General features: G+C 38.8%; 1 protein-coding gene and 1 long non-coding RNA gene across 4 annotated transcripts; one reads left to right on the top strand and one right to left on the bottom strand.

Annotated features, from left to right (window-relative positions):
• Positions 1-14,301: 14,301 nt before the first annotated feature.
• On the bottom strand, positions 14,302-74,422 carry LOC135322716 (uncharacterized). Of its 3 annotated transcripts, none has more exons than XR_010383529.1 (3): positions 74,258-74,422; positions 71,127-72,347; positions 14,302-14,451 (listed from the first exon to the last, which is right to left on the bottom strand). It is a non-coding gene; the product is annotated as an uncharacterized LOC135322716 (long non-coding RNA). The 3 variants fall into 3 exon arrangements; XR_010383518.1 differs by lacking the exon at positions 14,302-14,451 and adding an exon at positions 51,719-52,705; XR_010383498.1 differs by lacking the exon at positions 14,302-14,451 and adding an exon at positions 56,048-56,330.
• Positions 74,423-74,615: 193 nt separating this feature from the next.
• On the top strand, positions 74,616-161,158 carry HHIP (hedgehog interacting protein). Its single transcript, XM_031465388.2, has 13 exons — positions 74,616-75,496; positions 81,213-81,405; positions 87,313-87,469; positions 88,327-88,528; positions 130,084-130,235; positions 130,619-130,792; positions 131,378-131,521; positions 135,522-135,643; positions 138,203-138,326; positions 139,529-139,659; positions 142,768-142,849; positions 157,680-157,828; positions 160,307-161,158. The coding sequence occupies exons 1-13, from the start codon at positions 75,218-75,220 to the stop codon at positions 160,498-160,500; spliced, it is 2,103 nt and encodes a 700-aa protein (XP_031321248.1). The 5' UTR covers positions 74,616-75,217; the 3' UTR covers positions 160,501-161,158.
• Positions 161,159-253,394: the final 92,236 nt, after the last annotated feature.

The following is a 253,394-nucleotide window of genomic DNA, read 5'->3' as shown; positions in this document are numbered from 1 at the left end:
ACAGTCGAGCGCTGCGTAGGGGTCCCTTTCCCCTGTGCCTGATGGAGGAAGGGGTTGGCCAGACAGCGTGACCACTTCAGAAGTCAAGTGGAAAGTGATGAGTATTGGATACTTGATCTTAAAAAGGCAGAGAAGAAGAAAGTGAGATGAACCAGTAGGCTATAGCTAGTTGGGTCCACAGGATAGAACCTTCCCAAAAGATTCCTGGAGATGCGGGCCCAATGAGAAGCTTAGTTCCAGCACTTTTCCCAGCCCCGCCATCCCACCTCCCTCATGCTCCCCTTTCCTCAACCCCAATTCTGGGGAAGAAAGTGTTTAATAGCTCTGCCCTAAGACTAAGAGCACTGGTCAGCTTGAACAGACTAACAGCATAAAGGCTATTTGACCTTTCATCTCCTCTTTTTTTTTCCCCTGGGTTTCTGAAAGAAATGAGGAAACCTGCAGGTGATTAGACATTTAGGGTAAACCTCTGGGCTGGTGTTAGTTTCAGGGCAGGGACTAAATAGCATAAGGTAGCAAGAAATAAAGTTTAACCCTATCCACTCGGTTCTCTAAACCATATTTCCTCACAGATTATTTCAAGACCTAAGAAGCCATTTGAGTGTTGAGTGTGGTTGAGAAGAAGTAGGTAAAATTCCCCATAATTTGAAAAATGAACATTAGAATGATGAAATGTTTCAACACTGCTATATTTGAGCCTGTGGGTGCATGTTTGAATGGATCGGGTCTTTCAAGCAATCAATTGCTGCTAGCAGCAAAATGTTCTAAAAATGGATTTAAAAAAAATCAGCACATCAAAAGATAGACAGTTACTATTATTCAGGAAAGGAAAGGGGACAGCTGGCTTATTTTGTAGGTATTTTTCACATTCTTTTGGATGCAAGCACAAAAACTGCCAGTGATGCCTCTTAGCAAAATGGATTTGAGGCAGTTAGTCAGGAAAACCAGCCATAATATTCCCCTTTCTTAAATTCCCCCAAGTCCCCACTGGCACCATCTGGACAGCTGCCCTGACTCCCACCCTATTCTCTTTGCTCATTCTCTCCTCTGCTATTTGGATCAAGAACACGCACTCATCTAATAATTCAGAAAAAATACTTGTTACTCTAAGCATGACTCACTTCTGCAGAGAGTCCCCGCTGGGAGCTGCTGGTCCTCCTCCTGTGTGGCCGTCCCTCTTGGCGTAAGATCTACAGCAGAAGAACCGCTTTAGGCCCAAAGGGTTTCTATTCTTTCTTAAGAGTTACCATTTCCTCCCATCAAGCATGGTTAATGGGTTGTATTTGTTGTGCTTCAATGTCATTCGGTTGCCATTTAAAGGGTTTAAAATTAGGTCGGTTACTGTTGCTGCCTTTCCTGTAGCTGGCTAATCACAGGATTCATTGCCACACCGAGGCCAGACCAGGCATGGCACATGCAACAAGCCAGGAAACCACTGATTATAGGCCAAGAAGCTAATGTGCTTACACAACATGACTTGTTAAAAATACTTTGAACATTATTTTATCTGTGCTCAACTGTCCTTTACTCAAGAATTGTTTCTCTAGGACCCAGGGCTGGACCTGGCACATTTATCAATGAGAGAATGGGTTTCTGACTTTTCCCCTGAAAGACTGACCAAAGCAATGTTATTTTGCTTTTGCTTGGGTAAATCAAACCTAGAGCTGGAGTTGGAGAAATTCTACACTCATCACTGAACTTGACGTTCTGAGGGCCCTCTTCTTCCTGGCTGGGCTACTGTGACCTATTGATGATAACATGAAAACTCAGAAGAAGCTCAGTGCACAAAATCAATGAAATCTCTCTAAATCATATTTTAATGCAACATTTGCAAGTTGCATTTGCCGTAAAGTGCAGGCAGATTTAAAATCCAAGTACAAATATAATGCCACCACCCCCTCAACTTTCCAGCATTGCTCTGACATGGCATTAGTCAGAAATTCCTTCCGTTTCAAAATCTTGAAGTGTACATAACATATTTAGCGTCATGCAGGGACTGAGCGTCAAGAACTCATGGGTTCTAACTTGCTTCTCTGTTCTGGCTTGCTGTATGCCCTTAGGCATGTCTCTCAATCTCTTAGTGTCTCTGTTGGTACATTTGTAAGTTGGAGATAATTCAACTGACCTAGTTCATAGGGCTGTTGTGTTGAATAGCTGATTAGTGATTATAAAGTACATTGAAAGTACGGTTTGCTAGACAAATGATCATAAATACAATGACATGTTACAGGGTAGTAAGGCCAATTAAGTCTCTTGTGTGTAGAAAGAAATTAAAGGGCAGCAAGATTTTCACGTCACATCCAATGTTCAAGATGATCGAAAGCAAACCCTAGCTTACTTTCTTAATGTGCATTGCTCTACCTTATTGACAACCGGAAGGGTAAGAATCCTAACACAACACTCTAAACGGCTTGAAAGAATTATCCTAGATAGTTAATTCCTGTCTAAAGCTGTTTGCAACTTCTGTATGCTACTGAACACTGCTTGAAAATGTAGCAACTAGGCCAACTGAGAGTGGGAACGACATAGTCATTTATCTCCTGGCTTTTGTTTGTTTGTGCTTTTTTAAAAAATGGTTGGAAGGGGAAAGAGTCATTAATGACACCAAGCCAATTAGAACGCTCTCTGACTACGGCAAATGAATCACAGAACCAAAAGATAATCAGTTTCAATAAGACCCACCAAGAATATTTTAATGCTGTCTGAATACCAACATTGGCTTCTATTCCCTTGAATTCTAGGTTTCACTGTGTCTTGTTAAGTCAAGAACCTGACCCCACTTTTGTTCTCCCAAACTGCATCAAGTGCTGTAGTGGTTTCAAAGTTTCTGAAGTATGTTTACCCCTGAAAAATGAACAGAGCCACACAACAGAGCCTTTCATTCACCAGCTCCGCTGAAGACTGCCAGGTAGAACACATCACCATGATCACTGTGACATGTGACCCACAATCTCGTGTGGAGACCACATCGTGGCAGATATGATCTTAACTCTATGGGCAAGATGAGAAGAGAAAAAGAAAAAAGAAGATTTAAGGAAGCAAGATGCTTCCAAATTATGAAAAGGTTAACAAGCAAGGGTACAAAATTACTCTGATCCACAAAAACATGAGATACAAGCAGAGTCAGATGTTCTTAAAGGCCTAGTGAGAAAAATGTGACTGTACTCAAAATGACAACAGACTGAAACTACCAACTAATAGAGTGAAAAGTTACATACTATAAGCCAATTATAGCAATAACTTAAATAAATTTAATATATCAGTCAACATTATTCTGCTACATAATTTACACATATCATAACATTACATTCTTGCAGATTCCTTTTGAGAAACTCGTTCATTTATTCAAATATATTTATTTAGTCTTCTGGTTCCAGGTATGAAATAGTAGGTGACAATATTTCTACTATTTCTACCATAATAACTTTAAAAAAAGTTATATTGCAAAAAAAAAAAAAAAAAAACCTTCTTTTAAAAGGACTTGGAAAGTTGAGGAGTCAGGAGAATTAAACAATCCATAGAAAGGAAAGGTCTTCTGAGATGAGCAGTCTGTCCCTGACAATTTTCTGTGGAGGATTTGCCAATTCTAGACATGGGCTGATGACTGGGTTTGGCCTGCAGAGGATCTTCACTGGGAGAATGAGAAATCAGCAAAGCTTTTAGTGGTCATGTCGAGTTGGTGGGACAGTTGGAAACTTCAGACATCTTAACACATGGTTAGTTTTTCCCATAGTGTATTTGCTGAATTCTGGGACTAGGAAGCTTTTAGAAAGCAAACTGAGAGGTTGAGCCAAGATGGTGGAGTAGAGACACTCACAGCTCACCCTCTCCCCCAAGTACACCAAGAATTGCATCTACAAACCCACTGAATCACACAGAACACCTACTGAACTCTGGCAGAGTGTCTCTCATTTCAAAATACAGGAGGATTCTCACAAAATCCAATAAACAACAATTTTATACTATGTAGCACAGGAAACTATATTCAATATCTTGCAGTAACTTATGGTTAAAAAGAATGCAAAAATGAATATATGTATGTTCATGTATGACTGAAGCATTGTGCTGTACACCAGAAATTAACACAACATTGTAAAATGACTATACTTCAACAAAATATATTAAAAAAAACAAAGCAAACTGAAATCTCCTGTAGTACCAAGGTGTTTAAGAGACAAAGTCCCACTTGAGGATCTGCCTCAAACACAGATTCCTGTGTTGGATTCCTCCTCAATACATTTGTCCAAGTTGAAAGCAGTGGGGAGCAGGAGGCAAAGGACCAAAATCTCAAACCTCTGAAGGGCAGACTGAGTCTCCCACAGTCTTTCAAGAGGAAGATGATAGAGACCTGCAAGGAGTTCAATAAAAAGACCTGCAAGAACATGCCTGAGAAGTCAAGGTGAACTGATTCAAATCGAATCATACTGATCTTCAACCCAGTCCCAGCTCAGAGTAATGAAGGTTGGAATGAGATGATCAGTCCCTAATGTGGAGATCCCATTGGTAGGAGGTATCATCTGAAGCTTCTAAAGATCAGTACACACAATGTCTGTCATAAATCTAAAAATTACTAGATTTGTGGAGAGCCTGGTAATGAGGCTAATAATCAAGGAAATAAAACATACTGGTTGGAGATCTTTAAATGATTCAGATATTGGAGTTAGCACACAAGGGCTTTGAAATAACCAGTTCTAATATATCAAATAACTAAAAGGGAAAAAAGGACAACATTGATGAAAAGATGTAGAAGTTCAACAGAAAATGGGACTTATTACAAAGAATCAGATTCATACCCTAGAACTATAAAATATAATATCAGAAAATAAGTCTTAAATAACAGCAAATTGAGCTACAGAAAATAGCATAATTACATTAAAAGACAGATCAAAAGAAAGTATCCAAAGTGAAACACAGAAAGGAAAAAGATTGGATAAAATAAAGCTGAGCATAAAGAAATGTGGTATTAGTAAAAATGTTGAATTTACATGGAATTGGAATCCCAGAAAGAGACAAAAATAGAGAAGGAAAAAACGGAGCAGGAGCAATATTTGAAAAGATAATATCCAAGAATTTTTCAAAGTTGGTGAAAACATCAGTCCACAGATTCAAGAGTTTTATCAAACCCTAAAGACAGGAAATACAATGAAAACTACACCTAGGCATATCATGAAAATCAACAAGAAGGAGAAAATTTTCAAAAAACCCTAAGGAAAAAGCACACAACCTTTAGAGGAATGACACTAAGACTGACCGTTGATTTTTCAATGGAAACGAGGAAATGCAGAGGAAAAAGGAATGACATCTTGAAGCCATTGAAAGGAAAAAAAATAGCTACCAACCTAGAATTCTAGAATTCTATATCCAGTAACAGTATCCTTCAAAAATAAAGGCAGGGAGGGGAGGGTATAGCTCATGTGGTAGAGGGCATGCTTTGCATGCACGACGTCCTGGGTTCAATCCCCAGTACTTCCACTAAAAATAAATAAATAAATAAATAAACCTAATTACCTCCCTCCCCTCCACACACACACAAAAAAACCCCTAAATAAATAAATAAATAAATAAATAAATAAATAAATAAATAAATCACTCTTCAAAAATAAAGGCAGAAACTCCTGGGCATATAGTCAGAAAAGATGAAAACGCTAATTCAAAATGACACATGCACCTCAATGTTCATAGCAGCACTATTTACAATAGCCAAGACATGGAAGCAACCTAAGTGTTCATCAACAGATGAATGGATAAAGAAGATGTGGTACCTATATACAATGGAATATTACTCAGCTGTTAAAAAAAGAATGAAATATTGCCACTTGCAGCAACATGGATGGACCTAGAGTATATGATACTAAGTGAAGTAAGTCAGACAGAGAAAGACAAATATCATATGCTATCACTTATACATGGAATCTAAAAAATGACACAAATGGACTTATTTGCATAACAAAGACAGACTCACAGATATAGAAGACAAACCTATGGTTACGAAAGGGGAAAGGAGGGGAGGGATAAATTAGGAGTTTGGGAAGCACTTTTCAGGTTAATCTCAGCCTGGATTTCCTCATTTCTTCCAGAAAATAAAGAGGGATATCATCATTTCCACCACCACAATACTGGGAAAATCAAAGGCATATATGTTAGTAGTCAGAACTGCCATGTACAGTTAGGCATACTGTATACGGAACAACTCTTAGGGGAATCATTTCCATCATAATCATATAAACACCAAATAACCAGGCAGTGGTTCACAGGTATGCTATTGACTCAAACAGACTATTTTGGAATACTAGCCTGCCCTCTACCAGTGTTATAGTCTTGGACAAGCTATTTAACCTCTGTGGACCTCTACTTTATCATCTATCAATAAAAATAACAATAATTTCCCTCATAGGCTAGTTATGAATATCAAATGGGAAGTTCTTAATCTAATGCAGTAGAAATAATGGTCCCCAAAGATGTCCACATCCCAATCCCCAGAACCTGTGACTATGTTCTGTTACATGACAAAAGGCAATTCAAGTTGCAGATGGAATCAAGGTGACTAAGGAGCTGAGATTATGGTCATGGATTATCTGGATGGGCCCAATGTGATCACATGGGTCCTTAATAGCAGAAGACAGTGGAAGAGATGGTCAGAGAAAGACATAATGACAGAAAAGAAAAAGAAAAAGAGAGAGAGTTGAAGCCTGAGATAGACTCAAACTGCTATAGTGCTGGGTGGAGATGGAGGAAGGGGCCAGGAGCCAAAATTTGCAGGCAGCCTCTTGAAGCTGGGAACCTCCCTCAGCAGAAAGCCAGCAAACGGGGACCTCAGTCCTATAAATACAAGGGACGGAATTCTGCTGACAACGTGTTTGAGCAAAGAAAGAGATTCTTCCCCAGAGCCTCTGGAAGGGAATGCAATCTGTCGGCATCTTGGCTTGAGCCTAGGGAGACCCTTTCCGGACTTCTGATCTAAAGAACTCTTAAGATCATACAAACTTATAGTTACCAGGGGGTAAAGGGGGTCGGAAGGGATAAATTGGTAGTTCAAAACTTGCACCTCTCGGGGGAGTGATGGACATGTTAGGTATCTTGATTGTGGTTGTGGTTTCAAAGGTACATACATCTATGAAAATTCAACAGATTGTACATTTGAAATATGTGTAGTTTACTGTACAGGAACATACCACAATAAAATTGTTTAAAAAATAAAATAAAGAACTCTAAGATAATAAATGTACACTCTTTTAAGCCATCAAGTCTGTGGTGATGTGTTACAGCAGCCATAGAAAACCAAAAGTAACACATCCACGGATACAACTGTTAGCATTACAATTATGATCATTCATGCAACCTCTAAAAAATATTTTTGAGGGCCTAGCTGGTGACAGACATTAAGTCCTGAGATGCCATAGGAAACAAGCTAGCAAGGGCCCTGCCTTCCCGCAGCCTACTCACCTCTCGGTGGAACGTAACCAGATCTAGAACAAGGCCCAGGAAGACACGGTCACCAGCTGCAGGCCCTCTGTGAACATATGATTCAAGAAAGTCAACCTCTTTAGAAATATAGGTGAGGAATGGTGAGGAACTGTGGACCAGGAAGTGAAGGTCTCTATATTAGTTTCTTTAAGGCACTAATACAAGTAAGTAATAATATTATAACAACCAAAAATAGGCTACATGAAGAGGACGGCTTCACCCACTTGGTAAAGCAAGAATGTGCTCTAGCCCACATGGAGATTTCATTTAGTTGACACCTGAATAAGAGTAACCTTAAGGGGGGATCACGTTTACGTCGAAGAGTATTTGGACTTTGTTGCCTGTATAATTAATCTTAAGTTAATTATTTAATAAATTGTAAAGAGTTTTCATTCCATTATATGGACTTGCTCATTCTAGATCATTCTGTCTTCATAAAGTACATATTTTTAAAACCCTTCGGAACCATTACAGATTTCCTTTATCTAAGATAACTCGTGAAACTGTCATGGTTCCTCAGTTTTCAGCATGTGTGGTGTCCTTTGAGTTTCATATTCTGTGAAGAATTTTACCTCCATTTTACAGAGCAGAAACAAGACACAGAAAGTTATGGATGATTCAAATAGGACATTTAGCAGTCTATATTAAAATTAAAACCTGGATGAATAGAGGAAAGGGGCTTCACAGAGACCAATGGCATCAGCTCTCTTCCTCTGGAGCTAAACTTCAAAGGTAAAAAGCAAGAAAATGCAGCACAGATGATCACCTTCATCACCACCAAATGCTGTGCAGCTGCCTGCCAAAATAAAGGAACCCACTCCACTCAGCGCTGCACATCTGTCCATCCAAACCTCTGGTCCCAAAGGAAACAGCACCAATTTGCAACATTCCAGTGCTCTGAGTTGCTTTCTGGAGTCTTCTATGTCTGCTATGCGAGGAGAATGAATTGATGCCACGGTCCTTTGTTACTCTCTATACACTGCCTCTGGAACTAATAAAGGATCTTGAGAAATGAACTGATGGCGAGAGTTTAGAAGGAAGAACTCACCAACCTAGAAGTTATAATAAAGGATCATGGACTTGCCATTTTCTTGTATTGATGGAATACCTTTGAGGTCCTAGCATGGTGAGCAAACTCAAGGAGAACGTTTTCACCAGCTACGTATGATTTTCTTCCTTTTAAGCAAGAAATCGTTTTCTTTGGATGATTTGGCAAAGATTGATTATCTGTGATACTGTAATGAGTGGTTTTGAGCCACGTTTTTAGGGTTAGGCTTCTTGAAGAGAGTGACACTTGGAAGAAAATTGTAAGCAAACAATGGAGGATGGATGGATGGATGGAACATGATAGATTTATCTCAGGCCTGTGGAAAAGCCTAAGGCTCATAAGAGCAGACAGAAACACGAAGAGGCCATTTTGAACAATAGAATGATGCAAAATTGTCGACGGAGATTGAGGAAATGGACACAAATGCTTGGAAGCTTAGGAGGCCCCCTAAATACTCAACAGGAGGAACTATTTCAACAAAAGATGACACATCCATTCTGTGTGATATTATATGCTGTTAGTCATATTTTTGAGGAGGATTTAACGGTATCAGAAATTACTCATGATGTAGTATTACATGAAGGAGAAAGCAGTGTATCAACTTCACACTCAGGATAGCAGCAGTTTTGTGATACATACCCACACAAACACACACATACACACTGTGTTGGAAGGACTCTTCCAGTTACAAATATAGAAAGGAAAAATGTAAGCAATCTGCCTTGAGCAGGATAGAGAATGATTGATAACTGACCATTCAGGGCAGAACTGGCTGCAGACAAGGCTTGACCCAAGGTTCAAACACTGTGCCGGGAGCTAGTTTCTCCACATTTCTCCAATCCATTTCTGTGGTATTGCTCCCCTTCTTGGGTAGGCCCTACCCTAGAGATCTCCCTGGGCTATGTGGATCCTCATGCAAGTTATATGGGAAGAGAACTCTGAACAAAAACCAGTTTGGGGTCCTGGTTTCTTTGACTTGTTGCTTGTTTCCCAGCCCTGAACTAATTCTTGTAGCCAAAATTTTAGTGGGACACCTCATCACCCCTCAACCCCTCCCCAAGTAGAGGTGAAGTACATCTCATCTATATTGACACAAATGGCAGGATGTCATTTTTAAAGACTGAATAATAGTCCATTGTATAAATAAACCACAATTTCTTATCCATTCACCTGTGGACAAACATTTAAGTTGCTTCCGTATCTTGGCTATTGTGAATGGCTACAATGACCATGAGAGTGCAGATGTCTCTTTCAGATACTGATTTCATTTCCTTTGCATATGTGATTCTGACATCAACTCCAATGTATGGGTTTCTTCCCACACCAAGCAGTTCTCTGACACTAGCTGGGTGCCCTACAATTCAATTCAATTCTGACACTCTCCATAGATAGCCTTAGGTTAAGGGTTAAGCCCCTCACCGCTTCAGATTCCAGTTGCAAGTCTAGGTTGTTACCTGTGCTCCTGACCAACTAGCTATATTTTGGAGGTCCCCACGACCTCTTCCTTAGGTTCTATTAATTTGCTAGAGCAGCTCAGAGACCTCAGGAAACCAGTTTACTCACTTGACTACTAGTTTATTACATAGCATCTTATAGGACACAAATCAACAGCCAGATAAAGAGATATGTAGGGTGAGATCACAAACAAAGGAGCTTTTATCCCCATGGAGTTTGGAGCTTGGCACAGCAGTAGAGGGTGCATTCTGATTCACCAACCTAGAAGCTCTCCAAATCCTGTCCTATTGGGGTTTTTAATGGCTTTTCCACTACTTAAGCACAATTGATGAAATCATTGAGCATTGCTGATTGATTGGCACTTCAGCTCCTCTCCTCTCCTGGGAGTTTGGAGGGCAGCACTGAAAGTCCCTACCCTCGAATCACAAGGCTCTCCTGGCAGGTAGCTCCCATCCTTAGACGCTTTCCAAAAATCACCTTATTAATATAATGAAAGACATCTTTTTAACTCTTATCACAGGAAATTCGAGGGCTTCAGGAGCTCAGGAACAGAGATGAATACCAAGTATATATTTCTTATTATAAATCACGATATCTAGGGATATATACTCAGAAGTGGGATTGTTGGATCATATGGTAGTTTAATTTGGGGGGGAACCTCCATATTGTTTTCCATAGTAGCTGTACCAATTTACATTCACATCAATGGTGCACAGGAGTCCTTTTTTCTCTGCAGCCCTCGCCAACACTTGATATCTCTTGTTATTTTGATAATAGCCATTCTGACAGGTGTGAGGTGATATCTCACTGTGGTTTTGATTTTTATTTGCCTGATGATTAGTGATGCTGAGCACTTCTTCATATACTCATTGGTCATTTGTATATTTTCTTTGGAAAAATGTCTATTCAGGTCCTCTGCCCAGTTTTTAATCAAATTACTTGGTTTTTTGCTTTTGAGTTGTATGAGCTCCTTATATATTTTGGATATTAATTTCTTATCAGATACATGGTTTGCAAATATTTTCTCCCCTTCTGTAGGCTTCCTTTTCATTTTGTTGATTGTTTCCTTTGCTTTCCTGAAGCTTTTTAGTTTGACGTAGTTTCACGTGTTCTTTTGTTGCTGGTTCTTTCGGTGTCATGTTAAAAAAATCACTGCCAAGAGCAGTATCAAGGAGCTCTTTCTCTATGCTTCTTCTAGGAGTTTCACAGTTTCAGGACTTAAAGTTTAAGTCTCACCAATTTTGAGTTGTTATCTGTGTATGGTGTAGCGTAAAGGTCCAGTTTCATTATTTTGCACGTGGCTAGCCAGTTTTCCCAATACTATTTATTGAAGAGACTATATTTTCCCCATTCTTGGGGGCCTTATTGAAGATTAGTTGACCACAAATGTATGGGTTTATTTCTAGGCTGTCTATTCTATTCCATTGGTTTATGTGTCTGCTTTGTGCCAGAACCACATTGTTTTGATTATTAGCTTTGTAGTATCAGTAATTTGAAATCAGGAAGTGTAATGCCTTCAATTTTGTTCCTCTTTCTCAAGATTGCCCTGGCTATTAAGGGTCTTTTGTGGTTCCATACGAGTTTTTAGCACTGTTTTATTTTTCTATTTCTGTGAAAAAATGCCATTGGAATTTTGCATTAAGTCTATAGATCACTTTGGGTTCTATGAACATTTTAACAATATTAATTCTTCCATTCTGTGAATACAAAATACTTTTCCATTTATTTATGTTTTGCTTAATTTCTTTCATCAATGTTTTATAGTTTTCAGTGTTTAGATCTTTTATCTCTTTGGTTAAATTTATTCCTAAGTATTTTATTCTTTTTTATGCTATTGTAAATGCAGTTGCTTATTTGATTTCCTTTTTGGATAGTACATTGTTAGTGTATAGAAACACAGCTGATTTTTGTATGTTGATCTTGTATCCTGCAACTTTACTGAATCTGCTTATTAGTTCTAACAGTTTTTTGTGCAGTCATCTGATTTTTCTTGCCTATTTGTTCTGCCTAGGATTTCCAGTACCCTGTTGAATAGAAGTGGTGACAGTGGGCATCCTTGCCTTGTACCAGATCTTCGAGGAAAAGCTTTCAATTTTTCCCTATTGATTATGTTAGTTGAAGGTAGTCAAATTTTAACACCAATTACCTCTAGAACTGGATTACAGATGACCTTAAATGACTTTACATTGTTACTTATTTTTTTAGACTACTTCAATATGTACATATCACCTGAAAAAGAAATTACAAAGCTTAAGAGGACAAACATTCCCAACTGTGCCACTACAGCCAGATTATTTATAGGCTTGTGGTTTTATATAGTTATATATAATTACATATAGTCCGATATTGTTTTCTACATACAGTTTTATAACTCTCTAGATTCAGTTGATCCTTAAACAATGTAGGGTTAGTACAATTTATAGTCAGCCCCCCATATCTGCGGTTCCTCTACATCTGTGGATTCAACAAACTATGGCTCACATAGTCCATATTATAGTCCAAATACTATTGTATTTGCTATGGAAAAATATCTGCATATAAGTGGAACCATGCATTTCAACGTTTCATTGTTAAGTTTTATATTTATTTGGAGATAGGTCAATTATACATATAGTTCATTTATTCACAAGTTAATGTACATTTCAAAGTTTGACACCTAGTGGTGAATGGTTCTAATAAGTTTTCTAAAACCACAGGAGAGTTAAGTGAAAAGGAAGTGACGTCATCCAGCTACAGCTGAGAAATGTGATTTTTGCAGTAATATTTTTGACTGATTAAAGTTAATGGGGCTCATCAATTGAAATTACTTTTCTATTACCAAATGTTTAGGTAGCCATACCTAAGGTTCAAAACCCTTGTTTTTGCTTGTTTGTTTGTTCTTAATCACTCAGATCTTGTACCTGACCTGTGCCTGGGCTTTCCTGAGCCATTTCTCCTCTAGTCCCACCTGTCTCACTGTCAGTCTTGGCCCATTGTCAGTGATCTGGCCCCAGAGGAAAGCAACACACACACACACACACACACACACACTCCAGTAAGTAAGGTAGTTTTACTGATGTTCTTGTGGGTGGATGGAGAATAGGAGTACATTGCACAGCACAATTTTATAAGCAGTATATTGACTCTTCTTAACACAGTCCCAAAGTGCCCTTTCCCTTGGCAGCAGATACCTCCTGGCTCATCCTTCCAAGAAGTCTGCATCTATTTCATCTATTTTATTTATCTTCTTCCCCTCCCCCTCCCTCCCATAGCCACATTGCCTCCAGCCCCCATCAGCCTAGTTTTCTTCTTCTAGGTCAAGAGTCAAAACACAAATGTCCACAGGAGCCAGGCAGATAATATAAAGGAAAGAACAAAAGTCCAAGTATAAAGGACTGGTGGAGATTACAGCAACCAGGCAACAAATGCCCCATAAAGTACTTGGTACCCCGTGGGAATGAAAAGTCAGTATTCCCTGAGTTCCTGGAGATCTTGGAAATATGATCTTTTTCACATGTGGGCAACTAATTCACATTTAAAAAAAGAAATACTCTGTGAGTCAAACAAAAGGTATTTGCCAGGGAGATGAAACCCATGCGCTACCAGTTTGTGACTGGCTGGCTGTCTGGATCACTCCTTTCCTCTTCTTAAATGAAAGATGGTAGACTTCTCTTGGTGTCCTCAATTTATACCCCCAAATGTAAGCCACTGTGTGAGGTGAATGGAAATGACTCATCACTTAATTTGTGTGGGGGTGGGGAGTAATACAGTGAGAGCCACCCAAACTTGCCAAAACAGCCCCGCATCTTGCAGCAAGGATAACTCAAGTGTCAGGAAAGCTGACACCGGTTCCTGTTTAGCCCCCTCCTAGATATAATCTTATATCCCATGCCTATAATACCAAGATAAAGGCTGAGATGCCTTAAACTCTAAAATTGAATGAGCTGTGTTTCACATACTTTCTTTTATGCCCCCCCCCTTTTATTTCCCTTTTGGGAAAGAACAAAATGAGCCAAGCATCTTTCTATTAACAATGATGGAGGCTGGTTAGTAGTGACCAACGTGCCCAAGTTGCCGTGATAGACACGGTAGGAGTGATGTGAGGCAGCAGAGTCAATGACCAAAGCAATGGATTTTCATCTTTTTGTGGGGAGGGACTATGGATCATTCAGAATTTAGTACAGAAAATGAAAATCACTGTAAGTATTTCAAACAGAGGGATTTAAAACAAGGAACTGGTTACCCATGTTGAAAGGCAGAAAGAGGAGAAAGGGAACACTAAAATAATATCAAGAGATCATAACTGCAGCAATTAGCTACCTTGCCTTGGAAAGAGGAGCAGAGAGTAAGGGATGGGGTCGTTAGAACTGGAAGTCGAAGGAAGGGTTCTCAGAAGCTGACGTTCATACCTTGGAGGAGGTGCACTGCCTGATGTTGGCTGGTACAGACTTGAAGGAAGCTGAGAGGAGCTGGAGGCTGCAGCCGATGCTGTTGCTGGAGCCCTGCTGAGAAAAACAGAAAAACAGAAAGGAAACCTTCTCCCCTCCTTCCACCTACTTGTCTCCCGCTAGCACCTCCTACTGGCAGAACCTAATGAGAACCAGCTGGCACAGGAGAATCCCAATGCCAACATCACACAGCAGAGGGAGGATTTAGAGTTGAAAGACAAAAGGTGAGTAACTGGCTGTAGCACAGCCACAGCCACTGTAAGAAGTATATTCACATCAGGACTCAGTATTACAACACTTCTGTGCACGTCCAACTGAAACAAGTTTCATGCAGCAATGAGATGCAGTATATTTTCTTTTCTAGTCTGTTCTATCTCATATTATTTTTTAAATGCTGGTTACACCACCTCTAAATGATTTCATGAATGTCCTAGAAGAGTCTCAAATCTGAAAGAAGCGAGTGATTCCTGGGGTTCCACAGGCATAAAGTGTACGTGACTGAGACGAAGAACTCCTATCAATTTCCAACAAAATTCTATGAGTCACTTGGGAAATGTGGGGAAAGGATGGGAAGATTTGTTTTTCCGATTTCAGAGAAGTCCTTGCAAGGAAACGGGGAATATCACTGTGGTGGAGTCCGCGAGATTCACATTTTAATTTCAACTCTGCCTTCTCCATCAACATTACAGAAGTAAGTCTGGAAGTAACGTATGACATAGGTGTTTACAAGGTGGTGCCACTGAAATGCTTAATGACCTTTTTAGAGTCAAGATTTATCAACATGGTGGCACATGGAAATTAAGTTTGTTTTCTTTAGTGAATAAGTGTTAGGAAAATTACAGTGTTGTCCACTGGATGGCATAAAAGTCTCTAATAATAGATTCTTCTTTAGATCTCTGAGTTAATTAATCTAAAGAAGTAGACTTTTATGACTCAAAAAACACAAAGACTGTACTTTTTTTTGGTTATTGGTTATTAACCAGTATTAAGTCAAACTTTTATATGTACATATATTTTGGTTCATTAGTAATTCAAGTGATGAATTTAGTCCTTATGAAGCCATCTAGATACCATTACTACTAAAAACACAATCCCTACCCTCCAAAAAACAAACAATAAACCTGGGAAGAAAATTAATTAAAATATGCAAATACAAATTAAAATCAGCATAGATGGTTTTTACTCAGAGTTAATAGCTCATTCATGTGTAGAATCTGGAGGAACTTTTGATCTGCATTATACAGAATTTTACCCTTTGCATTTTTTTTCACCTTGTATTCAAATTATTCTCTGTGCATCACACTCTAAAGTTCATCAGGAAATCCCAGGATCCGCATCTCAGCTTAGGTCCTGCTTCCACCATTTGTGTACCATTTGACCTTTTACAACTCACTTAACTTCTCAGTCCTACATTCTCTTCTCAGTTGACTTTCATGAAGATCAAGTGAGATGATAGATGGGAAAGAACTTGGAAGTTTACAGGCTCAATTCAAGGGTAGAATCCTACTAAACACCTCACCTGACATGCACCGTAGCATCTAACAATAGCTCAGGATGTGTATTTAATAAGCCCCCTGTAACTGAGGCAGCATTTGCTTTAGATGAGAATACCTATCAAGAACCTATAGCTCTCCAGTAAGTGGAGGGTGTAGAGAAAAGAGAACCCTCCTACACTGGTGGTAGGGATGTTATTCGGTGCAGCAACTATAGAAAACAGTATGGAGATTCCTTAAAAAACTGAAATAGAGTTACCATATGATCCAGCAATCCCACTCCTGGGCATATATCTGGAGAAAACTCTAATTTGAAAAGATACATGTATCTCAATGTTCATAGCAGCACTATATACAATAGCTAAGACATGGAAGCAACCTATGTCCATCAACAGATGACTGGATAAAGAAGATGTGGTGTATATATACAATGGAACACTCCTCAGCCATAAAAAGAATGAAATAATGCCATTTGCAGCAATATGGATGGACCTGGAGATCATCATTCTAAGTGAAGTAAGTCAGACAAAGACAAATATCATATATCACTTATATGTGGAATCTAAAAACAATCATACAAATGAACTTATTTACAAAACAGAAACAGACTCACAGATGTAGAAAACAAATTTATGGTTACCAAAGGGATATGGCGAGGGAGGGATAAATTAGGAGTCTGGGATTAGCAGACACAAACTACTATATATAAAAAAATAAACAAGATCCTAATATATAGCACAGAAAACTACATTCGATATCTTTGAATAACCTAAAATGGAAAAGAATGTGAAAAAGTATACATATACAAGTATTATCAAATTACTATCCTGTACACCAGAAACTAACACAGCATAACAGTGTAAATCACCTATACTTCAATTTAAAAAAAGAAGTAACTGTGGTTCTCTAATCTACTTCTACCAAGAAAATATAAATACACAAATACACAGTGGAGAGCCCCACCAGCGTACAGAGGTATAAGGAATAATAGCTTGGGTTCAGAGTCTCTCACTTCAGTTCAAATCCCAGCTCCACGACTTCCTGTGCAACCTGGTTAGTCACTCACCTTCTCTGTGCCTTATTTCTCCCACCAGTAAAATGGAGGGAATAACATTGTCTAACTCATGGAATTGTTGTGAGGACCATTATTTTTATTCTTATCCCCAGAGTCTGAGGAAGCCAGTGGGGAAGTGAAAACAGGATGATGGAATGAAAGAAACTGTGGAAGAGGCATGAATGTGGGAGATGCTTTAAAATTCTGAGTGCTGCAGCAACACCACAGTACACAGAGTCCCCCCAGACGGCAGATTAAATCACGGAACCTCTTCCTTTCCAAACTTTTCCAGCTCTCTATTTAGAGCAATTGTCCAAGGGAACAACACATCTCTGATTTTATCATTTAAAAACTCCCAGGTTTCATAAATAAAACCACAATGAAAGACCGCTGCATATCCAAGAGAATGGCTAAAGTGGAAAAAACAGACAATGCCAAGCATCGAGGAGGGCGTGGAGCAAATGGAACTTAACTATACAGAGGGTGGTCACAGAAACCGCTAAAAACCGCTTTGGAATACTAGTTGGCAGTCTGTATGAGCGCTGAACATATGCATTCTTTATGGCCCAGAAATTCCACTCCTAGGTACCTACCCAATAGAAATGAATACATATGTTCACCAAAAGGCATGTGCCGGAATATTTAGAGAGACAATATTTATAACAGCCCAAACAGGAAACAACCCAAATTCCATCACACAAGCACGGGTAAATAAATTGTGGTATATTCATAAAATCAAACGCTATATATCACAGAGGGCGAGCAAAATGTTGCTACTCAGCAGAGATTCATCCCTGAGAAGAGTAGCTGTAAATTAAAAAAGGCAAACCGTATGATTCCACTTATACAGAGTTTAAAAGCAGGCAAGACTCAACTAGAGTGTTAGAAGTCAGAAGAGTCATTATCTTTGGAGCGAGGTGGGAACGGGAGGGGACAAGGGGACTTCCAGAACACTGTCAGGCTCTACGTGCGGATCTGGGGCCACATCCCATCAGTGTTCACTTAGTGAAAATTTGCCAGTGTGGACACATACGTGCATACATATGCACACAGTGTGTGTATGTGTGGATGTTAAACTTAAAAAACACTTCAATGCAAGTAGGAGTCTTGATCATTTTAATATTGGAATAGAAACAGTTCAGGCCTTTGAAGGGGTTACCTCCCCTGGCACTGCTGAGAACCCCCTTCTTTAGGACATCAGTTAACCCTGAACCACAGCACTTCACTCAATGCACTGAAATCCCTCGTTCACATGTGTGTCTCCCTTACTCAGGCATAATCTGCTCCAGGCTAGAGACTGCGTCTTATTTACTATTCTCTCTCCAGTGTTCAACACAGAGCCCAGCACATCATAGGCTTCTAATAAATGTTTCTTGAATGAATGCAATATACAACTAATGGGGGATGAGATACATTGTACTTTATATTTTATAGAAATAGGCTTTGATGCCAAGTATGCTGAAATACCAGTTTTTGTCAACTGGCAACCCAGCAGTTTGTGTCAGGCGTCTTCTGAGTTCTCGTTCCCAAATTTCACCCAAACCATTCATCATCTTTCCCTGGCTTTAGAATATTATTAACTAAACTCTTTTGATGATAGGAAGCAGAAGCCATCAGGAGCTGTACCTTCCTCATTAAGGTTTCCTAATAGAGTCACTGATCTGACTGAATGATGAACAAAAGCTGTCGTGCATAGCCTAGCTGACTCTATAATTTATCAGAGAAACTGTATAACCTATAATTGCACTGGTTATATACTTACACGACCTGCTAAAGTTTGCAGAGACCAAGTAAGGATGGAGGGAGCTTTCTAGTTTTGCTAAACCTTTAACAACTTTCTGAGATTCATGGTTTATCAAGAAAAACGAAGTCATCGTCAGAGACCCGGGACACTATTAACCTGAGAATGGGAATTTGTGCTTCCCACCCTGAGGGGCAAGTTCTCATTTTTCTCACGTGTCAAATCTGTTTAATTCCTTTGGCGTCTCCCGGTTTGTGCTACATGTACTTAGAGACAACAGCAGCGAACCACGGCACCTGGGCTTTCATCACATTCTGGTCAGAGCTCTTTGCCTTGGAGACTTACACAGCAGAATCAGAAAAGTCAGTTTCTGGAGGTTTGGAAATTAGTTTCAGATTTGCTGTCTTGACGGCAACCAAAAGGGAGAGACCAATAAAACATTATGTACAGTCCTTAAAAAAGAAGGTGTGGGGGCGGGGGAGGAGCTTTACGTCATCTACTCAGCAGTGACCCAACCGGAAAAACATTAGTGAATGATTAAAGAAAGATGACCCGAAGGGGAACGCAGGGGGGATTCAGACGGGCTTTGGTCAGAGCCCCCAAATCTAATGTAATTTCAAGCTGGCCTCAAAATTCAATTTGTGCGGAACCTCCGAGTCATCTATTCTGCAGCGACGCACAGCGTAATTGCATTTGAACAGCTTCCAGCCGAGCCCTGAGAAATGTCCTGTTCCAGGGCCTCAGTGCCCAGGAGGAAGGCGGCCCAGATGACCACACAGGAGGATGGGCTGGGGAACGCCGTCTGCCTGCCGGTCCCACCTGCTGACCGTTGCCCTCCACAGGAAGCACATGTTTCTGCTTAATGCCTTTTGGCTGTCAGGTAGGGCATCTGCAGGCGGGCAGCTCCCGAGGGCTGCCACCTGGTGCTGTCAGTCGGCCTCAAACCAAGGAGGAAAAGGGGAGGCATTCATCGATGTGCTTATTTTTCTGTGTTTAGGGTGTTTCTTGGGACTTAGAGTTTTCACTTGGCACGGTAACTTGTCTCTTTAGTGAGGAGGGGCGCAAAAAAAAAAAAAAAGGAATTTTGCTTGCTTGCCTTTAACTCAGAGTTCCCTTCTTTGGAAAAGCTGTTTAGTAATACCTGGTTCACCCTCATTAAATCTGTACAGCCTCTTCCCAGGACTACAAACTTCCTTGCAACTATCTTTAAAAAGTATATCCTAGTCCTCAGAATTTGAGACATAGTCATTAAGTTCATTATTTTTTAATGCGCTGTTATAAACAATTACAAATAGGCAAGTACAAAGTTAGAATTTGAATCCCATTAAAAAGAAAAGACAAAAATAAAACAGAAATAAACGTCCCGGGAGAAAGATGGAGTGTTCCTTAGAAAAGATCATTTTTGGCTCCTGTCTCAATAGTTTATAGCATGCAAAGGAATAAAAGATCCTCGCTTCATGTCAACAGTTAGATCAAATTTCAACCTCAAAAAGACTGCTTGTTTTTATCCAAAATCGACTTATATTTAATTTTAACACATAACTTGCATTTTGCATCTATACATGCTTTCCAACTTTCCAGAAAACCGAGGAGATGTAATGAAATTGACTAACGAGAAAGCATGATTTGCTTTTACCAGACTGCTTTAAGTAATAGGACAATTGTGAACAGGAATCAGTACCTGGGTAAGAAGAAGGCTATTGCCCAGATGACACAGATATTTTGGTTAGTGGCTTTTCACTTGGTTTATTCTACTGATGAATGACAAAAGTAATGATGATGATTAAATGTATAAAGACACTGGATTAAGGGCAGTATTGGTAGCCACAGGAAAAGTTAGATGTAATTAAATGCTGGATTTGCTCATTACACTTTAGATTGTATATCTCAGCACCTACATAATTTTTTTAAAGCATGCACTCACTTATTTACATTACCACTAGAAAAATTAACTTTATCTCTCCAGCTCTGAACTGTATCTTTTCCACTGAATTCTTTCAACATGTGATTTTTTTTTTAATATAACAGGGAATTTCTGAGGAAGGCAACCATCACGCTATAGACGAACAGACTGTTCTGAACTTCAGAAAACATATTACTATGGTAATTGGTGTTCAGAAAGTCAAGTGGAAATTGCCATGTTAATTCCTGTCCTCGTGGCATTTTTGACACTGGAAAGAGTCACAGTGGAGACACAATTAGAGAAACCTACACGGCATATTTATGCACGTTTTCTAGTAAACATAAGCACTCCACTGCCCTTATTTACATGGCCATATTTTCATTCTACCTGTGTATTTTTAGGACGTTCAATAAAATATTTGCTCAGAAAGTATTCCAGACATGTGAAGGCTGGAGGTGCCAAGTCATACAAAGAACTGGATGTAAGAGAGGAACAGGAAGTTGAATGGGTGAAAAGTGGTTGGGCAGAGAAACACAAAAGGGATGGAAAAAAGTGCATAATGACCCTCAACTTAAGAATAAGAGGAATCAGACCATAACATGAAAAGCAGAAAGTGTTTTCATAATGTCTTGTTCCTACTGATGGTGTCTTGATTATCAGACTTCTGGTGGGCTGGCTGGGCTCACTCACACTTAGAGGGAACCTGGGCAATGAGTGAAGGGATTTGAGCCTGTCTGGAGGTTTTGGAACCGTATTCTGTGTGCGCTTTCTGATCTCCCAACTATGCACCCAGCATTAGACCCCATGCAACAACCACAACGACAGTGTCCTGCGAGCTCTTTCCCATGTGTTTGAAATGATCAACTTAGTCTCCCTCAGGGGATGCTGGTGGAGAGTTTGGCCATCACGAGAGGGTGCAGCTCCTGGTACTTAAGGAAGGGGCTCTAACTCAACAACTCAGTGTACACCCCAGGAAGACTCAGGGAACTCCTTCAAGGGAGTTCTGCAGCCAAACGTGTTTATTAAACTGAAGTGATTTTTTTCCAAGCAGCGAGGGCCAGATGCTCTGCTCCAAAGATAAGGGGAAATTTTAATCCGCTCCTTGAAATCCTCTCTTCAGTTTTCAGACTGAGCTTCCAAGAACTGCCCTTGCCTCAGAACTTGCTACGTTTTAAAAGAAGGCTATGACGACAAAGCACTCCTAAGTGTGTAGGCATCTCCCCTATTCCTGTTCACAGAAACAGTATTCCACATCACTGGTCTCTCCTTCTGCTGGCTCTGGAGCGGAAACACCCATGCCCCTGCGTGCACTGTGAGAAATTCCTAGGTTTTGTTTCATGAATTTTTCATGGAAAGCAAAACAGTCTTTTTTTCTTTTTTTTCTCAACAGATCTTTTTGAAATGTTTTAAACTTGCTTCGGGCATTTAATTGGATCCATTTTCTTAAATGTTGCTTCCCGCCCTCCTGTTCTGCTCTCATCCAAACCCCAAACCCGTCAGCCGCTGGCCCATTCGGGGCCCTGCTATGATAACCCTGCAATTGGAGGGTGGAGTTGGGAGAAGAGGCCTCAGACTTTTGTTTTTCTGGTTCTCCCAACACCCTGGTGGCCTACTTGGGTGTCCCACAAGCTCTCAGTGGAACACAGGGCTTCCCATTTGGCAACAACTCTGGCTTGCATGAGCTCCTGAGCTATACTTAAGCAAGGGGGAGAGACAGTTGCAGTAACTGAGACCTGTCTTATGTCCTGGGGCGGGGGGGGGGCATTTTCTCACCACATCAGTGGGAGCAGTCATTTCTGCTTCTACACTGGCAAGCCCTGGGGGAGAGGGAGGGAAATCATGCTATTTTCCAGGGTGACAAAAATGTAATCGCTGTTCAAGGGTATGTTTTCAGGGGAAGTTTTCAACAAAGTTGAAAGGGTTGGGTTTTTTTCCTTAACTTAATAAAAAAGTATCCAGAAAAACATTCTTCAACTTCCCAGGGCTTCTCAAAATGTTAAATTATCAAAGGGAAACCCATTCTATGCAGCGCAGAGCATCCGTATCTTTATAGCTGTGCAAAATGGTCACATGCTTTCTTTCCTATTTCTTCCAAATAGACACTGGATTTTGTGTTTTGTAATATTTATAGAAAAATATGGATTAAATTCATAGCCCAGCTTTTTAAGAATTTCAACTATTTAGAGTGTTCCCCCGAAGCACTAAAAACATGCCGAGGGGGCAGGCATGAATCTGTCAGCGTTTGTATCTAGAGTCTTACGAGCTGAGACTACTTGCTTCTTCACTAGTCAGTATGTAAAGCGTTCAGACTATTTTTTCTAAGTATGGAGTCACTAAAATTTAACCCTCACACACATCCGTAAAAGTACTGTGATGTAGTGAAAAACACTTCTGGGGTCTGGATTCTCCTGGAACATTTCAAAACCACCTTCTGCCCCAATTCTTGACCTTTCCTTGTATCCCGCAGTACCCAATATCTATGTCTATGGTTCAGTTATATTTCTTCTAACATTGTATTGTATAGATCGTTATACTGGTTTGTTACATGTTTGTCTTCAATTCAAAAATGGAAAGCCCTTAAGTTCTGTAATGATGTCTCAATCACTACAGAGTTTGCAGGGTCAAGGAAACATCTAGAACTTACAGATGATTGATGAGGGTTTGTTGCAGGAAAGAATGAATGAATGAAAGGAAGTCAAAACTGACATAAAGACACCAAATATTTACATTGAAAAATAAATTATATGTGTGTGTATGTATACATATGTTTATATATATATATGCTTTAAAAGGCATCAAAAGGATAAATGAAGGCACTCTGGGTACAGAATTTTGAAAAGAGGTAAGAAATTTCTTGGCCTTCTACATATACTTTCTAAGTAAACTCCCTTTCTGAAAAGCAAGCAATGCACATGTTTTTAATAAGATGGGGACAGAAGGGATGGTTGTAATAGGGGAAGTGAGCTGAGTCTGGGCCCAGCTAGAGTCTGTGCTCACAGTAAGAGAGAAACTCCCCTCTAGGTCTTCCTCCTTCACTTTAGACCTTCTGCTCTGGGCTGCAATGTTCCCTTATTTTATCACCCTTTGCTAATAGAAAACCTTGACTTCTTTTGTAAAGGGCTAAAAACTTGGGTGCACCACATTTGCCTACTTTGAATTCTACTGGTTGAAATAGAACATTTACCGCCCCTACTTTTCACACACTCAGAGATGAAATGAGCAATGGGAAGGTTCACAGACATTATAGTAGAAACTTAATAGCATAGAAGACTTCTCTGGCATCAAATTTATGGACATATGAGGGCAAATGTCTTTTCAACAAAACAAATAAAAATAAAAATTATTGTGTAATATATATACCATATATATATGATGTACAATATACATGGTGTACATCACTGTAAATTAGGTATTCCTTCAGGGGAACCATCATGTTTGTGATTAAGAATATTCAAAGTTAGGCACCCAGAGCTAGAAGAGATCTATGAATTGTAAAAAGCATGTTGTTATCCCAAAGGGAGATTTTGTAAATAGAAGATTTTGTGTATAAGCCTATTTATCTGCAGCCTAGTAAAGAGTTGAGCACTGTCTAGAGAATGTGATCTAAGTAGGCAAACAATTCAGATAATGTAAATTGCAGTTTGAGGCCTAAAAAAATACAAAAAACATGTTTAGTCTAAAAAAATGGAGAGACCTAAAATGGCATGTAAATTCTGAGAAAAGTTTTTCTGAGACTGGACAATACAGAAACACTGACGTCTAAATTAAAATCAAGAGACTGCCGTTTAAAATGGTGTGTCAAAGAAACCGCTCCTAACAGTTTGTCCCGAGCTCCCATTCAATTCCCACAGACCCATTGAAAATGAAAGCAAAGGCAATTATCTATTGCTAGAGTTAGGGGTGAATTTTCATAAATGGAATTAAGTTGAAAAAAAAAATCAGAGCTTATCCATGTGTAACCTCTTGAAGCAGAAAGGCCCTGTTTACCTAGAAGAAGGGGAGAAGAACTTTCTACGGACATCCGTGTCTCTGACCCAGAGCCCATTACTAATAAGAAAAGAGGCCACTTCTCTTCTCCTGGGCAGAAGGTGTCTTCTGAGACCAGCAGAGTACTACATTCCCCCAACCACATTTTTCGTATTCGTTTTGAGGCAGTATAGGCCAGAAAATAAAGGAGCAATAAAGAGGGACAGGTGACTGCACATTGCTTCCTGGTTGAACAGAGATGGGGAGAAGTCAATGGCAGTATTTGCTGGAGGTATGCTTTTGTGAATGCCATTGGTGTAATGTGCAAAAGAACAGTCTGTGCATGTGGAAGCTGCTTTGCTACCCTTCAAGGCCTTATGTTGATTGAGACAAAATGAATGAAAGAAGGCCCACCCAGAGACATGTACAAATAAAGGGTTGAAATATAAGGACAAAGGGAAAACACCCTATTAAACGTCTAGTTAGAAAGCGGAGGTTAGCTACAAGGAGGCTGAAATCTTGCTGGCTTTCTTTTAAACAAGAAGGGTCAAAAGACATTAGAACCATAGCCAAAGAGAGGTTCAGTAAATTGCCCTAGGTTACATAACTAAGAACTGGATATAATGGCCTGAGTTTATAAATATAAGGTTTTTTAATCTTAGAAATTTGGAGAAGTGGGTAGTAAAATCCCTCAGATGTATTACACATACTTCAAACAACTGTGGCTAAAACCTCACACTTTTTCTTTCCCCCCAAAACATTATTTTCCCAGCTCTCACCATTTCCCTAAATGGCCTCACCATTTATTGAATACTCAAGCAAAAAAATTGGAAATTATTTTAATTATTTCCTTTCCTATATAACCCATATTTAATCTAACGGACGTTTCACCAACTGTACTTTCAAAATGTCTCTTTTGCATCCAGTTTGCTCATTTCTACTGTCACATCCTTAGCCCAAGTAACCATCGTTCTTCCTACCTCTGACTGTTTCTATAACTTCCTAATTGATCTCTCTAACTTTTGTCTTAACTCCTTTTTATTAATTCTTCACCCAGCCACCATAAAACACGGATCATCCTTAAAATTCCCCAACAGCTCCCCACTGCTCTTGGAATAGAACTTTGACTCCTTCCTGTGTCCTAAGAAGCTGTGCATGTTCTGGCCCCTGCCTACTGTTTCCACCTTATCCTGAATTTCGGATGCCCCTGTCAGCCTTTGACATCTTAGGTTTTCAAGAACTATACATTACAGAATATTGGAATAATAAAATGAATACATTTGAATCAACATGTGTACCTCTCTGTCTTGCACTCACTACACTCCAGCCACCGTTTTGGACTGTCGGAATAAATGTTGGGTCTAACTGGATATAAAGTTATAGAATGCTTAAACTATTATTAAAACATGATGAGTGAAACAGGTGAGAGAAATTAAGAGGTACAAACTTCCAGTTACAAAATCAATGAGTCACAGAGATGAAATGTACAGTATGGGGAATATGGTCAATAATAATGTTAATACTTTGTAGGATGACAGATCATAACTAGACTTATTGTGGTTATCATTTTTTAAGAAAATTTAAAAAAATTATAAAAATTTAATCGAAAAATTAAATGTAATAACACATTTAATATTTAGGGGCATATAAGAAGAAATTAATTTAATTTTTTAAAGTTTTAGATTGTATAAAGTACTATGTTAATAAAAATTTAAATCTTACTATATACTGCTGATTCCACAGCACCTAGAACAGTACCTGGGACAGGGAGACTGTCAGTAGTATTTGGTGAACACATAAATTCTACAGGAAAATGTTACTTGTCTTAAGAAATAGAAAGCCTGAAAAGAGCAAAAACCCGGGGTGAGGGGGAAGAGGAAAGATCACTTTATGTTATCAAAGAATAACTCAAATTCCCAAACACTCCTATTCAATAAAATTGGGTATTTACTATAGACCAGGAACTACTCTAGACACTGGGGCTATCTACCCTGCCTCCCCGTGCCCCTGCCAGGGGAAAAAAAAAAAAAAAACTGTCTTCATAAAGTTTCATTCTTTTCCTATTAGCAATAGGAAAAAAATAAATAACCAAACAGGTGGTATGTGCTATGAAGTAAACTACAGCAGCGTGAGGGGAGTCAGGAAGGGGGTCCATCATTGGTCCTTCCTCAGAGTCAGAGAAGGTCCATTTGGTGTTACCTGCCAACTAGGTTATTGTTATAATCCTAGCAAGAGACGATGGTGGCTGAAACCAGGGTAGTCACAGTGGAAGTAGCAAAATGGTGGGACTTTGGGTCTGTCAGTGGCCATATTCTGAAGATGGACCTGACAGGGTTTGTTGATGGGTGAGGAGAACTTATACTTTAAGGCATAAAACATCTTATAAGCTATAAAAATAAACAACAACAAGCAAGCAAACAGTAAAGCACCGGTTCAATGCAGGAATCAGTAACTAGATCTATATGAAGAGACCACCTGTGAACAGATACCAGGATATATTTTTAAATTGAGCATATGATAAGCTTGTTTTTACAAATCAAATCTGTGGAGAAGAATTATTTAATAAATGGTGCTAAGAAAACTTGTTACCTCTTTTTAAGTCATATTCCTGGCTACTACATACACCAAAGAAATGGTAGATGGAATAATAAATTTGATGTGATAAATTTTTTAAAGGCAACCATTAATATCAAGAATACATTTCTGATGAATTTATATCTGAACTCAGTACTCAGAAATTCAAAGTTTAATAGCAACAAAAGAAATCACAGAGGGGAAAAAAAATACTAGAGTTAACTAGATAAAAACACAGAACTTCAAAAATATATAAACAAAATTAAAGCCAAACAAACCAAAAAAACCTTGCCATAAATATGGCACAGAGAGTCAATGTTCTTATCATATACAATTTTATTTTAAAAACCAAAAAACAAACCCTAACAATGTTTCTTCCTGTAACCAATATTGGTGCTGGTCATGGTTAATATTTTCTCAAAATCTCCAGCATGGAAAATGCCTTTCAGTGTTTCCAGACAGAAGGCAGCTTTGCAATGTGAAACTGAAATGGTTAACTAAATGTTGGTATCACAGAACTTTCAACTGTTGGGTGAGCTATAGCTTAGACATATGGGAAGACTTGTATTTGGGAAGAAATATCCAAATAATATTTCTAAGTGATGGGCTCTGAGCCATCAATTAAAACAAATTAAATATTCTAAGAATCACTGCATGCTGTTCCCTGACTATAAGATCCCAGAAGTTTTCTGTGGACAAAAGGAGCAATAAAATGTCAAAGATAGTAAAGGTGAAAATGTCATCAAAACAGAAGTGGACAGTTCCTGGAACACTATATGTAGTACTGACGGCTTGCTGATCTTCTTAAAAATAAAGGAAAATAGAGCATTCTTGGGGATTGGGAGGCTTATGAAAATAAACTTTGGAAAGCAGGATTCTTTCTCACAGGTGCAAAATTAAAATAATAATCCATGTCCTATGTCTTAACCGTGAGCTGGGCAGTATGTTAAATTCTTTCAATACCTTATCCCATTCAGTCCTCCCAACAGGACTAGGAGGGAGGCATTCTCCCCATCTTGTTACCACAGGGAAGAGCAGAGCAGGGACCCCAGGGTGGGCCTGTCTGCCTCCTGAACACATGCTCTTAGTGGTCAGCATCTTTAGGCTGTGGAAACTAGCAACATGGTCTTGTCTACACATATCTCCAACAAATATTGATTGAGGGCACTATGCTGGGCACTGAAAGGTAACTTCAGAATTGATTTCTTTTTTTTTTTAATTTTTTTTTGAAGAGTAATTTTTATTTATTTAGTTTTTGGGGGGTAGGGGTAGCTACGTTTATTTATTTATTTATTTTTAGAGGAGGTGCTGGGGATTGAACCCAGGACCTTGTGCATGCTAAGCATGTGCTCTACCACTTGAGCTGTACCCTCCCTCCCAGAATTGATTTCTAAGGGCAGAAAGGAATGCTTGGTGTCGGCATTCTCAGCTTTTTTTTGGACTGAACTTATGTAGGACAAGCATGCTTTAAAAACAGAAGCCTTCACTTGGACTGTCATAGTAAGCAGGATAAACCACAAATCTGACCCATGTCCTTCTGTCTAAATGTAACCCATGTACATTTTGAGAGGTGGAACATGTGGACCATGGGTACGGTTTTCTGAACACTTGAGGAAAATAGCAATAGGTCATGATTTTGGAATAGTAAGATGCTGCCTACTTTTTAAATGTGAAATCTGCTGGGTTTCATTATATATTTACTCCTATATTCCTGATGACTAACAAAATAATTCTAGAGCTGGTTTATTTTCTACTGAGACTGATCTTATATTAGGAATGTTTCCTAATCTTTATCTTCAAGTTTCTCCATCCTCTCTCTCATGACGTTGACTTTGGGATTATTGTAATGTGCCCTCTATAGAGCCTGGGAAGAGAGCATTAATTTTTCCTTAAGAACGTGTGAAAGAGAAGGATTATGCGGGGGGAGGAGATGTTCTTAAAAGCATTGTACTCTATATGAGCTATAAAACATTCTTTAAAACACTGTATTCTATACGAGCTATAAAAACATCAGGATATTTTCCATCGTTAAATATTCTCTTGTAAAGAAGTTAATTTCATCAATTGAATTTGATCCTAGCTGACAAAATTTTCCAACTTGGAAATTTCATGTGTGGGTAACCCGCTTATTTGGAAAATAATGGCTTTATGTTTACCAGCTGCCAAAAGCCTAAGTGTAGAACAACAGAGTCCCGGAGGGACGCTCCAGCTCCAGTCATTACGAAGGTGAGGCTGGAGCCCAGGAGGGAGGAAACAGAATGCACTGCACATGAGCATGACCTAGTGGCTGGTTCACTGAGTGGCATTTATGGCAGTAAGAAAAGGCTACTTGTCTGTTTTCCAAGTGTCAGGGTAAGGGTTGTGTATGCAGCTGCTGTTCACGGAGAGGTGAAGGGCAGGAAGGAAGAGATTCTCAGGAAGAAAGCGTCAGTACGAGACGGACATTCACAGTCTCTTAATATTAAGCAATGGGGTTCCCCCCACCACTGCCTTCAGGAACCGGCACCCATCAAAAACAGTTCTTTGCATAAGTAAACAGAACGCTCTTACTGATTCTTCACAAGGAACCCAAAATGATAAACTTTGCCTCATACTGGCTCCCAACTCATTGTGCAGAGTTTATTTAGACTGTGAGACACTTAACAGAGCTCACCAGGGGAAGCATGACTTGCCATATACACTTCATCTGGGGATCACTGGCCAGTGTGCAGTTATATTGCTAAATGCTGTAATATATAAGTGGAATGCATCAACCATAGAGAAAATGTAAAAAGGTTATGTTGTATTTTATAGCTAAACATATATCATATATATAATGACATATTATAAATGTATATATTATACTTTATAAATATATAATATTAATATTAAATATTATTTATTATTGTGTGTGTGTATATATATATATATATATATATATGCCTAAGCCCCTCAGCAGTCCTTCAATAACATGGCTTTGCATGCTTGTCGACATTTCGATTAAAGTTGACTACACGGCAAATTATCTGCAGCCCTTTTTATAAACTCTCAGTGATAAGTGTTTCATCTTAAACACAGGATTACTGCTATAATAGTTAATACTTTGTTCTCATTCGATTTTATAGAACTAGACATTTCTTACCCAGAATTGTGAACTTACTACCTATAACCAGTCTCAGTAATTTGGGGGGAAAAAATAAGACCGGAGATGCTAATGTTACAGCTCTGCTCAAGAAAAAAAAAAGGTTAAGATTCAAATGCCTTCTTTGAAAATGATACTGCATAAATTCTCTTCATGAAGCTTATCTGTATACATTTAAATAATTGTTTGGTCATCTTACCTACATACTCAAATGTGTTATTAAGTAGTAAACCCATGATCAGCTAGGAGATTTTTTTAAGCGATCACAGCTCTGATTAGAAGTGAAAGAGGTGACAGTGAACGTATAGGGTGAGGTATGATTTAACAAAAAGAGGATTGGACAAGGCGTACAGAGACCCGGGTTCTAGTCTCCACTAAGTTACAGATATCCTGTGTGATCCAGGCCCTGTGTTTCCTATTCTCAGACTGAAATGGGAGGGAAGGGGGCAGGGCACAACCACCCAAGGAATGACACAGCAGTTGAGGACAGGACAGACTGGTTAGAACCGAGATGGTGGAAGATTCGACTTCCAGTAGACCCTGAGCCTCGTGGCACACCCACGGCACCGTGACAGTTCCTAGGCTGACCATAAAAGATCAAAAAGTAGGCGGTGGGGGCAGTTCCCTGGAAAATCCTGGCCCCTTCCCCAAAGCTGGAATAATCCTCCCACTCATTAGCATATGAAATTACCAAGCCCATAAAACCTAACAACTCCACACCTGGTGGTCACTCTCTCCCTCTTGCCTTATGAGACGGCCTGCACTCTGTCTGTGGAGTGTGTATCTGCTTTTACTTTAAACTAAATACCCTCACACCTCTTGGTCTTGCTCCCTCTCACTTTTCTGAGATGGCCCACATTCTGCCTACGGATGTGTATCTCCTAAGCCATTTTCCCTTCTGAGTGAGACAGACCACACTCTGTCTGTAGGGTGAGTATCTCTAAATAAACTTGCTTTCACTTTACCATGCCTTGCTCTTGAATTCTTTCCTGCAAGAGGCAAGAACCTATTCTCCCACAAGAGCGTTGTAGGAGGGGAAGATTCATAAAGTGCTGTATTAGCTAGAATCATTTATGTTGCAGGACAGAAAAACCCAGCTTGAATTAGCTTAAAGGATAGGGAGTCTCTGATTATGGGGTGTGAGGGGATCCAGAGCAGGGCAGGCTTTTCTGTTGGACTCAGACTCCACCTCAGTGATGTTGCTGGGGACCTGCTTCTCTCCATCTCTCCATCTCTCCATCTCTCCACCCACAGAGAGATAGCTTCACCCTTGGCCTGTCCATTCTCATGATCTAGGTGCCAACATTTGAGGAGACGCATTCAGAGATGATGTTTTTGCCTTATGCTTAAAGCAAAATACTTGCATTTTTACTCCAATTAGATGAATAGGGTCTGCTACCACAGAAGTGCCTCTTCTGTGTGGGCACAAGGTGCCTGCCCCCTAAAAACGTAACATTTATTAGAGAGAGGAGAAGGAAAAAAATGGATGCTATGTAGATAATCCATAAATATCCAGTGCAGTTTTCGGTTTTTTGGGGGGTTTTTTTGATGAATTTTGACCTTCTATTCTAAGTTTCTTGGGCCTCACTGAGTTTATTCATTGATTTAACAAGCATTTATTTAGAACCTAAGTCATGGCTCCTGACCTGTTCCCAAAGAGATTACAGTCTGGTTAGAGGCAAAGATAAGAGACAAAATTCTCTTTCTATTCTCACCCCCCCCCCTTTTTTTTGATGGGGGGTAGTTAGGTTTACTTATTTATCTGTTTCTTAGAGGAGGGACTGGGGATTGAATCTGGGACCTTGGGTATGCAAAGCATGTGCTTTACTACTTGAGCTACAACCCTCCCCTGACAAAATTCTTTCAATAATCAAAGGAAAGATTATATGAAAATAGATAAATCAGAAACAAAATGGGTGTGGGGGAGATATGGAGTAGGAAATGAGGGAGAGGGTAAGGCAGCAATCTGAGGAACATGGAGACAGAAAGTGGTTAAAGAACAGGCTGGATGCGGAACGAGCAGAAAAAGACACACAGAAGATTGTAGGGGTTAGACTGCGAAGGCCCTTTGTGTACTAGTCTGGTAAGACTGGATTTGGTCTGTAGTATATATACACATATAAAATAGAATACTACTCAGCCATAAAAAAAGAATGAAATAATGCCATTTGTAGCAACATGGACGGACTTAGAGATGATCACACTAAGTGAAGTAAGCCAGACAAAGACATACACCATATGTTATCATTTATATGTGGAATCTAAAAAATATGACACAAATAAACCTATTTACAAAACAGAAACAGACTCACAGACATTTAAACAAACTACGGTTACCAGGGTGAGAAGTGGGAGAAGGGTTAGATGGGAGTTTGGGATTTGCAGATAATAATTATTATATATAAAACAGATAAACAACAAGGCCCTACTGTACAGCACAGGGAACTATATTCAATATCTTGTAGTAACCTATAATGAAAAAGAATATATATGTGTGTGTATGTGTAACTGAGTCACTAACTATGCTGTACATCAGAGACTAACACAACACTGTAAATCGATTATACTTCAAAAATAAAACCAACAATGCTGACCAACGCAGAAAAGGAGCCACTGGTCTGCAAAGCTCTCCATGCAGTGGGGTACCATGCAGAGGGACTAAGAAGGGCTCTCACAACTAACTCTTTGTTCCCTGGGCTCTAAAACAATGCACAAAGTAAGACTTTACAAAAATAATTCCCTCAACTGCTTCCCATTTAACGACAGGTGTTCAAATCTATTTCAGGGGACAGGTTGGATCCAAACACCATGACATTCCATCGCCCCCACCCTCCTCAAAATTCTTATACACATAAAATCCCTGCCCTGTGCCTCCAGCAACAAAGCCTTCATCCACATCAAGTCACAGATGGAGACTCAGGGGGAAGGAGGTTAGCCTTATAAACTCCCAGTATATGGGTGCTTCCACAGATTAATTTACCACTTATCTACAGTCCAGTGCTTGGCACATCAAAGGCCTTAAGTGTTACTCATTGGATACATGCACAAGTAAACAGACTAGGGGGGTGGACTGGAGACAGGAGAGGACCGTGATTCAGAGACAAACAGCCTGTTGGAACAGTCCTTGAGCACTATGCTAGGGACAGCAGCAGATGAGGCCAATTTTGAGAAATACTTCTGAGACACAATCACCAAATACCTGCAAACAAATTCTCCTCTCACATCTTTCAGGAAGAAAGAGGGTTGGAAAAAATAGACGTTAAGTAGACAGCCAACAAATGTCCAAAACAAGTTTTTATTTTTAAATTTTTATTTATTTTTTAAAACTAATTTTGACCTTGTACAGTCCTGAATTCCTTGGTCCTTATCAAATATATGGAAAGCCAAGAGTCATCCACATTGTGAGCCTCCCCTAGGAGAACTGGTGCTCGGAAACTTACACTCTAGAAAGCCTTCAGGAAAGCAGAGGTCCACATAACTGAAGCAGAGCCAGTAAGAAGTTTCAAAGAGATTTCCTATGTGGAAGTGTTGCACATGGGAAACTTAGGAGGTTGGGTTACAGAACCAAGAATTTAAAACCCAGAAGATGAGAAAAAACACTTAGAAAAAATAGCTAGAGTGGAATGCTTGAGTAGATTGTCTAGATTTAAATAATAATGACCATAAAAATAGTAAAAATCAATTGCTATCTTTTCTTGCATCCTAATGCCTGCCAGGCAGTATACCACCTGCTTTGTATATGACACTACATTTATTTCTCACATCTTGTATGTGAGGCAAATATTATTATTCTACTAGAGACAGAAGTTGAGACTCAGAAAGATGAAGACTCTTGTACAAAGATGATGTCAGATATGGGACTTTTTTTTACTTCAAAATATGATCCTGTTTGTGTGACTTTTATCTTCAGTCTTTAGATGCTAAGAAAATTTAAATTGCTATCAGTTTAGAAAAACAAATAATTGCTAAATGCAATAATTTCTATATTATCTCTTTTCAAGCAATCAACTCAAAGTAATCCACTAGGTATAATCCGTGTCTGATTCCAAAAAAAGTGAAAATACCACTTCGATACATACATTTTTTCTTTCTCATGTATCCTTCCTTCACAGATGCCTTTTTAAAAAAGAGACCACTTGGGTATCATAAGTGGTTCCATCACACATATATCCCTAATTCAGAAAGATAGGACTTGCCCTCCTGTTGACCCTGAGTTTTCAAATTCACCAGCAAAATATATGTGCACAAAGCTGATCGTGAATTACTTCTGTTCCTACAACCAAACCTTATGTAGTTTTTCAAATCCCCTATACTATTCAAGTATTCTTTAGGAATATAAAAAGCTATTAAATAGGTTCTGGTACCGATGCCAACATGAGGGAAGGGTGTTCCTCACACTGACAAGCAGTTCTTTGGACACTAGCTGAGTGTCCTACAATTCAACTCAATTCTGACTCCATCTACCCGGAGATAGCATCAGATCCACACATGCTAAGGGTTCAGTCCTACAGGACCACCCTCCGTCCCTACCTCTGGTGCCAGTCTCAAGCCCAGGTTGTTACCTGTGCCTCTGAATGACTGGCTATAGGTTGAAGTTCCCAAGATCCCCTCCTTGAGTTCAAGTAATTTGCTAGAGTGGCTCACAGAACTCAGAGAAAGCTTTTACTTACTAGGCCACCAGTTTATTAGGAAAAGAGTTATAACTCAGGAACAGCCAGACAGAAGAGATAAACAGGGCAAGTATGGGGAAAGGGTGTGGAATGTCTAATCTCTCGAGGTGTATCACTCTCCCCAAATCTCCAAATGCTCACCAGCCCAGAAGCTCTCACAACCCTGTCCTTTGGGTTTTTATTTAGACTTCATTACAAAGGCATGAGTAACTGAATCACTGGCCACTAGTGATTGATCCAACCTCCAGCCCCTCTCCCTTCCCCAATGTCAGGGGGTGGGACGGAAAGTCCCAACACTCTAATCACATGATCTCACTAATCTACTGGCAACCAGCCCCCATCCTTAGGAGCTTTCTGAAATTCCCCTTATTAATGTAACAAAAGACACCTTTACTACTCTCAACACTTAGGAAACTCCAAGGGTTTGGAAAGCTATGAGTCAGGAACTGTGGACAAAGACCAAACATATATATGAGAAATAAACTTTGGTCATCTGAATGATCAAATATGTATTTCTTGTAAATCATAATATCATGGCTATTTCACACAGAAATTCAAAACTACATGGTAGAGAAATGTAAGAGCAGTTAATAGTCTTGACATTCAATGTGAATCAAAGAAACAAGAGTTTCTCACTTTATACATCAGATCTCACTTCAGGTGTCAGATCTGTATCAAGACTCTTAATTGAGCAAATTTACAGGTTATTATCAAGGGAGATAAAGCAGTGTAGACCCATAAACGCAGGATTTGATTTGACTGCAAGAGTGAGATCTCGAATTCCTTGTCAATAATACAGTGAAACTAACAATCCATTGAACTACGCTACCTTCTGGAGGAATAAGAAGTGAGTGGTTTATTATTTTCAGGAAAAGGTACTTTGATGATGCACACTTTCCTTCTCAGGTATAAATCACCTTTAGCTTTCCAAATCGCTACTGCCTCCAAACTAAGATTCTAAAGCAGGTGGAGTAAAGGATCAGACCGAGGACCCGGGACTATGAGCCAAAAGCCAGACACAGATGGGTGTGAGCTGAATGAATACTTAGTTTTTTTAATACACAGGTGAACTGAGGCTCTGGGAATTTGGGGGCTCCCGGGAAGACATAATTTTGGATCAGAGAAGTTTCTAGAAAATCATTCTGCTTTGCAACCACTGCAGAGAGGAGAATTCCTTAAGATGTTGGAACCCACTTGAGCAGAGTGAACACTTTCAGAATCGCATAAAACTAAATTTTCCTCAGTGTCCTGTGTGACTCTGAATGGCTACAATTCTCTAGAGCCCTGAATTTTCTCCTGTGTGTTCAAAACACCTGGAGATGATGTTCTTTTGGAAGAGGAGAAGGCCAATGTCAAAACAAAGCCCCAGAGTAGCTGTGCATTCCTGGAATCTCCATGGAGATTCCATAAGTGTCATGGAGTTGAGCAATTTGGACCCATTACGCAGGGAACCCAGGGGTCCAGCCTCTGACCTTCAGACCCTGGGGCAGGTCCACTGATTGACTCAGGAGCAAACTGTCCATGTTACTAGACATCATTTTTATGTCTCAGCTTGATGTGCAACAAAAGACATTGGGTTATGGTTCTATTCCAAAAAAGAGATCTTGTTAACTCACTGCCTAATTCCAAGTTAGAAATGCACAAATCTCTTTCCAAATGGGAGGTTGGTGGTGTGTAACCTTGGGATAACTTCGATGGTCCCAAAGATGAAGGCCAACTGAGATTTGAGTTTCATCTTCTGGAAAACTATTCAGCCATGTACATCAGGCTGCAGTTTGAAAGCCAAACAAGTAGTAAAGAAAAAGGGAAGAATTTTAAAGGAGAATGAAACAACCACAACAGGGTAAATAATCCTGAATCACAAATGAAAACGCTCCCCTTGGCAGAGACACAAAGGTAATATTTTCACTAGAATGAATAGTCCTAGAAAAATCTGTTCTCCAATATCAGACACCACCAGGCCTTTCCTTCCATATGAGACGTGAATGTCTCCTTTTTCCACTTCATCTTTTTCAGTTATCCAAACAAAATTCTAGCAGCAGAAAAAATAATGAATTTAGCACATTTAGGTCCAGTATTTCCTCATTAATGTATTAACTCTCTGGCAGTAGTCAAACTGGGCACTCTGACTCCAGAATATTTCCTTTTCTTTTATCACCTTTAGAATTCCAATGTCACTGAATAACTAATTATATTCTACTTACTTTTGTACCAGGGCAAGAAGCAGACACCTTAAGAGCACATTAATTCCATCCTACTGAAACTTTGGGAGGCTTTGTATAGTACAGGGGCAGACTGCTGTTTAAAATATTCTTCTTCTTTTTTTTAATGTGTGTCAGAACACTTTAACTTCAACCACTCTGCTAAGAGGCTGTTGTTTTAGTTCAAAGTGTACACAAAGGAGAGGATCACCATGCATGAACTAATATTTGCTTAACTGTCTTTATTTCCCCGGTGCTCTGCAATTCAAGTGCTCTGTACCCCTTTCTTTAGCAGTCATGACGGTAAGTGAAGAAAAATTGTGTTGTTCCGGAGGCCAGCGTATGCCAAAGGGTTTAGTATTTGGCCTCGTGTTTCTCACAACTATGTGTTAAATGATGCCTTTGCTTGCATGGAGGCTAAGGAGGGAGCAGCCCTGGGGGTTAGATCAGGTAAGTTCTCTGCCCCTGAGTTGCTGCTCCGTCCTCCAGAAGCCAGAGTACCCACGTCTCCTCCCTTACATAACAGTTTCGAAAATAAATAACTGCCACCCTGGGTGGTAGGTAAAAGTAAACTTAAAGGGAAAACCAACACCAACAAAAGGAAGAGAAAGAGACAGAGCCAGAAACAGAAAACAGCGGAGAGAGTCAGAAGAGGAAGAGGAAGGGAAGGGAAAAGAGGTAGAAAATGGTCCCTGTAGGAAGATCCGGAAACGCACCTAGGGCCGCCAGTGCTCTCTGCTGTGGGCGGTGCTCGGGTGCGATCCAGTTGTCAATCATTCTCTCTCAAACGCAGAACACAACTGCAACACAGAACTGCAACGTCAAAGCTTGCAGCGGGGTGGAGAGCGCAAGAACATGGCGGTTCCCTGAACTTTGTACACCTCTGTGTTTGCAAAGGTTTCCAAGACTCTTCCCAGCCCTCCTTCCTCTGACCTTCATTTTATCCTTCCCTTGTCTCCTCATCGCTCTCTCTAGAGCCCACTACGTAGCGTCTCTAAAGGTGGGGATGGAGTCTAGATTGTGGAGGACGACGATAGGGGAGACAGACAGTCGGCTTCTTGACACCTCCCGCACCTGCCTGCCAGCTCCTTTGTCCATCCTCCCACCCAGCTTCCCAGCCACCTTGCTTGCAGCTGCAGGCTTCCACATCACCAGTTCCAATGGTGGTAGCCCCCATCATTTCAAAACCCAGATTCCCAACATCACTCTGCCATTTTTTCCCCATTTCAGTAATGATTTTTCACCTGCCTAGAGCTCCTAAAGATCCAAACGTCGTATCATTTTTATCCGCCTCTTCACTGCCATTGCTGCTTTGATCCCTGCAAGTAACTGCACTTAGAGAAAAGCTGTTTATTCTCTAGGTGCTTAGTAACAGCATTGCTTACAGGCTCATCAAAAGAATGTCTGTGTATCCTCGATCCCTGGAGGCACTCAACTTTTTTTTTCTTCAGTGTTGTTATACAATAAAGCTCTCTTTATAAGATTGTTTTTCAATTGAGTATTTGAAATAGAGAGGGGGAAGGCGAGTCCTATTTACCTTCACAGTTTCACACCCATTCATCTCTAGAGGGAGCATGTGTCTCTTTTGGACCACAGGGCATCGCAGAGCAGAGCCAGGAAGTACAAAGCGGTGTTCTCCTGCTGCCCATCCATAAACCATGCTCTGCATCCAGGGCCAAGGGAGGGGGTGGAGGTACCACTCCCCGCAGCAGCTAAGCCTGTGGTCTCTCCTCCAGGCCTCCCCAGGGAACAGAGCTTAGAACTATAGTTGATGTACCTCTGAACATAAGTGTTTTACTGTCCTTCTAAGACTGACACCCCCTATCCTGGCGTCCTTTTGGATTTCTCCCCTTTTAGAGGCCCCACTGAGACGTCTCTCGTCTCAGTCAACACAGCAGTTGTCTCTGGCTGGGCCCTCTAGGCAGTAAGTAGGTCGATTGGGACCAGAAAGTTCCAGCTGTTGCTTCTGCTTCTTGCTGCAGGTGGCAAACAGGTTCCTGTGTGTGGTTCCCGTCAGGCTCTGCTGCTTATCACGGCATATCTCCCCTGGTTTGTTTCCTCTTCTTTCCCTCTGGACTCTGGCCCATTTCTACAAAAGTAAGAGCACCGTTTCTTCAACAAATAAAGGATTTCCTCTGCACTCTCACAGGTTTGGTAAAACTCCATTGCTTTCATATTTCTTTTCCCCACCTAGGAGCTCTTTCCAAAAAGCACTACACCACAAGTGCTACTGGATGGCGTACAATGCTAGGCTATTTTTTTTTTTTTAATTTCATGTTGAGTACAAGCACTTGGCAAAACCTCAGGTTCGTAAGACCCAACACCTGCCTGAGCTCTCACCAGGCTGTGGACCCAGTAATTCAGAGACTGCATATCTAAGTCCTTTTCTTTTATTTACTCTTTCATTACAAAAGAAATGCACACGGAATCAAAACTATACAGCATTCGATTTTGCTCCTGGTTGGTTCATTCTCTTCTTTGGAGAAAGGATGTTGCAGAAATAGAATGAAAGACCAGGGTTTTGTTTTTTCTTTAATTTTTGAAATAATCTATAAATACAGTAATCATTTACTGAGTGCTTACTTCAGGCACTGGTCTGAGCTTATATCCACCGCTTTATTTAGGGAAGTCAGTAATGTTATGAGGGTACCGCTACTGTCTCCATGTTACAGATTCCTAAATAGGTTCAGACTAAGTAACCTGATGAAGGTCTCAGACAAGAAAATATCAAAGCAGAAGTATGAGTATAGATTTTACTGAATTCAAAACCTGTTACTAGCGGCCCTGCCAAGAAGCCTCTCTTACTGACAAACTTTGATTATTGTTCAAGCTCTTGTAATGATCATTTAGAATTTAAGGATTTAAGGCCCCATAGCTGCCGGTATTTTTTTTTTTTTTTTTTTTTTTTTTGCTAGTCCTCTACCTGCATTTTTTACCAAACCTTGGACTACTGATCCCCAGGATAATTGAATGTGCTCCTTTACTTAAAAATTTAATTTAATTTAATTTAATTCATTTATTCATTCATTTTTGAATGTGATCCTTAACTCTGTAAGGTCCACGTGCTGAATTCAGGTCATCTGTGGATTCCTGTGGCCTGTCACGGAGTGTCACAACCTCTTGCACTACAGCACACCAACAGCCTGACGGTTGCAAAACTGTCTCAAATACGTCACTAAAATATATCAAACATGTTACTTGACATGCTGAATGTTAACCATGGTATTGCTCTGGGGTTTTTTTTTTTTTTCTTTCTAAGATACTTTTAGCTTTTGCTCACATTCCTCATTAATTCAACCAAACTCCTTATGAAGCAACTTTCATGAAACTGCACAGATGAGATTCCTCTCTGGTTCCTGAGAAACCATTCAATCAATTTCCACAGGTAATATCCAAACAAATATGAATTTACCCTGATTTTTAAAGGTCCTTGAGTTTTCCTATTACTATCAGTATTATTAATATTAGTAGTAGACATTTGTACATTTTTAAAGCACATTTCATGTGTATAATCTCACTTAATGCTCACAACATCCCTAGGAGGTGGATATTATTATCTCATTTTATAGGTAGGAAAACTGAGGCTCAGAGAGATCAGATGCTCTTCCTAGAGATCACAGCCAGAGAGTGACAGAATTGGTAATCAGACCCAGGTCCTCTGATTTTCATGACTACTACACCACACCACAGTCCTGCTACCTAACTGGCAGATATTTCCTTTCTAGGTCTTTATAAGGACCTCTAACACAAGTCAAAATATGTCCTTTGTTTTTTCCCTGAGGGAAGGGCTCCCAGGGTGAGCAAAAAGAGAGAGAAAACTTACAGGCATACCGCGTGTCTCAGAAAACATTATAGAGATGAGCCATAGCGATTTATGGGGACTTTCTTTCTTTCCTTTCTTTTCTTTCTTTCTTCCTTCCTTCCTTCCTTCAATTCTTTCTTTCTTTCTCTTCCTTCCTTCCTTTCTTTCTCTTCCTTCCTTTTCTTTCTCTTCCTTCCTTCCTTCCTCCCTCCCTCCTTCTCTCTTTCTCTCTCTCTTTCTCTCTTTCTTTTTCTTTCTTTCTTTTTCTTTCTTCCTTCCTTTCTTTCTTTCTTTTTTTTTTTCCCCGGAGGGCAGTGACTCTACCAACCCAATCACTTACAAAGTTCAAGGCTGGGCCTTTGTTGGAGCTAGTGGTCCATGAAATATGCTACTCATAGAGGATGGTTGAAAAATGTAGGTTGCAAGCAACAACAGATCTCAGAAACTATGAGAAATGTATGCGCCTTAGCCATTTGGCATTTTGAAATAACACAGAAGTAACCATGTGGTCTTCAGGATGGACTTGTAAAGCTTGAAAGGCAGAAACTAAAGCCAGTAGATTCTGATAAGAAGAAGGAATACAGGGATCTGGATATGACTTTTAAACTCTTCTAACAGTTTCCTAGTTTCATGTCGCCTCCAGAAGTGGCCAACGAGGGTCCCATACCTTTCATTACGCCTGAGCACGGCAGTTAATACGCGCTGCCCTCTATCCCTTTGGCTGACACAAGTGGGCTGGGCTTCTGTGCTGGTCTTTCTAATGCAATGATACTTTAAAAAAAAAATGAAGCATAGCTGCTGTACAATATTATAGAAGTTACAGGTGGACAATATAGTGATTCACAATGTTCAAAGGTTATACCCCATTTATAGTTATTATAAAATACTGGCTATATTCCCTGTGTTGTACAGTAAATCCTTACAGCTTATTTTATACCTGATGGTTTGTACCTCTTAATCCCCTGCCCCTATATTGCCCCTCCCCCCTTTCCTCTTCCCACTGGCAATGACTAGTTTGTTCTCTATATCTGTGAGTCTGCTTTTTTGTTATATTTACTAATTTGTTGTATTTTTTAGATTCCACATATAAGTAATATACAGGATTTGTTTCTCTGTCTGACTTATTTTACTTAGCATAGGCCTCCAGGTCCATTCATGTTGCTGCAAATGGCAAAATTTCATTCTTTTCTATGGCTGAGTAATATTCCATTGTGCATATATATACCACATCTTCTTTGTCTATCATCTGTTGATAGACATTTGAGTTGCTTCCAAATCTTGGCAATTGTAAATAATGCTGCTAAGAACATTGGGGTATATGTATCTTTTTGAATTAGTATTTTTGTTTTTTTCAGATACATACCCAGGAGTGGAAATGCTGGGTCATATGGTAATTCTACTTTTAGTTTTTTGAGAAAAATTCCATACTGTTTTCTACAGTGACCACACCAATTTACATTCCCACCAACAGTGTTGGAGGGCTCCCTTTTCTTCACATCCTCACCAACATTTGTGTTCTTTTTGATAATAGCCCTTCTGACAGGTGTGAGGTGACATCTCATTGTGGTTTGGATTTGCAACTAATGCAGCGATACTTGACCTACGTTCATCTGCTCGACCTCGCCCGGCCGTCCCTTCCACAGCTAGCACATGTGTACTCATTAGAAACTGCTGACGGAAGTAAAAGCCAAGTCCGTCTGTGGCACCCATCAAACCTGATTAGCCCAGAAAGCGAGCCCATGATCCCGTCATCCTAGTGTTCCAGCCACCAGGACACTTGAGGGCTGTTATTTCATGCTGGTAGTGGTGACTTTTCATCATCAAGGTCTTCCACTTCTTATATATGTTTCACCATTTTTCTAAAAGGAAGTGTGAAGGCTAGAGCCACACAATCTGGATTAGTCACAGCTCTGCCACAAATTAAACATGCCATGCTGGGCAAGTCCCAAAACTTCCCTGACTCTCAAACGTCTTACGTGTAAAATGGAATAACAGCACCTGCTTTCCAGGTTGTTGGCAGGATTAAATGAGTTGATACCCTTATCCCATCATCACTCCCCTTTTGCCAGCAGGATAAAATCCTAATCCCTTAACATAACTTAAAAACCCTTCAGTTGCTCTCTGGTCTCATCCCTCACTGAGCCCGGCTTGAAGTCTGTCCATCAGCCACACTGAACTTCTCTCCTTTGTTTAGGTAATTACTGAAGTCAGATTTGACATCAGTTCTTTCAACAAGCTTTCTCTGACATCACCTCGCTCAGCCAAATCTGTATAAAGAACACTAGGTACTTTACATGTGAAAGAAATCACTCACTCACTTAAATATTTAAGTACCCAGTTACTGCTCTGGTTTCTGGATAGAGAGTGAACAAGAGACACAGGTCCCTGCTATCATTCTAGTTGGGGAAACAAGAAAATAAATACACTAAAGAACTCAGCTAAATAGTACACAGGAGAAAATTAGGTAGGACAGGACAATCTTTTATCCAAAACCATTGGGACTACAAGTATTTCAAAATTAAGGATTTTTTTAACTTGGAAAGTAGTACAGTGTTATGTGTTAAACCAACAGGGTCTGAGTCAGCACCCCATAGTCAAACATTCATGTGACCATAATCAAGTATATAAATGTTCACGGTAAATTGAATAAAGATTACAGTACTCATTAGTTTGCACTCAAATTAAGAGGAATATTCTTTTAGTTTTCAGAGGTGTTTGGATCCAGGAACTGTATTAAATGAGGAGGATGGGATGGAGAGAGGCTTGTGAGGGAAGACGGTCTTGAGACAGTGATCCAAGGATTCTCTTGGGAGGTGACGTTGATGCTGAGATAGGAAAGGTGTGTAGAAAGCTTACAAGTAACAGTCTGGGGAAAGAGCAGCCAGAGGCAACCTGGAGGAGCCCCTCAGGCAGTGACCCAAAGGATGAAGCTCTATTTTAATCCGTCTGCAGACATCTTTTCAAAACAGTTGGCCCAAAAAGCTCTTTTGAATACTCCTTCAATGCGGCTTCATTTACAAACACCCATCCAAAAATGTTACCTGTACGTGCATAGCAATACTTTTCTTTATAGGTTAAGTGCACCAAATAAGATCTCAGCTGGATTTATGCAAAGAGGTCATTTATCCTTATTCGACTTGACCAAGACTGAAAACTAAGACTGAAAGGATCAGGAATCTTGCCTAAATCATCCAGTTAACAGAGAAAAGGGAGGGAATGAAGCCTGGTAGTGTGAGCCCCTTCCTCTGACAATCCTTAGGGAAGCTTTTTAAAGTCCCTCCCAGCAGTTCTCAGTTCAGAATGTCTCTCTTGTCATTGATGGTGTCTCTGCTGCCTACTAGCACCCACAAAGGAATGATTTACTCAGGAAGAGCTGCTGGTGATGTCAAGGCCTGACAGAGTGTGTAAAGGGGAATAATTTAGGTGCAAAAGAAAAAGGGCCAAACCCTAACAGCGGCAGAATTAACTGGTGAGTGAGAGAGTCAGACATAGTCATCAAACTCCTGAACTGAAAGAAACCATGGGAGCATCTAGTTCTCTCTCACCTGACAAGTGGTGAAAATGAGGCTCAGAGAAGAGAAATGGCTTAAACTTCATTCCAGAATGAGCTCAGAGCTGAGCTGGTATCAGAGTCCTGGTGTTGGGACATCCAGAGCCCCCATCATCCCACTGTGTCTTGCTGCCCGCGCTTCCCCCTTCACGCCCCTCTACCCTCTGGTGGTGGGGAGAAGGAAGTGGAAATTTGGGGGCAGGGTGCTGGCACAGGCTGGAAGTTTGAGGTGGAAAAGAAAGGAATGGCCCTAACATGTGTTTCAAGTTTCTGCATACCGAATACATTTCCAAGTGATATATGTGGAAATCCTATCTCCCGGTCATCAGTGGTTTGTTCTTCATTTGTGGCTTAATTCTGGTCCCCACTCCTAAGAGGGAGAGGTGGTCTTACTTATCTATTTTCCACTTTCCGATTATCTTAAAAATCTATTTTTAATTTGCAAAGTCTCTCCACTCCCAATGATGTCCTTGCCCCAAAATCAAATGTTTGAAGGCGAGAGCAGATGGCCACACTTGAAGACAGCACAGTTAGAATTACTCCAAGCTTTGTTTCAGAGTCTCCTAATCTCTTTAGTCTACTCTTTTATTAAAGGAAATGCACATACACCATAAGAAGCCACATCTTACAGTTGTAAAGTAGCCATTAAGTTGTCTGAAATAAAGAAGTATTCCTTGAAGTACTTTTGAAAATAATTTCACACAAGAAAAAAAAAAAAAACCCTGTGGAGAAGTGGCAGTTGAGTAAACATTTCATGTGAGCAGGTGGAAGCAAAAATGTTATCCTGTCAAAGGTTCACAGGCACCCAATACTCAAACCAGAAAACTGGACCGCAGCATGAAAATGACACAACTGCATTTTACTGTGCCTGAAATCTTAAAGTTAACCTGCCTGTGACATTTTTTTTTTATTATGATCTTATAGTCTTCGTTTTCTACCCATAGAGCTGAAAAATAAAGCCTGTGAAAATTCAGAAAATTCTTGGCTCTGTCTGCTTTGAATGTTTTCAAAAATAAAGTTATTTTTCAGAACATTCATTATTTTGACCACAAACTCTTTCTAAAAAAATCTTCTGTCTGCCTGGATCTAGTCTGATTGAGCTACCAAGGCCCTTCTGAAATATTTTTAAATTGAATTTGAAAGTTTCGTGTAAATGATCTTTATAGATGAATGGTTTTCATTGGATTGACTTGTCAACATTTGACAGCAATTACTTTTCAGGTGAGAGCCTTAGTGAGGCCTAGGTTTCACCTTCCCTCTAAATACACTTCTTATACTAGTTTATTGTCAGTCCTAAAACACATATAATTCTTAATTTTGAGATACTGTTTTTATAATAATAATTATGGCCCCATTATTTGAATTTTGCTCAGTATGACAAAGGCAAGATTTGGAGCCACACTTAATAAAATGCTCTAAATTATAAAGTCATCAATATGCTTTTCAACATAGAGAAACATTTAGAATTATCAAATACGGGAGCCGGGTATATACTTAAGCTTTTGTTTGATACTTTGCATAATTATGTTAAAAGAAATCTTACTTTTACATATTGAAAGACATAGGGGGAACTAATGGTATGATGTTTAATGAAAAGACAGGACAGCTTCTTGGTGTTTTTGGTTCTTGACAAACTCTTCCCACTGCCCTCCACCTTCCACCCTGAACAAAGTAGTAAGGGTTAAGGTGCTTACCAAGCTTTATACATTTCCACACCACTTATTGTTTTGTGTTTTCCTTTAATGTTACAAAACTAACAATAGAAGAGAACTTCCTTAACTTGGTAAAATAGAGTATCATTCAGTCATAAAAAAGAAGGAAATCCTGCCTTTTGTGACAACGTAGATGGAACCTGAGGGCATTATGCTAAATGAAATAAGTCAGATGGAGAAAGACAAATACTATATGTTGTCGCTTCTATGTGGAATCTAAAAACACCAAATTCAGAAACTGAGAGTAGAATGGTGGACACCAGGGGCTGGGGTAGAGGGAGACATTGGTCAAATAATACAAACTTCTACCTCTAAGATGAATAATTTCTAGCTCTAAATATGTGTATGTGGAGAGTGAAACTCCACAAGGTCAGGCAAAAACAAGTTCTAGGTAAAGAACAAAGTACTTGAGAATTGTAAGCCAAACAATTCCCAGAATTTGCACATGGTTTGGAATTGTTCAAGTTCCCTCCAGTTAGAATGGAGAAACCTTACTAAGCACAGACTATAGGCGGATCACAATACAGCAGTAGGGCTAAATTTTTCCTAGAGTAAAGGCTACTCTAGATTTGTGCTTTAAAAGACTTTATTAAAAAGCCTCAGAGAAATCAGTCTGATCTGGAGGTAACTTAACCACAACACAACATAATCCAAGAGTCTTTGAAGGAAGATAACAAAATCCAGAACTCAACAAAGTAAAACTCACAATTATTAGATAGAAGAAGATGCAAGAAAATGTGACCCATAATAATAAGAAAAATATCACACAACAGAAATAGACCCAGAAAGGACTATTGGGTGGAATTAACAAACAAAGATTTTAAAATGGATTTTGTAACTATGCTGACTTTGCCCAAAGTCTTAAACAAAAAATAAACATAATGATGAGATATATAAAAGATATAAAATAAAACCAAACAGAAATTTTGAAGATGTAAAATAGATATGGAAAAATACTTTCTACTAAATTTAGTCAACAGCATTTTAGATACAATAGAAGAAAACATTAGTGATCCTGAAGATTTATCATTAGAAACTATCCATAATAAGTCACAAAAGGCAAAAGAGACTGAAAAAAATGACAGCCTCAGAGACTTGTGGATAATATCAAGCAGCATCATATTTATGTAATTGAAATACTTGAAGAAATAATGGCAAAAGTTTTCAAATTTTAATGACAACTATAAGCTTTAAGATCCAAGAGACTCAACAAAACTCAGGTTGAATCAACATAAATGAAAGCATATGAAGAAATATCACAATAAAATTTCTAACAACCAGTGATGATTCAAAACTTCATAAGCAACAAAAGAAAAAAATTATGCTTAGAGGAACAAAAATAAAGATGATGTATCTCTCTAAATAAACTTGCTTTCACTTAAAAAAATAACACAGACTTCTTGTCCGAAACTATGCCAGACAGAAAATAATGAAACAATATCTTTAAAGTGCTGAAGGGAAATATTGTCAATTTAGATTATTCAATCTACCAAAATAGCCTCCAAAACTATAAAGATGAAATAAATTTTCTCAGATAACCAGAAGCTGAGGGAATTTAACATCAGCAAAAATACATTATAAAGAATGTTAGAGAATATTCTTCAGGCAGGAAAAAAAAGAGAAAGAGAGAGATATCTGATGAGATACCTGATATAAACCTGGATCTACACAGAGGAATGAAAAAATACCAAAAATAATAAAAATATAGGGAAATACAGTACAATACAATATGCTCATTTTAAAATTACTTAAATGAAAACTGACAGTTTAAAACAAAAATAATACAAATGTATTCTGCAGTTTATAACACATGCAGAAGTAAAGTATTGAAAAGGTTTTATATTGTACATACAGTGATATAATTTGAATGTAAACTGTGATAAGATAAAGATCCATATGGTAAACCCTAGCAATGGTAATAAAGTTAAAAGGTAGTGAAAATAAAATAATAGTAATTATAAAACAGTACATTTTAAAATACTCAATCCAAAAGATTTCAGGAAATGAAAAAAAAGAGAGAGATGAGAGAGCAAATAAAATGATGGCTGATTTAAATTCAGCTATACTGATAATTATATTAAATAATATAAATAAATAATCTTAAAACTCCAATTAAAATGCAATGCAGAGATTGTCAGATTAGATAACAAAATAAGATCCAATTTTGTAAGCCAGCTACAAAAAATGCCCTTTAAATATAATGATACAGATGAGTTAGTAGTAAAAGAACGGAAAAGACATATATACATACATATATACATATACATACACACACACACACATACAAAAACAACATAAGAAAACTTTAATGGACCAGAAACACTCCCACCTTAGGGCCTTTGCACTGAGTGGTCCCTCCCCCTGGTGCACTCTTCTCACACATATCCATAGGACTGACTCCCTCACCTCCTTCACATTATCACTCACAGGTCATCATCTCAATGAAGCCTACCCAGAGCCCTACTATTTCAGACTGCCTCTCAAATCACCCACCCTTTCAGCACTCTACATCACCCTTTATCCTTCTGTTATTCCTTCTGTTCCAGGCTCTATTGCCTTCAAAGCATATAATTTATCAGGCTTACTCATTACTGCCTATCTCTCTCCCATTACAATGTAAGCTCTTTAAGAGCTGGGATCTTTGTTTATTCCTCCCTGTATCCAGAGAGCTTAGAATAGTACCTGGCACCTAGTTGATATTCAGTGTACATTAGTTGTGGAGTTATCTTAGATCACTAGATAAGATTGTGGCTGACCCCTTTGATTTCAGGTCTCTTGATTCCTTATCTTGTGCTTTTTCTAGCTGCCTTGTTATAAGCTGATTGTGTGATGGGACACTTCAAGAAACACTCATTGAAACTGGGTCTTCATTAACCGAAGTATGATGTACTGAACAAGTAAAGTGATTATTCTACTATACCCTGTGACTATGATTGGACTTAGATTGATATAGTCTCAGAGGACCAGACTGGGGAATATCGCTAAAGTTAAAGTAAATCAGATTACAGCTTAGTATAAAACAAAACTATCTAGTAATGACACACAAGGCATGTTCTTGCTTTAGAGCCTTGGCACTGTTTTCACTTATCCCCGAATTGCTGTTCCCCCAAACATCTCCCTGGGTAACCCCCACGTAAATTACTTCGGTAAATCTTTGAGCAAATGTTACTTTCTTGTTGAGACCTATTCTGACCGTCCAGTTTAAGATTCACCGCTCACATTCCCACTGCCTTCATGCTCTTGTTCCTCTTTACCCGCCATGTGTATGTTTTTACTTTTTCCATAGCACTTATCGCTTTCCAGTATACCATACGATTTGCTATTTTTATTATGTATTGTTGGTTTTCTGTTTCTTCTCTTTAAAATCTAAGCTACATAAAGACAAGGATCTTTTCTATTTTGTTTTGTTCATCTGCAAACATCTAGACAATGTCCACTATATGATGGGCACTCAAATTTACTGAATGATGAATAAGATCAATGTAGATTCGTTCACTTAGCCATAACTCTTCCTGTCTCCTGACACATACAAGCTGTAGGAATTCACACAAGTTAATTATCTTTCTGAATAAAATGGGGATAGTTGCACTTGATTCACTGGGTTTTATAAAATAAATGGGATTATATACTGAAAGTATTTAGCACACTGTCTGGCATAGAGTAAAAATGGACAATTAGCTACTAACATTAAAAAACATCACCAAATTTGAACCCTAATTTAGAAGAGTGCCAGATTCCATTCAAGACAAAACATCTGTAGATCTCTCTCCTGAACTGTAACTGAGAGCTCAGAGCCTCAGAATTGTGAAAGATTATTTTCCCCAAATGTATTACCATGCTACAACTTCCTGAATTTTACAATGTTCCAGCTTGCCACTTCTTCTCTAAAAGAATTTAGTGTCATCTGCAAATCTGGAGATTCCATCATTCATTTATTTTTCTTCCAGATCATTAAAAGAAAAAAATCTTAAATAAGCCATCCCAACACTAATTCTTAGGATCTGATTATTTGCACTTACCTTTATAGAAAAGAAATCATTTATTTACTTCTTCTTGTTCAACTCACAGACAAACTTGAAATTCAGTCCTGCCAAGGACTGTCCCCAACTTCCGGCCTTTCTGAGGAAAGGAGCAGGTTTGGGACAAGAATCCAAACTTATCTCTGCTTCACCATTCACAAGCCTGAGCTTCCTAAGGGTAACAGGAACCCTCATGGTAACAGCAGTAGATTTCAGCCTCCTGGGGTAGTTAATAAGCTTGGAAAGCACTCTTAAGAAATTGAATTAGATACTAGACATGCAGTGCTCTAGAAAACACTAATGCAATAGAACGTACTTTGACAACAGTTATAGAAACAATAAATGTAAAATGGCATGCTCTGAATTGACGATATGTATGCTAAAGGAATGCAGAATAAAGGAGCAAAAGAAAACAAGAACTACAAGGAAGGATCAGGCTCCAGTCCTTCAGTTCTGCAAAGGTAGCTGCACGGGCCTTGAACGCTCCTCCTTTTTCCCTCGAGATACCAACACAAGATAGTTCAAAAGTTCAAACGAGCAATCCAAAAGAGACAATTTATTGAAATGAGATAGACATTTATTATGGAGGCCAAGGGTAATGGGGCCTTTTCAAGGACTGAAACCAGTAATTGGAAAGCTTTCAGAAGCCAAGAAAGTGTTTGATTTCTCAGTTTCTCATCTCTTTTCACAGACTTGTTATTTTTTCCTCCATGCCTACTTGCTGCCACTACTTCTCCGTATGCAAAAGATGGCTGCCCCTGAGTGCCCTCGTTTACATCATCTCACTTCCAGGCACTGCAGAGATTAACACGCTCCTGTGATAGAAAACTGAACTGACCCAGTGTGAGTTAGGTATATTCCTCTTCCTTCCCTTCCCTTCCCTTCATCCGTCCCTTCCAATCAACTGTGGGCCAGTCAAACATGGCTTAACTTGAGGAGGATGGCCGTGCACTTCCATGGGTATGTGATGGTGTTGACTTCTGAGGGATTAGGGCCTCTGTGAGCTGTACAATTATTCAGAAGTCTTCTATTCCTCCATCGTCACCCCAAAGCTGTAGGACTCTGTGGTCCTTTGAACACCTTCCCAATGAGGTCTCTGAGTGCCTCATCATGGGATGGAAGGATGACTGCTTTCAAGTGCTGAGTGAGGATTTCCAAAGCTCCTTTTCCCAGATCCTTAGCTATCCTCTGTCCGTATTAGAGCTGGGTCTTGATCACATCCTGAACCTCTTGCCTCAAGTTCTGGCATTGAAGGAGGCTGGCACTATTTCTCTTTCCTCTAGCTTGTAAAGAAAGTTTCAGGGGAAAAGAGATAGGGGCTATAAACAGTCACTGAGTGTATAAAAAGAATCAGACACGGTTCATTAGTAGAAGGGAAGACAAAAAGAACCAGATTGCAAAACAGTGTAAGAAGCATGATCATGGTGGGAAAAATGACAACACAAAAGAGGAAAGCACCAAATCATGCTAAAACTTTTGTTTAAAAAGCCATTATCATTAGAAAGTAGCAAAGGGAAAGCAGTAGTTGTTGGCATTTTGTGGATAAAATATTCAAAAGTTCAAACGAGCAAAATTAAACATAATTAAATAAAATGGCTTCCTCAGAATGTGACTTCTGACTGCAAGACTGAATTTTCTCCTTGCATATTACAGAAAACAAAGAAGACTTAGCCTTGGTAGACCACATGAGTGTTAGTATCCTTTCCAAATTTTAAATTGATAGATGATTTTTGGTCCATTTGACTAAGAAGTTCAAGGATCTTCATCCTTTGAATGAGTTAAGTGCAAATTAACCAGAAATACTCTTGCTTGGCAATAATTTCGTTCATCAAGTGATTTAGTTTTGCCAGGGTGTTACTAATTTAAACAAGATGACCTACTTTGTGCATGACATTCTTGCATTACTAGAAGATTCCTGGCTAATAGCAGCATAATTTCCAAAGGATGGTCCAGAAGACACACACATAGTAGTGACATTATCATAGCGGGCCTCACAGCCATCTCTCACCAAGACCATCCTGGTACCTCCACCCCTTCATTCAGAAGATAGCCTCTGGCAGGGAAAAAAAAAAGTGATGGAGTTGAGGGAGTATTTGGAATAAATTGTAAAAAAACTGAACATCTATGTTTCTTGGAATCCCCACTTTTTCTTTGTAGTTTTACCAGAAGTCTTAATTTATTGTATTATCTTTGCTTTTATGTTGTCTTGGGTGAGACTCATTTCCATCTTTCCCTTTGAGTCATGTGGAACGGCTACTAATTGGGAAGTATGACAACACAGTATTGAGTCATACAGCCAAGGGAGGAAAAAGCTGCAGCTGATTAACATTTCTCCAGATGCGACAGCAGAGTTAAATAAATGAGAAGTGCAGACCCTTTCTTCACAGCAATGGTGAGGTTCAACAGAGAAAATCAGTGCACAGCTATGTACCGAGTGTTTATCATGTGTGCTCCATGGTAGGGGGTATAAAATATCTTCCTGTCTTCAAGAAATTGGCCAACCAGCTCCAAAGACAAGACATTGACATAAAGAAAAAAAAAAAAAAAAAAAAAAAACTTGGTTAGGTTCAGGTTCACCAATGTGTAGTAAGGAAAGAATTTATTGAAGGGATAATAGAGATTTAAGTTTGTATGATACATCAATACACAAAGTTTTTGCTTATGTCATCTCATTTAATCCTGACAATCAATCTGAGAAAACTGGTCTTGTTAGCTGTCATTTACAGATGAGGGTCCAACAGCTCAGTAAGTTCAAATGTCATTTTCTCATAGTTGCAGTAATGAGGCAGCCCCCCTGCTAGTTTTGCTCTTACAAGGTATCACGCAGTGTTTAGACAGAGTCAAGATACTGGGAATTAGATACTTACACTGAAGGCCTGATGAGGCCATGGGCTGGCATGGTCTCCCTTGATGCGTGTGGGCATTGCCAGAGTTAAGTAACTGAGAAAGCAGCAGGTCCCCAGACAATAACCCAGAGCTCTGGCTTTTGGCACACAGGAATAGGAATTTTTATCCTTTGGGTCTCACTGTCTTGATCTTATCCTTCAAGGAAGACAGAGACTCCTGATAACCGGTGTAGAGTGTGCCCATCACAGAGTGGCTGGTCAGGAGCTCGAATAGGGCAGAGCCAATCAGACCGAGAGAGTGAACATTTCATACGCCTTACCATCTCACTTCATGTTCTTCTCTGAGTTTGTTTGTTTTCCCCCTTTTTTTTAACTTTTACCCTTCCCCAACCCCAATCTTCAACATCTCATCCAAATTTGGTGTTCCTCTTTCAGTGGAATTACAGAGAACAGAGGAGTCATGTGTTCACATCTATGCCCGAGTCATTCATAGTGGTAAAAGTGGTGGCATCAAGTGAAGGTAAGTCTTAGCCAGTTTGATCTACCATTTTCAAAGTGAAAATCTCTTTCCATTAACAACTGTGGAGTGGTTGAGGCGATTTTATTATTGGGGAAGGCAGTGATTTTCTCACGGTCAGATAGGTTAGCAAGTAACAACGTAGGACTATCAATCCTCAGTCTTCTGCTCTTTAAAGTCATTGCTCTTTGCACTGTCACACCCAACTGAAGACAGAAGAGGGCCAACGTGGAACACTGCTTTTCATGAGGCAGGGACATAACTAATCAGTTAACAATCCTCAGGAAAATCAGTAGAGAATTCTTGACCCATAGAATAAAATCTATGTGGAAGTAATAAGAGAAGTAAGAAAAGAATTAGAACATCATGACCCTTCAGACACCCATGAAAGCAAATTTCAAGATGGCGCTAGCCAGAAGTGTTGAACGCTGAATAAACTCATGGCTCTTATTTCCAAAGTGCTCTTAGGTCTCTTTTGTGTCTCTCAGTCCTATCTCCTCCACAAGACGATGACCTTGGAGTTGAAAACTCCCCATTACCCAACCACCACATCCATTGGTCACTTAGCACATAGTGTGATTATAGGGACCTTCTGTAATTCACCTGCACACATCAAGTCTTTACTTTATAGCCACAGCTATATGAAACTCATAGTTTTAACTAAGACATCCAATGCAGTTCCCTGTGCCCTCAGTCTATTCAAGAAGCCTTACAACTTCTGTGCTTGAAATGATGAATCTTTAAAGGAGAAAAGAAGAGAAATGTTCGCCTCCATCAGTACAACACTGGAAACTAAATTTTAAATGTGTCAGTGTTGTAACTGCTGAGCTGCTCTTTTAACAGATGTGACAGGAACAGATATTTTTGCACAGTTTGAAGCCAATGATGAATACGAAATTTTGGAGTGATTATGCGAGATGTCACCTCACATTTGGAGAAATGTGTGAGGTTGAACCTACCTTAAATACACTAATAAAAATCAGAAGAGTTCACTCAAAGACATTTGTTTCCTATAGCTGGGCTGCAAGAAGCTCTGCTTTGCTTCTCCTGATGAAGACTACCTGAAAAATAAAATATAAAGCAAACCAAAAAATAGAGGAAAATGACCTATTCTGAAAGAAGGGTTTACGCTATACAGTTACAAGATGATTTTTTTCTTGTGGCTCATAAACTGGTTCTGAGGGTAATTCCAAAAAAGTGAAGGAAGTGTCAGTAGAGGAAGTGTCTAGTTTTCCAAGGTGATTATTTGCCAGCTTGTTTTTACTGGTTTTGAGGTGACTGTTTAGAAAATTCATTTTGCTATTTAAAAGTTATACATACCCATCATTCAGATAAAATATACTCCAATCTTCTTGGCTTCAAAGCAATACAGTTTTTAAAAATATACCCAAGAAGTTACCCATTTTTATCTTGGGGTGTTAAGATACAGTGAGATTATCATGATTTTTGTTTCTGTTGTGTCTTTTTCTATTGTCCACATTTTTTTTTTTACATTGAGAATGTCTTTCTTTCATAATCAGAAAAAAAATTAAGAATTGTTTCCGAGACAAGCTTATTCACGTTGTATACTGGGGGTGCAAAGTAGTACTATGATTCTTTCTGAAAAAAACCAAAATTTCCTTTCAGAGGAAAAAAAATAAGGTTTCTATAAAAATTATAAAACCAGACTCTGGTTGGCACCCTATTCAGAGAATTTTCTTTGAATGACCTTTATGATTCAAAACATTAATTCAGCATATTTCAATTTTCTCTGCTCTGGGTGGTACATTAATTTCCTCTCATTGACTTCCAAGGCGTCCTGTGCATGGACAAGCTATCTAGGGGATGGAATTAAACTTGACCCAGCAGGCACTCAGCATATTGTGTCATGGTTCTCTTCACTGTTTGCATAACCCAGAATTCTTTTTGGCCAAGAAAGCACTTGTTTATTAAATTTCCCTTAAAATGCCCGTGGGTTTAAATTGAGGAGGACCTCATTTAGAGAAAAAGCATGCAGCGGGCTCTCATAACACAAAGCATTTGAGAAAACAGTCAGAAAGGTTTTATCCATCCACTTACTTCTCTCATTCAGAGCAATGTTACTTCCAGCTTGGAACATGAGCAAGTCTTTTCTTTGTTTTGTTTTTTTTTTTAAGGTTCTCTTCCAATGGGTATCCACTAAAAATTATTCTACATGCTTGTAATGTGATGACAAACCCAACTTTTTCACTGCCTTGAAGACTTCCCTCTTTATTCCTCTTGAAATTGGCTCTGCTGGTTCAGATAACAATACAAAATCTGATTTAATAGTCATATATTGATGAATGAAAGTTAAAAGTTAGATTCTTCTGGGTTTCATAATTTTCTCCCAGCTCCAGAAGGAACTATTATTAGGGAATCAGTGAGCATTATTTCTCTAAATATATGAGTCAGTATTTTGCCCTCCAGTGTAGGATGTGTTTTCAGTAGGACACAAGACATGAAAACCTGATTTGGCCAGTGGATACTAATTTAGGAGCAAAGCAAAAGTAAAACATGTATTTTCCCATGTGGTTCTTAACTAGACAGCAGATGCTGAGCTTTACTTGATTGTGTGTTTTTAGGGTAGCTCACCTCCATTTTATCTTCATCCTGCATGTGGACATCGACCTCCGGATACACAGCCAGCGTGGGATGGCGTCAGTTAAGAAAGTATTAGCAGCCTGGACATCGTTCATTATGTGCAAATTTCAAGCTTATCTCTCTTCACTAGATTTCTATTCATAGATGGTTATCTAGATGTCAAGATCTGTATGCAAATGAATGAAGGAAATATATCCACTCTGGTACCATTTTCTTAAGAAAGCCTTCATAAAAGTTAAGATAGAATTCCAAGGAATCATTCCTTTGGCTTGGTTGGAGTGCTCAAGGTTCTGATGTTTTGTTTTTGTTTTCTTAATTCATAGCATTACTGATTTTTTTTTTGGTGGGGGAGGGAGGTAATTTGGTTTATTTATTGTTATTATTATTACTATTACTATTATTATTATTATTACTACTACTACTACTACTATTGTTTTTAATGGAGGTACTGGGGATTGAACCCAGGACCTCATGCATGTTAAGCACTACACTATACTGAGCTATACCCTCCCCTACATCATTGATTTTAGAAAAAATTCCTAGTCACTAAGAGAAAAGGGGCCAAAAGATTTACTCAAGCCACCTGCTGGGAACCTTGTGCTCCTCCTCTGCAGGAGTTACACTCACAATGACAGTAGCTGCCTGGTGGTAGAAGTCTATGAGAAGGGCCCTGTCTTGTCCTCCAGGCCAACACAGAAATAGAACATGCCCCCACTTGGCCCTGAAGAAGCTGTCCAGTTACTAAGTTCAGACCTATTTCAGAAGGGAAAGCAGGTTAATATTCTAGGAGTTTGTAACCTACTTCCCACACCCTCGTCTCCCTCTCTGCCTTACAGGGCGTCCTGCCCTTGGAGTCGTAGGGATCCTGCCAGGCACGTGATGCCACACACTTGAACACGGGAGCCCACTGAACAGCAAGGCTTCAGGGAACAGGAAACTGCTGCAGCTTCACAACAGACACGAAAAACTGTATCTTTATGTTCACTCTTCTCTGTATCTTCATTAGGGGATCTAAAATATGACTCTCCTTCAGTTCATATACTTAAAAGGTTTATCATTACTATATCACTGCTTTGTCGGTATAAGAAGAAGGAAGAAATCTACATGGATTCATGTCTCTTCATTCCTCAAATAAGAATAATCAAAAAAAAAGAATAAGAAAAGTTCCCAAAGCATTCTTAAATATTGAAGAAATTTATAACAGAATGAGCAGTACAATAATCACTTTATTGAGACTGTCTACAGTGTTAAGACTTTGCTTTTAATTTTGGTAAGCCTAGATTCCTGATTCATAGAAACTATGAGATAATAAATGCACTTTGTTTTAAGCTGCTAAGTTTGTAATTATATTGTTACAAAGCATATGCAATTAATAGAGAGGATGTGTTCAAAGAGAGGAAGGTCAAACCGGAGGTGAGGACAAGCACAGGGAGTTATTGCAGGAGGAGGTGAAGGAGGTGGCAGGAAGGAAGGGGTCAGTGGACATGAGAACAATTTGAAGAGACAGGTTGTGTGGTCTGTTCACAAGGACCAACAAGTTACCTCTGCACCAAACTTCAGACTAAAGAAACAGCAGATGCCGAGAACACTTAGTAGTGCACAAACAGAAAAGATCTGGTTTCAGCCTGTCAATGAGAAGATGAGCACAGTACTGAGACATCTGTGTTTAGGATAAACAACCATCACAGCCCAGCTCTTCTGGAAGCACCACAGTGAACTGATGGAGCTTGGTCTTTGGATGCGTCTGGCTTTGTACCAGAGCCGTGTGGTGGACTAGCTAAGCGGCCATGGGAAATTTTCTTCACCTCACTGAGTTTTTGTTTCTTGTACGTAAAATGTATTTGTTTCATCGTAGGGTTGCTACAATGATGATGTGGGATGACAGATGCAAAACACTTATTGCTGCACATGGCATAAAGTAAGGGCTCAAATACAGCGCTTTCTTGTGCACAGAAGAAACTTCCGTCCCACAAAAATAATTGATCAAATGGATTCAAAGACTAGAGGGAAACGTCACACAGGCAATCAAAGTGAGAAAGTTCTTAGAAGAATCTGTACAAAATATAAAAATAGCCATTCATCTATCTGAACAGAAGAGTTCAAAAGGAATGGAGAAATCCACTCTGTTCCAGCAGAGATGAAGAAAGAGGAAAATTCTAGTTTCAGAAGAAATGAGATAAGGCTGAATTACAAACTCAGAGGATGTAACACTGAATTTTAGAAATATGATCTCATTTACCCGCCCGGAGAGATACTAAATCAATATTCCTATTTCACAAGATCAATACATGTCTGAAAGTTTCTTTCCCTAGCTGTGAGTGAAGACTTTCCTTTAGGACTACCATCATGTGTAGTGTTGGCCTTTGGGTTGGTCTCACAAGCAGAGCCCCTCACATTTTCAGGAAGAAAATAACACTATTTTTTCTTAGGTGCTTATTAATCATGTTAAGCCGTTCTTTAAAAGCAATAAACAATGCACGTGTGGTGATTAGAACAGGATTCTTTTTCAAGGGAAAATAAAGTCTGGCTCAATATGCTTTGGATTCAGGCTCCCAAAAATAAACCCACAATTCTCCATTCCCTCTACCAAAAAGGAAAAAAAAACCCATCTGTTTTAAAGGATATGGAATCCTGACATTTGGGTTAATTTATACTCATAATTATCCAAATATATTTCAAGATCTAGTTGATATTTCAGAGTGTATTTTTCAGATATTTTAAATAGAAAAACCATATTTTATTTAAAGCAAACAAACCAAAACAGCAAAAGATCGAGTCTTGTGGAACCTATGGTCTTATGAAATACAAATAGATTTTAAAGTCAGAAACCTTTCTCTTCTATCCAACATTTATTCTAAATTTATACATGTAAAAGTATCTGTAATGTCTATAAATGCCCAGGTGTTTACAACTATTAATAAATGAAAATGTTTGCAGAATTTCATGCCCTTGGGTAAGACATAAAATTTAGATGTATTTCTAATAAAGAACTGAAGAATTTCTTTACAAGTAAACCACCCATTTTGAAAATAATAATACATGGAATTCATGGACTTTTGAAAAAGCCAGAATTTGTGGTCTCAAGCCACACCACACAAACAATTTTTTAACTATATCACATTCCATCAAATCAGATATATTGTTGCTTTAGATGTAATGATTTCTTTGGTCCTAAAATTTAAATGCTAAGGTTTTGTTTTAATCTGCCAGAATATGCTTTCACAAATATCTGTCCCTTTCCAGACCAAATAATCCTAAGACTACTGCACGTTCACACTTTAAACCACACGATAAAGGTTTCAGGAATGTAACATTTTCTCCAGGACAATTATTTATAAGATAAATAACGTTAAATGTTTATTTGAAAAACTTTAAATCATCAGATATTGTGATTTTATCTAACTAGACTCATATTGTACTTATTTCTCACATTTTCAAAGAAATATTTGCAGACTGTCAAACTGCCAAAATTGTACATAGCTTAGTATCTTTGAAGATTAATTCTGCATCTTAATTGAGGTAGCCTATTTTGAACAAATGTCTCCGTATTTTTACATTACTCTTGAATTAAGCACATTCAGAAATAGAGCATATTTTCATTCACTCATTGGTAAACATTCATTTGCATATGTTACTTTGGTGGCTTAGTTGCCAAACATTTAGCTAAATGATAAATAGGTACTCACTGAGGAATTAAACTTTCTTACAGGGTGGTCCTGATATGAAGCAAAGCCAGAAAATTAATGCTTAGTTTCCAAAACACCTAATGAACACAAAAGTAATTAATCCTATAGCTGTGCAGGCTTTCAATTCTCTGAATTTATAATGTCTTCCATATTTTATTAACTGTTTACATAGTTAAGGTATTATACTTTCTCACATCATTTATGGAGGGTTGAGATACAAATGAGTTAATTTACTTGATGAAATCATTAATTGCTGAACCATCTCCGTTGTGATCGTTCTGTTTATGAGGTAATTTCATGATGTAGACTGTTTTCCATTATTTTATAATTAAGGATCATTTCTGCACACCCTCTGGTCCCATTAGCTCACCCTTCCAATTCCATCGATGGAAAATGTATTAGCAAATTACAACACTGCAGTTGATTCAGGTATTATAAGAAACTGACATATACTAAAGAAAAAAACCTAGCATGGACTATAAAAATAACAGTTTAAGTCACTACCATTCAATAAGGCTATTTGTTTAAATAAATTTGAATTGACAAGACTCAATTTCATGAGACACAACTCCCAGCCATCATGAGACATCTCCATCACTGACTCCTGCTGCAGACACCCAAGGGATCTCCATCCCAGTTCAGTCCCTCTCACTGACACCAACTCCAATCATTGTGCAGAGAGCAAACAGATGTCAGGGATGTTCAACGGTGCATCAACAGAGTCTTGGAGACTCAAGGACACATATGAGATGCAGAGCTGGCTGCACAAAAGGGGCTGGTGATAGTGGCAGGCCATAACCCCAGCAAATGTGGCTGGCACAGTGATTGATGCAGACAGAAGCCCTCTGATTCAGACATGATTCCGTCATTTCATTTATGACTCAGACACGATTAAGGACCAATTGCAGACATTTATTAAAGGCCAAATGTCCATAAGGAAACTCATGTAAATGCCACGTGCTAATTGACACTGCTGCATTTAGGGAATAAAATTTTACTCAGTTGAGCTGCATAAGTAAATATAAAGTGTAAAGTAGAAGCAATAAGGTATAATTAAGACATAGTCTTTAAAAGTTGTTTTATAATTAATTATATCTAGCAAAATAATTATAACGAATTATAAACAAATTAAATATAAATGGAATAGAATTTAAATTAGTTCTTAAATTACAGCTTGACTTCATATAAGTTAACGAATTAAACAATAGTTATTTACATCTGCCTAATAACTTTAAGAGAAAATTCCATGGGAAGGCAGCTTGAAATGGCAACACAACCTGGGCAAACAATATACTTTTGGGGAGCAAATTTATAATCAATATATTTTAAAATATAGCTTTGCTCACCACACACCATTCCCCCCACCAAAAAAAAAGGTCAAAAAAGTTAACTGTGAGGTGATGAATGTGTTAATTAACTTGATTGTTGTTATCATTTCACACTGTACACATATATCAAACTACTACATCGTACACCTTACTACATATAGAATTTTTGTTAATTTTACCTCAATAAAGCTGGAAAAGAATATAACTTTGCTTTCTTCCAAAAATCTTTGCCCCCTTGTCCTGTATCTCTTCCTTGGATTTCCTGCCCTAGAGTCAACACTCTTGGGCATGACCTTGAAATGCTACATTGCCACTGTTGACATGGTCAAAGACTTGGAGTTTTTTTCTTTTCTTTATTTATAAATATTTTCCCCAGTTTTATTGAGATAAAATTGACATACAGCACCATATAAGTTTAAGGTACATGGCATAATAATCTGATTTACATATATTGTGAAATGTTAAGATGCTCTCATTCTTTAAGGGCTTAGGTGTTATTGCTACAAAAATAATTTCTGCCATCTGCCTGTGTATCAGCAGGGTATTAGCTCATCCTTCATTTCCCAGAAGTGTTAAACCAGCATTTTGTAACTTTTCTACCTCGAGAAGATTCTATTTTAGAAAGTTTCAAGTATTTATCAATCAAAAGCAAATAACGACCAGGTAAGCAGGGACCAGATGATAAAGGCTCTTGTGTATCTCTGCTACAGAATTTGGATTATATTAAATTCACTAAGAGTCCACTGAAGAATTTTATGCAGGGAAATCATATGAAATGATTTGTGGTGTACAAAAATCCATTCAGTGGCAGTGCGCATAATGTGGTCGAGTTGGGGGAAAAATTACAGGCATGGCAACCTGAAGAAATTGTTGCAGTAAAGCTGGTAAGAAATACAGGCCCCTAATAAATATCAGCCTTAGGCAATGATCATCAACCACTTGGTGAGAAGGGGGCAGGGGGTGGGAAGGGATAGACTTGGATTTCAAAATGTAGAATAGATAAACAAGATTATACTGTATAGCAAAGGGAAATATATACAAGATCCTGGGGTAGCTCACAGCGAAAAAATGTGACAATGAATATTTGTACGTTCATGTATAACTGAAAAATTGTGCTCTACACTGGAATTTGATACAACATTGTAAAATGACTATAACTCAATAAAAAAAAGTTTAAAAAAAAACCACTTGGTGAGAGGTTACAGGTTTTTTTTTTCTAATGGATGGATCAGTACAATAACACACTAAGCCACTGAAAAATCTTACCATTACAAAAATTGAAACAATTGTACATTTTATGTCCCCTGATACAATGAAATGGAATCCACCTACGGATCATTCTTACAGAAATTCTAATGAAACTTCTAGATTTAACTATGAGTTTGCAGAAAATAACAGAAATAGAGAAACATCTCTAATGACACCAGGAGGGTGCAGTCAGAAAAATTCACAATGAGGGAGATTCTACAGGACCAATGACCTGACTTCTTCAACAAACAAGAGAAGGAAAAACAAAAAGGGAGGAGGAACCCCTACACTAAAGGAGACTCAGTTAAATCATATAAACCAAATACAGTGTGTGGTTCCTGCTTCTTTTCAGATTTGAATCAATCTACTGTAAAAACAACAACAACAACAACAACAACAAAAATATGAGACAACCAAGGAAAATACACACTTACTGGATATATGAATATATTTTAAAGGAATTGTTATTTTATGATGATAAAGATTTTGTGCCTACATATTTAAATATCTTTTCCTTCTAGAAATACACATTGAAGTTTTTTACTGATGAAATGATATAACATCTGGAACGTGTTTTAAAATAATGGAGTGGCAAAATAAGGAGGGGTAGACATGATAAAAACAAAATTAGCCAAATGTTGATAATTGTTGACACTGGGTGCAGGCACATTTTACTATGTTTAAGTTTTTCTATAATAAAAATTAAAAATAATAGAAATAAAAGAAGCAGTAGTTGAGAGAATGGAAAGAAGTGAATACATGTGAGCAATATTTAGGAGACAGCACAGGCAAGACATTATGGCCAATTATATCTGAAATGGGAGTAGAGGTGGCTTCTAAACTTCTATCTTGGTGGTTAGAGGTCCAGAAGCTCTATTCCTCAAGACAGGAGGTACAGGTGGTGGAGGAGCAGATCTGGGAGTGAAGGTGGCAAGTTGGGTTTAGGGTGTGCTGAGTTTGAAACAGCCAGTGGATCTACAGGTACAAATGTCCTATAGGTATTAAGCCAAGAAGAAGGTCAAGGATCCGAATCTGGGGTATAAAAATACGTAACGAGATGTAGAGAGGAAGTGAAGCCCGAGGAGCAATATCCAGATAAGTAAGAGAAAAATCAGTTGAGACTGGAGTTACTGAAACAAGGAAAGACATAGTTTCAGAGAAAGGAATTGGTCAACAGTGTGAATTAAAGAACTAAATGTAACTTGCAGAAATAATAAAACAGTTATAGTAACTAAATAGCAGTGGGTGCCAGGTCAAGAATACGAACTGAACCGTACGCTTGTATATACATTTCCTCTCATTCCTTGGATCCTATTAAAAGAAGAATGTATCAGTTTAAAGGGGAGGGGAAAACACAGAGCAGTGAAGAACAGGAAGGAGCTTATCAATGGATGAACTATTTCAACATGGTTCTAGAAGACGGGAAGCTAGTGGAGGAGTGGAGTTCAAGAAGGCAGATGAGAAAAAGACACAGCCCAGAATAAACATGGAGTGTGGGGCCTGCAGCCAAGGAGGGAGCCCTTCGGCCTCTCAGAGGGGGATGGGGTTACAGCCTCAGGACTCCAGGTGTGATGGGCAGCAGCGAACCTCAGAGGGCTGGAAACAGAAGCATGTGGTCAAAGCCTGCTGCTAATTCCCCATCCTTGTATTCAGAACACACAGCAGCCAGGTGTTACCCTCTAGGCAAAAAAAAAAAAAAAAAAAAGTAGAAGAAGGGTTTTTTGTGTGTTTTCTAAATAAATCGAACACATTGTCTAGCATAAACAGAAGTAACTGTTGCTGTTGGAGCACAAGGAGAAGTACGTTCGGAGAGTCGGGGTTCCCCCAGAGTGGTGGCAGAGGAAGGAAGACAGCCAGCGTCTGGCTTGAGAAGCAGAAAGCGGTGGACAGAGTTGAGAGGGCTTGATACAAGAAGGGAAATGCAAATGTACTTAATGAGGGTCACTTCTTGTCACAAAGGGCAAAATGGAAAAACACCCGAAATAAACTCCTTCCAACTACCTGGTCAGGGTATAGACTAAGCCATAGGTCTAAGGAGGCAGAACATGACCACGAGCTGACAAGACGCAACTGAAGTGAAATGAACTTGGTGACTGTTACAGCCTAAAATTTTAAAGAAATTGAATTGGTTATCAAAAATGTCACCAGAAAAAAAAAAAAAGAAAAAGAAAAAGAATTCTGCTTCTAGCCAAAATGGAGTAAGAGGGACTGGGTTTACCACCCTTCCTGAAACAACTAGACAGCTCCTCTTCTATTATTATGAACATGAGGGCTAAAAACCTGGACAAGGTTTTCAGGCACTATGTATCAACCAAGTAGGCAGAGGCCACTGGTCCCTGAGAGAGGGAAAACAAACAAGGTGAGCCCCATGACTGTCCCAGCTTACTGCCCAGACAGAGTTTCCAGGCTGCGGTGCAGGGACGGGGAATCCAAACAAAACCAGGCACTAACCCTGCACTGAGGAGAGACACATGGAGTCTAGACAGGCCAAGAGCTGGAGTTCAAAAAGCAGAGGACTGGAGAGAAGACAGCTGTACAGAGAAGGAGCTACGGAGATCCACAGGGGATACCCCCTCCAGTTTTCATATTTAGTAGCATGTGCCTGTGGAGAAATTGCCTGAAGGGAAAGAACTGCTTGAAAAGAGCAGATATTCAGAGCTGAGGCAGGTCCAAGAATAGTTCATGTTCCAAACAGCCAGAGGAAAAAACACCATAATTCAAGGAAAATCAGGTAGAGCATTTACAATGATATTACCCCAGTAGTGGAAGAAATTAGCCTTAGATTAAAGATGATTCTGGTTTTACCTAACAAGCGTTAAGAGCAGGCTTGGAAAGATCAAACTGTCACCAAGCCATTTAACCAAACTTCAGAGCAAAGCTCAAGAATACTTATGAGAATGTAATATTAAGCATCCAACAAGATAAAAATCAGGTTTGGAATTTAACAAAAAATTATCAAGCTGACAAAGAAGTAGGATGATATAAGCCATGATAAGGAGAAAAAACCGTGAATAAACACAGTCCCAGAATTAGCACAGATGACAGAAATGCTGGACAAGAACATTAAGACAGTTATTGTAATGAAATTTCATATGTTCAAGTATGTAGAGAAAAGACTCAGCAGGTAAAGTACAGACCTGATTTTTAAAAGAATCAAACTTTTCAAGATGAAAAATGCAATACTTGAAACAGAAAATACCTGAGCTAAAATGATAGCAGATTAGACATTGCAGAATTAAAGATTAGTGAACGTGACAATATAGAAATGAAAATGAAATACAGAGAGAATAAAAACTTAAAGTTGTGGGACATTTTCAAGTTGCCTAACAGATATATATAATTAGACTCCCCAAAGGAGAGGGAGAGAGGATATATTAAAGACATCATGGCTCCAAATTTTCCACATTTGATGAAATCTATAAACCCACAAATCCAAAAATCTCAACACACCCAAGCACAAGAAACATAAAACTATAGAAAGGCATAACAATTACAAAGCTTACACCCACTGATAAAGGGAAAATGTAACAAGCAACCAGAGAAAAATGTACATACATACAAAAAACAAAATAAAAGTGAGAGCAAGTTAAGTTCTCCTTGAAAAAATAGAGTTGATAGCAGAGCAACATCTGTAAAGCACTGGGGGAAGAAACGGTACAACAACCCTGTAAACCTAAATTCTATACCCAGCAAAACTGTCTTTCAAAAACAAAGGTAAAATAAAGACTGTCTGACTCAATCACACTCACACTATTACTACAAGGCTAACAAGAACTGTTAACACATGTGCTTCAGAGGAAAATCATACCAATAAAAATCTAGATCTACACTAAGGAATGGAGAGCACCAAAATGTTAATTATGTGGTAGATATAAGAGATGTTTATTCTTATTTAAAATCTAAAAAATAAGTACCTGTCTAAAGAAAAAAGTAACAATACATACTGAGGTTTTAACATATGGGGAGCATATGTACAAAGGCTGGGAGGGGAAAATAAAAGTATACTGTTAAGGTTTTTATACTATATATGAAATGCTATAATATTAACTGAAGGCACACTATAAGTTAAAAAAATTCAAACTCTAAAGTAAGCATTAAGAAAAAAATTATAGCTAATAAGCCAATAACAGAGAAATTGGAATAAATTAAAATAATCCCAAAGAAGAGCTAAAGAATTAAAAGATAACAAAAAAATAGATGGGACACATAAAAAACAAATAGTACAGAGTTGGATTTTAAACCCAGCTGGATTGGTAATTACATCAAATGTAAAGGGGCTAAACACCTCAATTAAAAGTCATAGGTCACATTGACAAAAATAAACAAAATCCAATTGTATGCTGCCTACAATAAATGCACTTTAAATATGAAGACGGAAATAAATCAAAAGTAAAAGGATGAGAGGAAATCTGTTAACACTGATCAAGAGAAAGAAAGAGTGGTAATATTAATAACAAGTAGATTTTGGAGCAAAGATTATCAAGGATAAAGAAAGACATTTCAGAATGACAAAAGGAGGTAATTCATGAGGACGACATAACAGTCCTAAATGCTTATGCACTCAATTATCAGAGCTTCGGAACATATTTTAAAAGACTGACAGAACTACAAGAAACAGGAAAATCCATAATACATTCAGAGCTGTCAATATTTATTCCTCTCTCAATAGCTGATAGAACAAGTGACAGAAAACCAATAAAGAAAGAAGACCAAACAACACTATCTAACAAATCAACCTACTTGACATTTACAGAACGTCCCACCCAACAGCAGCAAAGTGTACAATCTTCACCATTGTGGACAGAATGTTTACCAATATAGACCATTTTCCTACCCATAAAAGTTCCCCAAATTTTTAAAAGAATCAATTCGTACAGATTAAGCTCTCTGACTACAATGGAATTGAATTAGAATCAACAACAGAAAGGCTTCAACAACAACAACAAAATCCCCAAGTACTGAGACATTTATTACCTACTGGTCAAGAAGAACTCAAAGGGGAAATTAGCATTTTGAACTGAATGCAACTGAGAGCACAACACTGCAAATTTTGTGGGATGTGGCTAAATGCCGTACCACGAGGAAAACGCATATTGCTAAATGCCTACGTTAGAAAAAAAGAGAGGTCCCAAATTAATGACCTCAGGTTCCATCTTAAGAAAGTAGCTAAATCAGAGCAAATTAAACCCAAAGTAAGCAGAAGAGAGTAAACAATAAAGATCAGAGGGGAAATAAACTAAAAAACAAAAACAAAAACAAAAAAAAGATCAGAAAAATAGGAAAAAAATTAATGAAACCAAGAACTGGTTCTTTGATGAAACCAAAAAAATTTGATAAACCTCCAGCCACACTGATCATAAAATAAGACAGAAGACACAAACTGTCAATATTAGGAATGAGTGAGGTGACATTTCTATAGAATCTATAGAATAAAAGGATTAACACATCAATATTATGAACAACTTTATGTCAACAGATGAAATGGACAAATTCCTTGAAAAATATAGGCTATCAGAGTTCACAGCTGCCCCTTCTCCAGAGCACTGTTCTTGGCAGAACAGGACCTGTCTCCCTGAGGGCAACCTGCAAACAGTAACCAACTGATACGTAGGTGAAAAAAAATCAGTCCACTCCACCTCACTCTGCGCCAGGATGGGACCAACTCTGTGGTGCACTTCGTGCTCAAGAGATTCCTTGTGAGATCAGACTGAAGCCAGTCTCCAGCTTACATCCTTAGCCTCATCCTTCCTCAGCTTTGTTCTCCTGCCCTATCCTGCTTCCATCACTCTCCTTTTCCTTCAGTAAAGCACCTGCCCAGGGATCCCTGTCTTGAGCTCTGCTTACTGGCCATCTGACCTAAGACAGCGCAGAAGAGGGAGGCTGGAAGGCAGTGATGAAAAAGGTCCTATTCCTTCCTCCTTCCTCACCATTCCTGTCTGCATCACCCCAGCAGTGCCCCCTTATCTTGTATTATGGACTAAACTCTGTCCCTCTCAAAAGATGTTTAAGTCTTAACCCCCAGTACCTGTGAATGTGGCCTTAACTGAGAATTAGGTGCTGGCAAATGAGTGAGCTAAGATGACGTAGACATTAATCCAACATGACTGATGTCCTCAAAAGAGGGGGAAATACAGACACAGAGACAGACATGCATGGAGGGAAGAAGATGTGACGCCACAGGGAGGACACCAGCTACAAACCAAGGAAAGGAATGCCTGAGGCTCCCAGGACTGAGAGCCCAGAACGGATTCTCCCTAAGGAACCAACACTGCCCACTCTTGGATTTCCGACTTCCAGCCGCCAGATCTGTGAGAGAATGCTCTCTGCTTGCTTTCAGCCACCTAGTTCGTGGTACTTTGCCATGGCAGCCCTAGGAAATTAACCCATCCTGTCAGTGTCAGTCAGTTCGTGCCCAGTTTTCTCCCAGCACACCCACAGTCAACTTCATGTCACCTTCACGGGGGTATCTGCATCAGCTGGGCAACAACCCCTAGGGCTCCTGAGTCAGCTTCTAGGCTTTGGTAACCCCAACTTCCCGTGTTCCTCGATCCCCAGGGATGGGAGCTGCCTACTGCAGTCACTTTTACTTCATTGATCTTTTTTAACTGTTTTCAGTTTCTCAACACCCATTTAACTAAGTCCTTATGTTTAATTTGCTCTGTGGGAACAGGAAATAGCTATTATGTTTAATAATACATTAATAAATGGCATTTCTTTATTTTTGACAAGACCCCTGAGTCATAACCATTTCATTCAGAGGAAAAAGCCAAGGTCCATAACATAGTTTTTAAATCCTATGCAATCCAGGCCCCTGGCTACTTCTCTGCCCTCACTTCTTGTCATTTCCTCTGTCACCCACTCTACTCCAGCTGCACTGGTCTCTTTGCTAATCCTGAAACATACCAAGCATGCTTGCTTTATGGCCTTTGACTTGCTGTTCCCTGTGCTTACAGACATACGCGGGCATGTAGCTCACTGCTTCAACTCTCTGCCCACATATCTACGCCCCAGTCTCTGGAGACAGTTTCCTGACAATGTACAATCACCCCTGGGATCCACAAGGAATTGATTCCAGGACCCCCAGAAGCCACAATCCACAGGTGCTCAAGTCCCTTATACAAAATGGCATAGTATTTGCATATAAGCCATGCACATCCTCCAGGACACTTTAAATCATCCCTAGATTATTTAAAATACTCAATACAATGTAAGTGCTATATAAATAGTTGTGAATACAATGTAAATGCTATGTAAATAGTTGCCAGCACATGGCAAATTTCAGTTTTGCTTTTTGTAACTGAATGGAATTAAAAAAAAATTTTCGATGGCAGCTGGTTGAATCCCCAGACGTGGAACTTGCAGATACGAAGGGATATAAAATGACTATTTCTCTCCAGCACCGCACTCGTTCCTCGCGCCCCTTCTCTCTGTAGCACTCACCCTCTGGCACATTCTGTGGCTACTTGTTGTCTGTCTGCCCCAGTGGAAAGAAGTTTCATGCTCCATGAAAGGAGTTTCATTCACTGCTGTGTCCCCAGTACCCAGAGTGGGATCTGGCACACAGCAGGTACCAACTTTTAAACTAAAGACTGAATAACTCTAGAAAAAACCCCTACCAGCAACCCTACCACTGTTGTCAGCGTACTTGAACGATAACCAGTCTTTAGTTTTTAAAGGCTGTGTATTTATTCTCTGGCTTTCTTGGCTGCCCTTCCTGGGGGGAATCATCCTTTAGTAACAAGGTCTCCTGAAATTCCTTGGTGAAGGTGCACTTTAAGTTGTGTTTTCCCTTCTGTTTAACAATTAAAATTTTTTATAATGCAAGTACTCCCTCCATGTAAACCTTTAAAAAGCATTAAGTGAAATGAGGCTAGACAGCCGCATTCATCGAGAGGCTGGCACCGTATGATGAGGCTGATCGGGACTGTGCTGGGGTGACCAGGAGGAAGGAAATGTAATTCCTGCCTGCACAGAGCTTCCAATCACATAGAATTCCCACGTATGGAAAAAACCTCAGACGGTTATGATCAATGCAAAAATGAAAACAAACCAAGAAAATACGTGCCAGTTAGATGAGAAGCCATGGCTGAAGGGCCATTCGAACTAAAATTCCTAAAAGCTGAAAACCAGGATTTAAAGAAAGAAGCAAAGATCATCAAAGACAAAGTACTCACAAGAGAAAATGACACGTACATGAACATAACTTCATTAGTTACCCAGTCTATAAACTACACTATGAATTTGGCTAGAGCCTCTCCTTTCTTAGTTACCTACTTTATTCTGTGCTTTCCCTTAAATGTATCGTATTCTACTCTGAACTCAAATGCTTCTGGACTTTATCTTTTTTAATTGAAGGATGGTTGATTTATAATGTTTCAGGTATACAACAAAGTGGTTCAGTTATACATCGATACATTCTTTTCCAGATTCATTTCCATTATAGGTTATTACAAGATAATGACTATAGTTCCCTGTGTTACATAGTGGGACCTTGTTGTTTATCTACTTCATATATAGTAGTGTGTATCTGTTAATCCCAAATTCCTAATTTATCCCTCCCCCAACCCCCTTCCCATTTGATAACTGTAAGTTTGCTTTCTATATCTGAGTCTATTTCTGTTTTATAAATAAGTTCATTTGTACCATGTTTTTAGATTCCATAAGTGATACCATGTATTTGTCTTTCTCTATCTGACTTACTTCGCTTAGTATGATAATCTCTAGATCCATCCATGTTGCTGCAGATGGCATTATTTCCTTCCTTTTTCTGAACTTTAAATGGCAGAGAGGCAGCATTTCATAAACTCCTTCGAGCTCACCCTCAGGTCCCAGCTGACATGTCATTTTCACAGGGAGGCTGTTTCCAGTCACCTAATCTGAAATAAATGTGCCTTGTTATTTTCCATCTTAGGATTTCTTTTCATAGCCTTTACTGTAATTTATAATCACAAGTTTATTTGTGACCTTATCATTTGTCTTCCTTACTAGATTAGTAACTACCTACAGGCAGGGTGTTTGTATTATTTTTCATTACTGTATACATTAGCACAGTGCCTGGCACTTAATATGTATTTGTTGAAATGGAATTAAATAGTAAATACTCCTGTGAAGTCCAGAAATCCATATATAAAACTGATTCCCATACCCAAAGTAGTTTAAAATAAAACTTACCAAATTTAAGTCATGCTAACTTCTGATACATAGACATAACTGTGCATACATACATATGTAAATACACATATACATAATTCCTATCTATGATCATATTCTGAGCTTTACCTATGAAATCAATTTCAATTTGGGTCAGTTATTTCATCTTTTGCAAGAAACGTCATTTGTTCATAAAAATCTTGAATCCATCGGAGGCAAAGAATATAATCCAGGTAGGACTGCGATATGGGAGTGGGATGGTCAGACTTGCCACTAGCCCAACCAGGGTGCACTGGTGCAAATTAGAAAAAGAAGCCACATCGTCTGGGCAGACACGGCCATGCACCAATCAACTGGGCTTGGTGAGTGGATCATGAGCAGGATTTCAACTCCCATTTGCTGCCTCAGCCAGTGCCTTGCATGGGTACAACCTGCATGGAGGTGGAGGTGCTAGGGGGACCGATCAGTGCGGTGATCTGGCCACCCCTGTACAACTCCATTCCTTGCTTAAAAAAATAAAGCTGGATTTAATTTGTCTGCATGAGTTTGGTCGGGTAGGGTCTCTTCTTCTCACCACTTCTGATGATTTAGCTGAAGAGGGCGATCTCTCTGATGGAAGAAGATCATTTTTCACATTCAAGTGCTGCAGATGGCTGTGTAAACTCCAAGAGGGCTTTCGTGGTTTAATTTTAGGAAATAGCCCAAAGTTGATTCTTGATTCCTAAAAAACTATGCTGTCAATCTGGCTGTAGATGAGCTTTGCAATTCGCTCTGCAAAAAACGAATCAGAAGTTAGTTCACTAGTATAACACTGCTTAGTGACTATTTGGAAATTACATCAGTGGCACTGAAACTAAATGCAGCTAATTCATCAGTGACCCAGTTGACTATCACAACTAACGCAGAAAGAACAAGTTTGTATCATTTCAGTAATCTTTTATAAACTCTCTACATCTACTTAGGCTCACAGGTCATAACATCTGCATATTTTTTTAAAACCAAAATTAACTTACTTTTAAGTGTTCTTAGTCTTTAAGTACAAACCATGAGGAAGGCCTGTTCCCGTTCCAAAACTACAAAGATGAACTCATCACTTGGAGAGGGAGCATAAACCATTGAAATATAATTTTTAAAGGATTTTTATTTTGGAAAAACAACCTAAAACTGGTATTTAGGAATACAGCCTTGGAGAGTGGAAAGCTAGGTTGGGTCTCCGGTTTTTAAACCACCTAATTAGATGAGATTGTGCAAGTGATTTAATCTTGATGGGGTTCCCTTCCAGATTTGTTTATTAAAGGAGAGTTTAAAGTCTTAAAGTCTTTATAGCTCTATGATTTATTTTACATTAAAAGTCTTCAAAGCAGGAAGAATGTCAGATAAAGCAGTCTGTGGGATCAGAAGTGGCATTTGCAATCACAAGCATACAGAAGTCTTGTGTATACAAGAGGCCCTGGAAGAAACGTTAAGTACGTCATCGGGACCCTACGCTGAGCTCAGGACTGGACGAAACATCCCAGCAGATTCTTTTCAGTTATTCCAATCTGTCACCTCTTTTGGGAAAAAAAACCTAGCTCCACTAGTAAATCCGGGCCCAGGAAGTGAAAGCCAGTCGACTACTTTAAAAATAATTAGTTCAATCAGCTATCCACCTCCACCGTCACCAGCTTTCACATTAGCTTGGAGAAATCTGTGTCCAGAGAAGCGGAGCAAATCCAAATATGGTGAACGTTCTTCCGCTGCCAAAATGAGAAAACTGCCTTATCTCGTCCTCAAAACCCATCTACCAGAAAGTCAGCTCCCCTGTTAAATATTCAAGTGGGCAGAAAGCACATTTGGTGATGCAACTCCGTGGAGACTCCTCCTGATACCAACTTGAGGGGATCCAGTCAACGTCAAGCTACCACACTTGATAATGCACTAATTGCTTTAGAAACTCTTTACGCAGACTTGGTCTAGCGGGCGAGGGGGGGCGAGTTAATTTATTTAGATACATGGGATACGAAGCACCTCCTCCTTCTTGACGCCCGCAAACCTACTACTACTAATCCTTCTTCCAGAGTTGACGCCTCTTAAGTCTCCTCAGGATTTTTTTTTTCCATTTAAAACGAACCATATTCCCAGGCTAGCTCCCTCCCTGCTACTCCACCTGGGGCAGGGGAACCTGCGTCCCTGAGTTCCGGGGGAGGCGCCAGCCGGACCGGCTGAGTTCCAGGGCACAGGTAGGGCCCTCGAAAGGGGCGTTCGGGGCCACCTGGCCCAGGACCTGGGCGGGGGCAGTCCCTCCAGGGGACTGACTCGGCCCGGACACCCCACCCCACGCACACGTGCCGCTTCAGGCGCGCGCAGACCTGAGGCACGGATGGGTACGTCTTCTCAGCACAGTCTTCCAATCATCTCAACATACTCAGCGGCTTGCAGCTTCTGGGCTGTCCCGCTCCGCCTCAAAAAACAGACCCCCCAGGAAGATTTTTACCGGCTAGAGCTTCACATTGGCAATCACCAGGGGACAGGGGGGTCCGTGTGGGCCACGGGAGGAAAAGGGGCCGGAAAGCTCCCTCCCGCCAACTCCAGCCCACTGGGTTCATCCTCCCTCCCGGGCGAGGGGCGGGCCGAAGCCGGGGTAGGGGAGGCCCTGGAAGGGTCCCCTCCCTTCTCACCTCCCGCAGTCCTCTCTTACTCACTTGCTCTCGGAGCCTCAGCTCGGCAGCCTAACGCCCGGGGTCGCGCGGAGGGGCTACTGGAGCAGAGAGGAGCCGGCGGGGAGCCTCCGGGCCGCGCCCCAGTCCCAGGCGGACCGACGGGCGACCAGGGCCATGCACGCCCCCACCCGGGCGGCGTGGCGCGGCGAGGCGGGCGCGCCGTGCTCCGCGCCCTCGAGGCTGGCTCCGAGGGCTCCGCTGGACCCTCCCCCTCCGCCCGCTGCCGCGGCCCACGGCCCCTCCCCGCCGCACCCCGGAGGCCGCCGGGGCCGGGGGACGCGCTCGCGCCGGGGCCGCCCCTCCCCTCCCCCCACCCTGGGCGGGGGCGCGCGAGAAGCGGTGACGTCAAGGGGCGCGCGGTGGCAGCACCTCCCCGCGCGCTAGTTAAAAAGAAGAAGAAAAGAGGGAACGAAACATGAGAGGCTGTGTGAGAAGCTGCAGCCGCCGGCAGAGGAGACCTCAGCATCATCTAGAGCCCAGCGCTGGCCCTGCCTCCGCCTGCCCCGCCGCCGCCGCCGCCGCCGTTTCTGTTCCTGCTACTGTCTCACCTAAACAACTCCCGTTACACGGACAAGTGAACCTCTGTGGCCGTCTTCTCCTCCTCTTCTTCCTCCTCCTCTTCCAACTTCTCCTCCTCCTCCCACTTCCCAGCCGCAGCAGAAAGCCCCCCACCCAACTGACACTGGCACCACTGCAAACGGTGTCAACTGCACAACTTTATCTCGCTCCTCGGGCTCCCCTAAGGCATCGGGCCCATCGCTTCGTCTTATTTTTTGCAAAGTTGCATCGCTCTACATCTTTTCGCACCCGCCACCTCTCTCTGCCTCTCGAGTGTCCTGCCGCCCTGCAGCCTCCTCCTGGAGCTGCGCCCTAGTGCCCCTGCTGGGCAGTGGCGTTCCCCTCCGTCCTCCCGCGCCCAGCCCCTGCCGCGCGGGGCAGACGATGCTGAAGATGCTCTCCTTTAAGCTGCTGCTGCTGGCCGTGGCTCTGGGCTTCTTTGAAGGAGATGCTAAGTTTGGGGAAAGAAGCGAAGGGAGCGGAGCGAGGAGGAGAAGGTGCCTGAATGGGACCCCCCCGAAGCGCCTGAAAAGGAGAGATAGGCGGATGATGTCCCAGCTGGAGCTGCTGAGTGGGGGAGAGATGCCGTGCGGTGGCTTCTACCCTCGGCTGTCCTGCTGCCTGCGGAGTGACAGCCCGGGGCTGGGGCGCCTGGATAACAAGGTAGGCACGCACCCGCCTCACAGCTGCGAGACTGGCATACTGGCGGGTGGAGTTCCCAGTGGCTCCGGCAATACTGGTGGTTGGAAGAGGGGCGACACTTGTTTTGGGAGTTCTTTTTGATAACTTTTCTAAAGCGTTGGCGTGATGCGTTTGTGTGTTCCTCTGGGGTGCGCAGATACCTCTCCCGCCCCCAAGAGTCCGCGGTTGGGATGCTGTGCAAAACTGCCTGTCTCAGAAAAGAGAAGCTTCTGTGGTACCTGCATTCTGGGCTGGGTAAATATTTTAAAAGAATCGCGATTAACAGTGTGTTTTGGATCAAATCGGGCATTGGCTGCGGTGAAACTGTTAATTAAGGTGGCTGTGGTTTCCGGTTTATTTTTCTAGGGTAAAAAGATTTGTGCAGTTTTCTCCACGTGCTCGGTTAGGGAGAGGAGTGAATCTTAAAGGATGTTGAAGCATGGTTGGTTTATGATCCCCAGCCCCGTCAGAGGGGGGTGTCTTGCATTACAATAGTTAAACAGCGACAAGGAACTTCTGGTACTCCAGTTAAGAACCCAAAAGTGGGCGAAAGATTTTGCTGGGGGCGTATTTATCACATAAAACCGGGGCGATTCTCCGTCTGTTTGTCATGTTTTGTAACATTATAAATTCTGTCTTTCAGTGGTAGTTGTCTAGGAAAATCTTCTCCAGAAAACTTGTTTTAGGGGTAATGGCATTTACATTTTCCCCGGTGTTAGTAAGTTTAAGCAAATATGAAAACAGTGTTGGTCGAATGTAAAGACGTGCTTATATTTGAGTTTGCAACATCTTTCTTGCCCTGGGATGCAGTAATGTGTGCTCTCTACTGTACTCCAAGGAATCACGTCATTAATAATCCCTGCGGGTGAAATAAACAATCAGGTGTCTTTGCTCCCCCTCCCTTTCCCCATTTTAGGTTTAATTAAGAATTCCTCTGTTACAACCCTGCAGTTGTCAAGGTCTGAGAGACTCTTGGAAAACTTGTGCTTCAGTCTTCCTGACCCAGGCATTAAAAAAAAAATACCCTGGCTGAATCTAATTTTTATGCTCAGTTCACGGTAGATTTCACTCTATTCTCATGTAAACAGCTCCTACGAATCAACATATGTGTCTGGGTGGTATCTCTCACTTTGTTTTGTAACAAAAAGCCATATTGCATCATTTAATTTGCTCAAGTCATGCAAATAGGAAAAAATCAATAGGACAAAAAGGGGTCGACTTATCCTCCTCCCCACTAAACTGCTGCCCACACACAGAGTCCTGTTGCTTATGGCAAAAGAATAACAACAACACCATTGTGTTTGTTAGTTGGTTCACTAATGGGTGAAACTAGAGAACATCATTCTCTTTCAGTCCCCAGCTCTGTCCAAATGTTCATGCCTTTTGAGGGAGCATTTGTCCAACTCCTTCTATTCCCAGATGAGTGAGAACTGTCTTGCTGCAGGTTTTCAGCTGTAACTCTCTCTTTATTCTTACCATATGCAGCAGTAGTCTGAGATTCAGGGAACAGATATTCCAGCATTTTATTCAAAACATTGTCATGAAGCTCCTGTGTTGTAACTGAATTAAAGTACAAAATCGCTCCATTCACATCAGCTCCAGGGTTCTTGCCAGGAGCCGGACAGAACCAGGGAGTTCAGAGAAAGGTTTAGAAATATTTGCCATTAAGCCTCCCTGAGTGTAATACGCACTCTGAATATTCCGATGATCCGCAGACCCCTGCCACACTGAGCTCTTCAGGCACATAAGGAATGAAAACTTTTTCTTAACTAAAGATAGTGGGGAGCTGGAGGGTGGGGTGGGGCACCAGGACTGAGGGGAATTCTGACCCTTAAGAGAAGTTACATAAAAACATTTTTTTTAAAGAAATTATTCTTTAGGAAGCATTCTGCCACATTAGCCATCCACATTCTTTTCCGTTTTACGTGCTTCCAATCTCCAACAAACCCCTACTCATTTGGAAAATGTGAATTAAATTTGGTACACTAGACCCTACTGGTTCCATCACAAGTGGTTTATAAACCAACAATACTCAAATTGTTCAAATCAGAGATTTGAGATAGTTCTGCATATGTATTCTTGACCTATGTTAGTTCTCAAGTTTTAATAGTTTTTAGAACATGTTATTTTATAATAAACTTCAGTGTTTCCCTTTTTTCCCCTAAGCCTTCCTGGCTTATAATATATGTTAAGGTCTTATTTTGTAATGTACAGGAGAGATGATGGCTATTGAAAGGGCCCTTTTTTGTTTATGAAAAAAAAATTTTTCCCCCAGAAAGATTTCTGCAAGTTTTCAAGAAACTACAGGAATAGCTTTTTCCTAAGGGAAGAAACTTCATAAACAAATAGATAGTAGAAAACTAGGTAAGAATATTGATTATGCTTAGCTGTGCAATTAAATCCAGTTTCCATCCTAACCCATTTTCTTTAATGTAATGAACCTTTGAATGTAATTGAATTGAATTCTTTAGCCATGGTATTATTCTTTTATATTTTAATTTCTTTGTATAATTGAATAGTTTTATGTACAATAATGAGATGGTTCACTACTGTTACAAATAAGTCTTGCCAAAAATTTAGGAAGTTACACTGTCTCAGCAAGACTTTTGCAGCCCCTAAATACAAGATGCTAAAAGGATCTAATTCCCATTAGCCAAATTGAATCTGCAACCCACTGAAATACCCCCATTTCTAAAACTTAACTTGGAGCCACAGAGGCATAGAAGCTCTCTCTACCTTGGGTGGTTTCACAGCCAAAGCTGTCAAGGAATGGGTGAAAAGTAATTGTTTTCAAGTGTGCCCTTTTACAATCATTTGTTTGCTCTGGCTCTTTCCGGGACAAAGGCTATTGTTGAACACATCCAACTAAACAAATAACTCATCCTGGGGTCCCTTTAACAGCTGCCTTAGTACAATGATCTATTTACATATTAGCCTAAAATTGAAACTGAACTCTTTAATGACATAATCCAGCCCTATAGTCCAGGGACGCATGTGTTCCACCCAACAGCTGAACAACCTTGTAGGCATATGATTTTTAGAAATAACTTTTTGTGTACCAAGGGATCTCGAGGCGTCATCTTAATACACTGCCATGTATTTTCTCCTTTTGTCCCCTCTTCAAACCCATGTGGGTGCCTTTTTGTCCTCTTTGTTTAGTGACTTGATAAAGAAAGAGAAATACAGAAGGTCTCTGTCACCTATTTTACTATTTGCTGATAAGCTATAGTTGTAGGCCATGCTTCGCTGGGTATTCCTGGGTTTAATCTTACCTTTCTTCTATGGACCTTACTTTCATGTGGCTAAAGATTAAAGGATGACCTGCCAGATGTTATAAATTAGTCAGCAACATCCACAATCATTGCTAGGCATGCTGTAGTAATGTTTCGAAGTTTTACATGATTTCCAAAGTATATTTAGTTTAAGCCACTCTAATTTGACGGTTTCATACATGGCTTTTAAAAATCGAAACAGGAAATTAGCTTAAATTTCTTCTTAAGATTGATGACATTGTCAGACATAACGTTAAGGACCTGTAGAGACACAGACACAGAGGCAGAAAAGAGGGAAAAACACTCCCCACACACCAGTCCTCATCTGTCTAAGACAGCACAGCGTTGCAGCTTGGGCTCAGTCAGTTTAATTGACTTCAGTAAGACTATTGGTTCATTGAAACCAAAGCCAGAATGATGGCTCTATCTTCAAATAGGTATTTACACTGCAGACCTCACACGGAGCAAAATGTTACCATCCTGCTGGGCGGGAACAGCATGAAACTTTACAAAGAAAAATATTATACTTGATTTCAGATAATTTATTGAATCCTCTTTCTGAAACTTTTGATGAGAGATCTTGTGGCCAGGGCACATTCCCAAAATTGTAAAAGACAAAATTCTTTAGGCACTAAAATCAAGCTCTTCCTGGATAGCAGCTGGGAGAGGATCATTTATTTTGTCGCAGCTGTAAAAGATGGAAGCAGGCATATTCTCCATAAAACCAAAGGTAATTACATTCCAGTTTTTCAGCCAGCGGAAGAGGTGGCTTCAGAGTCTTGGAGTTGTTTTGTTCTCAGTGGACTGCCGCATGATAAACAAACAGAACACAGTTGAACAGTATTCATATCAAATAGAATCTGGTGAAGTCTGCCAGAGTGTGGACAATAAAAGATATTTAAAACATTCTTGGAATGCAAATTCTAAGTGTCTGGTGTATGTTTCCTTTTAGAAAACTTTAACCATTTATGCAATTGTTATTCAAATAAATTGATAAACATCAAAATGCAGACATAATTGTGATTAATAATAACTTTTCTGAATATCATAGTTACAACTCATCATATATTATTTATATATATATACACACACACTTATTTTTTTCCAAAATAGGGTAGTTCCTATTGGACTTTTAAGTACTGTATGCCCAAATTTCAGTGTGCCTTGACTTCAATGATTTTTTTTAGTTGTTTTACTCTTACAGATCCAAATTTTGTGATCCCCACAGAATATCTTTATCCTCAAAACTAGAAGCCATATGATTTACTCAGTTTACTCAAATTAAAACCTCAACTTGCGAATGAAATATCTGCTTTAAGCAATGATCTAGAGTTTAAAAATGTTCATTTCAGTTTGTAGTTCTAAAGAAATAATTAAGTATAAACATAGTTATATAAATTGAGGAAAACGTATAAAATTTAATCTCATCATGGTGTTTTTTAATATGAAAACTCAGTGCTTGATTTAGACAACACTACGTTTCATGTCTCAAATATTGTACTATTATTATCTTCTCTGTTTATTAGAGGAGGTCCTGAAGTCAGTTTTTTAAAGTTAGTACTAGACACTGAGACCTGATTTATCTATAAATGAGTAATCTCAATGGATCAGTAACTCCCAAATTGATCTTATTGATATAAAAGACATACTACTGTATAAACAAGGATAAAAATGTGCCCTTTTTTCATTAAAACTCACTAAATGCAATACAAAAGCACTTTCATTAGACGCTTGTGTTTATTCATGCAGATAACATAACTGAGGAGCTAGTTAGAAAATTTTCCCTGGCTAAGTATAATGAATAATGAAAGTTGGTCTTAAATCTGTTCGACTCAGCTTCAGTTCTTATTTTTGTAGAACATGAAAAGGAGATTGTTCCCCCACTTTAGAAAACCTTCCCTATGCAATCTGTAGATTAAAAATTAATTAAAATTAGGACACTGTAATTCAAGTAACATCTTTGAGAATAGCTTTAAGAATTTCAGGAGTGAAATAGATTTTTACCCAAGGCACAGATAAGCCGTGTCTTAAAAAGTTCTGCTTTGCATACAGTTGGATAAAGGTATTTGGAGTTTTAAAGTTCAATACCAGTGGGTACACACTTTGAGGCAGAGTAAAGTGATAAAGGGTTAAAGGGTCTAAGTAGAATTATCATATAATTTTTCACACCTGAAAGGCAGATAAAGAGACTGACTTACAGGAGTAGGAAGCAAGTTTGTACCCCTACCCTTTACTCTCCCATCCCAACCCAGGAGACCGCGCATATGTCCTTACAAATCACTCTGTACTGTGACATGGTGATTCTTTGCAGAAAACTGCATTAGCTAAATTGCACTTTTCTCCTTCCATGATGACCAAAAAACCCCAAAAAACAACAAAAAAAAAACTGTAACTAAGAAGTTTGTTTCTGATTTTTTGGCTTTTAGATATTTTCTGTTGCCAACAACACAGAATGCGGGAAGTTACTGGAGGAAATCAGATGTGCACTTTGCTCTCCATATTCTCAGAGCCTGTTCCACTCACCTGAGAGAGAAGCCTTGGAAAGAGACCTGGCACTTCCCCTGCTCTGCAAAGACTATTGCAAAGAATTCTTTTATACTTGCCGAGGCCATATTCCAGGTAAAAAAAAAAAAAATGCATAAATTAAATTAACTACTGCAGAATATCCCTCCAAGATACCTGTTTCTAAATGCTGGCTTACGAGAGTGTAAAATTTATCTCGCCATTCAAAATACCTATTATTACCTCATAATTACCCTTTTCAAACTTACAACCTTTTACTGCTGCCAAAAGGATTATTATCATTTGAGCCTACAAACAGTGCATTGTTTTGCTGAAATGGCTTACATTTCTTGTTAAACCAATAATATGGGTGGTAATCTTTACACACGCTGGGTTATCAGTACAAATTTCTTTCTGATTTCTTCTTTATCCATCAGTGTCAATATCAAGACAGCCTCCCCTTCTTCCCAGCTGAGACATAAGTACAGATTGTCCACTAACTTTTAAGCTATTTCCTAAAATAAAATATAATTCAAAATCCCCCCAAAAATAACATCTTACAAAGTATTTTCACATATAATGATTAATTTGCTCCTCAAGGTGGAATCTTCCATTTGACAGATGAAGAAAACTGAACCTCAGGAGAAGCTGAATGCCTTAAACAAAGTTGTACAATGAGAAAGTCATGGGCAAGATGAAGTTCTTAGGCTTATGGTGTCCCAAATCTGCCTGGTCACTATCATATTTTGGATCCTAATAAACATATAAGTTCTTGGTCATTGATTAATTCTACCATCAGAAGTTTATAAACCTCGGTGGTTGTTGCTTTCATTGGAAGAATGAACACAGAGGTAGAAAAGAATTTAACAAGACAGATTCTGTTTAGTTAGACAGTCACACACAAACAAATCTACTGAAGCTAACAGTTTATAAAACTCAATGGCACTGAAGTAAAAGGCAAGCTTTAAGAACTGTAGGATGCACTTGGAGAATTTTTTTTTAACTGCTATGCACATTTTACTTTTTTCTCTGACCCAGAAAAGTGTAGATTTCTGTATTTTTTTTTTAATAGAGCTTTCTTAATAGCCTAAGAAAACATTTTGACTAGGGTTGCTGGCTTCGTTTGGTGTACCATAACATGTATCTAAATCCATTCAATGTGAAAATATTATTATTGTCTTTATAAACTACAGCTTTGTTTCTAAGGCTTTCCTTAAACCAGCTGTTTCTTCCTCTTTATCGCATTCCCCAAAGCAAAGTAGAATAGGTCACGGTTGCCTAGATGGCCTGCCGAGAAGCGATAACAGATTAGGTCCCAGAAAGATCTGCTGCAAACTTCCAGTCTGGAAGGTATGCCTTTACCACTGTAAATTCGAAGTGATATTGACACTCAGCATCTTTATCTGCCTTTATCAACTTGAGATGAATATCACTAGGCTGGATCTGGGTACTCACCTGTGGGAGTCTTCCTCTATTTGATGTTATTTTAGCTTCCAAAACCAACAACAAAAAAAGGCAATATCTACTGAAAAGCACAGCAAACAGCTCAGGAGCCAGAACCGCGAGCACCTCGCTCCCCAGATCAACAGATGTGGTGACGAATGACAAATTTATTTTTCTCCAGGGTTTGTATATATGTAAAACTGCTGAAGTTCATCAAGATGTCAAGTGCTTTTGGTGGCCACCCAGGCTGCCTTGAAAGATAACCAGATGAAATCTCCACTCCAGCAGTGGATGGAGCAGCGAGGGTGCTTTCCAGGGCCAGGCCAGCCGGCTGTAGCATGGAGCAGAGGGGGCTTCCTCGGCATCCATCACTCGCTAATAATCGCTCTAAATACTTGTCCCCAATGTGAGCTGTAATAACACGCTCTTCGTGTTACTGACGTGGATCAGTTTGTTAGCCAGCCCGGTCCTTGGCCCGTAGGTTACTGTTTCCTAAAATATGATGGATAAGAGGCGATCATCTTCCCCTCGGCCCTGGCCCCCAGCTCAGAAGTCTCTTCAGAATTCTAGAACACTCATTTTTCAGAAATTGCTCAGAAAGCACATTTGCTACAGTTTCACCTTCTTACGTCTATTTAGTGACATGGTTGGTTTTTCTCTAAAGTTCAAAATTGTGAAAAACAGCTACTTTGTGATTCTTATACATATATATTGTTTTTACTATTCTCGTTATTAGCCTCATCTTTCTGCAAATCAAAAACATGAAGAGGAAGGGAGCTAAAGGGTTGTAGTTTGCTAAGAGAAGGCAAATGCTGAAAGGGGTTGAAAGAAAGATAATTCCGGAAACATTTTCATTTCTTCCCCATTGCCCAATACATAAAGAATTAAGTACGTAAATGATCTATTTGTTTGCATCACCCTCATGGCTTTAAGAAAGTGTCACTCACGTTGGGATACACATATACCCGAAAGGTAGCTACTTTCTAGGGGCTTCAATTCAGAAAGATTCATGGTCTGCTTACTTCCACAAAAATGAAAAAAAAAAAAGAAGTTAAAAAATCACTACAGAGAAGATACACTAGAGTTTTATTAATCATCATATTCCCAGTGGTGCATTTACTTAGGGAGATAAATTCTTAAAACTTCTAAAAGTACCAAAATTACACTAAAAATCCATAGGAGCTCCTTTCTCAGGGGGTCTCATCTTGGGCCTGAATTGCAGTGAACAGCGGAGATGCTCTCCTGCTGACTGCATGATGGCCCAGTAAGCTCTGTGCAAATGGCATATGAAAGGACATTGCTGGGCCTTGCTTTTTTTTCCATTCATTATAGTGATTTTTATCACTCTTGGACTGTCCTCTCTCAGCTGTAGGTTACTGTAGTGTGACATGTCTGTACACAATTAGTTCGGTTGGTTTAATCCTGTTGCTAAAGAGGCCAAGGTCAAGGATTAGATTCCCCTGAGTTGTCTCGAGTCCACAGCCACTCCCAACCCCAGTCCGCTATCTTACCCATGTGTCTCATTAGTCCCCAAGAAAGCAAGCCAAAGCGAATGGGTGAAGACCCCCCAGGAATAGCCCCCAGGCCACTCCCTCTGCTAGAAAATGCTCTCGAGTGCAGGCTTTACAGATGATGGGATTTTGTGTAGTTTTCATTTTTTTTTTGCCTTATCGTTATGAACAGCATATATAATGAGGAAAAATAACTTTTCTCTAGCATACGTGCTCAGAGAAAAGCTAGAACTTAGCAAACTCCCCAGAGAGAATATTTGTTTACATGTCAGTAGTTTATAGGGTGCTTTGTGGTATAGCAGGACTGGGTTCATGATCTTGGAGTAGAGTTATTACAGTTTCAAAATATTTGATAAATTATCAGGAGCTATAAAAAAAATTACAGCCACTGGAATCATCAGTGTACTTCCATCCATAGTAGACTTGATCGTATTAAGATGATTCAGGGTGAGCTCAACAGTCACCTTCAGTAAAATGCCCTTCAGTGTTTCCTTCCAAACAGAAGGGTACCATTTGGTAAATTATATCTTCCCTGACGATAAATGTAGCCCAGTGTCCTGAAACTGTATCTCTTTTAGCTCTTCACAGAAAAATATATCTTACTCATCACTGTCTGTAAAATTGGATCATTTAAGATAAAGTACTAATAAAACTATTAGACATTTAGATTCAAATATCCTGATTATCAGAAAAATGCCCATATTTTTATGTAAAGGTCTTCTGAGTTGGCTCCTTCCTTCCCACTTAGATTGTGCCGTTTGTCTAGATACTGTAAAAAGCTTGCAGTAAATCATTGTCAACATTCTGGTGTGGTTTTGTTTAATTTGCTAAGAGAGCATAGTACCTCTGGAGCGACAGAGTTTATGAATCTGCGCTCATTCATCTTCAGATGTTCCATTTGAAAATGATTTCCCATTTCCTCATGTTTGTCCCCAGCTAATAATTCCTTATAAAATAGAATCAGCCACTGGCATTGTTCATTCATTTCCCTGTAAGATGGTATTAGTTTGCAGACTGTAATGCTGGAAAACAGATTATTTTTTTGAAAAGCAGACTCGAAATGTCTTCTGGGTTGCACTTTGAAATTTTTCTGTGACCCCTGCAGGCAAACATCACATGAAAACAAAATTTCTCCTTCACACATGCAGTTATAAATATATCCATAGTATGACAGTCTTCCTGCACACATTGTGTTGGCATGGAGAGCTTCCTGCCTGATGGTAAATATATGTATATTTATATATATGTATACATGAAACATCTAGCCCCAAACTGTGAAAAGTTCAATTCAGCAACTCAGTTTTCCTTCTCTTCTTTTTACCTCAAACAAAATTATTTAACACTGCTGGGCAATTTTCATCTGATGCTTAGCCATTGAAGAATGGAGGAGAAAAGTTATCTTTTGCCAGCAGCGAATTGCTGAAGATGAGTAAATGCCGTTGCAGCCTTCATTCCTCTCCCCAATTTCTAATCCCTGAATTTTTTCAAAGAAAGATAACCTCCTTCCAGCTGCCTTGCCCCTCCCAGGGAGCACCCTTCCCAGCTGCCATGCCTCCTTGTTCTGCTCCCTTAAAACACACACGCACACGCACACGCACACACACTCCCAAGGACATTTGCTCTTACTTGCCTGTTTCCCAAAGACAGAACATTTCCCAATAGCTTAGTCGGATATTGGGCTTGAAGAAGAGTCTGTCTCAGAAATTTAGGGGTGACACATTTAACCCAAAAGTTAGTTCAAAATGTATATTATGTTTTAACCATTTTGGACTCTCAGATTCTAAGATTGATTTTAGCTTTGAGGGGACCTAGGTCAAGCTCACAGAAAATAAACTTTATAGTGTCTTCATGTTCCGTTGTTAAGCCTCCCTTGGTTGTCCTCAAATTCTTGTTCTTGCCAGTCCTTGCAAACTTGCATGTTCTACAACTTCTAAACTTTCAGTTACTAGATGCTTTTATTGCAGAACTGATTAGGAGTAATAATCTGATTTGTTAGGTAAAAATCAAAACATTCAGCATAACTAAAGGTATGAGACCAGAAGTAGGAATTTGGGACATCATAAAAAGTCAACTCTGATAGCAACATCATATTTTAATAGCAAAATCATTATCAGAATAGGGAAGTGAATCTTATTAATTTAACATACCTCCCCCCAAAAAACACCTGTTAACTCAAACTGTAAAAGTAATGTCAAAAGGCTTTTTTGTAATGAGTCTCTTTTGTTATTAAACTTTTTATTTGATAAAATTCTTAATTGTAAGAAACGGGAAAAAAAAGGTCTTTCTTTCAGATCCCTTGAAGTTTAAGTCTGCTCCACATTTTCATTTTAGCTAATTTTAATTTTTTTTCAGTGAGGGGTAGTATGTCAGCTCTTCTGCTTGAGAAAATTGAAAGGCTATTTTAAAGATTTTTATATTACAAAATAGACACTCTCTCCTATAAGTGAGGTGCAAGAAAAAGGCACTTATATTTTTGAAAATGGAGGCTCTGTTGTTAGCATCAGTTCCTTGCTTGCTTATTGCAGGGCGTCAGCCATTTGCTACACTATGTAATGACCTGGTGCTGTTCATTAGATTCATTATTTAATCATATGTGAGTGACAATACAATAAGAATTTTAAAGTGACCCAAACTGGCTCCTGATGGTCTGTCTCTTTCTTGATGGTGATTTGTTCTTCTTAGGAAGTTATTAGTAACTGTAGGGAAAAATTGCTAAATTGTCATCAGATAAGCTGGAAAGTGCAAAGTACGGTAACTGGGGAAACTTGAAAATAGAATCAATGCAATAACAAGATTAATGCTGGATTCCTATCAGGTCTTTTTCATATGAGCCTTTTAAGATATGCAACACAATATCATTTCACTTTTACTACGATTCTTAAATTTTGGTTAAAAAAGGAATAGAAATCCCAAGCTAAAAAAAATTTGTTCTTTTATTTTTGTCTATATGTTTTCCTAGAATATTCATGTAGTTCCTAAAAATTTCTTACCCTTTATTTTGTCTTTCAAATGCAGTGTTTTTACTATGACACTAAATATTTCTAATGAGTCTTTTTACATTTTTTTAAAGGTTTCCTTCAAACTACTGCTGATGAATTTTGCTTTTACTATGCAAGAAAAGATGGTGGCTTGTGCTTTCCAGATTTTCCAAGAAAACAAATCAGAGGACCAGCATCTAACTACTTGGACCAGATGGAAGAATACGACAAAGTGGAAGAGATCAGCAGGTTCATAAAGATAAATGTTTTTAATCTTTAAAAAAAAAAAAAAAAACAAAACTGAGAAGGCTTGTGGTTTTGACACTGAGTCAACTGGCTGTGCTCACATCCAGCAGCTATAGCCTCCAGATGCTTTTTTTTTTTTTTTGGTAGTTTGCTTCTCTAAAATCATATTCCCTTAAATGCTTTCAATGCTGAGACTACCAGTCTTCTATTATGAGCTTGGCTTCTCTGTGATTCATGGGAATTTTATGACTGTCTTTTAAACTTGAATTTTATGACTGTTGTTAGCTTATGCTGCTGTGGGAATATTCAGCACAATGATCGTTAGCAAATCAGAGTTTTAGAATTAGATCTTAGAACTTTCTCTCTGAGGGCCCTTCTGTAAGGTTTAATTAAATCACAGTAATTAATGTTAGTAAAGCTAATATTAATTAATAGTCACTGAAAGATGAGATCGTGAGCTTGTGAAATTTTAAAATACCTATGTGTTTTTGTTTTCTTGTTGTTGTTCATTTATTTTATTTATTTTTTTGCAGGGGGAGGTAATTAGGTTTGCTTAATTATTTCCTTAATGGAGGTACTGGAGATTGAACCCAGGACCTTGTGCATGCTAGGCATGCGCTCTACCACTGAACTGTACCCCCACCCTGCTACCTATGTGTTTTGAGTCCCTCCTTTACTTTCTGATAGAAGGCTTTTTTTAACCCCATTGAAAAGAATCGTTGTGCCCTTGGGTTAGCAGCCCATCCTGACCCTCAAAACCATTGATTCCTATAGGAAATGTATTTTGAAGAGGATGCTGAGTGCATCCCTTACCTTCATCATCTCAAGAAACGCTTACTGGTTTTCTTTAATTTGTTTAGAAAGCACAAACACAACTGCTTCTGTATTCAGGAGGTTGTGAGTGGGCTGCGCCAGCCTGTCAGCGCCCTGCATAGCGGGGATGGCTCACACCGTCTCTTCATTCTGGAAAAAGAAGGTTACGTGAAGATCCTTACCCCTGAAGGAGAAATTTTCAAGGAGCCTTATTTGGACATTCACAAACTTGTTCAAAGTGGAATAAAGGTTGGCTTTTTAAATTTTATTTATCTTTGCTCTGGCTATGTTAATTTTATTTTAGTGTTATCCTCACTAAAGGTACTTGTTTGTAATAAAAAAAAAGAATATAGGAGCAAATAAGGAGACAACATAAGGGAACAATAATTATGGCAACTAAATCAGGGTGGTGACATTACATTTTTAATGGTTTTTGGTGGCTATTAAGCCATGCAATCAGATTGCTATTTTGACATGGTTTTCCCATGTAATTTACATATTTAAAAATAAGTCTTACTTTTATAAAGTATTTGTTTAAATATTGTCTAACAGGCATAATACTTAGAATCGTGTATCAACATTTGCTAGCAGAAACAAAGAGGTCTTTTGATTATTTTGGTAATTGCCAATCATTCTTTTACTGCATCTGTTTGAGTCTGTGTCATTAAAAACGCTACTACTTCCTCCAACAATATTTTTACAGGTAAGTCAAATAGTTTTATCTATAATTAGCCACTTTTATAATATACAAGCACATTTATTGCCTTCTTTCCCACTTCTCCAATTTGAATTCTTATGTTAAATAATCTAGTAGGGATATCAATAAAATCGTTGTCTTTTGTTTTGCAATAGAGAAACATGGTACAGTATTTAGCAGCACTAAGCTGTAAGACAAACTGGTGTTCTGAGGCTAAGACATTTGACAGTTCATGACAGTTTTAGAATGAAGCAGATTAACGGTATGATTTGGAAAGAACTGGTCATCTTTTTCATTTCTAAACTAGAAACAAAATCAAAGGAGCATTTCTACTCTTCGATTCATATAGAGATAAGCTCTTCCTGGCTTTGTGGAGTTCTACTCAAAGGTGAGAACATCAGAACCAGAAGAAACAAATCAGAAAAAAATATGAATATACTCCTGATGCCCATCTGTTCAGTACCTACCCTGTAAAATAATTACGATGACTTAATTAGAGTACAGAAAATGCCTGTTGTTGGGGCCACCCAACCTCAAGGTCACATAGTGACAGCATCACCCAGATGTACTGCGTAGTAAGAGAAGTACCTTGTGGTACTTGTGGGCCTTTGAGGAAAAGGACTTCAGCATCAAGACACAGATCATTTGGGAAAGCTGTTTAAATCAGTAGTTTCCACTTTCTCCCAGTCAAATTTTTCATTACAGTTCACAGCAAATAATTGAAAGTCTCTTGCAGGGAAGCGTTAGTGTTTTGCACATCAGAGTTCAATAAATACATTCTGACATGGGTTCGGATAGCTAGCTGCCAGTGGTACCTCAGAAGAAAAGGGTAAAGATGCAGCAGCAAGCACGTCACCCGCTGGAAGTGTGATTTTCTTTCCGTGAAAGTTAAACATGCTTTCTGTGGAAGGAAACACTGGGAAAGTATTTAAAAATCATCATCTATAATCCCATCAATTAAAGAAGATGACTTAACATTTCAATACACTTTCTTCCAGTTTTTATATTAAAATTCAATAAATTTTTCCTGACTACAAAGGTCATATAGGTCCACAGTAATAAACGTGGAAATACAGAATGTGTTTTCCTGTAGCTTTTTTCTGAAGAAGCTTTAAGATAAAATTGAAATCAAACCTTAGATATATCTTTTTAGCTTTCTCTTTTCACCTCCCAATATGTCATGCGTATGCTAGCAGATTGGGAAGCTTTTCTCAAAAACTTAGCTTTTTTCCATCTCTTTTGAGTATTCCACTTCCTTATTGTGAGATAAATTTAGGATGACCATAGTATTTTCTTTTTTTATCATTGTATGTAATGTTATTTATCATTCTTATATATATTATTTAGCCTGATCGTGGATGATTTCTTCAAAATTCACTAACGGAAAGAGCATCAAGTTGAAGGATATATACCATGATCCGCAATGCCAGTTTACTCCAAAATATACTAGATCTCTGAACATTTGAAAACAGAGTTTTCAAATACTATTTTACTTAAAATGTTGGTGCTAAAATATATATATGATAAAATGTAGGTGAAAGAAATGTGCTCAGAATACTCCAAGATTTTGTTGTGTGAAGTAAAAACCATTGTTCTTGTTTCTACTTCAATTTAACTGCCTAAAGAATGCCTCTCTTCTGATTAGAGTAATTTCAGAATCCCTCTTTTTTTTTTTTTTTCATTTACACCCATTCACTGGGATTATTGAATGAAAATTTGTCTTCTCTGAGTTTGAGGCATTCCATTGTGCGGTAAGCCTGTAACAGACCAAGTGACGGCAGTGCTGTGATTCTGCAGAACCTTTTTTGACCTTCCTTTCCTAGCAGAACTGCAGGGCTTCTGGAGCTTAAAATAAACTTCCAACTCCATTCTTCCACATATGTAGAATACAAACTTCTATGTATGTAGAGTTACCTAAAATGATGTATTTTAAAGTGCGTGTTTTGGATTCCTTAGAATTTGACACTAGTGATGTGAATAAGATAGGAATCTATCACATGGATTTTTGAGTGTGTACCTTATGGTGAGTAACAGGATCACATCCTCACCACCTCAAGTAGGTAACACAGCAACTGGCCTTTAGCCCAGTCTCTGAGGAACTCCTGTCACAAGTCACGGATTGGCAGTGTTAGAAGTGACTACCGTTGGTTTGATGAGGCAGATACCAACCCACTCATGAGCTGATTTTACCATTGATTTCTGTGGTATGCCCCTTTGAGACTTCTGAAGTGAAGACATCATCACAGCTGTTTCATAGTAACTTTTTGGGCTTCTTGATATTTGAATGTTAGTGTGTTTATGGTGGTGTTCTTTGTTTATCGGTGATCATTTTGCATGGATAATGCAAATAGGAATTTTCATAAATTTCATACATGATTATGCATATCACTTCTCTATTCTTTCAGTTTTAAAATTCTAAGAGGAAAGGGATAAAGCTATTTTAATAGACCAAAGTATTGACTGCAGTACTCAAAGCATGGAATTAATAGTGTATACTAAACGCAACCTTCGTATGTTTGAAATGAACATAGGACAAACTACAGTGGTGATCCCACCATGATATTAATGAATGATCAGTATGAGTATATTTAATCAGACATAAAGAAGAATTCTTTGATTATAAGAGTTTCTAAAAGCTAGTGCTGGTTATAAGGGAATCTGGAATTCCTTTTCTGCTTACTGTCAATTAAGAATTGACAGTGATTTCTGTCACCTGGTAAAGGACTGACCCTTTTGTGGCAAAGAGCTGGACTTGGTGGATCTCCTTAAACCTCTACCAGCCCTGATTCTTATATCTCCAGCAAAGAGCCAATCATACAGGGAAGTTGGACAACCCCTCCCCAAATGGATCCTGACTGAAGCTAAAAATATGGTGTCTTTTTTAAAACACCTAGATTCTCCTGCCTGTATTGTAGGAGATTTCAGTACCCTGTGTGTGTATTGTTTCACTTAGGAAAATTACAAGCGAAAATGCAAATCACCAGTAACGAATTAACTTCTCTTTGCTATCGGAAATGAACCGTGGAGTTGGATTAATGGAGTAACTTCTGTGCCGTATGAATTTAAATGGCCATTTCATTTAGGAAAAGGTGATTCCATTCCCAACAGCTCAAATCCTCGAAGATGGAGCTTTGTGAAATCGCCAAGAGTGAGTCAGAAATATGTTTTGAAACTAGGTAGTGGTTTGCTAGATCGTTGGTGACACTGAACAAGCTGACCACTTGTTAGTTCATTGAACAAGCTGGCCAATAGTATTGACACTATGAAAAATGTCTCAAGTGTCCAACTGGTGAGCAGACTTTAAAATCTTCATTGTGTATGTGTGGTGGGGGGGGGGGTGAGGGGCATGAACCTTGTTTGTGGTTGATGTTGTTTTATCCCAAAGAGGGACATTTCCAAGGTGATTTGGAATTTTTAAATTGAGCTTGTACCTGAATTTAGAGTCAGCACTTCTGGCAAGTCCTAGAACCAGCCTCATTTATGTGAGGTCCCTGGGAATGATAGACCAGCGGTTTTCCAGGATGGCCGCACAGTAGAATTGCTTGGGAGCTTTAAAAAATCCCACTGTCCAAATTAAATCAGAATATCTGGAGTTGGGACCCAGGCATTGGTATGTTTTTCAAGTTTTTCAGGTGATTTCAGTGCATAACCAAACCCCTGGGTCACCTGAACAAGGAATGAGACACATTTTCTCTGCCTAGTCTCTGCCCTAATTCTACTACTGAGATGACCACTGGGAGCAAACAGTTGGACACCAGTTTTCACTGCCCTGTACATTGTGTCAATTACTTGACCTACACATGTTCCTTGTCTGCTTTGAGCAAGATGAGTTAACTCTGGCAGCGTTGTAAGAGTCTTGATATAAAGTTTTGAAAAATGACATTTAAAAATCTCAACAGTTATTTCTAATTGGACAATTGCTTAACCCTGTGTGGTTTTTTTTTTTCCATTTTTGTTCCCTTTGGGAATTGGATATTCAGCTAGTTGGCAAAACTGTTCTCATTCCTGTTCCTAAAATATGTAGTTTTTGCTATTAAATCTAAAAACACTTGTTAAAAAAATGACAAGGACACTGGAAGTTACTCTGTTGTAATTTTACCAAACTTCCCCTGGCCACTGAGGATCTGAAAGTCAGCCTTAGCTTTGCGTGTGTGCAGCAGTCAGGACAAGCCTGCACCTGTCATCTCCAGGGTCCTCCCCTCCCCGGGGAACACACACTGTCCTTGTGGTGGATTGGAGGACCGAGGGGCTTACACCCACAGCAGCATGCAGCAGACAGAGCTCAAGATTTGTCTGTCATTGGAACATGTGTGCCTGGACCCCGTCCCTCTCTATCTCTTTGCATCCTCATTTCAAAAGATGCTTTTCGAAGCAGTCCTTTTACCAGGGGAGGAGAGCACGTAAGGCTGGAAGCTGCTGTTTGTCCGGGTGAGTGAGCCCATTGACATGGGGCTCTTGAGAGACAGTGGCCGCGGCGCCCAGGAGCCACAGAAGCATGTGGAGGAGGATGCAGGTTACGCCGGGGCAGGACCTGACTGGGCAGCCTCTGATTTCACAGGCTTGTAAATCACGTGCATAATTATGAGCAGCGAAAGTTTGGTGAAATGTAAGTGCTCATCAGCCCATTGGGGTTGACATCCCCGTTTTCTGAAGTTTGTCAGAGACCTTACCTTTTGCATTTTCCTCTGTCTTTAACTGGCAGTCATATGGCAGGCAGCCCATGAAGTGTTAGTGTATTTTTGTTTAAGTGAAATGAGTCAGAGCATAAATGAGAAGCCATGTGCTTTTCAAAAGTGGTCTTGGAAACAGCACACACACACATATGGTGATGATTGTGTTGCATATCAAATGCTTTCTCATAAAATTGTTAGAACTCTGCTTTTAAGCATCCTTTGATTTAAGCATCCTTTGGGTTGAAAGGAGGTGTGTTCAGTTGAAAGAAAGCAGCAACATTTATTTAATATAGTTACTAAACATTACAATAGAAGAATCACCATTCTGGAATGTTTTTGTATACATGACATTTTTAGTGTTTTTTTTTAATTTATTTTTATTGAAGTATGGTCGGTTTACAATGTTGTATTAATTTCTGGTATACAGCATTGTGATTCAGTTATATATGTATAACTTTTCATACTCTTTTTCATTATAGGTTATTACAAGATATTGGATATAGTTCCCTGTGGTATACAGTAGGGCCTTGTTGTTTATCTGCTTTATATACAGTTGTTAGTATCTGCAAATTCCAAACAGACTCACAGACATAGAAAACAAACTTGTGGATGTCTGGGGGAGGATATTGGAGGGTGGAGGAATAAATTGGGGGTTTGGGATTTGCAGATACTAACTACTATATTTGAAAGTTTTTGTCCTATCAAATTACTTCATTACAAGTTATTAAATATCTAAAAGAGAATTTCTGTAGTGGTGGAAATAGCTGTTAGCTAAATTCATTCTAAAAGTGGTAGGAAGTTAATGGAATAGTTTTCCCCCAAATAAAAACTTCTAAATGCCTTCTTTTTTTGGGTAGTTTAAAATTCTGGTTCCAAACCATTAACATGTAGATCCCCAAGTAAAAAATTTTACTGCAGTTATTTTTTATATCAAGGTAGTAATGATATGGTATTAAATCCAACTGTCTTTATTTTATTGAGTGTTGCTGACACTACATCAAAATGCCCTGTACTGTGTAAAAATGTTCTTTTCAATTTTTAAATAAGTCTAATCTCATTTTAAATCTACTGTGACTGTCCACAGGGAAATCATTTTTTGTGTGTGAAGCAAAAAGTCCCTAGGTCATGGGAAATAATCTTGGTGTAATTTTCTGTTTGGTTAAATTAATTTCATTTCTGCTGCTCTTACTTCTTTATTTTGGCATTTGCAATACTATTGATAAAACATTTTAATAAATATAAATGGACAGAGGTATGCTATATCTCTGTAGTATGAGCCAGTTTAATCTATAAGTCACTCTCTAGCATGCATCGTTTTTTGAGTGAAGCAGACATGGAGAATGTAAGGTCCCTCTGGTTGAGTAAAGACCTGCTTTCTCCTACGTTTTAGGTCCCATAAGTCACAGCTGAGGTGAGGAAAGTTTTTATGTGAATGTCTTTATATTTATCTAAGACTTGAAGGGCAAAGGAAATAGAGTCTATAAATCTCAGAAGCCCTATGGTAATCATTTAAAACAAGCGAAAAACCGAGAAATCTGGACCCTACAGAAGGTCTCTACCACCTTTAAATCGCATCTGTCTGGACCCGGCAGCCACCACCTCGCGGTTTCTGACTAGAAAGGGAAAAGGGGAGAGTTGTTGGTAACATGAGTTGGCGCGGCTCTCCAGTGGCTCTATTATCTAGTGAAAAGGAAATCCCAGGTGTCAGAAAACTATCTCTGTATCGTAGAAAGTAGCACAGCACTCCCTTTTAGAGACATTCAATAGCTTTTCTTTCCCAGTACTATATATAGTCTTCAAGCCAGCCATGATGTTAGCAAGGATGCTCTAATCTGCTTTCTTACTAATTATAACCACCATTATTTAAGCATTTGCTTTCCTAAGCCATTACCTAAAGTACCACTGTAATCCTTCCAGTCACCTAGTGAGGCAGGTATGAATATCCCATTTCACAGATGAGAAGACTGAGGCCCAGAAGTTAAGGGAACTGCCCAAGAGAACACCGTTAGCTAGTACCAGAGCTGGATCTCCTAGGCAGTTGTCGGACGCCCTGCCCTCCACCACGGGGCTCTGCCACTCGGTGCTTCTGACCGGCAGCGCTGCACAGGAGATGAGGCTGGGAGCACGAACGTTCAAGAAGCAGAAACTGGTGATGGGATGTAGGCATGCTCAGGTGCTGCTCGTCCTGGCTGGTAGGACGGTGAGGAGGCTGAGGGCTTAGATCTAGCGTCAGGCAGAGAGACTTGGCTTCTAGTCACTGTGTCGACACCATGTGTGGGTTCTCTGACCCTGGGCGAGTTATTTAACCTCTAGGCTAGGGTTCTTCATCTGTAGACTGGAGGTGATAAAAGGTTGCACCTACCATTTACAGGCACAATCTCACATGAATCCAAAGTACTTTGTAAGCGTTCGCTGTTACCATCATCTGTCATACTGACATGAAATGACTCACCAGCTCCAGTGGCCACTTAGCTACACTCCCTGGTATTTAACAACCCCCCTTAATATGGGATTGGATGATAATTTATGGAGATTCTATGATAGTGTTCAAGTTTGCACCAAAATTATATGGCAGTCCATTGGAAACAAAGTTATACTGATGTATGTATGTATGCGGATTTTCTTCCATTCAAAAAGTTAAACCTAGAATCTGTTTTTATTTAAATATATAACCAGAGGAAGAAAACATCTTCATTTTTACATCATCACCTTTTGGCATTAGGTGTGGGGCGTTGCTACCTGCCTCATGATGCAAAAATCCCCAGTTCTGGAGTGTCTCAGAGCACATGCCTCACCATGATTAAGCACAAAGCAGCCAACCCATGAGTACGGCAGCAAGCTTTCATCAGCATTTCCTTGCTTTCAGAGTAGTTTTTCTCAACCTGGATATTATAGTAATGTGGGTCTTTTTGTGTGCTTATTTTGGAGCATGGTTTGTGTCACTCTGCCATAGAGTTAATAAATTGTAGGATTTGCAAAGGAAATACACTGAGACTGAAAACTAAGAAGGCATATATTTTTGCCCACTAGCCACTATTGCTCAAAGCACAGATTTAGAATCTCAGGATTTGGGTGGGGAGCAATTGAGCAAAGTTGCTGTAAAATTAACATGTAAGGTCATGATACAAAGAGTGTTCTACTCAACAAAATATTTTTTTTTAAAGACAGATCAGTAAAACTGTCCTAGGAAATCAGGGAAGGGAGAAGTTTGAAGGAAGGTTTCAAAATTAAACAATACAACAGACATCAGTTAATTTATCATGAAATGTGCAGGAGATCAGGTGCAAGAATATATAAATGGAATGACCTCAACTTCCTCCCTCTCAGACCCCGGGCTGCAGTAGACCCTTTTCCTATCACATTAATTCAATACTTTACAGAAAACTTCCTAAATCTGTAAGCATGTTTGTTCTTTGATTTGTGTCTTCCTATCTAAGACCAGTTTGGGGAGTTTGCTGATGCAGCATTTTGCTTTTAACAGACTTCTTTCATTTTTACATTTATAAACTAAATATAGAGAAAGTTATTTATACAATATATAATATTTATGTACAATAAATGTTATCAATTACTATAATACATTTTAATGTTATTCATTCATGGTTTTCAACAATTGACATTTAGTTTTGTTTTTTAAGTCTGAAAGTGTGCAGTTATGTTGAACTATCATAATATCAAAGTGGCCAGAACTGAGGACATTTTGAAAAAATGAGTCACTGCCTAGAAATTAAAATCATCTTTGGAGATGCTGTTTATTGAGACCATTCTATAACGTATTATAATGAGAAAACCTTGAGAAAATCTTTTTCTCCATCATGTCGTTTTCTAACCCAGCTTGATTTTGTGATACTAGGTGACAATACACACAGTCATAGTGACTTTCAGGAATTACTATCCAAAAGGAAGTAAAATTTGAATGCTTCTTCTAGTGAATTTCTGTTTTACTCTATCTGGGCCTGCCATATTCAATTTATTTTAAATTCATCTATTCGTTCATTTTAAAATGTTGTGCAGTTTCACAGGCCTACACTTCAAATTACAGAAAATTTGTTAAAAAAATAATTATTTGTTTAAGATAAAATATGTGCTAATTAATTACTCCATCATACATTTATGTAGTGGGCCAAAACAGAAAAGGAGCATCAATGAATTTGATCTACACTAATTCCATCATTGCTAGTGGTTGAAGTTATTTAATCTGATTGTAAAACTGAACCTAATAAACTGAAGCTATTATATTAAAATAAAACATATGACAAAAGATCTTAAAGATTTATATATTGCCTCAGAATTCTTGATAAATGAATGTTCCTTCCAAATATTCAAATATTGAATATTCTGGCTTTCTCTTTAAGAGTAACTAAATTCTCTACTTCTCTTTTTTTCATTCTAATAAGCTGTTTCTAAAACAGCCTCTTATCCTAAAGCACCTTTGATCCAAATGGATCACAAACTTAAATAAAATGACATTTGTCCTCAGGCTGTTTCTCACTAGGGAAAACACATCTGTTCTAAGAACCCTTAGCCAGCAGTTTGAAACTGTTCTGAAGAATTCCTTAAAAAAAAAGAAAAGAAAGAAAGAGAAAAAGACTGTGTGCACAGTGTGAATGGAAGATGCTTGAGGCTGGGAAAAAATTAGGAAAGTGCTAACCCTTAAGAGGATAAAAAGATAACTGAATTTAATTCCCATTAAAGTCTCGGCCTTTCTATGAAAGATTTGGTGATCAGACTCCCACAGTGCAAATATCTTTGTGGATGGATGTGAACACACCTGTTCAGGAAAAGTGAAACAAAACTTGAACTGACTCCCGCCACACACAGGTCACCAAACATCTGTCATAAGTTATCAATTACCAGCCTAGACTGGACTCAAGCTTGTGACCTGAGGTTGAAAAAGCCGCATAGCTCATTCTGCCTCTTACCCAGTCTGTGGTTTTGTTCTGTACCACTGTTAAAGCTTCTGTTTAAATCTCCAGGGGTTTGGAAGATCAGATTGACCCTGTGACATTAATAATGTATTTATGCCAAGGTTTTCCACACACACCACCCTGGGGCTGATCTTAGTTAGGATTTTGTGACTTGCAGTAATGTAGCTAGCTCCAAAAAGATTTACCCAATAGTTGGCATAGTTCATTAATTGCACAAGTTCCTTAATTGCAACCTAAAGACAATATCTCTTTGTCCAAGGAAGGCTCTGTGTGTGCATGTGCACCTGTGTGTATGTATGTGTGTGTGTGTATGTGTCTTAAGATTTAGGCTTTGATTAAATGTCAGTACATATAAAACTTCTGCATAAAAGTAAACAAATGAAACAAAGAAAAACAAACAAAAAAAGTCTGACAGGCACCACTAACTAGTTATTTACTTCCCTTGTAAATAACTATTAAAATTTGCGGCAACAGCATCAGTTGTCAACGCCTTGGTTCCCACATGTGTCTCTTTCTTGTAATGTCCCACCTCAGTTGGTTATGTGTGAGAACTAAGCTCTGGATGGCGACCGCACTCATCCACTGAGTTTGCCCTTGGTTGCGTGATTTGGAGCAGTCTGCTTAATCTTCTGGGATCTCTGCATCCTCATCTTTGACATCAGAGGACTAGGCTAAATGATACCTTAGGTCTTTTCTATCTCTAAAATTCTGTGAAACAGCAGTGCAAGTCTCCAACGCTTTCCAAGAAAACTATGGTAAAGAGAAGTAGTCAGTGTGACCCCAGCATGGCAACTCCCTACTTGCTCGGGCTCAGAGGGTGTAGGGCTTACTTTGCTTTACTCTGTTTTTGTTTTTTCTCCCCTTTGTACCGATACAGAAACACAGGCAGTGTCTCCCAATGCAGAGCCCACTGGGCACCCTGCTGCACTGTCAGGTGCCCTCGCCTTTCTGTGTGGTCACTGTTACTCCAGTGAAACTTTTAAAAGCTGCCTAACTCAGCATAAAGTGAGACTTCGCATTTCAGTTAATGGAAATATAATGTCTTTAATGTGTAGGAATAACAGGGTGGTAAATTTTCAAACCTGAGCTTGAAGGTAAAAGTAGATCATGACCTTGAAGTGGGCAGTTTTTGGTGTGCTAGGGAAGACACCAGTATGGAGCTGAGTGAAGGAAGAGGAGCGTCACCCTGGGAGATGAGATTGCAGAGTTGAGCATCTGTGTGGTGATGGTGGGGGTAGAAGGTGTGCATCAGATAATGTAGGGTCTTACATGTCCTCCTAAGGTCTTTGGCTTTTATGGTGAATGAAACGGGGAATCACTGGAGGATTTTGAACCCAAGAGCGACATGATCTGACTTAAACTTTTTAAACAAGATCAGTAGCTGCTATGTAGAGATAGCAGGCTAGGCGGGGCAGGGGTGGAAGCAGGGACATGGGGAAGAATCCTGACTTCTGGTGCCACCTCTGCTATGAAAGTGCTTTGTGCCCCTGGACCAGTCATTGACTTGAGCCTCAATTTTTCCTCTGTAAAAATCAGAGGATCAGTAGTACCTGAGGTTCCTTTCATTTCCAATTTTCAGCATGTCAGTACTTGGAGGAATATTTAGAAATTTACTCCATTAAATGTAAGCATTTTTACACATGGTGTTTACCAAATATATACCTTCTTTCCCATAGTTTTAAAGTTGCAAATTTTGAAACTCTGGACATTAGCAACATAGAACATTTAATTGGTTCCAGTGAAAGGTTGTAAGTTACAGAAAAACAGCAATTGTGGTAATATAAAAAAGAGGGCTCACTGCATACCAGTCATGAATGATAATTCATGAAAATGGTAACCACCACTAAGACTGGTTGTGTATTCACACACACGTTCCTCTTTGGGAAATGCACAAGTAAATAGAGGAAGGGGGTCAGGTGATTATTTTTAAAAGGATAATTATAATTGGACTTAGTATATAAGAAACCAAAATCCAGGTATCCTTAAATCAGGCAGGATTAAAATAATGGCAGAATACAAAACTATGGACCTCTAAGAAGGAGGCTATGCAAATGCTGTAGGGAATTTCTAGCTATTTAAATGATAAAATAATGACCTTCCATCTACAGTACCCATAACTCACTCACTAAAATAGAATATTCCCAGATATCCTCAGTGAGTTTCTTCTTTGTTTCGACAATGGAGCCTCCTTAACTAATCAGTCTTTTGGGGCTGTAAATTATGCTGGTGGGGAAAACAAAACAAAACAAAACAACCATCTCCTTTTCTACCTGCCTGTGAATCTACAAAAGTTAATTTGGTTGTGGATAGAGTAAACTAGATGTGAAAAATTGAAAAGGCAAAGAGGGTAATGCACGCTTGATAATTTTAGTTGCACATGTAAGGATTTCAGTGCTGTTTCCTTGAGAGCAGTCCCATGGTGCCAATTAACCTAACGTATTCCAAAACAATTCTCTGTTTGGAAAGAATCCTTTTCATTGTGGGTGTTCCTTGAAATCGTATGCCTCATCCCCTGTCATTACTGAGATGTGTGCTGTGCAATTCAAAGTACCAGCCTTGTTTCCACGCAGCGTAGAGATCAGAGCTGTATCCCACATGCAGTGTCAGATAATCTGTTTTAATTTTGTCCGATGCACACATATTTTAACCTTTAGTAATTTTTTTAATGTGGAAAACGCATCTTTATCTAATGTAAAACCCAGTTATTTCATGTCAGAATTACCAAAAACACAAAAAGCAAGAGATTTGTTTTAATCAGGAAATAGCTTTTCTTGGAAAAATTTTAAAGTAAGTCAACTTCCTTGGCTTGCTTTAAATTAGCATCTTCATTTTTCCTGGAAATAACGTGAAAATGCTTTTCCTTCAGTGTGAGACAACACTGGACTTGAAAAGATTGAAAAGGGTTTAACTAACCAGGTAAATGCATTCTCCACTTTTTTAGGCTATGTTATCTATTTGGCTTTCTGAAGTATTCTTTTTTGAATCTAATAAATCAATTAACCAATATTCATTCTAAGATTGAATTTGGTGAACAGAATATATGTGCTTTTCATCAGGGCACACATCTTTTTTAAGTCTGAAACCACCACACACAAAGGATTTAATTCTGACAGGCATTTGTTCTCAGCATAAATACTTTAGGGCCAGTGGTCGTCCCCACTTAATCATGCTTCTTAAAAGTGAATTCCAGAAGACTTGAGGCCCCAAATGACCCCTGGTAAGGTGAGTTGTCAGTAAATTACTTTTATGATGTGCCCTAGGGAAGCAAGTCTGCTAGAACTTGGTAGGGAGTTGGCCCCCTCTTGCCTGGAGGAGAATGACCTTTAACTTTATCTAACCTTTGCATTTCTAATTCTAAATTTTTGGGAGGCATTTAGTCGCGTTGTTGGATATCCTATTAAAACGGAGACCTCTCCTGTGCCCATAAGATAGTGTTAATCACACGTTTGTCACTCAGCTTCCCAATGAAGCCTGCCAGTGTGCTTTTTGTTTGTACAGTTTACTTTTAACTGCCAAACATTGGATGAGTTGAAATATAAATGAGTTCAAAACGGATTCATAGTTAAATGATGACTGCCTTGGGTGACATTTGGGAAACACTGTAGAAAATTTAATCCCTGTAATTTTGCTCACTTGAATTTATTGTGGCACTTGAAAATTCATAAGCGCCATTAAAGATGAATGAAGATCTTGAATCAGAATACATGTATTCTTTTTCACAAAAATATTTAGTTATTGAAAACAGGTCTTGTCAATTTTTGTGTTGTCTCCGTTATGAAAAATCTTTTATTGTGCTTTTGGGGAATAATTACATCAAAATCCTCACCTGTACGAATTCAGATTCAGGTTTGCATTAAAAAAATACCCTTATTTGGCTATCTTACACTGAAAACATTGGGAAATAATGCTCTTTTACAGGAGATAAAATACAAAGTGATCATTCATTTCCTGGTAAAGATCAGGGCATAAGTTAGGTAGACCCAGATGTCTACTGTTTTAATTCCATGAATGTCTAATTTTTCCTTCTTGTCCCATTAGTTTTGGATGACATTGGAAGGCCCAGTATTTTTAATTCTTTCATAAAGAAAAGTAGTTCACTGCTCAGTTTTATTGTTTATAAGTGTATCATATATACATGTAACTATGGGTGTGCATATATATATATATGTGTGTATATATATGTATATATATATATATGGTGTGCGTATATACGCATACCCATATATAATAGAACACTGTGTGGCTGAATGAAACATTGCTAAATTTAAGCTTTTCCCCCCAAATTACACACCTAAGTTTTAATCAGACATTGTTTAGGTATGTAAATGCATAGACTAAATGTAGAATATTTCTATAATCTCTCTGATTTATACATCAGATTGTAACATAAGCAAAGCCAAGCGGTCTAAGCTTTGCATGTGGTATCAGCCCTTTGAGGAGTTCAACAATATGCAGTCGTAGAAGCAGTTAGTGTAACTTCAGTCATTTTCTAGTGGGGAGGAGGAGAGGTCAGCAAATTCTTTCCTATAAACCAAAGGCCCTGGCTCAAGAGTGTATATAAACAAGATGTAAGTTTTAAATATAGTTTAAATGCCACCCAGGAGAAAAACTCAATGGTAAAGAAGTTATCAACAGACAAGGAGCAATCTTTAAATGATGGAGAAAATATTAAATTGGTGGCAATAACATTAGGAATACATAGGCATGTGCTTCCAAAACTGTAGCACAAAAGGTCCTCTTCCTCCCACCCTGCCCCAGCTGTTTCTCTCTGGATGTGGGAGCTGTAGAAATGGTACAGCAAGATGTAAGTTGGATTCCTTGATCACCCTAAGTAGAGTTTACTTGAGAAAATGGCCATCAAACTTATAATTGTGACACGAATTGGGAAGCAATGCCTAGAATACAATAAATGACCCATGAAGATACGAATATTCAAACTATCTTAGGCTGTTTGCTTGTTTTAATCCTACCAAAAGGACTTGGTTGTCATTCTGTGTGCTCCTACTTAAATATGGCTAGGGGGTTTTTTGGTTTGTGTGTGTGTTTGGTTTTGGTTTTGTTTTCTCAAAAATTCTACCAGGAAGTATCTTGACATTTTAATCATTACAGCCTGTTCTACTTTTTTCTTGCCTGGAGTCTTGCTATTATCACTGAACATGGACTAGGAGACATTCCTGTGTGCTGGGTACTGAGCAGGGCCCATCTCTGGAGCCATTTCTGGAACCTGACCCAAAACACAGGACCTGGAGTGTGGAAGGTAGTTCCCCAGAGGAAGATCAGAGTGCTGTGACCGAAGCAAATGGTTGGTGGGAGGAAAAGCAACATAGATATGAGACACTCTGGTTAACAAGGGAGAGGAGACAGAATAAATGACCTGGTACACACTATTCCCAAAGTCTAAGCCGAGTCTAAGCCAAGATCCCAGGGGAAAGAACAGGGAACTCCATCCATCTGAGGATGGTGGTGCCTCACATAGGGAATAACTTATTTTTTTCTTTTAATGGAGACATTAGGGATTGAACCCAGGTACTTACATATGGTAAGCTCTACCACTGAGCTATAACCCACCCCCTGGGAATAACTCTTAAATGGTATGGGCAGAAAAGACGGAAGAGCCTTTCATGCAGGAAGCATCATGGATGTCTTAAATATAGTTTATCTCTAAATAAAATATAGTTCTGGATTAAATATAGTTTATCTCTGGATAAAAGATCAGGATGGGGCTAGACATGTAAACTGAGGCGAGAGACAGTCCCCATAATGGGTCTCATATACGCAGGGATTCTGAGTTTCTTTCTGCAGAAGACAGCGAGGATGGTTATGGCCGGCGCCCAGTGAGAGGTTAGGCCCTCGGGTCCCAGCTGCCTTCTCCGGGCTGCTTCTCCTTGCAGGGGATCTGAGAGCTTCTCGTCTGGAGGACAAGGCAGCTTAAGAAATGGATCTAGAAAGAATTGAAAGATGAACGCAAAGGGAGAAGATCCTAGGGAAAACAGAAACGCAATTCAAACGGGCTTAATCAAAAAAGAAAAAACAGCCCCTGGCTTTGCTCTCCCCTGCACTGGCTCCGTTCTTGGGCAGGCTTTCCTCCTGCGGCACCGATGATGGCCTTTCCGGGCTTCCGCCCTCCCGGGTTAGCAAGCCCAGGACAACGAGGGCTACTCTCCCCCGAGGGCTGCCGCGGGCCCGCGGTGTGCTGCCTGGGTCACCTGCCCTTGGTGTCTGGAGCCGCGGGAAGAGAGCAGCATAATCCAAAGCGCTAAACCCCGAGTGAGGAAGGGGTAAGGCCCCAAGGGAGATCGGAGCGTTGTTCCCAGCGGAGGTGGGAATGAGCGCTGGGCAGTCCCGGCACCAGCACCCGCGGCTCACTGGGCAAAAGAGGCTGCTTATTAAATGAGAGCAGGCTCTTAGTACTCAGTCTTGTCTTGCTTCCTCCCTGTGCTGCTCATTACTAGGCTTTCCTCTGACTCATATTTCAGTGACTTTCAAGGGTTGTAAAGCAACCCAACGAAAGCTTTCTGTGGGTCCAATATACCTAATTAGGTGGTGGTCTCTGAATGTTCACATAGTACTGGTTTCTTGCTTAGGTCTACACGTCTTTTTAAGACGTGTAGACCAAGATACCTAGATTTGATGTACTCATAAAATACACATCAGGAAGCATTGCAAAATCAGCAGAAACAATGGGGCCCCAAAGACTGACTTCCTAGTTTTTAAATTGCAGAAAATTATCCATCTCCAAAACCGGTAGCTGAGGCCCTGTAAGAAACATATCTACACAACCCACAGTCCTGCCCTGCTTTTGAAAGGCTTTTGTAAAATTTCTACTAAGTTCTATCCATTAATCATATTTATTTGTGAGTCACTGGAGAGTTTGCATCCAAGCCTGCAAAAATCCCAGAAGCGTGTAGGGGTCTTCAAAACGCTTAAATAGGGAATATGAAACATTTACTGATAATGTTTTATATTTTTGTACATAAAATTTTAGAATATTTTCACCCTATGGCTCTAAAGTTCCCCTTTGCTTTCCAATGATGTTGAGCTCATTTTGTGCAATTTAATTAACTTTGGTAAATAAGCGTGACAGGTTTTAATTAGTCTTTAGTCATAATGGTATGATTAATGTGCTGTAGACTACTTAAAGAGTAATATTGTCATTTTTTAGATTTTGAATATCCTCATAAGTCTGTTAGTATGCCTTTGCTGAGTTTTTAATAAGCACATTAAAATCTGTTCTTATTTATTCACTTAAATGAAAGCAAGAGAAAGTTTGAGAAGCACAAATCCCGACTCTACCCAAGAATGTGTATACTTTCATCTCTAACATTAGGAAAAATCTTTAAATTAATTATTTCTTTTCTTATTGAAAACCTTTGTCACATTTAAACATGTTCTTCAAATGAATGCTCACTACCTGCAATAAGCATTCAAAAATTAAAAGTTAATTCCTTTCGAGTGAAAACAAAAACTCGTTTATGTCTTACATGTCTGAGTTTTAAAAAGGAATGGTATTATGTAAGTATATGACAGACTTTCTTTTTTGTTCTCTCTGCCCAAAAACATGCCTATGAGCTCACTATCCCTCACTGAAGAAATGAACTTGTTTTCCTTAGCGTTTGTTAGACCATTGTCTGTCATATCCATTCTTTCTGAAAGCAGCGATTAATTTGCTCATGTAGAAAGTTGCCGTGACTTGACCCTTCTGCTTTATTTCCCCACCCTGACCTCTTGTCAGACTTTTCATTCTGCCACGTGATTATGTCAAGTGATGGGAAGGTATTTTTCTTTGAAACTGGCTTTTCACCCATGGAAGGTTCAGGTGGGATCGGCCAGAGGACTGTTAACCAAAGATGTTAGTAAAGCTACTTTCTGTTTGATCCAAAAGGCGACAGAGCTGTGGAACCCAGCTCAGAGGAATAATCTGTTTTCCGAAGGTCTCTATGTGGGAACTTACCGACTACTTTTTCTGTATTTTATGGATCTGCAAAAATAATGCAGCTCTGCTCCACATGGGGGAGGCGGCTATCAGGGTGTCATCCATTCACTGATGGGTTCATTCATTCAGGGAATGTTTAATGAACTTCTTCTATGTGAGCCCGAGGAACTGGGCAAAGTCCAGAAATTCTGTCTTAATACATTGATGGATTACAATGAATTGATTGCAAACATTCAGATAGAGATTTACAGTATTAGAAAGAGAGTAAGAAGGAGGAAATAGGGGCCTTTGGATTTGCATCCCACAGTTTCTAAGCAGGTTCAAACATCTCCTCATTTACTTATTCGTTTATTTCGTATGAGGCTGTCTCACTGTTCCCAGTATTGATCTGAAAAAATGCTAAAATGCATAAACTTTCTATTTATCCATAACAGGGAATGGGGAACTACTTAGTAACTGAATACGTTGATTAACTAATGATTTAAAAGGTACATGGTGAAAATTACCAGTTTTCAAAGAATGTACATGCAAGTACATGAAAAACATGTAAATCATGCCAAGCGCTATTTATTCTTAGATGCAAAGTTTGAAATATTGTAGATTTCAGGTCATCCTTAGAAATCTGTCAGGTTCACTCTCCCTTACCATCCTTTATATGAAACCTTGAGACCAGGTAAGTTTCAGAATTCAGGGATTTTCAGATTTATACTTAGTCAAGAAGGTTCACGTCTTGCGTTTTATCTGACAACCCTGGTGGGGTCTGGGATGCACCTGGTAGTAAATATATTAATCTATCTGCAGAAAAACATCTGACTATTCCAACTGAGTGGAATAAAGACTGTAAACTTCTTCCCAGCAGTTCAGGTCTAGTTTTGCTGGCAATAAATTTTGCACGGAACTTATTAAAAAGCTTTTGCTTTTGGAAGCTTTTTGGATTTCACAATTTCCTAGGAGAGGCTGTGGACCTCTTAGATGACAGCACTGCGCTTTCGCGTCTCATTTGTCTGGCAAGTGAGTTCAACATCAACTTTTAGGGACAGAGCTGGGAATGCAAAATTAAGCAAAAATGACTTCTGAGCTTCTAAGAAAATTGTTACTAAGTGCCACATGCTTGAGTCATAAAATCATCAAAGTTTTCGAAGTTGGAGGAACCCTTGGAATCATTCAACCTAGCTCCTCCATTCCTCAGTCAGGAAACTAGAGCCTGGAGAGACGAAATAATTGGTATGGGGTTGGTTAGCCGCACAGAGCCATACTGACATCGAATTATATTGTATCAAATTAATCTTCATTATTTAAGAAGTCTGATATCTCGCAGTTGGTGTTCCCAGAAGGTTCAAGTTTCTGAATGACAGTGAGCAGTGGATTAGAAAGACGGAGGACAGGAGGGCACAGCAGAGGCCGATTTATTGAGAAGTGGAAACTGATAGTGGGAGCTGGAAAGGAGCAGATTTGTGGGGCAGAAACAACTTCATACCAGCACATTCCCTGAAGGCCAGACAGCACAACCAACGGATTCATGTCTGGGTAACAGTACCTGCCTCTTGTTCAGGCGCTCTCCATCAAAGGAAAGGTAGTGCTTTTCCATGAACACAAAGCACAGGTCTGCATGGCACTACTTGTCACCTACTGTTCACCATGGGTTAGATTTGTTTCTTTCAAAACATCCCCAATATCAAAGTATAAAATAATTATAAAAGTATTATTAAAAAGTGTTATAAAAGTATTATCTCTTCTCAAGGATAATTTCAATCAAGTGGAATTTCAGAAGGAGACACACGGAACAGCAGCATCAATGTTATTGATGATTAGAATTTTTTTCGGGAAAAAAATCTCCCCGTGTGAAAACAAAATACAGAGGAGATCTTGTTTTCAAAGGTGAACACTAAGACGTTAAGAAAAAGATAAATTTGTATTTAAAATAGCAAGGATGTGTGAAACATATTTTTAAAGATTATCCATCAAATTTTGACGATCTTGACCTCTGTTAGAATTCAGATAACCCTGAGAAAAATGGCTCTTCTCCTTACCCGTCTTTTTAGTTTAGCGGGAACAAATTTCAGCTCCTTTCTCAGATACAGATCTTGGTGGTGAGAAAGCTTGAGAATCTTTGGGTTCAGAGAAGAAAAAATTGTTTTAGGCAGAGAGAGAAAAAGAAAGGCAGAACCTGAGAGAGTTTAGGCACTGAAAACAAATCTCTGGTTTTGTAATCTGGCCCACATTAAAATAGTAACTTCCAGAATCAGATTTTGTCAGATTGTAGGATTTTATGGTCTTGTTCAAGAGTTTTGAAATCTTACTCATTTGCTTAGACTATTGATAATGCAATCCTATGTTCCTCATTCTCTCTTTAAAATGAAGAAACTTGGATCAGATGGAACAGAGATAAAATATCTTCCTAATCTCAATCCTCCCAGAGTATAAATGACCAGAACAAGTGCTATTTACTTTATTTATCCCCCCTTTTTATAGTAGAAATAAAGAATAATGAGTGATATATTTATGAGGAATTTCTGAGTATAAAAGTTGATTCATGGTTTAAAAACTGTGGCGCTAATTAAAGAATTAACAAAAGATCACTGTGGTTACAATGGTTGGTTCTTGGAAATTGAATTTAAGATTATAGTTAAGTAATTAACTTTGAAGCATGTAATATATTATACCAACTGCTTCTATGTATGTGGATCTTATATAGCTTGTGGGCCAGAGTAAAGTATACTTAAGACATGCTATGTGGTGATGACTTAGATTAAGGGTTGGCAAACTGCAGACTGAATCTGGCCCACTGCCTGTTTTTATAAATAAAGTTTTATGGGAACATAGCCACACCGTTTCTTTACAGATTATCTGTGGCTACCTTTGTGCTACAACAGTGGACTTGACTACTTGCCACAGAGAGACTCTACGGCCCTCAAAGTCTTAAATATTTACAGTCTGACCCATTAGAAATAAAGCTGATTGACCCTGGATTTAAGTGGTCAATTAGTTATTCTCAGTGCACTCCTCTCTTAGAAATTATATTGATTCAAATCTTTGAAGACATTAGACTGTGATTTACAAATGATATTTTAACAAAATTAGGGATATCTTGAAAAAGTTAGCACTCTCTAAATGCACATTTCAGCCTTATCTCGAATCCTAGTTTGTTTGTGGTTGATATTGCCAGAGCTTTGAATTTTTTAGGATATCATTACACAGAACAATTTTTGAGAGTCCCTATTTGGAACCAGTGAAGAGAAAGTGTCCTAGGTGCTTTTGATTGTGTTTTTGTAACTTTATACCACAATGACTTAGGTAGGGTTTCCGTTAGTCACTGACACACCTGGGACTTGTACACATATCTCAACTCCCAATCCGCCGTTTTGACTCTCTGGATATTCTGCTACTTTCTGCCTTTAATGGTGCAGCATTGCCCTTATAGGCAGACCTCATTTTATTGCATTTGGCAGATTTTTTACAAATTGAAGGTTTGTAGCAACCCCGCGTGGAACAAGCCTCTTGGTGCCATTTTTCCAACAGCATTTGCTCACATCTTGTTTCTCTGTCACATTTGGGTAGTTCTTGCAATGTTTCAAACTTTTTCATAGTATTAGGTTTGTTATGGTAATCTGTGATCTTTGATGTTTCTACAACTTACTGAAGGCTCAGATGATGGTTAGCAATTTTTAGCAATAATATATTTTTAAGCTAAGGTATATATGTTGTTGTTTTAGAATGCTATTGCACACTTAATAGACTACAGGATAGTGTAAACATAACTTTTATATGCACTGGGAAACCCCAAAATTCATGTAATTTGCTTTATTGTGATGTTCGCTTAATTGCAGTGGTCTGGAACTGAACCCACAATAGCTCCGCAGTCTGCCTGTATATTACTGCACCTGTGCACTACACAGAATAGCCCAGGAACACTCTTCATGAGTTACATCCTGCACTGTAGCACGAACCCCCTTACACTGACATTGCCCCTCCACGTGGACCAAAAGCTCCTGAGGGACAGGAACCATCCTGATGCCATCTTCCCACATGCCAGACTTTGGCACCATTGGCTGTACAAGACTGATATTTTCATCAAAAAGTATATTTAAAAAATTTTCATCCTCTGCCCATGCTTAATTGTTAAAGTAGGTATTAAATTAAGAGTGGCTGCTTAATTTATCCTCCAAACTGGGATACCTTTGGGAGTGAAAGGAAAAGTTATATTAGAGCATAGGCCAGGACTATGTCTGGCAAACTAGGACCTAGGTCGGCTGAAGCTTTTTTGACTTTAAAATTATAAAATTTCCTTAATTATACCAGGTTTGATTATTAACTGTTTATCATAAAATAGACATTAAAATGACCTTAAGGATGGCAACAAAATGATTAAGAACAAAAACTGTTTGAAAAATTGAGAGAATTTCAAGGAACTTGTAATGTGTGCCTGATAAAATTAACAGATGACTGAGCCTCCTTTCTGTCTCCCACTTCCATAGTATCTTCTCTTTTCAGTCATCAAGGAAAGCAGGTAGCTGTCACTAAAGACAATGGCAAGTAAAAGAAGGAGGAAAAAGAGAAGGGGGGAAGAAGAGTTGTGTCCAGGATTAGGAAGGAAGATCTTGCACAAACCATCTTGTTTTATTTTTACTCATTTTTAATCAGTGTTGGTTTTTTTTTTAAAGCATAATTAAGCATGCATTGATCTTACAATAAGCTTTACTTATACAGTAAAATTTGAGCACGTGGTAAATTATGCAGCTCACTATATTAAGCCAGGACTTTCCAGTCCACCCAAAGTTTCCAGTAAAGTTCTGTTTGACCTTTGTATAAAAGACCACCTTTACTAGGTGACTTATTTTTGCTGCCCTCTTGGGTGGTCGAATGAGGCCGATTGCCCTGCTGAACAACATACAACCTTCTTTTTGCCAACTGAACATTACACTGGGATGTGGCTTGGAGGAACAGTTTCTCAATACTATAAACAACGGCTTTCTTGGAACAGCTTGTTGCTGAAGCATAAAGAGAGGTTACTCTTGGTTTAGCCCTCAGTAGCATATGAATTGGTTAAGGAAGTAAGTGTGGCTGACCCACCAAATTACAGTGGCCATAATATAATTAAGTTCAGGATCCTCCCTGGAGGCTCTGAGAAGTATTATTATGACACCAGGCTGAAAGAAAAGGAATTTCTGCAGAGCCAGGAAATTAGTCAGAAGAAGTCTTTGGGGGAAATGTTGCAAAGTCAAAAAAGAAAAAAAAAAAAGAAAAATCAGCAGAAACAGCATAAGAGTGATTCAAGGAAAGGGGCTGGTTAAAATACAGTATTTCGTTATCTTGTGATCCTGAGTATATGAAGTCATTACCTTTCAAAAGAGTAGTGTATCTTGGGATTAAATATGCTATTGGAGTTCAGATGGGAGAAGAAATGGAGGATTAAAGATGTTTTTAAAATGTTGAAAACAAAAGGAAATTAGGAAATGATCCTGAAAGGAATTATCAGGAGGGCTTTTGCTGTTTCCTTATCCATATTAAATTGTGCTTAGAAATAAAGTTTTAATAACAACTTACACTTTAAGATATAGACTTAGTATAGACTATTAAAATGTTATTAAAGATGTGAGTGACTGCATGGAAAGAGAGGGACAAAGGAACGAGAATTGGAGCTGTTTGCTGGCTCCCTCTAAGGCCACAGCACTCAGCAAAGAGCTTGTGTGACTGTCGGATCTTCCCAACAAGACCTTAGTCTGGCTTCAACAGTCAAAGGGACAAAAGGTTTCTCAGAATACGTATGAAAGCCGAAACACTGAAAAGAAAGATGTTGAGCCTGGATTTCTTTCCAAATCGTTCCTGTTCAAGGCATCACTCTTTATCTCTTAGGCTCCATGACAGATTGGCTTGAAATAAACGATCAAGCCTTCAGGGCAAGGGTGGTCTATTCTTTGGTAATAGACCACAGCTTTGTCACTCCGTGTATTGTGATAGTCAGCCAGTCCTCTTATCATTCATTGGTTACAACTGAATGATGTAGTGGGTAATCCTGCTTATGTCTGTCTGTCTAGGCATCAGCCATCCATGCAATGACTGCTTCGATATCCTAATAATATCCGTGTGTCCTGCCCAGGAAAGCCACATGGCAGTAAACATTGCTTGCATATAAAGTAGGGTGCTTTGGTGGTAGAGGGGAAGGGCTGCCACTCACTTAAAGTATGACCCCACAGATGGTGCTGCTCAAACAAATCAAGGGACTAAATGTAGTATCTGGCAAATCCACCTCTTCTCCAACCAGTCTTCTACGTACTTTGGTTTAGAGTAGACATTAATGCATTGACTGTAAACTAGTATAAACTTAATGCTTAATTTCTTCCAACCTCTTGGCCGGTATTTTAATCTCCTACAAGTAGGAATCAAGAAAATGTATTAGAGATGCTCAAGAATCAGTGAGCCTTAATGGTAAAGGGGAAGCCAACCAATTCTTTCTTTCTATGTGGGGTCGCCCCAGACTAAACTGGTGCTTCTGTGTTTTCGTTCTTGGAACAATCCATCACATCATTTCCCCCCCACCACGAAGCCATGAAAGTCATTTGGTCTAGTTAGCACTTTAGGTGCTTCAGGTGCCTAATAAGTTTTCGGAATCTTTCTGCTATTGACCTCTAGGCCGTTTCAGCATTATCAAAGTTAAGTTTGATACCTTTCACTTCATTTGCATATACCTTTTAACTGGAGAGGGAAGCAGATACGCTGTTTTGAAGTTTTACTGTATTTCAGAGACTTTTTAAGATACACCCCCCACCCTTAATTCTGGGTATGACTATTAATATTCTTATAATTTGGGTATTAATATTCCTATTTTATAGATAAGAAAACTCATGTTCAGAAAAGTTAAGTAGTCTTCCTACGATGTATATCTAGTAACTGACAGAACTAGGATTCAAATTCCCGTCTGTCTGACTCTAGTAATTGTGAAATAACCATCCAAAAACCAACCTGTGAATATTTGAAGACCTTTTGCTCCAGAATCAACACTGATCTCCAACAATCCTGTCTTCAGTGAGCATTCCATAATAAACTAACACAAAGCTAGACTCAGATCATGTTTCTGCTCCCGTCAGCCTCTGTTCCCAAGTATGGGTCAACCTTGAAACAGCTTGTTAAGCAGAAAGAGAAGCTAAGCCCGACTTGGCCTGGAGCTTTGTGATTGTAAAGGAAGTTAAGAGTGGCTTGCCGGAAGAGCCCCAGTTTGATGTCAGTTGACAAAATGTCCTTCTTTAGAATTGGAGAGTCTTTTTTGTTTTTGTTTTTTGAAGTCCCAAGCAGCCAACAGGTGAAAATGCATTATTCATGCAAGTCTTGGGGAAAAGGCTCACCTGTGAATGAGATAAGGCTCTCTCTATCTTAGATGAATGGGGAGTTTGATTTTTCTGCCAAAACAAATGGGGAGTCTAAATATTAGAACTTATAGAGGAGCGTTAGGCCCTTCTAATGTATTTGAAGAAACCTGAGGCTCTTTTGTTCTTTTATTTTCCCAAGTCCACTTCGTAGTCCAAAAGACACATGTCTTGGGGAGCATGTTAAATGTCAGAGAGATATGTCAACTGGTAGACATTAATTAACTCCACCAGATGAAACAGTTGCAGAATGGGATGAATGAGGAAGGGCATCATCTAAGAAGTTATATGCAAGAATAGAAGAACTGAGAATTGTTTCTCATACAGACAACACTTCTCAAGTTTCCTGTCTCCTATTCTGCATAAGTCATCATTACTTGGAGACTGGATGTGGGAAAAGGCTGTAGACATTTTATGGGTTTAAAGTAAGAGCACCAAAAAACTTTAACTATAAATATCATCAGGGCACTCATTTCTCCAACAAGTTTGGTGTGTTATAAATGCCTTCTAGGGCCCATGCCACACCAGTAGGGGGATGTCATTTGGGAGCTGCTTTTAGCTACTTAAACCATTTCAGGGACAGATCAATACTTTCCAAAGAGCTTGGGTCACACAAATGAAAAAAATCTTTTTACAAGTTGTTGGATTAGGTCATAGAGTCGTCTCGGTCCATAGTGTTTAAGCTTCGCCAGCACACGTGCGATTCACAAAGATAGTTTGACTTCAGGGGGCTTTTATTAATGTATTTTATTTCACCCAGAAGGTGTTCTTTATGACAAACAGGAAACCTCACTAAATATAACCCAAAGTTTAAGCAATGGAAAGGCACATAGATGATGTCGTACATTATAAATATTTTTTGTACTTGCTGGTTTATTTCTAAGGAAATTATGAGAGTGACATCATAATGATGACTGACTTTTATTAGTGTTTTTGCTCTGAAGCTCTAGACCACTAGTTATGAAGAAAAACAAATTGTCTAGTGTTATCCCTTAATGCTTTACCTGATGTTTTCTAGTGACATTAATCCTAGGAAGTAATTCTAGGACGACTAAATTATCATCAGTTCTCTTTTACACATTTGTCATGAAAAACAGCATAATAGCAAAGCACACAATTTCTTAAAACTCGTAATGGGACATAATGACCTTGTATTTTTGTCTAAACTACTGCTTGGATTAGTCTACAAATCAAAGAACAATTTTATTTATTTTTATTGAAGTATAGTTGATTTACAATGTTGTATTAGTTTCTGGTGTACAGCTTTACTGCAGATGCCACACATGAGAAAACCAAATGCCATCAGCAATGCCCCTTCCAGAGCCTTCACCCTGGAAGTCACTTTGTCACACATGCCATCAAATGAGAAACAAATCAGACACTTTATGCGACAACTGTTTTCCACTTGAAACCATCAAAACAGAAACAATAGATTTTCCTATCAAAATGGAAAAATTATGAGTGTTTAGAAAGGATAATTGAGTTGTCATTTCTTTTAGAGCTGGCCTGGTATATTTCAAAAGTGGCGTTTGGTTTGAGGTTATAGCTCTGTTAGGATAATTGATGAATGAATAAATGCTTATTCGTCCCTGGATAGAACCCTAAAGTCTCAATCCTTCCTCCCGCTGACGGATGGCACCCCCGTGCCTACCGCCTACGTGAACTGCTGGTCCATCCCTCTGCCCCCCACCATGAGGAAGACAAGGGCTGATTAGTGAGTAACTAAAAGTAAATAAAAATTTTTATTTTGTGCATTTTTCACTAAAAAAGAAATGTTACAAAGTAGAAGTTATAATTCATTTACAATAGGAAAAAGAAAAAAAAAAACCCTGAAGTTCAAGTGTGTTAAATTACTTCCCCAAGGTCAAATAGCCTATAAGTCATAAAGCGGATTCAAATCCAGCTCCCAATTTAAAACCCACATTTATTTCACTGTGCTGACCTTGTGCCCTCAGATCTCCAAAACTCTCCACAATCAGGGCAAGAATGGGAGAGTTGGGTGCACCTTTATACTCTTCCGTTGCATTTCTTTTCTCCCAAAGAATCATACCCAATATTAATAAAGTGTCTCTCTGGGAGATGCTGCTGTTTCTTTCCTTGGATTTTTCTCTCTTCTCATTGTCTGGCCCCCGAAGTCTCAGCTTGAATGTCCATCTTCAGAGAGGCTTTCCCTGACCCCCTGGTCTAAATTAGATTTTCCCAATATGCTTTCCCAAAATGCAATTATGTATTTGTTTGAAGGCTTACTTGTCCAAAGTTCCTATCCCCAACTAGACCATGGTAGCCCAGCCATGGCATAGAGCAACTGGCCAACTTTTGCTGAGCATCAGTCGTGCGTCGGGGCCCACTCTGCACTCTGTTAACTACCTCCCAACAACTTATGAGACAGGAAATGTCCCTATTTTGAAGGTGGTTCAACTGGGACAAGAGAAGCTAGGTAACTTTCTTATGTCAAGAAGCTAGCAAGTGGAGGAGCCAGGTTGCAAAACTAGGCAGTCTAAATCCCTGAGCCCATCCTCTTGACATAAATGAATAGTAATGTGATGCATCATGACATGGGAGCAGCTGGCCCGCCATATTTACCCCTTGAAGATGGAGTGGATGCTGGAATCTGAGGGCGGGAGCTGTGCAGTGAGGGAGGATAGATGCTGACGACGTTATAGATGATGAAAGTGGGTGCTGGCAGTCGAGAAAGTGGAACCTTTATAAACACCTCATTTGCCCTATGATTTACAACCAGGAACTTATCTCTACCTGGAGATTTTGTGAATTAAAATGGGACGATGAACGTTCCATCAGTTTTGTCCACATTGCTACAAATGTTGAATTATAACCGTATTAGAAAACTCTGTTCTTGTTTGGCTCTTCCCAAAGTTAACTAAGAATACAATCTTAGGCAATTTAATTATCAGAAGTTTCCACAGATTCTGCCTTTTGATCCAAAATTATATTATCCAGAAATACATAAAGTATGCTTTCCATTATATTAAGAATTATAGGGAACAGAGCTTCCTTTGCGCTGAAAACTGTCCTACTGGTGAAACTTCTATGAAAAAGGTGAACAGACAGACACTGTCCTTAAAACAAATCTTCATGTATTTGAGGCAAGTTATGTGCTCTCAGATTTTTTTTTTTTTTTGAAATTAAGAAATCCAAGCCCTCCCTTAGTCTTTTTTGATAAATCCTATTTTACAATTACTTTCACATCTTTAATCTGGACTTCAGGTTTTTTCAGATATCTATAATATATAGTTCCCACACTTATTCTATCTTAATGCAATAATATCATGCTTTCCTGATTACAGAAAATATGAAACTGAAGAAATTTATATTTTAAATTGTCACATAGTTTAATATTAAAGATGCATTTCCCAGAAATATATATTAATTGCTTTTATTCAGAGTAGTATAAATACGTACTATATCAAATTTCAAAAAGAGTTGCTTACTTTGGATATCTGAGGCATAGCAAACATTTGTTTTCTCAATGTTGATTTGTAACTAATGACATTTTGGAATAAGAATGATTTTTTAATGTAAAAATGAAAATTTAGATTGAACATTTTTTAGTGTTGCTGTGTTGCTAGCATTCTGCATCTGATCATTTTGTGAAGTAGTGATTCATGAAAATATCAGAGATTCAAAGATTTGGTTTTGCGATCTTGGTCAATGGCAAAGTTTAATTGACATCTAAATCATGCACATACAAACTGTACTCAGAAAATAATTTCAAAAGTACCATAATTTTTACATGACCTTGAAGTTGCAGCAATCTATTGCATAACTTTTCAAGAGAAGTCACAGAGAGGAAACCTCATATTTTCTTAAATTTATTAGTGTTCCTTGGTGGTCTAAACAGTTGGGATTTTTTTCAAGGTTTCTCTTCAAGGCAATAATCTTACTTAATTCTTTAATGTTTGTTCTCATATAAGTCAGTTTAAGTTCTTCTTTAGAGTAACAATAGGAAATATATAATGGCATAGAGCAGTGAAACATGACTAAAAAACTCAAGTATCCTAGTGTTATATTTCTATGTAATGATGTGAAGATAATGCTTTTAGCTGCATGACCACCATATTAGCCACACATCATAAAAAACAAACTTTATAAAAGTAACAGGTCAAATTCATTTAAGACAGTTTTTACCCTTAGCTAGAGTTAAGCATTAATCCTTAATATTGTGATTTTTTTCTGTCATTGAAAGGACCTTGAATCTTCCATTTTCCAGCAGGAGAAAAAAGATTTTTCAAACTACAAAGGTACAAGTCAGGTGAAAATATCAGGGAAGCATTCTTTATATTCCTGGGCTTAATGTTTTAAATAAAGTGTCAGACTTAGTGCCTCAAAGATTTTAGCTTTAAGGATGGTAAATGAAATCTTATGAGGCCATTTTCTTTCTTTTGTTTCAGTATGAAAATTTAATATTTCTAATAATTTTATTTAAAATTTACTTTTATTCTTATAAAACTTAATAGTCCTTAACTTTGTTAGACCTTTATTAATAAACTATGAAAAATTATTTTTCTTTATTATAGACCAAGTCATTCTAAGAAAGAGATTTCCAAACTGCGAGTCAAATGAGGGACATTTCTTACCCATTAAGTAAAATACATTTTGGGAATTTGAAGGTGTTAAGGTACTTTCTAAATCGTCTTCCTTCTTCCAAAGGAATCAGTTGCTTCCTAACAAGGTTTGCCCAATATCTGTCAACCTAACAATTTTTTAAAAATATTTATACTTTAAGAATGATCCTAAGGAAATCCTTGAGAGAGTGAGAGAATGGAAAACTGAAATCCCCTAAACATAAACAAATATTTACTTTATTCTGCAGTGTCATCAAGTCTTTGGGGATATGCATTTTTTTTAATGAATGTATATACTCTCACATGTTCTGGATAATCTTATATTTTTGCTTAGTTCATAACTGGATATTCAAATTTGACTCTAAACTCAGTGTCTTTTTAAAATTAATATAAGTATCTGTTATATCAGTCCATATTGCTCTGAGGTAATTTTCACAGCTGTTTGGCAATATCAAAGTTGCGTATTTTTCTATCACAAATCTTGGAAGTGTGTTTTCACATAAAGTTTGTTTTTTGTGGGAAGGAAATATTGTGATTTGTCATCAGTATTATTGGAGATCACAGAAATGTTGGGTGAATTTGTTTCTCCCTTTCCTTTTATTTGTTTACTAAAGAAATTAGTTTAACTTTAGAGCCTATGAACTCTAAATACATATATTTTTTAACTAAAAAAGAAAAAGATTTCTGCAGTGGCTAAATATGTATGTTTCAATCCTGGAATAAAAACTCAGATTACCCCGTCTTGGAAATCATTCATTAAGGAGCCACTGGTAACACATACCATCTAAATCTGCTGAAAAGATATAGACAGATCTTTATCAAAACTATGTGGTAAGCCTGGTGCTAAATATAAGTATAAATGTGCCTTTCCATGCCTGCAATTTTCTGAAGTCCAAAAGTTCTTCGGATGGTAGCAGGCAAGATAATACTTCCTCTACTTAATTTAAATGCATTCCTCATCTGATTCAAATGTAGGGCTACACATTCTCTACTTCAAAAATCACATTCCCTTCCCAAATCTTACTATTTTATGGATCAGATAGATTTGAGGCTGGCTCTTGCCTCTCTGTCCATTGTAGTAGCTATGTCTTCCATTCACATGGCACGTTGGAATTTACAAAGTGGTTTTACATTCGTTGTCTTCTTTGATTATCTGAGGGGCTTTATTAGAGGGAGAAAAAATATTTACCGAGGAGTTTTCATTTGCCTCTATCACATTAAATAACCAGGTAAACGCCTCGAAAGGATTGTTGAGTGTGCTACTCTGTTTTTTGGTGGTATACTAGTTTTCATGTATTGTTTCATCTAAAATCCAGTTTAAAAAAAAAAAAAACTCTTTCCTCTCTTTAATTAATGATTTATTTAATTATTTTGAACCCCTGTCTAATTCACAAAAAGATTTGGGTGCTTTACATTGAAAGGAACAGGTCTGATAGAATTGTAAAGCAAGAGAGAAAAGATAAGAGCGCCACACTGCGGGAGGGAGGTGTGATAAAAGAGGTGTGAAGGAGAGTAGAAATGCTTCGCAGTGGTGGTCCGGGGTTTGCCAGCGCTAACTGTGCTCCTCCTTCTCACACCGAAGTCAGAGATATTAAGTTGCCAGTTTGAAATCGGCCATGGTGAGAGTATTTACACCGCGGAAATGTACACAAGCCAGGATTTTTATTTTCCAGATAGTCGGTTTATCAATGGCCCTAAAGCCTAAATTAACCGTTGTGTTAAAATAACTGATGTATAAGCTTCATTTTATTCTCCTGCAGAGCTTTGTAAACTTAAGCAAGACTGTTTCAATACTGCCTCAGTCCATGAACAATGGGTGCTGATGAGGGAATACAATCAGTTTTGTGTTTGTTCATGTCTTCCTTTCGGAACTATTTGGAGGGCGGCGGTGGAACAGTATTGTTGACGTTATTTTTCCTCCAATCAGATGATCTTTACTTTGTGACTTCCGGTTGTACATTTTGGGCAGGTTACTCAAATCTTCCATGCATCTATGTCTCTAATCCAGAAAATAAAGATAATAATAAAATAGTATTAAGCTTTATAAAGGTATACAGTTTAAACAATATAATGCTTGCAAATTACTTAGCATGGTCTCTGGTATAAAGAGCTCAATACATGTTACCTTTTATGATAAGGCTTCCACTGGCATAGATGAGATACTTTCTAAGACACTAGAAATGCCAAGATAAGGTCAATAATAAAATAGTATTAAGCTTTATAAAGGTATACAGTTTAAACAATATAATGCTTGCAAATTACTTAGCATGGTCTCTGGTATAAAGTAAGAGCTCAATACATGTTACCTTTTATGATAAGGCTTCCACTGGCATAGATGAGATACTTTCTAAGACACTAGAAATGCCAAGATAAGGTCCCTGCCCTTAAGAAGCTCACAGTTAGGGAGGGTATAGCTCAAGCAGTAGAGCTCATCCTTAGCATGCATGAGATCCTGGGATCAATCCCTAGTACTTCCTAAAAATAAACAAAGCTTAATTATCCCCCTCCACCAAAGTAAAATAAATAATACAACAAAAAAGAGTAATGCTATTTAAAAAAAAAAAAAAAGAAGCTCATAGTCTAGAGGAGAATTGGTTTAGTTCCTAATTTACATATTACATAAATTACATACATTTTGCTGTGCCTAACAATGTAGCTGCCCAATACTTCACTCATTTACAGTTCAGTCTAGAAATGTGTTTTCTTTCTTTCTTTCTTTTCTTTCTTTTCTTTCTTTTCTTTCTCCTTTCATTATTTCTTTAGTTGAAGTATAGATGATTTATAATAGTGTGTTAGTTTCAGGTACACAGCAAAATATATATATATACATATAATTTTTTTCAGATTATTTTCCACTATAGGTTATTACAAGAAAGTGAATATCCTGTGTTATACAGGAAATAGACACTTTTTAAAATCTAAGGTCCAACAAGTATTAAACCTGTAGCTTGTAACAGAAGAGTTTAGTATAGTCATAGTCTTTTTTAATTATCATTTTTATTCATTTTTAACTCCATGAATACTCTTGGTTTTTTGTCAAACTATTGTTCATTTATTTTCACGTACCCTAAACATACAGCATAAGAGGTTTGCTTTCTCTAAGTGTTGCCAACACCCCTGTACATTTCCTTCTTCAAAAAAGTGTTGAGTGCTAGGATTTGGGGGTGTTTTTTCTTCTGGTTTTATTGAGATGTAATTGACATACAGCATGCATAAGTTTAAAGTTACAGCATCATGAAATGATGACCACAGTAAGTTTAGTGAACATCTATCATTTCTTATAGATACAAAAGTAAGAAATAGAAAAAAATTCTTAGAATTTTGTTTCTAAGAGGAATTTACACTTTTTGTAGCTTTAGTATTTTATTATTATTTCAAATAGATGTTTCATGCATTTTGGTTTTAATATTTTTAAGTTTAATTTGAAGCATCTTTTCTTTTAGAGTAGATGTTTTGGAGAACTGAACTTTGGGATGTCACAGGTATTATTAACTCTTGACACACACTGAGTCAGATAGTCCCTAGTGCTCAGGCCAGTCCCTGAGAGCATATGGGATTCCTCGGGTAGCACGTGGAAAGGTTCCACTGCAGCTAACTGCTGCATGGACAGTGTAAAAGGGACAAGCCAATCCACCATGTAATGTGCCATACTGGGTTAGAGGTCACAGTTCAAACAGGTAAAAACTTAGGGAAAAACAGAAATATGGAAGTTGATTCCATCTGACAAACATAAAATTTGTGTAATATAAATCGTGTACACCCACACATAAAATAGTGTGACCGTAACAGTTTTTACATATATAACTGAATATCTGTGTACTTTTTTCCCTGTAGGCGGGAGATGTCAAAAGAACATTAGTATATGGAATGAGAAGCAGCTGGGAAGCTGTAAATTCTAGAAAAGAATCACCTTTAGTATCTTCCCTCTGTGTTGGTTGGAACTTAAACCCAGTGTAACTGATTTATTTTGTTTATGTTTGAAAAGAGTGAGGAGGAGAATTGTTGAAGAAGGTACTGTGACTTGGAGATAGCTGGTCTGCATCTAGATTATCTTCCATCCTCTCATGTGTACTTTTCTAGTCTGTTTTTGCATTTGCTATACCTTCAGAAGATAAAATGTGCAATCCTAAACATAGATTTGACATGGACCAATTGGTCCACGGCAGAAATCATATTCCCCTTAAGACACATCCTAAAAACTCTGAATTGCCGTGTATCTTCTAGCGTCTCTCCAACTTCATTCGAAGGACAGACCTCCCTGTGGGGGGAGTGTGCTCAGGGTAGCCATGGCTCCTGCCAGCACGTGAAGGCTGTAAATACTTTCTTTGAGAACAGGAGCAGTGGGAAGTACTATTAGACAGAAGTGAGGCCTTGAAGGGACAAGACAGTGCCTGGAAGAGCATTCAGTCATCAGGAAACCGAGAGAGTAGTTGAAGGAAGTTAAAGACTTCTCTAAAAGAAAAACCAAATCTGGAAAAATAGAGGAAATTTTAAAGAAATGGGGAGAATTAGTACCATATGTGATAGGGTCTTAGTGTATTGTGGCTGCTTTCATGCTCAGAGTACAGTGAAGGGAAGAAAAGCCGAAAGAGTGAATAATAAAATGGCACAAGATATTTTATAAAAATGTTGATTTCCAAAGTAAAATTTGTGTGAGTACCAAATTATTCCAAGTATAACTTCAACTTCTTCGATAGAGTTGACCATGACCTTCTCCCTAGAGAGGAGGATGAGCTAAAGAACCTCTCAGATTTTTTCTGGAATGTCTTCTGATACCAGATGACAGAGTTGGGGTTTTTTGTTTTGTTTTGTTTTGTTTTTTCTCACAGCAACCAATTCTCCAACACCAAGTGGGTGTTCAACAATTCAGTTCCATTCTGACACTAACTCCCTGGAGTTAACCTTGACCCCATGGATTAAGAGCTCAGTCTCACAAGACTATCTCTGTTCCAAGCACTGGCTTCGCACATTTCTGCCCAAATGACTACAAATTCAGGGGTTCTTACCAGCTCCCCCGCAAACTTAGTCACTCATAGAACAGCTCACAGAACTCAGGAAGCTGCTTTACTTACTATTACTGGTTTATTATGAAAGCTTCAGCTCAGGATCAGTCAGAGGGCGGAAGAGACACATAGGGAAAGGCATGGGGCTGGGGGGACGTGGAGCTTCTATGCCCTCTCTGGGCATGCCACCCTCCAGCACCTCAGTGTGTTGGCCAACCTGGAAGCTCTCCAAACGCCATCATTTAAGGTTTCATGGAGGCTTCATTAAGTAGATATGATTGATTCCATCATAGCCATTGGTGATTGAACTCAACCTCCAGTCCCTCTCTCCTCCCTGGAGGTTGGAGGGTGGGACTGAAAGTACTCATCCTTTAATTACCTTTGTTGGTTCCTCTGGCACCAGCCCCCTTCCTGAAGGTATCTGACGGTCCACCAAGAATCACTTCTTTAGCATAAACTCAGGTGAGATTGACCATTAGCAAGGACAAAAGATACTCCTGTCACTCAGGAAATTCCAGTGGTTTTAGGAGGTCTGTGCCAAAAACCAGGGACAAAGACCAAGTCTATTTTTCATTATAGCACAGAAACAAATCATGCAGCCCCTCCCATAAGCTAACTCAGGGTCCTCAGGGGATTGACTCTTCTTCTGAGACCAAATTAGACTTTTGGAATTATTGAAAAGCACTGCTTCCTGTCTTTTCCAGGTGTTGTGAAGAAATTAATACTATACAGTGTGTTTTGAAACTTACGAACTAAGCAAAATAAGTTTTAGTGAGATTAAAATCGTCCATTTAGTAGAAACAGTTTGCTCATGTTGAAATTTTTCCTTCTTTGCATCCTGGGATAAATACAGTTTTGCTCTTGACTGAATTCATATATGCTCACATGTTATCTAATGGTCTCCACCTTCTCTTCAATTCTGAAAAGTGCTTTCACTTCACTCCGAAGGGTGTTGGTTGATCTTGCAACACGGACAGCTAAGAGAGAGTGATTGCTGTGGGAGAGCTTTCCCTAAGTATCTCTTTATGAATTTGTGGGTGAACTTCACCAGTCTCCTCTTTCAGGGCACTCACAGTAGGGCATGGCCAAGATGGTTCAAGGCATCAGTGCTTTGGATCCTTTTAAAACACAGATTAAAGTAGACATGTAGTAGACCAAAAAAGAGTAATGCTCTTTCCCAAAAGATGTCCTCAACCTAATCTCCAGAACCTGTGATTATGTTACTTTACCTGGCAAAGGGGAATTCAAATTACACTGGATTATCTAGATGAGTTCAGTGTCATCACAAAGTCTTAAAAGTGGACGATGGGGCAGAGAAGGTCAGAGCGATGAGATTATGAGGATTCAGCCTACCATAACCAGCTTTGAAGATGGAGGGTAGAGGGCACCAACCAAGGATGCCACATGGCTTCTTGAAACTGGAAAGGGAAAGGAAGTGGATTATGCCCTAGAGCCTCCAGAAAGCAGCCCAGCTCTGCAGACACATTTATTTTAGCCAGGTGAGACCCATGCTGTAGTCTAACCTACAGATTTTAAGATAATAGATTTGTGTTGTTTCAAGCCACTGTGTTTGTGGTGATTTTTTTTTACAGCAACAATAGAAAACGAAGACACCTGATGTTCTGTTTGAATTAACAATTCTCAGACAAATTTATTTCTCTTGTCTGAACAGCGAAAGGTTCCGGTCTCAGAAGCACAGGTTTGCTTGAGTGGTCCACACTGGTCTCCAAGTCCTCTTGCTCCTTTCCTGACACGTGCTAGCAAAACATAGACATTTGGATCACAATTAACAAAGGAAATGCCATAACCTGCCTTATAATAAAAGTATAGACTTTATAGAGAATTAAAAATACCACCCCTCGGTTCTTATGTTAATCCTTAGAAGCCCTTTCGTTATTAAGAGAACAACAGTTCTGCTGGAGGCCTTCACACCTGTGTGCCTGGGGCGTGTATGTAAGTTAAGTTAGAAGGTGGTCTTGTGTTGGCAGAAACTCTGCCTAATTTTCATGTAATTTATCTGTTATAAAACCAAGCTTTTTTTCTTTTTCCCATCATGTTTTACAGTAGAGAAAGCTCAGTGATAATATACTAATTAACCTTTGTGTCGGAAGTTACCCAGAACATGTGTTTATTCTCTTTAATACTTGTATTTTGGGCCCTGCGTATTTCTAATAGCACAGCACTGTTTAAGATCCCCCTCCACAAAACCCCAAATCAGCATCATAAGAAAGTAGGAGGGGGGGTGAAACAACTAAAAACTCACTTTGTTATCTGCTTCCATGCAAAAATTCCTGGAGGGCAGGAATTCATTTTTATTGATTATCTTATCCCTGGTGCCAAGTACAAGGTCTAACGCGTAGTAGGCATTCAATAAATATTTGTCGAATGAATGTTAAATACAAAAATTTTTGTCAAGGCAGTATCAAGGAATATCTTGAACTCAGCAGTGTGTTGTTTAATTTACATTCCCTGGCTTTCTGTTTCATTGCCATAGGCCCGCTGGGTACACTGCTGAACTTGAACCTAGTCACTTCCCAAATGGTCACCAAGAAAACTATGCAAAAATGAGAAACAGTGCTTCCAGTTCAGTGCTGTCCAGTCCTGTTTCCTAAAATGCACAAGTCAATTGTCAAATATAAAATGTTAAAACAAATTTTAAAGAAGTTGGAAATCAGAAAAAATTAACTTTAACCACATTGAAAGTATGAAGTTAATGTTTTCTTTAAAATACCATCATGAAAGACCATGCCCCACAAGTTCTCTTAAAAAAGAAAAAGAATTCTTTCTGTCAGAATCATTTTATGACTACCTGTCTTTTTCAACAGATGCTTCATTTCCTTCAAAGAATCTTCCTTAATCAATTGGTTAGAACTTTGAGGTGCTCACCGGGGAGGAGTTTACCTCAAAACTATAGGACTAGATCTGATCTAGGATTTACACGAAAGTCATTGATCCTCTTTGTTTGGGGGTTTTGTCTCTTTTCTGCTGACTGTGTGAAATTGTTCCTGAGAGCTGAATGATAATCAGAATGGCAGTGAACTACTTATTCAAAGTCCCTAAGAAGGGTTTTATGATTTATTCTGAAACATGGGTTAATCTCAAGGCTCCAAAGTGTATAGAGATATTATCTTCAAATCATTCGACTACCTGATTTTGAGGAGTCATTGGTGCTTGGTGAGGGTCTGTCCAGAAGTTGATGTGGTACTGGGAGGACTGAGCAAGGGGAAGGGACAAAGGGAGAAGCTCGTTGTAGCCTCTGAAGATGCTCAGATGAGAGTACAATCAGTGAGCTTGGGGGGAAAAAAAATTACCCAAACAGAGGAAACCCTGACATCTCGCTTATAAATTACTTGTTGCCCATTTGTTCTAGTAGTGATGCGTGCTCCTAGAAGCATAAGGTATACACAAAGGGCTTCTTATCAGTAATGAAGTACAAAGTATAATGTGAATAGTTTGGACACATTGCTGCTTTTCACATGGGGAAGGATAAAATATTTTGGACATTGAGTTAACAGTTTTCAAAACTATGCTGTTAGAAGTCACTGTCGTTTTGAAAGGTGTGGCTCCCCGCACCACGGGTCTTCCTTTGCCATTCTACGAATATGTTTTTCTCCCTTTTTAACCAGCTTGGCTGAACTAATTAATCACTAGAGGTTCCTTCTCCCCAGATGCTCACCAGAAACAGTTCAATAATTTGACATTTCTGGAAGGCTGCATGGTTTTAATTCCATCAGGCTACACATAATGAGGGGAAGGAGGAAGGGGAAAGTCAGTAACATCAACACAAGGGCTTCTTGCTGAGCCTGGGAGAGCTGGGCTGCTGGCTTCCGTCCTGCCTCCAGGGGCCAACACCCCGGCTCTGATGCCAATGAAGACGATGCTTGAAGCAACCATAGAGGACCTGGAAGCGTCAGATGTCTCGTGGTGTTTCTGGCAGTGTGGCCTCTGACCCTGCTCCAAAGTTAAGGCTTAAACACCCAATCGACGTATTCTCCATGCTTGTGATTGGTCAGTAACATACTTTGAATGGACAGCGTAACTCTGAAGGCTAATTCAAGCTATGTGAGCCTACTAATATTTTAATCTCCTGACAGCAGTCATACATGTCTCTTTCCCAGTCTCTGAACATTTAGGAGTTGTGTTATCCTAGATAATTTTAAAAGCTAGTTTCGAGAGACACTCTAGGATATTTACATAAAATATTAAATTTTGTCCTCAATATAGTTATGAGAGTATTTCTCTGAAATGACTTAAAAGTAATTAGTCATGTGTCTAAACCCCCCACAACACTACTTTGCACCTAGAAGTTGACTTTAAAAACATGAAATCATATGTAATGATTAAACAAATGTAAATCCTATAACCTGAAAAATTCAGGATTATTGACATTTTTTAAATGGCTTTCTTGATTTATTTTCTTGTCATTCAAATGTCTCACTCTCTTTCTATATTTGGCACTTTATTAGAAGTCAGTGGTGCCCCCCCCAAAACATTCACACAATAAGGACATCTCTAAGGTGAACTTCCATCACTTGGGGATTTGTTTAAATCCCTTTGCCCGTCCATCTTTCTCTTGTGCGTGAATCCTACATTCCTAATTCCCGAAAAACCAGCCAGCACAGTTTTAAACCATGTTGCTTTCCAGCTCAAACTGTCTTTCAGATGATTTGATTAAAAGTTACAAAAGACCTACTTTCAACAAAAGCTTCTTATAAGGGAACACAAACTTTTGTGAAGTGGGTGTGCTGTACTTACCCTGCATTCACAGATTTAGGGGGAAATATGTGCGGAAGGAGAATTAATCACGAACTAAATCCCCACCCGAACCCCCCAGGGCCTCCTTATACATCCATCAAGGAGGTTTAGACATGCAGGGGCTTTTCTATGACCGAATCTTACTTACACATCCCTGCTTTCTACGTCTCATCAGAAAGGCAAGAGATATTTGTTTAATGAAGATAGAAGAAGAAAAACAGCAACGACGAGCCAATGTTAAAATCGTCGTAGCAAGACAATCCAAAAAACAGAGGCTTATTCATAAATCACAGTCAGAGAGCCTTACCCTTCAGTGAGATTGTTCCTTTGCCTAAAATTAAAATTAAGCATATGGTGATATTGCAAATGAAGAGGCTGACTTTTTAGATTAGTATGAAGAATCATTTGGTAGTTCTGGGATCTTTGCATCCACTTTATTATTTATACTCTCTTAAAGTCTGAATGTTTCTGCTTTGGATGGCATGCATTTGAAGGAGTTTTTCTCTAATCCAGGAATTAAAACTATGTTTATTAAAAGCCCGATTTTATGCCTAAAACTGTAAATTCACAAATCCATGTAGCACACAAACTACAAACAGTTCTGTGCTTTGCTAGTAACACATGCTCTTCCAGGGGACAAAGGCCGGAGAGTGCGTCCATGATTGAGCATGACCTTGTAAAGAAGTTACAGTATTAGAGATTTATTTGTCCTCTAACTCTTCCGAGGAGTGACTGACAGCTGTTCACCATAGGAGATGTTGTGATGTTTAGTGGAATAGCGTGTGGAAGGTGATGTCCTAGTGACAATTGTAACATTCAGTTTCTGTCACATTTTTCTCCACTGTGTATAGCCCGTCAGGCTACAGAGAAAGGGCTCCCTGGCTTACTAGCACATGAACTTGAAGTCTCTGATCTAGATAATTTTAGATACTTTGATTTCATTATAGAAATTCCTAGACTACTTGTGGGATAAAACAAATGCCGAGACCATATTGAGTTTCCTCAAGCTGAATTAGCAGAAAATAAAGATAAAATGCCTTTCTATTTAAGAAACATGATGATGTTTTAATTGTTACAGCATTTGGCATGCCTAATGTATACAATTCTTGACATTCATATAATAACAAAAGAAATTTGTTTGGGATTTTTCTTTTATTTCCAAGTGTCCCCTTTCCTTTTGAGTATTTCTCCCACCCCCATCCCAGCCCTGGCTTTTAGCTCACTTCTCATTTCTCCCTCTTTCTGTAAAGAAAAACTCTATCCAGGGAAGGGAGACATGTAAAAATACCTCATTTCTATGTAGATAGGGCCAAGGCTGCTTATTACCTTGCTATGACGAGCAGACCACCATGGTCGTGACAACTGATGTAGCTGCCTCCAGGGTAAAACAAAGGTTTACATATTACACAAGCAATTTAACTGTTTTCTAAACATATTGCCAAGACAGTGGGAGTTGGCAGCCCACACTGTGTTTTAGGTTTTGGAGACTTGGATTGGAAGTGACTGCTGATTACGAACCTTTTTATTTGTCTTCTGTGAACTGCAAGCAACCTAGTAACCCAGCAAAGAATTCTTCACAGCACTTAAACTTGTCTTCCGAGCTCCCCCAGATTCCATACACAAATCACTCGACAAAAGTGGTGTACTCATAGATAACCGTGCGACGCAATTGTCTCCTTCCAACCCTTAAAGAGTTCCGCAAAGTGAAATGTTTTATAATCCTTTTTGTGCAGTAGGCAAGGAAGAAAAGAAAAGAGTTTGGGCAAAGATTATCCAGAAGAAAGAAAGAGACTCTTTTGGGGGTTCCAGTTGAAACACAATAAAGAACATAATTAACTTCACAATTCTTTGTGTTTTTCATTTGACTGCAGGGAGGAGATGAAAGAGGACTGCTAAGCCTTGCATTCCATCCCAATTACAAGAAAAATGGAAAGCTCTACGTGTCTTATACCACCAACCAAGAACGGTGGGCTATGGGGCCTCACGACCATATACTGAGAGTGGTGGAATACACAGTATCCAGGTATCACTGAAAGTCATTTAGCCTTATTTTCTCATCTGCCCTTCCTAATTTTTTGTTTTGATATTACAAATAATTAACCGTAAGGTGGCAATAATTAAACCACCATCTCCATCTTGCTTAAAACCCCATATGGCTCTTTCAGGAAAATTGTGGACAATGGTAGCTTTGGCACCTGCCCTGCAATTCTCTTGCCACCTAATGTCACTTCAGAAGAAACCTAGAAAATAATGTGATTTCTCAGTCATTTTTATCTGCTGCATTTTAAGTATATGTTTGCTTATTTATGGGCCAGGTGTTTGCGTCCCTGTTTGTGTGCTACTTACTTTCTGCGGATCCACCTTACGTCTTTAACAATCGTGGTTTGCTCCCTCCTCACCATGTAGGAAAAACCCCCATCAAGCTGACCTGAGAACAGCCAGAGTGTTTCTTGAAGTTGCAGAGCTTCACAGAAAACACCTGGGAGGCCAGCTGCTCTTCGGTCCCGACGGCTTTTTGTACATCATCCTCGGTGATGGGATGATCACACTGGACGACATGGAAGAAATGGATGGATTAAGGTAAAAAAAAAAAAAAAAAAAAAGGTTCCCCTTGATGTTAAAATGTTTTAAGTGCCAGGAAAAAGAGTCAGAATCAGTGAGCTGAGAACTGTCTTTGAGTTGTATCACCTTGGTTAAATATTTCACTTTTACTATCAGCGCCTGCATTTATAAGGTGAAGGGGAATTCAGTAAACATGCTGATGTAATATTTTTGAAAGTCGCTGTACTGAGATGTCCTATAACGAGCTCCCGCTGCCTAGTCTGGTCAGCAGCTGCGGCTCGGCCGCCCCGCGCGGCCACGCTGCCTTCAACACCTCTTGAGACGGACAGCACCGTCCAGCCGAGCTTTTGGGGGGCATTAAACACGTGGATTGGCCAAAAAAAATTTAGAGGACGGATGCAGAAACAGGACGCCACTGATGCTGCAGCCTCTGGGCACCCTTGAGCCTTGTCTGAAATCAAACTTCCCTCGGTTTCATTTCCCACGATATGGAATTTTGAACTTCAGTAATTTTGTCTCGAATGATGGGGAGGGGGAGTTCTTTTATCCGTAGAGCAATACAACAGAAACGGAAAGCACTTACGTGGTCCTCCGATTCCTCAGTGACTTCACGGGTTCTGTGCTGCGGCTGGACGTGGACGCAGACGTGTGCCACGTGCCTTATTCCATCCCCAAGAGCAACCCGCATTTCAACAGCACCAACCAGCCCCCCGAAGTGTTTGCCCACGGCCTCCACGACCCCGGCAGGTGAGACAAGCCTCTCCTCTCTCCTTCCCGACAGGGATTCGGAAAGGGGGGGAGGGAGAGGGTTTCTGAGCCCACAGCAGCCTAGAGTGGTGTCCAAGGTTGTGTCTCTATAACACACCAGGTCATTATCTCACCCAGTATTTTGCCCTCTGTCTGCTAGTAATGTGTGAAGCAGACTGAGAAGGCAGCTCAGACAGGGAAGAGGACAATTTCATGGAGAAAAAAATCGCCTTAGCATTTTGGAGGGCTGTTATGAGATAAACACTGTTGGACCAATGTCATGATTAAGACAAATCGAAACAGTTCTGAGAGATAATGAACCTTGAATTTGTCTCCTTCAATCCTTCTAAATGTTAATTTCCTTATACATGAAATGGGGCTATTAATAGCCACCTGGCAAGGATGCTGTAATGATTAAATACAAATCTGTAAGTGAAGCACCAAGTAGAGTGTCTGACATACCTGGTAGATAAATTATAGTTCTTATTATCATAGCTTCACTTAATGTATTTCTCAGTGTCATTTGTAAGGAGTTGAGCTAAATGTAAACCTTGTTTTCTTGAAAAAAAAAATTACGAATACCAGAGGAATTCAGATTGACTGTTTACCACAATGAATCATAAAGAAAGGACCACTGAGAAGTATGTGCGGAGGTGGGGTGGGGAGTTTGGGATTAACAGATACAAACCACTATATACAGAATCGATAGACAATGACCTACTGTACAGCACAGGGAACTATATTCAATATTTTATAATAACCTATAATGGAAAAGAATTTGAAAAAGAACATATATGTATAACTGAATCACTACGCTGTACACCAGAAATGAACACCGCATTGTAAATCAACTATACTTCAATTTTTAAAAAATTAACAAAAAGAAGTATGTAGAGTGAGAAATTTGGTATACACTTGAAAAATGCTAGGAAGTATATAGTATAGCAATTCTGTGATGAAAGTTTCATCCAATCTGTGGTCTGTTATTCATACTAAGGGGTATCTGGCCACATTTATTCATTTACTAGTTAAGTTATTATTGCTATTTAATGTTTATTGAGTGTTCACTACGTGCAAGGTGAGTATTTCTCAAACTTTTTATTTTTATAATCCCTCCTGCCCTTCATCTCCCCTCCATCAAAGTCCAAGTCTACAGTTCATTTCCTTTTTGGCATCTCGGCAGACCTTAAAATCTGTGCGACAGGGAATACTTAAGGTGGGTTCAGGATGTGGAGGAAACTGTCACATTCCATTCCTATAGCTCAGAACGCGTGGATACCACCACAAAGCAGCACTTTGAAGTCGAGCAGCCTGAGTCACCACAATCCCACTGCAGCCTTCATGCCACCTTCCCGGGGGGTCCCGGACCCTCAGTGTAAAAACACAGGGTGAGGTGCTTTATAGCCCTTTCGTGTGTCGAGATGCCTGAGCTGTGGAGTCTTACCTCCTCGGGCGGTGGAGGGCTGATGGAACAGCTTGCCTCCCTCCAAGAGTATTTCAAGCAGAGGAGGATTTAATAAAGCAGAAAAGAAACAAAAATCATTATTGGCTAAAAGTAAAGCTGGCTTGTATTAAGCACCTTGGTGCAGAGCAGTTAACCGAGTGTGCCATGCATGACAATTTACTGATACCTCTCAGCAGCATTCTAAGGTAGCTGGCATCAGTCACCCCCCCTCCTTTTTTTCAAAGACTTTAATTTTTAGATCAGTTTGAAGTTCACAGCAAAACTGAGCAGAAAGTAGAGATTTACCGTGTACTCTTTGTCCCCACACATGCATAGCCTTCCCCATTATCAATACCTAGGCTCCCCGAGTGAAACATTTGTTACAATTGAGGACCCTACACTGACACGTCATTACCACCCAAAGACCATAGTTCATAGTAGGGTTCCTTCTTGGTGTCGGACGGCCTATGGGTTTGGACACGTGTGTAATGACATGGATCCACCATCATAGTATCATACAGAGAAGTTTTGCTGCCTGGGCTCTTTTTTATAGAAGAAATTAAAGGTTAAGAGGGCCAAGTGGTTCTTAGTGGATTTGGTATTCAGCCAGAGCTAGACCTCATGGCCTCCAGCAGCTCCACCTCTGGGAGACCTGGCCTTTTCTTTCAGATTTGCTCTTTCTTGTTAGAAACAGGTCAAACCTTTTGGTCATACTTTCTCCATCTTCAAAAGAAAGGAAATACAGAAAAAATTTCTCACCTTGGATGGACTTAGTTCCGCCTTAAGTCACAGCCGGTCTATGTCTTGATCCCTGCCAGACATTGTATTCTGTGAATTTTTGAATTAATGAGACGGTAAAGGGACTGTGGTCACAGAACAAATAACCCACCTTTCACAGATCAGGCTTATAGTTTCCCTAATATGAATGGGAGCATCCAGCACCAAAAGGATTTCTCTCATTGTTGCTCTTGCTTAAATAATTGCTGCATATGACTTACATGTCTCTTAAGCCCAGAACCTACTCTCAGATTTTTATTTTAATTTTTAAATTTATTTAATAGTCCCAATGATTGTTTTTGTCATTCATGTATTCTGTTGGCCTGAAACAGTGATTCTCAATGATGATTTTCCCCCAGAGGACACTTAGCAATGTCTTAGAAGCATTCTGGGTTTTCATAAATTGGAAGGAGATCACGCTACTCACATCTAGAGGGTGGAGGCCAGAGATGCTGCTCAACATCCTACAGTGCTCAGAACAGCGCCCCCTTCCGCCCAAAAGAAAGAAGTACCTGGCCCAAAATGTCAATAATGCCAAGCTTAAGAAACCTAAAAAACAATGCAAGACTTTTCCAAATTTGTGAGAACACAAAAATGTTCAACCTCATTCTTTGCCCAACCCAAACTCCCCATGCCTACTGCCTCATTGATTTAAAGACTCAACAAATATTGAGCCCCTCTAATATTATATAATACAGTGATAAAGAAGTTGGAAGTGGTTCCCTTCCTCATGGAATTTACATTCAGTGGCTTAAGCCACAGAAATATTCTGGCCCCAGATTACGGGTAAACATGAAGTCAGAGTTCACATGAAGACCTCAGTGGTTGTGGGGACAAGCTTAATTTTATTCCTTGAATTGGAGTGCATGCTTTCCTTTGTTAGAGCAGCCTGCACTTCAGAATGTAGTGATTCTATGTAAGAAATATACAACTAATGCTATAACTAACACAGATCTTCCTTGACTTACAATGGAGTTCTGTCCCAACAAAATCAGAATAAGCTGAAGATACCTTAAGTCAAATATACACTTAATGCACCTCGCCTACCGAGCATCATAGCTTAGCCTAGCCCACAGTAAACGTGCTCAGAGCACTTATATTAGCCTACAGAAGTGCAAAATCTTCTAACACAGAGCGTATTTGACATTGACTATCTCATGTCATTTATTGAATACTGTACTGAAAGTGGAAAACAGGATAGCTGTAGGGATACAGAATGGTTGTCAGTGTATTGGTTGTTTACCCTTGTGATCGCATTGCTGACCGGGAGCTGCCCAGCATCATGAGAGAGCAATGTACTGCATGCATGTCGCTAGCCCGGGGGAAAATCAAAGTTCAAAACTGGACGTACAGTTCCTACGGCATGTGTCATACTTTCACACCATCCTAGTGCTGAATCATCATAAGTTGGGGACCACATGTCCTACAGTGTGTGTTGCAGATGTGAATCAATGATGCCACTGATTCTTACACTTGCCAGACTATTATACATGGGGTAATCCTTAACAACAGACTAGCAAATGTTTTAAGTCAGTGTGCACATTCATCATGGAGAGAGATACCAAGAGAAATTAAGAAATATACTCCAGAGATCATTAAACTGCAGCAGAGTAAACAAACACGTCAGGATGTTTCCTTCAGCTGTTTCTACAGGATCCAAACTAAATAGCCCATAGGAGCCTTGCCAAGCCCACAGAGGGTTCCTGTGTCAGGAATCTCTAGTCTGAGCTTGAAAGATACCCTGGGAGGAATTCACGGGTGTCCCCCCTTTTCTTGCAGATGTGCTGTAGATCGACACCCCACTGATATAAACATCAATTTAACAATACTTTGCTCAGACTCCAATGGGAAGAACAGATCAATAGCCAGAATCCTACAGATAATAAAGGGGAAAGATTATGGTAAGTAGAGCATAATTTGTTGATTTGGCTTTAGTTTGGGCTTTGTTTTATTTTAGTGTATTAATTGAAGAGAAAGGGATTTCTGCAAAATGGGCATTTGGGAAGGCCTCAAAACACTAGCATTACAGTGGTGAGGTAGTCAACCGCTCCCCTCTTAAAGGACCAGTGACTCTTACAAGCCCTAGGGGTTCCATTGGGGTAATTACCTTTCCCATGGATTGAATGGTGCTCTGTGGGTCCAAAAAATTTAATGGACCTTCAGAAGTTAGCAGTTTATATTTTGCTCATCTGAAAATCAAGATGAATACCTTCTATTTATTTAATATATAAGGGAGAACTTGTCTTAACATCTTATACACAGAGGAAAAAAGAAGTGTTAAAGGTAAGAAATTTCTCAATACCCAACGTGCTAGTCTCAGCAATTAGGAAAATTATGTGTTTCAAATAAGAAAGTAATTTTTAAAGGTGTTTATTTTAGAGAAAACAAAGTAATAGACTTGTAAAAACATGTTATTTACCCAAGTCATGAAGATGGAATGTTTAGACCTTATATTTAATAACATGATTACTAGAGTATTTAGCGATACATATTAAAATATAAAGCTAACTCACAGACATAGAAAACACACTTATGGCTCCCGGAGGGAAACAGGGTGGGAAGGGACAAATTGGGAGTTAGAGATCTGCACATACTAACTAACATATATAAAATAGATAAACTACAAGTTCATAATGTATAGCACAGGGAACCATGTTCAATGTCTTGTAGTAACTTATGGTGAAAATGAATATATATACATTCATGTGTGACTGAAGCATTGTGCTGTACACCAGAAATTGACACAACATTGTAAACTGACTATACTTCAATAAAAATATATATACAAGAAAAAATTTAAATATATATAAAGTTAATATTTTTTAGTGCTTTTGTATTTACTCTTTTTGGAGGACACAGTAAATCAAATATGATGATTCAGGGAACATTGTAGATTAAGATTATTAAATTGATTGCTTCTTCTATTTATTCATTCAATACAGATATTTATTTAGTACCAGGAATGAAGCAGCTGTGTTGGTTCATGTGGTATTCAGTTATTTTACTTTATTTTTTTTCAGATATTCATGTATGTGTGTGTGCATCTTATAAAAGCCAAAGCAAAGAATAATGTGGTTAGAAAAAAAATCTAATGAGTCACTAGCTTGATGGAATTTTGGCTATATTTGTAGATTAAACTAAATTCTACAATCACATTAATTGGGGTGCAGCTGAAACTGGTTACAATATTGCCAGCCCTACATTTATGTATTACAAATATAGCCACAGAATCCTTTTACAATGTATATGTATATCAAATTGCCATGATGTACACTTTAAATATCTTACAATTTTATTTGTTAATTATACCTCAGTAAAGCTGAAAAAATCCCAAAACCAAATAACCACATCCACAGCACTTACTACATGCCAGCCCCTGTAGTAAGCACTTTATAAATTTCACTCATGTCATTTACAGGAAAACCCTATGTGATAGGCACGGTTATTGCCCACATTGTACAGATGAGGAAACTGAGACACAGAAAGGTTAACTGTCCCACAACATAGAGTGACAGGACCTGGATTTGAACCCAGGCAGCCTGACTCCAGAGTTCATGACCTTACTCATTCAATTACACTGCCTCTCAGTATACTGGTTGTTTAAAACTTATCTTTTCTACTTTTTATAATATCATATTCACCGTAATAGGGGGAAGGACTTTAAAATGACTGTCTGTCCACAAGAGCTTTTGCCTAAAATACTTCCTGTTGATAGCAACTTATTCAAGTATGTAGTAAGTAATTTTCAGATTAATTTGCAGCTGGCTTTATATCTTTTCCATTGCAATTGGCATATTTGTATTCAAGTCCATAGTGACATGCATGGAAAGACTGAGTTACATGGCTCTACTGGAATAGATTCTGTTAACCACAAGACTCGATAGACAAAACTTTTAAAACATTGTAAGTGAAGATATTACTTGACTAAGTGACAGTGTTTTAAAGTATAGAACAAACGTCATTTTGAAAATCTTTTATGTACCATACCTTTATTTTCATTGTGGTGTGAACATTTAAACAGTTTTATATAGCTTGACAAGAGGTCTGGCTCAGTTTACTAGGTATATGCAGATGCATTTCTACAAAAAATTAAATATTAGTAAAATTTAGTATTCTTTTTGTGTATTTTGATTCTAAAGTAAATAACCATGATTTCTAAAAACATCCAGATTCTAATTTCATTGAAAATGTGGTATGTCTTGGCAATTATAATAACAAGAATTGACAGTGCAGTCCTATTTCATTCCACTATACATGGAAGGCCCTTTAAATGTTATATTTAAGCAAAAGGAGTAATTATTTTTACTAAATATTTGTAACAAGGATCCATCTTATGGAGCAAGGAACACATTTCTGAGTTAAAGTAAATTACTGTAATAATTGTTGTGTGGCCTAACATTACTTTTCATTTATGAAAAATATGTTTCATTTGATCTAATGTTATGTTTATTTATTTCCAGAAAGTGAGCCGTCACTTTTAGAATTCAAGCCGTTCAGTAATGGTCCTTTGGTGGGCGGATTTGTTTACCGAGGCTGCCAGTCTGAAAGGCTGTATGGCAGCTACGTGTTTGGAGACCGAAATGGGTACGTTTCCTGATACCACGAACGGCATATCCATTGATGCCTGGACAAACTGCCATAAGATATTCAAACGATTGTCTCCCTTTGGAGGTCAGGTCTGGGACACACACAAACATTATTATTTATTTTTAGTTCCACTAAGTATGATAGTATAATTAAAGAACTTCCTAAAAGATACTTTTTTTTTTTGGTCTTTTTCATTCATTCATTTATTCAGACCTTCGTTGTACACGTATTTATTGAGTACCTGCTGTATGTCAGGCACTGGTAGAAGATGCTTCTTAAGCAAACTTAATCAAATCCATAAAGTGACTTTTGAGAGCAAAAAAATCTTGAGATGAACATTTCATATTAATTAAACTCTTCCCTTCATCTTTAACATAAATTTACCATGATCACAAGCAATTTGAAAACTATTGTTTTACATGAGTTGTATAAAGATTTTAAAAATTATCTGGAAGGCTAAGAAGTTTTGTTTTTGCTAAAATTTCAGGACTTTAGGCACCAGACTGTAATTTGTCTCCACTGATAGGAATACTACACAATTAAATTTTAGCCTGAAGTTTGGAGGTCACAGTGTGGATAATAAGAAACTCTGTGATGAACCCCAAAATAAGAATCTTGTTTCAAGGGGTGGGAATAGCAGAGTGCATGCTTAGCACCCACAGGGTCCTGGGTCCAATCCCTAGTACCTCCATTAAAATAAATAAATAAATACATACATACATACATACATACATTTTGTTTAAAAAAAAATTGTAACAACAACAAAAAAGGAATCTTGTTTCCCAGGTCACTGGCATTCAGGCATATGGCAGAACTAATATACTTGGTCACTAAAAGGAGCTAGAAAAGTGTACTGACCCCATGGTCTTCCCTCTGTCCCTCTCTCCCAGCACAGAGTCTAGTCCTGGAGGGGAAGTATCATTCTATCATTCTCTGGATGAAGGTGGGGTTTTTTTTTTTTTCATACTCAGATACTTTTTAGTACCCCTCTCCAAACACATACTGTCTTTAAGTACTTTCTCCTCACATGAGGATTTCAGAGTAGTCACCCACATTCTGGACTGTATTAATTTTCTCTTTGGAAGCCAGGTCTGTGACACAACAGTTACTTATGATGAGTTTTATTTTAAACACTTCATTGTGTTTTTTCAGGCAAAAGCGTATTTTCATCGTAGGTGTATGGTATGTTTTTGTTATAGGAATTTCTTAACTCTCCAGCAAAGTCCTGTGAGCAAGCAGTGGCAAGAAAAACCACTCTGTCTTGGCAACGGTGGTTCCTGTCGAGGTTACTTTTCAGGTCACATCCTGGGATTTGGAGAAGACGAATTAGGTACTGTACAAACTCTTTCTGTTAAGTTCCATTCTCAAACCTTGCCCAAGAGGCTTTGTTCTGCTCTGAGGAATAAATATAACACTCTCATCCTCCATTTGCTGGAAATGTAACCTACAGCAAAAGTGACCTACTGGGGAGATTCGAGATGGTTTAGTTCAGTATTCTCTTCCAATAAACTTTCTCTGGGGAGTCTTTAAATCTTATCTCCACTCCAGAAATATGACAGTAACAAAGCGGGAAAATGGGAGGCAGGAACAAATGAGAATTTTTGAGTCCTGAAGAGAGAGAAAATTTTAAATGTCTGGATATTCTGATGCAGCTGGGTCATATGTTGATATTCTCCACCTGAAAACCTTTGCACTTATCTGTGTCTCTTGGAATAAATAAAAAATTTGTTACAATTTGAATTTCACTTTATCCTTTATTTTCTAATTTTTTTTCTGCCCATTAGGGCATGAAATTTGTGCAAGATAATCTGAGTGTGTAGGTCTGCTTTCCAAGAGAATGGAAATTATCTTCTCACCGATGGTCTTACAGGATAACATACAATTTATTTGTTGGTATATTATCAAAATCTCTGCAGCTTAACAAGCAAAAAGAAGTTGATATTGGAATGTTACCCACCAAAGAGTGGAAATGCTACCAATTTTAAATTTCAGAGATAAATGTGGCTTATGAAATGACTTCTTTTAAAGAACAATATCCAAACAAACTATGGTTATCATGCTCCTTTAGCCTCAGAGATAAATTTCTAGATATTAAGGGAGAATAGCTGTATAGCTGTATTTCCCACCTAAATCAGAATATTTTCTCTAAACCTGCAGATTTGGCTTCCTATATCAAACAGAGAATTTGTCGGAAATGCCCTATGACATTCACTTAGGTTACCAAGGGTCTCAGACAAGGTTCCTGAAACACAAAACACAGATTTAACAGCCACAGGAATATAATGATTCAGAGAAGTCCAACCTGTCTCTTCCTTGTTCTAGAACTGAAAGCACCTTGCAATTAATTTTCCCTTGAAATTCTCCCACCCTATTCAGAGGAACCAGAAAGATGCCCTTTCTCACGTCAATCCTCTGTAATGTAATTTAAATGTCATTAGCAAACTCTGATTTTAAAATATATGTTAAGATCAAATTGTAGCAGAGTTAGAGATGAGTATTTAGATGTTCTGACTGAACCATTTTGATTTCCCCAGACCTTACTACAGATTTTTGCCATCATTCATCCTGTTAGCATCACCCTGACTGGTTAAAATAACCAAACGTCAACCCACACTTAATACAATGTTGGGGGGAGAACCAAGAAATAAAGCATACACAATTCTTACTTTCCAAAAGCAACAACATCATGTATACTTCATAATTTAAAATAAATATACCTCCACTGAATTACTCTTTAATGTGAAACTCTTTGGCTTTAATTAAGAGCCATATAAGAAAATGAGTTAGATTTTCCATTTTTTTTAAATAAAAAGCATTGAGAATCTTTTTTTCTATGCGTATGGGGGTGTATTTTTAATTATAAAATGAGGATGGGTTTGCTATAAGGGTTAAATGCAGTGAACTACATAAAATACTTGATGAAATAAATATGAATTTTTTGCTTACATTCCTTTGCTTTTTAACTTCATTTTTATTTTTTTGGTTGTATCTGTATTTTTAATGTAAATTCCATGACATCCTTTCCAGAAGTAAGAAAGCAGTATGGTTTGCTTAATACACAGTAATAGAGTGGAATAGAGAAATATAGACTAACTCAAGGACTGTTTCATGGATGAGAACCAAATATAAGTTTTAAAGCCTTGTAAACATATAATCACAAATACAGCTTCTAATTCCTTATTCATGTGATCCATTCTATATAGTGAATTACGTGGAAGTAATGGTAATAAACAAGAGCGGTTCTCTCCTGAGAGCGTGCTCTGTCTGTGGCGGTTCATCATGGGGAACACAGCGTAACACCAAGAACTAGAGGCATGGGGTTGAGACTGAGTACCAGGGTCTCTCTGTCTCTCTCCCCAGATATTTATTCTAATATATTTTGTTTAAAAATTTAACAATTAAAGAGGAGTGCCCAACTCCCTCTGGTATCAAATGATCAATTAATAGTGACAACTTGGCAACAAAACTTTTCAATCTTGGGTGGAATAAATCACAATAAAACTCACCATTGCACACTCATTCTACCGATATTTATTGAGCACCTGTTCTGTGCATAGCTCTGTTCTAGGAGTTGGGGCTGCGGTAGCAAATAAGACTAAAAAAAATTTAAACAGTGGTCATGAAATTTCTATCCTAAAGGAGGACAATACAAATATTTTTTTAAAAAATATGTTGTATGTTAGTTCATACTAAAGTGCTTAGGAGGAAAACCAAGTTGTAAAGAGGGGTAGAGATTGCTTGGAATTGGGGAAAACGCACTTTTAAATAGTATGGTCAGGAAAAATGATATTTCAGCACAGACTTGAAAGAGGGAAAAAAATGCAGCTAGTGGCAGTCCACTGACACACAGGAGCCTAGGGCAGGAACCTCCCTCTAGGTTCAAAGTCAAGAAGCCAGCGAGGTCAGAAAGAGGTGACTGAGGGGGCAAAACATTGCAGATGGGGTCAGAACGGTTAGGATGGACACCATAGGTGAAGGCCTATGGTCAGGACTTACCTTTGCTCAGAGAGAGGTGAGAAGTCATCAGAGGGCATCGAAACAGGAATGTGATCCAGTTTCTATGATCTAACTTGCCTTTTAAGGAATCTCTGTGGCTGGTATGTTGAGAGTAAACATAGACGAGTAAGAGCAGAAGCAGGGAGCTCCGTCAGGAGGCTGTGGCCATAATCCAGGTGAGAGATTAATATCTGCTCGCTCTGGAGTAGTAGGAGGATGTGGGGAGAAATGACCAGCATCTGGATGCGCTGTGAGGATGGACTTGTGAAACTCTCACCATCTTCAGGCAAGTGATCTTCCTGAGGATGTATGAATATATCATATATAGACATACACGTGCATTTACACATATGTTTTATATACATATAAAATGTCTACTAGGCAATAGAAAGTAAGGCCCTGTAATACGGCAGATTAACTAACTCTACTTCTCTCTTCATAGGTGAAGTTTACGTTCTATCAAGTAGCAAAAGTATGACCCAGACTCACAATGGAAAACTCTACAAAATTGTGGATCCCAAAAGGTGAGTTTCTTTTTTTTTAATATTCCTTTATATCAAAGATACTCTTCTCCAAGTTATTTTAGTGCATTCAAATTAGTGATAGAGGGGAAGGGACAGCTCAGTGGTAGAGTGTGTGCTTCATATGCACAAGGTCCTGGGTTCAATCCTCCGGACCTCTGTAAAAAATAAATAAATTACCTAATTACCTCTTCCTTCCACAATAAATAAATAAATACTTCTGTTTAAAAATATAAAAAGATAAAATGCATTTTCCTTTTCATCTGACTGTCCCATACATAGAATTAGGATGTGGTACTTGAATCTAATTACAAGTACCAACTGAAACCTAAAAAAAAAAAAAAAAAATTAGTGATAGAGTTGCAATTAGCAATTAACAGATAAACATTTCTGCCATGTCCATCTGTTCAGTGCTGTCCTGCAAGGATCCTCAGTTCCAGCCTCTGAGGCCAGACCTGAACATCCTGAACTTTAAAGCCTGACTGGGGTCACGATCGTGTCATTATCGTTATCAACAGGGAGCAGCGTTATTTTTGTGGCCTCGGGGTCCTCAGGAAAATGTCAGAGGAGGACCCTGATGTATGAGGCAGTGGCTTCCGCTCTCATGTTGGGAGCGATTAAACCCTCCTTTCCTTTCGAGAAAACTAGGAACATACTGGCAGACGTTCCATCTGCTCGTATGATTTTTGTTAGGTCGTTGGGCTAAGTTAACAGTTTAGCACTGGAGCCTCGTTTCACGGCTGTCTGGAAGCTCACAGCCTCCGTGACAAACAAATGAAAACTATGGAAGTATTTTGTTGTTTATTTCAGCAAAAGGAAGATGGGACTGTTTTAATCCTGTAAAGAATATAATTTTCCCTCCCCTGCTCTTCTCCAGCCACCCAGCTTCAACACACACACACCTTTCGAATGATCTGGACTCATTATTAGTCAGCTGTTACTTTTGTGGATAAAATCGGAACTATTAGAACCTGCTAAAAGTATATACTGGCAAATAGAGATTAGTCGTAAGTTTAGAAACAGCTATCACAGGATCTCAGTATCCTCACAGATACAACTACCGGTGAACACCAGTGGTGGTCAGACTCTAGCTCTGCTGTGCTGGGAATTTCTGATTCTTTCCAGGCTAACTTAGCTTCATGAACCTGTTTGCAAATTCAAAGTCCCCTTTTGGGAGAATAAATTTCAACAATCTGAAAAATTTACTGAAAGCCTTCATTTAATTCCACTTGTAGATTATAAATTGTGTATGTTTTTCTGAAAAAAAATCACTAACACACGGAGATTCTTGTCCTTTTTCCATCCCATAAAACACTATCTTTCCTATGAAAAATATAGGCTGACATTGGTACTGCAGAACAGAAAGAGGAATAATCAACACTAAATGGGCTCTCTGTGATAGAGTATCACATAGCCCCATCTGTCACACAGTGGTAGGTGTAGGCGTCCTCCTCTATTTAACAGTACACGTTTTCTTTCACAGCAAGGGAAGTACCCATCTATACATTGTAAGGGTTTTTGCCCTCTTTGAGTTTGAAACCAGTGTCCCGTGAGAACAAAAGTAATGAATGAAAAAAAAAAAAATCAGACACTTAGATGATTGTCGAAGTTGTCAATATTAAGAACAAAAATCAAGCTAATGTTAATTCATAAAATAGCAGCATTCTAATGATTCATAATGAGGTCTGGGGACTTCACTCAGATCTAACGCCATTCTCTTCAAAATAGTCATTGTTATTCCATTATGTTTGTCAAAGTTACTACGCTTTTGCAAGCTTTCTGGGAGTGTTACTAATTCTCCCTGACCTTCATAAAAAAAATGTTTCTCTCTTCATCTGGATTGTTTAGTCTGTTGCTGGTGAGTTGAGGTGAATTTTACACCTTCAATCCATTATTAGTGTCTAATTACCGGGGTTGCCATGAGGGACCTTGGCTTTGTGATCTTGGGGCCTCCACTCATAGGGTGGTCTCCGAGTGACATACCTGAAAGGCCCAACTTCTCATTATGGTGCCTGTTTCTGGTGAGTCGTGTCATGTGTGGGGCTGGGGTTAAGATGTGTGTTTGGTTTTCAGAAGGTGGGGGGTGTAACAGGGTCCTGAAGACACCGTCCTTGTACACAGGCATAGGCATACATTTCAAAATTAAACTGACTGTAAGAAAACACGTGTTTTCATAAACATTTGTTGGGAGCCTCATGCTGTTTCGATTTGGACGCCGACGTTTGTTATTCTAGTGGCTCTCTCTCGATGAGCTGAAGTTCTGTATAAGCAGACACTTTCGTGCATGTCAACGGGATTATTTTGGAAACACGAGCTAATTACAAGCCTAGCAGTGTTCAGGACGTCTGCTTCAGAGGAAAACTGTTTTTCTAAAACGTTTCAGGGAGAATTTGAAGAAAGAGCCGCATCAGCTGAAAAACCAATACCTGGACATTTCTTGCTACATCAAAAATCTAACTCCAGTTAAAATTTTAGATTAACTGAATTCTTGTGGAAGAGTTCCAGACTTGTTAGAATAATGTTTTCAGAATAAACTTCAAACATCAATTGACTCAAGGCTTGGAAGAGAATAACTACCAATTATAAATTTTTTATATCCTGTATTATGTGTCATGGAAGTTACATTCTTATGAACAAACATAGGATTTATATTTTTCTTTTTCCCTACACACACACACACACACACAAGAAAGATAAAGAAAGAGTTTAGAAACCATATGCAAATATTCTTGAGTCCTTTTGCAAGAGTGCACAAGGTTCCAGAATTACCACCTCAGTCTGTAAGGCCAGTTTGGTCTAAGGTTTTATGTAACTGTTGCTTATCTGTTCCCCACCCAAGTCACATACATAAGTTTACAATCATTTACAGTGGGCCTTCTCAGAAAAGGATGGCAAGATAACTTGTTATAAAAACACAAATACCATTCTTTATAATGAAAGAGATGACAATTCAGTGAGAATACAGCGAGCTTTCTCTAAGGCTCAGCTAGAACTCAGGAGTCATTGGACGAACAAGCAGAGGAGGGATGGGTTCTGCCTCCATGTTAAAACCGTGACCACACTTCAGGAATGTCGTCAGAGGTGGAATGGCTGCATCTGATGGCAGAGTGGAGTTGGGATGAAGTCAGTACCCATCACCCTCCCAGCTTGCTGGGCCAACTCATCGGGTCCCACAAAGTCTTGAGTACTGGGTGCTGCCTGCCCTGGTCTGGGACGCTCCCTCAGCCAGCAGATTTCAGTCCACTGAGCACAGGAGCTGGGCGGTAATTTTAGTTTCACTTAATAGTGCATCTGAGGCTAGTCAAGACGAGGAGCAAGTCTGTCCTGGCAGGACAGGGAATCAAATGGTCTTGCCCCTGGATCTTCCTTAGTGTGGGACATCCCATTAACTTATGTCACCATACGGGGCCCCTTTGCCTGTCAATAAAGGGCAGGTGAGCATTCTGCCCCCGCCTCATTTCTGCAGAGCGCTGTGAAGATAATTAAATCATATATTTAAAGCATATTCAGCTCTTTAGTATCATTGGTGTTCATCCTATGAATTCAAGAGTTATTTTCAGGTGATTGCTTAACTTTTGAGGTGGGGTCTTAGTTCCAAAACTGGGGTCAGGGTGTCCCTGGAATTTTAAATAGCTCTGAATACCTAGTTTTCAAATGCCCAAGTCATGTCTTGGATGCTTTCTCTTTTTTAAATATTTATTTATTTATTTAATTGGGGGGAGTATTTATTTATTTAAGTGGAGGTGCTGGGGATTGAACCCAGGACCTCAGGCATGCTAAGCAAGCACTGTAACCACTGAGCTATACCCTCTCCCCTTGGATGCTTGCTCTTTGATAAATCTTTTCCGAATCAAACAGATGCTCCTGGGGGATGGAAATTAAAGAATCCTGACAGAGTTATGAACTTTCCCAGCTTTATTTTTGTAGAACACAATTTTTTTTCACACGATTGACAAAGATCCTTTGACGTTTTGTTTCAGATGAACTTAAACTAAATGATCTTTTTTGATTTGGAAATGTTTCCAGGATTATTTCTCCAGGAACTTGTAGAACAAAATTATTCTTAAATATGTTGATTGAATTACTGTGCACCTAGTCTTATGTATTTTACCTGTTGCTTATCTGTTCCCCACCCAAGTCACACAGCCCATTCCCCGAAGAGATCTATAAATTAACAATGCAGATTCCCGGCTTCAGAGGTCATTTTATAGAAATGTCATGTCCCTGACTCCCATGTGACCATATCAGGAACTGTCCCTCCTGCCTCCTCCCCGCTCCTCCCCTCGACGGCCCCACTTACTGCTCTTTGTTTATTTTTTTCTTAATATCTTCATCCTACTCCTTATACTGGATGCTAAAGAGGGCTTTTTCTTTTTTCTCACGAAAATCACTTCGTGAGAGGAAATCAGTTCTGTTTATCCTTCACATATGTCTCAGGGAGCCGGCAGGCAGCTCTGCCATCCTAAAGAAAGCCATGCATAATGGAGAGGGTTTAGCCCAATAAGCCAGTCTGGTCCCAATTCATCAGTCAAAGTTTTATGCAAGTGGCCTCCCTGGGTTGATAAATCCCCCCAGTGCCTGTTGACCCAGCTGCCAAGTCCTCTTGCTGCAGGCGGTGTTTTCATGGCCACCCTGACAGTAATACAAACTGTTTAGCAGCTCCATTGACCTTTCAGCTATTAACAGGGACATAGGCTCAACGAGGGACTAGTTTTCAAACATGACAGAATTTCTTAACACTAGAGGTCATGAACAAGTATATGCCCTATAAAAATCCATTCAGCATGGTGGATTTGAAGTCTAAAAGACAGGGAAGCATGTTCCACATTTTTGCTCTTTATTTTCCTACACGTCCAATAACTAAAAATGGTATATGCTTATCTCACCAGCTTATGTTTTATTCTCAGTGTGCTACATCTTAGGTTGTGGTGCACAATACTTCCTAAGCTGTCAGATAGCTTCTGAAATTTTTTTTTATGTTATTTATTTTTTAAGTTTTGGGAGGTACTAGGGATTGAACCCAGGACCTTGTGCATGCTAAGCACTCACTCTTCCACTAAGCTATACCCTCCCCCAACTTCTGAAATTTTTAAGATCTATTATAAGAGAACGGGACAAGATCAAAGTAAACATTTCTAATGAATGGATGAGCACCTATACGTAATATACGGTAGTGGCTTAAGTGTAACTAGAGTTTTATTCATGCTTTCCCAAGATTTGTGTATGCGTCCATAGGTACACAAACACACTTAAACATACTCAGGTATTCCACACAATGCTATGTAGAGCCATCACTTACTTAAAAACATATAGAAAATATTATATCATAATTTATAAAAAAGATTTATCTAAATAACCATGTTATTTTAAAAGCTTATACTCTAAGGCTTCCTACAGTTATATCTTATTTTCTGAAGATGTGACATGGGACCACAGCATCCAAGGGAATTTTCTGCTTTATACTGATAGTAGTCTTTCTTAAACTATCCATTTTGAATATTGGAATATCAGTTTGTAGAGTAATTGTACAAATTGCTATGAAAACATGATTGAATTGCCACTTATAAGTGGCATTTGTTAAAAATACCTAACATGGAGATTATGAATAATTAAAAATATATTCTTCAAAAAGGGATTCATTTGTTAAGAGTCAAAAACTCTTAAAAGCGTTTCTTTTTAACACCCATGTTTCTTCCCTGCCTGGGACAGTGGTAGAAATCTGATATTATTTATTGCAACTTCTATTTTTTTTAATTGAAGTATAGTCAATTTACAGTGTTGTGTCAATTTCTGGGGTACAGCATAGTGATTCAGTTATATATCCATTTCTTTTCAAATTCTTTTTCATTATAGGCCATTACAAGGCATTGAATATATTTCCCTGTGCTGTACAGCAGACCTTATTATTAATCTATTTTATATATAGTAGTATCTACAAAACTAGACCTTCTGAATATCTTATACTTTTATTATGAGATAATGTCTCATCAGATATTGCAGTACTTGAGATAATGGCAGATTTAATCTTGCATAAAACAGCTACATAAATTTGTAAAATGATGTTTTCAAGAAGAAGATGCACTTTTTAAAGAAAAAATTTCACCTTAGCATCATTTTTTACTAATTCATTTTAGTTGAGTTAAAAAATCTGTTGCTTAAAGATTCATTTTTGTCAACATAGACAAATGAATCAAAAAGTATAACATCAAAATTTGGGAATTTGTCATCCTAATAGTCTTCAAAGAGAATTTAAACTGACATTTTTGTGCTATTTTAAAGGACAGGAACTCATTGCAAATTTGTACCTCCATTTAAAGCATTTAGTGATATTTAAAATGTCTGCCTTCATATGACATAAAATTGAAACACTAGCGGATCTGCAGTTTTTTAAGTGGGAAAAAGATTTGTTTTCTAGACTATTTCTAAAAGGAAAATAGGCTTTAAGTCTTTTGAATCATGTTGTAATCAAGGTGTTATTTAAAATGCCTATTTTCCCAATTACAAACATTTCTTATTTAGTGTCTAATATTTTTATCAATTATGGCTTATAAATTAAGTTTTTAATTTAAAAAATTGATTTTGGATGTAAAATTATGAACAGAATACAGCTCCTTCTTTATATTAGGAAGCAATGGCATTAGCTTTTTATTATACCCTAATTTTTCAGTTTTTAATTTTGTGTCGTATCGGAGTAAGTACAATTATACTCCAGGATTAATCATGGGATTTAATCAGCCTACAGGTATCTTTTGTTTGTCTCCTGTGTTCAAGATCCTGTATTATGTGCTATGGAAGGAGAATATAAATGAGAATTAAGCCCCTTCTTCCAGTTTACTTTTACCTTATATCAGGAGATTGCACACATTGTCAAAAATGTAATATTATTTAATATTATCTAAGATAAATATTGTCCTTCTGGGACCACAAAATTATGCCAGAACATTGTGTATTATAAATTGCCAAATTAACAGCCCAGAGGTTCTGGGGTACTCAGGTGGGTAAAACTCACCATGATTTGGCTTCCTGGTCCGGTCTGTTCTGCTATGATGTGATTGCCTTTCACACTGATTAGCCCACCTATAAAAGAGAATGATGACTGCAGAACTTGGAAATTCTATAGCTTTTCAAGCAAGTAGAGTCAGAATTACAAGAAAAGGAACGTGGTCTCAGTCCTGCCATTGCACAGGCAGAAGGAGTCTTCTTAGCTGAATGTAAAAGTGATAAATAAGTGCCTGCACTGGGTTCCCCTCCCCCAGGAGGCACTCCGTCAGCCTTGCTTGGCTCTCCACGGGGTTCCCTTCCTCCTGAGTTCAAAGCTTCACTTCCATCGCCATGTTGGTTTTATGTGTTTCTAATCTCCCCTGAGCTAAGGCTGACCTGCTCCTGGGTCGCCCCCTCCCGAGGTACCAAGTTTTGTTTCTCTTAGTGCTTTAGTTTCAAAGTTGTGTAGTCTTCAAGGGGTCTGCCCCAACTTAATTTTTCCCATAAGCCTTATTATTTTCAGTATGTGATTCTGTAGAATATCAGATTTTTCAGGAACAAGTCCACTGAATTAAAGTGGAAATGCCTATTTTTCTACATTTACCACTAACAAATGTAGTAGACCAGTTTCTGAATTTAGGTCCTGGAAAACATAATACAAGAAACACGTAAGGCAATTTAATAAAACTGTACTTTGTCTTTCTTTTCCCTAAAGGCAGATGACCTTATTATCTAGTTTCATTAGTCATTTCTCCTAGGTTTTCCTTTTAAGGAAATGCATAACTTTCCATTCCTTAGTTTTCCCTGGGAAACATATACATTGAGTTGAGCTGATAAGGTTGAATGACGGCAATCCACACACCCTTTTAGATACTTGTGTATCGAGGTGGTGGTGTTTGGATAGGAAGGTGAATAGGGCCTGAAATACACGTGCCTGGCTCCCTCTTTCCTGAAGAGGACCAGTTGAGTAGGAAGCTGTGCTAGGAAAGAGTTCCAGATGATCTGTAATTAGCTGTGTGAATGCTATTTAATCCCCTCGTCCACATTCTGATCATCTGACTTTGGGAATAAGAAGACCAGCCCTGTCTCATGAGGATAAAGCTGAATATGAAATTACTGAAAAGTGTTTAAGGGGCTTCATTATTTGCTTTCATTGTGGTCGTATCTTTAACCCCAGAACAAAACTGAGCAAGTAGTTGTGGAAGTTGCAGCCCAAACCACCAAACTGCTGCTACCTCTGTCCTCTTTGAGTTTAGCATCCATCCGATCCCAAACTGCTGTATTAAAGCCAGCCAACACTAGCACGTACTCAGCATTTAAGTCAGAGATCTCAAGATGAAGGCATGTTGGACACGGAGAAGAGAGCCAAGGCCGAGCCCCCCTTGTTCAGCTCATTTCATTACATGCAGTAGTTTGAGAAATAAGACAGAACACTGGTTTTCCCATTCCAAATTTGAATTCTAGAAATATACAGTACAAATTTAAAATATTTAATATGATACTTAATGTTCATAAGTTCAGAGTGATTCTTGAATTTCAGTTTCTTTTCCCTTTACCCTAATATCAAGGTTGCTCGAGACATATATAAAAAGATTTTTCTAAGCAGCCTACATATGATATAAGGTCAAGGAAGGCATTCTTTAAGAATGAATGAAAGCAAGTAGCTCTTAAAACATTCAGTGTTTTGGTATATCTCAAAAAAATACTTGAAAAATATTCTTAGTAAAGATGTATTACCATCTGCACAGCCATGAAGTCTCAATGAGATCAATATTGCCTGGTTACACAGAAACACATTCCGTTTTCTCTGTTCTCCTACTTGGAATACGATTGCATCAGGAATGTATGAGATTCCTCACAGCCAAACTGAACTTCTATGATGTATTATTGTTTTGTGAACTGCTACAAAATGGTTATGTGTAGTCACAGGACATGCTAAGTCCATCAAAATCCAAAATTCTACCTGTCATGGGTAAACTGACACTGAAAAGAGAAATGTCAACATGAGAGAAGAATTTAGTGAACATCCAGATGAAAGAAAATCATCTAGACTTAAAAAAAAAAAAATTAGTTTGTATGTTGACCTTCAAGAAAGGCACTAAAATAAATATTTAAGAGATGACACGGTGAGGAGAGGGGAGGGATAAACTAGGAGTTTGGGATTAACAGATACAAGCTACTCTATATAAAACAGATAAACAACAAGGACCTTCTGTATAGCACAGGGAACTACATTCACTATCTTGTAATAACCTATAATAGAAAAAGATCTAAAAAAAGAATATATATGTATAACTTAATCCCTATGCTGCACACCAGAAACTAACATAACATCACAACATTGTAAATCAACTATACTTCAATTAAAAAAAAAAGTCAGTAGGATAATGCCACAACTTAAAGCCAGCCAACAGTTTCCTACCCCTGAATAAAACATCACCTGTGCATATGCAATAAATAAACAAGACACAGCACTAACACACTGGTGCTCATTCCTATGCCTCAAGCTATGTAAGTGGAAAACAGTAAAATCTATCCCATCATGAAAAATTTTCCACTTCCTTACTTTTTTTAGGTAAAAGTGCTGAGTAATGGTTTTAGGAACAATGAGTGGTTATGGGTTATTGCTGTATATCAAAATGCTTACAGAGTGAGGAAATCCATTAAACCACAGAATCTATGGTGGCATACAAAGACTGCCTCCTTGGGCAGAGGCGAAATTCCATCCAATCATAAGATTTCGGAAGCCCTGACCATACTCCTTTCATGGCCCCGTTAATCACTACTGGCCGGGAATGGTCCTGATTTAGAAAAGTGCCTCTCAGGCTGGAATATGCATGTGAATCACCTGACAGACTGGCTGAAGTGCAGATTCTGATTCTGTAGTTCTGAGAGGTGGGGTCCTTGAGAGTCTGCGTTTCTAACAAACTCCCGGGTGACACTGGGGCTACTGTTCCGGGACCACACTGAGTACTGAGGATTTAGACTTAGCAGTTTTTTCCTGCCTCGTGAGAATGGGAAAAAGCATGGGAGAAAAACAGTTTTGCCAAGGTTACAGTCACAAAGGAACACTTTTCCATGCGCCCCAAAGTGAATATGGATAAAAGAATAAGACAGTTCTAACAGCACCTCCTTCATCACCTCAAGCAGATTGACTGAGAGAAGCTATAGAATTATTACATCTTCTGAAACTTCTAATGAGCTAGGATTTTATAAATGAGTATGACTCATGAGCTATGTGCCTTGTTTTATAGTAACACAAATTAAAAATCCTGACCCCTAACAAAAATTTCAGAATGAGTCCCTTTACTTTTTGTAAAAGACATGGTAGATAGATTTCTGCATCACTCACTCTGAAGAGCAGGCCTGCCAAGACAGAATTTACCCCTGTGTTTCTATACAAATGCACAGAAGACTTCTTATAATTGATTGGTTCATTCATTTATTAAATTAAAATCATAAAATTAAAACCATCCTTCATCCCACTACCCGGGAGACATTCACAGTTGGCCTTAGCTGTTCACAAAAAGTCATCACATATGATGTGTGTTACAAATTACTCAGGCTTTTCAACTTCCTCCTTTATTTCAAGAAAGTATCTGAAGCTTTACGCTACAACACAAAACCAGCCAAAGTACGTTTCTGAGAAGATGTCTTACATTTCTGAAAACAATGCTTTATACATTAAAAAATGTCGGACAATTTTCTGCTCTAGCCCTTTAGTGTTTCATTATTTGTCATGTGTAAAGGGACTGGGAAATGTGTTCTTCCAATCTAAATTAAGTTTGAGAACTTTGGGGAAAACTGTCAAAAAATGGGCGCCATATATTGTTTATTTCAAACCTACATATCCTTTTGGGTAAGTTTTCTAGTTTGAAAGCTATCTCAGACTTCATTCAGTAGAGCTAAGGATCCAAAAGTTTAGAAAGTAATTGTTTCAAAGAAGAACAAGACTAAGCAATTCTTATTAGGCCTGCATTAAAACACCCAATTTCCTAGTCCAGTAAAAATAAGAATGAAAAATGAGTTAATCTATCATAGGTATATACTCCAGATTTTTGTGCAGGTCTAGGTGTGTAGATGTGGAAATTATGAATACACAAGATGGTCTATTTCAAGGTGACAATAATAGTAAATTTCAAATTAACGTGTTTTATTCCCTTTCCTTCTCCTCATTCCATGTAAAGGAACCCCATTCTTTTCAATGGAAGGAAGAAATGTCACTAGAACAAAGAGTGGGTGGAGAGGAGACGGATGGTTGGCATCACCAAAAACCTTTGTCAGACTTTCCCAAATATATTACTAGAAAAATAAATTTTCATATGCTGACTTAATTCCCAGCTGGAGGAGAAAACAATCATATCTCTTTATGTCATACTTACTTCTTAGCCTGTTGTTTATTTATTATGATTATAATTAGTGTAAAAATGCTTTATTTAAAATGAGTTTAATCATGCCTTAGAAGAATTTTGTAACATTTGAGTTAACTTAGACAATAGAGAGAAATACAGTGAGTGTTTTTAGTTTTATGCTTATGATATAAAAGTACAGGAATTTGAATTTAACGTTATCCCTCCCCTAAATAGTCCACATATCCTGAATATCATCACTCAATAGCATTTTAAAGAAACAAACATCCTTTTAAAATCCCATTAATTTCATTCATTCATTCAACAGATTGTTAAGAAGCATCTTCCATGTGCTGTATAGTCTTCTAGGTCCAGGAAAGACATGAGAGAAGAGAGGGAAATATTTGTCTTCATGGAGTTTATAGTCCAGAAAATGTATTTGAAAAAGTTTCTACTATATACATTCAATTTAGTTGGATAAACATTTATCAAATGCTTATATAGTATTTTCCTAGCTCCTATGATTATAAGTAGTTGAAGGAGATAAGATACTTCAGTAGCTTAAATATTATCTTTCTATAACATCCCTCAATCCCAAATTAATACTAAATACTTTTGTGTTTGCCTGTCTGTCTTCCCCCATGGTGGTCTCCGTGAGGATCAGAACCCTGTTTTGTTTCTGTCTTATCCCCATGAAGAGCACAGTCCCTTGCAGAGTAAATGACTAGACTTGAAGAGGGTTGAATATGTAGTTTGTTCCCCCAGGAAGCTTTCATGTCAATGGGGAAGGGGAAATAGGACAACTCGTTCCTTCAGAGAGGTGAAGTCCTGTAAGTGATGAGCTATGTTTTATGTAAATTTTCATATTAAAGGATTCCCCAATAGAATAACAGTCTAAAAGGAAGGGGGGATTTATTTAACATGCTAAGTGAGGAATGTTAATTATCAACTTCATAAAGGACAAATAAAGATCATTTTCCTAGCTAATTAAATAAAAATGTAAGGGAACCATCATGTTTATAAATGACAACCACACAGTCTTAGATAAGCTAAGTAAGCCCAAGGATGAAGTAATCCCATCCACAGATAGATAAGCATTTGCTCAGTCTCAGGTAAAAAACAACTTAGAACTCCCTCCACAATCTCAGTGTCCACATATTTGAATGTTTGGTGAAAAATAGTCAGAGTATTTAATTGGAGGATCAGCTAGAAAACAAGGATCAGATACCCTGCCCTGAAGAAGTGCGTTTTAGTAATAAATCCATAGGCATCACATCCCCTTATGTTTTCCCAGTGCACTCGCGTCAGTGTCCCTACCTTTTGCCTCAGACAGACAGCATCTTCTGGTTGTTGTTTAATCAAAGTCACCTGCATTCTTCTTTTTTCTTTTTTTGAGCAGCTATAGCTTTGTGGGTATAATTTTTTTTATTATTGAACTACAGTTGACTTACAATGTTGTGTTAATTTCTGGTGTACAGCATAGTGATTCAGTTATATATATATATATTCCTTTCCATATTCTTTTTCATTATTGATCTCCACGTTGTCTTCTCTTTAGCTTCATCTACTCAGGCTTAAACCATATCATCACATGAGCTATGTGCCTGCATATTTTGCATCACATAGAACATGTAACATTCCTGACACTTTCTACCTCTGGGTCCCTTCTTTTGAATGAGTCAGAAAAAGAATGAATGAGTGAGTAACAAATAGAACTGGAAAAACAGAATTTCAGTTACCAGTAAAACTGGGACAATACCTGTTCACTGAATATCACTCAGTAAATGATGGTGGCTTGGGAATCAGAAGAACTTTATGACTCCTGAAAACTGCTCTTCTGATGGTCAAAAATGCCACCATCGTCTCATGAATTTTCTACGAGGAAGAAATAGAGCAGACATGGGCTGTTCAACAATAAGAAAGCACAGATGATGCCCTCACTTTCCTTGGCATGACCATTTAACATTTTCTCCACCTTATCACACTCTTTCCTTACTCCCAGAAGGACTCCATTGGGAGCACATGGAAAATATTTGATAATATATTCTGAAGGAACATGTGGAATGCCTTAAGTACCTTTCACATAAATCAACCATTTCTAAATTTAAATGAGAGGTCAAACAGATTTAAGGGAGTTTTCTGAATTGTCAGGTTAGTTGCAAAACGCAATGCCTTCAATGTAGAGTGGGGTTTTATTGGAGAGAGGCGCCAAAGAAGTCATTATATATTTTTAATATGGTTTTGAGCCATTGTAGAAACAACCTGAGGTCAGGCTCCAAATTATCACTGTTCATCTTGCCTTAGGGGCATAACAAGAGAACCTGTCTCAAGAAATCTGATTCTCAAGGCTTAATTATTTGCTTCTCTCGGAAAGCTGTATCACTTACCTCTTGCGGTGGTTTTGACCTATAATTATCATCTTCTTTGAGAGGGTGTTTAAGGACTCCAGCTGCTTTGACTATCCTAATGGTGGTGATGTGACCGGTGAGGAAGCTGTCAGTCTACATTCCTTCACTGGAAAGAGCTTTCTCACCACAACCGTGGCACAGGTCTCAGTGACTCGTAGACAAGTACCACAGCATTTTTTCCCAAAGATTAGGTAATGAGCAGTTGTGAGCATGATTTCAGCCTGAACCAGCTTGAAAGATAGCATCTCATTCAAAAACAGTAAGAACTATAAAAATGTTCTTCTGAAGGCATCTCAGTCCCTCTCTAAATAATGACAGTCATAGAGCAATTAAAACAAAGTCTATGACTTTTTACATGAGAGTTAAGATGTTTTTGTTTGCTACTATTAGCATTCTTTTTCTTTATAGTGGGACAAAATCAAATTATAAAAATACGTAAATACATATACGTATGTAAAATCTTTATATATCTCATTCTTTGCATAAAGAGTTTAAACTTTGAGTCAGTTGTAAACACACACGTATATTATCCTTGTCCTTTCAAGAACAATCATTCTAGGGAAAGCATCTCAAAAGAAATGTAAGAGTGAAACAAAAGAAGATTCCTAAGCTTTTTAGGCTACAAGTGCTCATTTTGATGGCTGCCTTCAACTGTGATATTGCCAAATATGCCAATGACTTGTGAAACCTATCTCAGATACTGGTCCTAAAAATATTTGGAGTTCTGGGAGGGGGAAAAAAGAATTTTAAAATAACTGTTCATCTTTATTTTTCAAGTTGTAATTGCAAAAATTCTTAGCTACCAAAATGTCAGTGTAACCTAGTTACCTTATTAGTAATGAATTTTGATCATGATAAAGTTTCTTACAATGTTTAAAATGTTCCCTTTGGTTCAAAACTGGTTGGTTTGTTTCCTCACAGGCGGTGTGTGTTTTCTATTCTTAGAAAGCTCTCAACCTTCCTGTCTGAGTCGCTTCAAAGGAAGGTCTCTTTAGAAAGCAAGAGGCACGCTGTGTAAGCTACCAAATCACTACACTTCATCCCAATGTTGATTTCCAACCAAAATGCTCTTTCAACGGTTGTGTTTTAACACAGACCTCTGATGCCTGAGGAGTGCAGAGCCACGGTGCAGCCCGCCCAGACCCTGACGTCGGAGTGCCCCCGGCTGTGTCGGAACGGCCACTGCACCCCCACCGGCAGGTGCTGCTGCAGCCCCGGATGGGAAGGCGACTTCTGCAGAATCGGTCAGTGCTGCTGTTGTCCCTGGGAAAGCGTGGGCAAGGGACAACCCCCGGGAATGCAAGGATTTAACATCAGCTATTTCCTTTAAAATTATCTAGCGTTCAAAATTGGCATTTCCAATCATAGTAATGCTTAGTCGATTTCTGAACTTGTACATGAAATCTTTGCCATTTTCCTAATGTAAACAATTCACTTATATAAGTTCATCGTAAACATGATTGAGTTCATTCCCAAAGTAGAAAATGAAAGCAGCACAACTTAGATCATCGCTGTGGGCTCTCAGTCCTGAGTTTGAGATTTCACACCAGCCAATGACCTGGTGTTTGCAAAGCCCCTTTCTAGATGCCAGCATTTTCCGGACACTCCATAAATGCCCTCACTGAATTTACTGCTTGCTCTCTTGCTGCAGCACACTGAAAACAGGGGTTTTCAATGGGTGTTTTTATATAAACGGGGAAAATGCACTTATCTAGAGGCATATTATGAGATTTTTAAATTCTTTTTGCCACTCCCTTGTGAATCATCAACTAAGTGTGCAGCTGCTCAGAGAGAGCAAAGGAGGTTTATTCCTTTAATTTGAGACTTCCGCAATCACATGCAATCGTGTTTAAATTCTACTTGGTGTGAAGTAAGAAAATTAGATGAATTTATACCTGGAGTTCAAGAGGTGTTCTGCTGAAAGTACATTTTCAACAACCAGCATGCACATATTACTTACAAAAGATTTTGATCTCTACTACTTCAAATATTAAAGCCAATGAAAATTAAAAGTCCCAAGTTAATATTTAATGTTATCCTTAATTCATAAAGGCCATCTTTATTCAAAACATGTATTTGTTTCAAAAAATTATAACCATCACTTGTTTACTTTATATGTTGTCTTTAAAAAGGACCCAACATTTCAAGTCACATATGCACTATACATTTTAAGCTTAAATTGCTTCAGCACTAATATGTTACGTGATTGATTGATACTATGCTTACGTATCTCAGAAAGAACTATCCTAATGAAAACTCAACAGGAATTAAGTAATTAGAATATTTAAAACAAGTGCTTACATTCTATGACCGATTCTGTCTTCCTTTTCATTCACTGGCCAAAAAATGAGAATCAGTGTTCAAATGCAACAATATTCTAATCCCTGATAATGTATCTTCCCTCTGCTTCCCTTATGTGGTTAGTATCTCTGCTGTTTTAGTCCTTACTTACATTTTGGCTAACCTCTTAAGTCACCTCAAGTCATCAGATAGTAAATATTATCCAGTGCCTTCTAATAGCAGTATGTTAAGCTGAAGGTAAACAAATAATTTTGAATATAGGTGGTATGATACATACCATAATAGTTATTAATAACATGATATAAATGAAAATAGACATTCTTTCAATTAATATGCACTTTTCTTTCAATAAGGTACTTTAATCTTTCCACTAAATCAATTTAAATAATTTGAACATATAAGATAAACCAGAATCATTTTATGAAAGTAGTATATTTGTAGTATTTTTGGCCCAAGCAAAAACTTTTACTCATCACCCATGAATTTAAAAGACTGTATTAGTCTATTTTCTCCTTGTTCTTTCTTTCCCGTATGTCTGCCATGGACCCCTGAATTTTGATGAATGCACTGGAAAAGGTTAAAATAACCCTGTGCCCTAAAAGTATAAAGACATGTATTCAAGGAATTTGATTCTGTCTACAGTGGCTGCACATCTCAGATCCATTTAGGGACAATTAAGTTATATACTGAATTTAATGTCTCCATCTCCTATTAGCAGTTAATCTTTACATTCTCTACCTATATTATAATGGTAAACATTCTGTTAGGAAGACATCCTGTTCCCTGAAAAGGATGGCTCTGAACATCTTTCGCGGGCCAACCGCACTGACCCCAAGAAGGGGCTTCAAGGTGTAATCAGAGATGAGGCATATTTCGTGCACCACCTGGGAGCAGGGAAGGGGAGGAAGCCAAGGGAATCCACGTGGTGGATCCTCCCTCCAACCAAAATCGGAAACTGACCATTTCTTAACATTGCCTTGGTGATTCTCCAGGCACTGGGCCTTCCTCTCTGGCCACGCCCTTCCCACTGGGAGATCCTGGGGGAAGGGAATGGGAACATAGAGATACTTGGAAGGCCCTTTGTTAGAGATACCCTAACAGAGCAGAGCTTTGAAGGAACTAAAATCCTCATTTTAAGCAGAGTCAGTTCTACGAGCGATTGACATTCCTTCCTGATCTCTGCTTCTCTGGATGATCCATTTGTCTACAAACGTCTCCCATTAGCTTCTGACTTCTGGCTTCCAAATGACTGAAGGCGTGAGAGCCTTATTTCTTCGCATTTATTATCTTTTGGATCATTTTGGGACCGGTTCCCTCCTTTCCCGCCCCTTCGCTTACTCGTCAGATATTTATTGACCTCATACTCAGTGCTGTTTCTGACTTCCAGAATGGAGTGTGATTTTATTGCTCTTTTTCCCCAGCGAAATGTGAGCCAGCGTGTCGCCATGGCGGTGTCTGTGTTAGACCCAACAAGTGCCTCTGTAAAAAAGGATATCTTGGCCCTCAGTGTGAACAAGTGGACAGAAACCTCCGCAGAGTGACCAGGGCAGGTATTCTTGATCAGATCATTGACATGACATCTTATTTGCTGGATCTAACAAGTTACATTGTATAGTTTCTGGGACTGTTTGAATATTCCTTTCCAATGGGCATTTATTTTTTATCCTGTCATTAAAAAGAACGACTGTTATCCTGCTACACACTCCTGTGATTTCATTTTCTTTGATTAATTTAAAAGTCATTTCCAGAAATGTGCAGATCCCGTGTGTGTATATTGGCACGTTTGTTCACATATGCACGTACACACACACACTCACAACCCCTAGGCGTGTGGTTGCATAACAGATGGGTTTTAAAAATATATATTGCCTTGTGTGGAGTAATTTATCTGGAAATTCCATTGTAAATTGATAACGGAATTTTTATGTCACTAGAAGAGATTACATGACTTCCCAGGAATTTTCTGTCTGTAATCACTAAAGTCAACTTCGACGGAGTTTTAAAACATTACTGTGCAATCTGATGGATTTAATTTAAAAAAGGCCATATTTTTATATTAAAGGACTATGATATAAGAGAATGTTTCAGAACTCCCTGAGGAATTTCTGAGTGGGCAACGATATAAAATTGTAATCTTCATTTTTGTTATTGTATCCAATTGCAGAATGTTACACACTTACCTTTCTATTGGTGGAGAAATCTGGTTCCCCCAGCTTAATTTCAAGATTGTTTTCAAGTGTTTTATAATTAAATCAGAACAGCATATTCTAAAATCAACCTTCCTAAAAGGTCTGCTTTTATTGTATAGTGTATTTAACAAGAGGCACTGGGTTTGTGTTACATATTTATATTTTGTATTTAATTTTTATAATATAGACGTCACCTAGATGAAACACCTATGCCCTGTCCCGTAAAATACTAAGGTTACATTTGTCACCAACTTAATTGGAAAGAAGGGGCGTGAGAAAGCAAACAGCCTTTAATGTGCTGTGGCTCTAATCTAGCAATGTGTCCCTGTGCCAACATGTAATCATTAACGACGGATGAAAAAGCAAGAAAACAGCCAATCCTTATAAAATTCCAGCATTAAACATTTGTAAAGTGCTTTTCACCATAGCAAGACTGTCAAGGGTATATGTGATTAGAATGTTGCAGATTTCACACTGAATCAAACCTCACTGGAGAAGAGTTCACTCATTTTTAATGGATCTTGGCTCTGTAAGCTGTCACTTGTGCACATTTTGAATATGATCATTCTTGCCAAATATGACTTTTAATGTATATGTTCCTTCAGAACGCAAGGAAAATCCTCTTTGGTTCATGTATGAATAAATGTTCTGTCAATGTTCTGTTCAGGTTTTTAAAGAAATGCCATGTTCTAACTTAAAACTGCAAAAAAAGTCTGGTAGATACTTTTCTTCCTGGTTTTTTGAGGCCAGCCTGCCACGTTTGGATTATAACAAAAATATCAGGCCTCTTTGCACTACTGGAAAAGGATCTCCTCGTGACACGTGCACACTCACTCTAGGTGGTCCTTCTCTAAACATCTGTTCCTCCAGAATCTAAATTGTAGAGTAGGACAGATCATTGCAGCACAGCCCCACTTCCCAAACCTGCTCCTTACCTTTAGGAATAGGAGCCTCAATTAAAAAAAAAAAAAAAATCAAAGCAAATCTTGTAACTAGTATTTTTCTCATGTTTCAAAGTGAGAGATTTGCAATTAAAGCACAGTGAGAAACCACGATATAGAAAGGTTGGTTAAGTCCACTGAGCTTGTCTTCCATATATGATTACTAAGTTTCAAGTGACCTCATGCCAAATAGAAATGGGTGGACAAATCTTGGTGCAGTGCTGAGGGAACAATAGCCCGCATTAAAAAGTGCATGCATAATTTTGCACAATTTAGATTCAATGGACAGTCTATTCAAAGACGTCTCAGGATTAAATGAGCATGGAGACCAAATTGCCCTCTTACCCCAGAAAAGGGGTGGTCCTTTCTAGTCACACTCACACTTCATTGGCCCAACAGCGTGACAGATCTTGCAGTGAACCCTGTGGTAGCCTGCATCTGTAGGTTAATAGCCGTCTTTTGTCCCCTTTGCTTTCTCTTCATAGCCCTTTGACTGAATTCCATCACAGAAAGTTTTACAATTAAAAAAAAAAAAATGTCCTGACAACCATTTTTGTAAATGGACCTTAACCATCGAATCGTCTCTTATTCAACGTGGGCGACATTAACAAAATGTGAACTTCTTGTGAGGGAGCCAGCTGTCTAAATCTGTCAGATTGTGCAGTTTTATTACTCCCTGTTTCATAGTTTCACCGAAAACAATAAGGACCCTGCTAGAGAGTCAGCAAAATCTGAAAAAGCCAGCATTTCTTCTTACATCTTTAATTTTTCCATAGCTCCCTAAAGAAGCTTTCCAAAAGAAAAGGTGTTCTGTTGCCAGTAGTTCTCCTGCTGAAAAATATCTATATTCAATCAATCAGACCCAGATTGCTTTATACGGCCCTTTCCCAAGTGAAAGAGTTTCAGATGACTTAGAAAAGCAGAGGTACCCCAGTTATCATTGCCTTTTCTGTCGTGAGTCATTAGACTAAAAGATCAAAATCTTCTAAAAAGGGGATGGCAAGTTCTGTGGATATTAAACCCCAGCAAAGAAAGGCACTGGAGTCATTTCCTTCTGTTCTTAGCAGAGAAGTAAATAGAGGTGGCTAGTTAATTTGCTTGATATTTTTAACTCAGTGATCATTTCCAAAACTCCTTTGACTTTTCTTTCAAGTAGATTTTTTAAAACATGGGACTGAAGAATTATCTTAAATAATTCATGAGGAGAGGCAAGCAGGAATCAGTTAAGAAGTATGAGCTAAGGAAAAAGTACAGTTTCATCACACCAATGGCAACTTCTAGTTGCTGTGAAAAGTATACAATCAAACTGGAAGAGAAATGTCCTTCTAGGGATGCTGGTGTGTGAGATAAAGATCAAACCAAGGCAAAGGAAAATGTAGATCAGCATCCCTTTGTTCATCCTAGAGCTTTATCTTTGGGGGTCAATTTAATGTGAAATGCTGTGATGGTAGTCATAAAAAGCCAGGGGGAAAACCTTTCTGCCACTGATTCTGCCAAATTCTTGTTCTGGTCAATAGAACTTCGTTTTCTTGCCAGTTATTTAAGGTAATGAGGAGACAGCTGAATTGGCACATCATTAAAGCAGAAAGAAAGGGAAGTTTTAAGAAACTTGAGTGATGATAAACAGTGCTTCCATCCATACTTTTTCGTCTTGGAATTTTGTTTCAATGTGGCTCTTGTAAAATGCTCTTTTATTTTATCACAAAGACTACTCCAAAGTTTTCTCAGATTAGTGGACCATCTGATAAAGAAAGAGCCAAGAATCCTACACATACAACATATACATACAACCTAAAGAGAAAACCAGTCTCTCTTCCATTTATAGACTTCAGGCAAGCACATCTTTCTTTCTTTCTTTCTTTCTTTCTTTCTTTCTTTCTTTCTTTCTTTCTTTCTTTCTTTCTTTCTTTCTTTGAATATAATTACATAATAATGTGCTAACAATTTTTAACCTTTTAAAAATATTGTTTTTATCTAAATCATAAACCAAACTATACTAAGTATAGAACCTACGGTTAGATGCTACCTCTAGCGTCTTTCAAAGCACACGTTCATTTGAACTTTTATTAGTCTAATATTTTAAGCTTTGAAATATAGAAGAGAAACCAAGCCTAAATTTTTAAGAAATAAAACAAGGTCTATCATACGCATTTGCAGTTGGCTGATAGATAAATCAAAGTTTCTGAATGTCTCTGTGGAACGTTATCCATGACATCTATCTTCCTCTCTTTGTCCCTCCCTCTCCTCTTTCCCCACCCCCATATATCCCTCTTCCTTTTAACCTCTCTCTTCTCCTTTGTTTCTACTGGTTTTGACTAAATAGACCTGTCCTCAGTATACTCATAATGAACATGTCCTCCAGTAGGTTGCTATTGATTTTGCTGGTTATGATTTTTTCTTTATTTTCCTGAAAAATACCCTCTCTTTTATCACATTGGCTCAGACTGTATATCATAAAGAACAGTAGACAAAGAGGAACATACTAGACTGACCTATCATAATCATTGAAAGAAGTAACAAAAAGCATAAATGACTACCAGCCTGGGAGTTCCAGCCCAGCTGGGGTTCCATCTTGGATGCAGGAAAGAGGATCGCTAGTCAAGAGCACGAACTAACAGTAGGAAACGTTAGCAGCTATTCCTGTCCAAACAACAACCATCTCTATGGAGTCTATTTTAAGGAAGATTATTCTAAATCCATGAAGGAAAAATAAGTAGTTCCCCAATGGAGACTTCAGCATCTTCTCTCCCCACCCCTGGGATGAGTCTCGAACTTGCAGAGAACTCAGACTAAAGTTCCATGCCCAGAACATATACCTAGTTCTTTATTACTCCCAGGACGTCGGTGGGCCTGTTACTGTGAATGTTGGCAGTATCGTTAGCAAACTCCTCTTCAGCATATCCTAAAGAAATACATGTTTGCCGTCTTACTTTCTTGCTCTTCATCATACCGACGCAAATCAGTCATACCGCCCGTAATTAATATGATGACAAAGAAGGCGGGAAACCTAAGAATAAAAGCATTTTGATATTAAAAATATTTAAAACATGACCATAAGAACTGCCAAACACTAATCCTAGCCACCTTTGACACTTCTTTCTCTTAAACATCTACACATAAGTTTTGGAAATGGTCTTAAAATAACTGTTTAGGAGAATGTGATGGACTCATGAGAGCGTGAGGGAGTGTTGGGTCATTTTCTTCTCAATCATAGTAGTGGCTATAAAGAGATTTATTCATTTATCAGATTAGCTCTTTTCTTAAATTCTTCATTAAATATGAGCCCAAGATACACCCATCGTTTGCTTGGCTTTCTTTTGTATAGGTCATCTCTAAGTTGGTTGAAAAAATAAATAAATAACAATCCCTTGTATTAACATAAAGCCTTAGGCCTAAAACATGTCCCTGCTTTTTAAGCCAGGGACATATAAAAGAAAGGAAGAAAAGAAAAGAAAGAGAAAAAGGTACCAACTCAACATGAATTTTAAGGTTACATCCCAGGTACATCATGGGCATCAAACAGTCAACACCACATTTCAGTCAGGATGTTTTCTTGCATGTGTAGATTGTGTCTGGCTTAAAATCAAAATATGTGTATCCATATACAAACTAATTAACAAAAAAAATTTGGTGAGTTATCTCAGCTGACTATAATCTTTTAAGTTAAACATTTTTAGCCTATAGGGTAGAAAGAACAGAACATTAGCAGTGATGGGAAATTCATCACGGCTAAATATAAAATAAGCTTTGTCTTCAGAGTTAGAAACTATTTCTTATACGTTCCCTTTGCACTAAAAAATAACCAGCCAGTAGTTTCCATTCACATGAACAACGTGTGATCAGATTTGGTATCAGTTATACCCAAAATGTATGTTGGCTATATCCTTACCTCATGTTCTTAAAATCAGAGACATAAATTTTATAGACTAAATTAAGAGTTCATGTATAGTAGAACTTAATACTATTAACACATTAATACATTCTGCTCATAATATTATTATTGAAAAATTGAGTTGATAACTTTATAAGATATCAGATACTTCCTGTATTCATTATATTTATAGGACATTTTTGGACGTGCATTTCACCAAGAACCACATAGTGACAATATAAATGAAATGGAAGCATTATGGGATTTTTGGAGCTTGCTTCGCTAGGACATGCTAAAGACTATTTATTTAAAAGAAACTCACCTAATTAGTTGGGGGAGGGTATAGCTCAGTGGCAGAGTGCATGCTTGCCATGCACGAGGTCCTGGGTTCAATCTTGGATACCTCCACTAAAAATAATAAATAAATAAACCAGATTACCTCCCCTCCCCAAAATAAAAATAAAGCAAAAATTAAATTGAAAGAAAGAAACCCACCTAACTAGAATGAAAAAAAATTATAAAATCATTACAATGAATTAGCATAAGAGAAACTTGTAAAGACACCCCGTGTCTTTCCTGGCTTTATCTGTGATTAACTTGGTCCAGTTTTAAAGAATGGTTAACTTTATCATTCTTCTAACACGTTTTGGTTTTTCTAGTTGTTCATTTTCCTTTAGATTGTTGATAATGAGGGCAATTTGTCCATAACCTTACTCAACAGAAGATATCTTGTTTGGATTTCTGTTAATATGAGGCAGAAGACTATGGGAACAAGTAATAAAAGCAGGTACATGTTTGAGGGAGCAGAGTTAATATATATATACTAGTTCAAATTTCTATAAATGTTCTGAAAAGCAACACGCAAAGTCATTGGCTCAGATAATCCCTCTACATTTGAAATAACCCGACTTCCTTAACCAAGTTACTATACTATTCAGTTCTCTTTGATTGATCTTCTATTTTTCAGCCATCCATTCATTTATTAATTCAACAAATATTTATGAAATGCCCAGCATGATTATGCGCTGTAGAAAAGGCAAGGATGTTTACAGTGGGGATTGTGAGCCCAGCGGGTATGATGAACACATTTGAAGCAAAAGACAATAATCACACCCAGCCAGCTTCAGATCAGGTCAACGTCAAAATCCAGCAATAATGGTACAGATGGCCTAAAGTACATCTGTGTGTATCTGTATGTGTGCACACACCCATGTATATATATTTATCTATCTGTACAAACACTACATATGTATACACACTATCTATGTAATATATAATATATGTATAATGCATATAAATTCTAACAACTGTATTTGTGTTATCTTTAAAATAGAACAATTGTATCTTGAAGTGATAAATGCAGAGAATTGGTTTTTATTGTTGATCTGTGGATTTAATGATTTTTAGGTGAAAAGGATGTTTAAGTGTATAATTTCTTCTCTTAATTTAATATATTTATGTAAATGCATGCCTGAAATTTGGTTAGACTGGCTGTGTTTTGTGTCCTTTAACATGATCAAATGCATTAAACTTTATCGTATGACCTGATGTCCATGTGCTATTTTAAAATTCTTTTCTATTTTAGAAATGTTTAGTTTTCCTTAAATACCCATGCTGACTCTACAAACACTAATATTCTATACCCAAACTACTGTTCAAAATATTCTTGCCTTTTGTCATTTTTCACATTCTAATTTTAAAAATTTACTCCCCAAAATATATGCCAATGTTGAGGGTCTGTTGCATCGTGTACATATTTTGCAGCCATAAGATGCTATGTTGATTTAAATTTATTCTAAGTTGCAAATGACTTAAATGTGATCCTTTCAAGCAAGTACGAATTAATAAGTGAAGAATGTAAAAGAGCAGTTGAGAGTCCTGGGGGCCCAGAGTGAATGGAAGAAGCACATGACAGGGAGAGACATGAAAAAAGTGATTGCAGATTCCCTAAAACTGGGTGGACCTTGCCATTTTGTCTCCAGTTAACCCTGCCAAGGGTATTTGTGGAAGGTCAGCTATGCCATTATGGACATGAATTTTAAATCTGCCAACATTATATAGAAGAGTGACATGCTTTCATCTAGATCTCCTTTCTTCCCGAACAATCATATCACTTTGACTCATGGAGAGGAAAAGCTGTTTCTCCATAAGAGATGAGTGTTTCTAGGAGAAAAGGATGTATTACAGGTGCTTATTCGCAGAGTCCTTCAACTCAGGTTACTCTCTAGAAGTTTTAATTTAGGCAGAGTGACACCATGAAAAGCGTCCCTCAACTCATTCCTTAGTGGCCCAGGGAGCACCAGAAGGCTCTCTCCCTCAAGGACTGCCCTTCCAGTTCTGAGAATCTGTCCTCGTGGCTTAGCCCTTAATCACAATCTGTTTCCCGTACATGCCCAGTCTCTCCAACCAGATTCTAAATCTCTTAAGGCCATGTCGTCTACTTCCTGGCAGACCTAGAGCAGCTCTAACATACCTGCCACATGGAAACTAATAACATGTATATAAACAGCCTAGAGATGGAAGTGTTTTTTTTCCCGATGTTAACAATCTCCCTGGATGCCTTCACTATTCCTTGATTGACTTCCCAGCTCTTCCATCATCAGTGTAATCAATTCCCTGCAGTCAATTCCCTTTGTTGTAAACACTAGAAGGAAACTTTCTGTTTTCCTTTTTTAGATCCTGATTGATACAGATATTCATAAGAGTGACACAGACACAGATGAGAAGAGAGAGAACAGGGTGGAATTACAAAGGGACATGATGAGCTGTCCTTCAGGAGAAGACCTTAAGAAACTGTCGCTTAGAATCCCAACGCGATCACAGCAAGACGCAGTCAGAGGGACGCTACCTCCAAATCTGATACATGGCCCTTAAATTACACAGGCAGCTTCCAGTGGAAAAGGCCATTCCCCCATCATTGTCATCAGGAATGTCCACAGCTCACATTTGCACTGTTAAACCTATCAGCGTCCAGTCTGTACAGGAGTCTGACAGCAAATAGGAGAGAGAGTTCTATGGACTTGCTTCTTTAATTCTTTAATGGAGGTGCTGGGGATCGAACCTAGGCAGGACCTGGTGCATGCTAAGCAAGTGCTCTACCCCTGAGCTACACTCGCCCCCTGACCTTGCATCTTTACACTCATTTTTTTTCTTTTTCAGAATTTTATGGATTAATGTATTAGCGCCAATGGAAGTACAACTTCAAATAGCAGCCACACTTAGTATCCCATCAGAAAGAAACACAGTTTTTAAAATTTGGAGTTCTGAAAATTCTCTCTGGAGGTTAAATTCTACCATCGTTCAAAGAAATGAAAGGATAAAAGGGAGATAAGCAATTTGGATGCAATTTATCTTCTGTATTTGCATAATCTGATTTATGTTTGATTTCTGTATGATATTTTCTGTGATTAAAACAAATGGAATTTTTAAGGGGAGAGGAAGGGGCCAGGAGAGGGAGGGAGATGCCTGGGCAGCACTGACTATAAAACTCATCCTTCTTGGGACTGTGCCCACATCAGAAATTACTTGAACTCACTCGTGTAATTTAATAAGATGTCATCAGATCCCTCTGACATATTTATAGCCTTATAATTAAAACTACTTGAAGCAAAATCCATGTGCTTCATGTATAACAATTTAGATTATCATAGACACCCTGTTCTATGATCTTCAGCTACCAAAAGTCATGCACTCCCAGGGTGCTGGCGGGAACCCTGGGCCAGGGCTGTGAGATGTGGATCCTGGGCATGGCTCTCCAACTGTTTAGCCGGGTGATATTGGGTAAGTCCCTCACTGCACTGGGACCCAGTTTCCTTATGTGTAAAATGAGAGTCTTAGGTTCCTTCCAGCTCTAATAGGTATTGTTACTAGGTATTCCTAGTCCGAGGACCCATGTGGACTGCAGATTGGCAATTGCTTATCTTAGATAGGAGGCCATTAACGACTTCATTTCATGACTCTGAGGTGGCTAAATAATTAGAAAAGACACTCTTACTCATTTTTCTCCAGTCTCCCAGCCTCCTCTCCTCTTACTCTCTGTGGTTCTTTGTTGCCTTCTTGGAGGTGTCCTCTGAATTGCCTTTTCCTGTTCCTCCCATCCCAGTGTCATTCATCCTTGAATCCATTCATGTCTCCTGCAGCTCTTGCTCTAATTTTCTAAACTGCTACCTGATCTATGGGCATCATTTTCTTCATGCTGAAGAAGCACCATCTTACAGGGAGTCTGCCACTCCCTCCAGGGTCCTCAATGTCCAGTTTTGCGACTCTTAGAGACATATTTGTCTCTTCCATGAATTGTGTGCCCAAAAGGACTGCTGTAGGCACCATACCTGGCTGATAGATACTGCATTCTGGGCAGACATCATCTAAAAGAAAATTCATGATACAGAAGAAAGCATAACCATGCATGCACTGGGTTGCCCTTACAAATTGTTACAGCCTGGGTGGCTTAAACAACAGAAATGTATTGTCTCATAATTCTGGAGGCTGGAAGTTTGAAATCAAGGTGTTGGCAGAGTTGGTTCCTTCTGAGGGCTACGAGGGGAGGATCTGTTCCAGGCTTCTCTTCCTTGGCTCGCAGGTGGCTGTCCTTTTCCTGTGTCTTCACATAGTGTTCTTTTTAATCCATATTTCTGTGTCTAAGTTTCCCCTTTTTATAAGGACACCAGTCATATTGGGTTAGGGCTTACCCTAATGACCTCATTTTAACTGGGTCAGATTCATAAAGACCTTGTCTCCAAATAACACATTCTGAGGTCCTGGGGGTTAGGACTCCAACACAGGGATTTTGAGGGGAGCCACAATTCAACCCATAACACCATGCCCCAGAAATGGCATCAGACGTACTGAGGTCTCATTTTCAGTGTCAGTGCTTCTCAAATTTCAGTGTGTCTCCAGTCACCTGGGGACTTTGCTAAAATTCAGAATCTGATTCAGTAGGTCTGGGGGTGCCTGTGATTCCACAGCTCTAATAAACTCCCAAGTGATGCTCATGCTGGTCCTTGGGCTTCATTTTGAAAAGCAAGGATCTAAAGGATGATTTATTGGCTGTTTTTACTTTGAGGACAGAATAGTCATACTGGAAAAGACTGGATGGGAACATGGCTTTCTGACACTAAGAAGGAAACGAACACATCCTATGTATATATGTCAGTTCCAGGCTTGCACTTAGTTGAGCAGAAGGTGCAAGATCACAGGGAAGTATTTGTACGTGGAAGTCAGTTATCTGCACGCTGCTGGAGCTGCTAGCTGTTGCTACTACAGCTGCTGCTGTTTTCAGCAATCACATCGTGATCACACCAACAAGTACAGTATTTGTTAAGTATGTTGCAATTCATCTATCTGTTCTAAATAAACTTAAATTGCATTGCCAAAGCAATGTGCACCATAAATAAAATACATGGTAGCTTTAAACTGTGTCAACTGTGTCAAGATGGTATGTAGCCCTAATAACAAAGCTATAGAAGATTTCTGTCAAGAGAAAAAAACTTAAACAGGAAAATATCACTATGAGCAAATATATTTGAATGAAGCTATAATCCTTGACAAAGTAGACAATGCATTCTGCGTGGAGTTGAATTGAATATAAAGTTTTATGCCTTTATCTTAAAACCAGGATATATTACTTACTCATATTACTTTGAGTTGTAAACATGTCTAGAATTATGTCAAAAATGTCTCGGAAGCAACTTTTAGTGCTGTGTGCTAAAGAACAAAACTTACTATCTGAGTCAGACATTTATTGTAATTTTGAGAGCAGAGCCCCTCAATGGAAATTTCTGTGATGATGGAAATGAACTATATCTTCACTGCCCAATATGGTACCACTAGCCATATATGACTATCACGCACTTGAAATGTGGCTAGTGTGACTGAAGAACTGAATGTTTAATTGTAGTTAAATTTAAATTTAAGTTTAAGTTGCCAATAGAAAAATAAGGTGTCTTTTTCTATTGGCCTCTTTAAAAACCAGAGCGAAAGGCAGTTTAGAGAGTTCAGTTACACTGTTTTGGTGATAATCCCTTATATATAATTCACACTGGAAGGTTTCACTTTCCCTTTAACTTTGTTCTGTTTTGATCCCGTAGCTTACTCCAAAAGGTATATCGTACCGACTCTTTCTTCTGAAATTTTTTACATTGGCCTTTGACCAAAACCAATAAAATTCATAATTCTAGGTATGGTTTTACAGTACAGTCAAAATCTATTATGCGTATGTGGAAACACTGTGCTGTGGTCATGTGTATGCACGTCTCTGAGTGTAAACAAATGAAGAAGTAGCACTAAACACACAGAACTGTGGGTGGAGAGCAGTGATGGTGGCTGAACCTTGTCCTGTGCCAAACTGTCCTCTGTGCTAGAGGAAGTACAGTCAGAGGAACCAGGAGCATAAAGTGCCACTATGTGCCTTAATATTTAGTTCTAGAAAATTCTCCTGAAAAAGAAGAATTTGGGCACAATAAGAAGCAATAATTAGAGAGAGAGAAATCAAGTCCATTTGGCTGATCTCTAAGATTCAGCTCTAAAAACATCACTGTATGCAACCTGAGGTCACCATCATGGGTGAGCAGTAAGTTCCCGCCAACAGGAACTGTAGAGGTCCAAACAGAGAGTGAAGAAAAGATTGCTCCCGAAACTGAAGTGGACACAGAAGGCATAAGACAGCAGTGATTCAGCTAAATGAGATGGAAGTAAGTGGGGATAACAGTAACAATACACTTACACAGTGCTGTGCGCCAGGCACCTATTCTAAGTACTGTCAAAAACTGTGAAGTGTCTGCGACTTCACTCTACTTAGTGAGGTAGACAAGTTAGCCTACCATGACTTCATGGATGCTGGTAGATGACAGGAGACCCCTGGGTTAGAGACAAATGACACTTTAGCACTCACAGCAATAGCCATGATTAATAACTGGTCCTCTGAGCCCTAATCCTTACAGAAAGGGCCAGATGATACTTGCACATGCGGTGGGCTGAGTTTCAGAAGAGGAACTTTGAGCTGAGGGATACCAAATCTTTTTATAACAGATGGTAGTCAAACCCACCTGATCTTTGCATTAGAGGGAGAAGTTACCACTACTGTCCCAGGCTGTTTGCTCTGCAATAATCCTGGATAAGATAGTTTAGAACAAAAGCATTCAGTGCTTCTGCTCACCAGCAGTGCAGAAACACAAAAGGCCCATGGGAGATTGTCACCCAATGAGCGCCTGACATATATTAACTCCTTTAACCTTCTCAACAACCATGTGCAGTAGGTACTTTGACAACACTTTACAAACAAAATGGAAGGCCATAGGGTCCCCATAGCTATTAAGTGGGAGACTGAGGGCTTGAACCCAGTGATGTGTTTCTGAAGCAGCAGTGTCCAACAGAAATCTTATGTCAGCCACATTTAAAATTCTCTAAGAGAAATAAAAATACCACATGCTATCACTCATATGTGGAATCTAAAAAAAAAAAAAAAAAAGGAAAAAAAAGGACACCACAAACTCATCTATGAACAGAAAGAGACTCACAGACATAGAATGGTTACCCAGAGAAAGGGGGTGGGAAGGGATAAATTTGGGAGTTTGGGACTTGCAAATATTAGCCACTATATATAAAAATAGAAAAAAAAAATTCTTCTATACACCACAGAGAACTATATTCAATATCTTGTAATAGCCTTTAATGAAAATGAATATATGTATGTATATGCATGACTGGGACATTGTGCTGTACACCAGAAACTGACACATTGTAACTGACTGTACTTCAATAAAAAAAATTTTTTCTAGTAGCCACCTTAAAAAAGTAAACAGGTGAAACTGATTTTAATAATATATTTTATATAACTCCATGTACTCAGAATATGATCATTTCAACATATAATCAACATATAAATTATTCATGAAATATTTATATTCTTCACTTGATACTGTCTTTGAAAACCAACGTATATGCTCCACTTAGAGCACATCCTCATCCAGACACAAAATTTTTATCAAAAATACGTGACAGTTGAAAAGGTAGATTCACACACCTGAGCTGTTCCAAACACACTTAAAAGTTTTCCAGTAACTGAATCAAGTATCAGCCTTAAAGGCAAATTAATTAGTATTAAGCAAATTACACATTCCATTCCTCAGTCACGTAGCCACATTTCAAGTACTCAATAACCATCCCTGGCCTGTGGCTCCTTATTGGACAGAATACCTTTAGAGCCTGTACAAGGACCTCTTTTCACTCAGCTCTTCATTCTCATTGTTTAGAGGGATCACAGTTGGTTACTTTATGAGGCCTGCCCTGGAGGGTTGTTGAGAGAGGTAGCGAAGGGTGGGCAGTATGGAAGCTCAGAGCTCACAGTCAGACGGACAGACCCGGTCTGATCTGTGCTCCATCACTTCTTTGTGTCACTTCTCAGCTGTGCTACAATAGACATGATTTCTTAACCTCCTGAAACCACAGCTTCTTCACCTTTAAAGGAGGGCAATAATAAGACCCCTGAGGATTAAATGAGGCCATGCCGAGGGTCTGACCCAGCCTTGGCACATAGTTCACGCTAAACAAATGTCAGTCCTAACTTGGTAACTGGACTAAATTTAATACATGAGACCAAAAAAAAAAAAGTTTAATTGTACATCATTTTAAGATACCCATTTGCCTCCTGAAGAGAGGCCCCGGTCGCTTAGCTGGGCAGCCCAATGTCACCCTCTAGTGCCAAAAACCTCAAATGGCAGGCATCACCAACCAAACCACCAGAACACCAGTCCTCTGAAAGGGTGTGCTCACTTCCTCAACCCCAGATGCTCTGACTGACCCAGATCGCCAATCCCCAGCCCTGAAAGTAGTGCCCTTTCAGGCCAGTGCTTCTCAAACATGTCTTTTTTTTACCAGTTACCTGGGGATCTAGGGAAAATCATTTTATGATTCACTACGTATGAAGCGGAGCCTAAGAGTTTGCATTTCTAATCAGCTTCCAGGCCATCCCAATGTGCCTGCCCCACTGACCCCTCTTTGAGTAGCAAAATTCTATTTATCATTCCAACTCCTTCACAAGTAATCTCCAAATTGTTCGAATAAGGAATTACATGATTAAGCTAAATGTTGTCTTCTTTTCCCTGTGGACCTGAGCTAGAGGAAAAGCCCTATATGGGTACTGAAGTTGAAATACACCTGAATTTGAAGGATGGCCCCAAAGAGAGCAACTGCATTCCTCCAGGAAGAGTGTCTCAGCAAGAGAATATGGGGTGTGCTGGCCAATATGGCCATTCTTACTTGCCGTTTGACCTCAGAATGTAATTCAAGATCATATGCTAGTCTAAGTAGATATCTATGAATTAATGATGACTGTGTACATTAATCTGTGTTCATACTTTGAGACCCAAGACAATCTGGACTAGAGTTGGCATGGTGGTGGGGCCAGCAGTGAAAACTGAGTCAGAATCTCAGCAGTCACTGACCAGTGGTCTTTCCAATGTCACATTCAAGGGACATTGGAAGGTAGTGGGGAGGGTAATAGCTCAGTGGTAGACCATGGGCTTAGCACACATGAGGTCCTGGGTTCAATCCCCAGCACCTCCACTAAAAAAAAAAAAAAAAAAAAAAAAATTGGAAATCTAACATATGGAAAAAGTCATCATCTATACATATTTTGCACTTGATAAAATGTACATAACAATAACTGTCCCCTTTTTGCAAATGTCAAATGAGATACAACAGTGAAAGTGCTTTGAAAATAGTGTCTCATGGAATGTAAGTCCAACTCATTAGCAGTCCGATGGACAAACTGGCCCAGCGTCTCTTCGGCATAATAGACGGTACTGGTCGTTACTGCTGAAGAGAAAAAGGGAAGACAGACGTGGAGTTTATGGAAATTTGTCTATCCATTTTTTTTAACTGCTTAAGATTACAATGACTTAATCACTCCAAATTTCTAGGTATTTGGGTTGCCTCCCACAACATGACTCCCAAGTTAGTGATAATATTTATTCTCATCTTGTTTTCAAACATTTATTTCTGATGATGAGTTTAATACATTACAATGCAATCCTGCTTTGTTGGTAAGTTTGCACGTTATCTAGCTGGACTCACTGCGTTACCAACTTTGGTAAAAAGAAAGTTCACGAGGTTTTTCAAAGGCATGCTGACTATCAAACACAGGAACGGTGGAGGGTCTGTCCATTTATCTCACAAAGCATTGTGATATTATTCTGAACATGAACTCACATGTCTTACTTACTTTCTACCCTCCTCCCACCATGGATATACGTGAAGATTGGCCTCTATACTCCTTTGTTCCATCGTGAGAAATCATTTAATTTGTTTCTATTTTAAAAAAATTCTTACTGACGTATAGTTGATTTACAATGTGTTAGTTTCAGGTGTACAGAAAAGTGATTCAATTTTATATACACGTATATAAATATTCTTTTTCAGATTATTTTCTGTTATAGGTTACTACAAGACATTGAACATAGTTCCCTGGCTGTATAGTAGGTCCTTGTTGTTTATTTACCTTATGTATAGTAGTGTGTATATGTTAATCCCAAACTCCTAATTTAGCCCTTCCCCCTGATTTGTTCATTAGAAATTTGTTTTAAAGTAGTATTTCACTCAGCCTGTTCTGACTTAGGAGCTCACAGTGCTGTGCTTCCTCTAATTAATCCCCTCAACACTATTAGATTTAAAAAAAGGTTCGTACCAATGCTCTCTACTGACTACAAATGTAAAGGCAAAAAGGGAAGTTTGACTACCAGAGTTTGAAAAACAAAAAACCAAAATAAACCCAGCCCTACATTTCTATAATGAGAGAAAAATCAAAGAATGAAGATGGGGGGCGGAAGGGAGGGAGGGAGGCTGGACAAATTGCGAGGTTTCCTTCCTATATACTTTCTCTCTTTTCATTTGCACAAGAAAGCCTGACATTAGGACCAGGGAACACTGATTTATCAAGGGTAATGTTAAGAACATTTACAACAATCCACCAGTTGACTGATAAATAATTACTGAAGACTAGTCCAGGCCCTACTGGGAAGATAAAGGTGTATAAGGCAGGTTCTTCATTCTCAAAATGCTGAGAATGGGGGAGAAGAAATAATATCGAGGCATAAAAGATGTTATAGTGTTATAATAGTGTTATTCTTGACTAAAAGTACTTACCTAGCAAAGCAAGTTCTTTGGTTTAAATCCCATCTACATTGGTTATTTTACCTAACACCTGGGTCAAGACAGAAGGAAGAGATCTTGTGTCACAATTAAGATTCGGGGCGAGGTTTTCATTTAGTTCATTAAATGAACCCATCACCATTTGGCACCCTGGGCATTGTTAAGATTTTCTACTAGTCTCATATCCTTACCCAGGTCTACTAGACTCCTGGGCCAGCCACATCTTCCTACCATAACCATTAGTTTCACAAGCTCCAGCTTTCAACCGCTTTGACCCACATGGCTGTCTTTCCACCTCCAGTTCAAGATTTCTGCTCTTCTTTTCATCATTCTGTGTATGAGCTACTTCAGTAGAAGCAGAAGCAACCACAAGAAAGTACATGTCCAGACTCAGAAAAGTTTATCTGTAGGCAGGAAGCCTGGGCCAGTAACACTGTGGCATTGTCATGCTGCTCCAAACATAACCTGTTCAGTTAATGTTCTATAAATTCCCTAATGAAAAGATACAACCTGAATATTGCCACAGAAGCAAAACGAGAATATGGAGTTTCTCAAGGTAAGAATTTCCTACTACCAGTCTCACTGTATCATCCAGTTTGCTTCTATCCTCATTATGGGCGAAAAACAGCAATGCTAGTATTTGTAAGGAATCCTCATCTGAAAATTACCACGTGAAGATCCATTCATTATTCTTCCTTTGGGAGATAAAGTGCATTTCATCGATGGCATCCCTAGAAAGCAGCTCACGGAATTCCCCCCCAAAAAATTCTCCTTGGAAAACTTTGACTGGACCTATTCAGCCTCAATGCCACTGGTCCCCAAATGCCTTTCCAAGCAATTTAACAAAACCCTTAAGGCATTGGTAGTAGACAGTTGAGCTAATTAAGGGGAAAAAACAAAAAGGGCTTAGCAAATAGTTCCTTACTTAAATGTGGACATTTATATGGAAAATTAGTCAGTGGCTGAGTATCTCACTACCTGGCTACGTGAAATTTGACCCAATAATCAACCCAATTAGGTATCTGCAGCAGAGAATCCCCTTGACACACCCACTGCTTTGCATTGGGGAAACAAGATGGAGAGAAGACTAGAGGAGAGAAAGGTACATGATTTGCAGAGGTTACATCACTAGGAAGTGGGTCCAGGTCACAGGCTCCTGAGGCAAGAAGGCCAAGGGACACAGGAAGAGCTCAGGATGTCTGTGTCTTTCAAGTGAGAACTAAAATGCACTGGAGAAACGTCAGCGTAAAAGGAAGAAGTGGGTAAGGGGGACGTCTTAACTGCTGCTGTGCAATTCTTGCTACATTCTTTAGAAAGTGGGTGGGTCAAAGACCATGTCACAAGTGATGTGTTTTAGTTTCATGAAAGAATTGAACTGAATCATCAGTTTATCCTGATATTTGGGTATTCATTCAACATTCAGCTAAACAACAAATGCACCCACTTTGAGCTAATGGTACAGGAATAACCCAGACAGACAAGGCTCTGACTCTCAGAGAACATTCATTCTAACGAGGGAGACATGATAGAGAAATTAATGATGAACACTGTAATTACATCCAGCAATAACTGGTATTGTGGCAGATTGTATTTTTCCCAGGTTGCACACAAAAAGAGCTCCCATCCCACATGCTTTCCTGGAGTCATCCTTTAACAAGATATGGAGACTTATTCCCCCCACCCTTGAATCTGGGCAAATAAAAAGTAGAAAGGATGGAGGAGGGTATAGCTCAGTGGTAGTGCACATGCTTAGCATGCACGAGGTCTTGGATTCAATCCCCAGCACCTCCATTTAAAAAATGAAGGAAGGAAGGATGGAAGGAAAGAGAGAGAAAGAAGGAAAGAAGGAAAGAAGGAAGAAAGAAAGAAAGAAAGAAAGAAAGAAAGAAAGAAAGAAAGAAAGAAAGAAAGAAAGAAAGAAAGAAAGAAAGAAAGACAGAAAGACAGAAAGACAAGGAAAGAAGGAAGGAAAGACAAGGAAAGAAGGAAGGAAGGAAAGAAAGAAAAACAGGAAGGATGCTGAGTGATTTGCAGTGTCACTGTGTCAGAAAATGTTATGCAACTTCCACTCTGCTATAGGAACACTTAGCTGTTGAAGCCTTCAAAATAAATGTGAAGACAAAAAACTAGAGTGCAAGGTTGAGACAGCTCAAGACCAGGAGTCTTAGTCACCAGGAAACCCCACAGAGAAGAGGGCATGAACATCTGAGATAAAGGAGCTGTGGGCCGAGGCAGTATGAGCAGAACCTTGAGATCACTTGATCTTGGTTTTCAATGGAAATCGAATTTCCAGCCATCATGTAAGAAGTTGGAGGCCACTATGCTGTGAAAAAAGCTAAAACTAGCCTACATGGAGAGCCCATGAAACTATACAAATGGGAGTGATGTCTAGCCAGGCCTTCTGTGGCAGCTCCAGTCACCTCCTGACCGCAATTGCATGACAGCCTCCGAGAAGAAGACACCCAGCCAAGCCTCTCCTCAATTCTTGTCCCAAAGAAACTTAGATATATAATAAAATGACTTCTTTTGCCATAAACTGCTAAGTTTTGGAGTAATTTCTTGCATCATAGCTGTTGAACAGAACAGTTAAGAAGGAAATGAACAGGTTGGGGCACAGAGAGTAACCAAGAATGAGGGCTAGTTTAAACAGGGAGGCCACTGAAACCCCATCTCAAGAAAAGGATGTGTACAGTCTGGAAAAGGGCATCCCAGATAAAAGAAAAAACCAAGACCTGAAGACGATGGGTAAGGACTGGTCATGGAGGCCAGATGGGCTGGAATATTGGAAGCAAGGTGAAGAACGAGGATGGAGATGTAGGCAGGAGACAGTTATGCAAGGTATTGTAGGCACTTATGAGGAGTTTGGGTTTTATTTTAAGTGTGTTGGAAAACCCTTGGGTGACTTACAGCCACTGGCTAATACCAGTCCATACCCATTACTCCAGCTACCTTGGCTCCAAGGCTCTCCCTCCACAAGCTACAACTCCCCTCATGTATGATTATTAAATCCAAATAACAGGCTTCTGCATCCATTGGAAACCAAAATCAAGTGACATCAAGAGGCAGTACATCTGTATCATTTTTGAGATTCCACATATAAGTGATACCATATGATATTTATCTTTCTATGACTGACTTCACTTAGTGTGATCATCTCTAGGTCCATCCATGTTGCTGCAAATGGTATCATTCCATTCTCTTTATGACTTAGTAGTATTCCCTTGTATATACACACCACATCTTCTTTATCCAATCACCTGTTGATGGACATTTAGGTTGCTTGCATGGCTACTGTGAATAGTGCTGCTATGAACATTTGGGTGCATGTATCTTTCCCAGTTAGAGTTTTCTCTGGATATATGCCCAGGAGTGGAATAGCTAGATCAAGAATTTATTTACAAAACAGAAACAGACTCACAGACAGAAAACAAACTTATGGTTACCAAAAGGGAAAGGGGCAGAAGGACAAATTAGCAGTTTGGGATTAGCAGCTACAAACTATTATATATGAAATAGAAAAACAACAAGGTCCTACTGTATAGCACAGGGAAATATATTCAATATCTTGTAATAATCTATAAAGAAAAAGAATATATATATATGTATAACTGAATCACTATGCTATGAACCAGAAACTAACACAACATTGTAAATCAACTATACTTTAATATAAAAAAATTTCTTTTAAAAGGACAGTAATCCACAACCCCAGTCTCCAGTTTCCGCTCATATTACATGACCCACATCTCTTTCATTTCAGAGATCCACACCTTCTCCTCTACAGGATTTTCTGAGACTGAGACTTCTAGTCCTAAGTCTCTCAACCTTGCACTCTAGTTTTTTTATCTCCATATTTATTTCCCCCACAAGGAGCTTCATTTTTGTATTTCCCCAAGACCCTACCACTGAGCACATACCTGCTGAATGAATGACTTGCTAGAACAATGAACAGCCATGAAAGACACAACAAATGTTTCATTTAGTAGCCAAATCAACACATTTAGTAAATTGTAATCTCCCAACTGTGTCCTGAAATGGATATCTTGATGGGCTCTTCTGGGTGAAGTCTATTGTGCCCAAGGCCTTCAATAAATCTGCCCTGATTTCTGAGGTTTGTGGAGTCTGGTTTTTAAAAAAAAAAATTTTATTGAAGTATAGTCAGTTTACAGTGTTGTGTCAATTGCTGGTGTACAGCACAATGCCTCAGTCATACATGAACATACATATATTTTTTTTCATATTCTTTTTCACCATAAGCTGCTACAAGATATTGAGAATAGTTCCCTGTGCTATACTGTATGAACTTGTACAGCATGTGAAATTCTAAAGACACTCCCTGACATTTCAGCTTTGTGAGCAAAGAAGGGAAGCAGAGGGGGGATGGGAGGAGTTGGGGCAGGGTGGACCGGGTGGTCGACTGGTTCTTATCATAACTGTTTAGTTTCATTTACATTTTTCTCTGGGTTGCTCAGGTCCCGGGCAGTGTTATTTGATGTTGAACACCTGCCTTCCCACAGGGAAAGCTGCCGCTAGCACTGTCAAGAGAAGCGTTGACATTTCTGCTCTATACAATTGTACGACAGAGCTAAAAGGTGGACACCCAGGAGCTCCCGTCTGGTTTGTGGGATTTTGGCTCAAAAGGAGTCATTGGCCCCATTGACCATTCAAATGTACCTGGAGTTTCTCCTTGGGCTTTTGGTTTCTATGGAAGAAGCAAGCTTGTCTGTGTACTGAAGCCATTTGAATTTGTTCATTGGCCATTTTCGTGGATCTCAGTTCACTCTTTGGTGAGATGTGAGAGATGAGTAAAGCCCTAGACGGTATTGTGCTAGGCTGATTTTCCCGGAGTCCGTGGTTGCATTCAATCTGAGCTACATTCAGATTGGAAGTTACATGACTCGGAGAGCTTTCTGTCCTGAGAATCTGGAACAATTCATAGGTTACTGGATAATAACAAATACACAGGAAGTTCGAGAGTGGCACTCTCAAACTTTCGTGTCCATACTAATTACCTGGACATCATATAAAATGCAGATTTAGATATAGTAGGTCTAGAGTAGGGTCTAAGACTCTGCATCTCTAACAAGCTTCTGTGTGATGTTCATGCCCTGGTCCAGGACCATAAGTAGTGTAGTAAGTGTCTAGTCTAGACTCCGGATTCTACAGTCCATGCCCTTAGAATTGTGGTTCTCAAAGCATTAGACCACTATCCTCTAGCACTACCTGGGAACTTGTGAAAAATGCAAGTTCTCAGCTCCCATCCCGGACCTGCTAATCAGAAATTTCCGCGGTGATGCTCAGCACTCAGTGTCTTAAGAGGCCCTGCAGGGAATGCTGATGCGTCCTGAAGTTTAAGAAGGAAGGTCATCAAGATTCACTCAAGTGAAACAACAAGGGCCTACCGTACAGCACAGGGAACTGTATTCAGTACCTTGCAATAACCTGTAATGGAAAAGAATATGAAAAGGAAAATATATATGTATCACTGAACCACTATATTGTACACTAGAAATTAACACAACATTTAAACTGACTATACTTCAATTAAAAAAAAATTCACTCAGGTGAACTAAAGAATTTTAACCACGGTCTTCAAGTTTGGATCAAATAATCAACAACTTTAGAATCAATAAATTTAATGTGTGGAACTCAAATCTAGGGTTTAGAGTTTAAATTTATTTAAAAAATGTTTCACTCTCATCACCAAGTTGCAACTGCCAGATAAAAATCCTTGGTTACTTTTTCACATGTAAAAAAGAATCACTTCAATCTTCATTTAAAGGTCCTCTGGTTCAATAATAAGATCTTTGGACAAGTCCAAAATCCTGAAAGCCAGGCTCTTCGAACCCTGGTATGGACACCAGGCCAAGGGGCATCGGAGTTCCTGAAGTCCAGGCACGTCTTTGAACACTCCCAGTGGCCTTGTGGTTATCCATGAAGGGAGGCAGACAGATAACTGGTTGCTATCTCAGGCTGAAAAAGGGTGGACTCAAGAGTCATTTCCTCTGCTCAAATGGAGTAAGCCAATTGGAGGCCCTCCTGAAATGATTGGCAGGATCAACAGGCCAGTGAGAATTAGACTTCCCTCCCAGCACAGGCTGGAAAAACAGCTCTGACCTCAGACCTGGAGGCAAAATTCCCAGGGCTGCCAGGACTATGTTAGCTGTCCATCACCTCTGAGAGGGCAAAAGAGCAGATCCCTCCCCAGGTCACTGGAGCAGGTAGAACCTGGAGCCCGTCCAGACCACGTAACACCCCCCGGAACGCCTGGGAATCAGGCTTAGAGCCTTCGTTATTTACTGTGGTTTCAACTTTCACAACTGGGACTGCTTTGCAATTTCAGTTTTAAGAGTAATCTTGGGGAGAAATACATAAACCCCTGCCTAATACCTTCTCAACCGTAACTATGCTGGTCCGAGACTAGCATAGCAGCAACTGAATAATGCTGACTAATAATATGTTGGCCTCCTTTAGCACTTTTCATCTGAAGACCTCAAAAGCTCTACCCACACGACCTCACTAAGCCTTAGAACAGCTTCTGCGAAATACATGGGAAATATTATTATCACCATTTCTCAGGCAGGAAAAAAAAGCGTCAGTGAATTACCCAGATCGCACTCTGAGCTTGTAACTGGGCTCAAGGCTGAGCGCGGGTGGAGAGATTTGGGGCATTGAAGGGGCTCAGGAAGAGGGCGGGTGAAATACGGCAATCCGGACAGAAAACAACTTTGGCTGTAATGTGGGCAACATTAATCATAGAACCAGTAGAGTTACTAAGAAACAGAAAGGGGGGTTGGCTTTGAGAATGTTTGTTGTCACTGTTTTATTTCAGGAGACATTTTTTTTTTACCTCCATGCTTTGCTTGAGTCCTTCTTTGGGTCCGTGTAGGTTTGGGGGAAGAGGGTTGAAGGGAGGTCCTTGCCTTATCTCTCTGCATGGCTCAAGTTCATCTCCTGAACTTCTGCCCAAACATCAGTGACTTAAGACATTGATCCGTACTTTCCTGATTGTTCCCTCGACTCCAGCTTCTTTTGCCAATACTGTTTTTGTAATCCACATTTTATTTACACAACAATTGCAGAAATTTCCCAAAGGGCTCATTGAGGATATTATCAAAATACCTCAGATTTCCTGAACTGATAAGTGAGTATTTAAAACTTTTTAGAATAGTGCAATTGCCTCCCTTTCTTTTCCTCTTTTTTTCCCTCTCTTTCTGTCTTTCTTTTTTCTTTCCTATTTTAAAATGTCAAAGCCTTCCTGACATGCTTTGGCCATGGAAATGGAACATATTTTCTCATTAGGTTAATTAATGGCTCTGCTTGGGTGGCATAATTTGGTGTAAGTTTCCTTTTAGAATTCTGTCATAACTAAAAACGATCTTATTTTTGTTATGTTTTGTGGTGTCTTTAAATTTTTATGACTTCTACTTTGTTTAGTCTGTGTGTAATCCTTCTTTTGAAACCTAATGTCCTAGAAAATTTACAGTTTTCTCTCAAAACTGGCACTTTTTACATTTTACGGTGATTCCTGTTTCTTTGGTTCTCACTAGAACTTCATCTAAGTCCTTAAGGTGTAATTCGCAGCTCAGGGAATTTATGATTACATCGTCAAAGTAAACTCCCCAAGTGCAATATATTAAACCTGACAAGACGCTGTTCATTAATCTTTGAAATACAGCCAGGTGTGATGTAGTGAAGTGAACCTTCCAACCCAGAACAGCTGAAGAACTCGGAGCTGCCCCCCACTGGGAAGGATTCCTTCCTCCTCACTGCCAAGGCCGCCTGGGTGGGGACCGAGAGGGCCAAATGCCCTTCCTTTGCCAACTGTGGTGTTCCCTGTCTCTGCTGGTGTTCCTACAGCCCTGCAGCTTCTCACCTTTTCAAGCATTTGTTCATTCAGCAAATATTTATTAAGCGCCTACTTTGGTTCAGGCACCAGGTGGACATGGAAAGCCCGTAGTAACCAAAACAGAAACAATCCCTCGCTTCATGGAGCTTATAGTTTTCGGGTCTAGCCATAGGCAAAGGCTCAAGATTCTTTTATTCAGTGCCACCAAAGCCACAAACTGCATTGCCTGAATGTGCAGCATTTCTTCTCAGCCCCACAGGTAGCTTTGATGCTAAACAACTCCCGTTGTCTGTGAGTGAGATTGCAGTACAGCCTGATGAGTGCTGGGATAGAGATTTGCAAATGGCACCATCAAAGAGGACTAGCCCAAAGTCACCTTGGGGGCAATCAGTGCTTGGTCAAAAAAGTGCAGTCAAGCTAATCACTGTGGAACACCACCTCTAGAACAGCAGAGAAAATCCAGATAAAAGGCAGTACCTCTTAAAGGCAGAGTCAGTCTCCCCCCAGACCCTTCTGTTTGCCTGTAAATGGGCTAAATGCCGTGTGGGATTCTGGAATGGATTCTGAAACAGAAAAAGAACATGAGTGGAAAAACAGGTGAAATCTGTACAGCCTGGAGTTTAGTTCACAGCAATATGCCAATACCGATTTCTTCATTTTGTCTAATGTGCTGTGGCAATGTAGACATTAACGCCAGGGAAACAGGGCGAGGAGTGTTTAGGAACTCTTTGTACTATCTAAGCAACTTCTCTATAATTCTAAAACTATTCCAAAATAGAAAAGTTTACTTGAAAGACGTTTGCTTATGAAACAGAATCCTTAAGGTGAATAATAAAAAGCTACTTTTGAAAAAGAACATAGTAGGCATGGAAAAGATACAGCTCCCAAGGCAAAGTTACACATTTTTCTCGAAACTAAGGAGAAATATATCTAGAAACCCAAAACCCAGGAACTGAGATTCTACTAAAGACAATATTCTCATTAAATTTTCCCTTCTGTCACTCATACTACAGTGAGTTTGCTCTCACTGGTTTTAAGAACTCCTTTTAAGGTGTATGTAAAAGAAACAATTGAGCAGAAGAATCGTATGTCCCAAGTGAAAGAAGCGAGATTTCTATCATTTTATTTCTTTCACTCTCTGAATCTACAACACTCATTCTCTCATCATTGGCACCTTCCCCAGTTCACACACATACACACTCACATCCCAGATCACTGCTGAAACACAGCTACTTTGTCCTTCCCTTTCCTGGTCTGCACACACACTCTTCATTGCCCTGTACTAGCCTGGCTGTGTAGAAACTTATTTCTAAGTAGCACAACAAGTATCGATGTGCGCAGATGGAAGATCTTCCTGACTTAGAATTACATTCAAGAGGAGGTGGCTTATAGCATCCAGTCAGGGGTTCTTGTTTTTGTTAGACTTGTGGGGCAGTTACACCATCTGTGTAGAACACACCCCCATTTAAATCTTTTCAGGGAGAATTTTTCATTTCAGAATAAAAACGGTGGCGATGAAAGCACTAATTTTTTTTTTTTTTTTAACTAGCTGCACGCTTGAAAAGATAATGGTTTTGTAAACCAAGTGTAAACCTCTGGATAAACTGCTGGCTGCAGTAAGGGACTTCCTCAGAGAGCTGAGTGAGTCTTGCAACATTCAAATGGTGCCTTGTTTAAGGTGAAAATTTCTCCCCATCCAGAGAAATGGATCATAGAATTAGGGTATTAGTGCTGGGAGGATTCCTAGAGATCATCTAATATAATTTTATCGTCTTGAAGATGAGAAAAACAGGCCTCAGGGCTTGTGCCTTAGCTAAGGCTTTAATGACTGAGCTGAGCCAAAACCATCCCCCTGGAGGCCAGGCCCACTGCCGCCTTCTCTGTGCTGCGCTGGCCCTTCAAGTTGGGGGCCAAGCTCTGGGGGGTTTACTACGAAGTCTCAAGAAGTTTGTTTTGTGGTCCGCACTTTCTTTGTTTAACTGCAACAAGGTGCACAAAAGTCATTTGTAAGCTGGGACGTACCCCACACCTGTCATTTGTCACTGACGCTGTTGTTACTGTCATTATTATTATTTACAACCGGCTTCGAGAGAGACTGGATGCCTGCAAATTCTACAAATTCTGTGCTGGAAAGAAAGGCAGGTTTTTCGTGCGGACGATCATCTTCTGTTCCCTCCCTTCTGATGCCACTGCTTTCCCAAGGGGTCCCCTGTTCTCTTTAAGAATCTGCTTTCTGAAATTGAAAATATATATATGTATGTATGTATATGTATAACTTAATCACTTTGCTGCACACCTGAAACTAACACTGTAAATCAACTACACGTCAATTAAAGTAATAATAATAATAACAGAATCTGCTTTTTAAAATTCCTTTCCTCCTTTTGGATTTTTATTCTCTCTCTCTTTTTTTTTAATATATATAAGCCGACAAGGAGGACTCACTGGAGAACAGAGCCCAGGTTTCTAGAAAGGCTCTGCAAATAGGAAGTGAAACCACATCACACCGTTCGTCTGCCAAAAGTAATAAACCCAGCCAGCCTCAGCGCCCTCTTGACTTCGTCAGCAACTAACGCTCATTTCTCCCCCTCTTCCTTTGCAAGGAAGAGGGGAAAAAAAAAAATGCCAGGCAAAGAATGCCAGGCAAATCAAACCATGGGAAAAATAACACCTTTAAATTCAGAGCAAAATTCTCCTTTCCAATCCTTGCTGCAGATGCGCCATCCGGTATGCTTGGCAGGGTGTGCTGCTCTTGGAACAAGATGCAGAACGCAGGTTAGGGAGAAGATTTTGGCCAGAGACTGGTTGTTAATTTTTAATTCACAGTTGTAAAGTCTGAGAAATCTCACTATGATTTAGCTTCATACACTAATCAAAACAAATCCATATAAGAGATAGTTCCTTACATAGTTTTAAGAAATACACCTTCTGATTTCCCATGAGTCATATTAATTAATGGCTTCTCAAATCAGTGAGTATGTGCTTATTTTTAATTGGTAGAATAAATGATAAGCTCAAGGTTCAATATTTGCCCCAAACAGAAGCTGCTGTGGGGATTCCAAGCCGGAAAGGCTATTCTTGATTCCTTCCTCTTTTTCCAACTGGAATTCACCTGCTTCTTCTTTTTCAAATCAGAAGTGGATCATTTGAAGACGAGTACAAAAACGTCCCCCTTCTTAATGCGGGCTTGCTTCTTTCTAGTTAACCGACAGCAGCCAACTGAGGGAAAAAAACAAACACTTAACATTGAAACACCCTTTCTGAAACATAGGGCTTTGGATTAAAAATCCAGTAATCTGTATTTTAATCCTTTCTCTGCCATAAACTCACTTGTGTGGCTTTGATAGGTTCTCAAACTCCCTCTCAGTCCTCCAATAATCTGTTTTTATAACAGGGATAATTTCTTCCAGCTCTAATACTCTCATTTCATTATCCCTGAAATTAGATTTCTATCAAACAGGCATCAATATCTTCAAAAATGGCTGTCATGTGGGTGGAGAAAGGTCATGCTTCTGTCTCTAGAGATGGGTACTTATGAGGGAAGAGCAAAGTTCTATGAACAGAAAAAAAAAAAAGTCTTCCTGATTAGGACACAGGTCATGTTTCTATTAATTTCACAACCACCAAACATTGTCGTTTAACAGTGATTTTGGGACCCAGCTTTTCTCCCGGGAGAGACTGAAGACAGTGGAAAACACAAATGCATCCAGGGAAACTTTTTCTACACTGATTAAAAATCAACCAAGAAGATAACACTTTGGAGTCATTGCTTCATGGTTAATCCTCGTTTTAAAACAGGTTCCTTCACGAATTGTCAAAGCGAGGAGCTAGCCTGCACTGAGGCACACTTTGCTTCAGAATGAACACTCCCATGTTTAACCCTTGTTGACTCATCACCCAAAAGAGCACTGAAATAGAGATAGTAATACTCCATTGATAGGGATAGGAAACTAAGGCACAAAGAAGTATAATAACTTGTCCACGGTCATGTATATGTAACAGACGTTGGAAAAGAAATTTAAACCAAATGCGTCTGATTACAGAACCTTTCCTCTACAATGTATGAGCTTGTTTACGCAGTGCTTCGTCACTTAGAAAAAGATAAGCTTTTTAATAGTACCTAAGTTAAGTTTCCTAAGACAAACTGCATACAGGGTCATGTCATTATAATGCTTTCTTTAAACCATCAGGCACCAGCTCCTAGATTTGATGAGTACTAACATAAATTCAAAACAAAGGAGAAAAGAGTGTTTTGTGTCTTACAAGTGCAAAAACCAATGTGTAATCTATCGCCCTCATGAAAGATCCAACCAATATTTCAAAAGCCACCAAAGGGATTGATTACCCAGTAGACTGAGAAGACTTCACACTGGTCATTCTTTTCAAGTCATTCTCTACCTCCCCCCGACCACTGGTAAGGCAGTGGGTCAAAGGTGTGCCTTATAATGTAGAAGGGCCACCAGAGTGAAAATCCAAGGACCATCCCCCGAGAGCTATGTTTTCAGTCATGAGAGGCATTTTGAAGTTCCCTGGATGAGTTTAAACTCCCCAAACACCCTTCATCCCATCCTCCCTCCATATACACACTCTATTTGTTTACTTCTCACCCCCCACCCCCAAGCCCTAGAATGTGACAAATCCAGAGGCTGTTAGGGGGACCCGGCGGGAGGAGCTTCCAGGTGTCCTGCCCTGAGGGATTAAAAGTGCTCGGGTTTCAACTCAGGGCTGTCCCACCCATGTACTCCTCCATACTGCACCCATCACTTGTCCTGAAAAGCACATCTCTCACCTTTGGCTGTCTTCATGGGAGGTGTTTACAAATAAGGGCACCTGCCTGTGAAAGCCAGACATTTGTAGAAGCACCAAGAGGACAACTGATGACATGTTTGGGGAGTTTCTATGCCTGAATGTTCCCAACAGCTGTATCTGCACTATATAGGCTTTTGTGAGGTTTTGTGTGGCAAGAGAAAGAGAGAAACAGGTTCCTTATCTTTGTATTAAAAACACATCTGCAAACCTGCCACATTCTACGGCAAGTGAACCGAAGGTAAACATCTAATAGTACTTGGAACGCTACCCATTCCCTGCTAAGGAAGGTTAAAACACGTTGGTTAAATGAAGAGTTTGGCTGAAACTAGATTCTTCTCCAAACACAACAGGAGGTTATAATTTCAAGAATTTTTCTCTTTGGATTTACTCCTGAATATTAAGTATTGGTACCCAAGTGCCAGAGTAACAAACTAAAATGAAGACCACCCATCAATTTAATTCCAAAGGCTTATTTCATGTAACTCAAGCTCCCGTTATCTGAGACTGACTGATGCTATTTGCAACTGCCCATAACAAAAGCCAAAGGGTTTCTAGAAATTTGGCCTTTTCATTTTTTTCACCAGTTTATTTCTCAGATAGCTGGGAAAATATTTTCCACTTCTATTTGATGACATGATTTCTAAAGCATCTTGACTAATTTCTCAATTAGCCAAGATTACCCCAAATGCCACTTATATTAAATCATGGGCCCCCATAGTCTCCCTATTCAGTGATAACATTGAAGCAAAACATAATCTGAACCCAATAATCCACAAGATCCGAATTCATAGAAGAAATGGACTTTCTCTCACAGCTATAGTGTTTGCCACATCCTAATATCATTCCTTTTATTTCTTTTCAAGCATTTTCATTCTATTCAGACTCAAACACTCCAACTTTCTTCCACCAGCACCAACACTCCATCCTTCTCCTTTGCCATTTTAGATGGAAATGAAAGATTCTATCCTTCGTCATTTCGAAGTGCAGAGTGCACGCCTCTTACTTCCCCAAAACAAGAAACCACAGATGTTTCAGTCAAAGATCTGTGACTAAAATCATTTCTTCAATTGAGACATGATGCCAAAAGGAAAAACACATTCTTAATGCATTGTTTGCCTGGAAAAATAAACTGCCTTGCAGGAAGGAATGTAGAGCAAGGTAATCATAGAAGCCCAGAGGCATAATCCAGTTAAACTCCTTGACCTGCATCGAATGTTGACAATTTTAAGTTCTCTGTTCCAAGAGAACATTCTGAGACACATTTGCAACATTGCTTTAAAGTCCTCCCATTTAGTGGAAGAAGTAAACAAACTAGACCTCGGGTAACCTGGTGGATGGAGAGACCTTAGGGAAAATAACTCCTCTATCAATAGGACTTCCCTTGAAAAAAATCATGCTGAGTTAGCCTTAGACCTGATTTTAATAAAGTGTCAAGATTCAGCAAAATGGGTCATTTTATTCCTCCCTGTTCAAATGCATGACATTCAGTGAGAAAGACCTGAGTTCAAGCCCTCAGAACTATAGGTGAAATCCACAAAATAGCTTATGGTAATCACACTGTTAATCTGCTTTGGTTGACAGTTTTCAAAATGGATTCCACAGAGCTAAGAAATAAACCAAATCCATTCCAGATTTCCCTGGTAGAGGGCACTCAAGTAGGCACTTCATCCTGCAAAAGCTCAGCAGGAGGACTCTTTATAAAGGGGATTTCTTTAGTTGGCTAAGGGAAAATATCTTATCTGAACAGGAAGGTAGATCATTAGCGGCTGGACCTCCCAGATAGCCCCTAAGTTTCTGAGAAAACTTCCTGATGAGTCATGCTGAGAAGGAGCTCTCCAGAAAGGCTTTGAGCAAAGTACAATTCGCAGGTAAGATCTACAATACATGCTTGGCCCCAGTGATAGCAACAGATGTGTCATGACAGCAATCAATTCCTCAGTGACTTGAAGAAGTGAACTTGCCTTCTGCCTAACTGGCCAAGGAAACATGAGAGTCTGTGATCGACAAGATCAGAAATAGCATGTGATTACTGCCCACTGCAAGTGAACATGTTTCTATGACGTAAGACCACTAAACACACTCTCCATGTGCCAAGGCTATTTTAGATTCAATCTGCCCATGAGTAAATGCAAATGCTATTAGGAAAATGCCTACTAGTTCTTTCTAAAAAGTCCAGGGCTATTTAGAGGGAAACAATATTTGCTTCTGGTAAGAAAATTATGACTCCAGACTCCATTAGATGTATCTCCAATTCCATCTCCCATCTCTGGGATAAAAAATTCACTGGCAAATTCTTGTGGATAAATGATCTACCAGTGCACACTTGTGAGGTTTAAATTAATATGTATAAAACACTTTGAAAGGAGTTATGAAAGATAATCCTACCACTAAATATTCAAGAATTACGGTCTGTGCCTTTACCCAAACTTTGCATTATTTGTTCAGTTTTTTAAACAAACACCATTGTTTACAGACCCAGATTTGATTTCACAAAGAATGTATTTCATAATTTAAACTGAAGTGCTTTTCATAATTTAATTATTAGTATTGCTATATTCAGGAAGGATTTTTCCACTGCTCTTACAGAAAAAAATTTTTTTTCAGTTTTAGGAACAGGAGAACTTTTAAAACTGGTTTAAAGTAAAAGACCTACAGTATCTCCAAAGAACACAAAATATTTTGTAATAAAAAAATAAATTATTGTTTTATCAATTTACCAGTCATTTCTGATGATTTTCATAGCCACTCATGTGGTTACATGGTTTTCTTTCTGAAAGAAATAGATGAGAAACCAATAAATGAACCTGAGCCCTGCCCTAAAAGAAATACTAAAGAGAATATACTGAAGTGAAATTAAAGGACACTAGACAGTAATGCAAGTCTATATGAGAATAAATAAGTGCCAGTAAAGGTAACAACACAGGTAAGAATAAAAGACAGAACAAATAAAATTGTGTTTATAACTCATTTTTTCCCTCCTATCTGATTTAAAAGATGACTGCAACTAACAATGGCACACCAAAATACAGGAAGCAACAACTGGCAAGACTGAAGTGAGACAGACAATTCAACAACAGTTTAGGACTTCAAAACTCCACTTTCAATAATAAATGGAACAACTAGACAAAAGATCAACAAGTAAATAGAAGAGCTGAAGAGTATTATAAGCCAACTACACCTAACAGAGATCTACAGAACATTCCACCCAACAATAGTACACAAGGCACATTCTTTCCAATTGTACATGAAACGTTCTCCAGGTGAGATCAAACTTTAGGACATAAAGTAAGTATCAATAAACTTAAAAGGATTGAAATCATACAAAGTATGTTTTTCTCTGATCACAACAGAATGAAATAAGAAATCAATAAGAAAATTTGAAAAATTCACAAATGTGAAAATTAAACATCCTTTAAAAAAACAATGTTTCAAAGAAGAAATCACAGGGAAATCAGAAAATGCTTTGAGATGAATGAACTAAAACACAACATACCAGAACTTATGGATGCAGTTAAAATAGTTGTTAGAGGGAAATTTATAGCTGTAAGTGATTGTATTAAGAAAAAAGAAAGATCTCAGATTAATTACCTATCCTTCCATCTTCAGAGGAGCAAACTAAATGCAAAGAAGGTTTTCCTTCTGATGAACTTAACAAGCTGAACTAAAACTCATAGGGAAATGCAAGGAACTCAAAATAGACAAAATAATCTCATTAAAAGAACAAAGTTGGAAGAGTAATGCTTCCAAATTTCAAGCTTACTATAGAACTACAGTAATGAAGACTGTGTGGTGCTTGCATAGGATAGACATATAGATCAATGGTATAGAATTGAGAGTCCAGAAATAAACTCTATGGTCAGTTGATTTAGACAAGAGTACCAAGACCATTCAATGGGGAAAAGGGAAAGAATAGTCTTTTCAACAAACAGTATCCAGAACACTTAAAGGATTCTTACAATTAAACAATAAAAAGACAACCCCATTAAAAATGAATAAAGGATCTGAATAGATATTTCTCCAAAGAAAATATACAAATGTACAATAGGAACATGAAGAGATGCTCAACATCATTAGTCATTAGAGAAATGAAAATGAAAACCGGAAGATACCACTTTACAACCACTAGGATGACTATAATGAAAAGATTGATAATAGCAAATGTTGATAAGGATGTGGAGTACTAAAACCTTCAAATATTGCTAGTGAGGTATTTAAAATGATACAGCCTCTGTGGAAAATAGTTCGGCACGTCCTCAAAATGTTAAATGAAGAGTTAACATGTGATCCAGCAATTCTACTCTTAGATATATGCCCCCAAAATATAAAATATGTTCACACAAAAACGTGTACAGCAATGTTTATAGCACCACTATTAGCCAAAAACATGGAAACAACCCAAAATGCCCTTTGATTAACAAGAGGATAAATGTGGTATCTTCATACAATGGAATATTATTCAGCCATAAAAGTTATGAAGTCTTAGGTTTGCTGTGAATGGATGAACCTAGAAAACATTCTTATACTCAGTTAAGGCAGCCAAACTATTTTGAGGATGTGCCAAACTATTTTCCACCAAGGCTGCATCATTTTAAACACCCACTAGCAAAATTTGAGGGTTCCAATACTCCATATCCTCATCAACATTATTGTATGATTTCGTTTACAAGAAATGTCCAGAACAGGCAATTCCATAGAGACGGGATAGTTTGGTGGATGCCAGGAGCTGAAGAAAGAAGAAATGGTGAATGACTCTAATGGCTATGGGGATTCTTTTCAGAATAATGAAAAGGTTCTGAAATAAGAGGGTGGTGAGGTTTGCCCAACCTTGTGAAAATACTATAAGCCACTGAACTGTATGCTTTAAATGGGTGAGTTTTGTAGCATGTGAATTAGATCTCAATAAAAGAAATTTTACAATTTAAATTCGCTTTAACATTAAAAAATGGAAATATGATCATAAGCATCAAACCATAGCTCACACACATAATTTTCTAATGCCTTGTTCACAGTGTGGTTCATAGGTTAGCAGCAAAAGCACCACCCAGGAGTTTGTTTAATGTTTGTTTAATGCAAAATCTCAGGTTTGTCCCAGATCTATGAATCAGAATCAGTATTTTAACGAGATTTCAGGTGATTCAAATACACATTAGAATTTGAAGAAGCACTGCTCTAATGCAAGTTTTCGTGCTCCCATTTTAGGGTGTGTGTGTGAAAAAAATTAAGTGGTAAGTCCAGGAGCCTCCTTCCTAACAACGCTCTAACGTCCCCTGGGGGCACTACGCCTCCCCCACCATCTAAGTGGGATGGTAAATTCAGGTGCCCTGACTGGCTCCAGAGGTCAAAGGGATCCCAGAGCAGCCTTTCCCTTACTGCTGGCCCCTCCCTCCTTCCTGCTCAGTCCTTTCCTCAGTCACCTCCACCCTCTGCCAGCCAAGGGATGGGTCAGCATAGGATCAGTTCTGACTGTCAGACTCTCTCTCCTGAAACTTGGAATCTTGAGTGGAGTGACTCAAGAAGAGGTGTTATAGTTGGGGTTCTGTCATTCCAGCGGCAGCTCCTTAATGGCTGTGTATTCCTTTCTCCACACTTGGTTCCCCACCAGTTTGGTGAGCTCCAGACAGCTTTCCAGTAAGTGTCCTTTTATCTTACGTGTTTACATTAGTCAGACGTGGAATTTGATGCTTACAAAGAATCCTAATTGACACATCAGCCTTTAATACACTAACGCTTGGCCTGAATCTACATACAATTCTAATGTTTTAGTCTCACAGTTGAGGATTCTTATTCATGGCTATCCCATCAGTAGATATAAGTATTGTTAATAGATATAATTATTATTGTTAATTAACTAGCCAAAGGTCGAAAGCTTTGCAAGAGGTGGTAATCACACATGGGATTCAGGACTGATGTATGTGATTCACGTCGAAGGGGATAAGGCAGGGGCAGGAATAAGGGAGGGTGAGGATGCAGGGTTCTCAGCCAGTGCTGAGACTGTGGAAAGGCTCTGTCCACAGAGCCCAGAACCTCACTCTGCTGTGGAAGACTCAGGATTCATCTGAGCTCCCACGGCGGGCAATTTCTGCTACTTAGATTAAGAATCAGTATGCTTGTTCACATTAGCATACCAATGTTCACAGCACCATTACTCACAGTAGCCAAAAGGTGGAAACACCGAACTGTCCATCAGCAGACAAATGAATAAACAAAATGCGGCATATACCTACGATGGAATATTATTCAGCCTGAAAAAGGAATACAATTCAGACACATGCTACAACATGGAGGACCCTCAAAAACATTACACCAAGTGAGATAAGCCATATGCCAAAGGACAAATATTTGTATGATTCTATTTATATGGGGTACATAGAAGAGGCAAATTCATTGAGATAGAAAGTAGAACAGTGGTTACCAAGGCCTGGGAAAAGGAGTAATGTGGAGTTATTATTTAATAGGTACACGTTTTCTGGTTGGGGTGATGAAGAATTTCTGGAGGACAGTGGTGATGGTTGCACAATAATGAGAATGCACTTAATGACGCTGAACTGTACGTTAAAAAATGGATAAAATAGTGCAATGGAATGAATGTGTCTTTCCAAAATTTGTGTGGGAGACCCTAATCCCCAGTGTGATGGTATTTGGTGGTGTGGCATTTGGGGATCTGTTAGACCATGAGAGTAGAGCCTTCATGCACAGATTAGTGCCCTTATAAGAAGAGACACAAGAGAGATCTCTTGCTCTCTCTTGCCCATGAGAGGACACAGCAAGAAGGCAGCTGGCTACAGGCCAGGAAGAAGGCGCTCCCCAGAACCTTCCATGCTGGCACCCTGATCACAAACTTCCCAGTCTCCCGCACTATAGAAATAAATTTCCCTTAAGTCACCCAGTCTATGCTATTCTGTTACAGTAGCCTGAGCTAAGACAAAAAGTAAGTTTTGTTATATATATGTGACTACAACTTAAAAAAATAGTATTCTAAAATGTTCAAATCTGAGGAAGAAAAGTGAAAGTGACATATGATTTACAAATATTTATACTGATAAGAAGTTGAGCCTCTTCCGGTTAGAAGTAACAGAAACCCAATCAAACAATTTAAGCCAACAAAGGGAATTGATGGACTCGGGTAACTGTGGAGCCCAAACTGAAGCCTGGATCCTGGGGCTGTGCCATCTTCTCCTGTCCAGCTTTCCTGTGTGATTACTGTAGCCTCAGGCCAGCTCCCCTCACCTGGGGCTCCAGATAGCCCCTGGCAGCCCCCACCTTCATCAGCTTTGCAGCTGGAAATCTCAGTGTAAAGAGGGGGCCTCTTTTCTAACAAAAGTCCTAGAAAGAGTTCTACTGGTCCAGCTTGGGACCACAGACAACACACTTATGGTTACCAAAGGGGAAAGGAAGTGGGGGAGGGATAAATTAAGAGTTTGGGATTAGCAGACACAGACTACTGTGTATAAAACAGATAAACAACAAGGTCCTGCCATAGAGCACAGGGAACTATATTCAATATCCTGTAATAAACCATAATGGAAAAGAATATATATATATAACTAAATCACTTTGCTGTACACCTGAAACTAATACAACATTGTAAATCAACTACACTTCAATGGAAAAATTTTTTAAATACTGTATTTAAAAAAAAAACAACACTGTGTGAGGATGACACACCTGATTGGCTAACACAGGCCAACTCGGTAGGTCTAAGCCATGCGCCTACTCCGAGAGCTATGGGGGGAAACTACACCCCCAGAGTCACATGGACTAAGAAGGGGGGAAGTCTCCCCCCAAGGAGATAGACACCAGCAGACAGAAAGACTGTGTATAATGTCGCGTCAGTGTCCTGCCACATCCTCTCAGCCCTCATTGTTCGATGCAAACCTGGGTATGTTCCATAAGCAGTTGAATTTCCCTGCGTTAGGATGCTCTCTGGCTACAAAGCAGGGTAAGTGGGGCTATGAGGAAGGTGGAATCCACAAGTGCAGTTTTCAATCAATGACCAGTAGACTTGAAGGGGGAATGTTCCACCTGCCTCCTCATCAAGAGTGAAGCCTGTGAGGCCTTTCCTGTTCCCTCTCCCAGGGCTCTCCACTGGGATGGAGACCCAGTTACCTACAACGGCAGCCTGCTTCTTACCTAACCCCAATTTTCTCTTTCATTTCTCTACTCCCCTGCCACAATTTTCTGGAGTCACTTCCCAAATCACCTACATACACTCTGACTCCTATCTGTGGGTCTGATTTGATGGGAACCCAAATTAAGAGTGTATACCATGGTGGGTGAATTCACACTGTTGTCTGTGCATTTTATGTGAAGAAATTTTGTGGGGGATGTTTGGTATTATCTCTGTTTTCTTTACAAGTCAGTATTTTTCTAAAATCCACTTAAACTTGGAGAAAATACGTACTTATCCAGAAAAATACCTCAAGGTGTGTTTGGGTGTGTTAGTTTGCTAGGGCTGCCATGTCCAAGAACTGGGTGGGTTAAACAACAGAAATGTGTTATCTCACAGCTCTGGGGGCCAGAGATCTGAGATCAAGGTGTCAGCAGCATTGGTTTCTTCTGAGGCCCTTCTCCTTGGCTTGCACATGGCTGTCTCTGTATATCTTCACATGACCGTCCCTCTTTGTCCTAATCTCTTCTTATAAAGACACCAGTCATGTTGTATTAGGACCCACCTTAGTGACCTCATTTTAACTTAATTACTTCTTTAAAGGTCCTACTCCAAATACAGACACATTCTGAGGTCCTGTGAACTATGAATTTGGAGTGGAGGGATTCAACCTGTAACAGTGGGTGTGTGTATACTGTGTCATTCTTGTCTTTAGAGGCAAAATGCCTTATGAATAGGAGTTCCCTGCCCTCCACAGATTAGCATAATAGGGACCACAAGATAGCGTCTTCTTTAAACTTCAAAGCTTGGCAGTATAGAGTGGGCCAATATTCCTCTTCCAAAAGAACTAAAGGAAAGAGGTTGAAAACAAAGAATGAGGTTACTCTAACAGGAAGAAATCTGTGAGCTTCCTGAGGAACATGACCATGTTCTTGACAAATAATCCTACCACAGCCCTAACAGAGGAGGGTATTCTGTCTTAGTTTTGAGGTCCCCCAAGGCACATCAGCCAGCAGCTCTGGTGGTCATCACCTCATCGCCCCTGGAGATTTGATACAACAGACTCACTTTGTGTCTTAAGATTGCATCACATGTTCATTCCTCCGTGACTTCAAGGAGGACACTGAGATCCAGTGAACAAAGCTAGGCTCTCCTCCCTCTTCAGACGGACAGGGAGAACTGTGGTTGGCTCTGCATGGTTGGAGACTGTGATGAGAGCGTGATTTATGATCCACCGCGTTGATGTGGCTATTATCCAGTGTTATAAACACGCAGAGAAATACACTTAGGCCATATCACAAGTCAGTATCATCTGAGCCATTTGGTGATATTGTGATCCAAGACTTGAGCCAATATTTCATTGAGGAGATGAGTGGAATGCAGTGATTAAAGAGGCAATGAAATTGGCTTATTTCTGCCTAACGGATGACCTGTTAGCTACAGAGCTGATCTCTACTCAACGCTGCACCTTTTGTATCCTGCCACAGCAGTGCCATCTTCCCTTACCACTGGAATTTCTGGCTCTTCTGGGCTTCCTTCCTGCACATATTTCATAACCCAGAGAGCATGCCGAAATACAGACAGAGATTTCTTGGTCAGGAAGACAAGTCAAGTTTGTTTGCTGATGAATGCCCACAGGGCCTTTTTTTTTTTTTTAAATAGGACTTTCTCTAGCCTCCTGATCTTTCCAGATCCGTGGCAATCCGGGTCCAGTTTCCTCTTCCCCAGATGCACTTTCAGTTAGCGTCTTTTTTCAATCAGTTTCCAGATGTTGTTGCTTATTCGTTTTATTTTCAGCACAGTTTATCCTTTCCCGAACTTTTGCATAAGTTCCTTCCATGCCATCTTCCCTCCCCTCCTCCACCCCACCCAGATGAATTCCAGAAACCTGCTGCATGTAACCCAGTTTAGTTGGCTCTTCCACGCCCTGTCTGAGGGTGCCCCAGCCCTGAAGGTGAGAGGGATGACGGGTCTGCAGGAGAAGCCCCTTCTGAGTGAGCTCCCAGCTGACAGCCAGATGCTGGTGAGGTCCAGGCCCACTATTGTGTAAAGGTCTCTATAGAGAGGAAGAATATTCAGCGGGGCCCTGAAGTCCAAACCACAGTTTGTTTTAGAAACTTAAAAAAAAAACCTCTCTTTGTGCAAATATCAAACCAGAAATGTAAGCAGGCAATATTTTTTAAATTATCATCGAACAATATAAAAATTGTAAAGAGGTCTTGCCTTTCTGTAACACTTCTTGCATTTGGCACTATTTGGAAATGAGATCTTTCACGTAAATTAATTTCTTAGACAATTGAAACATGACTTTAAGCCCCAAATCATTGCAAATCTTAACAATTTTTACATAAATCTTCCTAGAATGCATGACATTTTAGAGTGCGCTGATCTCATTATCTAATGTTTTCTTACTGATTCAAGGTCAGGGTTGTGAATACCAGCAGCCATACCCTAAGGTTTATGAGATGTTAGTCTCCTTTCCCTGACACCAGGGTTTCTCAGCTCGGTGTTGCTGACACTGGGGCTGGATAATCCTTTGTTGTGGGAGTATGGCCTGTGCATTCTGGGATGGTTAGTAACATCTCTGGCCTCTACCCGCTAGATGCCTTAGCACCACCCCCTCAGTGGTAAAAACCAATAACCTCCTGAGGATGAGAACGTGCACCACCATCAAATATTTCAACACTGTTCTGGAGGCCCCAGTCAAGCACAATAGGAAAGGAAAGGAATGAAAAGGTATACGGACTGGAAAAGAAGAAAAAAAAACTGTATTTGCAGAAAAACAGACATGACTGTATACACGGAAAATCCAAAATAATTTGCAAACTACTAGAATTAATAAGTGAATTTATTTTTTTAAACATTTTTTATTGAGTTATACTCATTTTACAATGTTGTGTCAAATTCCAGGGTAGAGCACAATTTTTCAGTTATATATGAACATACATATATTCATTGTCACTTTTTTTTTTCACTGTGAGCTACCACAAGATCTTGTATATATTTCCCTGTGCTATACAGTATAATCTTGTTTATCTATTCTACATATGCCTGTCAGTATCTATAAATTTTGAACTCCCAGTCTGTCCCTTCCCACCCCTCTCCCCCCTGGCAACCACAAGTTTGTATTATATGTCTATGAGTCTGTTTCTGTTTTGTATTTATGTTCTTTTTTTTTTTTTTTTTTTAGATTCCACATATAAGCGATCTCATATGGTATTTTTCTTTCTCTTTCTGGCTTACTTTACTTAGAATGACACTCTCCAGGGAACATCCATGTTGCTGCAAATGGCGTTAAGTTGTTGTTTTTATGGCTGAATAGTATTCCATTGTTTAAATATACCACATCTTCTTTATCCAGTCATCTGTTGATGGACATTTAGTCTGTTTCCATGTCTTGGCTATTGTAAATAGTGAATTTATAAGTGAATTTAAAGTGTCACTAAAAACAAAATGAATTAATAAGTGAATTTAAAGTGTCACTAAAAATATAATCAAGATACAAAAACTAATTGTATTTTTATGACCTAACAAAAAACAACTAGTAAATGAAATTAACAAAAATACTACCTACAATTCTATTAAAATATCAAATAACTAGAAATGAATTTCCCAAAAGATGTGTATGACCACTACACTGAAAATTATAAAATATTAAAGAGAAATTAAAGACCTAAATAAATTGAGAGCCACAATATGTCAATAGATCGGAAGAATTCAAAATCATTGAGATTTCAATTTTCTCCCAATTTACCCATAGATTCAGTGAAGTCCAAAACCAAATCCCATCAGGGATCTTTTTTCCTTTCAGAAATTGACAAATGAATCTAAAATTTATATGGAAATTTAAAAGACTTAGAAGACAATCTTGAAGTAGAGCAAATTTGGAGGAATAATACTAGATTGTACAACCTATTATAAAGCTACAGTAAGTGAGACAGTGCAACATTGGATCGATGGAGCAGTAAACAGAATTATATTTAAACCTACCCATATACAATCAAATGATTTACCGAAAAAATGCCAGAGAAATTCTGTAGGGAAAAGATGACAATTTTAGTAAATAATGCTTGAGCAATTACATACCCATGTGGAAAAAAAGTGAACGTTGGTGCCTACTTCATATCATATACAAAAGTTAGATTTCTTCATAGACAAAACTATATATGGTAAAAGCATAAAATTTTTTTTGAGAAAATATAGGAGGATAACTTCATGGCCTTGGAGTAAGCAAAGATTTCTTGAGCAAGATGCAAAAGGTACTAACAATAAAAGAAAAAAATTTTTAAATTGGATTTAATTAATCTTAAGCATTTATGTTCATCAAAAGACATCAATAGGAGAGTGAAAAGACAGATCACAGAGAAGGAGAAGGCCAAATATAAAAATTCAGGAATCAGAATGCCCTCTAAGTTTTACTAAGCAACACTGGAATCTAGAGGAGAATTGAGAAATGCTTTCCAAAATCATTAAGAAAAGGATTTACAACATAGGCATATAAATCCAAATAAACCATCAATGAAGTGTGAGCATAGAAGAAAGACTATTTTAGACATGCAGGATCTCATAAATCTATCTCCTACAGATCCCTTCTCAGGAAGTTATTAGAGGCTAATTGCACCAAACTGAGGGAGTAAATTAAGAAAGAGTAATATATAGGGTTCTGAAAACAGGAAGTTCAGAACGAAAAGATATTTTGAACTAATGATGCTGGTGATCCTAGAATGACCTCTCTTCAGTAGTAACAGAGTATAACCTGTCCATATTAGAACCCGTAAAAAGACTGAGAGAAATTCCTTCAAAAAGGTGATATTGTACCATAAGTACCTGTTATTCTGAATGTTGGGAGACGTTTAGTTGGCAGTGTTTGGAGCTAGAAATATACCTAGAAAACTAAGCAAATGATCCTCCCACCCCCCCAAAAAAGAAAATTATTACCTCCAGGGAACACGGGACATGAGCAGTTGTCATAGTTTACTGCTTAGTCTTTATAAATTCATAATGAGAAAAGCAATAAATATTTCTCTCAACAAAATAACTAGTCTGAGAAACTAGGCTGAGGCTGGAAAGTACGCATGTATGTTTGACACAGGGAAAAGATAGTCGAAGCCTTGTCCTCCAGTAAGGAAAGTGAGTAGTGATGTCTACAACTGAAGATCAAGAGGTCTCACTCAGTACAGCATGTTATTTAGACACATACAAATTAAATAACAAAACAAGTAGCTAGAAGAAATTAGTTTCCTTTGGGTAGGAGAAATGTGAACCAGAAGGCCATATCTGCTCTTGTTTTTCTGTAACCAACTTTATAGAATTATTTGATTCTTGAAACTTCGTAAGTGTACAGTTTTGATAGAAATGCTTACAAATGGGAAAAAGATTTGAAAAAGTAATGTGCAGATACAGAATACAAGGCAGACGTAAAACATTTAGAAATCTTGGGAATTACATACATAATTTTAAAAATAAAAATCCCTGTAAATGCCCCTACACATATGGACAACTGATGCTTCAAAAAAACAGAGGCCATTGACTGGAGAAAAGATAGTCCTCTTGATAAATAATGGTGAAACAATTAGACATCCAGATGCAAAAAAAAAAAAAAAGGAAAAAAAAATGAACTTTGATCTATACCTCGAACCTCATACAAAAATTAAGTCAAAATGGATGATAACCCAAAGATAAAACCCAAAACTATAAAACTTCTTGACAAAATCATAGGAGAAATTCTGCAACCTTAGTTTAGGTAAAGGTTTTTTTTTTAAATGTGACACCAAAAGCATGATCCATCAATAAATAAATTGATAAGTTAGATTTCATCACAATTTAAAATTTGCTCTTTGAAAAACACTGTTAAGAGTGAAAAAACAAGCCAGAGACTGGGATAAAATATTTACAAAATATAAAACCAAGAATGGACTTGAATACAGAATAAATAAAGAACTGTCAAAACTCAATAATAGAAAAACAAACACAACACAAAAACAGCAAAATCAACAAAAATGGACAGGGAGGAGGATATAGCTCTGTAGCTAGGCACGTGCCTAGAATGCATAAGGTCCATGATTCAATCCCCTGTACCTCCATTAAAATAAATAAATAAATAAATAAATATCAATAAAACTTAATTACCTCCCACACCCCCTAAAAAGTATACAGTGCTGTATGTCAATTATATCTCAGTAAAACTGGAAGGAAAAAAAAAAGAATGATTTAAAAAAATTTTTTTAATGGACAAAATATTTGAACAAACACTTCACCAAAGACATTTTGCAGATGGCAAATAAGCACCTTAAAAGCATCATTAGTCATTTGGAAAATGTAAATTAAAACTACAATAATATACCACTGTACATCTACTATAAGGGCTAAAATTTAAACAACCAATCATGCCAACTGTTGGTGAAGATGTGGGACAAGGAGAACTCTCATAAACTGCTGCAGGGAATCTAACATGGTACAACCACTTTGAAAACCATTTGGCAAGTTTTCTTAAATAGTTAGACACACGTCTATCACACAATCAAGCTATTCTACTCCTATCTATTGAGTCATATGCCCATACAAAAATTTGTACAGGAATTTCCACAGTAACTTTATTTTTGATAACCAAAAATGGGAAGCAACCCCAAATGTCCATCTACAGGTGAATATCTAACTGGTCTATCACTGCAAGGAAATATTCTTTAGCAATGAAAAGGAATGAACTTCTAACAAGACACTTCAACATGAACTTCCAAATAATTATGCTGAAAGAAAGAGGTTAGACAAAAAGAAAAAGAGAGTACATACTCATACTATATTATTTCATTTATATAAATTTCTATAAAATTAAAACTAATTTAAAGTGACAGAAAGCTGATTGGTGGTTGCCAGGTCGCAGGAAGTGGGGAGGGGCAACAGGGAGGAATTCGAATGGGGCACAGGGAAATTTTGGAATTCAAAAATAATGGACGGGTTCATTATTTTGATTGTGCACTGGTTTCATGGGAGTATTCATATGCCAAAATACCAAATTGTCCACTTTAAATATGTCAATTTATTGTATATCAACAAAGCTAATTTTAAAGGTGCCAAGGTCATGAAAGATGAGGGAAGACTGAAGACCTGTCACAGTTTGGAAGACAGACATGACAACCAATGCGATGTGGGCTCCTGGATTGGATCCTGAAACACAGCACAAAAAAGGACATTAGTGGAAAAACTCATAAAGTTCACATAAAGTCTAGATTTAATCAATCCTGCTGTACCAATGTTAATGTCTCAGTTTGAATAGTTGTACTATGATTATTTAAGATGCTAACACTAAGGGAAGCTGAGTCAAAGTGTATGAGAACTCTATTTTTACAATACTTTTATAAGCCTAAAATTATTTCAAAATAAAAATATTTTTTTAAAAATCTATAGGTGGAATAATTCCCAACAGGACAAAGTTAAAGAGATACCGAACTGGTAAATTTGACTGAGGAGTTCTAGCATACAGCATTAATTAATTAGTTAATTAATTAATTTAAAAATAGTTTTTTAATGAAAAAAGTTTGACAAGAATAGATACAAAAGTACCAACATTTGTTTACTAGTACTTTTAAAAGGAAACACTAGAGAGATTATAAGGCAGGCAATAACTAAAATAATAATGGCAATTTTTTTTCTCAGAACTTAAGAACATCATGAGTCCTCAAATAGAAAAAAACTAATAGATTGCCAAGCAGAAACAAGCGTTTTAAAATCTATACTTTGAGTACTGGCACTGAAATTCCAGAACATCAAGGATAAATAGAAAATCCTAAAAGCTACCATAAAGACAGATCATCTAAAATGGAAGGAGAATCAGACTTATAGCCAACGTCTCAAAAGTAACATAGGTGACTATTTTTAAAGGCATGATATCTTTAAATATCTAAAGGGAAATAACTTTGAACATAAAATTCTCTGTCCAGACAAACTATCTTTCAAAAATAAAGAAATATATAAATATATGATCATATATTAGATAGATAGATCGACTGATCCTAATGTATACCAGCTGTAATGTTTTACAACTCCAAGTGCATGTAAATGGTTTTCTCTAGAGTCACTCAGTTCTCAGTCTGTGCAGTGTGTGTGGTAACCCTGATTCAGGATCCTTGTTGAAAGAACCCTAAATTCAAGGGTAATCTTTAGAAGAACAGGACATTTTCTAAAACCAATATAATACAATTATGGAACAAAGAAAACTTAATTGCTTCAAAAGAAGGGAAGAAGAAATAATTTTTAAATGTGGTTAATAGAAACAAAAATATCATGGAAGGGGTCTGACAATTACCCTCCCACTGAAAATAACAACAACAAAAAAACTGTACAAAGTATATGGAACAATGCTTTTCAGACATTGCACAACAAGCAACAGTGGCCTGTGATCCTTGGGAAGAGGAAAGCAAACAAGATAAGCGCTATGATTCTCTTGGCTTTCTGCCAGGTGGCAGTTTCTAGGCAACTCAAGGAGGGAATTATACACACTCCAGTACCTTCAATAGTTAAGAGATTAGAGTTCAGGGAGGTCAAGGTGACTGGAATTACTGGAGCAGAGTACCAGAGATGAGTAAACTGTGAAGAGATAGTTCTAAAGGTCTGCAAAGGAGCCCTCTGGAGTGTTTGGCAGGATACTGACCTCCACATCCAAGGAGTAAAATACCTTGAGACTGGAAGTAGGAAAGCAAATAGACTGAAGGATTCCCAGAATGGAGCTAGAAATAATTTAACAGCCAGAGCAGAGACACTTCATAATTAAACAGCATTCAGTAGAGACCTCAGAAAGATCTGACTTAATACTGGGGTTAAACTTGCACTAAAGACTGTTCTAAAAACCACCCCAGCAAAACAAAACCAATCCAAAAGAACAAACAGAACTGCATAACTAATTGTTTGCCAAAACAACAGGTCTTAAAGGAAGATGACAGAATCAGGAGATCAACAATGTAAAATTTAGTGTGTGGAATGCAATAAGAAAATGATCAGGCATGCAGAGAAGCATGAAAATGTCACTGTGTATCCAGGAGAAAAAGCCATAGGTAAAAATAGAATAAGAACCGATGACTATGACACAGTTATCAGGCACTGACTTTAAAACACCAGCTATTAGTATTATAAACAAACTCAAAGATTTAAGGGAAAAAAATGAACTTAATGAGAAGAGTGAAAGATATAAAAATGACCCAGATGGAACTGTTAGAGATTGAAAAAAAAAAAACACACAAAGAATGAGGTTAACAAAAGAAAAAAATTAGCTAGCAAAGCAAGAGAAACCACCCAAAATAATGCACAAAGAAAAAAAAAATTTAAACCAATAGACGCTTAGTAACTGGTAGGACAGAATCGAGCAGACTAACATACAAATAACTATAGTTTTAGTAGGAGAGGATGTGAAGGCATGGAAAGGCAGAGAAAATATTTGAAGAACTATTGGATGAATATTTTCCAACTTTGATGAAAATTATAAACACAAACATCCAAGAAGCTCAACAAACATCAAATAAAATAACATGAAGAAAACCACACCAAACCCCACTACAATAGTATCCTTAAAAAAAAAAAAATAGTAACAGAGAAAATCTGAAATGAAGCCAGAAAAAAAGACTATACAAAGGTAGTAAGATAAAAATCTTAACAAACTTCCTGCCAGGAACTATAAAGCTAGAAAAGAGTGAAGTGGCATCTACAAAGTATATATGTAAGAAACAAAAATGTCAATCTAAAATTCTACACCTAGCAAAAATATACTTCAAAAATGAAGGCAAAATAAAGACTTTTCAGACAAACAACAGCTTAGAAAATACATTATCAGCACACTTGCACTAGAAGAAAAGTTATTCTTCAAACAGGAAAAAAGTGATACCTAAAAAAAATTGTAACTGTAAACAATGGAGTAATTAGCATCAGAAATAGTGAATAGGTAAACATGAAAGACATTTTGCTTGATTTTTTCATTTCTTTATCATTTATGGCTCACATATAGTAACAACGATACAAGAACTATAATGTCCTTTTTATAGATGCGGAAACTGAAGCACACAATGGTTAAGTAATTTTCCCAAGGTCATACAAGGTGGCAGAGATTGTCTTTAAATCTAGACAATCTGCACATTCGGTCTCTCCATTATATAATGAATAGAACATCATATTTCATATCACACATAAAAATCACTTTTACATGGTAGACCTAAATGCAAAACAATAACCTTCTTAAAATAAGAAAAACAGAATATAGTTATGACTTTAGGGTAGGCAATAATTTCTTAATAAGATACAAAAATCCACAAAGAACAATATTGATAAATTAGACTTCATTAAAATCAAGAATGTATTTTCTTCAGAAGACATCCTCAAAAGTGTAAACAACAGGTCGAAGACTAGAAGAAGATATTTGCAATACATATACACCCAACAGCAGAGAAGTATACAAAATACATTACCACAGAACACACAAAAACACTAATATATCGATGAGAAGAAAAAGCTCAGCGACAAAGTCTTAAGGATTTGAACAAGAATTTCACAAAAGAGGATATACAAATGGCCAATAAAAAGGATATTGAACTTCATTAGTCATCTTCAGAAAGATGCAAATCACAAAATAAAAAAGAAAATAAAGGTACCACTATGAACCTACCAGAATGGCTAAATAAAAAGTACATTACCAAATGGCAACAAGAGTTTAAAGCCACATTTCTCATGAAAGTTTAAATTGGTACAACCTCTTTGAAAAACTGTTGCTAAAGCTGAACATATGTTCACCCTATGACCCTGCAATAGGTTCACTCCTAAATGTATGCAAAATAGAAATGCACAAATTGTTCTGGAAAAAAAAAGAACAGATACAAGGATACAAGAATGCTCATCACATAAGCAGCATTCACAATAACCAGAAACTGGAAACACCCAAATGTCAATCAACCGGAGAATGGATACAAAAATTGTGGTGTATTCATTCAGAGGATTGGGAAAGAAAGATTATTGCTCGATACACTATGAATTTCACAAATGCAATATTGAGTAAAAGAAGACCCAAAAGAATACGTACTGTGTGACTCTATTTATGTAAGGTAAGAAAGTATAAAACTAATGTCAGCCACTATATATAAAAATAGATTTTTTAAAAAACCAAGTTTCTTCTGTGTAGCACAGGGAACTGCATTCAATATCTTGTAACAACCTTTAATGAAAAAGAATATGAAAACAAATATATGTATGTGTATGCGTCACTGGGACATTGTGCTGTACACCAGAAACTGACACATTGTAATTCAAAAAAATTAAAGTTAAAAAAGTGAAAAAAAGAAAGTGTAAGGGGACACAAGTGGGTTTCTGGGGCGCTGGTGATGTTCTATTTCTTGATCTCAATGGGTGTGTTCATTTTGTGAAAATTCATCAAGATACATATTCATGATTTGTACCATTTTTCTGTGATGCTATACTTCAATTAAAAGTTTACCTAAAAAAAAGGAAAAATCAGTCATTGGAAGTCTGATGAGAGCCTTAGAAATCAGCAAGATAATATACAAGTACACCGCGGAGAACAGACAAATGCAGGGTGGGCATCCTCAAGGACATAACATTTAAACTGAGCTATAGGAGTCAGCCAGGGGAAAGTGTGTGGGTGATGTGCAGGGGACTGAAGTGAGGAGGCTCCTCCAAGGAAGGAAGAGTTTGAGCAAGAGTCTGGACGCATGGGAGAGCATAGCTCCTTCCAGTGTTTAGAGGGAAGACTGTCAGGAGTAAAGAGACCTAGAGCAGAAGTGGCAAGAAGTGAGGCTGGAGTCCACATCAGGCGAGGCCTTCCAGGCGATGGGAAGAATTTTGAATTTCATCTTAAAAGCCATGGAAATGCAGAGACGGACTTAGCACGAGAATGACAGGACTTGTTTTTTATTACTAGAAGATAGCTACAGTGTGGAGAATTGCTAGAGAAGGAAGACTGGAGGTGGAGAGACTATTTAGGAGGCCGTTGCAGTAACTCACGTTAAGAGATGATAATGAAGGGAGGATAGAGCACATGCCTAGCATGCACAAGGTCCTGGGTTCAATCCCCAGTATCTCCATTAAGTAAATAAATAAATAAAGCTAGTTACCTCCCCCTCCATAAAATTAAAAAAAAAAAAATTTTTTAAGATTTTTAAAAAGGGAGAGTGGTTGCCAGGGGGAGGAGGGTGGGAAGGGATAAACTGGGAGTTCGTGATTTGCAGATACTGACTGGTATATATAAAATAGATGAGCAAGTTTTTACTGTATAGCACAGGGAAATATATTCAATATCTTGTAGTAGCTCACAATGAAAAAGAATATGAAAATGAATATATGTATGTTCTTGTATGACTGAAGCATTGTGCTGTACACCAGACATTAATAAAATATTCTAAACTGACTATACCTCAATTAAAAAAAACAAAAAAGGGAGACAGGTAACAGTGGGTTCTGTTAGCCTACATAGAAGGAATACAGAGAAAGAAATGTAGGATGTACATTAATGATTGGATGTAAGATGTGAAAGAAAGACACAGGCAGAAAGTTTTCCCAGGGATCTTTCCAGACAGTTGGGTGGATAACAATGCCAGTCATTAAAATTTTTTTTTAAAAAAGCCTAGATAATGATTAGATCAAGGCAGGAAGATATGATCATTTCTGGACGTGTTGAGCTTGAGATTTCTGCAGGACATCCAAGAGGAGGTGGGATATATAGATCTGAAATCCAGGAGAGAGGCCTGAACTGGAGATATGGGTCATTTAGCAAGCCTACTTTTTATTGATAAGAGAATGTGTGGCAGGATAATATTTTGCTATATTAACATACATTTATTTTTCCTTTTACCCTGTAACCCTCTGCCATTCCAGGAATAAGACTTTATCATAAGACATTCATTGCACGAAGAAAACAAAAAAGGCAAATTTCTAGGTTTCTAAGTGAAAGCTTTTAAGAACCAAAGTCCTAAAATTTACATCAGAAACAACAGAGTTAGAAGAATGCATCATCAGTCAGAATTTGTTTTTCTGCCCCCGGAAAGAGAAAAGGTTTGAGAGATGAAGGACATAGAAAGGAGCTGAAGTGACAGACTTTAGACTTAGGCTGTTTCTCTGATAAGGAGCCTTATTCCTCACTCTCCACCTAACCAGCGCTGGGCTGAGACTTGGGGAAGGAAGAGGAAATAACAGAAACTTCAGATAGGCTGGGGGGTGAAATGCCAGAGGAAACTATGCTGCAGTTCTTGTGCGGAGCTCAGGGAGGTAACATGTCTTTCAGAGTTGCCTCAACATAGCACAGAGTAACTAAGTAGACCTGCCTCATACAACTGTGTATGAGAAAATCACAGAAGTTGTTGAGAGACAGGAGAGCTGGATTCCAGGGATCATTTGGTCAATATGAGGAAAACATGACCAATGATTTCAATAGATTGATGATGAAGGAGCAGATGGGAACAAGAATCCGTTAAAGAATCTTAGAAAAATGCCACTCTCATGATCATAATTTACATAATATATCAGTTGGCTCTGCTGGAAAAATGCTGCATAACAAAGCATCCCAAAACTCAGTAGCTTAGAACAATAATCACTGATTTCACTTACGTGTTTGCAGGTTAGCTGGGAGTTTGCTGAGCCAGGCTGGTGTGACTAGGGGTAAATTCTGCTGTATATGTCTCTCGCCATTTTCCTGGGACTAGCAGGCTAGTTCAAGCTTTTCCTTTTCAAGGTGACAGTGAAGACCCAAGAATAAGCAAACTTAACCCTACCTAGATGTTTCAAGCCTTTGATCACATCATGCTTGCTAATATCCCACTGACTGAAGCAAGTCCCAGAGTCAATGGCTGTGGATAACCTTGTCCACAGTGGGAGGGTCACACAAAGTTACATGACAAGGGAAAAGTGAAGAATGAGGGCCACCAATTCTGTCTCTGTCACTTCCAATCTTAGAGGAAAGGGGAAGAAAACAATGATTTGATTTCAAAAAGATAAAACACAGTGATAAAAATAACATCACATTGCTTACACATCTAGGATTTTGAATTGAGAGTCATATCTATGATAGAAATATTACAGTAGGAAGAGACACAAAATACAAAGGAAATCCATCATCTCATTCTGACATCAGAATCACATCACAAATGAGGTAAAATTTAATCTGTGCCGTAAAAGATGAGTAGAATTTTAAACCACTAAGGCTAAGGAAAAGCACAAAATCGTAAAAATTATACATTTTTTTTGCAACGGCAGATATTTCTGTAGCTGCTTGAGTGCTAGAGGGGAGCAATTCTCTTCAGCAGACCAGACACCTGTAAACCAGAGGAATTTCACAGCAATTTTTGCTGTTATCTTTCTGTTTTTTCCGTTCCTCAGAAGGAAACGATGGGAGGAACCCTGCCTACATGAAGTGCTTCCTGTAGGTCAGGGGCTCTGCAAAAGGAAGGGTACGTGTGTCGGGGTGGGGGTCTGGAATAGATCATTTATTCCAAAGTAGAAAGCAGACAGAGAGAAGACATGGTGGGAGCAGAGAGAAACCAGTAAAGCGGGGAAAAGATAAGAGAAAAATCACAGGGGAACCCATTTAACCGTAATTTTTTGTGATTTTTCTGATGAAGATGTGGTGTTAATGAGACAGCCATGCATCTTACATCTCAGCTATAAGCCAGATGAAAACAGACATCCCACTTAAGTGGTGTTTTAGTGGCACAAAGGCTAAAAGGGAAAAAAAAATTTGCATAGTAATGACTCTACCATTGCTTTAAAGCTTCATGGTATTTTCAGGGCCCCTAACAACCACCAAACCAGGAATTCAAGCCACACCCTGGGAAGGCGGGGCTTCCTTTTGTTAAAAAGAAAAACTGAGGATCTCTGAGGTCAGTCACCCAGGCAGTGAAAATCAAAAGTCCTGACTCCCCTCTAACCACTGGCATATTTGCCGTGCGGAGCCACACCCCACTACGACACTGCGAAAGTACCATGATGAAGACGTGTGTCTTTCTCTGGGTACTATTTCTACAGAAGGCTTCTGATGTCTCTTCCCTGACATTGCACAAAATAGAGGAAAAGGAGAGGAAAAGTATGCCTGAGAAAAAGCCAAGTGTGAGGAAGAATTTGATTTTTGGCATCCCAGTGAAAAGGTTCTACTTACATTCTCAAACCAAGTAAGGTTTATTGTTAAACCAACACCATAAAGAGAACACAGCTTCAGCGTCTATGCAAGACTAGGCCATAAGCAAAAGCACTGATGTGATGGACAAATAATAATAGCTAATAACTATTAAACTACTATGTGCCAAGCACAGTGCTAAGAATTTTATATGTAAAACTCATAAGGTCCTGACAATAACTTTATAAAGTTGTACTTTTATTATCCCCATTTTATAGATGGGAAAGCTAAGGAACAAAGAGGTTATATAACTTCCCCAAGGTTAACAAGATTAGAAAGTGGCAAAGCCAAGAGTCAATCTCAGCAATCTGATTCCAGGGCCCATAAACTTAAGCACTATGTATATTGACTCAGAGAAAACATTAGAAATAACACCAGTCTTACATTACAATTTTCCAGAGAATAGAGAAACAATACTTTTCAACTCATTTTATGAGACCAGAATAACCTTGACTCAAAATTTGACAAAGATATAACAAAAAAGAAAAGTACATGCAAATTTCTCTTGAGAAGATAAAAGCAAAATACAGTATACAAACTTAGCAAATTGATTTCAGAGAATTCTTATAAATAGATAAGGAAAAGGCAATCTGGTAGAAAAATGGGATTTCACAAAAGATATCCAAATGGTAAATAAACATTTTTTTAAGTGTTCAAGGGCATTAGTCATCAGGAAAAGGCAACTTAAAGCCATAGCATGTCCACCAGAATTACTAAAATTAATAAGACTGACAATATCAGGAGTTGGTGAGGATGTAAAATAAGAACTCTCATGCACCACTGATGGGGACACAATTGGTAAGATCGCTTTGACGAAGAGTCTAGGCATATTTGCCAAAAGTGAACTCTGCGGCCCTGAAATTCCACTCTTAGGTTTATACTTAACAGAAGTTCATAGATGAACACCAAAAAGACACAAATAAAAATGTTTATAATACCCTTATTTATCAGAATCAAAAACTGGAAACAACCTAAATATTAATGGTGGAATGGATAAATAAACTGTGTTATATTTAGGCCATGGAGTGCTAGACAGCAGTGAAAATGAACTACTGCTGTTCACAATGGCTTGAATGAATCTCACAAAGTATACTGAGTGGAAGTGCACATATGATTCCACTCATATGTTGTTTTAAAACAGGCAAAACAAATCTATGGTGATAGAAGTCCAAATGGTGCTTCTCTCTGCCAAGAGGCTGTAGTGACTGGTGAGAGCAGAAGGAGGGTGCCAGGAACGCTTGCTTTCTTGTTCTGGTCATTGGGGACAGGAGAGTGCTCATTTGATGTTTCAAGTACAGTTCAAGAAGTAGCATCCTGGTGAGAGAGACGGGGTAATCCAAATTCATGTTACACGTTGAGAGGAAGTGGTTCAGCCAGATGAGACATTACGCAGATTCAACTTCAAAATCAGCTAAACGTTCATTGCTTCATTTATTGAGTCTCAAAAGGTGGAAAGAGAGACTTCCTGTCAGCAAATTGTTCACAATCTAACTGAAAGGGAAGTATAAAAATAATCTATTTCCAAAAAAAAAAATATGCTATCATGGAACTGTACAAATCATTTTGAGGACTTAGGCAAGTCGGCAAAATTTCCAGAGGTAGCAACACTGAAATCTTATAAGGATTTTGCAGGTAAAAGAGCTGGACGGGGTGGGGAGGTGGTCAGGGAGAGGTATTTGGCTTAGAATTGGCAGCATTTGCAAAAGAGAACACAGAGAGACAAATACAATTCAAATGCTGTGACTCACAGGAACATTAGGTAGTTAGGTATGGCAAGAGCTTAAAATGTAAGAGCGAGAACAGTGGGAGGTAAGGCTGGGCAGGTAAGTCTTATTCCATCTTGGATTTTTATCCTGTGGGACATGGGAGCTATTGAAGAATTTATCTTTAATCCAATGTGAAGGATAGATGGGAGGAAGGTATGAGCAGAGACTGGAAGATTAGGTAGGAGGTTTTGCAGAAATTCAGATATATGTGTCAGGTTTTACCACAGGAATAAACAGTCTCTAATCTTAGTGGCTTAAAACAACAAATATTCAATTCCTCCAAAACTTTGGTGTCTTACAACAACAAACATTTATTTTTTTTTCTCATGGGTCTGTGGGTTGGTTTTAACTCAGCTGGGCTGAGCAAGGCTGCGCTGGGCTTGGCTCCAGACTCTAGGTGGATTCTTGTGTGCTCCATGGGTCTTTCATTTCGGGACCCAGGATGAAGGAGCAATGGCATCTCTGTGCCATGCTCTTCTGTTGGTGGATGGCAGGAGGGCAGCGGAGGTTGGCAGAACATGCAATGTCTCCTGAAGCCTCTGCTCAGAGCTAGCACACCATCCCTTCTGCCCACATCACACTAGCCAAAGTCACCTGGCTGCTAACTAAAAACTGGCACTTGCCATCTGCCTCTACAAGGACTGGATCACGTTGGTACTTGCCATGTAACTCTGCTTGGATTAAATCATGAGCTGCTGCAGCCACTGACCTCCAACACACTCTGAAAGGAGTTCAGGACAGAGGTCAGGAATGAGGTGCTCTGTGTTCTGGGAAAACAAGCTGAACAGGCCTTCAGATAGTTAGAGATTTTCACAAGAAGATTTTATGACCCCAATTCTTGCATCTCCTCATATCTAGGAAAGCATTAAATCATTAAGGGTGACATCTGCTCCTCGTGACTAGCAGCAAGCCTCTGCCCAAACATGCGCTTCACTCAAGCACATACCCCCCTTCACTGAAATCATATATAATACTGAGTTCTCCCCCTGCCTCTTTGGAGCAGTTTCTCAGAGCTTTCTGGGATGCTGTCTCCTGGGCTATAGTCCTCATTTTGCCCCAAATAAAACTTCACGCACAACTCTCACATGGTGTGATTTTATTTCAGCCAACATGGCCAAAGTTGCAGAGCCAAGCTCAGTGTCCGTGGGGCACAGTGGGATTCTCTACCCATGGGGCAAGGAAAGGGAGAGTAAATATTTGCTGAACATATGAACTCAATCTACCATATCAGGCTAAAGCCCATCAATGCCTAATGTGAGGGAGACAGACTGGACTGTCTGTCTGGACTGGACTGGACAAGAGGGGATCAGGAGAGCCGGGCCCGTAGCCAGAGTCTGGTGTCCCAGCCAGTCGGGCTGGGCGGAGCGGGACTGCCATGGGGGGACACTAAGAAACTAAGCCAGAAACTTTAACTCAGGAAAGTGCCTGACAGAGCTGCATAGTCAGTCAAAATCAATTCACTGATTTGAAAACATTAGGCCAAGATTAGAAATTCAAGGACAAATCTCTCAAAGGGAGTTAATGAAAGAGAAGACTTGAAATGAGGGGGAGGGTTCAAGGGCAGCGACAATATGGAGCTCAGGTCCCTGGCAGTGAGCATCCTGGGAGCTCTCAAAGGGCAGCCCCAGAACAGAGAAAGAATGACAGAACTGAAGTAAGAGGAAAGAGAGAGGGGAGAATTTACGACCACCCTTGGTTTTTCTAGTCTAAGACACTGGGTGGAGACTGCTGTTATCTGCTTGATTCTGGAACACAAAAGGAAAGAGAGTTTCAGAAAGATGGTTTGGTTTTTAGCTGGAGCCATCTAGGCAGACATGCCTAGTAGAGAACTGAATATCAAGCTATAAATCTCCTCCTTTGTGTCTTTTACATTGTTTTCACATCTGGAACCGCCCCATCTCTCCTCCCTAACCTCGCCTAAGTCTTACATTTTCATGATCATTTACATTTCCATGTTGCCTTTCTTCCCTGAGCTGCAGGCATTTAGAATTAGCATACCTCATTTAACATCATCATTTCTGTTATCCGCACTCCCCTCCCCGACACACACATTAATCTTGTGCCCTACGCTAAATTCTAAATTGCATGAGGACAAGACCTTGTATGTCTTTAATATCTCCTATGGAACTTAGCGTACTGATAGGCAGAAACTTAAATTTAAAAAGTTAAAAATGAGTTAAAAAAAAAAGAACTAAAAATGCATCGGATGATTAACCACCTCAGTGAAGAATAATAATTAATGACTATTATCCTAAGTAATGAAGGGGCATCATGTAAAAATCATTTAGTAAAGGAATTTCTATTTATTTGGAGAGTGCATCTTATAAATTTTCTTTAAAATAGAACTTTTTTTTTTTTACCTTTTCAACATTTAAGATAATTCTTATTGTTTAAGCACTTATCTATTGGTGTATATCATCAAGACTGTATCTTTGTTCAATAAACATCTTTAACATTTTAAGCTGGCAGATGAACGTCAAATTGGCTTAAAAATTAGGCCATTAAAAATTGGAGGATATTATGCTAAGTGAAATAAGTCAGAAAAAGACAAATTCTATAGGACATCACTTATGTGTGGAATCTAAAAAATACAAAAAACTAGTGAATATAATTAAAAAAAGAAGCAGACTCACAGAGATAGAGAACAAACTAGTGGTTACCAGTTGGGAGAGGGAAGGGGGCCAATACAGAGGTAGGGGATTAAGAGGTACAAACAATTAGGTATAAAATAAGCTACAAGGATGTGCTGTACGACATGGGGAATAGAGCCAATATTCTATAATTGCTATAAATGGAGTATAATCCTTAAAAACCATGAATCAGTACACTGTACACGTGTAACTTACATAATATTGTACAACTACAATAATAAAAGTTAGGCTGTAACAATCAAGAACACAGCATTCACAGTTTAGATAGTCAGTTATTTCCATGGTTTCTTTCCAAGAAGACACCAGTCAAAAAAAAAAAAAAAAAAGTCACAAATATCAAAACACCAAGAAATGCTAAGTATTTTCTAAAGACGTGATTATGATTCTTTATGTACTTTACATCAAGTCATTGCCCTGTTTATAAGAAGACAAGCGAAGGTGCAGTTGGCTAAGCTCAAACTAACGCTGTTTTTTATTTTGGAGGCAAGAATAGAAGACAAGTCTCTGACTTCCAGACCAGAGCTCTAAGATCAACTAAGTATAAACTCCTAACCAGCTGCTGGATCCCAGTAGGGCAGGAATAAAAGGTAGAGTTGGGGCAGCTAAAATTAAAGGGAACATTTTAAAATCTTCAGTTCCTTTTTTAAAGGTAGGCTTTGAAAAACTTCATTTTGTGAGGTATTCAATGGGGACCTGGAAAACTGCTCTTAGCATTTTAACATAAATTAAAAATCATTTAAGCAGACCTCTATTCAGCTCTTGCCAACTGCACATTTATTTTTCTGGTCAAGGAGGCTTTGCTGTTGCAAATGAAAGGGAAATGAAGGCATTAGGGCTTGGGTATATCAGTTAAAGGAAAAAAAAGAAAGTGAATGTGGATGTTGGATTAACTTCTCTCATAGTCACAATTCCATTTATCTGGGCAAGAAATTCACCCTCTTCCCCCCACCCACCCCAGTGCTCTTGAAAACATTCTCTGAAAACTTAGGTGGCTGTGTAGAATCTGGACTTACTGCAGGTGTTTCTTAAAAGCTAGTTAGCCCTCCAGAGAGCCATGAAAATAAAACAGCTCCAGACTTAATGAGAACTCAGTAAGCAAGGCAGTCAGTTGGAAGAGCTAAGCTGGGAGGGTGGCTGTTTCCACTGCACCTGTATTGAGAGATGGGTGACCTCCAAGGAGCCTGGAAGCTTAGTTCCATTTTGGACCCACAACCTCAAGAGTGGAGGATGGGAAATGGGGTAATGAAGGATAAAACACTACTTGCTAATTCTAAACATATGCAGACTGCACGTTTGGTGAGTTGAGGTTGGCAGACGGTAAAACCAAATCTAGCTGAACCCCTTTCGTCAGTGACAGCTCTACTTGTTGATTTTTCCACGGGCACCCATTTTCCTGGTTCGAGAACAACAGAGGGCAGTCATCGCTCATATCTGAATATAATTCTTGACATCCATGTTTTCGTACAGAGATCATCTTCTGTGAGCCTGCAAAACATCCGCCTCCCTCAGGCAGAGGCTAGAGAGATTTATATACCCGCAGTCTGGCGGATTCCTAGTCATCACAGACTGCGCCTCTCCCTTTCCTTCTTGGCTTCCTCCACTTCCCAAAGCACAAGCAGCAGCCGAGTAGAATATGGCACAAGAGGTTTCTTCTCCACCCATTTTCCCCTATTAATAGGACATGGCAGAAGAAAAACCCTGTGACTGTCAAGTCAACAGCTAACTCAATTGAAGACGGCCCAAGTGGCATCAAAATCAATCAGGAGTCTCTTCCATCAGAAGGAGGACGGGGAGCTGGGGGGGATGTCACCAGTGACTCGTCACGGAGCTTGAGAATAACACACACCAGGAAGTTGCAGGGACTGCAGGAACTGAGAAGATGGGGTACATTCTATCATAACTAATATAGGCAAAAAGCTTCTTTTTCACCTTATTTAAGCTAGGACTAGCTAGAAAGTAAAGCAAATTTGTGACTCTTTTATTAACTTTTTCTTAAGCTTCAAGTATTTCCTATAGCAAAGCCTTATTCTTAAAAAATAAACTCTAAGGGAATAGGTCCCTTACTCAGCCCCACGTGTCTCCTGTTGATCTTACCCCAGTAAGTTGTGAGAGAATCCAACCCACTGATTGTAGCCCCATTTAAGTTCTTATAAACTTTGTCCTCTTTGAAAGTACAGATCTGAGATATCATTCAGTTTGAGCAGTCTAGGAGGAGGGTATAGCTCAGTGGTAGAGTGCATGCTTAGCATGCACAAGGTCCTGGGTTCAACCCCCAGTACCTCCATTAAAACAAACAAACAAACAAACCCCAATTGCTTCCCTCCTCCTTCCCCCACAAAAACCAATTTGAGTAGTCTACACTTTCCTTGAAATGTAGCAACCATCTTCATCTTGATATTTAGCACAGTATCTACCAGAGTGTTTGTGAATGTATTTCAACTGGTCAACAAATATTTGAGTAATACATGTTGTCTAAAATACTTCATTAGTATTACATGAGATATAATGGTGACTAAGAAATGACCCCTATTCCCAAGACCTTTGTACTGTAGAAGAAGGTAATTAGTGATGGACAAATATCACAGGAATGCCAGGTGAAGTATGAGGATTCCCGTGAGAGAAGCACAAAATGTGACGGAACTTTGAAGGAGGGAGGAAGCACCTCCTTCTGGAGGTATGTATGAAGCCTAACTAGAGGCAACAGTGTTTGAGGCAGCACTGACAGATCAACAGGATCTTAACAGGCAAACCTTTGAAGCTGTGTACCTAGGTTTTCACTTTGTTTGATAGGAAAGACAGAGAGAGGTGTGGACGCTGCATCTGTTCATAGGCAATGGAATATAGTTAGGCCAGATGGTCATGGATGGAAGAGGAGCAAAATTAGGCAACTGGTTATGAGCAGATCTGGAGGCAAGGCCTGTGGATGGACTCCTCAAAATGGCAGCGAATGAAAGAATGTGTTCCACTGAATGTTCACTAAGACAGAAACTTTATGTTCCCAACAAGGTAGGTGAAAGTTGGCTTCCACACACGTTTGGATCCCAGAATGGAACATGGGCAGAAGCGTTAATTCATCTAGCATACAGGACTCACCCAGGAGAAGCCTGCCTAGTCAAGAAGACGAAACCTGTTCTGTGAACTTCAGTCAGCCTCTTTCCCTGCTCCCCTAGAGCTTCACCAGCCCTGACAGCAGAGACGAAAGCGATGCAGAGCTCAGCAATGTGGACTTTCTCTCTCAGGAGCAGAAAATGCTACTGCTGAATGCCTGCTTGCCTCAGGGAAACCAGAAAACTTTTTTTTAATGCATATATGTGTATATGTAGATACATGTATATGAGAATATGTATAAACTCAAAGAGATCTGAAAATATTTCCTCCATAAAATAAAACATGTATGTATGAAAAATAATATGACATTTTAGAAATAATTAGAAATTTAAGATATAACTATTGATTTTAATAATTCAATATATAGGCTGAATAGGAGAACGGACATAGAGGAACATCAAATCAAATATTTTAGCTGAAAGATTGAAACGAAAGATTAACCCAAAACACAGTACTATAGCACTGTACTGTATGTGAGTAGAAAAAATGGAGACATGGAAAATAGATGTAGGAGTTCCAACACATGTCAAATAGAATTCCAGAAGAAATAGAGAATGGAAATAGTTAAGTTATTAAAAATAAAAGAAGAAAACTACCCAAAGTAATGAATTCACAGATTTCAAAGTTTTAGAAGTAATGAAGAAATATACCTTAAATACATTCTGGTGAAATTTCAGATCTCCAAGCATGAAGAACAAATCCTAGAAATGTTCCGAGAAGAATAAGGAGTTGTTCACAAAGAAATAAGAATCAGATTGGTATTCATTTTCTTATCACCAACACTAGATCCTGGAAGACAACAGCAGGAAATTAGAAAGAAAAAGGAAAAATGCATAGTAAATATAATAGAAACAATAAATCCAAATATATTATTAATCATAACATAAAAAAGATAGCAAAGCTCAGGTTGCACAGACAGAAGGCAGGAACCATGATTATAAGAGATATTTATACAATAAAATGACACAGAAAGATACACTGCAAAGAACTAGAAAGACATACTGGAAAAATAATTATGCAGTATTAATATCAATATCAAAACCAGGAATAAGACGAAAAGAATTAAGAAGAACATTTATATTGATATTGGCATAAATTATATTGACACACTTGCAGAATCTACTAATAATGCAAACAAGGGAAAAAAAATCTACATTTTGGGGGGAGGATCCTGAGACTAAATGAGCTAAGAATCAACTCAAGAAGCTAAAGAGAGAGAGAAAGACCGAGAGAGGGGGAGGAAGAATACCTGAATAAGTTAAAAAAATAAATTAATAAACATGAAAGTAGAAAACAAAAATAAGTAGATGATTAATCAAATGAAAACCTAGTATTTTTTGATAAGTGTTCTTTAAAAAGAGCAGTTGAATAAACAGACTTTTCAAATGTGATCATGATAAAGGAAGGAAGATAATATAATCAACATTAGGATTGAGAAAGAAAAGATGTGGAAAAAACATTAATTCTAAGCAAATCAAATACAAAGTAATACCAAACAAATCTGAGAATTAGTTGAAATAGATTATTCTATAGGCAAGACTGAATAGCCAAAATTGAGTCAAAAAGGAACTGAAATCCTAAAAAGACCAATAAAAGAAATTTAGGGGAAATAAAAACCCTAAAAAGGGCACAATGCCCAGAAAATCTTCTGGGCACATTGTATTAAACCAGCAAAGAACACATAATTCCTGTATTATTTACATTGTTAAAGAACATAATAAAAGATGGAAAGTTTTCAGTTCATCCTACAAATATAGCATAACACCGAATCATAAGCAGATAAAAATAGAGGGGAAGAAATCACCCACAGTCAAAACAAGAAACCCAAAGACAAATAGAGGCAAAAATCCCAAACAGAATATTAGGAAATTTAACTCAAGACTACATACAGAGAATTACATCATGAACTCGTAGTCTTTTTCACAGAAATGCTAGGATAGTTTAACATTAGTCTGCATTTTAATGTCATTCACTATGCTAAGAGCTTAAAAGAGAAAAATTGTATCATGATCTCAGTACATATGAAAAGGCATTTGCTAAAATTAGCAATTACTCCAGACAAGAAAAGTTTTCAGCAACTTGATAGAATATACTACCAGGAACCTACATGACACCTTAGGTGAAACATAAAGAACATAAAAAATAAATTCAGATTAAAAAAAAAAGAATGACAATACCCAGTAATGATGTGGAGAAATGTATATTGTGTACAGTCTGTCAGCATACACTCTGCCACTATAGTGAGAGGATAAATTATTATGAACTTTCTGGAGAGCATGTTGGCACTAAGCACGAAATTTTCAAATGCTCCTGTCACTTAGCCCAACAATTCCTCCTTTGAGAAATTATTTTGAGGAAAACAACAGGGCAGTTATGCAAAGTTTTCCCTAAAAGGATGTTCACATCATCGTTCTTTAGAATATTGGAACACTCTGACTATTTATGTACATTAATATGGGAATGACTGAGCAGATTCTGTTCTTCCATACAATGGGATCTACCTGCAGGCTTTTAAAATAATAGTATAAAGTAGTGGTTTTCAAATCATGCTTTTGGGAGTCTATGTTAGTGTCTCAGGGCTGTCATAGCAAAGTACCAAAAACTGGGTGCCTTTAGAGCATCAGAAATTTACTGCCTCACAGCTCTGTAGTAGAAATCTTAGACCAAGGTGTCTGCAGGGTGAGTTCCCTCTGAGGTTGGGAGGGAGACTCTCTCCCATGCTTCTCTCCTTGTGTCTTGTTTTGTTGGCCATGCGTGGGGTTCCCTGGCTTACAGATTCATCACCCTGATCTCTGCTTTCATCTCCACATGGTGTTCTGTGTGTCTGTATTTGTGTCCATATTTACCTTTTTCACAAGGACACTTGTCATGTTGGATTAGCGCCCACCCTGACGACCTCATCTTAACTTGAGCATCTGCAAAGTCTATTTTCAGATGAGGCCACATGCACAGGTACTGGGGGTTAGGACTTACACATTTTGGGGGGATACAGTTCAACCCACAACAGAGTCTTAGGGTTTCTAAGGAGTGCCTCAAAAACTACTACAGAGCTACTGTTGGTCCTGAGCTGGTGAATTCTGGGATTCTTTTGCCTACTTCAACTAGAAAATTGTCAGTTTTTATAAATTCATATTCTGAGAGTTCCTATGAAGGAAGAGTCCACCACTTCAAAATATTTAAAAGCTACCAAAATAAATATATTTATTTTTTGTCCCAGTATATTGCTAATTGAGAAAAGCAGTTCAAGCATGTGAACATGTTCCCAGTTCTGTAAAAATACAAAAATCCCTATCCATATTTATGTCTACATTGTTTATGTTTAGATTTATATTATTTTAGATATAATGTAACCCAAAATATTCAGAGCGCTAACAGGCTCCAATTTTACAAGTGTCCTTTATATTTGTCTTCATGCTTTTCTTTATGTCTAATATTTTTACAATGACATATCTTTGTAATAAAAAAAGGACTATAACTATTTTTTAAAGAGGGAAAGCGATCACTTATGACATTTGGTAAATAACATGTTGGTGGATTGACTGATAATAGTTTTATCTATTTAGCTTGGCTTATAAGAATTTCAAACCAAGACAATTTGGATGACTATCCAGTTCCCTTCAAAACATCAGTCCGTGACGCTCAATCCCCATTGAAAAAGTTGAGTCTGCAAACCTAAGTGTCTATCAGGGGATGAATAGATAAATAAAACATCGTATTTCTATATAATGATGTATTACTCGGTCTTTAAAAGGAACGAAATTCTGACACATGTTACAACATGGATGAGCCTTGAAGATATGATGCTAAGTGAAATGAGCCAGATACAAAAGGACAAATACTGTATGATTCCACTCATATGATGTCCTTAGAGCAGTCAAATTCATAAAGACAGAAAGCAGAATGGTGGTTGCCGAGGGCCGAGGAGAAGGAGGAATGAGGAGGAATTGTTTAGTCAGTACAGAGTCTCAGTTTTGCAAGATGGAAAAAAGCTCTGGAGATGGATGATGGTGATGGTTGCACTACCATGTAAATGTACTTAATCCTACTGAACTGTACACTGTAAAATGGTAACACGGAATGGGTGTGGGTACAGCTCAGTGGCAGAGCACATGCTTAGCATGCACAAGGTTCTGGATTTAATCCCCAGTACCTCCATTAACAATGAACAACAACAACAAAGGTAAAATGGAAAATTGTAATGTTATGTGTATTTTACCACAATTAACATTGTAAATCAACTACACTTCAATAAAAAAAACAAAATTATAAGTAAATAAATAATTTTGAAAACTAAATATTAAAGAAATTGAAACGCCAAGCCCTTTAAGTTAGTGTGTATCTATCTGTCATTCATTTTTTAAAATTTTTTATTGATTTATAATCATTTTACAATGGTGTGTCAAATTCCAGTATAGAACACTATTTTTCAGTTATACTTGAACATATATATATTCATTGTCACATTTTTTTCTCTGTGAGCTACCATAAGATCTTGTGTATATTTCCCTGTGCTATACAGTATAATCTTGCTTATATATTCTACAATTTTGAAATCCCGTCTATCCCTTCCCACCCTCCGCCCCCTTGGTAACCACAAGTCTGTATTCTATGTCTATGAGTCTATTTCTCTATTGTATTTATGCTTTTGTTTTTGTTTTTGTTTTTGTTTTAGATTCCACATATGAGCGATCTCATACGGTATTTTTCTTTCTCTTTCTGGCTTACTTCACTTAGAATGACATTCTCCAGGAGCATACATGTTGCTGCAAATGTTGACATTCATTTTAAATTTCTTAAGCTCATTTATTTGTTATTTTAAATTAACGAATTAATCATAATCATAATCATCATTTTCATTATTATTATCATCATCAGACTGACCAGGAAACCAGTTCTATGCTTTATTCTAAAGATAGTTTCTCATTTCGTCACACAAGCAGCATAAATATTTTTGGTGAAAAACACTAAGAAGAGCATTGAGAAAGTCCGTAATCAGAATCCTGAAATGGACTTACCTAAACTGCAGATTCCCTCCCTTGCCCCCAGGTGAAACCTCTCCCCAGCTCAGCACCATCCACCTCCCAGCCAGAAGAAGACTGAACGAGATAATCAGAAAAACCACCCAAGGAAAGAAGAAGGGAGAATCAGTTACATATTCAATAAGGCAGGGAACAAGAAAACGCAAATCTGTTCTAGTTCTCCAGTTTCACCTTAAAGGCTCAGCACTGGAGATGCTTGTGAATGTCTCTTCAAAGTCTAAATCCACAGCCTCTCCGTGCAGGAGGTTACCAGCATCTGAAGAAAAACAACCACTACCAGAAAAGCTCTTCTTTATTTTCATTCTTTGCAGTCCTTCAGGAAACTCTTGATAATGTGAAATGTTATTACTGCAAATGTTGGCCCAGGCAAGTTTACTCTAGAGCCTGACTATCACTGACTGTTCACAAAATAAAATCATTTTTAAAGCCTGCGAGGAGAGAGCCAAGTGCAAACCACAAATCAGAAAACCACCAAGGCGGGCTGGCCTCGCTGCCAGAGTTTAATGTGATCTAATGGGAGGACAAGAAGATGTGAGAATTTGATTTTACGATGCTGCATGTAACATCTGGCAATACAAAGGGGTTGGCCCAACTGCGCCATCCTAAAGAAAACATTTGAAGTAATGTTTTACTTTCTCATCAGTTTTAATTCTGTCAACCAGGGCATAGAGACTCAGCCTGCCCTACTCATTTTAAAAGTGCCGTCTACTTTGGGTGAAGATTTATGAAGATTTGCTTCATATTGATTCATAGAAAATGAAGATGGGCAGGTGGGGAAGGGGCCAGGAAAATAGGATGAAGCTATTTAGTGGCAGGGAATCAACTGGATTGCAGCTCTGTTCTGCGTTTGTGATTTATTCCACGGGTGGGAGGGCAGGAGATAGGGCTCACTGAAGAACATTCTTTCACAAGGAAAAACTAACCCCAGTGAGAGAGAGTCAGATCTGGGTTGGATCAGTTTGCCCAGTCTCACACCAAATGGGATTGGAACTCAAGTGTAGCTCTATTTCCCACCACTCGCGAGAAAAAAAAAAAAGAAAGAAAGAGAGAGAGAGAGAGGGAGGGAGGAAGGAAGGAAATGGTAGCAACATTGAAACTCTTTGCACATGGCAAATTAACAACCGATGGCCCTATGGAATAAGAAGGGTCAGTAAGGAATCCCATTTAAGGCACATAAACGGTAAAAAATAAATGAAAGTTACATTTCATGTCGCTCTTTTTTTATTGCCAGGACAATAGAACGAGAATCAGATCTCTTCCCTCTTCTTACAGAATAATACATTCCAAACAATGCCAAATTCTTACTTACATTGTCATTTTATAGTAATTACAACGTCGACCCTGTGAAGAAATGTGAAACCCGGAGAGTCAAGTTTCTTAATGTAATAGTTTGCTAAGTGAAGGCAACACACCCCAGAATGCAGGGAAAAATATTAGGACTTCTATTGACTTTTTATCTAGACAGTAAGAAAGTAAGCCTCACTCACAGTTTAAACAACAATGGCACCGAGTATCATCAGTTGGTGCAGAGACAGACGGTCCCATACCCCCACGCGCTGTGAGTCTTCCTGGAGGAAGGCTTGGAGCTCAGCAGTGCTGAGGGCATGACAAGGCTGCCTCAGTTCAGCGAGACTGCAGTAGTAATAGACCCAACATATAATGGCTCAGCACAACAGAAGTTTATTTCTAGCTCAGGTAGCCCTTTTGGTAATCAGATCAGCAGAACAGCTCCAGTCATTCAGGCAGTCAGGATAATGAAGCTTCGCCAGCTCCTGCCCAAGGTCAGCATAGCTACCTGCATCTCTTTCAGCCGGAAGAAGGACAGGACTTGGAGAATCAGACCTAGGAGTTTCTTTATGGGCGGAGCCTAGAAGAGGCCCGCACTGTTTCAGCTCATCTGCCATTGGCTAGAACTTAGTCTTATAGCCACGCCTACCACAGGGGAGGTGGGGAAATGCGCCCGTTTATGGGCCCAAGAAGAGGAAGAGGGAATCCTGGCGAAGAGCTCGCAGCCTCTACCACAGATGCCCTCATCTACTCAGTGTATTTTAATACGTCACAGTCTACATGTTTTCCTTACAATGATTAACCGTTTTAGTGAAATTTTATCTCATAAAATGAGCAGGTGGCTTAAACATATTTCTATCAAAAAGTCACAAATGGAAGTTAAGACTAATAACCCAAGCACAAGCCAGTAACAAAGGTCAGAGCTGAAACCTCTTATGTTTTTATCTCTTTGTCAGCCATAGCCTGAGTTTAAAAAAAAAAAACAAAAAAAAAAAACTATTAAATTACTTCTGAAGAGAAGCAAATAAAATTTTTTTCAAAGAAATTAAGTTTATTTGAAATGCATATTTACATCCCCTTTTATAATAACAAATCTCACTATACATATTTTTATATATACACATTATACATACGTGTATATAACATTGCTAATAAGAATGTGGTAGGAGGATATAGCTCAAATGGTAGCGATGCATGTCTAGCATACACAAGGTTCTGGGTTCAATCCCCAGCACCTCCTCTAAAAGTAAATAAACCTTATTACCTCGCCCCCAAAAAAGAATGTAAACATATCACAATTAGCAAAATATTTAAGCAACTATAAAATAAAGTGTAGATAAGCTTGTATAATTTCATGTGCAGTTTAAAGTCATGCTATACCCAATCTATTATTTTGAAAAATTGATTAACCTTGTTGGGAGATGTTTAGAAGCCGCTTTTGAGATTTCTGATTTAATAACAAAATACAAAAAGCCACATACAACTGGGTTCTTCTCATTTTTTCTTTCCCCTATACTAAGTGGCAACATAATTTACGTATTTTCTGGTAAATAATCTGACAACATATAAAGGTATATTCCTTTGTCACATAGAAAAATGCTGAAGTTTTAAGAAATAAGAATAAAGTGTGTTATGGAATGTTGGACCTTGATTTACAGACAAATCAAAGTGCAGGTGTTTCTACATATCTCAGCTTACGGTACTTGCTAGATCCTTTTTCAACAGTTAAACACAATACAATACAATAAATAGTTAATACAATGATTAAATCTGTGTGTATGAATTGTGCATCAGTGCTAGGGAATGTATATTCTCAGCAGTCATTCAACCAGTATTTATTAAGTACCCTCTCTTAACACTCACAGAGTTTTCATTAGTGTCAATAGTAAATTTAGCAAAAACATTTTAAGAGAAAATTGTGTGAATGTATCAACTGATGGAGCCGCTAGTCTGACTGGAATGTTTTACAAGTTTTCTGAGATGAGGTTACTGAGGTAGCACAAACGTATTTGCTCCACCATTCATAGGGAAGCTACTCACATTTAGAGAAATTTTATTGTGCCCAGAACTTACAAAAATGGTGAAGGTTTGGAATTTAGTGACTATAACTTCCGAGGAATTTGAGGAGTCTATGGAGGAAGTGCAGCACATAAGAGAACAGTGAGGGTTATACTTATGTTCGAATCATGAAAATGTTGAGGTCATCTTAAGAATGCACACCTTGGTCAAAGAGTTTTGGAAGAATCTCCAGCCTTTTCTCAGTACCTGGAGCAAGAGTGGTGTCCTTGCCAGCCAAGTCCTGGGAGCCGAAGCTGGGGCTGAGGTCAGTCCTCTGCCGCTGGGACTGCAAATGTAAGTTGAGTCTCCATACCAGGCCGTCAGCATCCTGCACATGCTTCTTGCAGACTAGTTCCACACAGATCAATGCTACTTGAATCAATACCTCCCCAAAGCAGGAAAGAAAACAGCAGAGAGACTAAGAGATACCCTCAAAAGCTACCCAGGCAGGATAAGCTAGCACCATTGGCTCTCAAGACACATCTAATTTGTAAGTTATAGGAATGGATGAGGTCAACCCGAAGACAGGGAGAAAAGCAGAGGTCACAAGTGTCAGCCTGGTTTTGGCTGAGTGAATAAATGAGTTTTATTTGCTCTGCACAATGATTTTTAAAACAGTGTTATCTGCAAACTACTGTATATAAAACAGATAAATGACAAGGTGCTACTGTACAGCACAGGGAACTATATTCAATAGCTTGTAATAACCTGTAATGAAAAGGAATATGAAAAAGAATTACATATGTGTATAACTGAATCTCTATGCCATACACCAGAAACTAACACAACATTATAAATCAACTATACTTCAATTTTAAAAAATAGAAAAAAATTGGGAGATTTAATCCAACAGTATCAATTTCCAGCTTCTCTTGAAAAATTAGATCTCACCACAGTGGCAATAATTAGAGGGAACCGAGAAGCAATGGCTAACTTTACAATGACCATGTGTCCTGCAGTTAGTCACTGCTCTCAGTGGTTTCACTAATTTTATTCACCTGCCTGCTTCTTGTAGGCATCTGAATTTATGACCCTCTGGGTAGAATCGGAGAAGAGGTCTAAGAAAAGGAATTTGCCTCCTGCTACAGCTGCTTGTAAGCCAGTATCTTTTCCTTACTAATTAGAGCTTCATTCAACTTTTTATTCTCACAGTATTCTTCCCTGGGCTCTGCACATAATGGGTGTCCCCGAAGCATTTTCTAAAGTTTTTTTGTTTGTTTGTTTGGGTTTTTTGTTACTTTGAATTTTTTTTTTTTTTTTGGCTTCAGATAAGTCAGTGTTTATATGTTTGTATATAATTGCACTTTTTAAAGCCTGAATTTGTATGTTCATTTATCCAATGGCATGTTCAAAGTTCATTCCCTCATTCACTGTCATCACCTTAAACATCTGCTCTGATCAGAGTAATAAAACAGTAACAGCCTATTACATGTCTAATTCACTTAAAATTGGAAGGTCTTATGGTATCTTTATTACCTCCTGCTGTGAGCAGCAAGAATTTGCACACCCAGAGTTAAGTAATAGAGGGGGTTCTGTGTCATGCAAAGACTAAAACAAAACCTCAAAAAAATATGAAAGTAAATGTCTTTCTCAGTTGATTGGGCTTTTCTTTAATTTTCCCTAAACCAGCCTTCACTTGGAAAGATAATAGAGAAGGACTCAGACCCTATGTTTTGATGAATGGAGCAGTTAGGGAGGAAGAAAGAGGAGAAATTTCCATTCTCAAAGAGAAGGAAAACTGCTCTTGTAAAATCTGTTATATCAGAATCTGACAAAGTTTCACAGGCTTTGGCAATAAGTTCTTATTGCAATTTGGAAATATGAAAGAATTGTATAACAGGATGATAGAAATGCCCGAGTCACTTATCTGCATGTCCTCAATCACTGTCTTTTAAATTTCTCATCTTTTTTTCTGCTAACTGAAGAAAGGAAGAAATGAGTGCATATTAGAGATAAGATACAGCAAGTCTGATCTGAAAGTTGGAAGACCAATAATAATGTTGACAGTTGAAAGTTTCCTCTAACTTTCAATAGTTTCCCCCAAACCGAAAATAATAAAAAAAAAATTTTATTCAATCACATTAGCTCATTAATCACATAAAGACCTGGCTGTTGACCCCTCACCTTTTCCCAATGGGGCTGAGAAAGTCAATAAACTAATAAAATAAAATGAAGTCTCTGTCAGAATTAAGAAAAAAAAAAACTTTTAACAATTAAGAATAATGTATCCTTGAGATTCAAATCAATTTTTCCAAAATTTCATTAAAAAAAAAGAATCAGGAATATTAGCTGTAACCAAACAAATGGGATTTTTGGTATTATCTTTTTAAAAGTAAGAGCGAGAGATTTTAACGAGCTTCCCTGTTCACCTTGATTAAATCAGAATTTTAGGAAAAAGTAGCTTAGCCAAACTTCAGAAATGTGAAGTTCAAGTTCAGCTAATGAAGGGACAAAGACTTTAATTTTAGCTGAATGGTCCTTCCATTTCTGTGTCAGCTTCGCACTCTATTAGATCCTCTGGAACAAAAGGCTCAGACCCTCCCACTGGGAATCTTTAGCTGAAGCCCTGGGCACTATTGTTGATTTTATCCTAAAGGGCTTGGGAACACATTTTATAAACATGAAAATAAAGAGCAAATAAGTGTGAGAAACACTCAAGGAAAGAAGGTCAATGGAAACAGCTCACATGCTGTCAAAGCCCCACTGGATTTCTTTTAAAATGATGTAGGTAGATGCATTTCTGATTGGTGTGTTTAGTCAGACAGAGGTTTGAAAATGATAGTCATTTGCCTCTTTCCTTACGTGTGAAAATAATCACAATTTTTTCAGGGAAGAAATCTGCTGGGTTACCAACTGCTGGGCGCATGCTTCCTCTCCTATAACCAAATACCTTATTTTCAGTCTGAGACGCAAGGATGCTTTCTTTGGACAAATCAACATTGGTTTCATGTCAGAAATTCTCCTTTCTAGGGTTCCCCAATGCGAGTGAAACACTGGAATTGCATGCCACCTGCAAACCTTTCCTCCTCTGCTGATTGGATTTGGCACAGTGAAGCATGGAATCAGAACCAGAAAGCCAGGGACCTGCCTGCCAAATGAATGCTGCTTTAGTTGTTGTTTTCCTTTTAAATAAAAACAAAATAATGAATCACATGATAATACCATGATGAGTTTTGCACATGCTAAAATATAAAAGAGAGGACATTGTTTCTTGACCTTCCAATATATGTGAAACCATTTTGAACTGGAACAAATAACTTGAAAATGTATTACATTCACAAGTGGTGTCTGAATGGAACAGTTGCTTATGTGACATGAAAAAAAGAGAGAAACTCCATCCATTGACACAGGTCTGTCAGAAATGGATATTACAAAAACCCAAAAGTTTTCTCAGTTTAAGTTAAGGAATAAAATTAGTCTCCTACAAATCCCACCCCTAAATCAGAAGATGAAAATCACCCAGGTTTAGTGTGCAGACCTTTCCAACTAACCATATGAATAATTCAGCCTAAGAAAGCCACTGTTATCCAGCATGGAATCTCTAATATGCAATTGAAAGTTTTCTTAGGATCTCAGAGGAGTGCCAAGATTGCATTTTTCATGACCAATGGTGGTTATGACTAAAATTCTACCACAAAATATAAAGTGGGCAGTAGACTAGAAATCGACTGAGCCGTCAACCATTTGGTAACTAGGAGCCAGCCGGAAAAGACACACCCAGTGCAAATCCATCTTGGTTCCATCATCCCCTCAGTATGTACTTATTGAGGGCCCACCACATGCTCAGCATCACCCTGGAGGCTGGGGTGTGAGCAAGATAGACACGGTGCTCTTCTTGTGGAGAGGGAAAAGGGTCTGATGCTCTCATACTAGGCTGGCCAAGCTCTGCATGGTAGAGACATGTCAGATTGATGTAGGTGCTATTACCATTGGTGTCAGAATGAGAGAACTCATAGTTCCATTTCTCTCAAGGCCAAATTATTGATGGGGTGCAGAGAAAAAATTGGTTCAAATCACTTTAATTAGTTAAAAAAAATTTTACATGGAGTTTGTTATAGACTGAATGTTTGTCTCTGCACCCCCCTCACCCAAACATATGTTATAACTCTGCCTCCCAATGTGATAGTATTAGGAGGTCGGGCCTTTAAAATGTAATTAGGATTAGATGAATTCATGAGGGTAAAGCCTCCATGAATGGGATTTTAGTGCTCTTAGAAGCATCTCAAGAGTTCCTCAAAAAACTAAAAATAGATTTACCATATGTTCCAGCAATCCCACTTCTGGGTATATACTCAGAGGGACCTCTAATTCAAAAAGATACATGCACCCCAATGTTCTTAGCAGCACTATATACAATAGCCAAGACATGGAAACAACCGAAATGTCCATCAACAGATGACTAGGTAAATAAGTTGTGGTATATTTATACAATGGAATACTACTCAGCCATAAAAAGAATAAAACAATGCCATTTGCAACAACATGGATGGATCTAGAGATCATTATTCTAAGTGAAGTAATACAGAAAGAGAAAGAAAAATACAATATGATAATCACTCATATGTAGAATCTAAAAAGAAAGGAAGGAAGGAAGGAAGGAAGGAAGGAAGGAAGGAAGGAAGGAAGGAAGGAAGGAAGGAAAGAAAAAGAAAGAAAGAAAGAAAGAAAGAAAGAAAGAAAGAAAGAAAGAAAGAAAGAAAGAAAGAAAGAAAGAAAGAAAGAAAGAAAGAAAGAAAGAAAAAAGAAAAGGAAAGAAAAGAAAAGAAAAGAAAAAGAGGAAAGAAAGAAAAAGAAAGACAAGACAGGACACTATGAACTCATCCATAAAACAGAAACAGACTTGCAGACACAGTAAACAATCTTATGGTTACCAGGGAAAGGGGGTGGGAAGGGATAAATTTGGGAGTTTGAGATTTGCAGACACTATATATAAAAATAGATTTTAAAAAGTTTCTCCTGTATAGCACAGGGAACTATGTTCAGTATCTTATAATAACCTTTAATAAAAAAAGACTATGAAAATAAATATATGTATGAATATGCATAATTGGGACATTGTGCTGTACACCATAAATTGACACATAACTGACTGTACTTCAACTAAAAAAATAAGCAGCAGCATCTCAAGAGAGTTTTCCTCCTCTCTGCTCTCCACCGTGTGAAGGTACAAGAAGTCAGCCAGTCCGTAACCCTAGAGAGAGCTCTTACCAAAACCCACCCCTTCTGGCACCTCGATCTTGGACTTCTAGCCTCCAGAACTATCTGGAGAACAGCCTTGACTTCAGAACTGTCTAGAACAGAGAGAAAAATGTCTGTTGTTTAGAAGCCACCCAGTCTGTGATATCTCGGTGATAGCAGCCTGAACTAAGGCAGAACTGATGTGCACTGTCTTTGTTTGGTTTTGTTATTGTTTTCCTTGTCTTCTCCCTTGTAGATCAAATTACGAACGGTTGGGAGTAGGATTAATGTTGCCAACCACAGAACACTAACTCTCATTTAGAGCCTTTGGCTCTGAGCTGATTCAGACAGGCACTCCCACATCACCATCACCATCACCATCACCATCATCATAATCAGGAGGCCTCCAGGGCCTATTCTGTCAGTTTTATTTACTGTATCCATGAAACATGTGTTAGTGTCACCCAGACAGCACCAGGGACTTGGTCAGAGAACGTATCTCATGTATATTTGCATGTATTGAATAGCTAATGGATTAGGTATTTTAGAAATTGCACCCAGGCTGGCAAATGCAGATGGGCTGGAGCGGTAGGAAAGTATAATAAAAATCTAATAAAACATTTGAGCAAACTCACACATCTGTGGGCAGATGGGAGGCATTATGTAATACAGGTCATTGCTACAGCAACCTCTAACCCCCCTGGCTACTGCTGCGGGGCCAAGGTTGAGTGTAAGGGCCTCTGTGGGTTTTCTTTCTCTGTCAGCATTCAGAGAAATCATTTTTAATCTCTCTAAAATGAACTATTAAAATAGACAGCCTTTGACCCACACCCATGAAAATGATGCACAAAATACCCCAAATCTTTGACCCAGGACCTAAGGTCTCACTGCTTGTATTTGTTTGTTTTTGAAAACATAATATTTCCATGAATACACATTGCTACTTGCCAGGCGTTTTTCTCCCTGATGAATGCACTAGGCCGTCATGTTTAAGGTGGGCTCTTCCATGTAGCTTTGGAGAGTAATTTCAGAAGTGGTCAAACAATCAATTATATAAACCACAAGACAGAATGAGAGATAGGCTTGGAATTTTAAAAAGGCTATATTCACCAGACTATGTAAATTACATGAAATGAATACTCAGAAATCCTCATTTTAAAGAGAATTAATACATGTGTGGGTACGGTGGGTGTAAATTTTACTGAATTCCACAGTAACATTAGAATTTCCTCTTTCTGTCTACAGACTAATCTTCAACTAGATATTCTAGAATGACTTTCTTCCCTGGATGGAAGTTGTGTCTCCTACAGTATTAAACATTTAAGGTGCATAAATCTGGAAGGTGGGGGTTAAGGTAAACTGTGGAATCTACTTGAACCACATCTGAGTAAAAAACTGTTCAAAGAAACTGAGGGGACTATGTCTTACAGATGGAACATTTACACAACCTTTAGGGTCAGCTATACCTGGATTTAGCCCTGTCACTTTTTTGACCATGCGATCTAGGACAAGTTCTTTAACCTTTTTACTCAAAGTCCTCATCTGTAAAATGAACATAATAATAGTAGCTACCTCCTAAAATTGTGAGACTTAAATGAATTATTGCATAGAAAGCACTTACAACGGTGCCCAGCACATCGTAATTACTCAATAAATGTTAGTAATGATGCTTGTTGTTGTATTTCAGACCAAGGTGAAAAAAATTCAGCTGAAAAAATTATTGTTCAACTATCAGAATCCTGATCTCAAGCAGTCCTGCCAGTGAAAATTAATGACCTCAAAGTGCTTAGTAAATGTGCCATGAGTCAGTTCTTAAACATTTTCATTAGAAGCTGGATCATTTCTCTCACACTTAGGGTTCACTTTCTTAGCCTCTTTTGGCCAGTCAATGCCAAGGAACTCCTAAAATGAGGACTGTCACTGAAGAAAGGTATGTCTCATCTCCCAGGATGAAATTCTGAGACCAAGAGCTGCAAAGTGGAGCGTGGCCATCAAACTTCTAGGTCTGAAAGATGATGGTTCCCAGATTCGGAGACATAGAATTTCATAGATGAAATTAGAACTTTGTATTCCTAGAATATTTTATTATTAAAACCTTTCCCATCTATACAAATGTGTAGAAAATACTATACTGAACACTGATTTACCCATCTCACCCAGCTTAAAAAAATAGAGCATTCTGAGCACACTCAGGGCTGCCATGCTGAGCCATTGCAGGAGGTGCTGTTCTTAGAATGGAATGTGAATGACTCCCTTGGATGCTAACACGTTGTGTTTTACAAGAAGGGTGCCCCCTGGGGTTGAGCAACACAGCAGCAAACCTGGACACAAAGAATTCCATAACTGCTTCCTTGTATCCCTCAGAAGCTACTGTCCTGAGTCTGCTATTGGTTATTCTCAAGCCCATTTGTATATCTTTATTACATATGTATCTGTTAGTATAGATAGCCTCTCTTTGTACTTTACGTGAACATTAGCACTCTTCATGAATCCTTCTGCAACTTGCTTTTTATGAACCCAACATTATATTTCTAAGATAGTCCTATTGATCCCTGAAGTTCCAGTTTATTCATTTTAAGAGTTGAATAGTATTATTGTATGAATAAACTAGTTTACTTATTTATACATTATTTATACATTCTCCACTTGATAAACACTTATGGGTTTTCTTCTTTCCACTTTTTTTTTTTTTTTTGGATGAGAGCATTGTAAGTATTCAATAAATGTTAGCTATTTTTGCACCTTCTGTTTTGCATTCACTACATTGGTGAGCAATCTCTATTCCATACTCCTTCTTGTGTGTGCTTTCTTTAAATCAGTATCTAAAAGGCTAAAAATTATATTCACTAGTCTCTCTCACAGCAAGAGATCCACCTTTGATTTAGGTTTGGCCAATCAAAGACACCCATGAAAGTTTTTCAAAGTCACACACTGCATGCCTGCCATTTCTGCTGCTGCTGGTAAACATGGTTGTAGAGGCACTGAATTTTTCTACACACTAGGAAGGGGTCCTAGTGTCCTGTTACCTTATGAGGTTTGAAGGCAGGGCAAGGTGGATCCATTTTGTCAATGTGAATCATTGCCGCTCTGCTCTGGATCTGGAACTGACAGTGGCAAACTGCTTCCCGATGATATGATAGTTTCCCTTTTTTTTTTTAATGGAGTATAGTCAGTTTACAATGTTGTGTTCATTTCTGGTGTACAGCATAGTGATTCAGTTATATACATACATATATATATTCCTTTTCATATTCTTTTTCACTATAGGCTATTACAAGGTGTTGAATATAGTCCCCTGTGCTCTACAGTAGGACCTTTTATTATCCATTTTATATATAGTAGGTAGTATTGCAAATCTAGAGCCCCCAATTTATCCCTCCCCATCCCCTTCCACCCAGTAACCCTAAGTTTGTTTTCTATGTCTGTGAGTCTGTTTCTGTTTTGTAAATAAGTTCAATTTGTGTCCTTTTAAAAAATTCCTTGCATAAGTAATATTACATGATATTTTTCTTTCTCTTTCTGGCTTACTTCACTTAGAATGACTATCTCTAGGTCCATCCATGTTGCTGCAAATGGCATTATTTTATTCTTTTTATGGCTGAGTAGTATTCCATTGTGTGTGTGTATGTACATATAAATACCACAACTTCTTTATCCAGTCACCTGATAGTTTTTTTTATTGTGGCAGTTTTTTGCTCAGGGTAGTGAGTGCCTTGGTTCTATGTCTGGCATCTTTCTGATCATAAAAGAGATGGCCACAGTAGTCCATTCTGTAGCGTAGCTTTGGATGTCATACACGAAAGCTCAACTGAGAGTCTATTTTTTCATCCTCCTAATGATTTAACTGAATACTGTATCATTAGAGATGGATTTACCGTGAAGCTTAAGCTTCAGAGACCCTCATTGCATAGGCCCATGGCTGATTATGTGTTTTTATAAAAATTGCAAAATTCAGATACTTCAAGTACTATACGTGAAGGCTACTATCTCTTTCTACTCAAACTCCCCCTCGGTTACATTCGTCTCCAGTGTTGATGGAGAGGCCTTAGGCATTTTGGGGATCTAGTTAAGAAGAAATTGAGCAAGGTATATATTTAGCATGGGTTAACAGACATAGTTTTGTGTTTGTAATCACTCCCAATACCCAGTGTGTGAACTCATCCAGCTTTGTGACACGAGGGGACAGACCCAGAGATCGTATCACAGTCAGAAGGTGTCTTACACTTTCTTTGGGCAGTGAAGGAGTAACAAAGTTTAAAATTGACTGAGCCAAAGTAGAAAACTTCCAAATCTTATAATTCATATGAAAAAGAGATCTGACAGTGGTTTCCCCAATTTTGACAACTGTCTAAAAATCTACATGGCAATATCAATAATGAGTTGTAAAGATGAAAGAAATTTCCTAAACTATCGATAATAAAACAAAATTTCAGTTACAACAAAGACTGAATTATCTTTATATTCTCTCTATAAAAGTGATACTACAAAAGTACTATCAAATAAAGGCAAAAGTGAAAAAAAAGTTTAACGGTCCATTAAATATTTGATTGATAAAAATATTATATTAGCTTTCTGGATTTTGTGATACTTGTGCTAAATGTGAGCTTCCTAGAATTTGTAATTGATTGTAATTTTCACTATGAATACATTTTGAATTTCATATCTAACTTTGTATTTTTAAAGGTGTATTTTTTTCCTAAAGAAGCTGCCAAATTTTATATTAAATTCATGCCCCCAAACAACTAGATCCTTCTCTGCCAGTAATAAATCAATTGCTTAAACTAGCAAAAGTGATTTCCATTCTCTGCAACAGAATTCTACATGATTATGTCATTAATATCAGGTAGGGTTGCATACAACAATTTTAAGGAAATGAACTCCTGGAATTGGTTATCTCACCTGGGTGGGTTTGAAAGCCATGATAATCACATTAAGAACAAATGATAAATTATGCTTGCTGAAAATGAAGGCCTTAGCAAACGGAAGGCTTGGCAGATCAGCTGGCCACTGCACAACCACTTATGGTAAGAAGGAGGGATTTAAAAAAAATGTGGGGTGAGTTGGCTAACTCTAACTGCACTGGAGAGTTTTAGAAAAAGAAGAGAAAGCTCCATATTTAAAATTCTTAACTCAGTGGACAAATCAGAGAACTTATATAATCACCATAAAATAATGGTTCTCAAACTGCAGCATGATTAAGAACCCCCTACAGGACTTATTTAAAATACAGGCTGCTGGGTCCCCAACCTCAGAGTTTCTGACTGAGTGAAGGGTGGAGCCCAAGAATTCGCTTTTCTGAAAGTTTCAAGGTGACGCTAATATTGTTGGTCCAGGAACGACAATTTGAGAACCATTGCCCTAAATGAGTGCCCTTACCTCTGTACTGGCAGGGCAGATATCCCTAATTATCAGATCCAACAAGTTGCCAAAATACAACTTAAATTAAATTCACAACCTCACTTGGCCTCTTATGTGAAAGCACATTAATTAGGAAGGAGTGGGACACTATGAACTGGAATAAGGATATTTGAAGGGACTTAGATGACGCTGAGTACCTGAACCTCCAAGTCCACTGAGCTTTCCATTTTAGCAAGTGTAGCCCCTTCTCTGCTTTTATCAGCTAAATCTGCCACGTTTAAAGCCCCAGTGTTGACTGCAGCAGCAGTAATTTCCTTGCAAGAAGATGCCAGTTCTCCTTATGCTCCACCCTCGCACCCGTCATTCAATCCAGACTTGGGGTCAGATCCCAGCAGACCCCCGGGGTAGGTACTAAGTCTGACTGAGGAGGAAAAGTCTTATACGAAAAATAGTCTTAAGATTTTTCTAAATTGTATTAATAAAAACCTAGATGAGTTGGTGCAGCCACTGTGGAAAACAGTATGGAGCTTCCTTAAAAAACTAAAAATAGAGTTACCATAAAATCCAGCAATCTCATTCCTGGGCATATATCCAGAAAAGCTGAAGACTCTAATTCAAAAAGATATAGGCACCCCAATGTTCACAGCAGCATTATTTACAATAGCCAAGAAACAGAAGCAACCTAAGTGTCCATCAGCAGATAACTAGCTTAAGAAGATGTGGTACATATATACAATGTAATATTACCATAAAAAATGAAATATTGTCCTTTGCAATAGACCTGAGAATGTTGTACTTAGTGAAGTAAGTCAGACAGAAAGACAAATATAATATATTGTCACTTATATGTGGAATCTAAAAAATAATGCAAACGAATCTGTGTACAAAACAGAAACAGACTCAGACACAGAAAGCAAACTTATAGTTGCCAAAGGGAGAAGGGAGGGAGGACAGATAAATTAGGAGTTTGAGATTAACATATACAGACTACTATACATAAAATAGATAAGCAACAAGAATTTACTGTGTAGTACGGTAACAATATCCAGCATCTTTTAATAACCTATAATGGAAAAAAATCTGAAAAAAAAAACCATAACAGAATCACTTTGCTGTACACCTCAAACTAACAATATTGTAAATCAACTATACTTCAATAAAAAATAAACTCATTTAATTTTTTAAAAAATAAATAAATTAATTAATTAATTAAAAACCTAGAGAATTATGGAATGAATTCTGAGAGTAATAGTTGAGGTTGAATTTACCAACATAGATGTGTTTATCAGAGATTCTGGATTCAGTGTCCCAGCTCACAGAGTTGGAAGTCGCCTGAAGTGTTCGTTCATTTCGTTAACTGAACCTGAACTCAACAATGGCCTACACTAAATGAAGTTAGGTACTAGAAATCCTTTGATATAAGGTAGATGAAGGTATTCAGAGACTCTGGGAGACGGGGATGCAGGAGAAAATTTAACATGCACGACTAACTTACCCACCTACCAGCTGGGAGCCTTGAAATGGCTCAGAGGACCCTCTGTTTACCAAAACATTGAAAATCACTGCAGTTTTGTTGTTGTTGTTGTTGTTGTTGTTTGCAGGCAGTAGGTATATCCCCAGAAATAGAATCCTGGGTTAAACAAGGATGAGGCCACGCCAGAGTAGGAAAGACCACGTAGCAGCAGGCACCAAGTAGAGAAAAAGGAGTGGACTCATTAAGCAGAAAGCTGGGCTTCAGCGATAAAACGGTTTGATCTATTCTCCGCATCCCCCACCAAAACCAAAAAGCCTTTTTGGCTGATAAATGGAGGCCTAACTTGAATCAAAATGATAAGGAGCTAAGGATGCTGGCCCAGTTCTCAGACCTGAGTTGCAGAGTCCCAGGAATGAGGAAGCCAGGATCCCCTGAAGAAGAAGGCTGAACCACTGCCCCAAGTCCCTACTACACATGTTTCACCTAGGCTGCCCCAAAGGGACCTGTTGGTATTGACTGGTATTATTGTGCCCTGGGAAAAAGGAACTACTCAGATCTTTATCTAAAGAATTATTGGACTCTGGCTCTGAGTAAATGCTAATCCCTGGGCTTCTGTATTGCTCCTGGGTCAACTGTTCAGAAGGGGGACTTCCTGTGGTCAAGTGAGAAATGGAATTTTGACCCATGTCATCGGTCTCACGATGGGCCTAGTGTGCTTTTGAACACATCGTGTAGTTATTTTCCCATTCCTGTAAGCAGACTTGAAGAAAAAATAACAGAAGAATCCTCATAAAAACCTCCTGACCTGTGGACCGATGGCTATTAAATATGGTAGAAAAGCAAAAAGGAAGCTTCTGGAACTACCGCTTCCACAATAGCAAGCCAAAGGTAACACCACAGCTCTAAGAGGGATCACAGAGATTAGTGCTACCATCAAAGATGTGACAGATACAAGGATGGTGATTCTTATCACGTCCACATTTAACTCTCTTGTTTGGATTGTGCAGAAGACATTCTTGGAGAATGATGGTGGATTTGTCTGGCTTAGTCAGCCCAGGCTCCTGTAACACAATAACATAGACTCAGTAGCTTAACAACAGACATTTATTTCTCACAGTTCTACAGAGTGGGAATTCCAAGATCAGGGTGACTGTGAGTTCAGTGGCTGGAGAGGACCGTCTTCCTGATTTGTAGATGTGTATCCTCACACCTATAAATGAGGAGGGAGAGAGAGCCATAGTCTCCAGACACTAATCCCATTTCTCCACCTTCATGACTCCATCAAAACCTAATTATCTCCCCAAAGCCCCACTTCTTAGTGCCTTCACATTGGGCGATAGAGTTTCAACATATACATTTTGGGGGACACAAACATTCAGTCCATAATGCAAGCTCAATTAGGAGATGACTGATAAGCACCTGATTAGCTGCTATTGATCTAAGCAACTCTCTGTTCCTATCCCAGTAAGCAGAAAACACCAGAAGCCCTTCAATTGCACATGAGATACAGGCATGCACCATTACCACCTTGCCTCAAGGCAATTAACTCTCTAGCCTTTTGTCACAGGGTCCCTTATCATCTTACTATCCCCCAGAACATCAAGCTGGTGATGATGACATCAGTCTGATAGAACCTGGTGATCAAGTAGCCGTTACTGTAAATTTCTTCTTAAGACGGTCATAAGCTGTAAGGTAAAAGATAAACCTCTTAAAAATTCAAGGGTATGACAACCTAATCCATAGGTCATAGGATATCACGACAGAATTATAACTGAAATAAAGAAGAAATGACAACAAAGTCCTACTGTATAGCACAGGGAACTATATTCAATATCTTGTAGTAGCCTATAATGAAAATAACATGAAAAAAAAATATATATATATAAAATTGATTCACTGTTTACACCAGAAATCAATACAACATTGTTAAATTGAAAAAAAAAAAAAGAAGAAGAAGAAATGAATAACTCCCAGACTTAGATGGAAGAATTGACGGGACTTTAGTTTTCCCCAACAGGGTGGAGATGAGTGAGTTTTTATATGTACGAGTGATCAAGAAAATATGTTAAGCTCTTGTCTTGCTGTTATCGTTGTTTGGAAAGCTAAGGGAAGAAAAGCATGTTGGTGTGTAGAGTAACCATAGAGGTACGATGTGGCATACTTGCAGATTGAGATTCATATGTACAGAGGCTGGAAAGCGAAAAACAATCCCCCTTCTCCTTTACAGCTAGGTTCTGGAAGTGATTTACTTTCCGCCAATCAGATGAACTCAACACAATTTGGGAAGTAGACGTGGAGCAGAGTCTGCGCTTCTACTGCTCTGCACTCTCTACTGACAAGCATCACTGACCATGGAGTGCCCGCTGGCCGAGTCCTCGGAGCTGGTTGTGAGCTTTGCAGGCGTCAAGGGCCGGGGCAAGGTATCTGTTTTGTTGCTGTGGAGCAGAGCAGACATGGCATTGATCTGGATTCAGTGCAAGAGCAGGAGCTTTCTGGACATGGCAGTTTCTTGATTAAGACAGTTAACCTGCTGTGACAACTTACTGGCTCTGGCAACGGTGATAGGATTCTGGAACCAGCAGCTTCCTGATCATGGAGGAGGCAGCAGCTCCTTTGCTGGCCCAGTTCTGTGATTTGGGAGGGTCATTCCTAAGAGCACAGCCTAGAGCTTTCAGCCTTTTCAACAATTCTAAAGCCATTAAATAACTTCTACTAAATGCCTTTCTGCTTAATAGTTGGAATAGATTCTGTTCCTCAGAAATGAACCCTGGTTGGTGTACAGCACATGCATTGAAGTTTCTCCAGGGTATATACCCAGGAGTGTAATTGTTGGGTTATGGTATATACATTTGGCCCTCGGTATCTGTGGGTTCTGAATCTGTGGATTCAACCAACCATGGATTAATAATATCTGCCCCTGCCCCAAATTTCAGAATGTTCCCCAAAGCAAAACTGGAATTTGTCACACACCAGCAACTATTTACACAGCATTTACCTTGTATTAACAACTATTCACATGGTATTACTTATTATAAGTAACCTAGAGATGATTTAAAGTGTACAGGAGGATGTGCATAGATTATATGCAAATACTATGCCATTTTATATAAAGGACTTGAGTGTCCATGGATATTGGTATCTGCTGGGGTCTTGGAACCAATTTGCCCCAAAACTGAAGGACAACTGTATACATTTTAAACTTTACTACATATTACCAAAATGTTCTCCAAACTGCTGTGCTAATTTACATTCCTATCAGAAAATTCCACCAAAATTTCTCCTTGTAATACTTATAATTTTTGTTAAATTGATTGGTGTAAAAAAGAATCTTGTTTGAAGTTGCATTTCCCTGATTACTGATTTGTCATATGTTGATTGGTTATTCAGTTTCCTTTTAGTAAATTGCCTGTAATATAATTTGTTCATTTTTCTGTTGAATTGCTTATTTCTTTATTGATTTATGTGAGCTCTTTATATTTCATGGTTATTAAATCTTAGCTACTGCAAATATCTTCAATCTAGTGGCATGCCCTTTCATTTTACTAATGTTGTTTCTCCCATCCAAAAAAAAATTCACATTAAATTTATCAAGTTTTCACTGTGGAAAACAGTATGGAGATTCCTCAAAAGACTAGGAATAGACTTACCACATGAATCCCACTCCTGGGCATATATCCAGAAGGAACCCTACTTCAGGATGACACCTGCACCCCAATGTTCACAGCAGCACTATTTACAATAGCCAGGACATGGAAACAGCCTTAATGTCCATCAACGGATGACTGGATAAAGAAGATGTGGTATATTTATACAATGGAATACTACTCAGCCATAAAAACCAACAACATAAAGCCATTTGCAGCAACATGGATGCTCCTGGAGAATGTCATTCTAAGTGAAGTAAGCCAGAAAGAGAAAGAAAAATACCATATGAGATCGCTCGTTATGTGGAATCTTAAAACAAAAACAAAGCATAAATACAAAACAGAAATAGACTCACAGACATAGAATACAAACTTGTGGTTGCCAAGGGGGTGGAGGGTGGGAAGGGATAGACCAGATTTCAAAATTGTAGAATAGATAAACAAGACTATACTGTATAGCACAGGGAAATATACACAAGATCTTATGGTAGCTCACAGAGAAAAAAATGTGACAATGAATATATATATGTTCATGTATAACTGAAAAATTGTGCTCTACGCTGGAATTTGACACAACATTGCAAAATGATTATAAACCAATAAAAAATGTTAAAAAAATTTATAAAGTTTTTCCTTCATTGTTCATGCTTTTTGTGTCTTATCTAAGAAATCTTTTTTCACATGTCATAAAGATATTTTCCTAGGCCTTCTTTTAAAGGTCTTGAATTTTTTCATTTTTACCACTGTAATAAATCTGGAATTTATTTTTGTAGATATATGAGACAGAAGTGTGATTTTATGTTTTGCATATGAATAACTGATTATTTCAGAACTGCTTGTTAAGTGGTCTGCCCTTACCCCACTAATTTTAATACTACCCTTGTCCTATTCCAGGGTTCTACTTACTCATAGGTCTCTTTCGGGGTCCTCTCATTTTTGATGGCTTATTTTCCCACACCTGCAGTGGTACTACGCTGTCTTAATTTTTATAAACCCTGATATCTGGTAGGGTAAATCTTACAACATTGTTCTCAAAAATTGTTTTGCCTTCTAGGCACACAGGAGGCTATAGTCGTGGATGACAAAAAATGAGACAGGGTAGAGGGTGTCATGTGACTCACTATTAAACAAATAAAATACTGTCTTCCAAATTCTATCAGTATGTTTTCCCCTGACCAAATTTATTATTTCAAGTTTTTGAACTTCAACTTGAATAACCTTCCATTCATAGTGGTTAACAAGTAATAATTACACACAATTTATCAAGTAGATCAGTGGATACTGAAACTCACTTTTTAAACTCATGTTTTTACAGCCATACTATTGAGTCTCAAAGAAGAAATGATATTATGAAATGACATTTTCCATCTGTTTATCTCTGAGTCCACTAATTTCCATCAGTCCTGAAAAGTGTACGTGTGGACTTGTGCATATCCAGTTCATCTTTCCATTTGCATGTATATATATTTTTTGAAGTAGAGTCAGGTTACAATGTTGTGTCAATTTCTGGTGTGCAGCACAGTGCTTCAGTCATACATGAACACATATATATTCGTTTTCACATCATCTTTCTATTTGCTTTACCTCCAAGGAACCTATTGGAAAAGTAAATCTGTTTTTCATTTAAATTAAGAGTAATCTCCCTTTATTCAAAGCCCTCCATAGAACTGACTAATTTGATGCTCATAACATCCATATGCAGTGGGTATAATAAATAAAGATTTGGTTTTCATCCTGGGTTCCTGTCACAGAGCTCTTAAAACTCTTGCAATTTCCTGAATGATAAGGGTGGTAAGAGCATCTTTGTTATAATATTTGGGTTTTGTACAGAGTTCCTAAAACTTGGAATTTCCTAAGTGTCTTTTGTTGTTCATTACAAGTCCTTTGATCACACCTGAGTTTATGCTACATCGCCTCAGGATGGGGCTGGTCACCAGAAAGACTAAGTGATTACAGTCAGCCCCAGCCACCAGTCTTTCAGAAGCGGGGCTGAGGCAGGGCTGGGAATTAAAGCCCTATACAACTCTTGAATGAAGAGATTTGATAAGCTTCCTGGTGTGGGTCAGCCTGAACTCTACAGGGACAGAAGCTCCCGCACTCAGGACGCTTCCAGACCTCGCCTATGGACCTCTTCATCTGGCCGTTCCTCTGTTCCCTTTAGAATACACTGATAAACAGAGGTAAATGTTTACTGGAGTTTTGTGAGCCACTGTAGCATAGTATCAAACCCGAGGAGGGGACTGTGGGACCCCCCGATTTGTAGCCCAGTCAGATGGAAGTGGTGGGTAACCCAGGGTTCCACCACCTGTGGTGGGCATCTGGAGTGGGGGCAGTCTCATGGGACTGAGCCCTTAACCTGTAAAGTCTGTGCAAACCTCAGGCAGTTAGGGTCATAACTGAGTTAAACTGCAGGACATCCAGTCCATGTCCACGGGAAAGCCGAGTTGCATTGTAATGGAGAAAACCCCTCCAGCACATGTAGGGTCAGAAGTGATCCGTGTGAGAGGACAGAGAAAGAGTGATCTCCCAGAAGCGGCTACTACTATTTCATGCTCATTATACAGAAGAGGAAAAGAAGACACAGAGATCTTAAGTAACAGAGCCAGGCCTTCCTTGTTAATAAATGGCAGAACTGAGACTTGGACCCAAGCAATGTGGCCTCATCACTTTCCCCTATAACCACTGCAACTCTACTGCCTCTCATTAAACTAGTGATCACGGGGACATACAGTTACCACCAAAGATGCAAAGGAGGAGAATATGCAGGAAGAGGACATGACCTAATGTGGAGGGAGTGGACAGGTAGTTAGGAGAGGCTGCATTGAAGAGAAATATTTAAACTAAAATCTGGAAGTCGGGTAGGGTTTATTTCCATGAAAAATTTTTTTTTCTTTTTTTGACAAGAGTGTGTGGATACTGGAAAAAACCTTCCAGGAACAGGGTAAATGCAAGAGCACAGTGGTGCCTTTGAGGAAGGTGGTGCAGCTGGAGCTCAGACAGAGGCAGAGTGTGGTGTGAGTGGAACTCAGAGCAGTGAACCTGGTGGCCCAGGTCAGACGGGGCACAGGTGCCCAGGCAAGGGATTTGGACTTGATCCTTCACCTCCATGAAGCAAGATAAACAATTTGTGGTTTTACAAATGTGTGTTGAAAACATTAAAGAAGGCACAATGCTAAAATTTCATTAGTAAAGGAAAAATTTTAGTAAAGATTTCCATAAATAATTGCCATTATTAAAATTTTTCAGAGAGGTTGTAGATTTCATCCAAATTTAAATTTCACACGGAACCAGAATGACAGAAGAAAGAGCATAGCCTTTGGAGAATTCATATCAGAATTTCACCCCAGCTGTTCAAATTACTCCCTGCATGATTCAAGACAAATTATGCCGCTGCTATGAATCTCAGTTTCCTCATCAGTGAAATGGGAATAATATTTACTTGTAGGCTTTTGCTGAAACAATTTGTCTATCAACAGAACAAATCTAGTCAACTTCGGCCCAACTCGTCAACCTGTGACCATTGAAAGCGCTTCCCACAATTTCTTGTAACTTCCCGTGGCTCACGGCCATAATCATCTCTACTTTTATATTTCTGCACCCACCAGGCATATTAGCCTGGAGGAAAGCCCAGCCACATTGCTGTCTCACCAAGTTTCGACCCAGTCGTTGCATAAATTTCACAAATGTATCGGAGACTTGGAGAGAAGGGGTCACAGGGAGGACTGACCACACTGAGCACTGAGGTCTCCCACCATCTCCCTGGTTCCACCTCCTGTCTGCCTCTTTTCCTAGTCTCCTTTCCTCTCTGGTTTAACATCGACAACAACAAAAACCCTCCCTCCACTTCCTAAGAGTAATTCTGCCCCAGCTACATCCTCTTACTGTCTCACCTTACAAGTCATTGAAGTACTTTTCTAGAAAGGCAGGTTTTTAAGAGGAATTCTGGTGAATTACATTTTCTTCATGAACTCCATGACAATTTCAAAATCACTAAGTATAGCTAGTCACTGCTGTTCTCATCATTACTATTACTCATTGGTGCAGATATTCTGTTTCTTAATATTTAGAGATACATGCCTTTAACTCTTTACTTAGGTTTTAGAACCATCTTATCAGAGTCTCTCTGATCTAAACCAGAGGATGACTGCATTAGTTAGCTCTGTTGCCTAGACAAGGAACCTCAACTGTTAATGGCTTACAAAACAAAGGTTTATTTTTTCATTGGCATGTCACAGGAACTCCAGGTCCACTGCAGCTGTGTTTTGAGCAGTGGGTAGGCTGTGGCTCTGCTCCGTGAATCTTCACATTCACAGCCCCTCGGTCAGACATGCCATTCTCACAGAAGAGGGGAAAGAGGTCCAGAGTCAAACATGCGATGGCTCGCAAGCCTTCTGCCTAACAGGACACAGACAACGACCACTCACATCCTATTGGCTGAAGAAGTCCCATTGTTAAGCTCAATGTTGATGAAACAGAATGGAGAGACTGAACACACAAGTGGAGAACAGCCAGACTTAGGCAATCAAACTCTGACCTACGACCTCGGCAGCAATCGGCCCAGGAAGCCAAACCACAACATCTGTAGCCATGGGCCCCAAGTGGTCAGCACTTGGTTAATGACTGCCAGATATTTTTTTGCCCCTGCTTCCAAGTCAAAATTAACCAGAGAAGCCAAATATACTCCCAAACCAATCATATAACATTCTCCATTTTCAGTGAGCCTGCCTCCAGCTTTTCCACACCCACAACCTCAGTCAGCATACCTGAAGTCTCCCCTTTCCTCCCCTGTAATATGGCAGTCCTACCCTCCTGCCTGCCTTTGAGTCTCTGCCAAATGCAAGTGATGGAGGCTGACTGCCTTGCTACGTAGCAAACTCTGAATAAATAGCCTCTGTTTGTTCTCCTTTGGGTGGTCTTTGCTTATTTCCACCGAATACACCCCTCCTATGGTGGCTGGGGGTGGTGGGGAGGGTTCCTGCAAATCACATGGCAATGAGCGAGGATGAATGAATCATCTTCTTTCAGGAAAAGGGAGGATAAATAGAGGGGGGACAATAGCACAGTCTGCCCCAGTTTACCCTCGGGATCACCAGGCGTCACTTGCCTCCTCTCCAAGTGCACAATTCCATCCATTTGTGAAAGCACCCTTGAAGTCCCCTGATTCTCTCTATTCCACATCTGTGTATGTCTAGTCTTTCTTCGGAGGCATATGGACTAAAACACAAGTTACAGACACAGGCTATAGTAGTAGCTTGGGAAGAACAATGAGAAACCCTCTTCAGAAACAAAGGGAGATACACAGCAGTCACTTACCAAAGCAAGCATCCCCGGGCCAGCGTTGCAAAGGCCTCTTCCTCTGTGGGGAGGAAGTGCTCCTGGCCCTGGCCCTAGTTCTACTTCCTGGAAGTAATTCTCCAGACCAGTTTCTCCATGGCTCTGGCCTCTGCCCTCCTTCCTTTGTCTTATCCTCCTTGACTACATCTGCAGAGGCCACTGGACAACATGCCCTCCTTTGTGGCTGAGCATCATTAAAGAAAAAATTATTCTGACCCTTGTTAACATGGTGAGGGAGACTTTATTCAGGACTACTGCGATAGTTGCCAAGACTATTATAATGGGAGAGAAACTGGGCTTCACTCGAATACGACAAGGACCAGTAGGGATTTCGAGTCAATGAGCAGAATGAGGGGGTCAGTGGGTGGAAAATTACCAAGAGGAAGACATCAAGGGTGGGGGAGACTCTTGCTAAACCGATGTAACCGGACTCTTGTTAAAGACAAGCCATGGTGACATCAAGGGTGGGAGATGAGGAATTATTTGATCCAGATATTGAGGGTGATCAGATAACAAGGATGGGAGGCATTCTCACTAGAGTGGTGGTGGTTGGGGGGGGGACCTAGTCAAAGAGAGAGCTCCTAAGGACGTTTGTCAGCATCCTTCTCAGCCTACAGACATTCAGAGACCCAAAGGTAAGCTTTTATGTCTTGAACAGTAATTTTTGTTTTAAATTCAAGCTGTTGGCTCTTTTCACAGTCTCTCTCTGTCTCAGTCTCTGTGTCTGTCTGGCTCTCTCTTTCACACACACCCCCCCAATACTGTTGGCTTTATATCTATTTAATTATTTTTTAAAATTTTTAATTGTCATTTTAATTTTTTATTGAAGTACAGTCAATTACAGTGTGTCAACTTCTGGTGTACAGCACAATGTCCCAGTCTTGCTCTATTTGATTCTAATTAGATCCATGTGCCAATAGCCACACCTACAATTTTTTTAAGCCCCTCCCCCGACCTCCCACTTACAAGCAGTTTGAGCTTATTGGTCTTTCATTGGCTTGATATGCCCTTAGCTCTTTCCCCTGAGCCATTCTGTCCAGCTGAGCGGATTTATTTGTGGGGAAGGGGATCCATAATACATTTGGATGTTTTAACAAGGGGTGTGGTAGCCACGCCCCTTGATTTATTCTTTGACCCAAGAGTAAGTTTTAATCGGCCACTGTTGCTCAAAGCATTTCTAAATTTTACCTTTTACTGGTAGATGGGAGAAATGGTTACACAGTTCAACCCTGCAAGTCTCAACACTTCTAAATTCTCTTTTTCCTCTCTTCCCAGCTTGGCCAATTCTTTTCTGAGCTCATTTCTTCTTTACAGTCACTTGTCAAACGCATCTAATAGCAATTGTGGCACTGCAGTGACATTCTGTTTTACCACATCTTAACTGAAGGTCATAGATACATTAAGCGTACTTCTGCCTTTATCTAGGACAGCCATTATACAAAATAGTCACCACTCCGTATCATAGATTGCCATTTTTCCCCCGTCTTTAATTAAAGTTTCCTTGTCATACACTGGCCAGAAGCTAATGTCACCTCTCTTAGGATTTCTGTTACACAGCATTTCACTCTTTGTACCGAGTTGGCTTTGCTGTAATAACAGATGACCCCCCAAATCTCTGTGGCACATAAAATAAAGGTTTACTTAGCACTATTGTTGCATGTAGGCTGCTGGTCCACATGGTTCTCATTTTCAGACCCAGGCTGGAGAAGCAACCCCCTATATAGGACACGCAATCCTCATGGCACAGGGAAGGCAGTATAATAAATATACACACTAACCATTTAATGACACTTACCACATCTGCTGAAATAAGATTGGCCAAAGGAAGTCACGTGACCAAACCCAATACCACTCTTTGATGAGTGGAAACTTCAGGGTACAAAGGTACAATTTTCCCACAAGGAAAGGAGAGCAAATAATTGGAGAAATAATAAAACTGACCACATTGATAAAGAATAGAATTTTTGAGAAATGTGTTTTTATCTCTTGGTATTGACAAAGCAAGAGAATTAATAAGAGTTCAAAATCACTGCTAAAACTTTGATAAGGAGGAAAAGAGGAAACCAGACTCTGTGATTTCCCTTTGCTCTTAATTGCTTTGTTTTCACTCCCTCCCTTGTCACACATAAGGTGTAATGTATCGTATGGAATAAAAGAAAAAATGCTCCTTGTCAATTCTGCTCACTTTGCATTCCTTAGACCACCAAGAGCAGGGGACACTGGGTGGCAATAGGGTAGGATTATAGAGCCCACCTTTCAGGGACATAAGCTTATTCCTCCCACCTGCAATTCCTTAACTTTCACCAGCAGACCGGGCCAATTCCTGAAATAGCAGGCAGATAATAAGGCCATGTCTACCTTTCAATAATAACAGTTCTCAAAGTATATGTACAATCTGCCTACAGATCGGTAGCTAAATGCCCAGTTGCCTTCTATGTTAGTCTTTTCCTAGGGTCCACTTTTAGAAGCAGAGAACAGGGCAGCTGTTAGTTTCTACGTGACTTTGTGCCAAAGAGGGAAAAAAGGTGTCTTCTCTAGGTGGACAAATTAGAAAAAGCACCATTAAAAGAAAAATGCCCCTACTTCCCATCTGGCGAATTAGTAAAAGATGGCCCTGTGGGAGAGCACATGGCTTAACTGAAGAAAGTACCTTTGTGGGATGAAAAAAAAAAAAAAAATGCACCCCTGGCTCCCGGCAAATGCAACCCTCAGCCAGGGTTCCGGCTTGGCAAGTGCAACGTCGTTTGACTGCAGCCTCCACTCACCTCCTGGACCAGGTGCCTTTGTTCAGCGCACAAAAACACAATTATGAGCGACAGCCCTGCATTTGACATTAAGCATGGGATGCAAAAATCTCATGTTAAAACTTGTCCAAATGAACATTTTCTCCCAATAAATTTCATTCTCAGCTTCTGCAGACCAGTGTTGAGTGGTTTAATTAAACTCCGCACCGATGCGAGCCGGTCACTTGCATCCATTCTCTATTGAGAAAGGAGCCTTAGGTAACTTAGTGGTGTGAGCACAATAAGGCCTTTCTCTTCCGTGGAGGTAATATGTCATGTTTAGTGCCCTCTAATGGAGTTATTTATACACTTCCTTAATGCAGAAAAAAGCTGGTGAACTGGGGTTTGCAGATTTTCTTTTCTTTTCTTTTTTTTTTCCGTCTCTTTTTCATTATCGTTTTGCATTTTCTTTTCCTTTCTGGCTCCATCCTCCACATTCAGATCTTTACCTTTTCTTGTCAATTGCCAGTAACAGTATACTTGAAAATGTTTGCAGGATTTTCTCCAGACACCTGCTGTCAAGGACCACATGTAGGAGGCTTGTCCAGTAAACGGCCTCTCATTAGAGAGATTTGCCATATGCTATTATAAAGAAGTCATTCTTCAACCCTTTGCTTCACACAGCATCATATCCAGCCGTGCGAATGTACAGATTATTTGATGTTTCACAACACTCAGAAATGGAGTTTTAACAAAAAATGATCAACAAACTAAGACTATTTACTTTTGGGAGAAGCCAGTGTCAAAGCATTGCAGCAGCCTGA

Source organism: Camelus dromedarius, chromosome 1, assembly GCF_036321535.1.
Source record: "Camelus dromedarius isolate mCamDro1 chromosome 1, mCamDro1.pat, whole genome shotgun sequence".
In the NCBI taxonomy this organism is placed as follows: domain Eukaryota; kingdom Metazoa; phylum Chordata; class Mammalia; order Artiodactyla; family Camelidae; genus Camelus; species Camelus dromedarius.
Note: the sequence above shows the minus strand (reverse complement) of the source record. Positions and strands in the feature narration are given on the sequence as shown.

What these genes read in the sequence shown, in the direction of transcription:
- HHIP (XM_031465388.2), top strand. Translation starts at nt 75,218, where the DNA reads ATGCTGAAGATGCTCTCCTTTAAGCTGCTGCTGCTGGCCGTGGCTCTG. An exon ending in TTGTTCAAAGTGGAATAAAG is followed by an intron (nt 88,529 to 130,083) that starts GTTGGCTTTTTA and finishes ATTTGACTGCAG; the next exon opens with GGAGGAGATGAAAGAGGACT. An exon ending in AATAAAGGGGAAAGATTATG is followed by an intron (nt 135,644 to 138,202) that starts GTAAGTAGAGCA and finishes ATTTATTTCCAG; the next exon opens with AAAGTGAGCCGTCACTTTTA.